Raw genomic sequence first — 245,382 nt, forward strand, 5'->3', positions numbered from 1 at the left:
GATTTTAATTACAGACATCGGAAAATAAAACTGTTGCAAACTGAAAAATCACATCAACATCGGTATTATTAAATAACTCACTATTATGACTTTTGAAGTGATATCTTTTGATATGTCTTTTCTTTCGTTTCTTCCAGCATAACTATATTCTATGACCAAAAAAGCTGTCAGAATTTTTTACAGATTCAGTACACAAATTAAATAAATCTGTTCATCATTGTACTTATATAAATGGAGACACATTTTACCCATGGAGAAAACATCTAATCATTTAAAATCCTGTTTTAGTCTGTGATGTCTTGTTACAGTGAGTTCCAGACACTAATTGTGGCACTTTAAAAGTATTTTCTTCCAACAGATGTAAATGCTCTACTGTACAATTTAACTTAATACCCTTTTATTTTCTCATATAGGAAAAATTGTTCTCTGTGTAACCCTCAATTCTGTTTATTTCTGCTATGTAAACCTTTTCCTTCTTCTGTAAAGATTATGATGTTTTCAATTTATCTTTAAATCTCAAGTTTCTCTGCATCTTTATATGGTGTCATTTTCAGCTTTTAATTCCTCAGTCCTATCCCTATTGACAGGGTGAAGGTTATGGGCAGAGCTGAGGGGGCTCTGTCACCGAGTTAGAGAAGCTCTGCTGTTCTGTGGTTGTGTGGAAGACACCTAAACAGAAATCAAAGTCCAAGGTGGGAACAAAGACAAAACCAACAGATGAAGGTCAGAAACTGCTACATCTGACTCCTTGTACAGCCTGTGCTGCCAGAGCACAGCAAATAGGAATGCATCCCATCACTGTGCCTCACAGACAGTGGTGTGCAGCACTGGGGCCCTGAAGGGAATGCTATAATATCATTTTTTCTCATTATTTCTTTCTCCAATTCCTTCAGATCCACAGAAGGATGAAACCTGAGGGAGGAGAGGGAAAGCAGTCGGAGAAGGGAGGATGCAGAGAGAAGGAGCCCATTGAGTGCTGGGGCAAAGGAAGACAGAGGATGGGGGAGAGCAGGAGCAGTGAGGACACATATCTTCTATGAAGCTCACAGTTTCTGTTTGAGGTAGGAAATATGTTTCAGAAAAAGTTTTCAGTCCAAGTGTAGCGTTGTCAACTTGTCTATGACCATGCAGCTACATATTTCCAGTCTGGTTTGTTTTGTTGTTTGAGGGGCCTTTTTTTTTTGAGGATGAAAGTAAACAAAAGTATTAACCTTCATCTACGGTACCTTTTTTTTCCTTTTCAATGCTTATGTGAAGGGTTTGATCTAATATGTATATATGAGTTTATTCTTTAGGTCTTTGTAGATTCAAAGGAAGAGCTGAGTTTTCTTTAGGGAGGAACTGAAACTTACTTGAAAGGAAGTGATAGATGTAGTTGGCTCATTGTTATCTTAAGCATTTCCCTTCTTTGTTGCACTGGAGATGGATGAATAGCTGCTATGCATGGACATACATGATTCTCAAGCTCTGGTTAATGAATTTTGGTAATTAAATCATTCAAGGTGTGATTGAGTCAAACTCCAGCAAAAGGCATTTTATTCTTGAAAGAATCTGGCAGGCATCATTTTGCAACACTTTCTTGGCTTATCTGCTCTTGGCATCTTGGTCTTTTCCTCCCTACTGCTCCTCAATGACAATGGGTGCAGTGGGCATCAAAACCACCATCCTTTGTGCACAGAATATTTGAAGCTGACTTTCAAAGGAGAAAGGCTCACACACCTGTGCTGCAGATTTTTGTTTCTTAAATAACTCAGGAATATGTTGCTCAAATTCAACCACACTTGACTGAGGCAACTGGTGACTGCTGTAGGGGAGGGCCAAGACCAGCTGCCACTGCTGGGGGCACAGAGAGGGAAGGCAGCCACTGCAGTAGCTTTCAGTAGCAGGTGGCTGTCAGTCAGCCACACACAGGCCTAAAATTCTTCATAGGGTTATTTCTCCCCTATCAGAACTGCCACAGACAATAGAGTGCTCATACCTCAGGGAAAAGGTGTGATGGGGGGCAGGTAAAGAATGGTTAAAAACATGGGCTGCTTCTTTACATGGGCTCCTGCTTTCATCAGTTCTTTGAGCAGTGAAATGGTTCACACACACACACAAAGCTTTAAGCACACCCTGAAGTATTTAAGGCATTTACAAAAATCCAAAGCATCTTGTTCATTTCAATTACTTCTCCACCCACATTCCTCATTGAATTAAAGGATATCCTACACACTCTTTTGTTTCACTTATTCCCCAAAGATTGTTTCATCGTACACCAAGCAAGGATCTTCAGCATATTCATAGTAACGTCTCAGTCACGGCTTTCAGCATTATGATGTTCCTGGCACAAGGGATGTTATTAAAGGATTGAATAGATGAATAGATGGCAGATTTCCCCAGGGCAGCACATCAGAAAATGGGCATCAAAAGGACCTGGCTCAAAATGCAGTGGGTATTACAGGCTCCTGACGAATCCCACTCATTTCTGAACAGTAACACTGTCAGGCTGTGTTAGGGACATGTCCATCCTGGAAATACCTACATAAAACTGTTTACTTAATCAGTAAAAGCACTCCCATTTCAACACCCACCCCTCTAGTTGAAGACAGCATAATCTTCATTAGTCAAAAGTACTGTGGGCCCAAATCCAAATACAATCTTACTCAAATAATTACCAGCATCCCAAGGCTCAGGCTCCGAAGCCATCAAAATTACCTTTTTCTCCCACCATTTTTCATGAACCCATCTGGACTGCCCTAGAAACCCTGAATGCGTGAATCTCTTTTACAGGACATGTAGGTTGTCACATACTACAAGTCATCTTCACAGACCCTGGCAGGATAACAGGCCACAGTCTGTGACAGGAAATTTTAAAAATTTCTATTTCCTTTTTCACCAAGAACTGGTTGGAATTTATTTTCTTAAAGCTATTTCAGACCATGAGTAACAATTCCTGAGCTGGCACTGAGGAAGGAGAAGCACATATACTGACATGATGTCACCACCTGAATTATTCTGCTGAGATATAAAAATAGTTTAGAAGGCAGCATGGCCAAAATTACTATATCATTTAATTACAACCTGCTTTCATGACAGGCCATCAGTTAATTAAGAGTGTCAAAATGCTGAATTGCCTCCAGCTTCTACATGCTTTGCAAATGACATGGAAGTCATCTTTTTAAATAGCAACAGCTTAACTGAAAATGTAGAACCCATAGTGAAATGCTTTGAAAAATGAGGCAGTCAACTGAGCTGACCTGAAATTCCCCATGCCATAAATTCACAAGGGAAGACAGTTATAACCCATTTAATTTACTCTCTGAAGATCACATTCACATGACATCAAAACTATTTTTCTGAAACTGATATAATTTTGAAGTGTTATAAAACAGGAGCCTGAAGTGACTGTGCTCTGTGCAGTACACACAGGGCCTGGCTCCAGCACTAGCCTTCCCTCCAGGCTGCTACAATACAGGCAACTGTAAAGCAGGAAAAGGCTTAGAAAAAGGGTTTTTTCCTTTAGAAATAAGTCACCTTCACTGATTCTCAAGTACCATGAATGACATGAAAGAAAATTATCTGTAAAGGGAATAATGTTGCTATAAACTTAGAAAATGGAGGAATTGATTTACCCATTTGTTATATCTGATACCAGATCCCTTATTTTCTTTATAGAGTTATTTTTATTAAACAAGTGATTTTGTATGAATTATATCAATTATAATATTATAATAAATTGTAGCAAAACAAAAAAAGGAATACAGTGAAAAGCAGTCTGGATAGAAAGGTCATGTTTCCAAGCACCAAAAGGTAAGAGTAGTACCCATGTGCAGAAAGAAGCCAAACATCTTGAAACTGAAACAAAAACAGAGCAGTCCCTCTCCCTCATTCTCCCTTTGGCAACGAGGGGGTTCTTTCATTGGACAGACAGAAATATATGGTTTGCTGGCTGGATTTTTCTTTTCTTCCAAGGAAAATGAGTGCTTCAGACTGGGAAAAAAACCTGATGAGCAAATATCTCCCCCTATAGTTTGCAAGAAGCTGAGCATCTGAAAAATAATATCCTGTCTCTTGGCTGAATAAGGCAGCCAAGCCAAAACTGAGCCAGGACTTTATGTAGCATGGCAACATGGAAGTGGATGCTATGGGAGAGTGTTTGAATAAAAAGTATGAGGCTACCAGAAAGAAATCTGATAATTCAGAAGAATTGTGGTAGGCTCATGGTTTCATGACTGTGGCAGTGTCCAAGTGATTAACAAATTCAGGCTTGGGGAAGACAGACTGAATTTCAATATAATTTACGTGAATTATATTCATGTGTGGGAGTAAGGGGAGTGCATTAGGCCTGCAATTTATGCAATAGGCAAAGAACTTCAAATACTAGAAAGAACTGAATGTGCTTTCTAAGTTGACTTCAAAGTGCTCCCTACTACTAAAGACTTTGATTGAGAAAAGATTTGAGCTTGGTAAAAATGCCATTTAATCTAACAGGCCATAAAAATGAAAGCTGACCAGTAAACAAGAGTGCTTTGCCTGATGACAAACACCCCAATGCACCTTTCACAGAATGGTGATTATTCCATGATTTTATGTCTGTTTCCAAGGCAGTATGTGTGGGATGGATCCCATCATCTATGCCATCATGCTGGGACATTGTTGCTGTTTCTGTAAGGAAGAAGCCCTGAGCCCTGTAACTGGACTTTACTGCCATTCACAACTACTGAAAACCAGCTGCCATTAATTTTACAATCTCCATGGAGGTTTAAGGTAAAGGGACATCTTTTATTCACTGTTTTTACAGAGCACAGTCCAACAAAGGAGTTAGGCCCGTTACACAATACAGTGATGCAACATTAATGGAACATTGTGTTCTCCCCTGAGCACCTACATTCTGTGTTTGACAGGCAATCCTTGGGGTCCAAGCATTATCCCAGCAGTGGCTGGGATGGCACTGGCTCCAGCCCCTTCCCCTAATGGTGGGCAATATCCCATTGCAGTTGCAGTTGTACAAGCTTAGCAAATGCTTCACATACCAGCCTGTGCTGGCCTCCTTATTCATGGAAACATACTTAAAATTCCCATTTGCCAGGTGTGGTGTTAGACATGGACTGGACAAGTCTAGAATCCTGCAGACACTGGAATGTGGCAAGGGGGGTGAAACTGATGATGATCTTTAATGTCCCCTCAAAACCATCATGATTTCTTACAGATAATAAGTCACAATTGAGTGAAAGGAACAACAGTGTCACTGGTTTTATGTAAAGATCTCCTGACAAAATACAACCAGTAATCATTCTAGGCAGGCATGCCCACTTCCCACTGCTTCATTTCTCTTTCACTAGTCCATATGAGGGGGAAAAAGACCCAAACAAACAAACAACAAAAAATCTGAAACACACATGCTCATCTTGATCATGTCATTTATTGAGTCAGCAGTGATGGCAAACGGGGAATCAGTCTGTCTTACCATCACAGGCAAACCCCACCACCAAATGCCATGGAAGTGCACACACACTCCTCCTGCTTGTCCCATGAACTCCATGGCTCTGCTGGAACCTTCCTGTTCTCCTGGCACTGGTTTGCCTTCGCAGCAGTGTAGCAACTCCCTGCTCAAGCAAAAAGACATTGCTTCACTGGGTGTAATTAAGCCTATAAAAAAACCACCTTGGGCTTATTTATGCCTTGCTAAATCACATGATTGAGATTTTGTGGAGTGCTGTGAGTAGACACTTGGGAAGGCCTGACCAGCTATTTCCTCAACATCTCAGTGAGAGATGTCTCTGTGTTGTTCATGTTTGTACCTCAGCAGTCAGTCAGATGCATGCTTTGAGTTTGCTAAAAAAGGCTGGTACCCCATTTCAAAGTGCCAGAACCCTTGCAAAAAATTTTGACTATGATACAGAACTAAATAGGGCACAGTAAATAACAGCACGTACATCAAGAAGCTGCACTTCTGGGGGAGAGAGTGAGGGGTGAAAAAGAAAAATGCTCTTTCGCATCTTTGACATCTGTCTTATTTTGCTTTTATCAAACCAGAGAGACGTTCCAAGTATAAAACTTGCAAATGTTTCTGCTTTAACAGGATTACTTAAATATGGTAGGAACAACTGTTAAAGCTTGTTTTTATTGTGCAAGTAGGCCAATGCATGTAATTCCTCCTGCAGTAATTTTTCATGGGGCTACTTATGAGGGCCGGAGTAATTGAGGACAAGTATTTAATCACCTCTCTCTTATCTTGGCTCATCTAAGTGTTAAGATATAAGGGAAAAATCAAACCAAGGCAGATCTCATACAAATTTTAACACAGATTAATGTCTCAAGAGAGAAACTAGTAAGAACTGCTCACCATATTTATTCAATGCAAGTGAATTCTTGTTCTGAGTAGTTACTACTTTCCTTTTTTCTTTTCCAACAAATACTGGCCATCCTGAACCATAATGAAAATGAGGACCTGAGCACTTTGAAAGTATCAGCACACTGTGATGGCAGTCAAATTCAGCAGTTCTGTTTCTCAGACAATACCACAACAGCTATAGTGAAAGGAAGATGACAGAACTGCAGTCACACAAAGACAAACACCATGGGTGTACATTCCTGATGATGTTGCTCTGAGCCATTGAGGAAATGGAGGTATAAGACATCTAAACCTTTTATTAAAGTTTACTGCAAACCCATGAAGTGCTTGTGCAGATTAAAACCAGTAAGACTGTGCATTTTTCATGGAAGAGTTTCCATCAGTTAAGATGCTAATGATGTTTGTCTGATTGTAGCCAAAGAACAAGCCTTGTTCAAAGAACTCACCAGGTTCTCAGCGACCCAGACTGCACTACAAAAATCCCCTATAATTTACAAAATCATCAGGATAGAACATGTATTCCACTAGAAACAATAGCTAGATTATCCCTTTAAATCTGACTATAGCCTTTAAAAGAAAAAAGAGTGTCTTGAATATTTTTATGGAAAACCTATTTCAAGGTTCTCAGGAGAACTGAGCTGGAAAAATCACCGTGTAATGGGATAAACTATTACAATTTCAGGGCTGCAAGTGGCCAACATGATTTCTCAGTGCACGCTGCCAATGAAAGCAACCCTGTAACTCAAAGGGCAGGAGAGGAGTTAGAGGCAATAATATCCCTGTGTTCAAAAGTTAATAATTTACAACAACACTGAAATCATGCTACTGAAAGGTGATATAGTAAAGACTAGAAAATAACACATCCCGTTTTTCAGAAGACTGACATCACTTTGTATCAAAATAGAAGGAAGCCTCAGCAAATTGCCCAAATATCCATCAGGAGATCGTGAGAAAACCTGATGCCTTTCAGTCAAAATGTGGAAGCAGGCTGTGGGAAACTTCGGACAAATAGGGGAAGAAATCCTTATTCAAAGTAAAAATTGTTTTAGGCTGTATTTGCATTCTTTCAGAAATATGCAAAATGTCACTAATTACAAGTGTCAATCACAGAACAGGCCAAGTCTCTAGCAATAGAGCAAAGGTTTCAAAATGAACAGAGCAGGAATTCAGTTGCATTGTTACTCCCTGGAGATTATAGCAATACTGTAAGCAAACTAGTTATTTTCAATTCAACAGCATGTATCAGAAACCATTTGAAACTATATCTTGTCACAAAAGTGGAAATTCCACATTAATTATCTCAATCAGTAAATTTAAAAGTGATTTTCAGTGAACAAGAACCTGCAGCATGAAACATCAAAACTTCAGCAGCTTGCCCCAGTAAATCTGTGTTCTCCTAGAAGGAGACATGCAGGACAGGCTCACTGGGAAGGCTGTGCAGCTGTGGAGCAGTGGGGTGGCTGGGGCAGAGGGCAGTGAGGGCATGCTGGGCTGCCCAGGGTGGTGCAGGAAAAGTGAACTGGACAGAATCCCTATTTCACAAGAAAAAATTTAGAAACAAACTGCAAGTTAGAGGGTCTGACAACATCACCACCCAAGGCTTCAATATGGCCAATCCTCCCCTCTTCCCAAACTCAGTATGAGCCTGGCAGCAGCAGGGTTCAAAGGCTCAGTCCAGCCTGTGAGGCTGCTTTGCTGCTGGCCATCCCCACCCAGCCTGCCTGCAAACACTTCCCTCTTAGGGGGTTAACCTTTATCTCCCAGAAATTTCAAGCTCATTGGCAGGCGGTGAGGCAAAGGGAAAAGATGGACTCCTGTAGCTTCAGAGCAAACTGGTCCAGCTGACCTCAGGCATTGGTTTGGGAAAGCAAAGGAAGGGGAAGCCTTGCTCTGTTGGCAGCAGAAAAGCCAGAGAACAGTGAAAGCTTTACAGGGAACTTCACTCTTGGTGTGCAAAGGTCTGGCATCCTGCTGACATCTGCTGAGATTTTACATCTTCACTTACCTATGTCAGGCAATAATTTGCATTGCTTGGAAATTTCCAGCTTCGCACACGGCCTCAAAATGAGATCTGCTGTGCTCAAAATGTTGTTTGCGCCACACTTCCCAATGTCTGTAGAGAGCTGGTCTCACAGCACTGGCTCTTCTTTATCAGCTAAGTTGCATTAGACAGAATCTAAAAATACATTAAATACTTTCTAATATTACTTTTTGACATAAGCAGTTACTATAGCTGCAACAAGGCTGTTGCAAGAAAGTGCATGAGGTTGCATAACTCCTTTTATTCAGCAGGGATATGTGCACTGAAAGGTCAAAAGGCCTTGGAATAAGGTTTTTTGTTTCTATGTTTGCCTTAGCATTCATACTTTAACAAAAATATCACAAACAACTTCAAGAACTCAAATGAGCAGTTGATCTCCTTTTACTTCAGAGGAAACTAATTTAGCTTAGCTACAAAAATCTACCTGCAATGCAAAATTCAAGGAGATGCTGTCTAATATGTGAGAATCTGACAGATTAACAGTTGACAAAAAAGCAGCATCATCTGTTGCTTAGTGAGAGGGAGTTTAACAGCACACAGAACCCACCAAATACTATGTGTTTATCACACAGAAGTAGCTTTTTATATCAATTGCACAGAGATGTAGCTCTCTCCTCTTAAGAAACATCCAGTTTGGTATTCATTAACTTACAAATCACATAGAGGAGGCAGAGCAGTACTTCTGAAATAAAGGCAAACCAAGGCCCTGGAAGATGTACAAGTCTGTTTTTTCTTGTCCAGTAACAGTGGCGGATGTGACATGAAAGCCCCAAAAACCCTGCTGCAGGTACCAACCCAAGCTTCCACCCAAACATACCAAGACTACCAATTTTAGAAATAGTGTCTCCTCTTGCTCCCCAAATCCTTGATTGATACTGCAGCCCTCATGTTTCTGGATAAATCCATTAAGTTCTTCAGTGTCTGGAAACTGGTCTTTAAAAGGGAGGGATTAAAAAAAAAATTAAATGGGAAAGCAGTTAAAGGCAAATAACCATTCCCTGCACTTGTGCTGTCACTTCTGTGAAGCTGCTATGGCTGCTGTTCTGATATGCTTCTCTTCTGCACCACTTCATTTGCTCAAGTACAAAACAGGGATCATTTAATTAGCGAAATCTGGATCCCCAGAATAAAGACTACTCACTTTGTTGAACAAACTAGTACTGCCTTGGAATAATATGAGCAGACTGATCTTCAGTCCTAATGGAAGAATTCACTCACTCAACTTCATCTAAGGGGCACTTTGCTCAGCCCTCTGTAAATTCCTACTGCCCAGAGCAGAGCTGCATGGGTTCTGACTCCAAGGAACCTGAGGAGGATTCCTCCTAGACCTTCCTCAGTAAAGGCATGAATCCATCTCATATATAGTCCAGCCTTACTGTGCTCTTATGGTTTCCTCAGTTCCTTCCTGCTAACAAGTATACTGGTCAATCAACCTACTGCTCACTAATTAAATCAGCTGTAGGACCTCCAGGGCTCACTTTGTACACACCAAATCCAAAACATTATTTGTGAAGATCTTGGCAGAAGGGAGCTCATAGCAACTCCTAGTTCCCATGGAAAGTTGACAAATATGAGCAAGTTATCAACATATTTCCACAGCAGTTCTAAATTCATCCTTATCATTCCTATGCACTCTTCAAGTATTGCTATATAACAAAAGCTAAAAATAAAAAATCCAAGGTCTGTATTGTGCAGTAAACATCCCTTTTATATTAACTCTTTCCACGCTACAAACATTCCCAGCTGTAAATTCACTTTGTTCTCCAGCTCTGCATGGGAAATCCATGCACCCAGCTCCACTGCCTGCACTGTAACCCCCCGGCATCCATCACACACAAGCATTTCTTTCATAGAGAAAATCATGAAACAATTGCAGGTTTTTACAGACTTCTCTCCTGTCTCAGAGAAGCCAGCCAGACCCAGGTTTCCCAGCCATAAAGTAGGGAACTACACAAATGCACCAGCAGCCAGGGCAGGAAGGTCAGTGTTTGCTGTCTCACATCTGCCGATTCTTTGATTTTCACTGGTTGAGCTTTGACTCCCTCACATACAATCCAGGAGACATTTCGATTTCCTTTCTGCTCCATCTCCCTACTTTCCAATCACTGCTAAGTTATTTAGCATGTCAGTAGCATTACCAGTATTTTTAATACATCAGCAGAGTTAAGTACAGAGCAAGTAAGCACAAGGGCTTCAGAAGTATGGTGGTTACCATGCTTCGAGCCAAGCAAAGAAGAACTTCGTGTTCACCTTTATGAGGGGAGTTTTTATTTACCAACGCTCCCCAAAGCTATTTTTAGTAACCTTGCATTTCCATCAGCATGTACAAGCACTGTTTGTCTTATACCATGAATAAATACAAAAGAAAAAGAGCTTTTCCCACAACAGCCTTTATAGGCTACTTTTAATTAAAATCAGTTTAATGATTGATAAGCTCTAGTATTTCCAGCAGCAAATCATAAGTGGTTGACTGTTTCCAGAGACAGTGAAAAAAACTGAAGATAATATAACTACATAAGCTAGCATAGTTAGTTGGTTTACTGGGTGTCAACACAGGAAAAATGTGAGGGTTTAACATGTAAATTCAAGAGCAAAAACTAAATCAGTATTTTTAGGAATCAGAAAGTTCAGCTATATAAACTGAGGGAATCATTGTTTCCAAGGCTTACTTTTAGTCTCTCACAAAATTACTTTTGACATACCTCCTTCATCAGAATGAACAAGCAGGAATTTTCAGTGTCTGATTAATATTTAGGAAGGGGATGTCTCATATACCAATTCTGTACAGTTGCTACTTAAAAGGGTTCTTCACTTGTGCCTCTTAAGCAAACGGAGGAACACTGCGAATACCAGTGTCCTTCCTGTACTCCCTGGGCTCACAGAAACAGAAGGTAATTCCATGTGCCTGAGCACACATTTGTGGAGACATCTCCTCCTTATAAACACAACAAATCACCTGCAGCTGATCAGCCATACAACAAACAAAAGTTTCTTTCAACAGCACAGAGAAAATAGGAGTATAGGGAGTGTGAAATCCTAGAGCTTTAACAGGACCCTCCCTAGCCCCATGTCTTGGTCACTGTCACCAAGAATGCAGTGCTGTCTCAAACAGCTGCTGCATCCACCTGCTTTCCTCAGCCAGTGCTGGTGGGAGGAGCAGACAACACACAGGAGGGAGCATTTCCTCTTTTGTACTGTTATTTTATTTTGTAGTAAGATCCACGTAGTATATAAAATATAACAGGAAAAACTGAACGAAGCCTAGAAAATGAACCGAGGAGTTCAGCTGCCAAACCACTACAGCTCTACTTCCCTGGGTTCATGAAGTCTCCAGAACTCATGGACTGTTTGCTTGTACTATTACAGTTCTCTAGCATATGAGCCTACACCAAAAGCTGATATGTTCCAATTAAGCCATAGTTAAGTGACAGATGTAGAGGAAAAAAAAACAAAGTGGCTTTTGTAAGCCACAGCTGCCCTTGACAGAGGTTACAATGATGTCTAACTATACTGTAATGCACATTACATCAAGAACCTTGAAAGAGCCTCTGAGAAAACGGCTTCACATTAAGCATTTTAAAGAAAGGTCATAAATACTGCACTGTACCAACAGTACCTCCCAATGTCCTCCTTATGCCTGAGGAGCATTTGTGTTTTGTAAGAAGCTACTACATAGATGACACCAAACCTAGAGGTAGGTTATAGGCCAAGGTAAGTTACAGGCAAAAAAAAAAAAAGAAAAAGAAAAAAGAAAAAATCCCTTTAGAGCTAGTCACTGCACAGACTGCCCAGCAGGAAGCAAGGCAAAGTGTCAACAACTCTTTCCTCCCACCCTAATCATTGTTCACACAGTGCATTTAGTTCCTAGTGCCCTAAGAATGAGTGGATCATCAGCTGCTAGTAAATGCAGTCATGCCAAGAGAACAGCTTGAAGTTATTCAAGCAAAAACCTGTTACTGTGCAAAACTGGTGCACTGGACTGTTACCAACCAGACCTCCAAGCTTCGGAAGTGACCTGACAGTAGAGAACCAAGGTATTTTTCTTTTGACTGGGAAATACTTGAGTTACCAACAGGAGAACATACTGCTAAGTCTACATGGAAGGAGTCAAATATCAGCTTGTATCAAAACTTTAGAGATGACAAAAAAAAAAATTGAAAAAGGTTTAAAAAAGCACACTTTGATGAGACCAAGTTTTTAAAAAGTTACTGTACCAAACAAGCCGCTAAAACAGCTCATCTCTCCTACATCCTGGGATCAACACAAGGTTGATAACAAATATGTGTACATTGAGAAACACACCTGCAAGTACAATAGTTACAGCAAATTAACCCCAAGTTTTAATGGTGTAATGCCTTCAGGTCACAAAATGTGGACAAAATGTTAATCTTAACTCCCTCTGTGCACTATTTGGTGATAATCAAAGTAATGATGCTGAAGATTCATTTTATTTCTACTTCCAAAGGAAAAGGGTAAATGGTTAAATATGTGTCCTCCAATTTGTTCTCCACTATACGTACACCCACACACATACACACACCCCTCAAACTGCACAGACATTTCTTTTTGACCAAAAGAGTAGATCCTGGGAGTAAGTGCAAAATGCAAAATCAACTGACAGAAAATGCTGAACAAACAGCATCATAAAAATACAAAATATTTATATTACTGAACTATTAACAGATGATGTTCTCTGTTTCTTTAAAACTTTGGAACCACATAGCTGATTTCTTAAATCTAGTCCATGCCAGCTTCCAGAACTATTAATGTTTTAGTTAGCTTCATTCTTTGATGCTTCATCAAAATTTTCTACGAGATCTGAAAAAGATGAAGATATTTAATACAGTAATGCCCAATAAGATTACCTTTCTAAGTTTAATGAAAATGCATATAATTACAGGAAAGGTTAAGTAATACTTAATCACACTTAGGGAAACCATTTCTTTATGGGCAGACTTCAAAGGGCTTTAGAAAATATTGTTTGTTTAAACACAGACAAAGAACTAGAAATGCAGAAACACTCCAACAGTGAAAATTCTAACATTAAGTGATTAAGAGCTGATTTTCAAAGGTGCTCTACTAGCTGCAGTTGAGTTTTGAGCATCAGCATTCTTTATAGAATGCCTGCCATTCTTGAGAATTGAATTTTATGCAAGGTCACAAAGAAATAAACCAGTGCCAAGGCAGGAGGAATTGAATCTCTGGTCCCCACATATGCTGTTTTAGCTAACACACCATCTCAAAGGATACAGTGGAATGTGGTTATTGATAAAATTCACTGACAAATAAAGAACTTATCATATTAACTTCCAGACACATTAGCATATTTTTTTTTCTTCTGCTACAGAAATAAAAATTCCCACTCCAGACCCTGATACAAAAACAACCTGGTAACTATACCAATTATGTCATTTTGCAGTCCTAAACCCCTGTCTGGATATTTAGATACCTGTTCAACCTCACTGAAACTATTTTAACCTAGTTTCACTCAGTAATTAAGGTAGTTGCACAAGGTAATCTCTTTTCCAAAAGCTGGATTTCCAAGTAATATTTTAATGCTGTCCTATATAAGAAACCTCCTTCAACAAGTGAGGAAGGAGTATGATCACATCAAAAGCTACACATTTAAATGAATGAATTAAAATATTTATATCTTAAGTGGACATAAAAGTGTGTATGTGCCTACCTGGGACATCATCATCTTCTTCATCAATATCTTCAGATTTTGGTGCTTTACTATCCAACACTATAAAAAGAAATTCGGTGCTGAGCTCTCATAATACAGCATCAGGGACACACAACAAAACCATACATGTGAAAAAAGCAAGCACTTCCCCAATCCCTAGTAGAGACAACCACACAAATGATCAGGTACTGAGAGTTACCAGCATGACCAAAAAGTTTCCTTGGGGACATTCTGATAGCAAAGCATTAGCAGAGCCATCTTCAGATGCTATGGGGTATTCATAAAGAGTTTGAAAAGATCAAATGATACAGAAAACCCACAGCATGACTCAATTTTCTAAGTGAAGTCTTGTTGTTCAATGCAACAATAATATGGCACCAACCAGTGACCAACACATCATATTATTCAAATATGCCTATGATGATCCATCTCTCTAAATTTTAGAAGATATTTTACACACTACTAAAGAAAAACCCTCTTCTTTTACTTAAACTCTGAACATGAATGTTGGAGAAATTAAAACTGATTTAAAAGGAATAACTGTGTGTTGAAAGCATTAGAACAGATGATGTATATTCCATTCCAAACACAGACAACTGCAACACATCCAACTACTGTCATCTTAATGGCCATAACAGTCTAACTGGAACTGGACCTAATCTTCATTTTTTAACTTGAAAATTGCAGTAACAGTTGTACCACATACACCCTTCCACCTATGCTCCCAAGATTTTAAAACTATCAGAAAATACAGAATCATATGCATAACGGTGATTTGGGTTTTTTTTTTTAGTTTTCCATTAAAACTTTGATTTTTAACTTTTTTTTAAGTCTTGGTTGGATTCCAAAGTGTATTGTAGAGCAGAAGAACATATTGCTTCTTCTACAACTGCAATAGAAATATGCTTTGTATGAACAAAGAAAACAGAATAGATTCCCTGACAAAAAGAACTGGTTGAGTTTTCCCAAGTAAAAACTTGCTTTCCCCTAAGCATTCTGCCATACACAGCTGTACACCTGCTATCATAGCATGCCAGGCTTATCTATTTCTTTTAAATCACGGCCTGCCTATGTAATCTTGAAACAACAAAGATAAAAAGAAAGTTGTTCCCCCACCCTCTACTTCCACAACAGTGGCAAATAAATAAAAGCACACACACACTTCTGACTTTTTAAGTCACATGCTGTTGTTAAATTTGGGTTAAAACTTTTGGTAGCTCATATGTCCTTTAAGTCAGCTATGAAAGATTCCAAAAAGACCTACCTTGTCTTGGGAATTGTTCAGCTAACTTCCTGAGACTTGTTAAGCTGTCAGCACCAAGCTGGCTTAAGATGCCTGGAAGCATTTCTGTGATCGGTTTAGCCTCTGCATGACCAGTAATTGCAAAAGTGTTGGCAGAGAGGGAAGCTTGAACCTTGGGGTTGTTGAAGTGAATAACTGTTCCATCATCTTTTATCATGTTCACCTGTTTAAATATATTAATAACATTTACCTAAGTGTTGCAGCATCTTGTTACACAAGCATAATAACTAAAATCTAGATTTGAAATATCAAAATTACAGATCTAGCACTCCTTCAAAAGGATAATACAACCATGATAAAAGCACCTGGAATTAACACCATCTAAACTCAAAGCTCCAACCTTGCCACATCAGGCTAAGCCATTGCCTTTCACAGGTGCCTGTGTCACCTACCAGGAAAATGTTCCTGCTTCTTCCCAGCTGGCAAAGGCACAGGACTCACACAGGCTCAGGGCAGGGATGCACAAGCAGCACTGGGGGATTAGGTACCAACTGCACTGGAACAGACTGCCAGTACCTTCCCAATCATTCCACAAGGGCTCTGAACACTAAGGACACCACAAAGTGATCCTGCTCTCCTTCCCTGGCCTTCTGAATCACCAAGAATTCTGTCTTACAGCCAGTGTAGTGGCCTGCTTTAGAAAGGCCACTTTTCTTCTAGGCATGGATAAACTATTATGGAAGAGAGTTCTACCCATCCAACACAACAGTGGTATTAAACCTACATGAAAAAATTATTAAGCAATGTTTTTAAGTTACAGGGAATAAAGAGGGATTCAGAACTAAAGATGAGACCTAAAATACAGAAACATCTAAGTTCTCAATCCTCACACAGCAGCAGAGTCCCAAATGTGTTTTGAACAGGAAATCCAGGTGGGTTGCTTTCCTGCAAAACTAAGCAATATCCTGTCCTTTGCCCATGGGGAAATGGTAAAGGCTTCAAGCACAATTATCCTGTTACTCAAGAGCCTCTCTCAAAATGACACAAATGTGTTACTCATGCTTGATTCAACATTACTCTTCTAGCTGCACGAAGCTTACAAAGGTCAACCTGCGTTCACTTGAATAAAACATTCCAAAATTATGTCTCTTGCTATCAAGGTGGAAACATTTTGCATCATCTTCCTACACTGAGATATTTAAATTCCTTAATAATTGTGTCTGAATAAAGATCCTGTGCTTTGTGCACAAAAAAACCCCTGAACATACACTAAGAAGAACTGTGTCTTTCTTTAGTTCATACAGCTCTGCATATTTGTATTAAGCTTAAGAAAACAGACAAACTGAACTGTTTCTGTAACAGAGGTCTGAAAACTTACAGGCAAACCACATCAAATCTGCATTTGCCCTTGGAAGGGAGGAATGCACTTACTGACTTCTGCATGCACCTTGCAATCCTGCTTCAATTAATTCATCACAGAATAAATACTGCACTTCTTTAACCAAGTAGTACAAGTACTACAGCCACACTGAGCTCACCATGGAGAAACCTCCTCCTCTTCTCATGCATAAGGGTCACTCCCTACACTGTTATGGAAAACATGTTTTATTAATACATGTAAATTAGAGGTATTCAAGGAACATCTGAAACCTTCACATTCCCACTTACATTAACACAGAAGCTGCTTCTGTAGAGTCTCTGCAGTGCTTTAAAAAACATTTCCTGTAACTACTGCAAACAATTCCAGCATTTTTTGTGCAGTAAAAGGTCCTAATTTTGATAATACAAACTTAGGGTGTTTCTAAACCTTCCTTCATACTCTGAACCACACTTGCTCTAGATGTGCCTGCACAGTCCATGTACATTTACTGCTCTTCTCTTTAGAGCAAGTTCATTAAAGTCAAGAATGAAGAGAAGTTTTGTTCTGCAATGAATGCAAGACACACACACACAGCACAGAGCTTACTACCTCCGCCACACACTGCCTGGGCAGCAGAACCTTCACCTTTCCTTCTCCAGGCACATACACATTTATGCCAATGAGGCAATAATACATCAAGCAATGTTACCTCTCAATAACCAGATCTCTAAGGTTTTGCTTGGAAGATAAAACTGTTGTCAAAACCAAAAGCAAACTCCACCACACCACCACCAAAACAATAGAGTGAATTTAATTTCAAATAGGAAACACTTATTTTTTCACTATACCTCTTCAATGCCAGCAATGTTATTTACAGCAAGTTTTTTGAGGGAACTCTGAAGTTTTTTGTCATCAGCTGTAGCTGTTCTGTGCACCACCTTCTTCTTTCTGCGAGCTGTTCCCTGGGAAGAATCAGGAGACAACAGTCAGCTTTGCTCAAAATCTCACAACAGTAATTGCAAGTCAGGGCACAGTCTGAGCAACATCTTTCAAGCTTATGAGACATTTCTGTAGACAAAAACACTTCTTAACTTATCTCTCTTTACCTACAGCTTTGGCCATCATTCCCAAATTTAAGTTTTTTAAGAAACACCATACAGCAGCATATTTTCCCTTTCACTAAACCAGACTACAAAAATACTACTTAATATTAAGCAATACATAACAAAGTTTCCCCAAGATACTTTTTCCAAAACAAAGCACAAATAGCCCCACTTTGGCAACCAAGTCATTAACGCTTTCAGAGTGTTCCACAGACAGCAGTTTTGGAATTCCTGGTCTGCAAACTTTTGTACAATCATCCCTATGACAGGAGATGAGCACCTACACTGAACAAACTACATGCCTTTTAACTGGTCATAGTAACTACCCACTAGCTCAGAGAAAAGAAACAGCTCAGTGCACAGCCAGTGCCTGAAGCAGGCACAAAGAAGAAAATCCCCAACAGGAAGACCATAAAGGCAGAACTGTAACACCCAACAGGTGAGATTAGCTGGAGCTTTCACAGGTCACAACAAGTCATTGAATTAAAACAATGCTTGCACACTGGAAACTGCTCATCCAGCCACTGTGAACTGAAAGAAACTTGCATTTCAGGTAGCTGCACTATAGGCCAGATCACACAAAACCTGTATTAGTCAAGCCTAAGCATATTTTTTTTCTTCTCTTTCTATGAACTTCAGCCTGTGCTTTCAAAAGCATCTCTGGTGGTTTTCTTACCTTTCCTCCTATTCGGACCTGCGCTTGAAGCTTGGCCAGTTTTTCTTGGTTCATAGTGCTATGTCTAAAGAGCAAAAACAAGTTCAACTTAACATCAAAACAGTAACAAAAAAAGTCAGTCCATTTTAAGAGTACTTTTACAGCTGCAGCAGGTTTTTCAAATTTCTAGAACATCACCCAAAACACTGTGTCAAACAAACACACAAAACCAGAGCTTTAAAGCCACAACACCCAAGCAATCCACAGTGGTCCTGCAGTAGGAAAGACCCACACTTAGCTAAAGTGTGCGTGCCACGATGAGGCACAGACTCCACAGGACATTTCATTCTGTATCAGGCCGAGGTACTAATTTCCAGGATGCCAGTTTACTGCTAGAAGTATTTAAGTGAATTACTGGCTCCAACCAGACCCAAACCAGCACATACACGACAAGTGGGTCTGGGAAAACACCTTAACTTTACGAGGTTCCAGGGACACAGTCATCACTGAACTACCTGGGATACTTTTCATATAATGAATCTATAATACTAATGAGCGAGATCCAAACTCTGTGAAGTTCGTGTATGGACATATTTACAACATGAATTTCTGGTAGCTTTTCATCCAATACAGTCACGGGGAAGTTTGTCCAGTGCTTCTCCCATGGGTCAGGGAACTTTATAGGCTAAAAGCCCTGAAAATCCATAATGGGTGAAAAAAAGCCTCAAGCCTCCCAGCAAAATGCGTTTCGCTGCTCTGCCCCAGCGAGCCACCAGCGATGCCCGGAAATCTCCGCATGTGCTTTGTGCCGGGAACGACGGGGGGAAGAGCGGGAGCTGGGCACGGATCGGCGCACGGAGGGACACCGCGGGCGGCGGGAGAAGCGGCTCAGGGTGGCTCGCTGGGCAGCCCCAGAGCACGGGGAGCGGGAGGGGAACCCGGCTCATCCCTCAGGAGCCCGTGCAACCGCGGTCCCACGGGAGAGCCGCGGCCCCGCGAGCCAGGGCAGCCCCCGCACAAGGAGGTCGCTCGCTCGGCCTCTCCTCGGGGAACGGCCCAGCACTGCCCAAGGGGATAGGACCGAGCTGCCGCGGCGCCCCGTCCGCCTCAGGCCGGCGGGGACGCGGCAATACCGGGACGCGGCGGTAGTAGGACACGGAGACAGCGGGACACGGCAAGAGCGGGCCCCCTCACCTGAGCGCGGCGGAGCCCCCGCTGCCAACACGCGGCGAGAACAAGATGGCGGCCGAGGAAGGAAAGAGAGGCGCACAGAGAAAGGAAGCGCCGCGCCACGTGACGGCGCCAGCCCGCCCGCAGATGGGCGGGACCGCCCACCTCATTTACATAGAGGCGGGGGGGTCTATGGCGCGCAAGGGCTCCAGGGAGTTGTAGTCTCCAGGGAGCAGCAGTCGCCCGTGCTTCGGGGCAGGGAGCAGTGCCCTGTGACCCAAACTGGGACGCGGCGCTTCCAAACGTGTCACCAGTCACTCTGTCCCCCTTAGCGAACCCTTCCTCACACGCTGCGCTTGCGGTCGGTTTTGCCTTCCCGCCAGCTGCAAACTCCGGAGAGAGCAGCGCGACAAAAAGGTTTATTTCGGAAGGAGAGAATAAACCCCGAACCACCCCCGTCCCACCGCTGCCTGCTCCGGTCGGGATAACGCTGGGCTTTGCCCAGGGGGAGTAACCAGGGCTCTGGGGCCCCGGTGCGATGCCTCATACCCCGGGGGTCCCGGCTCCCTGTAAGGAGCTGAGCTCATCCCGAGCCCCCCACACCGTTCCCGTCGGCTGCCTCCCCCGACACCCCCGGGCCGGGCCATCAGGGCGGCGCACCGCCCACATCCGCCACACATCACTTCCTGGGCTTTAAAAAACGGGAAGAAGAAAAAAAAAAAAAAAAAAAAGACCAAAAAAAAAAAAAAAAGTGTAGCTAAGCGGGTCCTGTCCTGTCCGGAGGTTCGGGGCCATACCCGGGTGCCGCCGCTGCCCGCGCCGACACCATGAAGGCTCAGCCCGCGGCAGCCTCCGTCCTCTGCCTGTGCCTGGTGCTGGCGGCCTGCGCCGCCTCCGCCGCGGGAGGGCTCGGAAAGGGTCAGACAAACGCTTTCTTCGGTCTTTCCCCAACTTCTGTCCCCACTCGGGGCGGGTCCGGTCCCCTCAGCCCGCGGAAGCCGCCGGGCGGGGGCAGAGGGCGCAGCTTGGGGCTCTGGAGGTGCGGGGGGGCTTTGCGGGGTCTCCGCCGCTGCGGTTGGGTTCTGGCTGGAGCGCTCCTGAGGGCTCCGCGGAGCCCCCCGAGCCCAGTGCCCCGTGCCTGCCTGCCTCCGCCGGGCTCCTGGCAGGCGATGAATGGCCCTTCCCTCCGCCCTCGGCTTCCCCTGCCCTTCGTGACCGCTCCTCACCTCGCTCCTGGCTTGCCCAGGCTCCTTGTCTAATTACCGTGTCTAATAGCCCAGTTCACCCGGGGCTGGGCTTCACCCCAGGCGGTGGCTTTGCCGTAGAGGTAAATCTCCTCCTCAAGGCTGGTTGTAACCAATTTGATCAATGACAGCAAAGCTGTGGTGTGGACCCCAGCCAGCCATTCACCCTTTAATTCCCCAGATGACTTTCATTCAAAAGATATACTCTGTAATGTGCTGGGCAATGCTTTTAAAAACACACTGAAGCTCACCACAAAGTGTGGTTTGTCTTAAATATAGAAAAGCTTTTGAAAAGTGTTTCCCAGCTAGAACAATAGAAGGTTTCCCCTGTTTTAACATTTTGGCCTTAGACTGAAATAGCTGAGGTGTCAATATTCTGGGTAAACGTGACTTGTGCTAATCCAGCTGGGTTTTGCTCTGGGGTGTTGAGCTCATACAAACCTAGTCCTGTGTCGCGGGCTGCCTCAGCACTTGCTGGGTGGCTGTGAGGGGACAGGCACGAGGCATCCCCACCCTGCTGTGAGCTCATCTGTTTGATGTGTTGCATCACTTATGTTCATATTTGCTCATATCAGCAGAGATCAGGTAACACAAACACCCTGCCACTGTCCTCGCCTCCCGGATGCTGAATGGAGGTGTCCCAAAGACTTGCCTTGTTTTAGGCTTTCTCCAGCTTCTTTGCCATAGTTGTCTACTGGAGACAATGTCCACTTTCCCCTGTGTCTTCACTGGGCAGTCTGTGGCTCCTGATCTCTGTGTAGCTCCCAAAATCTCCTCCCCTCAGCACCTCAGGCACAGTGGATTCCTGACTAATCCAAACCCTTAGGGATGGGATGGGGCAAACCAAGGCTCATGTTTGGCCATCCAGCACAGTAATTGTTAATTACTGGAACCAAGACCTTTGAGGAGGTGTTCCAAGAAGAGTTCCTCTTTTTACAGCTCCTGGATCTCCTTCATCTAAGCTCTCCAGGTGGCTTTTGGCCATGTGCTGTGTTGGCTACTAAAAAAACCCAACCCTGGCTTTGCAACTGTTAAATGTACACTGACTCACTCTTAAGTCAATTGACATAACAAGACTTGTTATCTGGATGCCAGATAAATTATTTCCTGCATTGTTCTGTCACTGTAACACTCAGAAATCTGTATAATGGTGTTCTTTCTTGCTCTTCCATGATATTTTCATCAGCAGGAATACTTAGCATAATAGCTTTAGAGCAATTAATGATCATATGTTGGCCTCAAAATTTTTAAGTTTCAGTTTAGTTCACCTTCAGTGGGATTTAGGAAGCCAAATGCTGACATGTTTAATTTGTCATTCATCAGATAATAAATGTTCACAAACTGAAAAAGAACAGAGAATAATCAGAAGGCACTTCAATTTTAATATCTGGGGGATTTTAGTGTCACTTACATACATATACAGAAATATTCATGAGCATGGCATGTTTTTGTTAATTAATTTCAGTGGGATTCCTCGTACGACGGTGTGGGCTCTAAGTATTTCCAGAAGTCTTTCCAGAAGTGGGGCTATAGTTGTCTTTTAAAAAAGAATATAAAATAAGTTGAAAATACTCTCGAGGGTTGGGCTGTTTTCCTCTGTTAGCTGACATGTTAAATTATGCAGCATTTATAAACCCTTCTCTCTGGCAGGTTTTGGAGATCATATTCATTGGAGAACGCTGGAAGATGGGAAGAAAGAGGCAGCAGCAAGGTATGTTTGCTAGTTTTAAATACAGACATTTGTCTTCACAAGCATTCACAACGATTCTACTTCAGCCCTAAATTTAACCACAGAAAAGAGTTTCTATTAACAAAAATGAGGATGGTTTAGGAGACTCTTCAGGTTATTGAAGAGAAAATACAGAGTTTTTTCCTACAGTTTATTGAAGAGAAAATACAGAGTTTTGTTAACTTTGCTAAGGCACCACCTAGGTTTAATCACTGCAGTCTAATTCAATGATTGAAGCCCTAGCATGTCCTTGAAATAAGAAAATATTTATTTATCACAGTAAAGAAATATATGGTTCTCAAACACACAAATACAAGTGTAAGTGGTGCTCAATGCCCTTAAACTCAGCAGTGCTAAGAGCTCCCCTAAAAGTCCTTGTGCCTGTATAGATGAGGCCTCAGCATGAGGTATTTTGTTTCCATCTGCAGCAAAAATCTGGAAGTTTCAAATTATAGTGAACTGACAGAACCTGGTTTGGGCTAAGCTTAAATTCTACAAAGAACAATGTCTCTATGCAAAATGACATCTTGACTTTCTCTTCTCAGAGTTTCTTCTGCTTTTTGTTAAAATCCAAGAAGGAGAATGGCATGCTTATAAATTCTACTTGCATTTTAACTTTATAACCTAGATCTGACAATGCTGACATGAGCAGAAATTACTCATGCCTTCCAGTTTGCTGTTTAATTTAGCTCTGCTCTCAAACGGATCCATCTGGCAAGTTCTACACTCCAGTGCAGACATTGAATTAACCCAGATGGTACACTTCAGAAGTCTTACAAGTTTTTGTAACTTGATACTTTAGCATTTTTGAAAAAAAAAAAAAGTAGATTATTTCAGTTTTTACGGTTATAATTGTAGCAGCAGCAGAGGAAGCTTTAAAATGAGACAGAAGAGGGTGGGAGGGATGGCAAGGTCTGAGCTCTCAGGTTTAGGCAGGATTAGTGCTCCTGCTCAAAAAGATCCTGCAGCAAGGGATGGAATGGGTGTGAACCACACTCTCCTTTCATTGCCGATGCACATATCTGCTTGCTGATTTGAGTGCGGCAGCATTTGAGTGTTATTGAATTGAAGGACTGGGAGAAACTACTAGTAGCAAAGAAAATATAAACCTAAAAGTACTTATTTTTTTCTAAGTCTGACCATAAATTAGGAGATGTAAAATTACATAAAATTATCTGGAATGCATCACGTGAGATGCACCAGAGCCGGTGGTCTAGGAAGTTTCAAACCTTTGATTTCAATTCTGTAAACTCCACAATGTCATGGGATGCTGGGACTTCTCGGTTTTATGTTCCCTGAGGGCGAGGGCGCGGTCCCTTCGTTTCAACAACTGCTGCGATGGGGTTTTAAGCGGGACGCCTCGCAGAGCGCTGTCGCGGTGCCAGAGGCGTGCCGGAGCGCGGCGATTCTCTCCGACCTGTCCCGGGCGCTCCGCGGGGCCGGGCGAGCTGTGGGTGTGCGTGCCCGACGGAAGCAGTCGCTCCACGTCCGGGTCGGGTGGCGCTGGCCCGGCGATGCCGCTGGTGGTGCTGTGCGGGCGGCCCGGCAGCGGCAAGAGCCGGCGGGCGGCCGAGCTGCGGGAGGCGCTGGGCGGCCCGGAGCGGGCGGCGCACGTCGTGACCCAGGCGGAGGGCGGCCGGGCGGCGCTGCGGGCCGAGGTGGAGCGGCGGCTGAGCCGGCGGGACGTGGTGATCGTGGACGCGGGCAACGAGCTGCGGAGCATCCGCTACGAGCTGTACTGCGCGGCGCGGCAGGCGGGCACGCCGCGCTGCCTCCTGCACTGCGCCGGCGGCGCGGGCGGCCCCGACGAGCCGCCCTTCGAGGAGCCCGACCCGAGCTGCCGCTGGGACCGGCCGCTGTTCACGGTGCGCGGGGAGGAGCCGCTGCCGCTGGGCGCCATCCGCGCCGCGCTGTTCGAGAGCGCCGCGCCGCCGCCGCACCGCGCCACCCGCACGCAGCCGCTGCAGTCCTGCGGCTTCCTGCACCAGCTGGACCGCGTCACCCAGGACGTGCTGGCCGCCGTGCTGGCCGCGCAGAGGAGCGGGGCACAGCCCGGGGAGACCATCCGCGTCCCCGGCGTGGCCGAGGGGCTGGTGCTGAGCCGGCCCGTCAGCGTGGCCGAGCTGAGCCGGCTGCGGAGGCAGTTCATCAGCTACACCAAGATGCAGCCCAGCGATGAAAACTTGCCCCAGCTGGCCAGCATGTTCCTGCAATACCTGAGCCGCAGCATCCAGTGAAGTGTCACCTGTGCCTCCCAGCAGGGGCGGTGGTCCGGCCCCGAAGTACTCGCAGCAATGTGTCTTGAGGCACAGACCCTGCAGAGCCCGGCTCCCACCTGTCGGGGATCGGATCACTGGGCAGCAGCAGCTCTGAGAAGGTGGACGCCGTGTCCCTGCAGCAGCCGAGCCAGCTGCATTGCTGGGGGATCTCCAGGGAAGCAGTTCCTCAGCCCTGCCTTCTCCCCACTGGCATCTTGCAAAAAGGAGAGCTGCTGGCGCGTCCCCAAGCAAGTGAAGTCTTCTGTGGAGATGCAAACCCCAGTAATCAAATAGTGTGATGTGAAAGTGTAAAAGGTGATGACTGTAGGGAAGACTTTTTCCCTCCACATTGGCATATGTGTGCCTGGAATAAGATTGTTGTTCTAGAGCTGCCACCAGATGATGTCAAACTGCAGAAGAGACTTCAGGTCCAGAACTGGAACAGGCTGTATTTTTAGGATGTGACTGTTTCAAAAAAATCTGACTGACCCAAGAGAGATTTTCAACTCTGCACTGCAAAAGGGTGCTGGCTTAACAGACTCAAACTTCTCTGTTTCGGGTCTAATAATAAAATGTGTGCCTTAAATGGAGTAAAGTCTTAATTTACCTGCAGGACTATTTAACTGAAAAAACTTGGTCATGTCTTTTTTCTTCAAGGTCATTATACAGCCTTAAAACCATCATTTTACACCCTTAAAAACACAAATTGCTTAAGAATGAGTGCTGTCATAGGAAAAATGAGCTAAAATGACAGAAATATTTATTTCTGTTCTGTGTGAAACTCAAAAGTCTGTACTGGCTGTGATGGGTAGCTAAGTTTCCAACAATTTTGGGTACAGCTTATATAAACTTCTCACTTTTTGATGGATGCTTCATTCTTCATTCTAATAAATGGTGGCTTTTGGTTTTAATTTTACGTGTAGTGCTCACTGGGATGAAATGGTGAAGTGGAGCAGGAAGGGTTACTTCAGTTACAATGTCTGTCTGTCTGGCACACCAGTTGCTAAGGGGCTTTATGCACTGCAGAACTGAGAAATGGCTACAAAAATGTTTTTATATAAAAAGGTTTATTTTACCAGTCAAAGTAAAGAGAACTAAGCTGAGAAAACACATCAATTATCTCAAACCTCTGTGAGTTCTCACTGACTAAGAGTTGGTATTTCAAGGAAGTGAGCACTTGCATTTAAAATGTGCTTTTAAAATTTCTCTTTTAAAAGTGTGTTGCAGTACTGGCCACCAGACCATTGAACTCCTTCAACATGAATCACTGACCCTTGATGATTAGAACAATCTTAAATCTAGTCTTAAATCAACCTCCCCTCAAGAAATAAGCAAAATAATTTTGGACTCTCTATAGAAACAATTAAAAGAAGTCAGGGAGAGGGCACTGAGGCAATACAAGCTTTACTAGGGAAATGTGTATTCTTGCTCCTTACTGCAAGCAGATATAAAGTTGATGACATATCAGTTAATTATAGATGGCAAATTTGTGTTTGAACAATTCTAAATGTTAATGGCTTCATTTCTACCCTTTCCTCATTCTAAAGTTCATTGCTGAACACTGCTAAGTAGAGATTTCCTTTCATGCCTATTTACACCTAAAGAAAAACTCATACATCAGTTCTGCTAGTAATTAATGTTGTTGAGTGCAAAGGTGTTAATAATTCATGTGTATGAAAATTTGACTTTATTTTAATCCCCTAATATGGTGCAGAGTTTAGAGTCAGAGAAACCTTACAGTTTGCTTTGCTTGGCATATCCTGAAAGTATCCATAGAGGATATTCTCTCCAGATTCCTTCCTCTCCTTCACCTAATTTTAGGCTGTTCTTACTGTTCTGGAAGCCATATCATTATTGTATGGAAACAATCTCTGGGTAGTGTAGCTAGTAAATGTAAAATGAATTATTTGGGAAGTGTGAAAGCAAAAATAATTTCGGTCCTTTTGCGTTGCACTTAATTTAGGCTGCAGTTCCTCACAAACCCCCTCTCCTTAGACCTGGTACTGGACACATCTATCACAATTAGTTTCAGCATACGAATGTGTAGGAAGCCATGCAGGCAGCCAGAGGGTTTGCTGGATTATTGCGTTTGCTGGTTGCTCAGTGGAGGGCCTTACTCACAGGAGGTGACTGAGATGTGGGCTGTAATGGGGAGAGATTGTCATCCACTGGATTGCCTTAAGCAGCCACGAAAATCTATCCTGAGATCTCTCAAGAAGCTGCTGTCATTAACCATTTCCAGTAATCCAGGTTAAAAAAGCATGACCAGTTGTGTATCTGAGAAATCTAAACTAAAAAGAGAAAGTCTCCTCCTCTACACAAGCTGTTATAGGCTGGCAGCTATAATAAATTCTTTTATCACATGTTTTAAGATTGGGAAAACTTTTTGCAAGACAATCTTAGAGCACCCCATAATCTCTTTATATCTGACTTATTTCCCATTGCATTTAGCCTTTGAGGAAGCCTTGACTATTAAACTGTACAAGTAATAGAATTTCTTTGACAATTTTCTTTCTTCTTTTTGTTAGTGGTTTGCCTCTTATGGTTATCATCCACAAGTCGTGGTGTGGAGCTTGCAAAGGTAAGTGCATTGAATACTAGAGCTTGCTGAAATTTCTAATGAACCTTTGTACAGACATCATGTAGCCATAAGAAATGTGAATTTTGGATCCAAAATGTAACTAATGATACTTGTATTTCATTGAGAGTGGCATAATATGGCACTGTCATAGCAAACAAACAAGCTGGGTGTATGGCTAAGCCTTAAAGGATGGGGTAGGTGAGTGGGAGTGGTGGTTTACAGCAGGATTTCTGTTTCTGTTGCACTGGATCAAATAGAACCACCTATGTGTGTTGGGCAGGCTTCAGCCCACGGCTGCCAGGCAAGATTTACTTCAGTTGCCTCCTGTTTTGAGCCTGGCTGGAAGGGTTGGATACATACATTCCATTTACTCACTGCTTATTGAAAAATGCCACCTCTCCAGAGGGAGGGATGAAGTGGAGATTGTGATATTGACCTGAAAATCTGAAATATTTTCCACTGCTTTTACATACCTCTTATTTCCATTTTTTTTTCTTTAGCTTTGAAGCCAAAGTTTGCTGAATCCAAGGAGATCTCTGAACTTGCTCATAATTTTGTTATGGTCAACCTTGAGGTAGGCTGTCTTCTGCTCTCTGCCCAGACTCTGCCTAGTAATGAAGCATTTGGAATCTGACTCAACTGGTTGCATCCTGTTTTGTGTACATCCTAAATCCTGCACTCCTAAATAGGCATTCAGGATTGATTGATAGAGCTCATTGTTTTAAAAATACTTTTTTCCGGTCTGGTTATTTTAATTGTGTTTATAAACTTGGCTCTCTGCCCTTGTCTCTTTAACAGTTTGTACTTTGTGTGATTCAGTTTCCACAAGAAAGGAATTTATGTTCATTCTCTCAGTACATATCAAATATTCCTGTACCCAGAGTGGGGTGGGTAATGCAGATTGACAGACCAGAAAAAATATTGTTTTCACAAATGATATTTATGTAGGTAAAAATAACTTTCTTCCCTTGGAGAGTAGAGGATACTGCAGTTATTTAGCATCTCTTCAAGATGTAAATTGCTCAGGGTAGAAGGAATCTGAAGGCAGTAACTTGTTTCTGCAGAAGGCACCATGTTTTGTTAGCTGTCTTGCTAATATCTTTCCTCTCTCCTGCCTTGCTGTGGAAGGATGATGAAGAGCCAAAGGATGAAGCCTTTAGTCCTGATGGAGGTTATATTCCCAGAATCCTTTTCATGGGTAAGGCATCCACAGCTGTTGTATCCATTCACAGCACTGAGTTCTTACTGTTTCCATCTAAATTTCCTGTTGGATTTCTAACTTCATAGACCCCAGTGGAAAAGTCCATCCAGAAATCATAAATGAGAGAGGAAACCCCAGCTACAAGTATTTCTATACCAACGCTGATCAAGGTATGTGCTGAGTTGAGGTGCATTTTTAGTGAGATGAAGCTTTGGCAGTGATGAGAAATTATGTTACATTAAAGTGTAACTGGGAGTGGTTAAATACAGTGTGAGTGATTCTGTGATGCCTCAGTAACCATATTCATAATCATGATTCACCTTAATACCTACTAAAAGTCTCTAGGACCTAATTTTGTCTCCAGTTCTGGCATGGGAAATCATGGAATTTGCATAATCCAGCCACACATAGTCGGGATAAGGGTGCAGGACTGGTTTTTTTCTTACAGATTAATCAGTAGATCTACATTCTGTAACTGTGTTGTTTTAAATCACCGCTTTCATTACCAGTTCACCTTGATGTTTTCACCCTGAGATTAATGGTTGGTATCTGTGTAATCTTTCAGTTGTCCAAGGGATGAAGGAGGCCCAGGAGAAGCTGACAGGCGATGCTTTCAAACAAAAGCACCTGGGAGATGAACTATAATGAATACACTGAATGATTCCTTTTCATCGCTTCAAAACTGAGAGGAAATGATTAAACAGACCAAGAATGTAGATGCACTGAAGGGACATAATTCCCCTGTCAGCAATGTTAGGTTAAAAACCCTGTTTGGAGTACACACACACACACACACACACACACACACACACACACACACAACAGTTACAGTGTTTTATCTGCCTGGCAGTTTGCACTGTGGTGGTTCTTTGCAACTGGGTAATGTGCAAACACATCTCTGTGTGTGTTTGAGAAACCTCTAATATTTGGTGTTAAAAGGGAGGTGTGTAGGGAACACAGTATTTGAGGACAATGTGATGGGAAAAACTAGAAGTAGCCATCATTTTGACACTAATCAGGGTTGAATCTCTCTTTTCTCACTGGTATTATGTGATCCCATAGTTTTTACTGGGCATTCCCATCACTGGGGCATGTTCTTGGGCCAGTTGTTTTCTAGATATCCAAAACCATGAATTCTGCCACTACACCAAGTAGAATACATTTCATGAATGTCCAAATAGCATGTGAATTATCAGCTCTGCAAATGTATTATTGTGTAAAACTGTGTGATTCATCTTTATTTGCCTTTGGGCAGAAATTTAACTTTTTCCTTATGCACTCACCTTTTGATTGTTCCATCAAGTGAGGGTGGGTTATGTTGAAGCTTTACGGGGTTTCCCCTTTTATTCTTTGAATGTTTTTGGCGAATGCCTTGCCATCACATTGTACTGTAATTTTGTACCAGGGTGAAAAAATTAAACCTTTTTAAACATAAGCATGCAGAGAGTGTTTTGTGGTTGAGGGTGTAGCTTTACGTTCTTAAGCATGGGGGGGGGGATATGTTTTTGTTTGTGTTGCTGTGATTATTAATGTTGACTGTCAGAGCTGAAGGTTTCTCCACCTGGATTCCCATATTCTCCTGTGCAACAAAACAGATTTCCAGACAGTACTGATGCACAGGTTGTTCCTCCCCATTTGAGGGACTTTGAATTTCCCTTTCTTGAACCTCCTGGCAACCCTCTCTGCCCATTTCTCCAGCCTCTTGAGGTCCTCAGTGGCAGCACAACCACTGTTACATGGATATCAGCCCCTCTCCCCAGCTTTATATCTGCCAGTTTGCTCAGAGTTAGGTATTAAAAAGTACCAACCAAGGGAACTCCACGAATGATGAGCCCCCTCCAGGCCAGCTGTTCTGCCAGTTTTCCATCCATTTCACTGTCCATTTATTTAGGTTGTACTTCATCAGTTTGTCTATGGGGCTGCATTGGGAGACAGTGTTGAAAGCCATAGTAAAGTCAAAATAAACACCTACTGCTCTCCCCTCAGCCACCAAATTAGTCATCTCAAGCAAAAATTCCTGTCTAAAAGACACTTGCCAAAACTTCCCATAACAAACTAGATAATTTTCTACAGACACTTATTGAGGAGCCATCTGAGGACATAAGGTGGGGAAAATTGTTTATACAATAAACAACTTGTCTACTGAATCAATTTTTACTGTTCAGCAGCATTAGGAATTCTACTTTCCAGACCAGTCTGTCTAAGAAATTTTAGGCACCAAAACTCAACTGGATACTAAAAGACAAGGACTCAGTGGAATTAATGGAATTATTGCACATTGCAATTACCCTGCTCAGCTGCTAATAGTTACTCTACAGGCTTTGTCCTCTGCTTCTCTTGCAAATTGTCTAGTAAATTAACTATGGAATTGAACTCAGCAGCCACTCTCAAGTCATATCAACCTCAAAGTAAATCTATATAAGCCTTAAAAAAGGATTTGTATTGTGCAAAATATTCCCTTTTTCCCCCAGCTCTATCCATTGTGCAAATAAAAAATAGATCCTATCTGATGCTCATTTTATTTAGAGCTTTAGATTGACATAACTAAAAAATCATTGCTATGGCTTTTTTACTTGCCAGCAGGGGGAGGACTCTGCGTGTTCATCTGGGAAAGGATTCAACAAATCATAATTAAAAAGCAATCTCTGATGCAAATGAGCAAGGTGCACCTCTGTGAGTTCCCATGCATGATTTTGCAGCAGCTCTGCCCTGCTCTTATCTCTGCAGTGAAGCTGCAGCCTATGGGATTCACATGAAGTGTCCCTTTCTTTGCAAAATGCTCTGATGCCTGAAGCAATGAGGCCTCAAGAAATTTTTAGAAAGTTCTTCATCCACAGACATCTCCCTTCAGTGACAGGTACAATATGCTTCATTCTTTACATTTAAGACCACCCTGATTCAAAATTATGCTCCTTCACATCTTCCCTGACACATCTCCTCTCCCTAGCACTTCATGCCTTCCAGACTTGGTACTTTGGAAGGAAGAACTTATTTCATGACCCTTTTCCTTTGTTCTTCAGCTGCCTCCTTTGTCTCTAATCCTTTCTACCCTCTGTATGTTCAGACATGGTGAGCTGGTACTGCTTCCCCACCCTCTCTTCCATTTGCTCTTTTCTAGACCACGCGTTTGTCCACTGTAGCAGGATGAAGCTTGGCACCTCCTGGCCTGCTTGGTGTCTAGCTGGGGTCTCAGCAGAATATGATTTATGTGCTTTCACAGTTTGATTTCTAGGGACAGCTGGTTAACTTGTGTAAAAGCTGTTTTCACATCTCTGGATTGCAGGGCAAACCTACTTTTGATGTTAAGTTGCTAAAGTATTTTTCTCTTTTCTACCTGTTAGTTTTATACCTGGATATTTTTGTTACTATCTCCTTTACATCCTTCTTCATGATCTTGATAGGATGGTACAGATGGTTGGCACTTTCTTCTGGGCAGAGTGATCCACCCAGCAGTTGCTTTTTGTTATGTTTTGTTACTTTATACAAAAACAAGTCCCCAGGGCTTAGAGGCTTGCAGGTCAGTGTTTGCGGAAGCTCTGTTTAAAGTTAATGATACACTGCAGCACTGCTCAGTAACCAAGACCTCAGCTTAGTTTGCCCCCATCAGCTTTGTTTCTTGTGCTGCCCATCTGTGTGTGACTTGCAGTAACTTACATGATCAGGTCTTCAGATGCATTTAGAAATCCCCTTGGATTCTCAGCTTTTCCTCCTTCTATGGTGATAAAAAACCCCAAGACACTTCAAAATTCTTAGTACAGACCCAGCAAACTGCCAGGCTGAATTAGTCTCTTGTAAATAAACACGCTGTCAGTTCCCTTTCTTCCAGAAACAACGTACAGAGGAAAAAAATCCCAAAGTTAATTAGGGAGTGCCTAGATTGCAGCTCCCATCTGGCTGCCTGGGAGCAGAGGTTGCTTTGTGCACCCGAGGCTGGACAGGCTTTAAGAAGTTTCAGCTGGAGACTTGGGAAACCTCTCCTCTGCCATGTTAAGCAGCAGGGAACAAAACTGCAACAACCAAGAATGCCTGCATGGCCAGAGTGTCCCATCTGTCATCCTGGCATGCTGAGTTTAGGAGTCATCTACTTCAAACACACTTTTGTCCCCGTGGCAGTCTGCCTGCCACAGTGTCTAGCCTGCATCAAACTGCTAATGAGCTTCAATCACTCAGAGCTCCTTTAGAGCTCCTGTAATAAATAGCTCTGCAGTGAAATATTATTAAACCCCTATGAATATGAGGTCATATACCATTGGCGGTGATGAAACTTCTCTTAACTTTTGGCAAGAGGAGAGGTATTTGCATTTCTGTTATGCTGTGATATTTATTTGCAGCTGGCCTGGTATTATGCCTGCTTGGGTTTGCCTAGCCAGGAGAACCACTCCAGGGCTATTCCTTGACAACAGTGGCTACAGGTGGCTCTAAACTTGAGGCTTGAGGATAGAGATTCAGAAAGCAATAAAGATGGAATTACTCTGAATAGAGCTCTCTCCAGAGAGTGGGATGAAAAAGGAAAGTCACTGCAAATCCATGCTCATTTCACAGACAGCAAAGCCAAAGATGAAGTTTCTCTAAGAGGTTGCATCCCCTTTCCAGACAGCTGTGTAAGTTGTCTTTGGCACTGACTGGAGAGGGAAGGTTGCTGCCTGGAGGAAACCAGGAAACAATAATGAAGGTCTGTCTAAATGTTAGAAGTCACTTTGTCTCAAAACTATTTGGCATATTAACCCATTCCCCCTTTCCTCCTCGAAGAAACAGGTGCTGATTTGTTAAGCAGTTAGTCAAATAATCTCAGTTTGCTTTTCCCCTCAAAGTTTGTCTAGAGTAAGGTGTGGCTGTGCACAGTTCCCAGGCCTGCCATTGTCCAGGGAGCACCACTCCTGCCACTACAGCACCAATCTGGTGCCACCACGTCAGTACCATTCAAGGAGGAGGAATCTTCACTGACAAGTGCCAGCCAGCCCCTGTGACCTGTCACAGGCAGTGGCAACAGAGACCAAAGCTTGAGTGATCGCCAAGCTGTGAAAAATGTCATGGCACCATTTTGTGATGGTGAAATCTGCAGTAAGTTCCTTTGATTATGGACAAAAAAAAAAAAAAAAAAAGACACCCAAAACTGCTCTGCTCACAACTGTGCAGGAAGCAGGGACTGGCTGACCTGTGCTTACAGCATTCCAGCTTCTGACTCAGACCAGTAAGAGAGGCTGTCACACACCAGCCCTGGCTGGCTCTCATCCCAGCACGGGGCACAGCATCAGGAAAAGTGCAGGGAGCAGCCAGGATGTGGGAGCAGGCAGGGTGGGGGGAGCAGGCAGGGTACAACCTGGGCATGGAATCTCAAGTGGGTGGGTGCTGCTCCCGTGTTCTGTTTTCCTCCAGCCAACACAGGAATCTCCTCCTCCATTCCCATGCCTCTGCTGTGATGTGGGGAGTGAAGGGGAGCCAACTTCTAGAGTTTCCACCCTCTCCAAAGGTCATGATCCCATTGTTACCACTCCAAGTCAGGGCAAGGGAGGAGCTGGAGCAAAGCTGAAGGGGCAGGAGTGTGTGGACTGCGTTTGGCTAAGGCTGCAGGTAACTGGCTGATTAGAGTTTATTTGCTAGTATACACTCATTTTTGGACCATTTTGCACATGCACAGCATGAAATGGGTAGATGTGCTACAGAAATATTAATTGATAAGAACTGCAGATGTGCTCCCTGCTTTTTGAGAGTGCTTCAGGTCACAACATAACATGCTGTGCATAAAATAAGCTGCACTGACAGCACAGTCAAATTTGGATGTCACTTTATTGTGCTGTTTCTGATATTATGAACAGTGTTCAAAGAGCCATTTGTGAGGATTTGGATGCATTAGCCCTGTTAAAGGGAATGAAACTCGCACACATCCTGGGGACACAGCATGGGCCTTACATGCTCTTTATTCCACACTGAAGTGGAGAAGAACCTGGGTGAGTGCTGCCTATTCAGACAAGGAGGATTTTGTTTGTGGGTGTCCTGTTTTTACCTGGCTCTCCTGGACAACAGCTGATTAAACTGTTTTGGTGCTGCTCTTGCTTTAAGAATAAATAAATCAATACATAAATTGATAAATTAATTTTTTAAAATTCCCTTTTTAGACAAGATTAAATTTGTTTCCTCAGATCAATTGCACTGTGAGAGGATGGAGTGTTTTGAATTTAAAATGTTGAGAGAGCAGTAGAGTATGTATGCTGTGCTTGGTAAATGTGCTCTCCTGACTGCTGGGAGAGAATGAGATAGATCCACATGTCAGAAAACAAGATAAAGCACAGCATCTGCTCTTCCACCTCCGTGTGTTTGTGGGAGTTCTTTCCTGTTTCCTTATTTCCCCATCTATAAATCTAAAATAACAAAGACCTCCCCCACTGGAAGTGGTATCAGCAATTCATGACCATATAACATTAAAACCTGGCAGGAAAGTGCACTAGGAGAGCAGAAATTATTCACTCCATAAATTATAGAAACATGTCTAAACAAGGTGATAGACAGCAAATCACTGCATATTCTCCTGTCTCCTAATTACCTGGGTGCATGCCTTCTTTTGGTTATCCCTGACTAAGAAACGGCTTGTAGGTAAGCACTGGCATTTCAAGGGTGGCATGAAATCTAAAAAAACCTTTGGAAATTAGGATTGAACAGTGGCTCTGCACTTGTGCCTGTGGATTTGGGGTGTGAAATCAGGTGATCACTGCCAGATGCCCAAGTGAGCCTCAGCCATGGTGTGTCCTTTGCATCAAAGGCGCAGGTATGTGCCCATGACCATTTGCACTCTGTGTTGGTGCTTTATAGGGCTGTGGGATCACAATGATTTTCTAGACTGAGCATCAATCAATCAAGCAGACTGAGAAAAGGGCTCTACCCATGCTGGGTTGATGGGAAGTCGGGTTTTAACAGAGATCAGCTATCCCAGAGCAACAAGAGGATTGCAAGGAGCTGGAAAGACTTTTTTAGGTGTCAAGCCTGCTAGGCTGTCTTTAAAATACTTGTTGTAATGGGTTTGGGATTTTGTTACACTGTTGATTATTTCTAGGTGCCTACACAAAGCTGTTATTTTGCTTAAGGCTTAAATCAGGGCCTGGTTTATATAACAGTAATTTTAGCTGGGGTTTTGGTGGCAAATACACATTTTCATTCTAGACAAGGGTAGAAAATGACTCTGATGTTGGGTAGAATTGTCCCCTGGGCCACCTGGCAGATAGCTCTGACTTGGGTAAATGGAGAAGCTATAAGGCATCTCTGATCTGCAGAGAGAAGAGGTGCTCATTAAAGCTGCTCAGCATCTCTCCTCTGATTGTTCCTAAAATGTTCACCTTAGCTATATGCTAGTCATACAGTACTACTGTGCTTCCTGGCTTTCTACATTCCCATGACACTGGTAACTAGTCAACTGCCCTGGACAAAATGTAGCAATAAATCAATTGTCAGACTCCTCTAAAGTGAGTGAAGTGTTATAAGGCTTAAGCTGCTCCAAGGGCTGGTTGACCTACGAGCCAGTCCAAAGATCAGAGCTGAGGATCAGATGCTGAAGATCACCAGATGTGCAAAAAGCTTTTAAAAGTGGACAAAATTATTCCTGTGCTGCGTGGGCAGTGTCAAGCCGAGTCAAAATGCTGCACATCAAACAAAAGGCACAATGAGACTGGGAAGAAAGCAGCAGCGCTCTGGAGGCCATAGCAGGGTGAAAAGATGTCTGCACCCCCAAGTTTTAGGGGTATGAGTTCAGAGGTACTGCCTGAAGAAGAAACCCTGCAAATCCAGTACCTTTAAGCACCTCCTGCTCTGGCCTCCCCTCACAAGGAGCCTCTCTCCACAAGACCTTGTGTTTGTGCTGAGGCACTAGGTTAAATCCTGCCATCTTTGCCGGTTGTTAGGGAAGCATCTTAGTTATGTCACACATAATGTTTAACATGTTTTTAAAAACCCAGTATTTTGTTAATTCTGTCTAGGGCATCATGTCTAAAGGCAATTTTGGTTTCCTGGAGAGGAACAGACCACAGTCAAGTCTCTCTGGGGTCTAAGGGGTTTCAAAGCTAAGAGGGTCCACCACAACCTCTTCATCAGACCTTCTTCATGTGAACGACTTAGATCGCAGCCCCTGCCTCAATTTCTGTCTCCTCACCAGTAGAAATGTAGCGCCTGATGCCACATCGGCCATCACTAGGCTTCAGAGTTAACAGTGCTACTGATAAGAATGCCAGCCCGTGCGGAAAGCGCGGTAAGAATGGCAAGTTTGGGTCGTACCCAAACTTAGGACGTTCTCGCAGCCCGCGGAGGCTCCAGGAGCGCCTGAGGCGATTCCCATTCCCGCGCTCCCCGAGGGCCCCCGCCCCGCCCCGCCGCGCTCCGCCTCCGGGGCCGCCCCAGGTACCGGCGGGGGGGCGGCTCCCGCCACGCGAGCAGCGGGCGCGGGACCGCTCGGCTCGGCTCGCTTCAGTTCAGTTCGGCTCTGCTGGGCTCGGTTTGCTTCGGCTCGTCCCGGCTCGGTTCGGCTCGGCGCCGCCGCTCCTCCGCCGAAGGTAAGAGCCGCGGCTCCTCTGAGGGGGCTCCTCCCGCGCCGTCGGGGCTGCTTCCCCTCGAAGGTGGCGGGGAGGGGGCTGGCGGTGTTCCGCGCCTCACGTCCCCACCGGGACCCACAAACTCCTCCTGCCCTCCTCGCCCCGAGCGGCGGGGCTGCCCCCGGGCTCCGCGGGACGGGAAGCCGGAGGTGGCCGGCGGGTGAGCTCCGTGCCCCGAGGTGTGGTGTAACGGGCAGCCCTCGGGAGCGGCGGGGCGGAGAGGGCAACAGCAGTTCCATCTCTAAAATAAACATTTCCCAGCAATGAGAGGGGATATAATATTGCCTTATCTCTAAAATACCCTCAGCCTCGCGGGAGGGGGGAGGCAGGAGAGCGGGGCCTTCCCGGCTGTTCTCCAGCTGGTGCGTAACCCGCCCGTTCCCGTCACCCGGGCCGTGCCCGGCTCGGGGAGGGGGACCAGGTGACAGCCACCCAACTGCTGGGCGATGGAGCACTGCCGGGGAACGCGGCACCCGCTGTCGTCGTGGCTGCTCGGGCAGGGCTGGGACCCGCTGCTGCCCGCCCGAGCCGGAGGAGCGGACTTGCCCGTACCCACCGTGCCCGTATAGCCCCGGGCAGCGAGCCCACCGCACCAAACCAAACGGATCCATCTTCTTATTTAGTTCATAAAAAGTATAAACTCTCCAGTTTGTACAGTTTATGCTGTGCAAAACGCATGTGGTATATATATATATATATATATTTGCCACGCATTCTGGGACGACGCGTTGGTTTTGCCCGCTGTTTTCTCGGCGCTCGCCCGCAGCCCGGCAGTGCCGTTGGTGTGCGCGGTAACATCAGCCGGTGGGACCGCAGCGGCATCGCCAGCCCCGGCACCAGTGGCTCCACCTTTTCTGCCTCCCAAGGTTTTGTCTCCACGCCGTCCTTTTCTTCTTACAAGCTTGTGGGCTTGTGCAGTGCATCACGTTGATCTAAGTGTAACTTGTCAAAAAAGAAAAAAAAAACCCATACCAGGGGGAAGTAGTTTTAACCTGGATTTTCCCATTATCCTGTCCAGAGACAATATAAAACCGTGGTCTCCGAACATGTTTCTGTGACATTCTTTGGTGGCAGATCTGGATTTGACTTCTCCTGCTTTGTCTCTCATCACTTATTCCTCACCCAGTGCTGCACTCTCAGTTGTGCAAATAATAGTTTGCAGGGCTTCAGAGTTGCCTGGATTAGCTCTGGGTTCAAATAACATTCTCTTGTGAATGTTTTTTCTTTTCCTCCTCCAAAGGTAAAAAATGTCACTGGAACTATAATTTTGATCTCTGTGTTTGTAACTGTACTCAGATCATGGGAGCACTGGTATTGCATTCTAGAGGGTACAAAATTGAATCCATACACTGCTGTATGGAAGTATGTAACTAAAAGGCTTTTCTTTCCTGTTATTTGTGCTTGCTATCCTGGAGGTGGTTGTATATGCATTTACTGGGACTTTACTGTCTTCAGGACAGTTTTATCAGAACAATTGATAGTGTAAGTCAGAAGAGAGACAAACCAAATTAAAATCAAGCTTCCTTTGCAATTTTGACAAAATCATGATGCCCTCTTTGCAGACCAAATATATTTTCAGGTGACAAAGTGAGAAGACTTATCAGCTTTAGGTTTTAATAGCAGTAGTTCTTGTGTGCAGCAAAGCAATGCATTTATATTTGTTAACATGATGGTTGTTGTGTGGTAGTCATGTTAGCTGCGTAGTTCAGAGGTGGTTTTTCCTGCCTTCATTTTCATATGTTTTCATGCAGCTCCAGATTAAAATGTGCAGGTCACAGCATCACTGTTCAGGTTCTTGCATCATGCTGGTTGATTGTAGTGCCAGGGAAGGGCTCTCATGTCCACTTTGCCCCCCAGTATTTAGTGTTACTGGTTGGGCTGAAGAAGTAAGGTTTTTTGAGGCAGTTCTCAATGGCTAATGCTGAGAAATGTTCTGAACTGGTCATTTCAGGTATGCTTTTTGCTGTAAAAATGTATCTTGTGCTTCAGGTTCTGCATATTTAGTGAGCTCCTGGAAATGTGTGCTTAGCTTAGCACAGTAGTGTTTGATATTTGAAATAAGCAATAGGATTTATGTTTGGAAGTATTAGCTTATTAAAAAATGGGATGTGTGAGGGTGCTTGTTCTAATCCCAGTTAGCAGGTGGCTTACTTTGCAGCATGGGAGAACATCATAGCATAGAGAAATGAATTAACTTATTCATCACAGATTTTCTGCTTGGAAGAGGAGCATTAAAAGGCATCAAATTAGACTTCTGCACTGCAGAGGCATCCTGAGCTGGTCCTGTCTCTATGTGATTCTGGTTTGCAGGTGGTTTCTACAAGACAATTCCAGTTTCTGGTCACTTGATTTGGTGAGGACAGCAGCTTGTTTTTACCTATAAGTGAAAGGTTTTAGACCCAGTGGTGCAGAAAAATCTGTAACTGTCTCCTGCTCATTGGTGGAGGGGTGTCTACCTGAACCTGCATATGGCCTCACTCTAGCTTCAGATAGGGTGGGTGCCATCATGTGCCTGAACTTCCCTTATCTTCCACCCCCATGGCTTTCTCCATGGAGGGCTGAATCCCAGGGCAGAACATAGCTGTGCCCTGCCTTCCGGCTGGGGAAGGATCAGCAGGGACTCACACGTGTCTTGTAGCAGAGCTGGTACAGATTCATCTCGTGTGTTGCTCTGGGTGCTTTCATGTCACTGCTCTTTCAGTGTATTCAGTGAGGTGTGAGGAAGTTCTTCACCATTGCCAGTTCCTTCCTGAGAAAGAGAGGCAGAGCTGCAGGGCTGGAGATCCGATGAGGACGGGGCTGAATTCCGGATTTCTGTTGTTCTGGCCATCGCTGCAGTGTTTGTGACAGGAAGGAAGGGCTTTGAAGTTGGTGAGTTTTGTAACAGCCCTCAACCTCATCTGTGTGCACTGTTCTCTGGGACAGGGCTGGATTTGGGTCAGCCTCAGCTTGCAGTTCTGTAGACCTAGAAATTGTCTGACTCCAGGATTCCTAAATTCAACAGAATATTCAGGGAGTTGTGGAAATCTCTGCATCCTCTCTTTAGGGCATAGGGAAGATAAAAATCCCCTCTTCCTTGCATCCTTTGGGAGAGAGCTGAGCTGGGTTCAGTTAGTGGGTCCCCTTTTCCAGGGGAGAATTTTTTATTATTACCTATTTTTCTGTGTATTTTCTGGAGTGGTGTGCTTGCCAACAGACGTGGAACCATGTGATAGTAAGAGAGTGGCAAACACTTAACACCCATAGAAGAGAAAAAGTGGAAACATATTTCTTTAAGGGTTTTTTTGTTTGTTTTTGTTGTAATACTAGAGGGACTAATTCCTCCTTCCTGAGAATTTTATTCTAGCTCTAAAATGGACTTTGAGGGTATTGAATGTTGTGCAGGAAATGGGAGAGGCATGGTTTGATGTTTGACTCGAGGAAATCTTTTTAACAGTCGCACCAAATGTTGTAAAGTAAGATGGCAAAAAAGTGGTACCTGCTGTTTCTTGACTCATGTTCCACATCCAGCAAGTTCTTAAAAATCCTTTAAAAGCTGTTTTTAAAGCCTATGTTCCCAAATCTAAATGGGAATGAAAATAAATAACCACTGACATTGCTTAAGGTTTTCATCCTTTAGTTGTTATGCATATATTGAACTTTTTTGTAGCATGTAAGTTCCAGAACAAATCCACTACAAGCATCTTCTCACAAAGACTTCTGGACTCACTAATAAATTAATTTTATTAAAGATGAAGCCCTCAAGATGAAGAGCTCACATTTTAAAAGTCATAAACATAGACTTTCTGGGTAGAGAGTTGAATTGTTTTTGTTCTAGATCTGTCAGTTGAGTGGCATTTAGATGACACCCCAAAGTCAAGTTCTGGACAGTACTGAAGAGTGAGCCAGAGGCTGTCACAGGGAGCAGCTGTTGCAGAGGGCAGGGCTGTGAGAGCAGGAGGAAATATAACCGAAAAATGTGCAATACTTTGAGCAAGACCAAGCTGCTGTCGCGTTGCCAAGCGAGGTGATTGTCAATTGTGTGGATCCTGGGAAAGGATTTGTGTTTGATCCAAATTCCGGCCTGGAGTAGGTGGCTGCAGCATGTTATTTCCGTAAGGTCCGAGTGTGCCCAGGTGTTTTGGCTGTCTCCACAAGGCAAGATAACGTAGGTCAGGATGACAAATGTACCCTGGCTTACTGGAGAGAAAATGCACCAGACACAAACTTGGCCTTTACACTGTATTAGCCATGAGAAAGACAACTATCTTCTGTTATGTTTTTCTGCTCTAAATCTGGAATAATTTTTACTTTATGTCAGATATTTTTGTGTAGATGTGCTATAAGTTGCAGATGTCCTATTGCAGTTATCTTTGCAGCATGGTAGACTTTGATCCAGGCTTTGTGCAAAACACCCTTGTGTACAGAGGGATTTCAGCTGCTTCTTGGTTCCGTTTGCTCTGCTGCCTTTCTTCAGGAAATGTGTAATGGTTCCTATCCAAGGTTTTCTGTCCACTTGTGAGATTTATCCGGAACTTTAATTTTAGATTAGTCATGATAATCTTCCTTTAATAAACTTTAAACTGATGGCTTCAAATGTTTGGTGTTATCTTAATATCTAACTCAAGCACTGTTTCTGTTCTCTTTGTACACTACAGGACTTTCCTCTTTACCTTCAGTGGAGGAAGCTCAGACCTTACACAGCACTGTGTTCCCAGCCTAACCTGCCTACCCATTATTCCCTTACCCAATATTCTTATTATTCATCTTTATCATAATCATTGTAATCCTTTTGCTTCTACATCGCAGGTTCAACAGTGTGACCACTCTCTTGATTCATATACTCACAGCAAAGCCTTCATCTCTCTCATGGATTATAGATCTAAATTGGTAACTATCGCTTGCTTGCAATGTTTATTAGCACTTATGTTAATTGCTCATACTCTGTTTTCTGCTTCTGATAAATCTCTCTTTTAGAACAGCATTTATATAAGAGTCTCTAAGGTCACGGCCTTGTTTCCTTTATGAGCTTTATCCTTAGGACAGTACACATTGGCTCTAAAAAATTCCATTGCTTGGTAGAAATCTGGCTCAGAATGGAAATTAATTTCTGAAAAAGAAAACAGTATTTATTTTCCAATGACAGAGCACATAAAGGAGTGAGTTTTTATAATAGAAAATTGACCTAGATGTGTAATTTGAGAACTAGAATATTTTTAACTTAAATGCTCTTTCTAAGACTTTTTGGGAAAAAAATACACAAGGTATTAATGCTTTTGAGAAGAAGTTATGTTGCACATTAGTAGCACCTCTCAGGGGTAAGTGTAGAAATACAGAGGAGTGGTTTCACCCCTTCTGCCTAATTAAAGAATGTTTGTTACTGGATGATGATGAAACAGTTAAACTGTCACATTTAAATTGTTACTGGTTCTAAATAGCATAAGACAAATATAGGAAATTACACTTTTGGCTTTAAAAATGAAGCATATTAAAAGATGTTTTTATTGCTAGAACTGCCCAGAAGTTGTAATATAGAGAATACACAGGTTCATAACAAGTTGAATTTGCAAATGTGTCTTAAGGTATAGTTTGAAATATAAGTTGCATCAGTGTGACCAGGTTTCATGGTTAACTGGGGTGACTGACAGCAGAAAAGGAAATTCTTTCCCAAATTCAGACTTCTTTCTCACACTGTTGTGAGAGAGAATGGGATGTGGAAACAGCATGCCAGTGAACACAGCCACTTGGTTGCTAATAAAGAGACATGTAACCTTCCAAGGTAATGATTGGATTTCTTGTTTTTTTGTCTGTGAGAGGATAAAGAAGAGCAGCTCTCCATTAGTTTGTAGCCAAAATCATAAGGGCTGGCAACACTAAAAGTCAACCTTAGCCTTTTTTTCTGGGAATAAATAAATGGCAACGTACATCAGTTAATTTCTAGCCAACACTTTAAACCTGTCCTGAAGTTGGCTGTAGGCAAAAAATGTTGCAGAGCAGGGCTTACAGTGACCACTTCCAGTGATTCCTAAGAGCAGGAACACTTTGATGTTTTGTGTTGCACTAGAAACCAGTTTGAGGCTTCACCATGATGCTGGTCACAAATTGAGCACAGCTGTGTGGATCCATCTATGTGACAGATTTCAGTGAGCACTAAAAACAACAAAGGCTGGTTTCCCATGGAGGTGTCTTAGGGCAATTGGCTTTTTTCTTTTAAAATTCATTAGACCAAAATAGAAACTAAAGGCAGGAGAGCCACTTTGACCTAGGAATATATTCATTGGTGGCTAATAAGCTTTGATTAAGATTTTATTGCTTTAGAGCATTTGCAGCATCCTGCTCTTATGTGGTTTCTTTGTCTAATAAAAGATGAGCTCACACTGCAGGCTTTTTCCTCAATAGGGAAATAATAAGGTATCTCAGAGCTACAAAACTGCCTATTCCCACAAAACTAGTTGGAAGTGGCTGTGTTTGAGACCTTGCTCCCATTGCTAATGCATGTGGGGAAAAAAGATTGTCAGTATAAGTATGCTCTTACAAAAATGGGGGCTACCCAGGCAAAAAACTAAATGATGCAAGGTCTCATGCTGAAGTGTTCTCAAGGACAATCTGATTGGCAGCTTTTCCCTCTCCTGTGTAACAGGTTTTAGGTCCTGTAGCAAAATCTTTCCTGTGTAAGTATTTTATTGAGGATTAGTCCAAGACAGTCAAAATGGAACAGTCGAGAGCCTCTCCTTTGCCCTCTGTGTGCCAGCTGTATTTCACCTGGTCTCCTGTAACAAAACACTCCTTGGGCTGTGTGTTTGTGTGAAACAGCAGAGATGCTGCTCTGTTTGGAGCCATCCTAAAAGAGCATCTGTGGCTGTGTGCCCAGGGAGCAGGGGTTACACTGCCAGCTAAATGGCTTTGGGCCAAGGAGGGAGGACAATCCCCTGGGAGCAATGGCTATGTGAGCCTTCAGGTGATTTGGACAGGAGCTGCCTGACCTCTGCATGTTGTCTCCATTTCCCTGTGCTGCAGAATCTCCTCCAGGTGCAGAGGGCCTGCAGGAGATGTGATTTTGTGGACCTTTCTCTCAGTAGCATAGCAACTGCCACCACTTCCCACTGCTCTGTCCCCTCTGCTTGTCTCCCTCAGCCGTGAGGGATCAGGAATTGAACCAACTTTCCAAACAGCCCTGCAAAACAGGAGAAGCTGTAGAAGGATTTATTTTTCTGTTCTCTGAACTACCTCTCTGCAGGGTTCTCAGGGTTGACATGACTAGGGAGTGCTTGGAGCAGGAGTGAGACAACAGGTGAGGTAGAGAAAGGGAGGAGAGGAGGACCAGGAGAAAGGTCTGCTGTTCCCTGGCTTTGGGATTCAAGCACAAAATCCGGGGCAGCCCTGCAAACACTTCCAGCCCAAGCGCTGGTGGAGCACAGCTTCAGTAATGATCTGCCATCAGAGGGATAATCAGAAATTAGTATGAAAGTCCTTTCAGTTTCACTCTATTCACTAGAGGGGAAAGGGAAAAGTGAAATTTAAGCAAGGGGATGGAGTTTTCTTTAAAATTTTTGTGCTCTGTCTGCCTCTGGTGATTCAAGACGCTGACCTGCAGCATCTTCAGCCAGCGCAGAGGCCAGTGAGGGTTGTGCTTCTATGACAACAGCCCCACGTTCTGGACAAGTATCATTTGATCTTATTCTCTGTGTTGTGCTTCTAACAAAGCTGCTCAAGCTGGCCACATTCTGTAATTGCTTTTTCAGCTGAGATCTGAAAGTCACATTTGTAGCCAGGTACAATTCTGATTAGAGCAATCTAGGAGGGTTAATAGAGGCTGCAGTGCTTCAGTTATAGGATCAGCTTGGAGTGTTTGGATGGGTTCTGGGCAGGCAGGGGTAGAAAGAAGATACTGATTCCTGTATGATTAGTACAATACCATTGTTAAAGGTCTGCTTCTGAATCTGTAAAAAACAAGGCTTCAAGTGATGAGGGTTTCTCACTATTTTGAGCCTGTGTGAGTGGAATGGAGAAGTAGAGACTTTAATTTTTTTTTCTTCTTTAGCAAGTGCACAAGTATTGTCAGTGGCGTTTGAAGAGATTATAATGTGTATGGGGAAGATAAATTACTCAAATAGAAAATTTTCTGTTGTCCAGTGTGGTGATGGTACAAATCAACTAATCACCTGATTCCTAATTTTTGCAGCTGAGATTTCTCAGGATAAGGAGGCAGTAAGTGCATCGGCCTGAGTGTCTGAATGGAAGTTAGTCAGATGTTGAATTCTTCATTTTAGAAATTCCTGCTATGAACCACAACACATGGGTAGAAGAGCTGTTTTCTAATACACTAATGAGAAGAAAATTTGTGCTTGTGTTTTCTGGAGTGCTTGCAAAGGACTGTAGACTGACTGAAGAGCAGCTGAAGTTCAGAAGAGAGTGTATCAGAATTATGCTGTATCCTACTGAGAAATACTTTTGGGAAGATTTTGATGCATTCTGTGCAGCTGTTCACTATTGAGCTACTGATAAATTTCTTCAGAAACTGCCCTTGTGAATGCAGTCTGTGAACGAAATGTCTGCTGCACCAGCCCTTTTCTGTGTGAGAAAGTTGCATATGTTTAATCTGAGATAAACCCTTGTGTAAATTGTACTGAAGTTTAAACCGGGTTGCTTTTGGTTTGTTTCCCCTCTGCTGGAAATTTAAGTGAAATTATCATCCCTATTTAAACTGCCTTGGGATAGCATTTTGGTTTAGAGTTGTGAATTTTGAACTTTTTGTTTTGGTTTTGTTTGGGTTTGTGGGTTGTTGTTGTTGTTGCTGGTTTTTTCAGTGAATGGGTGAAGTCTTCTGTGAAGGTGAGACTTGCTAAGAAGGAAGGCATTTGAGCACATGCTGAGAGTAGATATTGGAGTGAGTTTTGATCCCAAAGGTGCCTGTGAATTTGAGTTGAGGAGAAAATTAACTTCTGTGGATGCTGGGTGAAGGAGAGACTTCTGTCACTGCTTAGTGCTTTCTGACTGCACACGAGTAGCCCAGGCCCTGGTTTGCATAATAGCTGCAAATTAAACTTGTGCTGTCATTGCTCCAATTTGCCAATCCTGTAACTTGTTATAAGGAGCCAAGACCTTTGCTTATTTGGTGTGTGGTAGTTTCAAACGGCATGAGAGATTAAAAGTGTGGTAAATCTGTTAAAAGGTAAAGTTTTTTTCCTTCTCTGTAGTAATTTGCTTTTTCTGGTTGTGTTCTGCACAGCCAGAGGTGAAAAGTCTTACCTCTTCCCACCAACTGTCTGAGCTGCACCCATTAGAGAAGCCAGGGCTGCTCATGGCCCTTAATGATTTGTATTCTGCTGTTGTATTTTTTTCTTCTGAATCTAAAAGGGATAATTTATCCATTCCAAATGCTGTCTGTATCCCCATTGGAGCCCTCACATTTTATACAGTCTTTATTCCAATTGCAGTCTTAGGAGTAGATAGGTGTTGAATGGATTCAAAGTTTCTAGCTGAAATTCCTTTTTTTTCATCTTTTCCCATTTCTGTTTTTTTCTTCTATAAATGTTGAGGAGGGAACTTTTCTAGGAATAAAATGGTGGTGGTGCATGCACTAGAAGTGTGGATTTTCCATAGAAGTAGTAAAAACAATTATTTAGGTTTATTTACCTTAAAGGCTGCTTGATGAATTGCATGGTTGGATGCACTGTCAAAGGTTTTAGTTCTTGGTTGCAGTTTATTGGAGCAACAGAAGTGGCACCCTGCCACTGGAGTAAAGAATGCTGTTTCCCCATGAGTATTTGAACAATCTGCAGTAGCCATCTGTTATTCTATTAAATACAAAGCAGTGCAACAGGTGTATTTCTTGGGTTTGGAAGTCTTACCAGCACAAGTGAACACTAAACAGGATTAAAGCCAGAATTTAAAAGAAGATTTCAAAGTGTGCTCCTCTTTAGTCAGCAGATAGAGTGGTTGTGACATTAGAAAGTGGAGAGATAACCTAAACATATGGTACACAGTTAAGGAAAACAAATGCTGAACTGCTCTTAAATCTGTTCTTTTTCCATGTTTGTCATTTTCTTAGATGGCTTCAGTAACAGATGCCAGATTCAGGCAGAAGGATACTTCAGACCAAAATTTTGATTACATGTTCAAGCTCCTGATCATTGGCAACAGCAGTGTGGGTAAAACATCCTTCCTCTTCAGATACGCCGACGACACCTTCACTCCAGCCTTTGTGAGCACAGTGGGAATCGACTTCAAGGTGAAAACAGTTTACAGGAATGACAAGAGGGTGAAGCTACAGATTTGGGTAAGTGCCAGCACTTTCAAAGATGCTTTATATTAATCCTAGCAAAGCTGTGATGGTAAAATGTGGCTTGTTTGGAAGTGGATTTTTGGCTTGGTGTAGATTTTGTTGTGTGTGGCTGGACCTTTGTGTCCCTGCAGTAAACTGAGGGAGTTCTGTTTGTGTCTGTCTCACTCAGCTGGTGAGGGTCCTGATGTGGTCTAAGCAACTGCTCTACATTTGAGTGCACTCTACACACAACTCATACTATCAATTTATGGCCTCTACATAAGATATTTGTATCTTGCTGTAACTCATGTACCTGCTCAGCACTCCATTTCTACCTAATTTCTGCCCCATCTAAGAGCTTAATCTTCTAATTGCTCTACATACACCTCATTTGTAATTCTTTAATAATTGCATTTAAATGTCAAATTACAGTAATCACATATGGGTTTTTTATTTATTGTGGTGATCTTGAATAGTGAGAAGCTAAAATGAAGTGCTTTTTTTTGTACTACAACTGCATGTTTTATTTTATTTCTGTGTTGCTGGGTACAATGTAAAACAAATTATTTAATAAAGGATCCTTTTCATGTTGTAAAATCCTGACATTGAAACTAAGGTAGGTCACCTGATGTGAAATTGATTTAATTAATTTAGGGTTTTGGCAATAAAAATGTTTTTACTTCAGCTATTAAAGCAACTAAAGATGATTTCCATTTAGTTGATCTTTCTGAATTTTGGAAAGTGAAATTTTCTAAGAATTTGTGTAAAAGCGAGACAGAAAACAGCATAAAATATTAGAGTTTTTTTCAAAGACACTATGATTAAAGTGAATTAAGCAATAATCTTAATTAAATCTGTTAGAGGGCTTCTGGGCAAAAATGGCTTTAATAACCTTAAACTTCTTTTGAAAAGAGATGTCAGGTGAATTCCTCAGAGGGTGCAGTCCATAGGACCTGTAATATTGGAGTTACCAACAACACTGTTGATTTAACATTTATTTTTTAATAAAAGGTACGCCTGAGTGTTGGACAGTTTCCAGAGTAACTTGTGTTCTGTTCTTTCTTTTTGCATGGATCCCTGACATGAGTCATGATTCAAGGACCTTAACAAAACCACTATGTGCCACTACCAAACCCACAGTATTTAAACCTGTTTGTGTCCTGCCTGTCCTGAGATTGTTTGTCATTCAATGTGTTCTCCAGGGTACATGAAGTAATAATGGGTCCATTAGCATGCCAAAACTATGGGTTCCTATGTGTGAGAAGAAAGAGTTTTCATACCAACCTGTCTTACAATTACTTTTTAAAACTATTTACAGCTGCTGTTGAGTTTCTGGAAGTGTGGGGCTCTGTGGCTCCATTGAGCCCTTTGCTCTGACTTACAATTTTCCAGTTATGTTGACATTTTTTTCAATTATGCTCTCCCTAAGCTTGGCATTAAGCCTTATCTGAATCAGATTTAATGTGAAAATAAGTGAAGGAGAAGGTACAAGTGTTTGACTTAACCACTTCAAATATTTTTCTAAAATCCAGAGAAAAGCACTTCTAGGAACCTGCGATGTTCTCGTCTCCACAGACCCAAGTTTTTTTCAGTTCAGGGGTGCTTGTGGAGCTCTGAAGTGAGCACAGCTGTGACACACTGGAGGTGCTCAAGGGCTCTGCCAAATAAATAACCTTGTTCTGTGTGCTGCAAGTCTCAAGGTGAGAGCACTGCTGTGCTGTGATCCAGAGAGATCCATGATCAGTGGGACTTTCTTTACACTGCCTGTTGCCTGTGTCGAACAGAAGAACAGAATTTGGGTGCAGGACCCAAATTCTTGTGTTACCTTCAAGCTCAGAAGAATTCATGCTGCTTCAAGGGCCGAGCAGGTGCACGGAAAGGCTGACAGCTGTGGCAGTAAATGTCTCTCTGGCCTGACTCCTGGTTTTCTTTCTCCAGCAGAAGTTGATGAGCATTTTAAAGCCAAAGATCTTGCATTTGTGTTTGTGCTGAGTTTGAGGAAGTCTGTATTTTGTGAATCAGGATTTGACAAGCTGTCACATGGAATGATCAGAAGAGTGCTCCTCTGTTTGATTTTGGTGTCATTAGTGGGCCTCTTGCTTTGTTGACATTAACGCCTCAATCACCCAAATTGATATTTTAATAATCAGTTGTGCTTGTGACTAAGCAGTCTGGGAAATGATCTGCTTTGAAAAGACTTGAAAGGAATATCTCTTTAGCTTGAGAGGAACAGGACAGAGCAGAGATATTCATGATGTTTTTAAGGTAGAATGACAGCACTGCTGCTGCATATGGAAGCAGTAAAATGGTTCAGAGAGGGGTTTATGAAATAATTTTTTGTTGGCTTTTTTCCCGCTTTCTTTAAAGAACTCCGAGATCAGTTGACTGTTTCAAATATTTTCTGTCTTGTTTAGGAATGGTGGTGTTGTGCTAATAGAATAAATTAACTTTATTGAGAACATTTGTTTTGTAGTTGGATGAGACTTAGTAATTTAATATCTAATTAAAACATTTATTACATAAATATATTCATATATTATATAGATATTTACATATCTACATAAATGTAATTCTTGGATTAGATTTTTTTTGTGCCACTGCCATCTGTAATAATACTTTTATATAAAGCATCTTCCTTATGATTGGGTTGTAAGGAGCCAATTTATAATATCTCTCTGCATTTCTTGATCAATTTTGTATTCCCAGAGTTGCTAATTACTGTTTACTGAAGGAAAACTATTATATTTTCAGCTAGGTATGTTTTTTTTGTTATAAATAAATCTCAAAGGTAACATTATTATATTCTTAGCAAATGCAAACAGTTAATACTTAACGCAGAGTTCAGGTTGCCTAGCAGCTAGAGAGGGCCACTTTGTCCAGATCCACATGGAAGCAGGGTGAATGAATAAAAGTGATTTCAGTTTTAGGTAAGAGCAAGGTGAGATTTCTTTTTCTGCCTTCTGTGCATTTGTGTGTCTATTGCTGGTGAAGAATAATGGTGGTGAAAATGACAGCAGAACTCCTGCTGCAATGTGGCATCGAGAGGAGCTGCTGAGGGGCACCCTCTGGCCCTTGTAGTGGCCTGGTCTGGGTTCATTACATGAACTCTTTGCACAGTCACATAAATTAACTGATAGAAAGTCCTTGGCAGGGTTCAGCCCCAAACACCCAATACATACTTTGTGTGAGGAATTTGATTACATTTCCATGATATTTTTGTTCAACACCTTAACACAAAGGACTCTCAATATTGATGTGATTAGTAATAAACATAACTAAAATACAGGGCTTGGCAGCTGATGTTACAGTTGAAACTACTTTCCACCCCTTTGTAAAAAGCAACAGAGATTAAATTTAACTTCAGGTTAAAAGGAAGAAAGGCTGTGATGCTCAGACAGAGGCAGCATATTTAGACTGCAGTAAGATTTTTCTGTTAAGGAGCTGTTTATCAGAATTAAACTGCTAGGATGAAGGTTTTTCCTTCTTATTAACAAAAATGTCTCTGTGGCTTAGCTGCTGAAACCTGTTGGGGTGTGAGATTAGCTTTAGTGGATGTCTGAAGCACATGTTACAGCTCTTAGGCACAGCTGGGGAGAGGACACAAAGCAACATTGCTCTGGGTTTTTTGGATCTTTAAAAACAGAAATATGACAACTGCTAATTATACTGAGTGGCAGTTACCACTACAAACCAGAAAAGTATAAACCAAAATAACCCCCCTGCTGTGTAGCTGTCCAGAAGGCAAATACACAGTATTTTTAACAGCTTTTTGTATCAGACATTGCCTGGATGACAGGATCATCTTGTGCAGCTTGCCTCTTAGGGAAGGGATTCAAAGCAGTAACACTGGCAACTGAGTTCTTTTTTTTTTTTTTTTTTTTTTTTTTTTTTTTTTTTTCCAGTTACAGGAGGTAAAATTAGAACACCATGGTATTTGATTGTAAATTTTAATGTTAATTGCACACTTAACCAAAAGCTAATTATGCATTTCAGATGAGAGAGTCGTCTATTCCCAAGGCATCCTATTCCTGTCATGGTTTTGCTAAGTTCCTTGCAAGCACTGACTTCAGGCTTGAATGCTTGCACAAAACTTGTTTCTAAAAAAAGAGATAATAAGGTTCAGTAATTAAATGTATAGATGTGATAGTGATGGGTGTCTCTAAAGCACTAATGGGCCTGATTCTGCTTTTATAGACTCAGTTGTTGTGAAATTCTCTGATATGCTGTTTGGATGAAGAACTAAAATGGAGAAATTCATGATAGTGAAAAGATCAGGTTGATCCTTGTAAGGGAGTGAAGGATTGCATTTTATTTGCAGCATTAAGGACTTACTGGGTCCCAGGAATGAAAATCATTGTGTGTGAGTGGATGTAAAGCACTGCTTCTCATGGTAAATTACAATACAGAATATTTGACTGGAGAAGAGATGCAATAACAGTGTCTGTAATTCAATTCCAAGGTCTTGGTTATATCTCAAGTGGTAATACTTCTGCTTTGAGAAGAACTTGGTGCTCATACCACTCTGAATGGCTTTAAAATTAGAGTTGCAAGGGTGATACAAAGGAGAGAAATAAAAACTTGGCAAATAAGACCCTTGACAAATAAGACAAACTGACTGATGGGTCAGTTACCCAACTCACTATTGAATTTATTGAATAGCCTAAGCTTGCTGAGCAGGGCATTGCTGTGTTTGCAGTCAGTTGACATGGAGGGTTTATTTCTGTTTATAGTTAATCACCTCAATCTCATTGTTATCTCATTATAACACTGCATTACAGTGAAGGCCAAATTCAACTTCAGTCTAGGCTCTGATACCTCTGCAGCTATCCCTGCTGACAATACTGGATTTGCTCTCACTGCAGGTGTAGTATCTCTCTTTGTGCTCCATCTTTGCAGAGTTACTGTGCCCTTGGAGGCCTTGTTTTGTACATTTCAGTAAAATGAAACATGTTCAGAGGTACCAGGCTGTATCCAGGGGCAGTGTCGAGTGTGTGTTTGTTGATAAAGAGCTGTTGGTAGTTCAAAGGTTTGGACCTTTCCTAGAGAAAATGGACCAATGCTGACTGTTTGCTCAGTAGAGGAAGAGCTGTACTTGGGAAATTTCAAGGGAATTTACTTGATGAGGTGAGGCAGTTAAGGTTTGAGAGGACAAATGAATTGCCAGCCTCCTGACGTTTTGCATTTAATGCTTTTTTACCAGAAATTCAGAATAGATATTTTGAAGTAATTTTATATAAGGTCTGAGACTCGTGTGCCTTGAAACGCTTTCCTGTTGTCCTTGTCTCATCAGAATCACCCTTATTATGATTTTCTTTCACAATTTTATCTTCTGCATAATGACTGGGTATATTCTATATTTAAATATGCTGGGTGCACTGTGATCAGTTATGAGATAACACAGGGGGTGGAATTTATGAGTTCTCATAGTGTTTGTCTCAAGCGAGCATGTATTTAGAGTGCGTCACATTTGGTCAGATGAGAAAATACAACTGCTGTGCTTCCTCCCATTTCTAACTTTCATCCATTGTGTTGTCTACTGCAGTTCCATGTTTATGCAACACTTGAGTACCTGAATGGCTGATTTTAGAATTCAAGAAAGGGAATCCAAACCCCCAAAAATGTTTTTCAGGTGTGAGAAATTGTACCCTTATAGCTCAGCTGGAGTACCTAGGAATTTAGCAGCATGTACTTAGTGATTTATTTTCTGTTGTCCAGCTGTTCAACATCATCTTGATTCATTAAACAGCATGAACTGAGCTCCCAGAGATAAGCACTAATTTTCTGTATTCTGTTGCACTGGAGGCATTGGACTCTGCAGACAGAAGGAAACATTTGTGAGAAGCACCAGAAACTGGACAAAAAAGCAGCACATTCCTGCAGTGTGGAGAACTGGGAGGCTTATGGTTTGCTGGTTAGGTTCTCCATCTGCAGAGCAATGTAATATTTGCCAGGTGACCCTGATCTCACCCCAGATTTCTGGTGAGCTGTTCTGGCTGCCCAGCAAATACTAATGAGAGTGACAAAGTAGGAAACATAAATTCTGTTTGGGGTAAGATGTATCTTCCAGTAGCAGCTTAGCACCTTGCATTTTATGGCTGGGGTCACTCTGCAGCCCAAAAGTGTACCCTAAGCAACCCAGTGGATCCTCCTTTGCTTCTGCCACAGTCTGGGTTTGCAGCATTGCTGAGATGTTCCTCCATCAAAATGGAGCTGCCAGTCTCAAGTGTCCTGCTTGGCTCACACATGGCATCCTGTGCTTCTGTTGTGCACTTGCATCTTGTTTGGAAATTCCTCTAGTATTGCCAGTTCTGCTTTGCATCCATTTCTGTGCTAATCAGATACTCACTGCTTCACTACTAATTTGTGTTAGAAACTGAAACAGGAGGTGGCAGGAGTGTTTGAAACTTGAGGGGAGCAGGTGTAAGTGCAGCAGATAAACACTGTGTTATGAGCTGCTGTGCTTCATTAACTGAAGTACCTTCATGTGATCTATGACTGAAGTGATTGAACTTTGTGTATTACTCAAAGAAGGCTCGATGGTGGCATTTTCTCAGCCAGATTCTGGCTGGTTTGTCTCTCTGACAAACTCATGCAGACATCTGCAGCAGTGCTGGAGGGTAAAGCCATGGCGAGAGAGCGGCGGCTGTGGATCCGTGTGTGCACAGATGCTCCTGGTGCTACCAGGTTTTACTGTCCCTCTGCTTTCCTTGCAGCCAGAGCAATAAAACAAAACATGCAGGGGACTTGTGCTTGGGATGTTTATGAGGCAGAACACTCACCCTACTGCTGTTTTTGCTTTTCCATGTGCTTATTCAAAGGTTCACCTGCTGCTTCCCCTCCGTGCGTCCCTGGGTCGGCGCTGCCGCCGTGGCAGTTGTGAAGTTGCTGCGTGTTCAGTGCCATGGTAACTGTATCCTGCTCTGCTGGCTGCCAGCAGGCACCAAGCCTGCCCAGTTGTGAGAGGAAGCGAGTGCTCTAAGTGCCAGATTGTGGTAGACTGGCGTGAGTCAGCTTTGATAAGTCCAGGTGAAGTCCTTTACCAAGGACTGCAAGTCTTTTCTTTTGAGGGAAGAAAGAGAAATAACTCCCACTAATGTGTTTTGGATTTTTTTTTTTTAACTCTAAAAGGCTAAAAAATGTGTTTTCATTGGAATTACCACCAAGTGCTAAATTGCTTTCTTGCTCTGCAGTTAACTTCATGCTGTACACACTTCTGTAAGGCTGGGCTACTTTTCCCATTGTTTCCTCTTTGTGTTGTGCACCCTGGCTTGCTCTTGGAGAGGTTAGAGACCACCTTTGTAAGTACTTTTGCACTAACTGCAAGGTGAATTCTTGCAGAGTACTGTAATAACAACATTTAAAATCGTGGAGCTGTGCCTAAGAGTGAGCAAGTAGAGCTGGGGAAAAGTGAGGAATTCTTGTTTGCTTTTTACAGAAGAAATACTCTGACTGATAAGCACACAGGTGCATCACTTAATTGCACAGAATAATAATACTGGAAATTTACAGCAAGCAAGGATAATTAAGGAATGTATTTTTCAAGTCTTTCATATACAAGAGTGGAATGATGGACCATAATAACTTCTATGCCGGTGTTACCCTCTCCTGGCCCTCACTGGGTTGGAGAACCACCAGCACTGTGAGGGCTGGTACTGTGAGAGCAGCATAGTGAGACACTGAGGTGAAGTTGTCTGAAAGAAGGAAGGAAGAAAGGTTGTGCTCAGTGCAGCATGATGGGGCTTGTAGCAAGCCTGGCTTAGCTAAAACACAGGTTCAGCTGACTGTGTTGTGCCTCCTCCAGCTCTGGAGTCCTGCCTCTGGCATGTGGGGCTATGTACAGACAACTCCACTGTGCAATGCTGATGTGTCCTAAAGGGAGCAAGAGAGTGCAGTGAAAACTGGGGCAAAACTTGTGTAGAACGGAGCAGGACCAGGACAAGAAAAACCCCAGTGCTTTAATGAATTCATTAATTACAGTGCAAAACAGCACCACAGAGCAGTGCTATAAATGCTGGCTTGCAAGCAGCAAGGAGTGGCCCTGAGCAGCAATCCCAGGAGGGCTGGAGGGGTGGAATTGCTGTTGCAGAAGTGTCGGTCTGAACTCCAGGTGGATTCCAGCCCTTCTGGGAGTGGCTGGTGTCTGGGCTTCCTGAGATGTGGAAGGGGGTTTGCATTTGGCAAAGCTCTTCAGCTGGTTTTTATACACCTTTCCTCACCAAACCACCTCCCTAGGTTGTTTTCCTGAGTGTGAGAGCAAAGCACAAAAAGGACTTGAATGGTTTGGCTGATTATGGGAACTCAGAGCTTCAGCTGAGCAGTATTTCTGTACTGATGCCCATTCTGACTGCTGTGGTATTATTATGCAACTGCTGCAAACCCATACCTGTTTAAGGTGCCTTACCCAGCTAAAATGATCTCTTTTAGAAGAATGCCCTTCATCTTGAAAACAGCATGCAGGAAGAGTCACTACTGCAAAGATATTAAGTGAGGTAAATCTGTGAGAACTGCTTAGTCCCTCTTGAATTTTGGGGGAATTGAAAGTTTAAAATTAGTAATTTCAATCCACTTGCACTAGTTAGTGATTTTAGGGAAAAGCAAACTGTTGCAAGGGAAGAATCTGCATAAAGTCATTTTCTGTGATGTTCTTTCTACTGTTCTGAGTTGCACATGCCACAGTAGCATGTTCAAAGCTGTGGCCATCGTTCTGAGGTCTTGGAAATGCTTGAAATTACTTCAGTTTTTCTGGTAAAATTCTGATATAAATGCTACTTAGTGTTCAAGAGACTGCAAGAAATGGAAAGGGAACAAATTCAGTAAAAATACACCATTGTCACGGCAAAACTATGATTTCAGTAATCTTTCACCTAAATCTGGAAGTGGTCTTGGTCTACAAGATATTTATGCTTTAACAGGAAATTTCACCTGAGTGAGTAGAACTTGCTGAATCTGGCTGAAAATTGGACACAGCAGCACCTTTGCATCAGTGCAACATCAGCTCTAAGTGATTTGTCAGTTCTCCCATCTGCAGCAGGGGCTTTGGGAATCCTCCCTTGCCCACCTGGCTGGGAGACCAGGAAGCAGTTGTGTGTCAAAACCTGATGTTGCTAAGTGATGGCAAAGTAGCCACCTGCCTTAGCATTTACAAACCCCGGTGCTCAAACAGAAGGAAATGAATAACTTTATTTTCCATTAACTGCATGCAAGGTGTTTATTCACTCTGGTCCTGAAAGTATCAAACATGTGCATCCCTTTTACTCCAGCTGGAATCTTCAGAGTTTTCAAGTCCCTGGAATGGCAGCTGTTTATTCTGCCTGAGAATGCATCCTCCAGGTAATGTTGTATTACCCTATAGCTGTGAGAGACACTGCAATCAGTTTGATGATTTAAAAAATACAGACTTTAAAAGGACCAAACCAACAACCCAACCAAAAACCCAATACAAAACCTAACTGCTTTTTATCACCTAATACAAAGGCAGAGAAAAGGTGGTATTTGTTTACTTGGTTATAATGTCAGAATCCATGCAATAGCCCTCTTTATCTTTTCACTCCTTTTTGTTTTTTTTTTTTTTTTAAGTTATAGCCTATGTGGCCAAGAAATATTATAGCATTGATTTATTTTCTTACTATATTTTTTGTGAAAGAAGCTGAGAAGAAATACAGATTATCAGATTTGCTAACTGCTCTGGGACTGTTATCAGGAAATGGCAGAAGTAGGAGATCTTTCACTTCTTGTCTACTTATTTTACAGATATTAAAAAAAAAATTTATAAAGGCTTAATTGCCCTCATGCCACAAGTGAATCTGCTGTGTTCTGCTAAAATCTGTCTGCTCAATAAAGTACTTGTTCAAAATAATCTCTCAAAGGGAGATGCTGAGTGACTTTTGCAGCTGTGACTCATTGGATCTTCATTTTTTAAATGAAAAGATTCCCAAGACATATTAATTTTAAGATCTCATCTATTAAATTCTTGATTAATAACAATAAGAGTATTAGTTTGACAGTGTGTCAAGCCTTGAGGGATTCATATAACCAGTGTTCTTTCTTCAGAGCAGGAGGGATAGTTCATTTTTTCACTGAGAAGGACCTGACAAAAACCCCGAGTTTGGAACTAGAAGCCCTCACCTGAGAGAAAGGAAGCTTTGTAGTTGTCTCCTTGTGAGGTTCAATCAGGAATCCAGCTCCCCAGATGAATTGGTCTTCCCTTCATCCAGAGGATGTGGAGCACCCATGTGTGTACCGAAGAAGGATCAGGGGTTTTCAGGAATGAAATCTGCACTGGCTTTGGGGATTACTTCCTACTCCTAAAAAATGAACTCTTCCTGAGTTTTACAGTTCTGCCCAACACAGGTGGCCCTTTGGAATTGAATTTGAATTGGAGCAGTTTCTAGCAGGGCCTTCTGACCCCAGAGAAGCTCTCTTCCAGAGTCAGGAGTGTGTCCTGTGTAAAGAAGTGTTCTCTCTTGGGAGTCTTGATGCCTTGGTTCTCGGCTTTGGCATTCCCAAAGTGTCACTCAGCTCCCACAGATAGCTGTAAAATCCTGTAAGTTTAGCTTTGCTCTTATGATTGATCTGTCCATTCACTCTGAGTAATGAATGGAACAGAAAATTGTGTTTCTTTGTTTTATTGAGTAATGAAAGGGAAAATTGTGCTTCCTTTACTAAACAGCTATTGCCAAAAATAGCAGTTGCAAAAATACCTGACTATATTTTATCTGTGTCCTCTTCCTTACTATTATTTTACTACACTAAATGCAATCTTTTTTTTTTCCCCTTTGGATTTCTTTCCATCTTTGTGCCCTGAAGCTGCAAACAGCAAATTTTGTGAGTCATATAAATGTTCTGAGACATCAAATTAAGTAGAAACTGGAGAATGAGTTCTCAAAAGGTTGTGAATGCTGCTGACGTCAATCTCAAATAGAAATAAGAAAGAAGATATGGCTGGCAGATCCTGTGAGCAGGACTGTAAGCACACTTATGCTAATTCTGTTGTTGGAGGAGAAATTGTGTTTTTATAAATGAAGGCGGTAGTCCCAACTGAAGACTTAGCAGGCATTCATCTTAGTAACTAGATGATCTTGAGCTTTCATACTTTATGCTGAAATTTGCCTTCGGCAGATTCAAATGAAATTGCTTGGAAGTGACTAAAAAGAATGGCAGCATGCTTTCTGCTTTTTCAGCTCGTAGTATAATTCAGTTTTCCAGCTCTGCTTCTGCAGAATTCCTCCTTCAAAGTGACATTGCAGAGTATGGGGTTTTCTAATGAACAGAAGGCTATGATGAACCTATTTAGAGATTTTTCTTGATTGTCTCTGGCAGAGAACAGAATTTTGAAAGTAGCAAGGAGTCATGAAAGTCAATATGTCTTATGAATTATTTTGATAACATGAAACATTTATCTTGCAGAAAGCTGTTAGTAATACTGTTTTTGAAGTTAAATGCATGCAGATTGCATATCCATATTGATTTGATGGTGCTATTGAAAGTTTCTATAGGTGCAGTGAGAAGAGTGCAAGAAATTACTAAAGGAAAGGGATTCTTGTTTTGTGGAAACTACAGGGAAGTTATTTGTTGTTAGCTTATCAGTGCAGAATGTTTTTATGTGGGGGCATGTTTTGCCTTTAATGAGTACAGCAGTTCAAAACTGACAGATAACTGATGTACCTGTTGACTACTTTATCTTACCTCCATCCAGATGGTTCACTGGAAGCCTGCATCCATTAGTGCTGCAGTGGTCACTCTGAGTCTAGATGTGTTTTGACCAAAGGTAGGTTTCCAGTGGTGAAATAGGAGTTAAAGATGTTTAGCCCTTTTTCAAATCAAGCTGTCTTTGGGAGAGGATCTTACTGCAGCAGATACAGTAGTGCCAGGTTCAGAGAGACCAAAGTGAATTGAAGTGAGCCCAGAGGTATTGAAGGAGCAAGGTAATGTGATTGCTGGTTAACTGGATCAGGGCAGCAGAGGAAATGCCTCCACCAAGTATCTGTATTGCTGTGCTCAGGTGCCCTCCTGATGCTGTGAAGAACTTTTGACAGATTTCTGTGGGAAGTCAGTTTTCAGACTGGTGGCACAGCAGGTATCTGGGTATGAAATATTGCAGTCAAGGACAGTATGAAAATAAACAAGAGATATCCCTTCAAGTTTAGAGATTAAATACAGGCTGGATTTACCTGCAGGTAGCCAGCAGGAGCTCAGCAGGAAAGTAATGAAGTGGGACTGTCTAGCTAGGTACTTGGTGCAAAATGTGCTTTTGCTTTGATGCTGAGGAGAGTGCAGGGAAAGAAGTTCTGGCTCCTGAAGAGTGTGCACACTGTTCTGGGAATAGAAATAACAAAGAAGAGCAGCCCCAGGGGTTGGTGCTGCTGCCAGCTCAGGGGACACCAGAGTGAGACTGTCTCAGGGCTCAGGCTTCAGTCAGAGGCTTCTTCTGAAAGGGAGACCAAATCCCATCAATTTGCAGTCATTTTTCTGTCATAACTCCTTGGTCACCACTGAAAGGAAGAAGTAGGCAGTGATGGCAAATAATGTGGTTGAAAAGGTATCAGCCACCAAGACAGGAAATAACATGTCTGAGGTATGTGCTGACAGTAGAATTCTAAGGCTTCTGACTGAAAATGATCAGAGATCATCTGGACCTCACAGTGTACAATTTCATCAGTGAGGAAGGGACCTGTGAGGGATGAGGTCCTTTAAATTACGCTTATAGGGTTAAGAAAAAGTTTTAAATTGAGAGTCTGTGGGGGATAAGAAAGGGTGTTGGGAATTTGCCTAATTCTGTGTGGAGGAGGAAGAGAAGTTTTAGTGTTTCAGTTACAGGAATATTTTGATAATGCAAAGGTTGTCCACCACAAGCTGATTTATTGGAGATTGGCTTCTAAGTCAGGAAAGTGTTTCCCCTGTTATGTTACTTATGTAAAGTTTTACATAATTATACTTCTCTGCAATTTTATATCTATTGCAGAAACATCCAATTGAGATTGCTGTTTAGATCAGAAGTTTGTCCTGTTCAGGACAGGATGCTGAAACACTTCAGCTGCTAATCTGAGCTGGCATGGTAATTTCTTTACCCCATGGTGTTTCCTCTACCCCATGGTGAATGAGCATAGAGACAGAGAAGCATTTCTATTTCCTGAAGCTTCCTGTTTCTGATTAACCAGCATAAAAATTAGTATCTGCTGAATTGATGCTTATCAGAATTCCTAAACAACTCTTCTGCCTCCAGCAGTGACACTCGATTATGTTTCTCACTCCTAAGCCTCTTAGAGGTTTAGCATTTATGAATCCCCTCTAATACTTTGCTTGACACATTTGGTTAGGCATATGACAGTGATCAGCTGAGAGAAAAACGAGTCATCTCATCAAGTACAAATTGAGGCTTCTAGTAAGGAGAGTGGAGAGGCAAGCTAAGGTTTCCTGCTGTTAGAAGTCAGATTAGAACAGGGCTGTTAAAATAACTGTAATGCATTTAGTATAAAAACAGGCCATGTGTCCACTTCCCAGCCAGCTTCAGAGAGTCCACCACAGCTGGAGCAGCTGGAGGAGGGAGGCTGAGGACTGGGTGACTGAAGAGAGGTTCTTGGTTCAGCTCTCACTTGGTACCTCAGGATGCTGAGCACACTGAAGTTGTGTGTCTCACACTTGATGTTGGTTCTTCAACTAAACTGTGGGATAAAACCCAAACACAGGGCTCTGAAGGGCTGCCCACCCAGTGCCTCTGGAGTGCAGAGTAGGTGATCTAATGGGGAGGAGGCAGCCCTGGTGCTGACTGGGGTGGTGGCTCCTGCTGCTCCTTGGTGCTTGCTCGCTCCTGACCCTCCTGCCCAGAGAAACTCAGCAGTGGCTGCAGAGGTGCTGCTTGGCCAGCCTGGGTAACCTCTCAGCGGTGGCTTCAGATGAAGGCTCCTAAGCATTCCTGCAATACCAATGATGTTAAGAAATAGTTGGTATTGTAAGCAGGTGCTTTCCAGCTCGGCATACCTTGACAATTTGACAGCAGCCAGATGTTTAACTGGGTGGAGTAAGCGACGACTCAAAATGCCATCATATAAATCTTGCAAATGGTACTACAGCTGAGCCTCTGGGTATGCCTGGTGAATTGTGATTTCTCAGAGGTCCTGTTTGATCAGAGACTGAGCTCTTCTTTTAACCTGTGATTGGATCCCACAGAGACAGCAGGTATTGTGATGCATCACTAGTGACAAATTTCAACAAGTCAGTTAATTGCTCCTTTGGAGCTACACGAGGCTGGTTGAAAATAGTTAAATGTTGGTGTTTTAATGGAAATTGTCCTAATATTGCTGTGAAATGGAGCTGAAGAAAGAAGCTTCCTACAGCTGCAGTCTTGCTTTGGTATACATTTCAGCCAGCATATGGTATGCATTTTAACTGAACACATGGAGAACTAATTTGATTTGAGTTGATTGATTTTGATTACTGGCATGAGGATATGCTAATGAGAAACAATCCAGCATGTCTAAGCATGAAAAGTAGGGGAGAAAATGTTGTCTATTATGATTTTTTTCTCAGTGGTTACTCTGTGGTGAACAGGAGGAGACACATTATTCTGATTGCAGCTTGACAACACATTCTTCTGTCAGTACAAATTAGGACTGATTGAATATATCTAGCTAGGACAGGTGTAGTTTTTGCATCAGGAAATGGGTAATACTGCTAGCTGTAAAAAACCTCCAGCCATTTTTCAAGAAAACTTCTGCTGTGGATCAGGAGGTGAATCTAAAAAGTTTCAGAAGGAGATTGTTGACTAGAGATGTGTGAAGTCTAGGAGAGCAGCTCAGACCAATGTCTTTGAAATTGGTTTGTTAGTTTTCAATTTACTGGAGCCTGTTCAGTTTAGATGTTGGCGTACATGTTGCTTAGGGAGAAAAATCGTAATATCATAGTGGAGGATTTTCAGAGAAGGTGGATTATTGGATGCAACATCTCAAACCTGAGGCTAAATACCTTTACTTGTGAGCATTCAGTTATAGGTAGGAAGCCTTGCTGTTGTTTTGTGTGGGTATGAACCAGCCAAGGTATGAAGTGCTGCTCTTTGAAAAGAAGCAGAACACCTTCCTTGATGTATTTATTCCTCCTGCACTCTCAGAAAGTCACATCAACTTATGTAGATTGGGGTCCTGCAAATGCTGAACAAACATGCATCACTCTAAATATACAACTTAAGACAGTGGAGCTGGTTGTTCTACCCTTATGAATATGAATTGAAATAAAAATCTTTCCAAGTGGTCAGTAAATTAAGCTGAGTCATAGTGAGTCAGTTGCTCTCGTTATGGGAGACTTAGAATCACAGAGTTGGTTAGGTTGGAAAACACCTCTAAGATGGAGTCCAGCTGTTTACCCAGCACTGCCAAGCCCACCACTAACCCATTTCCCCAGGTGCCACATCCACTTGTCTTTTAAATACCCCCAGGGATGGTGACTCTGCCACTTCTGTGGACTGCCCGTTCCAGTGCCTTACCACCCTTCAGTGAAGAAGTTTTTCCTAATATCCAGTTAAAACCTCTGCTTGTGCAACTTGAAGCCATTTTCCCTTATTCTGTCACTTTTTACCATTAAGCAGAGCCTGATCTCCACCTGGCTACACCCTCCTTTTAGGGAGTTGTGGAGACAAGGTCCTCCTGGGTCTCTTTTTCTCCAGGCTGAGCACTCCCAGCTCCCTCAACTGCTCCGCACTTGTGCTCCTTCCCCAGCTCCATTGCCCTTCTCCAGACATGATTGATATCTAAGCCCCAGAGTGATTTCCACCCAGCCAAAAATACCCACTTCATCAAGGAGGTATAAAATCTTATTTATATAAGAACATTAAATGATAATCCACCACATAATAATTGATAGCAACTGATCTGAGTGACTTATGCAAATAATCACTATAGACACAGCTGCTGCCGGAGAGGAAAAAGAGTGGGATGCTTTACAGCCATCTCTGCATGACGTTTCTCACACAGGACTTGAGTAATCACACTGCCTCTGTGCAGCTACCAAGGTGAGCCATATAAATAACATTTATTTAAGTAAACAGGAGCCTCCTGTATTAAACCTGAGTTGGAGGAGGGGAGCTCTGCTTCTTTTCTCCCTGCTCTGAGGTTCTGCAGTGGGGTCAAACCTTCTGCGTAGGCAGAAAACTACTGCTCAGGGAGAAGAAATTCACAGGTAAGATAAGCCCACAAATGTCAGAGCTGCAGTTGCTTTGTCCCACAGCAGCTCCAAGGTGATCACAGTGCTTTCTGCACTGTTGGCAGCACAGCTGGCAGTAGTGAGGCTGCTTTGGGACTGTGGAGTTCTCTCCCCTTTAGGCACTGTGATGTGTGAGAGGAGGAGATGGCACCCCTGAGAAGCAGAAAGTCCCACTGACATATGACATGTTGCTAAGTGGGGTGTTCTCCTTGGGTACACAACGACACAGCCTGGCTTTTCTGCTTTTGCTGTATGTTTTGCAGGAGTGGTTCATGGGATGTGAGCACAGTTGCTAAGATCAGGAAGAGGTTTGCTGTTATTTAATCTGCTCCTGTCAAGCAACAGGGTGGTATCTCCTCCTGGATGTAGCAGATGACAGCCTTGATGTGTCCATGAGGCAGTTTCTATAGGATATTTGGAAGGTATAGCTTGTCAGTTAACACCTGTCTTCATTCAAGTGGGTAAGCAGATGGGCAGTAAAAGCAAATGAACTATACTCTATATATGAACCTGTGAAACCTAATTCTTTGTGGCCAAAACAATCTGTATTTCAATGTAATACCTCCAGTCTGTATTTCAGTATAATTGAATAGCTACCTCTAGGCTTGTGTTTCTTTTCTTTTTTTTTTTTTTTTTTCCTCTTAAATATCAACTCTCCATTCCTTAAGAAGAACACTAACTAGTCCTGGAATGGCTTTGTCATACTGTGTCTATAAATTCCTGTCTGTCACATACCTCCAAAATTCAGCTCTTCTCTGCAAGGACAGTTGGGATAGAAGAAGATCCATGGCACTGCAAGTGGCCAGAGGTAATCCATGGAGGTGGGAAGGCGTTCATGTAATTGGGAGGAAAATCCTTGTTGGTCAAAGGTCAGTGAGGAGAGAAGTGTTCTCACAAAGACTCAGCAGGACTGTAAAAGGCCTTGGCATGTGCTCTTGTCTCCCCTGCTTCAGCACCCTGTGATGAGCTTTCTCTCCTCCTTTTCTGAGCTGTCCCTCCAGCACTGTCCATCTGGAGTGACAGGAGCCTGCTCTGTCATTGGCAGGGTTTGTCACTGTTGAGCAAGTGAAGAAATGGAAGATCAGCTGCTAATCTCAGCTGAGCTCAGACAAACCCAAAAAACCTCAACTCCTACAGCAGCATACCTGGGAGCAAAATCTGGATCAGATGCTTTCTCTGAAGTTACATTGGAAAACTGTACCCAGAAATTATTTCATTTTCAGATTGTGGGAACTGTAATGAATTAGGAATAACAAGCTGGTGACTCCTGTGAACAAAGAAATTCTGAAAAGTCCTGTGCTTGTTTATTGCAGCTTCCCGCACAACAGGATGAATGAGTTAGCAGCAGGGAAAGTACAGGTCTGTGTTAAAGTATTCAATTTTGTGTTGAGAACACAAAGGTGGAAGGAACAATAGTATCCTGGTAACTCCTGATCCTAATCTTCCTTACAAGATTGCAAAATGTTTACCCTGGCAGTATCAAGTTAATATAGCACATTCTTTCTGAATTTCTGTTTTCCCTTTTATTACAACAATGTGTTTGCAAACTCTCTGATGTTATATACTGCTATTTGAAACCTTGTGATCCCTTCAGCAAAACAAAGATTCTAATTAAAAATATTTTTACTATTGTGCCTAGTTGATTTTTTCCTTCAGTTTCCTTCACTTTCTTTGTTTTAACAATCCTATTAGCACCTGAGAATTCTGACTTAAGCACAGTCTAATTGGGACACAATGTGAAGCCTGTGATTGTGTTTCTCTTTTCATTAGAATATTTCATTAATTGTATTTTCATCAGTTCTTCCTGGAATCTGAGTGTATCTGCAAAATGGCTTTTCAGTACTCATGTGGATATGGAGATGGTGACAACTCTGCTTTTCCAGAGTGTGGATATAGTTCTCAGTGCAGTCTATGCACTAAAATCTGCATTACCATGCTATGAAATTGTCCAACATTCAGATTATGGCACAAGCTGACAAATAGAAAAGCTCCAGGAGGAGGATGCTGCTGCATGCTAGAAACCTCTATCACACAGCATCCTGACCTGTGTGTCTTGCATGTGTGAACCAAATGTGTCTTTGTCTTTGAATGTCTTAAACTTTACCAGATTTTGTCATTTTGTGGCTGCTGAGTTTGGCCAAACCTCTGGAAGTGACAGAAGAAACTCTGCACAACGATGTAAAAACCCCACCAACCAAAAAATCCCAACCCACCAGCAGATGCAGAGGTCTATGATTACCAAAGTATCTAATGGAGGTGTTTTCCCTCCCTTGTAAAAATTTGAATAATGAAATGGGTACAAGTCCTAGACCTAGTGAGATCAGCCAGAGTTCTTTGGTCTTTCTTACTGTGTGACAAGGATAATATCACTTCATCATCTGCAAAGTCTGAGTACCTTGGGAATTGCAGATTTAGAGAGTCATTCAAGCTTGAAGGAGAGACTGCCTGAAGACCTGCTGATCTCTGTCACAGATGAACAGACCTGTCCCCTGCCCAAGGAAGTTGCTTGTTTTGCCTTTTTTGAAACAAGCCTTGTAACATCCTGGGATGATTGTTGTACTTAACCGAGTACAGCTCATCTTTCCAATGGTTTATGATGAGCCAGCCTTCCCATCATCTTATTTTTGCTGTTCTTTTGGCTTATTTCAGCTTATCCCTTGTTCTTCAACCATGACATGTTACAAGGTGTCTCCTTCCCTGAAGTGACAGATCCTATTCCCTCCAGAAAAGTCCCAGTCTATTTCTAGTTTCATCCCTCCCATTTTCTTTCATGGGCACAGAGATTAACCTCTCTGTTTGCCAGGTGCACCTTGAATACCTGCTGTTTTTCTGCTTTCCACACTAAAATGCCACCTCTTCCCTTTCTGAAGAGCAGAGCTTGGATGTGGCACTGAAGCAAGTGTGGATGTGAGGTGGTTCCTGAAGCTGCTGTCAATAAGCTGTTTTGAAAGAGGGGGCCTGTGTGGAGGTTGGTTATGTTTACATCTCATTTCAGGACATAGACTACAGCTCCCCTGCTCACTAATTAAAAGGAGGTAAACATGTTGCCTGTTCTTATCTAAGAATTTTTATATAACATTTGCTGCCTGTTGATATAACTGCCCTAATGAATGCAGGGTGATTTGATGTATCATTAGTGATGATAAGGACACTATGAGATTAGAACAGAGTGTTTATTCTTTATCATCTAATACTTATTGTCTGACTATTTGACTCCAGGAAGAGTACAGAACATGGATGAAACTTTGCTGCATATTTACTTTTGCACTACTTAATGAGGATAACTAGAATCCAGGAAATTTTTTGTCACTAAGCATGAGGAAGACTGGCAGAAAGAACTGATTAAAAGTTGCAAAGACTCCTTGTTGAGAGTTAGATTTTAGGATTCCCTTCTCTCAGCTGGAGGTGTTGGCAAGAGATGAGCTCTGATGTTATCACATAGTTTGCTAAAAAGGCCTGGCTGAGGTTGAGAGTTATGGGAGCTGTCAGTTTGTCCTGGTAGGACAGGGATGAAATCTTCCACTTCCCCTCCAGGTTCCATATGAAGAACTAGCAAAAGAACACATTTAAACAGTTTTGGATATTATTGTGGCTTTCATAATTTTTCAACTGACTTGGAAGATGTAAAGAAAAGCTGTGGTCAAGAGAAATTACTTCCATTGGGAAAAATAGATGGAGAAAGTAGATCTGGGTGCCATGTGAAGAGAGCCTTGTTTTTTCCTTTCAGTTCTTTATATTAATTTTATTAGTGCTTTAAATGGGGATACATTTTGTTCTCTGAACTCTGTTCTTCTGACAGTGGTGTTTGTGATATGAGCATAGCAATGAAACAGCAACTGCTCCCTGAAGGACCAGGAATCACTCCTGCAGAACGGGCAGACTCTCACTGCCTGAATCTTGGGATAAAGCATCAGGGTAAGCTCCAGACAGTCAACACCAAAGCTTCTCCTGCTGCTCTGAAGCCCCCAAAATTGTGTTGAGTTATAATTCTTTGATGTCCAGAGTAAGGCAAAATAGCAGCAGGCAGAAAGTGCAATTAATTCAATTGTAGTTTCATAATGTTTTGAAGCAGTTATGCTGTTGCTGAAGTCATGTATCCTTGAGTGAAAATGTCTTTTGCTCACTGGTAGATCTAATTCTGCTCACTTATGCCTTGCTCCAAAGTTTGCTTTTGCACTTTCATTCCAGAGAAGCGATTTGGGTAGGGGTGGGACAAAAAACAAGTCCTAAGAGCCCTTTCTTTATCTCTGTCACAGTAAATAATGTGTGTTGCTTCAAACATCAACTTGTTGCACCTTCTCCAGACACATCACTCAGCTGCACATGAAAGCAGAGCACAGTCTGCCCAGAGGTTACTGCTTGCTAGGGAGGCTGCTTTCGTTTGATAAATATTTCAGTGTGTGTTTTTCCCAGTGTAACACTACTAATTCACTCCTAAGCTGGGAAGTGTTTCCAGAAGTGCGAGGTAATGGAGTGTAGATCAGCTCCCTTTGCTGAGCTGAGCCAGGGGTCCAGAGATTCTGATTTCAATTTTCTGCTGGCAGAGGGCCTGGGTGATTTAGGAAGCAGCATAATGCATGAACTTGTGCTTGTATTGTGCCTAATACTATGATTGTTTCAATTACAGATTGGTTGATAGACCTTTGCTTGCTTGGGGTAATGCTGTGCAGTTTCCCTGTTTTATGAAGCTATATTAATATAAAATTGCTAGGATGTAATGAAGACTGATGCCCCTATGTTTTTGTTGATCTGTAAGGCATTGTACACATTTAGTGTTCTGTACAAATATGATCTCATGCTGTCTCTGTTGCTTATAGGCTTTTTACTAGCTTTAAATAAGACAGTTTGGAGTTGTCATTAACAGCTTTTTTACAGACTCCTTTTCTTGGGCTGAGGTTTGTGTTTTGAGAAACAGATCACATAGAAAAAGCTGTGTCTTGTGTTCCTCTTATCTAGACATTTAATCTCATTTGAGAGAAATCAGGACCCCTGCATATGCAGGATTCTTTGCTGAGGTCACTGGATGCAGACAGGACTTTGCAATTCTTCAGGACTTTTATATCAATCCCCAAATTTGGGCTGAACTGAGTGGTCCTAGTAAGTAAAAGCAGCAGGCTGTGCTTGGGAGCCTGACCAAAGCCCCACTGGTGTGCATGGCTGGGGACAGGTGAACCTGGAGGCATGGAGCAGCATATTGCTTTTTTATAATGCCAGCACCACGTTTTCTTCAGCTGGGAAATCTGCTGTCATTTTCTGAAAAGGTGAACATGAAAATGTGCTTTCCATCAGGAAGGTTTGAGCCACTCAGACCCTTGATGTGTCCACTGGCCAAAAGCAATTTGGTGGTGATGAACTGGTCAGTAAAAATAAAACCCTAAAACCAGCAAAACATCACATGTGTGTTGAGGAGTATTTGCTCATGGCTCTCTTTCCAAATGGAAAAGAGAAAGGAGCATCACCACAAGGGTGGGTGAACTTCAAACAGTGCTCAAAAGAACCTCACACCTAGAAAGGCATCAGCTGTAACCACTTCTGCCCCGAGATGCTTCCTGCCTGCCTTGGGAGCCACCTGCAGCTGCTGCACAACAAAATTTCTCTTTTAACATCTTATCTGTGTGGTTATAATAGAAAGCATCTCGGTAAATGGTAGAAGATGATTATTTTCTTTGTCTTGTGCTATTACTGAGCATCATCACATGTGTACTGTTGTGGCTGACAAAGCACTTCAATTCTAAGCTTCTATTTTAAGATGCTTAGGACTACTCCAAAATAGCTGCTCTTTAGCTGAAAGTCTTCCTTTATATTCTTAGCAGAGATGTGGGTTTACTTGGAGAGTTTCAAATTCCATTTGATTTTTTTCTTTTACATTTTTGTGCATTTAAACGTGTAACCAATATATCAAATCTATTTATTACATTGCTTTTCAAAGTATGTGCACATTTCTGTCAAACAAAAACACACGAGAGAGAGAAATTATGTTTTTGTTAATTCTAGCATTTAGAAAAATGTATTTCAAACTCCACTGAAGTAAGATATGCACTTTTTTATTTTCCTTTTTATTTACCTTCTGGTTTATGTGGTTCAGGTTGCTCTACGGTTTTATTGTCTTTAAGCTTTCAGTCTACCTTCTTGAGTGCTAGAACCTTCTTTATATTTTTGTGTAATGCTCACCTGAATATAGCAGTGGGGCTTTTTTCCTAATCTGGGAGATAATAATTGAAAAATTGCCTCATCTACTCTAAATTTCCATCATGAAAAATTACACAGTAGGATTTTAAAGACCTTAAAAGAATATTATATTTTCTTTTTATTGGCATGTTGTTGTTAATATAAATTAAGCTTGATTATTTTATTTTTGTCTTGCTGCTGCCCTTCAAATTAAAGCACACATTCTTGACTCATGGTTGTAATTCAATTTTGGTATTTGAATCTCAAAAATATCATGGACAGCTTCCCAGAATTTATCTTAGAGTTGACCCTCTTGACATAATATCTCAGGGGGCTTCTTGTGAAGTATGAGGCTCGGATTTAGCCTTAATCCACTCCTAAATAAGATGAAATCTTCCCTGGATAAGAAGAACCAGCCCTCGGAGTGATGCTCCTAGCAGAGTACCAAGTATTTTTTACAGTTCGGGCTTGCAACAGATCTTTCAGCACAAAGCCATCGATTTCCCTAAACACGGAAATAATTGCTTTGTAAATGAGTTAAGGAAGGGCTTGCCCGGGGCCGGGCCCATCCGCGGGTACCGCCGCGCTGTCCATGCCTGCGGCCGGCCGGCTCCGCCGAGGCCGGCGCTGCCCCCGCCGCGCTGGTTTCCATGGCATTGCATCCGGCAGCAACGGGCTCCGGCCGCGCTGCCTGGGGCTCCTTCGGCCGCGCTGCTGCGGGCATCTGCTCCGTTCTGCGTGCGCTGGAGGGGAGGCAGCCCCACGGCACCGCGGGGCCTATTGCCTTCACCGCTCCTTGTTCCTTCCGAGATCAGAGAGCCAGGCGCCGGAATCCAGGCAGATTTGTGCGGCACATCGCTTCCTCCTCACAGGCTGTGCGCTTGTTCTTTTGGCAGCCGATTCACAGCGCGCTGAGATCTCCCCTTGTGCCGCTGCCTTAGCGCGGAGCTGTGCCCGCCCGCCGGGCCGGGGCTGCAGCACATCAATCCCTTTCCCTGCAGGACCACTTAGGATGTCCAGCCTGGCTCCTTCTCGGGAGCGAGTGCTGCTTCTGAAGTGCTCCAGCTGTGATTAATTTAGCAGCTTCTCAACAGCAGCTAATTAATAATGCTTGTGGTGGCTAACCCTGCTCAGACATCTGTGCGCTGTACAGCTGTTCTTACAGGGGCTGATAAACATAATTAAGGGCTATATGTGGGAAAACTGAAAAGATCTAGCAAAACTGGCAGCATATTCCATAATAATAATGCATCCACTTATTCTGGGATCTCAGCCTCTTAGATGTTTTTGGTTTGGTTTTTTTTTAATATCAGTATGGTTTTATCACTTGTCCACAGTGGATGGGCTTTCAAATGTATCATGTGCCTCTTGAGCTTTGTTTGCTGTTTATTTGGAGCTAAAGAAATGGAATTTGAAGTAGGCATGTGGTGTGGATGCTACAGATTTTTATCACTGCCATTTATTTATTTTTCTATCAAGGTAGCTGGATCAGAAAGCATCAACAATATGAGACTGATCTTCATGTTAGTTCTAAGTAATGAAAAATAAGACTTTTAAATTCTGTGAGATTTAAGAAATGTGCCAAATGAACTTAATCTTTGTGTATATCTCTTTATGTGATTTCACTTTTGCAGCCACTGTCTTTTAAATACTATAACAGAAAAACAGCCTACAAAATGATGAGAAAAGCAGATAAGGTTCATAGGCAAGCCAGTCCTGTTCCAGGCCTCCTTACCCTCTGACAGACCAGGAAGGGCAGCTGATGCTAATCTTCACTACCATCTCAAGGCACCTGGGAAAATGGAAATAACATTTTTAACATTTTAGCAGGTCATAAGCAGTAGTGTCACTCACAGTAGCTTAGCCTGATTCCAGAGTGGGAATTACATTCTGCTGAGCAAATGCACCCTGTTGCATTTTCAGTGATTCACTTTTTGTCTTATTCTCTGTGTGGAGTTGCTGAGAAAAGATAAAAGAGCGGGGCTTCCCTATTGCCAGAAATACTTAAATGGTGGATTAGGTCAATCTACAGTAGCTTGTCCTGCTTGTCCCTAAGCTTATTTTACAAAAGTACTTTGAAAAGTAAGTGCAGTGCCTCACCTGAAGAGATACTTAGCCACAGAGTTACAGGGAACAATTTCAAAAGCCTGTGTGCTGGGCATGACTGAGGCCTCTGATGACTGGTGAGCTCTTGAAGACTCTGCATGCACTAAAAGTCTCTTTCAAAAGAATTTCCTCCTCTCCACTGTGAGCAGTTAGTGTGGGAATGTTAGAGAGAATAGGGTGGTAGAACTTTCTGTACAGGATAAGTAAAATAGGATAGGAAAAGGGAAATTCCTACAACTGGTAAGTACTGAAATGATACAAGACTGCTGGTTTTACTGCTTCTAAAGAGTAGAAGTGAAGATAGCCATAATGGGGAAATGTTTAAAAAGCACTTAGCAAAGGTAGAGCATTTTATCAGAGAAGGCAGGGGTTTTGTGTTGGGTCTTTTTCACATGAGAAATGTTTTCCTGCATATTGCTGAAATGAAATGTCTCTCAAGGCAGCTGAATGGGTCTGAGTAGGTTCCAGTGGCTCTTGGGCAATGGGAGCACTCAATAACAAGAGAGGAAAAAAAAAAAAAGCCTAATATGATCTGTTGAACTGGAGCATTTTGATGAGAGCTGAGTTCTGAAGGAACCAGGTGTTATTTTGCTCCTGGCAGCAATTGAATCTTCACAGGTTTTTCATGACATCACATCTTTTCCATGTCTTAACCAGTGACTCATCCTGCTTGTCTGTTTGTTCCTATTTCTAGCTGCCAGCAGGAAATGCTAAGCTTAATGTTAACATTCTCTTATTAATGACACATGAAGTCTAGTCTGCCTAAGGTCCCTCTCTCTTGTGGTATGTGGTGGGTGGGTTGTTTTTTTTCCCCTTTCCCAAGGTGACTTTTGTTCATCTGATTCTTGGTGGCTTCCACCCCAAAGTCTACTTTTGCAAAGGAGATGTGTGGCTGTGTTTGAGTGTAACATCCCCTATAACCACGGGGCTGGGAAGTGAATTATCCTGTCTCAAGGCTGACCAAACCCCAAACAAAGTGCAAAATGCCATCGTGTGTAACAATGTGACATTTAACAGCAGGGAAGAAGTCTTTCCTTCACCAGGTTTGAAGAAACCCCAGATTGGGGGGGGTGCTGGTTACTGGGGAGGACATAGCCTCTGTTCTGACTCTGAGCAGCCTAAGGAAGGATCATGCCAAGTACATGCAGCTTGTAGATGTTGCCAATAGCTGGACAATAAGCAGCTCTCATTCTTGCATGAATTCTTGCATGAATGAACTCTCATTCTTCTTTAAAAAAACCAAAAAACCATGGAAATCACACGATAATACTTTAAAAAAATTGAAATGTTTATTTCCTTAGAGGCTATTTGTCACATACACTGCTAGAAAAGTCATGGTGCTAAGGGGATTAAATTCAGTACAGATTAGATGTTTCAGTGACATTTTATTTGGAACAAAGAATTTGTGGCTGGAAATCTTGACTAGAAGAAGGATGGTTTGGAATCAGGGATTGTGGGTTTTCAGACCTGCAGCAAAGAGCATCTGTCATTTTTTAAAAACTCAAATATGTTTTCTGTGTTAGTACCTTGTAGTTTCTGCTGAGACAGCCAAGTAAATTTAAGAAAAGCTGATTGTACTCCTATTGTGAATGTTTGTGTGATGGATCTTGAGACTAGGGGGCATCTGCACACAATGCAAATGCATTTAGGTCTTTTTCTTCTCTGATAAATACTGAATTTTGATTGCTCATTAATGCAAAACCTTCACATTTTTGTTTCAAGCTACCCACTAATGGTCCTGTGGGTGTTTTTAATTGTTTGCATAAAGCACAGGCACACATGTAAGCTGCAGAAGAAGAGAGCTGGTAGCACCCTGGTGTAAATACACCTCCCAGAGACCCTCCTGTGCCTGCTCACAGCCAAGCTCTCTGGTTCCTCCTCAGGGACAGCCTAGCAGCTTTCTGGATGCTGGGGGCTCAGGCTATTCCACCCAGGCATTTGGCTAGACTGTTAATTAGTGCTGCATCACATTTCTGCTGATCCCTGCCTGTGCCTCATGTACTTGTCTCCTAATGAGTTTGTGGTCTACCTGGAAATCTTGGAAACAACTTGGTGGGGTGGGGAGCAATTTCTGTCAGTTGTTTTTTAACTTCATTAGATAAACAACTTGAACTTAAAAACCCAAAATGACTAATTACCTGAGGCTCGTGGTGTTTTAAACTGAGAGAAGGACAACTGTTGTAATTGCTGAGGAAAGTGAGATCAGATTTTGCAGTTTGTTTTATTTTATTTATGCTGAGGCATCTGGTGGTGGGGGGGGGGGGGGGTGTGCACTTGAGCTCTCATGGTGTGAATCAAGAAAATTAAGCCAGTTTATTGCTGTCTGAGAAGCTAATGTAACCTGAGGAAAAAAGTAATTTCAGGGTGATAGTACAACTATTCAGATGCAGTTGGAGAAATGCCACTATAAAGCTGTGAGGGGAGATGACATGCTCTCTACCTATACAGTAAAACAGAGTGAGGAAGCCATCAGTGACTCAGGAGGAGATGAATCACATCTCTGTGTTGTAGCACATGGCTCCCAGGGCAAGGGTATGACCAATCTTTATATACCATGAGATACAGAATGCATTTCCCTCACACACACTCCCTCTGATAATCTGAGAAGGCAGGCACACAAGTATATCCTAGTGAATATGCAACTTGTCTTTCTAATGATTTAAGTGCACTGCTCACATAGGACAGGTTATGACTGAGCAAACTCATGTTATCCCTTGGGGTTCTGTACCTCCTGCAGCCTCATCTCTCACTGATGTATAAATTGGGGCCTATCCCAACTCACAGGAGGGTCACAGACAGAGTTCTGAAATCAGCAAATCAGATTTGCCAAAGTCCAGAGCTTTCAGGCAATAGCACAATTTGGCTTTTTCAGTCCAATTCCTCACTGAGCTGAGGCACTGAGGTGGTATCAGGACAGATTTTGGTAGTCACCCTGTGTGTCCCTTGAGGCTGCTTCCCAGGACAGCCTGGATGTATGTCCCCAGAGCTGAGTCCTTGCTCTGAGCCATTGTCAAATTTAATTTCTTTCCAAATTATTCTGCATGTAACTTGACAATGTGTCTTGCAGTCACTTTCTGCCTAGTCACAGCCTCATGCCCTAAGCCAGAGTGGACACTGCTTAAACACAGGGGAGAAAAGAGGAGATGAGATTTGGAAGGCAGATGAACCTGTGAATGCAGGTATCAAACAATAATGCTGTGAGCATGAGATGTGGAGAAACCTGACTTCCTATGGATTTGTTTGGTTTGTTGGTTGCAGGATCTCTGAAGTTACTGATACTGATTTAGGCCCTTCTCCTAATGAGGCACAAAGAAAGCCTCTCTCTTGTGAATCCTTTGCTATTTGGAAAAGATAATCATTGCACTTCAGCTTTTTTTCACAGCTAAGGTATGCTTAAGGTTTCTCTTCACCTTACCAACTACTTTCTGTGACATATATGAAAACATTTGAGCACATTTTCCTTCAGGCAAATTTGATCAAGAGTGCCTATGTGGAGACTGATGTTTTAATAAGCCTCATGTCTTTAGGAAATCAGGCTAAAATAAACTATCATCATCTCTCTGAACAAAAGAACAATGCTATTACTGCTGAGACCTTCCTTGCTTGAAGAAATATAGTTAGGATCTAGTTGTCATGGCTGGTTTAGCTGTTCTGCAGCTAAGGGAGGATGTGGTGTGAGTGAATATGAGAGTGCTCTGTGATGGATTTATCACTGGCAGGAAAAGAAATGGTCACTCAGGCTGCAGGGTGGAGCCCACCTCATTCTGATATTCCCACCTCTGACCTGTTGCCAGAAGGGAACAGAACAGTTCCTCAGCCAGTGTGCAGTGGTTCGTCCTGATCAGCCAATGGACTACCCTGTCCTGAAATAAATGCACGAGTTTAAGGGAAAAATCACATATTTTCCCAGACATCTGGTGGAGAAAGAGAAAGATTCCTGCTGCAGAGCCTCTCCACTGGGAAATTCACAGTATGTTACAGCTGTGGATGGTCTCACAGTAGTGCAATAGCAGAGCCTTTTAAGCAAGCTGTAGGGAGCTTATTTACAAGTGCTGTCCTGCAGAGAGGCTCTGTGATGTTCTGGTGCACAACAACAGGTGGCCCCAGACTGGCTGCTGTGAGTTCTGCAAGGGCCAGCACTGTCTCTTGCATGCAGCAAAAACAAAGCTGCCTGGATGGGTATGATGGGCAGGATGATTTTAAAGCTGAGTTTCCCCCCCACTGTCTCCTGGGGCTGTGGTGATGTGCTGTGTCTGATCTCTACTCCTGCAAGAGTGCTCTATGTGGATTTATTTTGCTCTTGCAACTAGTTAAATGGTTGTTAAGTCCTTTTGGATCTTTTTCTTTAGAACTTTAATCCCATTTTAAACCAGTGGCAGCAATGCTTTCTTCAGTGTGGGTTTTGGGGAATGAAGGATGGTTCATTTTAGAAGTAACCCATCACAGTAACCAGAAGTTGACACCTCATACTGAGCACACAATTTGAAGGCAAAGCCTTTGGGCTCCCTGCAGCTGTTTCACAGAGCTGCCATTTGCCTAAAGAAGGATGAAATGTGTTCCAAAGATGGACACCTTCATAGCGAGAGGAACAATCAGCACATGACTTCTCTCCTTGGTTCAGAAGGCAGGTCTGGAGAGAATGGATTGGGCTGTAGGACTGCTGTTCTGGTTTAGAAATATTCCTCAGTTTAAAAATAAGCTTGCAAAATGTAAAGGAAAAGTGCTACTGGCATCCAACAGATGGTAGTTGACATGTTTTCTAGCTGTCACAAGTCTTTCAAAATTCTTCTGTTGCAAATGCCAGAGTTCACCTGTGTGCTGCCCAGCTGAACACAGAAATGACAACTGCAGGTGGAGGAGCTCTGCAGGAACTCTATGGGTAAACAGAATTAAGATGAACCAACAGAACAGGATTAATAGATCTCATATTAGTATGTGCACCTCAGACTCTGTGTTTGGGATATTCCACATTAAATTCACTTTCTATGATAATGTTGATTGCATCAAATCTTTAATTTTTGTCTCTAACCTGAGGCAGGAAAGGGAGACACCCACAGCATCTACCTCAAGAACGTTTCCCTGACTGTGACACTGAATTGCAACATGTGAATGTTTTCTGCCTGGAACAGTCCTGGACTCGTTATTTTGCCTCTGCTTTGAAGTGTCAGTTTTCAGTGAACTCTGCTAACATTTTATTATTGCATTGCAGCTGAGGCAGAGAAGAGCAATTAAAGGGTTGACATCTTTGGTATTTTTTTAATAGTACATGTGTCAAAATGCATTTAACAAATCATGGTTGATGCAAAAGACTAATTAATGCTAAAATGTAAGTAGAGTTCATTTCAGTGGGGAGCAACTGAGAATTTTAAAATGTATCATAACAAAGAGTGGTTGCCTTATTTTAGATACAGGACCTAATTACAGCTTTTGCTTCTGAGAACTGAAGTCTTAAAGCCTAAATGTTCCTTTCTGTTGCAGGATACAGCTGGACAAGAAAGATACAGGACTATCACTACAGCCTACTACCGAGGGGCCATGGGCTTTGTCCTCATGTATGATATCACCAGTGAAGACTCCTTCAATGCTGTGCAGGACTGGTAGGAAATACTGAAATACTGTTGGTAATGTTGGGTTTGTTTGGGTTTTGGCCAATTCTCTCCCCACAATTGTTTGCTGAGGACATGAGACATCCCACCCTCCATCACCATCACTTCCATGTTCTTTCCTCTTCATCTAAATAATTTGATTTATGAAGGTTCTTTAGAAAAAGTTCTACAGCTTCATTTTAATGATAAAGTTGTAATTCAAATATTGTAGCATACTATAGTATTTGTTACTTTTTAAAGTTTCAATTTATTGTGAAGAAATGAATCCTTTAATGCTTTTTTTGGATTTATAAGATTTCTGGCTATGCTGCTAAAAATAAAGATTAAATTAACAGTGGTTGTTCAATTCACATCTCAGGAATGTGGGGAAAGGCTGTGTTTCTCCTCAGGAGTGCCCTGTGACTCCACTGAAATGTCCTGCAATCATTTCTGCTGCTTTCCTGGTGCTCATTACTGCAGATAAGAGTGGTCATGGTGCAGAGAAGGGCAGTGCAGTGGTTAATGTGATCTCCTAAGGCAGATTGATTTGCAGTGATCTCAGTGACCCTCTGGAGCATGTGACATCCTGGCTGTGGCACTGGCTCCTAGCATCTGGCTCAGCCTGACTTTCTGAACCCCTATTCTGTATCCCCTAAGCCAGGCTGTAACTCAAAAGCTGGTTTGTTGTATCAAGTGATTTGTGTTTCCTGCAAAGCTGCCCAGTTTTTGTTCTCTCTGTTCACTAAAGCAGTCTGTCATGAAGGTCACATGTAAGGTGCAGTCTCCACTTTCACCCCCCATCCCCAGTACCACAACACCAAATGATCTGCAGCCCCATCCTGAGCAGCCCTTCAGCAGCTTGTGGTTGGGGAATACATTCTTTTCTTGTTAGAAACACAAACCCAAAGTGGCAAAACCAGTTTCATCCATCAAGTTTTGCTCCGATGAAGCTTTTTCTGCAAGTGTCTGCACAGGGATGTTTTACATAGGAGTGCAGGCATGTGAGCTGGGACAATATCTTTCACTAAACTATAAATATTTCCAGCTTGTTTCCCTGGTGAAACAAGATCCATATGACCACACAGTTCATCTGCCTGTCTGTCTGTTGGTTCTGCTCTAGTGAGTTTTACTTAAGTTAGCCAAAATTTACCAAATCTCCATCTCTGAGCTGCTACTATTTTAAAATTTGCACAGGTGAAGTTTAACCTGAAGCTTTATATTGGAAGTAGTCTAGGGTCTGTTCCATCAAAGGCACTAGTGTGAGAATAAGAACTGGGAAAGGTCAGCTCTGTCTGTTTGACTTCATGTGTTCCTGTGCCACAGGAGCTGCAGGAAAATCTTTGCTAAGAGCACCTTGTCAGCCAAAGGACAGAGGTGAACCATCAGGGTGTTTTTCCTCTGTATGACAGGAATCTTTCCAACCAGCTTTAAGGTTCTGATCCCAAATGAGGTAGTGGGATGGATAAAAAGGACAATTTCCTTCCTTCCTGAAGCTTGTCCAGGGGAGAGATGAGGGCTTCAGCCAAGCCAGCATCTCTGGGCCAGCAGAGTCCTCTAGTGGCTATTGCAGCCAGGAGATGGTTTTTCCCCAGTCTGCAAAATTGCTTCCTAAACTTCCAAAGGCACAAGAAATGGAGGAAAAAAGCTTTTGGCTGGTGGTGCTCTATTGGCCATTTTCTAGCTTAGCAAGTAGGATTTTTTTCCCCTGCCATTCTGCATGATACAGTTATGATTATGAAAATTTATTCCACTGGATATGATCTTCAGTCAGGAACTGTACTCTGCATAGAAAATTAAGGTGTCTACTACTTGAGCTCCTATATCTCCATCTCTGGATCATTGGCATGTGACTGTCTTAGCAGCTTCCACAAGGGAAATGAGAATATTCCTCCCAGTCTGCCAAATGATTTCTTCCCTGGGAGACCTTTTACTATCCTCACTCTTCCTATGGGAGGATGTCCTGAAGAGGATCCTCGTTTGCTTTGTGTCCCTCAGACCTCTCCTAAACCAAGTAAAGGCACGTTCTCTCCTGAGTGAGAGGATCATGGCTGAATATCAGTGTTTAGACAAACTCTCCAAGTAGAATATGAATGCAAAGCAGAAGCTTCCTTCATTCACATGAATCACCCCAATTAATGATGATGATCTTAAAACCACTGAGAAAGAGACACTATTTAAATGCTTTTGGGAATACCTGGAACATGACTTGTTCTCTTGTTCACTGGAAAATGTACAACACATTGTATGAGAAACCTTAAAATATTAAGCCTTACTGCAGTGTGGCAAGAGTTCAGTCAGGTTATTTTACAAGAAAAAATATAAATAGGCAAACACAAAGATTGGTTTTAATTGATATTTGAAAATAAATTAATTATATCCTTTGAATATGTCTTTCCTGTTGGGTGAGTGAAAGGGTTAAATGAGCTTTCATAGCTTTCAGCTGAGTTTCTAGAATTTTTTTAGTAGTCTTCTTTGGTAGCTATTATTTGATGCTGGGTTGATAGTTTTGTGTGCGGATAAATCAGTTGTTTATACCTTATTTGAAACTGCAATGGAACTAAAATATACTCAGTACTTGAAACTGTAAAGTAAATACAAAATATTATGGAAGCTGTGCTTTGGACAATCTAGACAATTTCATAGAAGGGAAATAAAAATTGGTAAAATTTAACTTAGATACAAATGACATCTGGGTTTACAAATCATCAGCATTATTTATCTTTAACCCAAACTGAGTTGTTGATACCTCCATGTAACTGTGAACCTGAGATTATTTTTCTTCTAAGAATGAAACACCATGTTTGTGCTTTATTGTTAATTTGGGGAATTCAGCACAAACAAGGCACAGCATTTTATTGTGTCACAGAAATGTGTTTCTCCCAGTGAGTATATTAGGCTGCCCTGATGGCTGGTGAAACAGCTCCATCACACAAGCCTCGTTATTTACATAATAAGCCTTGTTATCTTTACATAAGCATCTGGAAATGTTCTGCCTTTCATTTTGTATGGACATCAGGGTTTCTTTTATTTGTTCTTCATAACTGTTTTGGTTTTTTTTTTTTTTTTTTAATTCCTTAGAAGAATAAAGATTGGTGTTCTGTAAGAGGTTTTCCACTAATTAGTTCAAAGCAAGGAGAAGGATGCAGTTCTCTGGGAGATCCTTCATGCTGTTTGCTTCTTTTTCAAAGTAATTCTGTGTAAATAGTTAAAATTTGGCAGGGTGTCCCCATAGGATGCCAGGGGCTGAAATGAATCCAGAGGCTGAACTGTGAGTCAGAAGAGAAGCCTGCTTTTAGTTGTTTGAAGTTGAACTTGGGGAGACTTTATCTCTCTATTGCTTATGGAGGGAGACTAGGGAGATTTCATCTTCCTGGGCTTTTGGCTGATTTCTGCAGTCACCCCCCTTTTCTGATGAGCCTTGAGAAACCCCAGAGTCCCACAAAAACTCATCACAGATCCATATTAGCTCTCACAGGACTTGTCTACATGGAGACACTCAAAAGGGTGAGACTGGAGGAGCTAAAATTGGGATTGGAGTGAGATCCTCTCCAGGAGGACACTAGGGAGAGTAAGAACTTTCATTGCACACAGTCTTTGTTTATTTTTGCATGTTGCACTGTGAGGCTGAGCTTGGGTGAGGCTCCTGTTCTCCAGGGCAGTCCAAGCAGGCAGCCTCTTCAAGGCAAGTTGCACAATGAAATGCCCCCTTTTTCCCAGGTACCTGTGGAGTAACATAGCTGGCTGCTTTCCTTGGAAAAAAGCAAGTAAGCAACTCAGACTAATTAAAAATTGCCATTAGGAGATCAGAGCTGGAAGCTGCTGCTAATTCAAAAGAGAAGGAATCCAGTGCTTTATTGTTAAGGGAGTTCAAGGAAACTTCCACAGAAGTAAAATTGGAGTGGACTCCTGGCTCTCCTGGGAAGTGGCAGATTTGCCTGAAACTGTAGTGTCCTGCCTGGAGTGGTGGTGGGGCAAAGAGTGGGAAGGTGAGTTAGGGAGTAGAGGAGGATGGAGGAGAGGAATGTATGGCTTCTAGCATACCCTTGGGGAGGAGGGAGCCTTCAAAGACAGAGCTGACTTGTGAAGATAAAATAGGTTGTGTGGGTCTGAAAAGATGGATGAAAGTGAATGCTACTGAGCTAATAATGTTCTGCTGCTGGCTCTGGGTCACCTCTGGGAAACCAAGGATGGTGGGAGAGGACTGGCCCCTCAGGATGCACAAAAAGAATATTCTCTTTTGTCATGGAATAACTCTAAAAAGGCTAAATGTAAGATCAGAGTCCTGGGATCCACAGTGAGCTCCACTCCAGTTTCAGCACATGAGCCACAGAAAGCTTGAGAGGTTCCAAGTTCACCTGAGTGTTCCTGCCCAAGCTTCCATGCACTGCACCCCTGTGCCACTGAAATGAGTGTTGGTCTGTCATTGCAGCTGCTCTTCCCAGCCTTAGGTGTCCTTTAGTCCTGCTGGGTTCAAGTATTAGCTCACAGAGCCTTGCTTTGATCTTGTGTCTTCCCAGTTTGGTAAATTTCTCTTTCTCCTTTGCAGTTGTTTGTGATTTTCAGTCTCCATGAAGTTTTCCTGTTCGAGCAAAGACACCTTGATACTTCCAGCTGTTCTTATGGTGCTCCTAAAACTCTACAGCAAAATGTGCTGCAGAAAAAGAGAATTACTGCTGTTCTTATATATGGAGTTATAAATCCAGCATGAAGTGTGCATCTACTGTATGGCTTTCTTTATGGGACAATATCCTTAAGAGCTCTAATTGATTGTTGTTCCTCTGACAGATGAGACCTGAAGGAGAATAAGCTTTACAAAAAGCCCTTTTTGTCCCTAATCTTCAAAAATCACTTGATTCAGTTTTTTATCTGGATCTTGTGATCTTTAAAACCCTTGCAAAGTCTTAACAAGAACCTTTATTGTCACACAAAGTTAAGGAGTGGTAAAACAGAGCAGTGCTGTAAATTGCACAGGCTGCATCCTTGCTTTGTGTGTAAGCCTGCTCATTTGTCCTTGAACTAACACAGCCTGGGGATGTTGATGGTGTCATTAATGGTACTTGTTTTCATATTTAATATAGGATTGTATTTTGGCACAGCTGATGGAATATAACAATCTCTTTTGACCTCCTGTAGGGCCACACAAATCAAGACTTACTCCTGGGACAATGCACAAGTGATCCTGGTTGGAAACAAATGTGACATGGAGGATGACAGGATTGTTCCCGTGGAGAAGGGGAAACATCTGGCAGATCAGCTGGGTACATGCAAAGCTTTTCTTTCCACCTTTCTTCCTCTGCTTCTTTATACTCTGTTCCTTTCAGTTTGTACAGCAGTAATACTTCAATAATGGTCTCACAACTAAGAAGTGTGTTATATTCTAGGTTCATATTTCAGTAGGCCAAGAATACCTGGTAGAATACTTGTAGTGTTGCTGTGTTTATAAAGGGGGTGTCTAGAGGTGGAAGGAAGATAAAATTTATCTGAATAAAAAAAGCTTTTATTAGCTCAGCATAATGAAAAGAGAAAAAGTTTTCATAAACATAATTCTGTCTCCAGGTCTCTAAGTACCATGTGCTCATTGCAAATCAATGCAAACTTTGATTTTTGTTGAAGTATTTTTTTTAAAGTAGACAATGAAAAAGAAGTTTATACATCAGAACGAAATTGATTAAAACATATTTTAAAAATGTACTAGGCTTCTCTATCCAGGTAAGCAAATGACATTATGTTATTGATGTGGGATAGAAAAAGCAAAACAGTTCCATTGAGAGGAAGCTGGGATTGCAATGAAAATTTTATAATGAAGAGCCAAGTAAACTCATACTACTTTATAAGTTATTTATCACTTTTCATTATCTATTATAGCCTATAAGAGATTTTTAATATGAAATTGGGGCTCTGTGTTAAAATTTAACTCTACTATTGTTTTCTGTTAAAGAATTCAAAGTAACAAGTAAATCCTGCTAAAATTTCATTCAGGTAACAGTGGAGACCCTTACAGTGGGCTTAAATGTTTAGCTTGTAAGAGTAGAGATTCTTACCAAAAGACCCAAAAGAATCACCATCATCCTCAGTTTATAAAATCCTGTGTTGTCTTCAACTTTTAAATGGTAATTGGAGGGTGCATAATAAACTGTTAAACTGGGGGTACTGGAGTTCCAGGATACACTGCATACATTGGTGTAGGTTAAAGTGTGGCCTTGAAAGTGTAAATTCTACATATGGCACACACAAAGGGGTCTCATTCATGGCTGGAGCCTTGAGGCACTGCCATCCTAAACAAATAACAAGCAAATAATCAAATTAGATCCATTGTTATTATTGTAAGAGTAAATCTTTACATGTTGCAAAGCAAACAAAGATATGGCTAGTTTGCAAAATCAGTTTTGGGCTCTTTTTTACCCATCAGAATTTAATTTGTTTTTGAAAATATGGATGTGAATAAACTTGGTTCCTGGCTTGCAGACTCTCAGAAAGGTTGTGGATGCATGTGTGTCCACCCATCTCACAGGAATAATTACACTGCTAGTAATTGAAATTTTGTCCAGACCAATGTAGCAGCAAATGGAGAGTTTTATTTGAACTCCCAACCCAATTTGGACTTCCAATGTTTTTTTCTTCTCCCAAAATTCATCTCCTTGTTTCAATACAAACTTGGCATCTAGAATCTGAATCCTTTACGTGTGGGACACTTCAAAACACACACACACAGGGTTACCATAGCAACTGATTCCATCAATAGGAAACTGTTTTGCAGAAGAATCCCCAGTGCTGCCCTGACCTGGTGCTTGTCCAGCTCACCCTGGAGAAACCACCCCAGTGCAGAGCACTTCCTTTAGGAAGTGCTGTCCCAGCTCTGCTCTTCTATAACCTCCCAACTTCCAAAAAAGTCTTTTTAAAAGAGCTGGAAAACAGATCTGATTTGATCAGATCAGTTTTTCCTTATAGTAACTATGCTAATGTGTACAGCATTATATGAAATTATTTTGTGAGTTACGTGGGAGGAATCTAATTGGCTATTGACTGCTTAAAGTGCTAATATTCATCATAATGATTCACATAAAGGTTATCCCTCAGCATATTTAGCTAAATTTGCATAGTGACAATAACATCATTGAAATAATTCTCTAATCAAATTAAGAAATTTTTGTTAGCTTGAATGTGAACTGAACCAACACAGATTGGTTTAGCAGAACCTAAGCCAATGTTGGACTAACAGTTATTTAAGTGCAGTTCTCTGATTTCCTATGCTTTTTATATACATTTTAATTTATCATCAAAACAGCAAGTGGAACAGACAGAACCCTCATCTGATGCAGGGCAGCTCTCCCTGTTTGCTAACAAAGCAAACATCACTATCATTTCACCCCTTGTCCCATGAATCTTAAAAAGGGTCCAAATGGAGTGGACACCTCCTTATCCCACACATCGAGGTGACTCAGCCTGCCAGCAGTGGCACACACAGTTAAGACAAATTTTCTCTTTGTTTGTGGCAGAATCAAAGGGAACTGATGCAATGCTGAGTATCCCCAGATTGAAGCCCGACAGAATGGAGTTTATTGCAAAATAAACTCTCTGTGGGGCCTCAGCTCTCACTGCTGGCAATTTAATAACCTGACAGAAGAGAAGCAACAGCCTGGTTGGCCCTCGAGGTGAGGGAGATAAGGAAATGCTTCACAGTTCAGGCCATTCCTGCTGCTGAGGCAGGGTCTGGGCTGTCTGTCAGAGGCTGCTTCTCCCCTAGCCCCTCGTGGCAGCAGGAAGCAGCAGGAGGAGCTGGTGCCATCCCCTCCTTGGTGTAACTCCAGCCTTGCTGGGCTGGTTTTTTTTAATCAGAAAGGGTCAGTGCTTAAAGGGTCAAGAAGCATTTTGACAGAAATTGGTCAGCAGAAGGAAAGCAACCCCCATCTTCTTTCTCTTTCTGACCTCTGCTCTTGCCAGAGGGCAGCAGGGCTTGGTGGAGCCTGGCCCTTGGCAGGGCTGTGAGGAGCCCAGGTAGGTTCCCCACACCTTGCTGGTCACCAGCTGCAGCCCAGGGGACCTGCACTGATGAAAGGGGCAGAATTGACTCCCTTACCTGCAGATGTGCTTACCAGGGTAATGGGAGAGATCCGTGTATCCTTTTCACTCTTAAAGAAGCTTGATAACTTTTAAAAGTATTTCTGCTCACTATTCTGAGATTGTGGGAATCAACTGACTTTAAGTATTACCTGATGTCTTGCTTTCTTCAGGTAAATCCTGAAAATGGTATTTTTAAACCCATCATGACCATCTGTCTCTATTGATAATTTTTGTTCCCTTTTTTCCCAGGTTTTGACTATTTTGAGGCCAGTGCCAAAGAAAACATCAATGTGAGGCAGGTGTTTGAGCGTCTGGTGGATATAATCTGTGAGAAGATGTCAGAGAGCATAGAATCAGACAGTTCCAGGGGCACTTCTGGAAGGAGCATGAGGCTCACAGACAACCCCCCCCCTTCACAGCAGAACTGCTCGTGCTAGTGACCTTTCACACTGAGAAATGTCCTTGTCCCCTGATTAAATTTTATCTTTTCATTTGTGCTGGTGCATTATCATGTAGTCCAGAGGCAGAAGTGTCTGTTGTAGGAAACTGGTATTTTTGTTTAATGTGCTGGAGTGTTAATATTATATATATTTCCTCATCCAATAATTTAATAATCTGAAAAAGATATTGTAAGTGCACCTTGTGTGAATGTGAGTTACACTGAAGAATAATAATTGTGTAGTGATGCAAATGTTATTTCTACAGAGAATGTTGCATTTTTAAATTCTAAATTCCTCTATTGCAGAAAGAGTGGTTTTGTCAAGAACAGCAGAAAGCACAAAAACAAATTAGAGGGGATTGGGCCTAAGAGAAGAAAGAGGAAAATCTCTTATAAAGCAAGAACATGCTTTTTTTAAAACATAAAACAAACAAACAAACAAAAAAAATCCCCAGATATTTTGAGAATTGTTGCTGTCCTCCAGACATGGACCTGTTTTTCTGTAGCATGGAGCAGAAGGCAGAGCATTTCTGTCTGATTGTGTGAGGTCTCCCAGAGCGAAGAGGAATGGGGCTGGATTTTGGATTTTCAAGCCTCTAAACAGATGAAGAACACAGGCAGGAATCAAAGCTGCCAGGCTGGAGAGGAGGAAGCCTTGCAGCCATCCCTGTACTTCCTTCCCTGTGCTTTGGCTGGTGCTGAGTGAAAGACTAAGAGCCCTTCCAGGAGCTGCTCTTGCCTCCAGACTTCTCCAGCACATCTTGCAGAGTGCTGGGAGTGTTGCTGTGTTCAGCACATTCCTGTCCCCAGTCCCCTCTCCCCAGAATCTCTGTCCTGCAGCCTTTCCCCTGCATCCCGTAGTTTTACCTCTCCAGTCTGGATCTTCTCTCATCAGCTGCTTGCAGGATGAAAGAAAAGGGGAGTTGGCTGCTGAATGCTTAGTTGGAGGCAAAAACATTTAAGTTATGGAATAGCACTGTCTCAGAGAGATAAAAATATCAGAAACCAAAATGTGAGTGTTGGCAGGTATTTGTGCCAATATTATTAGATTATCTTTCTGCATTTTGTTGTTGATTTATTTTTTTAATCTTGTTCTAGATGGGTGTGTGTGAGGGGCTAGATTTTCTGGGTTCAGATTCAAGTACAATTTAAGAAAAGTAAGAGTGACTAATAAAACACAACTGCAAATGAAACGTGGCAAAGACATCCTGTTATTCTCTCAACTTTTTCTGGCATCATGCTTTGAAGGGAGGCAAAATTTTTAAACTGAGTGGATGTGGAGAGAAGTTGGTTGTCTTAAGGGGAAAATTCTGGAAAGTTTTTACCTTTGGTCTGTGATCTCCTCTGACTGAGGGGACTTCCTGATGCCAGGAACAGGAGTCGAGTGCCTGCCCACTGCCCTGTAATGTGCTGGATCATGACACCACTGAGTGCTTTGTAAATTCCTTCTGCTGTGTCTCAAAGTGTAATAGCTCTAAGAGGAAAAGCACAAATTTCTGGACAAAAATGCAATTTTTTTGGAGTGGTTTGAGCTCATTGTGTTAAAGGCTTGACCCTCTGCCTGTTGCTTTTGGGAATCTCTACTGTGACGTGTTGGGGGTGTGTGTGATCTCGTCCTGAGAGTGTGATTTGTGCAGTGCTGGGACTGTGCTTGTTGTATCCAAATCCCTGAAACTGCAAAATAAAGAGAAATGTACTCACTGGGTGTGGCCAGAGAGCTTGTGTCAGCTGCATTTCTTGTGTTAGGAATTCTCCACGTGTGTGGAGAAATCTTTTTAATGCTTAAAAATCCATCAAACTACATTGATCTTACAGATGATGGTCTTTGAACCCAGCAATCTGGAATCACTATGCAGGTCTAGAACAGTGAGGAGAAGGCTTATTTGGCCAATAAATGCATAGTGTTCTAATTGGAGAAGAAAAGAATCAGGTTTTAAGGCAACTTGTATAACTAGCAAGATTTTTTTTTTTTAAATCCACATCAGAGTTTGAGCTGTGCAGATATAACTTAGTACCTCAGTGCAAATAATGATTTGTCAGCTCAGGAGCTCCCTGACAAAAGAAAATGGATTCAGCAGAAATGGAATTTCAATTATTTTCTTACACTTTTTTTTTTTTTTTCCCTTTTTCTCCCCTAGCAGAAAAGACCTTTCCTTTTCTTACCCAATATATAATTGTGTTTCGTTGTGTTCTGGTCAAGTCAGATTGGATTCTTTAAAGAACACAAGTGCATTCCAGGCCCTTCAAGCTAGGATGAGCAGACTTGTTTTTCAGAGGACAGACCAGCAAGTAGCTACATAGCAGTCTGAAGAAAAAAGTTGGGAATTCTACCCTGCCTGATATTGCATACATGGGGAAGCCTAATATTTTTTACAGAAATCCTGCAGAATTTAATTCAAATAACGAATCAAACCATCACAGGCAACTGATACACAATATATATATTAATGCAGAGATGTATCCCATAATCTTCTGTTTGCTGTGAAGAAATACAGGGAAAGCCTTTTGCCTAAATGTCCTGCAGCTGGTTTCAGTACCAGCAGTGAGTCAGGAGTAATTGTTATTTGTATTAACTTGTAAGGGGAAAGGCAGAATGTGAGACACTGATTTGTCATTGCACGGGAAATAAACCTGCTTGCACTGAAGGCAAACTCGAAATTTGTGATGTGGGCTTGCAGAGAGCCTTGTGTTTGACTGGCAGGACAGTTGTGTTAATAAAGCAGCCTGGTTGTAAGGTAAGAAAGGGGCACTGGGGTGTGAAAATAAAGAGGCGACAGCTCCTCACGAGCGGCTCTCTGTGGCTTGTACAAACCGGCACCGAGCGTGCTGCGCTCAGCAATAGCCATAGGGAAACCCTGGGATGGGAGACGGTCTTGGCTTCCATCTGGTGGAGAACTAAAGCGCTGGAGCGTCAGGTGGGCACCCAGGCTGAGTTACCCAGGCTGAGTTACCCGGCTGAACCATCGCCCCTATACCTCAGGCTCGGCCTCTTGGCTTTCAGCACCTCCTCTGCGGCCAAGGCCGCCGGGAGCCGGGCACTGCGGGGAGCGGAGCGGGACGGACGCGAGCGGTGCAGAAAGGCCGCGATAAGCGCAGGATCTGGGAAGCGCCAGAGCCGAGAGGCAGAGCCGCGCTCCCGCTGCCACTCCATGGGCACTGCAGTGTGACAGGGGAAAAGGATACCCACGAACCGGAGAGCGCGGGGAGCAGCGGAAGAGGCAGGCAAAGAACAAAGAGTGGTTTCTGTCCGGCAGCCGTGGGTGCTGCCTTCGCGCTGTTCAAGACACGCCGCGTTCCACCTTCCCGAGTACCGCGAGCCACGGAGCCCGCCATGCTGCCGACAGCCGGCCCGAGAGCTGATTGGTCCTTGCAGGCTTGAGCGACAGCCAGCCCAACCAATCGGTGAAGGAGCTGAGGACAGGAGGCTGGCTTCCGTTGGACTATTCCAAGGCGAGAGCAAGGCAGCACAGCTCAGGCGGCGGGCGGTCATACTCATTGAAACGTGGCGGCGCACAGAGCAGTCCCCGAAACCTGTATCCGCTCTTCCGCATTTTTCTCGCCCCTCTGATTTCTCTGCGCCCTCCGCTCGATTCTTGAAAAGGGCCACATCCCCCCTTCACTCCCCCATCTATGGTTTCCCCCACCCGGTCACGCCGGCAGCCTTGTCTCCACCAATGGGAGCGCCGCGCAGCTATGCACATGCGCAGTCTCGCGGCCGCCCTCGCTCGGAGCGGGCGGGCGGCGGCGGCCGGGGGTCCCCGCGGGCGGGCCGTGGCCGGGGGCTGGCGGCGGGGACGGGCCGTTGTCCGGCCGCTGTGGAGTGGCGTCACCGCTGCCATGCCCGGCAGGAACAAGGCGACGTGCGGCTACGGCAGCCCGGAGCTTGCGGTGGGGCAGCAGGCCGCGGAGGGGGGCCGCGACGCCGGGGGCCGCTCGCCTCACGGGGACGAGGAGGAAGAGCGCGGGGGGGCCGGTCCCGAACACAACCTCGGTGACCCCGACATCGTCAAGTCCCCCAGCGACCCCAAGCAGTACCGGTGAGGGCGGGTGCGGGAGGACGAGCTGCCGCCGGGGCAGCCCAGCCGGGCTGTGGGGTGGGCCGGGGTCTGCCCGGGGACCCCGGGGAATGGAAGTCGGGCTGGTCCCGGCGGCCGGGGTAGCTGGGTCGTGTCTGTGCTGAAAGCAGGCTGGCGGTCCCGCGGGTGTGTTCGTCCTGAGGGTCTGGCAGTTCCTCTCCGAAAGCATTCAGTGAGAAGTGCGGTTTAAGTATTTCAGAGCAGATCCCAACTTAAAAACTGCTACTCTTCGTGTTTTAGATGAGCTTCTAAGTTTTAACACAAATATATCTGTGGGTTGAGGTTAGATGCCTTTGAGCTACCATTTTGCTTGTGTTTTTATTTCGATATTTCTGAGTAATACCCCGAAAAGTGATGAAAAAGATCAACTTCCCTGAGCGCAGCCCACGGCGTCTGTGGCCCAGACCCAGCGAGAGACTCGGATGAGAACTACAGCAGAGTTTGAGCTTGTTGGATGCTGTGAGACAGACTGTTCTTTGAAAGGACACTTAGATAACTTCTTCCTGTAAGACAGAAGATTATCTAGCCCTTGTTTGAGCTGCTTTTAAAAATTTATCTTTAATTTTCATGATGTCTAATCTGTGCAGCCAGTGGAGACTTGGCTGCCTGAGCCTGAAACTGAAGTTTGGATTTGCAGTGACATTGGCTGGCAGTGAGATTCCCTGCTGGCTGCCTGAAGAGGGCTGTGCCCATTGGCTCAGGAAGAAAATTGCTCCCTCCCTTCTTGCCCTACTTCCTTGCTGCTTCCTCTGGATCTCTGCCTGCCTCTCCTGGTGGCATTCTTAGTCATGCTACTTTGTGGCAGGCTTGTCTTCATGCAGAGCTCACAGTGCTGATGCTGTCAGGTTAAGAAACTCCTGCCTTTGCTGCCTGAAGCAGCACACCGGTGGATGAAGCTTGGGAAATCTATTGAAGGCTGTCACTACCTATTTTGAGGCTCAGGAACCTCCCCTGCATGTGAGAGTTGTAGAGAATGTTTGCTTATAACATAAAGTAATGCCAAAATCTTGCAGAAATCCTGCTGTCCATTCTTAACGGAATTTTTCAGTTGGAAGCACAGAGTTGCATCCTTTCAGTCTGATTTCCATTTCTGAAGTGAGCCTGACAGAGCACAGACATTGTCCTTATGGAAGAAAAGTTCACTTTGTTTGGAAGCAAAGCCACCCTGAACCTGTGTCCAGGTGTGATGTCCCAAACCTCCTGGGAGACTGTCCTGGCAGGTGATGTGATGATGCTGATACATTTTCCGCTCTTCATGCTTCAGTGATGTGTGCTGCAGCCCAGTCACAGTGGGCTTAGTGTCTGTGTCTGGTGACATCAGTCTGAACTTCACGGAAAATGTCTTATTTTGCCTTCTCAAATAACATTCACAAAACCAAAGGAGCTCTGATGTAGATATCAGGATGTATTTTCAGAAGTGGGTTTGTTGGGACAAAATATTGTCATTATAAAAGTTTGCTCATTAGAGCTGTAACTGTGTAGTTATATTTACCAAAAATGTATGTTGTGTTTGCATTCATCCATATATGGAATTTCATGGTCCTGTGAGATTTCATTTGTGAGATTACAGCATTTCTCTCAGTGTTTACCATGCACTGATAGGAATTTCAATACTAACTTCTAAACAATTGTCAAAGAAAGACTTTGTGAGAACAATCCTGTTTAAACCTATTCAGGAGATTTAAGCAGTATTTTTAAGAATTTGAATTTTATTTTATAATTTGGCCTCACTTGCATCAATGCTGTATAGTCCTTCAAAAAAAAACAATTGGACTGTGCTTGCTTCTGTTTCTACCTTATGCCATTGCATTTTTTGTACTGTATTTTGCATACTAGTGGATATTGGTTACATTTGTCCTTTTCCATTGGACTGAAACATGGAAAAAGTAAAGAACACCTGTGTCAGTGGTGCCTGTGCTCTGTATAACCTAAGCTGTTTAAATCCTGCTGGAGTGAAACCCGAGAGCCTCAGCAGCACCGGCCGTGGCTCAGCCATGTCCTTGCTGCTTTCTGTCCTGGGTGCAACACCCATGAGCCTCCAGATGAGCAATGTAAAATTAGTATAATCTGCTCCATTAGCTTAATGGGGCTCTGTGCAAAGGATCAGCAAGAGCTGCTGGATACACCTGGCTGAGCAGCTTTGTGGCACATTGTTCCTCGGGAAGAGCAGCCCTGTTCTGTTCTCTGCTCTCCATCAGTGCTGGGGGGCCAGGGTTCTCCAGGAGCTGTGCAAACCTGCAGGGCAGAGCTGTGTGTGGAGAAGGAAGTGCTGGAAGGTGCTGTCTGTGGCTTTGGCTCTCAGCTGCCCAGAGGCTGCAGCACCCCTGTGTTCAGTGTGTGTTTTAGGACATTCAGGAGTGCTGCAGGTGTGCAGTGGAACACGTATCTGGTGGGAATGGTTCACAAATGTGCTTTCAGAATGCAGGAGGATTAACTGTGTACACAGACATTCCAGCACTCTCTGTGCCTCCTGCAGTTCATCAGAGCATTTCTGCAAGTTACGCAGTGTGTGCTGTAGTTTGAATGAGTCAAAATGCACTTTGCTTTTGGATAGTGCAGATTTGTCCTGCTCAGCAGTCTTGCAGCAAGGAAACTGGGTGTGCGCATGATCACAGAACCCTGGCCCAGAGTAAGCTCTGTCACCTCCTCTTGGGTGACTGGTCTTGAGTCATAACCTTAACACAACTATCAGACTTCTGTTCATTAGCTTTTTTCATTGTCTTGATAGTCCAGGAGCTGTGTCCACATGGCAAAGTTCTGACCTGGTACAAACTCGAGGGTTGGAGCAGATGACCTCTAAAGGCCCCTTTCAACAAAGACTGTTCTGTGATTCTGTGCTCTGTAACTCAGATTTTTCTGGGAGCGTGGGATGTGACCATGGGTTTATTTTATTCTAGCTTGCTCTTTTTTTGTTTGTTTCTGCTGGATCAGATACCCCAGGTCTCTATCACACTAGTTCATAGGGTGGATGAAGTATTTTCTGGACCAGCATTTCTTCCTTTCTGCTGCTGGTGTATTAGCCAGTGCAAGCTCCTGGCAGGTATGCTCTGGCTAATTTGATAAATTGTGACTCTATTCCAGATTTGATGGTAAATGAATACTGATGAGGGCTCTTGTAGTGCAGAGCATTGGTGCTTGGCAGTCCTCAGAGTGAAAGTTGTAGAAGGGTGCTGCACAGAGGGCTTGTGGGGTTTTATTTATATTTATACACACATGTTTAAAAACTTCTGTGCATGTATAAACACATACAGAGAACTGTTCATTGCTTCTTGATAGGAGCCCAGCCAATTCCCTGTGACTGGTTCTGTGGAGCCTGCAGAGGAGCTCTCTCCTTTCTAACACTTGCCTGCTACATCTGCAGACCCCATTTATTAAAAATCACTGATGAAAACAAATCAAATCAAATGCTCTAGGCCCTACTTAGAAGCAAAGACTAAGATCTTCATTCTGTCACATCATATCTGTTTCTGAGAGCCTGACAAGCCTAAAAGATGACTGAAGTTTGGGTTTGCCTGTCCTGAGTGCACAAAGTGAGTGCTAATAGCTTAAATGTTTCACAAAGAGAAGAATTAAAGCCAAATCAGTGAGCTTGACCTTATGAGGAGAAGGGCTTCTGCTTCTGCCCTGAACTGCTTCTTATTCCTAGAGGCAGAAGAATGTTTTACTTTCCTGCCATAAATCTGCTCAGTCTTGGCTACCATTAGATTTTCATTAGGAAATCACTCTCTTAAGTATTACATGAAATAATGAAATTTTTGCAATTCTGAAAATTCAGACTTAGGAAATGAACGTATTCATTGCACAAAATTATTCTTTCAGGTATATCAAACTGCAGAATGGCTTATGTGCACTTTTGATTTCGGATTTGAATTACTTGGATGGTGCCCCAACATCTTCAGAAGAGGAGGAGGATAATGATGATGATTCTGAAGAGGGCAGTGATGAATATGATGACTCTGGAGCTGAGATTGAAGATGGCAAAGAAGATGATGATGAGTGTGATGAGGGGGATGAGAGTGAGGACAGTGATGGAGATAATGAGGATTTCAGTGATTCTGACGACAGTGAATTAGAAGAGCTGGCTGAAAAGGAAGAGACAAGAAAGAGAGGTTGTTCAGAAAAGCAGGTATGTACTTTAAGCTGTAGGGTGCAAAAATATGTAGTGAACTTTCTTGAGGTCTGAAACTGTGTGATTAGGTGTTCAGACGAGACCTTTTTATTGTGCCTGTCCTAATTGAGTCATCTTGTACTTCTGTCATTTTCCTGAAGTGTTTCTTGAAGCAGCTTTTACTGAGAATGTTGTATTTTCTCTAGTCTGCAGCAGCTCTCTGTGTTGCTGTTGGCAGCTTCTCTGATCCTGAAGATCTGCCTGGATTAGCACACTTCCTGGAACATAGTATGTATCTGCTCCTGTTTCATTCTTCTCCAGCTTCAGTGCAAAATGGGTGCTATGTAGCTCTGCATTTCTGAAGTATTTAGTATCAATTCCTAATTTGGCTATTTGAGAATTTATTTTCATGAGCTTGTGATTTTATACAAATACTGATTTAGTAAGGAGTTCTTAATATGGGAGGTGTCTCATACACTTTGCCAAGCTGTGCATTAGCTTATATCAACTTTAGTTGTTACCCATTAAATTGAGGGGAATTATGTTACCTGTGGCTCTATAGACCAGGTTGGAGCTACAGACCTTTATCTCCTGGTAAAGGGTGATGAATTAGTAATGTGGACACAGAAACCACGTGAAGTTTCTGACCAGGTGTGTTTCAAAATACTGTTCTTGCCTGGGTGAGGCCAGGCCTGCCTGGGAGGGCACTGTCAGAGGCAAGCTACAGCAGGTCCTGGGCAGATCACCCAGGCTTCCTCTGCCTGTGAGCTGTGGGTCAGTCATAGAGGGCTTGCTCTAGCTGCAGTGAGGATTAACAGATGAATGTCATTTTGGCACTGTTGGTGATTTTTTGTTGCAGTGGTTTTTATGGGCAGTCTGAAGTACCCAGATGAGAACGGGTTTGATGCGTTCCTGAAGAAACACGGGGGCGGTGACAACGCCTCGACGGACTGTGAGAGGACAGTGTTTCAGTTTGATGTGCAGAGGAAGTACTTCAAAGAAGCCCTGGATAGGTAACTTTGTATGAGTGGTGATTAGGTGTTAATTAATATCTGTGTGTGCCTCAGGAGCTTGGGTGTACTTGTACAGTTCTTCATTTTGGGATGATCAAAGTTGTTGCTGAACTTCCATAGCTACCTGCACTACAGCAGTGATACTGAATTAGGAAAGTGCTGTTTCTCTTTGGATATGTTGCTGGGTTTTATTTTGCTGTGGGATTATGTAGGACCCATGTTTAAGTCTTAACACATGCAGCTCTTTGATTGTTTTGGCACTCTTAAACTGGTAGCATTGATGATGGGAGAATGTTATGCAACGTGACAGCTGATCTGAGGGGAAGTGCTCCCAGAATCCCAGTAACTCATCCTTTGAAATGTCTGTCCTGGTAGAGTTATTGTTTTTTCTAAATTGTTAGTTTGTTTCAGGCAGCCTTCAAAGTTGTGGTACAATGTGTGTCTCAGAAGGAGACATTTAACCCAGTGCAGGTTATTCACTGCTGAGTGTCTCTTATGCCAGAAAGTGCTTAACTTGCTCTTTTGTGCAGTTGGAACAGAGCTCCACTGGTTGGCATGGTTTCCTTTAGTGAGAGGAATTTGTCATTCATAGGGGTGTAGCTGAATATTCTTGATGCCATCAAGTATCTCAGGAGGAGAGTAGGTTCCACTGCAAATTTACTTTGACACAAGAGCCAGTGTTTGCACATTTTTCCAGGTATAACCTAAATTTTACTTTACTAGGCCAATTTCAGCTTCCATTTGTAGATTAATTCAGCTTTTTAAGATGTTTGGAAGTGCAAAAGAATAAAAAAATTTAATTGCAATCTGTCACAACAGCTTGCTTGGTGGAGAGGGAAACAGAAATTAGGTGTTCTGTAGGACAGCTTGTCATACAAAGGAGATAAATGAGTGCTGATGATGAATTCTGTTCATTCAAGCACTTGTGGATCTGAAGAAATGGAAAGACATCACCTTTCAGTTGTCTTCATTGTAATGGGTCTTCTGGCCATAGAACTTCATCACAGATACATTACTTTTAACCTTTTATTGCTCCTAACCTTTTGCTTCAGCCAGTTCAGTTTTTCATTAAAAAAAACTCAGCAAATAAAACAGAACTCTTAGATTCTCTGGCAGCCTTCTGCAGAGTCTCCATGCACTGCAGATCTCTCCCTTTCCAGTGCTCTGCTCTCTGAGGATACAGAAGAAATTTATTTGGATGACAATGCTGATTTTATGGTAGATAAGAAAATTGGAATGGGTATAGAAACTTGTGTTTCACGACAGTTTGTTTCCTAGAGTTAGGAAGAAACTTCCCCTGTGGTCATGTTGTTCCTGAGGAACAACTGGGATTTCCTCTGAAGCACCTGATACTGATCCCTATCAGCTCCAGATTCCAGACTAGGTGGATCACTTGTGTGCTCATGTGGTGTGGTCATTCTCAGGATGTAATGCAGATAGTCCTGCACCCATATCCTACTGCATCCAACCAATTCAGTCCCACTCTGGAGCTGGGAAGCCTTGCCCTTTGCTTTCTGATGGCTTTTGTCTTTCTTTGAGGCATCCTAGTCAAGAATGACATAGCTCCTAGTAAGTCAAGCAACTTTGTAAACCAAAATATTAGATGTTGGATTTAATTACTGGCATTTTGGCCTAATTTAATAGACACTGAAGAAAAGTATATGAATTTTTCTCTTCCATAGGTGGGCACAATTCTTTATTCACCCATTAATGATCAGGGATGCAATAGATCGAGAAGTGGAGGCTGTAGACAGTGGTAAGTAAGAGAATCTTTTCCTGTGTGTTTAGCCCATCTTCTTAAAACAAAACCTACTTTGTAATATTGTTTATTGGTTTCTGTGTTGGACTCCCCATCTAAGCACTTCAGTCAACTTCACATAATTTACCAGAGAGATTAAACTCTTGAATTGAGGCTTTGTGGCTGTTAGACATCAGGGGCTTTTAGAGGAAGAAAGACTGGATGTGGTGCCAGCACTGTGAGAGTTTACCCTTGCATTTTCATTAATTGGAAATTAATAATCTGAAGTGGTTTGGCAGAAACTGGCAGGGCAGTTACATGAGCTTGTGGATGCTCTGCAGTGAGCAAAATGCCTTTATCTCCAGCACAGCCCCAGAGCTCTCTCCAGTCCTGTGCAGAGTTATTACAATAAGTTGAGGTGATTTTATTTGTCTCCTTATTCTAACACCTGAATAACTAAAAAGTCACTTCCCAGAAGGAAATTAAACCAGGCACAGAAGCAAGTGGAGTGTTGATTTTCTTAATATGTGATGGATGCTTCTAGACTGCCTCTAAAATGTCACTGTTTTAGGGAAAAAATAGCAGATATCCCAACTAGGTCAAATATTTATTCCAAGTAATTTTCTTCATTTGTCTTCTGGCAAGGAAAAGTGGGTGATTTGTTCTTTGAATTTAGATAAAAGTCAGTGTAAACAAGGACCTGCCTTTGAGTTAAGGCGTGGTTCTTCAGCAGCTTCAGCCATTTTACACCTTGGTGGTGCAGAACCAGTCCTTGCCTTGCAGTGACACCATGGTGATGTGCTGCCCAGGAAATGGTGTCAGCTTGCTGAACTGGCTGCAGGAGAGCCCAGCCACAGGAATTAGTTTACAGCTCTGCTGTACATGGTTGTTATTACCTGCAAAACAGGAATGGGAAAATGCAGTTCAGGAGAGTGAATTGATTTTGGCAGAGCCCCATATTTAGATTAGTGTAAAGTGGTTGTAAAACTGCATTTTTAGAAACTTATCTTACTCACCTTTCAATTTCTTATTTCATTATTAGGCTAGGGGTTGTTCTGTGTGACATATGGTAGAAACAGGTTTGTAATTGTTCTCTGGCTCTTACTGCAGGGCCTGGTCCTATATGATATTGATAGCCTTTTGTTCCCATGGAACTTAACATAGTCAGAGCATTCAGACAGGACAACTTGGTGCTTTTACATGCTTTTCCTTCTTGACACTTTCTTTACTTCTAGCACCTTCTTTACTTCTCAGCTACATTTTTCCTCTTGTATTCATTATTACTTTCTTATTTCACTACTGCATTCATATATTCAAAGAAATTTCAGACTGCATCTGTGTGGTGTGTCTCTTTTTCAGTTTGGCTGGGATTTGTGCTTTGTTTTGTGGGAACATGATGTCAAACTTTGATGCATGCCACTGCAAATTCTTATAATTAACAGAGTATCAGCTTGCAAGGCCCTCTGATGCAAACAGAAAGGAGATGTTATTTGGGAGTCTTGCCAGGCCTGGACATCCTATGAAGAAATTCTTTTGGGGTAAGTCCTGTATTTCTGTTATAGAATGGTAATGATACTTAAACTTTTAACCACTTAGAAGTTTGAGTGGTTAGATGCACTAACATGAACTGTCATATCACAGCAACCATTAAACTTGTTCAGAAGAGTTCAAGCAATTATCCATTTTACAGGAAAATGGTTGGGAATAAAAGCAGCTGTCTCCTTTTTAAGATTCTTCTCTTTCTGGTACTGATTTTTGCTATGTTATAACATAGCCCAAGGTGTATAATTATGGAACTTTCTCTTAACACAAAGGTGGTGCTCTCTGAGTCATCTCCATCTTGCTTAAGCTTTTTTGCTATTAGAATTTCCTGGAAAAATAAATTATTTCTAGTTGTCTGTGAAGGGAGGCTTTTCAAAGTAAATAATTCACTGTTGAATTTCTGGGAGCTAGTTCACAGCCATGTGAAGGGAGCAGAATGGAAATTTGTCCTTCTCTTAGACAGTCCAGTCCTCTCTCCCTCACCCAGTGGTGCTGGTGAGTGTGTAAATAGCAGTGTGATTGATGGGTATTAGAGTTAGCAGCTTTGAAGTGCAGCTTGTTTTTATAAATTTCTGTGGTGACATAGACTGAGCTTCAGATTTCCTCCTCTTTTTCCCTCTGCTGTTCTGGAAGTTCCATTGATGAGGGAATGGCTGGCAGTACACAGTGAGAGATGTGATAATGCAGGAGGACTCTGGCCTTCCTTGTAATAAAAATATCAGCTGTCCTTTGGATAAGACCCAGAAACCAGAAAATACCCAGTTTCACTTAACACTCCTTTCACTCCAGTTTTCCATTAGGTATTTTTAATGTGCTTTACCATGATTAGACCTGGGGAGGAAAGTGAATTCTCACTAGGTGTGTTCTTGCTGTCAGCACAGTGTGGATAACTAGCCCTGCCTCCCCTGTGATGTTTGCAGGTAATGCAGATACCCTCAAGCACGAGCCCAAACTGAACAACATCGACACCTACACCAGGCTGAGGGAATTCTGGCAGCGCCATTACTCTGCTCACTACATGACCTTGGTTGTCCAGTCTAAAGGTAACATCAGCTCTCCTTAAAAGCAGCCTCATTGCTGCTGTTGGTGCTTTTGGAGCCAGTCCAGCTGTAGCCCAAGCCAGTCTAGTGGTTTGTCCAGTCCTGCAGAGGGTATTTATATGTAGATTTTAGCCTGGTTTCCAAATAAAACAAGACCTGAGCAATTGTGCTATGATACTGTCATCCTGCTGCTTCTTGAGAAACCTTTTGTATGGGTTCCATATTAACACAGAAGGGGAAATCTCAAAGATAACATTTCAGAAATAATCTTGTAGCAATGAAGAGTTAAACCAGTTAAATGAATTAATGCTCCTGATTTCTCTGCCATCAACAGTGGAACTCCTCAGCAAGTGATGGGGAGACTGAGACTGAATCTCCCAGTTGCCTTGTTTGTCTAGGAGGAGTAGAGGTTCTATTTTTTCCCCCATAGCTTGAAAAATTCTGTACAAATGGATTAGAATTTTATTTCAGTGGAGAACTGCAGACCTATGGGGGGTTTCTGCTGAGAATAAAAGAAACACATTTCTCCGAAGTTATTCAAGTTAGATTTGTGTATAGAGAGGAGTTTTATTGAATGCTAAAACTGATTACAATTCATCTCTAAAATGGAGATGGTAATAATAGAGGCATTCTTTCTTTTCTTCTCCTTTGCTTTTAATTTTGGTCTAGACAGTAAACTACTTAGGGTGCTGAATGCCTCTTGAATAGTCATTTAACCAGTGATGGATTGTAGTATTTTCTGTGGTGTTTGGGAAGAAAATGGTGGTAACTGATAACCAGCCAGGTCAATTTTGTATTTCCTTCTCTGTTAAAACAAACCCAACAGTTAATCCTCCCTCTACCCCATCCAGACTTTTTTTACTGCTGTTGTTTACATATACAACATCACTTCTGGAGTTCAGAATGCTTGCTTAAACAAGCAAAGGTTTTATTTTAAAAAACCTTTCTGGTTTGTCACTTATTTCCCTCAGAAAAGAGGATGGGGAGAAGGAATCCTTAGAACTGCAGGACTGAGTTTGAGGAGGAAAACTCCTGTGTATAATCTGGGGAATTGTGGAACAAGTTGCAAGTCCTGCTGATTTTGTAGATCCCTAACACAATAATTCCTTCTGCAGTCACTCCAGACACTACTGAACTTTAAATCCCAGTTGTGTCAGCCAGGGATTTGAGCCCCCTACACAAACCCAGAGCTGTGGCCACAGATACAGCTCAACAAATGTTAAGAATTGGTTCAAACCAACAGCTTTGAAGTTTATAAATTAGAACTTTGCAGTTTTCAAATACACTGACTTGCAGCCTCTTTGAAATAACTGAACTGGTGAGATAAGGTAACTTGTCTTAGATCTTGAGGAAATTGCATTTCTGCCTTTCTTCTCTCTTTTTTAGAAACACTGGATACATTGGAAAAGTGGGTGACAGAAATCTTCTCTGAGATCCCAAATAAGTAAGATTCATTTGATGCATATAGTCATTGCAGATGATAAAATCATCTCTTCTTAAAATGACATTTTAAAAAATCCCTTACTGGAGAAACAGAGGAAATTACCATTTGTTAATTACCATTCTTATCTGGGAAAAAAAAAAAGGCAACTTTTTAAAATTAAAGACCACTGTTAATTGTTCCAGGAACACTGTTTCTGCTTGACAGTTATTTAGGTTGTGAGTTGTGTGGTGCTAACTTGAAGCAGTGTTTGCTTATATGTGCTGATGCCTTGGCTTTATGATAAGTCATTCAAACTTAGATTATTAATTCACATTGCTTATCTTTGCCTTTTGTCAAAAATAATTAGAAGCAAAATTAATTAACATTGTATCTGGAATTTAAGTGTCATCCTTGTGTGGCAGTGGGTTAGAAATAAATCTTTTTCTTTAATGGTTCACTCCAATACGCCCTTTAAAAAGGCGGTTCTGCAAAACTTTGCTAAGTTGAAAAGCATTTTTTTCCCTTTTGCAAGAGATTTGTTTCTGTGGTGCTTGGAAATGCTCTTGTGAGAGCCTAATGCCATTCAGAGACACATTTGTCTGTCCTGGCCTCACCCCTCCTGCCCCACAAGACAATCCATCAGGATTCCTTGGGTCCAGGGTGAACTCAGGATGTTGTTTGCTGTTCTTGGCTGTACAGAAGCAGGTTTTGTGCTTCTTGTACAGAAGGAAGGGGAGGTGTTGGGGTGGTATCACATCTGGGTTAAATGCTCGGTTGTGTGAGCAGGCTGCCTCCCAGGAAACCTCCCTGGGGTTGGGGGGATGCTGGGCTGCACCCTTAAAAAAGGGGCCCTTTCCAGGCTCTCTGGTGTCCTGCAGAGCTGTGGTCCTGATGCCTTTGAATATCTCAGTGTAGCCCTGCAGCCCTGCCAGTAACATCACACTTTCATTTTGCTTTATAGTGGTTTACCCAAGCCCAGCTTTGGCCATCTGACTCAGCCTTTTGACACACCAGAGTTTCACAAGCTTTACAGAGGTAAGTGAAATGGATTTAAGTGTTTTGAATACCTGAATGCTGAAAGAAATTTTCTCTGGGTGATCCAGATACTTTGTAGAGTAATTCTGTGTGATTTTAAATAGCTTTAAACTATTCTTTCAGCATTATGTAAAATTTCTTACCTCTGTCTTGTCACATATATTTATAATTAATCAATTTATTTGTGTCCAGTTGTTCCAATCAGGAAAGTTCATTCGTTGACCATCACTTGGGCACTTCCCCCACAAGAACAGTATTACAGGTACACCCTGCTGCATTTTACTTCTACCTTGTTTATGCTGTGAATAATTTATTGACTTTCACAACAAACCAAAGAATCTCATTTACTTGTCTAACTGATTACTTTGGTTCAGCTAGGGGGGCATTTTAAAAATGAATTCAACTGCTGCAAATACAGTTCCCTTTCCTCACTGACTCAGATCAGTCATTATGTTCTGAACTCCCACACTTTCAGCTTATTATCTCAATTCTGCCTGAAAATGCAAAACTTGCCCTGAAAAAAGGGACAGTGCATATTTTAGTCATTAGCCCAGTGATTTGAATTCTTTCTGTGAAATGTGTTACCTCCTGGCATCTAATCTCCTTTAAACTTTCTCTTAGGGTGAAGCCTCTTCATTATATTTCCTGGCTGGTGGGACATGAAGGCAAAGGCAGTGTTCTTTCTTTCCTTAGGAAAAAGTATGTGGGTTTTAAGCACAGTTATTAAATGTTTTGATCTCATTCAAATACAAATAAACTCTATTTTGTGTATTTATATTTTCTATAGATGTAAAAGCTGGCCAAGCCTGCCTTTCTTTATCAATGTTTTGTAGTGATATTCTGTAAGGTGATTATAAACCCAAGTAAGAAATAAATGGGCTTTTTGTCTGTGAGTCATGGATCAGCAGTATCTCTGACTGATCTTTGAGATCTCCAAGAGGTTACTTACCTTTTTCACTGCTTTTCTTTAATTCTGTATCCTGAGGTCACATCCTTAAACTGGAAAAGCTTTGTGTAAACTGTAAATGGATTGAAAGCCTCTGAAATAAAGATACCCTGTGATATACTGCTTCTAGCTAAGCTCAAACAAAGCTGAAAGGATGAATTAATAAGTACCTTTCACTCTTCCAAAGGTTTTGGGCCCTTGCATTGTATGGAGGAAATGGAGAGACAGGATTTGAACAGAACTCCACTTACTCCATCTTCAGCATTTCTGTGACTTTGACTGATGAAGGTTACAAGCACTTCTATGAGGTATGGTGTCCTGCAGCTTGTTTTTCCTGCTGTTTCCCTAATGTCTGGAAAAATGAATCTGTTCCTTTCTGCCTGCAGGTGGCCCACGTTGTGTTTCAGTATGTGAAGATGCTGCAGAGAAAGGGGCCAGATCAAAGGCAAGTGTTTGCCACTCCAGCAGATATTTGTGGTGGTGTCCTTCTCCATTATCCTGTTATTTGTAGTGTTTGCCCTTTTGGTGGAGTTCCTGGAGCAAAAACAGGGAGTCACTAGTAAAACTTGTCTATGTGGAAAACCTGTCAGTTTAAAAAAGTTTAAAAAGAAATTTTCTAAATGTTTATGCTTATTTCTTGGTGTTTTTGAGTTTCACTTATTGTGATGTGATTCCTTCAGTTTAGTAAGCTGAGCTAGTGTAGAGGTCAGGTGCAGTTTTGTGTTCATTTTAAAGGAATTTGTTGAGCCAGGTCTGTAGAAGTCAGGACTGGGTGTTCTTGTGTTAACCTTTATGTTAATTTGGTATCAGATTTTGACTCTTGTTAGTTAACTCTCTTTCTCTTTGGAAAATGGAAGAACTTTCTGCCAGTTCTGAGAAATGCCATTTTGGGAAGTGCATTTAATATTGGCTTCTGTGTCTTGTACCTGAATGAATCATCGATCTCACCATTGATGCCTTTCCTAGAAGGCTTCTTTTTTAAGATTCTTGGTAAATGTTGTGGAATAATGGAGAAAATCCAATTTTATTATCTTCTTCCTCCTTTGCAGAATATGGGAAGAAATACAAAAGATAGAAGCTAATGAATTTCACTACCAGGAACAGGTATTTATCCACTGTTCTGAAATAGGTAAACCATGTAAAGTAATTACTTTTTCAGTTTGAAACACGTTTTCAAAGTTCTATTTGAGAAGAAGTACATTGTGCACTTACTGAGGCTGTATTTGGCTGAAAAGAGATGTATTCTGGGCAGAGAAATATTGAGATTTTCCCCTAACAGAATTTAATGTTGATTTTTCATTCCATACCTGCTAGGTCGGCTCTTTCAGTCAGACTTTTCTTGTTCCTACTACATTTAGCCATGTTCTGTTTCTTACTAGGTAACTTGGTTTTTTTTTCTTGGAATGGCACTGAAATTTCCTTTTGGGAAAACAAATCCATCCATACAAATACTACATACAGCAGGAGCATAGATTTGTGTGTGCTTTTGTGACAGGGTTGTGAATCCCAGGGGCAGAAGAATGACTCAGTCATGGAACCTCAGTTTTCTGCTTGCTGGATGGAGCTGTGCTAAGGAATGATGTTCTCACAGGCAGGGCTTGGCATGACTGGTTAGGGGGTGCCTAGGGAAAGTTTAATGTTTCCTCAGGTGTTTGCTTTCTTAAGACATCCTTGGGCATGTTTCCCACTACATTTGCAAGACACAGATGTGCCAAACTCAGCTCTTTCCAGGTGTCCTGTGCTCTCTGTCTGACCAGGGACCTGCACAGTCCTGTGCTGGCTGGTGCAAACACCCCAAATGCACTTAGCAAGAAGCTGAGCAGCCTGGTCCTCCAGGCAGCCTTACCCTGCTAAAGGGCAATGTGTATTTCATGTTCAAACAAGAGAACCTCCCCCTCCTCACCCTGCACATCATGGCAGGGAGCTGGGGAAAGGAGCAGAGCCAGAGCTACTCGTGCAGCAGCTGCAGTTCCTTGCCTTGTGCTTTCCAGGTCACTTTAAATCTTGAATTGTTGCAGGGCTCTGCTTGTGTCCCCTGGAGGCAAGGAGTGCATTCTGCTAGGTCTTTAACTTGGTAGATTCCATGACTGTAAACTGCATAATCAGGGTTTCTTCTACAAAGATGATGTGTCTGAAATGTCAGGATTCTCAGAGGAGACTGAACATTAGATATGGTTATGAAATATATTTAATAACTGAAACAAAATGCTGTAACAAGCACAGCTTCCAACACATGCTCAACATATCTGACCAGTCAAGCTCTTCTCAGAAAATTGGTATCTTGGGTTTCTAATTATGTGTCAAATAGCTTTATTTCTTTGCTTGCAGACAGATCCAGTTGACTATGTGGAAAACCTTTGTGAGAACATGCAGTTGTTTCAGAAGGAAGATTTTCTGACAGGAGACCAGCTCCTGTTTGAATACAAGCCAGAGGTAAATGTTCTTTGAACTCTGATTATATGTTTTGATGTAAGGAAAACATGTGCATACTGTGTAATACAAGCATGTGTACAGGCACTTGTAATTAAACATAATGCAGGCACAGGTTTTGTATTAATTGAAACACTTGTTGTATTCAGAAAGCAAATCTGTTTTGTAAGCTTGTTATGTCTTGTTCTTCCTACTTTCCAACTGAGAAGTCTGCTGGCTCAGGCAGTCAGAGCTGCATTTGAACTGAAATATTGTTTGGAACTTGTAGATCATTGCTGATGCCCTGGACCAGCTCAGCCCTCAGAGAGCCAATCTGGTTTTGCTGTCTGCTGCCAACGAAGGCCAGTGTCACCTCAAAGAGAAGTGGTTTGGGACTCAGTACAGCATGGAAGGTAAAACAGCAGCAGGAGCTGAGAGTGTCTGATCCCTGCATTGGAGGAAGTGAAAGGATGACAACCCAAAATACAAGTGCATGGAAGTGGGGAAATGACTCCTCAGTGCTTTATTGAGCTCACCATTAGTGTCTGTGCCACCCACACCTGCTCTTTGTTTGCTGCCAGTGGATTGCCACTCCTGCAGTTCCTTTGGGAGGCAGAGGTCCCAGTCAGCTCCACTTGGCTGCCATTCAGGGGAACTAGCAACAGTGGAGCACAGGGTGTGGGGGGAGCTGGGTTACTGAGGCAGACTTGATTTGCTTTTTAATAGGGTTGCTTTTAATAGGGTTGCTGTTCAGTCCTGCTCCAGAAGATTTTGTAGGAAGGGATTTGGAAAGAATCCTGAGGAATGGAGTGGTGTTAAGAAACTGCTGTGATACTGCAGATCTTTCTGGAGATTGGGAAAAGATGTCTGGAAATAGGACAGCCTTCCCTTCCTGTTGAACTAATGCATTTTATGGTTTTTAACAGATATTGACAGGTACTGGAGTGATTTATGGGACAGTGACTTTGAGTTAAATCCGGATTTACACCTTCCAGAGGAGAACAAATACATAGGTAAGGCACCAGGGCAAGAGTGAAATCTTCCCCAGTGATTTATTTGAGAACTTGCTGTGGTTTAGAAACAACCTCAACTGGTATCAACCAGTTTTTGCAAATTAAAAAAACATGAGCACTCTGTTCAGCTGGATTTTATTTACTCTTCTTTTATTTATAAGCTTAAGAACTGAGTTATTTTAAGGTATATAAAATTACAGATGATATATCCATAACAGAGCAGGCCTCACAGTCAGTGAGAGTTAATGCAGAGCTCCAGGCACCTTAGAAGAGAATTTTATTTGCTTAATCCTCCTGTTTCTGAAAGCATCTAAATACCATCTGGTTTTGTTGCCAAAAGCAAAAGAAATGAAAACCAGGACTTGTGTCCTGCATGGAAATGTGATGCCACCACTTCTGCTCTGCTTCAGCCACTGTTCTGGTGTGGAAGTGAAAAAGAGATGTTCTTTAGGTCCAGGAAAGTACTGTCACAAATAATTTAGAAAACTGGAGGGGAAAAATGTATTTTTTGATACTTTTGAAGACTTGGATGAATTTAGGCTGATTGTGTCTGTGAAACACACTAACATGTGGTTTTGGTGTGCTTTTTCTCTTTGTTAGCCACTGACTTTGCTCTGAAAGTTGCTGACTGCCCTGAGACAGAATATCCAGTCAAAACACTCAGCACACAACAAGGCTGTCTCTGGTACAGGAAGGATGATAAATTCAAAATCCCAAAAGGTAAATGCCTGAGGGCTTTCTGAAAGCAAGACCCTGTTTTTGCCAGCTGGAATTGATTTGAAGACAAATAATCCGTGGTAGTGTTCACCATTTAAACTGAAGTGCTTGCTGCCAGCTCTTCCATGGTCCTTTTGATATGTTTGTTAGCTACTATAAAAGAGAAGCAGGTGAGCTAAGGCAACAAAGACACCCTGCTGATTCCTCAGGTTGAAAAGTGGAATCACTGAAATTTACTGACTTCTGAACAGTCTGTGTGGGGACAGGATTGGGCAGACAGAATATGCTGCTGAGACAAGGGTTTGAGAAGGAAGGAGCACATTAATTAGAAGGGACATAGTCTCTTCTACAGGAAGAGAAAAATACAGCCTGGATCAGAGACAAGGTGTAAAATATATTGCTGCTTTTTTAGTGTCTCATTTATTAAACAGATGTTCTGTGACGTTTTCTTTTTCTATTTATAGTGGTCATGTCATGGGAGTAGTCTGCAAAGCACAGCTTTATTTTCCAATATTTGGTACTTCAAAGGGAAGATTTTTGGAATAAGGAAAAGATATTTAATGATGACTTAAAATAAGAAAAAAAGTGTTATAGATGAATGATCATTTTCGTTAAACTCAAATTGTCACCAAAGAGCAACTTGATGGAAATATATCTGAGTTCAGAAAGTTGTCTCTTTCTACACAATTGCTCATTGAAATTTCCTTTTCCTCCCCAGGTTATGTTCGATTCCATCTGATCTCTCCATTGATACAGCAGTCTGCAGAGAAGTGAGGATTGTATTATTTATGCTTACCTTGCAGAGTAGCTAAACTACCATACCTAGTGAAAAACTGGGAAGAGACTTTCATTTTAAGCAAGAATAGAATAAGGTGTCCTTTTCCCACATCCTTCCACCTTCCTGGTGGGTCTATCTGCACTTTGGTGATGGTGGTTCTGCTGCAGGTCCTGCCTGTAGCCAACAGATGTGTAAGGAGTTCATGGTGTGGTACTCCCCAGGGCAAGTCTGGGGAAAAGCAATGTAACAGCAGCAGTGCTCAGAGAAGGAGCTGCTCCTGAAAAGAGCAGTCCACAGTCACGTCCTGAGCATGTCCCAGCATCCTGGGAGCCTGCAGGAGCAGGACAAGAGGCTGCAGCATCCTTGAGAAACCACCTGGGGTCAGGCAGAGCTCTGGGTGCAGTTCTGGGTCTGCTGCACTTGGCTTGCCTCAGGCTGCCATTGCCACCTGTGTCACAGTGCTGTTGTCATAAGCCTGCCAAGACCTGCACAAATCATGTTTTGGGAAAGCCTTTTAAAATCTGTTTTCAGGAGGTGTTAGTTTAATCATTGAATTGGAATCCAGGCAATAACAAAAACCTGGAAGCAGGGACTGCAATTTCCAGATTGTGTAGCCTGCTTTGCTCTAGCTTATTGTGATTTTTTGCCTTGGTAGATAAATAATAATCTCTTTACTGAAGTATTGAGCATAACTGAGTCTGTTTCCCACGCCTTTACACAAAGTGAAATAATTTAATTTGCTGTGATTTTTCCATGTTTTGAACATTGTCTTGTTAAAATGTGCATTCTTACCTTGAAGAAACCTTAAATCTTGTGAAGCTGGAATTTTTCACATTTCAAGGACATCCTGACACATTGCTGGATGTCCAGATCATTTTTAAGTAGCATCATGTGCTTTTTGCACAAAGGGAAACCTGCATTCTCTATTTCTGATATTTTGGGGAAATTTCCTTTTGAATCTCATTTTACACAAATTCCATTTCTGTTGGAATTCACTGCATGTACCATCAAGCTCATCGGGCTTAACTTTCATATTTAGTCCATCCTTTTTTTCTTTCTTTTTAAACCCCTGCCCTTCTCTTCCTCCAGCATAGTCTTGTTTGATACATTTGTAAACATCCTTTCCCACAACCTGGGGGAACCAGCTTATGAAGCAGACGTGGCTCAGCTGGAGTACAAGCTGGTGGCTGGAGAGTATGGCCTGATCATCAGAGTGAAAGGATTCAATCACAAACTACCTGTAAGCTCTGCTCCTCTCCTCACTGCTGTTCTGCCTGCAGCCTTGCAGTGTGTGTGCTTTTCTGGAGCTGTGAATGGTTGGATAAGGTGTTTTAAATAGAAGAATTGGTCTCTGGCAGGGTAATTTAGTAAATGTGCTGCTTTTTCTTGTGCTTACATGTATAAAGATGGAATTGTCTGAACTTACACAAGCTCAAATTACTGACTTCAGGCTGACTTAAATCTTCCTTTTAAGTAATAACTGTATCTCCATTAAAATTTTAACAGCTTTTCCTATAAAAAGAGCTTTGAGTCTCCCATGGCCATAAAGAGGATTGGAGCTTTTCCATCTCTAAGTTGTGCCTATTTGCATGATGTCTGGAGAAGGGTGTCTGAAAAGAGATTTTGGTTTCAATTTGACTTTGGAGATCCAGCTTCTGAACATGCTCATTTTGGGTGCAGATTTTCTGTGTTGGCTTGCTGAGAGGATTGGGGGATCCCTGTTCCCATTCCCTAAATTCATGTAAGGCATGGCAAGCACAGAGGTCACAGTGAAGAGGAGACAGCCATTAACTTCCATTGCAGGAGCTTTGCTGGAGCTTTAAGACCATTAATCACTTGTCAGACTTCTGTTAATAGGAGTTTTAACAGAAAAAGCCAAATACACAAGCAACAGGGTCTGAATATTCTCTTTTATAATCCTGAATGATGTCTCTGTTGTGATGTCATTGTGCTGGTCAGCTGTAAAAGAAAAAAAAAATGGAATATTGAATACAGAAATGTTGGGGGCTCCAGGCTAGATTTGTTTCAATAGAATGTGGAAACTCCTGTTGATTTGGGATATTGAGCTTATTCACTGTGTAAAAACACTGCCCTTCTGAAACAGTCAGTTAGGATAGAATTGTTTAGTGAAGAACATCTGTCAGAATGGAGGAATGTGCTTTAGTAATGCTCCATGTCTCAATAATGATAATTTTATTAATGTTAATTTTATATTATTATATAGCATTAAATTAAACCAACAAAACCCCCAATTGAAACTGTTCTCTTTACAGCTTCTGTTTCAGCTCATCATCGATTACTTGTCTGACTTCAGCTTTACTCCAGCAGTTTTTGAAATGATAACAGAGCAGCTGAAGAAAACATACTACAACATCCTCATTAAACCTGAGACTCTGGCCAAGTGAGTTCTGGGGGAGGGCAGCAGTGGCTGAGGCTGAGCTGAGGAGCTCAGGGCTCCCTGCTCTGTGCTCACAGGGCTGGCTGCAGGCTTTGCTCATAGCTGAGGAGCCCCCAGCAGCTCTGCAGTGGCAGGGCAGATGCATGGCCAGACCCGACAGCCGGGGAGCCGCTGTCCCACAGTGACCTGCAGCCAGCAGTGGGGAGGGCACAGCCAGCCACGGGCTCCTGGAGCCCTCTCCCTCTCTGGCATCCAGCAGCTCCTGATGAGCCCTGCTTGTGCTCCCTGGCCCCGCAGGGACGTGCGGCTGCTGATCCTGGAGCATGGCCGCTGGTCCATGATCGACAAGTACCAGACGCTGATGAAGGGGCTCTCCATCGACGCCCTGTCCGCCTTCGTCACCGCCTTCAAGTCCCAGCTCTTCGTGGAGGGGCTCGTGCAAGGGAACTTCACCAGCAGGGTGAGTGCAGCCCTGGCAGCTGCAGTGCTCGCTCTGGGCTTCAGCACACTGAACTCTGGTGCTGCTCCTGCTCTGGCACTCTGGAGTCCCGTGGGTACTGGGCAGCTTCACCTCCAACACCTCAGGAGCGCTCGTGGGGATAAGCCAATGGCAGTCCACAGTTGCCAGTTTGAGCAGAAGTTTCCAGGAATTTGTATTTTAACTGCTGGTAGGAAAAAAATGTAGTAGATGTCTCCTATTGCCACTGTTTTTTATATTGTTTGGTATATTGATATATTTGATACGGAGAAATTCCCGCAGTGGTGCTACAGGGGGAGGCTTCCCTCAGAGCACATTTATCCTGGCAATTTGTCTGCCTGCATGGTTTGGTTAAACCTCACTGAGTGCCAAACACATGGAGTAAGGATAACTGGTGCTATTTCTTTGGCTCGTGCCTTCTCCTTCTGGAGACATTGCAGTGCAAAAAGCAGCGTGGAGACTCTGCAGTGTGGTGCAGAGGAGGCTGGAGGGACTGGGGACAGTGTGAGGAAGAAGGGATGTAGGAATGCAGGGATGTAGGGAGCAGGACAGCTCAGCTGTTCTTTGCTTGGGGCTCACTCTCAAGTGCTACCCTGGGGTATGTGGTTGTGAATTGAGGTAATAATTCTCTTCTAAATAAAACTGATGTTTGCTTTCTTCCCTAGGAAGCAAAGGATTTCCTGAATTATGTTGTTCAGTGAGTATCTCTTGACTCTTTAATTGCTTATTATATGGAAACTATAGTCAAGATAAGATTCTTTTCTGGAGGAGGGAGTTCGAGTGGGAGTGCTGAGAAATTCCCTTCTTCCCTCTGGTGTTGGCAAGAGGTGGCTGTTGATGGTGGCAGTTTAAGCAGACGTAGTTCTGGTTTGGGGAAGGGGAAAATGATGTCAGACCAAGTGTGTAAATGTCTGGGCGTTGCTGTGGTTTTGGCCAAGGTGTGGGCAGGTGTTTGAAGTTGTGCTGTTTGTGCTCCCTCCAGAAAGCTCCACTTTGCTCCCCTGGCCCATCCCTGCCCTGTGCAGTTCCGGGTGGTGGATTTGCCAAACACCCACCTGCTGTGTAAGGTGAAAACTCTCAACAAGGGCGACGCCAACTCCGAGGTGACAGTCTATTACCAGGTACCGTGGGCTGGGCCGGCCTGCTCCTCTGGCAGCACCCCTCCTTGAGAGCAGGCTCTGCACAGGGATGTCACAGAGGGGACACACACACCTCGTGTGAGCACAGGCCCTGTGCCCCAAGGCTGAACACAGGTGGGATTCCCTGTGGGGGGTTCCCTGAAACCAGCACCTTTCCTTCCTGGAGTGATGCTGGGAGCTGGGCTGGGCCTGTCCCCTCAGGGAAAACCAGAGCTTCCCACCTGTCCCTGGTGTGACTTGTCCCTCAGTGCTGCAGTCCAGGCTGAGGTGTGTGCCACAAGTCACCTTGGCCTGAGCAATCACATTAAAGCCACCCTAAATTCTTCATTCTTTCCAGTCAGGTGCCAGGAACCTGAGGGAATACACCCTGATGGAGCTGCTTGTGGTAAGTTTGTGTTTGTGCCTCCTGCCTCAGCACAGTGTCTCCCCTGAACACTGCCTGGAGCTGAGGCCATGAGGCTGACTGGCCCCCAGTGTGTTCCTATTGCTGCCCCTGGCTGAAATGTTTGGGTGGACACTACAGGAGACTGTTCTGTAGCTCCCAACCCACTGAGGACTGAGCTCTCTTAATGCTGGGGTTGTGGCTGGCCAGGGACACTTCAGTGTCCCTGTGCTCTGTGTGGAGCCCACGAGGGGCTGCAGGGCAGTGTCACCTCTGCTGTGCCTTTGTGCTGTTTCAGATGCACATGGAGGAGCCTTGCTTTGACTTCCTGAGGACCAAGCAGACCCTTGGGTGAGTTCACTGGGAGGAATTCTCCTGCACCTGCTCCTACACTCCTGCTTTGGCTGGTTTCTGGTGGTTTTACTCTGGGAATCCTTCCTGCACCGGGGCTAATCCTCAGTTACTGTAATGGAAACAGCAACATCAACACTTCAAAAACAAAAGCACCCATCAATACAAAGTGCAAGCCAAGGTGCTTTTGACTTCTGTAAGAATTGCATCTCTCACCAGTGTGTTAACTCGGAATTATTCAGCATAAAGTTGTTCCTTGCACTTCCACACTCAGCTCCCCTTTCCCCAGGGCTGTTTTCACAGCAGCTCTGTGGTGCTGAGCAGCCTCCCTCAGAGGCACCCTGCTACCTCAGGAAACTGGAGCAGGCTTTTCACAGCTCTGGGTCTCTCACTCTGCTTGGAGGAGTTTGCAGGAACCCAAATACCAACACTCCCAAGTTTAAAAGGATTTCCTAAAGCTGAGAAAACACTGAAAATCAGCAATGCAGAAAATAAAGAAAATAAGGCTATTGCAAATTTAGATCTCAGATTTTTCTGTCTAAAGTACCTACACTGTTTTAACTTGCAGCATGTCCTGTAAATGAGAAGTTAATTGTGCTTGTGTCCTTTTTTCTTTTAAGCTACCACGTGTACCCCACCTGCAGGAACACTTCTGGGATTCTTGGCTTCTCAGTCACAGTGGCAACCCAGGCAACTAAATACAAGTAAGTGCTCTGTGGGGAAAGTTCTTCACTGCTCCCAGCCCTGGCTGTGGGAGTCACCTGCTCCCAGCTGAGAGTTCCCTCCTGTTTCAGGCCACAGAGGGATTTTTTAATTCAAGGGGATGTCAGAAGGGACACAATATTCTGACTCAAAACCAGCACGTGAATAAAACAGTAGCCTTAGGCTTCTTAAAACTGCAGTGGGCCTGGCTTGAATAGTGAAAAGTAATCTCAAGACTAAGTAAAATATCCCCTGCCCTTTTGAAGCTGTTTTGCCAGGAGAGTTCAAATCCTGTCTAGCTGTTCTTGTGGCTCATGTTCAGCAGGCACAGCACTGTTGTGGTTTTGTTCAAACCTGGGCCTTTGAACTACAAGCCTTTGACCTGCCTGAGTCGAAGGATTACTTGAAAAATGTGTCACTTGTGAAAAATGACAGTGTCAGTGAAAGCTTAATTAGCCCAGTGCTGCTGTCTCTAATTTTTGCATTTGGACACTTCCACTACAGAGGTGTGTGTCATCAGGGAGGGTTTTAATGGGTCAGAAACCTCAGGATCCATCACATCACATTTTCTTTTAGTCCCAGCCCTACAGCCCCTAACGCTGCAGGGCTCAGCGCTGCAGCTGGGGACACCAGAGCAGGTCCCCAGCAGAGCAGGTCCCCAGCAGAGCAGGTCCCCAGCAGCATCACAGCAGTGGCTCCTGGGCACAGCTGAAAATGAGAGCACTGCACAAACTGACCACCAGGTGATCCCAGATGAGTTTTCAGGGGTTAACAGCAGTGAGCCTGTCCCTTCCTCTTCATATGGGGGCTGCTACTTTACCCCTTAATATTTTATGGAATTTTTTTTGTTTGGTTTTTCCTGCCTAATTAAATTATTTGTTTCTCTTTTAGTTCTGAATTGGTTGACAGGAAAATAGAGGAGTTTCTTTCTTGCTTTGAAGAGAAAATCAAGGATTTAACTGAAGAGGCATTTAACACCCAGGTAAAGTATCTTGAAAGGCTCTTCTTTGAACTGCATGATTCAGTTACAGCTATCTGGTGATTTTCTGAGGTCTCCTGGACAAAGGCCTCACCTTTTAAAACCTGTCCTTGCTCTGTTTTGCTGTTGTTCCCTAAACATCCATTCTCTGGCCATTTGCAGTCAAGCTCAAAAAGGAAGGAGCTACCCCGTTAATATAATTCAGCTTTTCTCTCAATTGCAGTGACTGTGATGTTAGATTAAGGTAGTTTTAAACCCATTAAAGCTAATTCTCTTTTTTCCATGTAGGTAACAGCTTTGATAAAACTGAAGGAATGTGAAGACTCCCACCTTGGGGAAGAAGTGGACAGGAACTGGAATGAAGTGGTGACCCAGCAGTACCTGTTTGACAGGCTGGCACGGGAGGTGGGTGTCCTGCAGCTGTGGGACACAAAAACCACACTGCTTTTGCAGCAGTTCTTTGGGATTTATGCTACAAGTGACACACTGCCTCTAAAATTACATGTTCTTTTAAAAAGGTTCTGTTATCCAATGGAGTAGACATTGCAGAGGAAATATTTTTATGTTTAAAATTATTTGAATTGCCACTGTGCTGCTAAAACCTCCTTCCTGTGGGTTTCAGATTGAAGCTCTCAAGTCTATTACACAAGCAGACCTGGTCAACTGGTTCCAAGACCACAGAAGCAACCAGAGGAAAGTGCTCAGTGTACATGTGAGTGTCTGTCAGCTCCTGTTGCCACCTTCAAGAAGCAGAGTGCAGTAAGAGTGTGGGAGAGGAGATCTGTGATGTAACTTTTACTCTGCTTATCCACATTTTCTTCATTTATAAGTAGTGTTCTTGTTAGAATTGCATTTCAGTATCTCAGGTTAATTGATGGGGCAGAGAAACACTGAATGAGATCCCAGTTTCTCTTCTGGTACCTTTTCCAGGTGATTGGATATGGAAAGCACGAAGGGGACTCAGAGGTGACAGCTGTCTCAGGACAGAACTCTTCATCTGGTGAAATACCTCATCTTGTTTTACTGCCCCCCTCCTCTTTGATGCGTGACTTTACTTCCATCAAGGACATCAAAGCCTACACATCAACTCTGAATGTTCTCCCTTACCATAAAATATTGAAATAAAACTGATACCTTGCCCTGCCCTGCTGTGTAATACAGGTGCTTTCTGCAACATCAACATTACAAACCTATTTTTATTAAACCAGAGCTGTAGTGGTAGCTGGGACTGAGGGAGCTTTCCTCAAGTTTCCAGCCAGCCTCTCATCACCTTCCCAAGTTCATTCGGAAGAGGCACAGCCCTGACTTCCCCACGGGTCTCCGGGTGTCTGGAGCTGTGGGCTCTGCCCTCGTGTCCAGCCTGGCTTGCACCATCCCTGCAGTGCTGCAGCAGCTCCTCAGCAGTGACAGCTCCTCAGGAAAGGATCTGCAGCGCTCCCGGAGCAGTGACAGTGGGTGGGAGGGGGAGACAAGCCCAAGGCTTCCATCTCACACTGCTTTTTTAGTTTTTCTGTATGTGCAACATAGACAAGATGAAATCAAATAAAAGCTAGACTTAACTGTGGAGAGAAAAGTAGTTTGATTGCTGCATCTAGCTACTTAATGATTATTAACTGTAGCAAAAGCACACAATGCAGAGGTTCCTGATGTGCTGGCAAGGCTGGATGTGGAGTCCAGAAAACTTCTCCTGTGGATGCTGCAGACGCTCATTTTGCTAGTTCATTGCCTACTTTAAGAAGTAGGTTTAGCTAGGTGCAAGGATTATTCCAGTGGAAAAACAAATACCTCTAATACATTTCACATAATTAATTTATCATGACTCAACTGAAAAACAGTCTTCCTGCAAAGGTTTATTATGAAATAAATAAAAAGTCCATAAGAGAAGTTTGAAAAATCTATTTTATGAAGCTTTAAGATGCATTGGGTAGAATTATATATGGTTACATTTCAATCTCAAAATAACAGTTATTTTGGGCAAGACACTGAAATGCCAAAAGATTTGATTATCATACAGGTGGAAGATAACATTTATGTAGCATTTTCTAACAAATTGTCCCATCAGAGGAATCCTCATATTTACACGTTGCAAACATCAGCGAGATTTAAATGACACCTTGCATTTTGTTCCTTGCGTTTTAAATATGTAGGACCCAGGATTATTATGCAACTGCTCCCAGCACCGCCGTGGCCTTCACAGTGGTTACACAGTGTCTGGGCACTGCCACCAGAGCCAGTCCCTGCCCGGAGCTGCTCAGCCTCTCGTGAATTGCTTTGTCTGTCTCAGTAAGTCCAGTATCCCTGAGATAGGAACCGCTGCAGCTGCAGGAGGGGCGGGGCTGTGCCGGGTACTACGTGATCATCATCTTCATCATCGCTGCAGGTGTGGGCTCAGCTGCCAGCCCTGCCCAGCCCAGCCCAGGCTCCCAGGTCCGGGTGTGGGCTCAGCTGCCAGCCCTGCCCAGCCCAGCCCAGGCTCCCAGGTCCGGGTGTGGGCTCAGCTGCCAGCCCTGCCCAGCCCAGCCCAGCCCAGGCTGCGGGGCCTCACCCCCTCAGTGCTTGCCGGCAGCGAGGCGCTTCAGCAGCGGCTCGTCGTACACCCAGCACTCCCCATCCTCGTGGAATAACTGCAAAGGAATAGCCACGTGTGAGCCTTTTGTGACTCCAGAAAGGAACAAAGGCCTCAGGCTGAGCTTCACCCTGCTAGAATAAAGCTCACCCTCGTTTCCCACGAGGTCTCGTTCTCCTTCCTGGCCCTGGCCTCGGCTCTCTGCCGCTCCTCAAGCGCGTGCTTGGCAGCCGTGGCTGCGTCGATGTCTCTGATCTTCAGGTTGTAGGTGACATCCTTCCATAAGCTTCAAAGAGAAAGGGCAAGGGAGACTTTTATGGGAGCAGAGTGCTACAAGTTGGAGACAGAGCAGTGAATAAAGGTAGATCTCAGGTTAGGGAAAGGGCAGAAAAGCCCTCAGGTTATTTGATACTTGTGCTGTTATGGCAGGAGGGAGGAGGCTGTGGTGGAGCTCTCCAGACCTCCCTGAACATTTGATCCCAATTAGGATGTGACTGAGAACTCCAGGTCTCCTCTTCCCCCTTAACTCCCCAGCCTGCCTGTACCTGGGCTCAGGGAGAGCAGGGCATGCAGTGCTTGTGTCAGTGCAGCTTTAGTCCCTGTACTGCAAACTGGTGTCTAACTAAAATAAAATCTTAATGTTCCCAGTTAACTGAAGTTCTTACCAGCGAGACTCAAAGTCGTCTTGGTCCTCCAATTTCCTTACCTTCTTCTTTATTGTAGGCATTTTCTTGGTATCTATAAAGACAGCATTCTCCTGGAATGGAAGATTAAAAAGAAATAAACCTATTCAGTTCTTTAGCTAGACTTCACATTTTCTACACTCTAGTGCACTGGTGAGCAGGAAAAACATGAAACATGGTAATTCTTCAGATTCTCTTCTTGTATAGAAATCAAGCTTCCTTAAGAATAAATAACAAAGTTTTATCCCCAGTTCAGCATTCATTTGGACACCTTCATAGGAGGTCCCAACTATTAGTGTTTGTTTAAAATAAAATACCAAGCCTACAAAACCAGCCCAAACCTCCCTTTCTAAGTACAATCTTGTATTTCTGATGAAAAGAGAAAAAAGAAAGTAAGCTGTGTTACCCCTGTGGAGTACTTTGCATACATGACCCCATTCCATTCTCCTTCAATGGAGCAGAAGGGTTTCTTGTCATTTGGAGAACTAGAGAGAAACAAACAGTCATTTCTCAGCTGTATTACAGCAACTGAAAAATCCTAAAGGATCAAAACTTGGTCTTCTGTAAAGCCTGGTTTATATCAGCCAAACAATCCCTGCCCAGCAGAGAGGAGAGGAGAGTTCTGCTCACAAGGGGGCAGTTTGGCATGAGTGAGTTACATAAACCTTAACAGGAAGCACTGATCAGGGTAAACCAGGCCTTGCCCGAGGGCTGGAGCTGCATTTAGAGTTTAGGAAAGCAGTTACAGGCCTTCCACACAGATTTAGGGGGGTGAGTTTAAGCTTAAAAAGGTTTCCAGGCTACTGGGAAACACAAGACACCAGTTTTTAAATGGCATCTATCAATGTGTCAATGATTTAAAACCAAGCTAAACCTCATTTTGTCAGCATCCACTTGCTGGCCTCACAGCACATCTCCAAACACGATGGGAATCCCCAGTGAAATCTCTGTGCTGGGTATGAGCACAGGCTTTAACCAAAATCCACCAAACCACAGGCAAAAATATGGGAAGTTTGCAACAGACCCACTACGAGGAGTATCCCAAGGCTTGCTGCAGTTTCTGTATTTGTAGGAAAGGTAATGATGGAGACATTTGGGAAATTCAGGACAGCAAAGTTCCCTTTGGGAATTGGCTGAGGATGTTTTCAATCAGCATAAAGTAGGACACAGGCCTGTGCAACTTCCTCTCACAACCTTGGCTATAAAATGTCCAATTCCATGACAGGTAATGATGAGCTAAGTTCTTTTGGGTGCTGCTGCTTCAGCATTTTACACTCCTGACTGTCTTGTTAAAGCTGTTGGCATTTAAGAAAGGAAAAAGTGAGATGAAGGAAGCTGCTTACAAAATTTCAGCTGTAATTCTGTGCTTCTTCCCTCCATAAAATGGTTTTGTGTGGAAGACAATGGAAGCACTGTAACCTGTCTTTGAGCAATTGATGCTGCACTCCCCCCCAAGCTCTATCCATGGCACAGTGAGAATAGACCTGCAATTAGAAACACAGAAATGCACATAATGATCAGCTCTTGACCAATAAATACTAAGCACAAAACATTACAAGGCATTAAAAATGAAAATAACCATTAGAACATTTACTTGCCTTCCATAGCCATTAGGAAAAGTCAAAATATAGTGTTCATCATGATCTAGGCATGTAACACACCCTGTTAAAGAAAAATACAAATAGATTTGAAAAACATTAAGCAAAACCTCTACAGAACTTTTCATAATGATCTCATGAAAGATGCCATTAAAAACAGGTGCCATGAAAAGGAAAGGTGGAGGAGCTTCATTTTTAATGAGAACTGAGAATCATTTTTAATGTGCTGAGAACACCCAGCTTCTGGAGGAGGCAGGGATGGCTGTATTTTGGGGAAAAACTGGGCCCTAGGTGTTGTCAGCACACAGAGAATGTGGAAGGAAATCTCTAATTCAGATACATAAGCTCCAGTTACATAAATTCAACCGTTGCTTACATTTATTACCATGACTTTAAATAATTTATGCAAATTATTCTATGAAAAATCCTAGTTGCAGAATTTAATTTCTCCTCTGCTGCTCAGTTTACACACACATACCTTGCCCTATGTTATGAACCCCAATAGACATTCCTAGGAATTTGGACTTGGTCCATATGTGAGCATTGAACTGTATCCTCTTGCTAAAACACTCTGCATAAAATGCTGAAACTGAAAAGAGAGGCAGGTATTAAAAACAGCAGCACAAACATTGATACCTCTGTTCCCAAATTCATTCACTGGGAAATATCCCCAGGTGCCTCACACTTCATGTGTAACAGAGTTTGCAATTACTTTCTCACAAAAGCAGTTTATAATTTTTCAGCCTTTATAAATATTCAGCTTTTAAATCTGGAGAAAAAGTATAAATCCAAGATTAAGCCAAGAGCTGATTTTACTGTCCCCCCTCTCCAGCTGCCACCTCTCCTGGCAAAGGTGTTGTCACAACTTACTTGGGGGATGGTGAGAGACCTGCTCTGCCACAAAGGTGACGTTGCTTTTGCTGACCCAGGGGACTGGTCCTTCTGAGACTGGCTCCTGTGGGACAGGGCAGAGCATTCCATCACTCAGTGCCTGCAAACACTGCAAGCTTCCCATGGAAGCTGCTTCCACCTTTAAAGGCTTCTGAAAATGTACTGCAGGACTCCTCAGTCCTGGAACCAGGATCCTTTTTAAAGGATCTACTCTCTTATTTTTAAGTATGAATGTCTTTGTTTTAATTGTCCCCAGAAAAAACAGTCACACTGAAAGACTCATGTAGAGACCCAATTACCAAATAAATAATATTTGGGTGGCAGAAACAGTTTTTGCTTTTGCTTCTGAAAAAGTCTGATCTGCATATTAATAATGATCAGATTTCATGTACCACAAAGCCATAAACTAATATTTATTTCTTGTGGCAAAGACTGCAAAGTGTTGTTAATTCCTGCTTAGAAGCAGTGGAAGCCCAAATACAACACTGCCTTTATGCCAGCAAACTGGAGTGCAAATATTCACCTCAGTGACAAGATTTCAGCAAACAGAGCAGTGGGAAGCAAAAGAAATGGGAAAAATGCATGGCTTATAGCCAAATAATCACATTGACTTGCATGTATGACACTGGGGCTACATGAAGCACCTCACAGCAGCACTTCCCACACCACCACTGGCAACTTCCTAAGGCAAGAGCCCCAAATGAGGGGCCAAAAAAAAGAAAAACAACAACAACAAAAATCCCTTCTGGGCTGCACTGGTTTAAAAATAAAAGAAAAAAGTAAGAACTCTGGGAATAAACAAATTCATAATCAGTGCTATGAAACAGCTCAGGGAAAAGACACTTTCAACACATCAACTTGTTCTTTAAAAAACAATAAATTTTGTTATGGAAGATTTTATACTTCTGTCAAAAGAAAACAAGGAAGGATGGGGAGAATTGGTTAAGAAATTGCTCAAGCTTGTTGATTTGCTACTTAAGCACAGCATAATCCATTTCAGGCAGTGACTTGACAAAGCTTTGGGTTGCATCCCTGCATTGTGGGCTCCAAAAAAACACCACAAGAAACTCACCATGTCATCCTCAGTGCCAGGCAACACCCAGTGGCACCGGAAGATCTCTCCCAGAATGGGATTGTAAGGCTTCTTAGCAACTGACCCTTTCCTTCCTGCATGGAAAGCTGAGAGGTACCATTTCACCACCTGAACCATCCTCTCCTTGGGATCCTTCTGGTCACTAATGCTACAGAGAGAGAGAAGAAATGACAGGCAAAGTGAAATATAAGCAGGGACCTTGGAAACAGGAAAGTTTTATGGGTGCTTGGTTGTTTTACAAGTTTGGCTGATTTGACTTTTTTTGAAGTTTCAACCAAAATCCAAGCAATATTCTTCAAAACTACCAACTTGTGGCAGCCCAAAAGGGCCAGAACCAGCAGGAGAAGCAGTGAATGCTCCTGTCCCAAAGTCAAATACCTGACAAACAAGTCCGGGTGTGCAAAGAAGTCAGCATACATTTCCAACAGCGACCTCCTTTCCAGGATAAACGTTGGGAGAACCACCTGAGTGAAGGAAAACAACTCATCCAGCTGAAGGTTTTGAATATCCTGTACAAAAGCCAAGTGTAAATAGCAAACAGAGCAGCCACAGCATCGGGTGCTCTCAGCTGAGCTCCAGCTCACCAAAGAGCTCTGACATGTGCAGGTCAGCTGGCACCTTCTCCAAACCCTCAGGTTTAACAGCCACACTCTCATCCTGCATGGATTCTAGTCCCACTCAGAGCACACCAAAAGCTGTTCTGAATTACACTTTCTCTGCAATTTCATTCCATCTCTGTGAGCAGTGCCCATTTTCAGTTACAAACACTCACTTGCAGTCCCATCCTGCTGCATGTCTCTGCCAAGATGAAGGTTCAGCTCTTCCCTACTACCCCCCAAAGGTCCATCCTTGTGGATCTGCTCAGTGTGATCCACCATCACTTACTGATGCTGACAAGCTACATGCTCATAACGATTCCTGAGCCTAATTTTCAGCTATCCCAGGAATTCCCAGAACAGACACAGTTTGGATCAATTCCTATTCAGAACTGCCAGAAAGCTTGAGCAGTTTGCTTGCGAGCTGCTGGCTGTTTCCCCAGAAAAGTGTTATCTTTTTATTATCTCCTGTTCATTCCAGGCTGGACAGTTCAATTCATCCACTTCAGGAAACTTAAGGATAAGAATTGATCCCTCCCGTCCTTTCTCACTCTGGAATTACTTTATCCAAGCTGCCTGGAAAGACCAACACCTTCAGAATGCTGCTCATTGTGCCTTCAGACAGACACCAGCATGAATCTCATCCATGAAGAACCCAACCCTTTCCTTGCCAGACCTAAGTGTAGCATTTCAAATTACACATGCAACTTATTTCCTCATTAAGATCCCAACTAAGCCAAGCTTTTCCCTATATGGTTACTTCTCCCTTTCACTTTATGTTTTATTGCTTGCCACCATACCTTGGGATCTTGGAGCTCTTTGTTCTAGGAAGCTAAAGACAGGAGTAACATTTCAGCATTCTCCCTATGCTCCCTATGCCAGCTTCACAAGCACTCCAAGAATTAGGTTCAAGGAGAACAAACAGCTACTTTCCATAGCAAACTATTTTCCCAAACAGATTTTAGCATCTGGATATACTTATTCTGCAGCTACTTTCCCCCTTCCAGTGAGAACTCCAATTCAAAAACACCATGCTAAAGAGATTACAGCTTAACTAGCTCTTAGAACAAATATGTAGTTAAATTATGCAACCTTTTTTTTACACAGAACTCTGGGTTTACTGCCCCTCCCATCCCCAGGAACCCCAGCAGGTTTACCTTGGTGAGGTCCATGCCTAATCTCACTTGTGACAAGAGATGCATGATGACACTTTTGTGCTCCTCCACCGACTCTCCTTCCCCATCATCTTCTCGGTCGTCGGGAGGATCAAAGAGATCTGAAAGACCAAATAAATGGCTTTGGTTTTCCTCTAAACCTTCAAAACCAGACTGTATTTCATTAGCATATATGTCCAAAAATACAGGTTTTAAACCCTACAATTCAGCAATCTTCCATAGGTAAGGAAACAGTAGATAAACCACTTCCCAGAAGTACCTTGCCATACACACACACACACACACACACATCTATATATATAAAAAATCCTGCATATATTGACCCAGTTTACACACAGATTAACAATCAATAGCTCCTTACTGAAAGTTCACACAGGCCACTTACCAGCATCATTTGTGCCATTAGACATGGAGGAATTGAGGGACTCTGTGGTATCTGGACGTTTCAGGCTGCTCCCCGTGCTGCTCCGAGTCAGGACTGCAGCAGACCCTGAAGAACTACAGAAGACTAATAAATTCTCACAGTTCAAATGAAGTAATTCAGACCAAATTATTGCCATCTGATATTCAGACAAGGAATTTAGTGATAGACATCAATAACTGTGCAGTGGCAGACATTAATACACATGGTGCATGCTAATTCACAGAAAGCTCAGAATGGATTCCAGCTGGAGGAATGGGACACCCTGCAGCCTCAGATAACACATGAAGGCAGAAAACAGCTGACTAATCCCTCTCTGGAATGTGTAGCATCTCTTAAAATTAATTTTTCAATTAATAAAAAATGAAGAGTAAATAGAGATTTTGAGAAAAGGGTGCCAACTTCAAAGAATACCTTTTAGCAAATGTGTGAGGGAATTGGCCCCTTTCCAAAGGCTGCAGCAAATGCAAGTGGAATGCACCATGGCCTCAGATTACAGCTCTGAGCTGGGGCCTTCCAGAGCTGGGTTTGGTAGAGTTTGTGAACATTTATCTGAGTGAAAGGGAAGGAGCAGAGGGAGAAACTGCCTCCCTCTACCTGTCTGTGGCTGAGGGCAGGGGTAATCTCAGTCTGTTACACAAAGTGGCTTTTTGACCTCCCCCACCTTTTTAAAGCAATTTCTAAGCCATGCCCTTGGAGACACAGACTGCACACACTGCACACTGCCAGCTACTTACTCCATGCATCGCTTTGGGGAAGAACTGCTCTGGTAGAACTCATCAGCATCATAGAACTCATCCTCACTGCTTGAGTAAGAAAAATCTGGGACTGTATTTGGAGACAGGTTGACATGGCTTGGAGAGGTGAGACTGCTGCTAGGTGCTGACTGCCCACTCCCTGTGGAGTATTAAAAATTACAGAAACAATAAAAAATAATTATTTCAAAATCTACTTAAATAAGAATTGTTCAAATCAATAAAGACTGACATGAACTCAAAAAAGGAATTTACAAAATTAAAAGCAATAATTAGGCAGGTTCATAAAGAGTTTAACAATTGACAAAAGGAAACTCACAAGGAAAATGAAGAGCACAGAACACTAGTAAAGTTTAAAGGACATGTTTTCTCCAATTACTGCAGGATTGCAATGCTGAGGAGACAAAGGGAAGCCAGTAAAACTCGCACATATTGTGTATACATGGTGAGGAGAAAGAGCAGCATTACTGGTTTTAACAAAACATTGAAATTGCTATTGATGAAAAGCAAGATGCAGGCCAATAATATTGTTTTAATGACTAATTACAGGGTTTCTTGGACTTCAATAAAAGTTCCCCAGAACTGTACCTGTACTATTTGGTGTTGGAGTCTGGTTCCCGAGTGATGCTACCACAGGTCCCACTGGCAAAGAGGAGGGCCTCTGCTCTGACTTGCACAGCTGAGCAGGTTCTAGGGGATATTTTGACATGTTAACCCCAAAATTCAGAAGGAGATTCCACATTATTTCACCTCACCTCCAAAAATTAAATAATTTTCTATACAAGCCATTTGGACAGAAAAATGTGCAGCCATCACTTTTACCTAGGTTCTTTTTTTATTAACCAAAGATGGCATTTAAAAAAAAATAATGCAGCTGTTTAGCTAGAAAGCATTTGCAAGCCAGTAACTGAGAGTAAATAAAACACATCAGCTTATCCCCAGAACCAGGTTGGTGAGAATGCTCTGTGCCTCCTGCCCCTGCTCAGCCCCTCTGAGCTGAGTGTGCAGCCACTGCTCTGGGTGGCTGCTCCCAGCTTAGCTGGCAGTGTGACAGCCTGGGAAGGGGCTGTTCCCAGCCTACCTGGCAGTGTGACAGCCTGGGACATCAGGGGGCTGTTCCCAGCCTACCTGGCAGTGTGACAGCCTGGGAGGGCATGGTGCTGATCCCTGATGGCTCCAAGGGGCTGGGCTGATACACGGCGTCCACGGGGTTGATGGTGCTCTAGGCAAGAAAAAGAAAAGCACATTTTTTTCCCCTTCAATTAAAAGAAAATAAAGCATAGACAGCAAGAACATTGTGAGCATGAGAAATGCCCAAATGCAAGAGAGTGAATCCCTGAGAGAGGAAGAAAAACACAAATTGACAGTTGAGGACATGAGAAATACTTTTGAGGTGGGAATATTTTGATTCCTTACACAGACTGCACAATAAATTGGATTTGATGCAGATTTGAAGTGTCCTATAAAGAATTCTTATTTCAGGTTCTTGCTTCTGGTATGCCACCCAATGTCCATTAATTAATAATGCATGCAAAGAGTGGAAAGTTAGATGCAAATTATCTGGCCAAAATTAGGATAGGTAATCAGTATTTAAAAAAAAAAAATTTTTCTCAAAAATTCATTTTGCAGATCAACCCATAAATCAAAACAAGAATCATCAGCATGCTTAGAGCCATGAAGCAGCTTTGTTGGCAAAATTCTTCCCAAAGCAAGCTGAGAGGGTTCAGTACAGCTCAGCAGAGGACACCTCAACCTACTTCTGAATGTTGGCACTTGGAAAATGAAGCACCAGGTCAATTCAATGCTCCCAGAAGTCACTGACTTCAGTCAATGTCCTTGGTTTTTATGTATCTTGGAAATCTGAACTGCCATGTCTTTTAACCCAGCACATAATCTAAACACTGTTTGTTATTTATGTTTACACACAACCACCAGAACGTCTTGGTTGTTACTTGAGTTAAAGAGACATAAAACCCTTTTCAAACATCTTGCAATTTAAATGCCTGATCTATCAGAACTATGAAAATTTTTGCTCAGTTTGCTCAGAAATGCAGTCAGTATGTTCATCTCTATCCTCTTTTTTTACATCAGTATTTAAAAGAAGTGTCTACAATTGTTCTCCTCTCCCTCTAGTCCATTTATTTCTATTTACATTCAGACGGAGGGAAACAGGCTCATTTTAACCTTCTTCCCATTTTCCTACTAAAGGCAGATTCCTTTCCTGCCTTCTTTCCCAGTTACCTGAAATTCTGAACTTTATCCTACATTTGGATGTCTGGACAATGCTCTCAGACACATGGTGTGGTTCTTGGGGCTGTCCTGTGCAGAGCCAGGAGCTGGAGCACTATGATCCCTGTGGATCCCTTTCAACTCAGGACACTGTATGACTCTAAAAATCAGTGAAAAGTTCTATTATTTTTTTTAATAGCACAGATTTCTTTAACTAAAAACAGAACAATAATTCTCTGCTTATCACTAAAAAAAAAAAACCTCCATTAAAAACATCCATAAAAGTAGCTTTCTACAGTTTCATTGGTTTTACTACTCAGTATACAAATAATCCAGTACAGGTAATTTATTCCACTGCATTTCAGCATAAAGGCAATGCCCCCAGTACTTCACCTCCTTGTGGAATTATGTATTCAGCATAGGAAGGTCCCTGTCCCACAGAATTCACAGTTTAAAATGATGATCCCATCTTAAGAGTTAAGATTTAAAACCCAAGATGGTTCTATGATACACAGGATGCTATTGCTACCTACATCTCCTTTATTTTTCAGGGAAACTAATAATCCACATGATACAGAACACTGGTATGATAAAGAAAGAACAAAGTCACTCTGGTTTTGTATTCAGGGTTGTAACCTCATCCTTAGACAATTCTCCTTACTGCAACAAGAACTGGAGTTTCTTGTTGGATATTTTGAGGGATGCCTTCATGAGCTAGAAACAGCTGAAGGCAGACCTGAAAGTCTCCTGCTCTGAGTTTAATAACAACTGAATAACAATTACACAGAAACAAGACTCACCCCACCATGGCAGCAAACAATGATTGTTTTTGATTTCTGCCTAAGTTTAAAGTGAAATCCTGACCTTTTTAGCCCAAGGTGATGGTGACCTCCACAGCATCACAATTTCAGACTTCACAATCACTGATCCACAGTTAATATATTCTTACAGAAATATTTTTTCCTCCCCAGAACAGGCCAGCCCACAGATAATGAGATCAGTGGCTAATCAAATTCAGACTATATCAAGCTGCAATATCTCTAGGAAATGTCTTGGTTGCAGCCCAGATGTGCAGGTCACCTGTGCCTGTGGAAGTGTCTTCCTGCACAGCTTCTCTTTTCCAGGGGACATCACAGAAGCTGTTCCCTCACACTAAGACCTGAATTATGTTCCATCTGCAGGGCACACAATAATTCACCTTATTTATGATAAGCACAAAACTGAAATATGCATGTGCATCTTCAGCCCAAGGTTCACACCAGAAAGTCCCACTGCTAAAGCTGTTTGTAGTGGACAAACAACCAAGGCCTGGGAATTACTGACAGCTCTAAGGAAAACACATCAGGATTTTCAGAGTTTTTACTGAAAACAATCTCCTATTAAAAGTATCTGAAATGTACTCAAGTGACAAAAAAAGAACAAAGAAAGAGAAACCACGTGTGACCAAAACCAAAAATGACAGAAGTTACATTAAAAATGCAGCAGTTCTATTAAAGAAGAAACATTGCTCAGACAGACATTACACAACTCTGCATCAAAGGAGCAGCACTGTAGAAAAGACAAACTACTTGAAGCACAGGGAGAGCAGATCTATTTCCTACACAGAGACACTTCAGACAGAACACAGGACTATTTCTACCCCAGTAATTTCCCTTTCATCTGTTCACATGGCAGATTTTTATCTAAGTGCTCAGTCACAGCACTGCTGCTCAAGACACTCCATCCAAAACTGACCACTCTATCTTCTAAAGACAAGGGTGTTAGGCAACCTCAGGAGCTAAGGACTCAACAGGAATTTTAACAAGACACTGGAAGCAGTAAATTAGAGAAAGGAAGAAGCATGTTGCAAAGTGAGTGGAAATTCAGGTCTCTGTTCACATGTTCTGCAGAATTAAAAGGAGGTAAAGATTAGATTTAAACTTACTATAAGTCCATTTGCGTGCTTCTCCTCATTATTTTGGTCCTTAAGGAAAAAATGTTCAAAATATCAACATAACAATCTTGCATGACTTATCAGTTCTGTGCTAAGTGAGAACAGCGAGTTTCCCTCAGGAATGTTCACATTTTCAGCCATAAAATGCTCCTCACCATGTGATACAGTAACTAAACTTGGAGGACACAATTCCACACACAGTCTCTGCACCTCTGAAGATCAGCATTTCCTGAGGGCCTGTCCACATGAGTGCAGACAATTTTAAAAATATCCTTTCTGTACTGCAGAGTACCATTCTGATTTACAATGTGGGTGCTCCCCAAATACCTAGGAGCTCCCCAAAATATGCTCTGCAGCTCCTCTAAGTCCCTGAAAAATGAAGTTCTCAGTTTCTGTGATTAACACACAAGAAAGAAGTTTAAGTTGAAAGGTTTTAACTTTTGCCTTTCGGCATCCACTACATTTTAAAATGCTTTAAGATCATTCACTATCTCAGATTTTTGTTTTTTTTTGCCCAGAAGCATAAGTGAAAGAGCAGGCAATGTAAAAACCATCTGTCCCCAGGGGAAATGACACGAGCAGCAGAGCAGTTAATGCCAATCTGCAGCCAGCACAGTTTTAGCACTGAACAGCAACAGTATAAATTCTACTGAACAGTATAAATTCTACTGAACACTGAGCCAAATCTCTTCCCTCCTGCTGCAAAGTTCATATTAGTCTGTACATCAATGCCTAACTTTATCCAGTGTGAACCTCAAAAATGTCTGCAGAGTATTCCCCTGGATTTCCAGTTACATTTTAAAGGAACAAAGGAAAAAAAAAAAAGGCTGTAAGAAGTATAAAGAAAACTGGCACATATTTATGTTTTGATACTTAATACATCCTTCCTCAGCTTATACAGTTGGCAATAGGCTGTCCAAATTTCATCTCTGCTCGTTGACATTTTTGAAGTGTGGCTTTCCATGACAAAAAGAACACTAAGGACAAAAAGTTCCACTGGGTTGCAAATTTACAAAACACATAATTTTTTTCCCAACACAAAAACCCTCCATGTTGTGTCCATCATCTCTAAGACCTAGGAAATAAACCACAAAGATGCTGCAGGAGCACTGGTGCTTGCTCTCCCACCTCAGTAATGCACCAGCAGCAGCATCAGTAAGGTAGGGATGGCAGAAATTCCACAAAACTGGGCAGGCAAGACTGGCCAGAAATAGAGTGAAAAAGAGAAGGGAAGGATGCAAAACTAAATATCTAAATTATAAAAGGTACTTCATAACACCTATATAACATACATTTCTAAGACTGAGGTTTACCATCACTGGTAGAACATTTAATGCATTTTACATTAATTTATTTTACACCACATACATCAGCAGAGCTGGACATCTTCAGCTGCCACACACAGCCACAGGCCAAATGCTCCACCTTTTTTCATTTTGTAAATTATTTTGTTCCCACTTTTTTTATTTTGACTGCTTTTTGATAAGCAATGAATGTATTATGACAGATTCCTCTTTAGCTGGTATTTAGTTCATTATTTTGGAAATGTCATGAGTCACATCAGTAGGAGTGGTGTAATTACACACTCGATTTACCAGCAAGTTTAATGAAAATTTAACTGTCCAAATGCTAACACAGGTAAAAATCCATGAAACAGAACAACTGAACACAATTAAAAAAAGAAACAAAAGAAAACTCCACTTAACAAAAGTCCAGATTTGCCTCAATGTTCCAAAATAATCCACATCATAAATGGCTGTGTGTTGGAAACAGAGAGTTCTAAGTATGTAGAGAAGTGGTAACACAGATTGGCAAATCTGTGTGCTAATGAGAAAGGCACTGTGGAAGTAAAAATGGGGTGCATTTAAAAGATTATTTCTTTTCAGCAGTGTCAGTCAGCAGCCATACTTGCCCTACAGATTTGGGAAAAAAACCCTGCAGAACCTTAAAAGGTCTCTAATGGAGAGCACAAAGCTACAGTCAGGCACAGCACATTTTTACACAGGGATTGCATCATACACAGACAACTTGCAGAACTGTGGAAAAAAAAAACCCCAAACCCCTCTGTATTATAAATTTTCTACAGCAGTAGGAAATCAGGATACTAACACAGTTAATGGAAAAGGTGTGGGGGGAAGGAAGACAGAATTCCCTTGTAGTTAAAAAGCACAGTTGTCTGAGAGACAAAGAAGGTAAAGTGATGAAGCAGAAAAGAGATTATTAAAGTACTGGGAATTTTTTTTTTTCACTATATGTGGATCAACATCTTGGAATTAGCTGTGCATAAGGCACTCCTTTAACCCACCTTGTCTTCAAAGCTCCAAAAGAGCTTCAGATATGCTTTAGCAAATAACCAAAACAACAAACGCCCACTCCTTAGTGGATAAACTGACCTATTTACACTGGTTAATATTTAGTGGTACTGAAAGAAGGACTTCAAGGTCTGATTTAGTGCAACAAAAAGCAAGTGTTAGCACCTTTGGGGGACTCAAATTCCACCTGCCTTTACACTCACATGGCCCCTGGAGCAGTAAAGTACTGAACCTGGTCTAAATGACTGCATCTGCCACTACCAGCTTTGTCCATTATCAGCAAAGCACCTAAAGAACTTCAAAATATGGTTTAGCATCAGCATAGGGGGTCACATTTGTCTAACTCCCAATGAACTCACACAGAGCAGAAACAGGATTTGATATTCAAGAAACAAGATAACTCAGTTACCAGCTCTGATCAACAGCCTGAAAAGCAGATTGTAACTCTGCAATTTCACATTTGCTAATTACATAGCAGAGGTTTTGAAAAAGAGTAACATTTCAAAGGAATTAAACCCCTGTGAAAATATGAACTACTAAATACATTTATAGAGTAATTAGGAAAAAATGACCTAGTAATTCCTTGCAGTTTCTCCAACAGCTTCCTCAATACAGCAAATCACACATAGATAAGAAAATCAGCATACTACCATCTAACCTATCTACAATTGACCACCAAATCCCTAAAAAATGACATATTGTCTACTGACTTCACAGTACTAAAACACCTCTAAATATACCCAGGACTAAATAAAAGCAAATTAAATACTGAAAGGCCTTTCTTGCTGGCACTACAGTGAAGGATTGAAGTAGCCTCACTGCATGTTAAATAAAGACTGTACTAGTTCCAAATTCATGTGGCACAAAACTATTTCAGTGTTTCAACCCTAGTGCTTGTAAAAAAGTTTTGGTTTTGTACAAACCTGTTAATTAACAAGCATTTTCTTCACAAGTTCTTAAGTAATAGATATGAAAACTGAATTTCACAAAACATGTACTGATCCTTTCAGTGAATGACTTTTGATCCTGTAAGATTCTAAATACTTCAATTTTCTCTGCACTCAGAATTTTGTACAACATATCTGGCATCTAAAATGAAGACTAACAGCAATCTTGCATTCCAAAGCCACAAAAAATAGCTGCTCCAGAATTACAAACAGGAAAAAAAATAGAAATCTAGGAGCCCATACCTATTTCTGGATAAATCAGAGTGTGTTCTGAGTAGGTCAGCCTGAAATTCTGAAAACACCTTTATTTCTTTGCAAAATATCACCTCTCTCCACTTTGGTCACAAGATTCAAATCAGCAGTTCGTAATTCACATATCCTAAATAAACAATGTTAAACCTGTAAGGCAGAATCTGACAAATAGTAAATCCAAAACTCCCCAAATTTTAAAATCCAATGAAACATGTAGGTGAAAAGCATAAGTGCACTACCCACACTGCATTCTCAAATGAAACAATTCTAACTTCAAGAAGTTCCACCATCATGATGAACTTCAGACCTGTGACAGACCTTGCCAAACCAGTTTCATTATTTCCATCATCTTTCTCCCCTTTTTATTTGTTAGCCACACTCTTCAATAAAGCAGAAAGAAGAGTTTTGTTAAGTTCCTGTTCTGTCAACCTGACATTTGTCTGAGTTCTTCTTTAGTCTAGCAGCAAACTCTGCAAAAGAAAGTTTATCTGCAAGAAAACTCAAACCAACGTGACAGTTACCATGAGCATTAGCAGGACAGTCTGCTGTGGAACTCAGTAGTTCAGAAACTTCATTAAAATAAAAGCAGAAATCAACTTATAATTGTTTTCTTGTTCCTGGATCATATAAAAGGCACTTTTAGGTTTCAATTAGATTAATGCTAAAATTCACAATAGTTTACAGTGTACTTACTTTAGCAATCTGTAGCAACACAATGCAGTGTTTTATTGATTCTACCATGCTCTAGGAAAAGAAAAATACCATAAAAGATTGTTACTATCCCTTAATATTCTGTATTTATTAGTTAAATAGAATATTGGGTGTGAACTAAATGGACACTCAGTTCTGTGGAACCCCTACTTTCACTTCTCCATTTTTTCCAGAGAAAAAAGCCCAGCAGCAGAAAACTGAAGTTTCAAAGCCACACACAGCATAAAGCCAGGATGTCAGGGTGAAATGGAGGTCAGCTCCAAACCCCAGAGTGCTGCAGGCAGGTAAATCATCATGGAAAGAGAGGCTCAGAGAGCTGGGTTTGTTTAATCTGCAGAGGAAAAGGCTCAGGGAGACCTTTTCAAGGGGGATCATATCTGACTGGGAGGGCAGGGGAAGCCAGAGCAAGACTCTTCTCATTGGAGCCCAGTGACAGGACAAGCAATGGCCACTAACAGGAATACAGGAAAATCACCTTAAGCAGAAGAAAACACCCTTTATTCTTTTATGGATGATAAAACACTGGAACAGATTGTCCAGAGAAGCTGTAAAGCCTCCAGCCTTGGAGTCACTCAAAACCCAAACTAGATTTGGTCCTGGGCAACCTGTTCCAGTTGATGGTGCTCTGAGCATAGGGTTGGACTACAGACCTGCAGAGGCCCCTTCCAACCTCAACTATTCCATGATTCCAAGGTGCTGGACAGAAACCTGAACACAGCACCAGAACCAGGTTGCCTCTGCCATCACAATGTTGGACCTAATCTGGATTCTCATTTTGCTGTAAAAAGCTTTTAAAAACTTCCTGAAGAAAATAAGGGGAATTTCAAAATCAATATATAATAGTAACAAAAATTAAAGAAACTTACACTGGTTGTTTCTTTGAGACCTTCAATTTTCTGTAATAGAAAAATCAAAACAGTGTGATTAAAGACAGAATTTTCAGCATCTGGTCTGACCTAAATACTGTATAAACACAATATTTTAATTTTAAATTGGGGGAGGGAAAAAACCCTTAACCAACATGTTAAAGACTATTTCCATACATAGACAATTTGCAAGACAAGCTTGAAACTGATAATTCAAGCTTATAGATGACAAGGTTAAGAATTTCTTAACAGTGACATTTACCCATTAATACTATACTTCCTTTCTGCATAACATCAACAAAAATGAAATGCAGCATGAAGATTCTAAGTTCATTTTGTATCCTTATAAAGTGCACTGAATGGTGGCACATTTCAACCCTATTACAAGAAGTGACCATCATTCAAGTACAATAAACATTTGCAGTTAAGCACAGCTTGAAATAAACCACAGAAAATAACAGTGCACACATGTTCCTGGCTCTTCCTACGCCTCCAGTAAAAGTGCATCTGGAAATGTGCCTACTGAATTTTATCTAGAAACACTGGTCCATAAAGATTTCCTGTGTGGAACCGCACCTCAGGCATGCAAAAGGCATCTGCATGCCATGTTCCACATCTGCGTGACCTGGTGCAGGAGCAGATGCTTCCTGTTGATGTCCTTGGCTCTGTCTGCAGGAGGCAAAATCACTAAACTGGACTCAGCACTGAACCTCTACTAATGCAATTACAGGAGCTCTTTGTTTTGATTAATTTGAGTGTCTCATGTGACTTGAGTCACAATCTTCTTGACTGTTGAATAATCCAAGTGTGTAAAGGATCCTTTCCCTGCACCAGGCATTGCAAGGAAAAGCCTGCAGCATCAGAGAAGAACATGCAGCTCTAAATCTACAGAAATGAACAGTCCTAATTTGTGGATTAAAAAGAAAACAAATGCAGTGACAGCCTCTCAGGCAATTCCTGAGAGGAAATTCTCAGTTATGCTCTAGATACATTCCTTATGCTCTAGATATTACTCAAGGGATGCTGTACATTTTCTTCAGGATTAATTGGCAAGAGGTGGTCAAACAGAACCCAGACTCAGCCCTTCCTACTAAAAACTGGAAAACCTGGACCATGTTTATCTAGGATATATCATATGAGGGATGTTATACCATGAAGTTATGTTATATTTACTCCTGCTGCTAGCAGAGAAACATGCCAACAGCTAAAAATTCCTTGGCTTTGTTTTTGTTTGTTTTTCACGTCTCTACGAGACTTCCAGTCTAAACTTTATCAGCACATATCCAAAAAAGCAGTTTAAATACGACAGCATAGAAGTTTTGAGCCTTTTAGGACCAAAATAGAATAGGCAATGCACCCAAGCACACAAATCTTGTTGGATGAGAGACGATGCAGCTGAAGGAGATCATGCAGTCTCAAGGTTGTACAGCCAACTGGAGGCAGCCATCAGCATTGATTTGATCATTCTTTACTCATTTTTTTCCCAACTTGTTATAGAGTATTTACACACCAAATAAACTGAGATATCAGTCCCTTCAGTGACATCACCTTTGCTGAAAATAAGAAAGTGACCTCAGGCCATGTGATGCAATTCAGTGATGTTGGTTTCTCCCCACCCATCTGTAATTTTCCAAACAGTTCACTGAGACACTGTTATTCTTACACAGAGGTACAGACAAAAGGGTAATTTTATCAAAGATCACATGGAAGATTGGAAGAGAAAAATCCTCAAGACAAGCAGATTTCTAAGGCCTTTCAGCAAATTATGGAACCATAGTTTTTTCCTCTTTGGAAATGAATTCTTTGTGAGCTGGCCAAATTAAGCAGTGACAGTTTGCATTGACCCAGTGTGTTTCACATTTGTGCTTTATGACCACCTTGGAAGAACACAGCAGATGGAACTTTGATAATTTAGACACTACAAAACTGAAAACCATAAGCAAGTATGTTGAAGATAAAACATGTTATCAATAAAAATAAAAAAATCCCAACAAACATTTACTAACAACATCTATCACAGTCTTCTCTTTTCATCATCCCTAGTCTTCCAAAACTGATGAAGATAAAATTTTAGTAAGACAGTTCCCCTGGTTTCAGTAATGAATACACATATTTTCATCTGACACACCAATTTCCTGCAGATCCTCATTTGCAGAATGCAGATTTACAGTTGCAGAACACAATTTGCTATATTTAATCTAATCAAACTGCAGGCTGCTGCTGAAACTACTCCCTCTACTTGCTGCTCATTGCATCTCCTTGGCATCTGATTTTTAGGAAATCACTGAGAAAGCTAATTTTTCCTCATCCAACATGATTTTTGCCTCATTCAACAATCATGTGACTACAGAGGGATCAGCTCACCCAGCAAAGAGAGGCAGCAGAGGCACGGAGGGGGAGCTGACTCACTGTTGAAATCTGTAAGGTGCAACCCAAATCTGTGTGCTCAGCCTTGGATTTACTTCACAAAAAGCACTTGTTTTGAACCAAACAGCTGAAACAGGCTGCACTTGCCTCCCAAATCCTGTTAAGTAATGTCAGCTTTGTTCCAGCCTGCAAACATGCACCTCTTTGCTATTCTGGTGCCTTTGAGTGCTCCAGTTTTCTTCTCCCTGATGTGTGGCCAAGATAACTACATCAAACTGAACAGAAAAGCTGTGCTGGAGTTCTCACCAGTAATACTGTAAGAAAGCAAGGTCCTGTCTTGTCTTCACCTTGAAACACCAGCACCCTCTGATCAGATCACACCCCCTCCTCCTTCCCTTCCTCTGCAATCAGACACAAACATTGTACCCCACCTGGAGATTCAGCAGAACTGGAGCACTGCTGGTTGTGCATGATCCCCCCACGCCCTGCTGCTGCACTTCTGCCAGAACAACAATGCAGCACAGGGAATTCATGAAAATCCCTGCATTTTCATCAGGCCTACATCTGTACTGTCCTCATCCAAATTCAGGAGATTACCACATCTCAGAAGGAAGATATCCAGGAGATCTTGAGGCATGTCAGAACACCTATAACCTGTGTCACTATCTTCAAAAGACCAAATATTCTGTAACTAAAAGCCAGCTCATACAATGCACTTTGAACTTGCAAAACCAACAGCTCAGGTTTGAAATCCCTGGCCATAAACAGTTGCAGAACAGCACTCAGATGGTTGGGAAGCACTTAAATACCCAAAACTTGTTTCCTTGGAGGAAAGAACTATGGGTTTGATTTAAGAACCCTGCAGAATATACTCCACTCATCATCTGATAGCTGAACCCTACTTCCATAAACAAACTTGGAAAATGCCAAATACTGTATCAAAAAACTTCTCAGTACAGGCAGAGACAAAAGAAAGCTTTGTCAAGTGTTTTTCATTTCTAATAGAGAATAAATGGAATCTGTAGTAATAGCAATCCTCATCAAGATTTAAAACCAGAGGAGCCAGCCTCTTTGAAATGAGCCTCCCCCTTTCTCTATAAAGTGAATCCATCTGTCCCACAGATACCTTGCACAGACAAATAAAGAAGTCAGCACAACATGTGGAAAGTCTCTAGGGATTAGGAGCACTGCCACAAGAAAAAAGAAAGTACTGCCTGATCTGCAAAGCAGCATCTGGAGGGAGGTCAAAATTGAAGGACAACTCTTCCCAGTAAAACCCACTGAAGGAGAAATACAAAATCCTTAGACCTGACTCTTGTGGTCACTTGTCTACAGATTAAACACACTGACAGAGAGGAACTTCAAAGCTCTTTTAAAAGCCTGTACATGAGAAAGAGCTCCCCAAGACACCACCTAACACATCAGGTGAGATGAATAACACTTGAAAGGTCACAACCATTATAAAGAAGTAAAACTAAACACAGAAAACATCAAAGAGTTTTCAGAAGAGGAACCAAACACCAAGAGAACACAGCTTGTTTTCCACAAGAGACATTGAGGGAGGGAACAAGGATGAAATACACCACTACTTCATGATATCAAAATTACTGCATTTGCTGAAGAGAAGCAACTGCTCTGTAACAAACCTTTCATAAGGAATCGTTAAATCCCTCCTCCACACACACAAATTAATGTATGAAACCAGCATGAACTTAATGCCAAACCCACACCACCAGAGGTATGTGCCAGCCTTTCTTAAACAGTGCTTGAGCTGACAGAGCTGACTTTGGGATGAACAGGAGGGGATGCAAAGAACACAAACCATTTAACTGAATTACACCCTTGCCTAAAGAGCTGTGCTTCCCACTGCTACATTTCTGGCACCCTCACTTCAGTGAATGAGCTGTGGTATTCTCAGACTTCCAATGTGACACAGACCTACAATGACTATGTGAAATACATGATTAGGAGCATTTATTGTTTTGCCTTTGGAATAGCTTTGTAATTCCTACCAACATTAAACACTCATCCTTGTTAATGACTAAAAACCAGCAAATTTAACCTAAAATGCTTTCAATACTGTTGGAAGCATTTCAATATATGGGCAGAAGAGCAATTATTTCTGACAGACTGAAACCTTTTATAATGTTATGACTCCCATTATTACTAAAATTTTTTTTCCAAACTTAGTCACAACACAACTGTTGTAAGTTATTCAAATTGTTTGAAGTTATTTTGACAACCCAACTAAAGTCTACTTAGCATTTCTACTACAGGAAACTGATGCACAACACCACCTGATAAATCTATAGATAAAATGTACTTGCTTTTCTCTGTTCATCATCTTTGCAGTTCTGGAGTTTTTCATCAAAGAGCTGAAAGAAAGAGATGCTTGTGAGAATACTGAAAGTGTTATTTTTCCATATAAATTCAGATAGAAACACTGACATTTCAAAACCAAAAACATTTAATAAGGATAAAGTCATACTACCCTGTTATTAGGATTCAAATCAGTTTTGGCCTAGTATTTCTTTACAGCATTTGTGATGTAACAGATTTGTAACTAATTTCTCACATCATCCCATCATGCAAGAGATCTCATAGCTAAGCCTGACAATTCTACCATGATTTGAACAAAAAGGTGAGGTTAAGGAACATAACTGAACTCATCAGAACACCTCCAGCTGCCTTTCTTCTATTTCAACAAAAACCTTTAACCAGAAGAGCCTTAACTCTTATCAACCCTTCCAGGTTCCTTGATTCAGGTACATGATCCAAAAATTGTAAGGTTTGTAAGCACATTTTTGGGGAAGATATGACTTCCTAGCATAATTTATGTTTATTTTCTTAAAAGTGGGATATGAGATGCAACAAACCCAAGTCAAACAAGCCCTCCCTGAAAAGCCTGCATGTGCATTAACACAGGCTGAGCTGAAAGAGTTAACAGCGGCCTCTGAGGGCACTCTAAGGTGCAGACACAATCATGAAGCTGCTCAAGGAAGAGAAAAGACTATGGGTAATGCTGAAAGTTCATCACATCCACCCTTGGAGCTTAGAGAAGAGGATGTAATTTTTAGGAAGTGAGCTGCAGCTCTCCACTCAGCTGCCTGCCTCAAACCTACTCATGTGTTCCCTTTCCCTTGAGGGCTGATTCTAGTTCTAAAAATAGACTGTGATCTTGGTCTCTGTCCATCCTCAAACTGACTCATCTTTCATTATTAATTAATTTCTATACCACTCCCCCCAGCTGGCCTGAAATAACAATTAGAAGGTGTAAAGATTTAAATACCTTCTGTCAGTGAAGTGATGGCTCCAGAGTGGCAGAAAAGCTCCTGATCAAGTCTTTGCAGGGCAGCTCTGAATTTTGTTTGCATCTCTTCTGCCTACCTTCATTTTTGTTGCTGTGCTCATCCCCCTCTCCACCCTACCCTCCAACTGAATTTTTGCTGAATATCCCACATGCAATACTTGCACATTATATCAGGGGGAAAAATCCAACCCAGCAGAACTGGAGCAATTTAACAGCAATTTTAATCAGCTGAGTCATGGGAAAAAAGGTGTCCTAAGCAGCAGCAAAAAGTGTTTTTCTCAATAAGGTGAGTACTGAGAGATTTGACCTCACTGGTCCTTGCAGTCCCACCTATTCTTAAAACACAAAGTTTAAAAGAGCTGTATTGTACAACACTCCTACAGAATGTTTTCACTCAAGGACAAAGCATGGATTATCCACTGCAACAAAGTCTGAAACTATCTGCAACTGTAGTTACACATCACTTGACAAAATCTTCTCAAGATAGAGTCTAAAATTCTATGAGCAACACAATGATTTAATTATGCTTCAAAATTAAACTTAACACACTTAACCTTGCAATTTCCATAAAGGTTTTACAGAAAACAGAATCTTTCAGCCTTTGTAAACCATTTTATTTAAATCTGCTTGAGATGTTCTAATTTTTAACAATCCTAAGAGAAAGGCATTTTCATCTTTAACTTTCTCTGTTGAGCTTCTTTTCAAGCTGGCCTTGAAATCCAGCCTGACAAACAGACCCCCACCACAATAAATGCAGCACTTAGTTACCATACCTTCAACTGGTCTATCAAGATCTGTAAGTAAGCATCAGCCTCAGTAAGTTTCTTGTCAAAATCATGAACGCTGGGAACAAATCCTGAATCCACACCCTAGAAATAAATAAAAAATAAAATATTTAATTAGTGTCTCAGAGGAGAAAAAAACACAACAACAATATGGTTTTGCCTGCCATCTGACTGAGAAAACGCTGCCCTGCCTCTCATCCTGCCACGTGCAAACACAGGCACACAGCTGAACACATTTGGCTTCTATCTGCAGCTAAATCAGTAGGAGTAAATTGCTGCACATTTTCAGAGGGGGTATAATCATCACACACCAGAGTATTTCATTACTTAGGATTGAACAAATCCTCTTAAATTACACTGATTAAAGTTTCTTTATAAAATATAAAGGAGAATTCACGGTTTTCTGAAGACTGTCTTGTGATTCCATATCCTTACACTTCAGCTAGGGAAGCCCAAATCACACCCAATGGGATAACTGCACTTTTCACACTTCACACAGTATTGCTCAACTCACAGCTCCCTAGCTGAGAACTGCTAAATCTTTTCTTAAATACCTTTGATCTGAAAAGTTCAAAATTATTAGTCCTGGCTGCCCTAGTTCCTGTACAGCTATTATGATTTGCATCCTTGTCACTGTATCTGAATTTTGACACTTAGTTGCACACACAGCACCAAGGACAATGTATCAGTGCAATCAGCATGATTACTTTTATATTTTCTTCCTTGGAAACTTGTTTCTCCTAATAATATAACACTCAGAACACACTTCTGTATCTAACATAATCCCTATCTCTAAACTGATACACCACTGATTTAGAGAAACAAATTCCCACTGGGATACCACATCTTTCATTAGAGGAAAGAAAATAGAGGATTCTTGATTACTTCTGCCTTCATACACATATGCTGTGTAAACACATTAAAGGTTTACTTTATATAATACCTTTAATGCAAATGGAACTGAGAAACAAATACTGAAGTTGAAAAAAATTGTACACTGTAGGATAAACATATATAGGAGGAAAAACCCATGAAGGATAAAGAAGCAAACATCAGTTGTAAAATAACATAATCCTGAGAACATCACAGCAGTGACAACTTTGCTACCAGCCTCAATATTTTCACCTGTGTTCACACTGATGTCAAACAGGACAACTTCAAACTCTGCTGAAACCATCAACTGCTGTTTGAACTGCTGAGCATCTCAAGAGTCTGAGCATGCAAAGATCAACCAGTGGGGATTCCACACGGAGGAAGATGGGCAATCTGTATTTGTAAAATTCCACATTAGTGTAACATTTTCTTTGGCATCGTTTGCTCTGTCAGAGCAGATAATTTCTCATATTTTTGTATGATTTTGGGCCATCATATTAAGAGTTTTATTGATAGCTCTTTAGAGGTGTGAGCATTTCTGTGCAGTAGTGGGATGACTGGTACAGTATCACACACAGCCTAAAACATAAACCCAGCAAGTGACTGTAGAAAATATTATTCTTTATTCATTTGCTACAGATGGGTATGCAGATCTTGACAACAGCTCTACAGGATTACATCTATCCATACAGCTGGGTTTGTAATCAAAAAAGATACTTCACCTGTATTAGACAGCACCAGTCAAATTTAGAAATAGTGCTGTAAAACAAGGAGGAGGGAGGAGAAGATGAGAAGAAACCATTTTGACCATGACAAAAAATAAATTCAAAAAGCACTGAGTTTAACAAGTTATTAAACAACTAATAGGCAAAGGGAGAGTGCTCTCAACCCAGCAACTTTTGACCCTCCCTCAAACTAGTTTAAATTACTGAAACGACATCTGAAATGATGTGAAATTAGTATTCAATTTCCTTGTTGAGAATGGAATTGTCTGTACAGCTACCAGCCAACCTCATCAGTTCAGCAAATGATCCTGCAAACTCAGTTAAAAATTCTGGAGGTCAGGTTTCATATACCAAACCACATACAGGAAATTTCTGCTGAAGATACTATACACAGAAATATGGTTTACTGTGCATGTTATCTGTATGCTGCATCAAAATGCTGATTTTTATTTCAGTCCTCACTCTATGACTACTAATATGTAACTATCTGGTATTTTTAGTGGTAGCTTAAAGATAAAATGTCATTCTTAAATTTCAGGCTCTTAGAACTGAGGGAAAAGCTGATCAAAACATTCAGTGTTACAACTGAGCAGACGCCCACACAAAACAGAGTGAAAATTGTAACTTAAGAAGTTCTACCAGAAAATTAAAACTTTAAACACTGTAAAAAGGAAGCCATAAAACCAGGTAAAGTGTCAAGCTGAATGTAACAGAGATGAAACGTGAGAATAATTTTGCAAAGCACAGGTACTTAAAGCTGCAGCACCTCACTAGTTTGCTCTTGGGTAGTTAAGATGAAATTTGATAATCTTCTCAGCAAATTCATTAGCCTGTCTTATATGAAATTAGGTTAATAATTTAAGTTCTTACATAGTTTTAGATTTGAAAACCAGAAGATACTTGGAAAAGTTGAAAAGAGCAATAGCATAGAAAAAACAGTCTGGATAAATAGCAAACAAAATCAATCAGTATTTCAAACCCAGCAGTAACTTAGAAAGAGGAGATACACAAAGTGCACATTTGCACAACAAATGCTTATTTCTTGATCTTCTGGTCTCTCAAAGCCACAGTAAAGGTAAGATGGGGACCCTTTCTCTCCTTCCCTGCCATGAAGGAAATGAGGCTTCAAAAGAAACAGGTGAGCAGAGTCACTAGAATGGCATTTAACAGCTTGGTAAACTTGGACATTAGGAATCTGCACATCTCAGCAAGCAATCAAATTTTTATGAGGAACTTGTAAAATACACTGCTCACCTATTCATAGGCTGACAAAACAGGCTGCCTGCAGATATAGTTGAACCTCCACCCTTGGAGGGCAGAGCTCCAAACTCAACTGGATTTGACCTTTGACAACCTGATCTCAAGTACAAGTTTGCCTTGCGGTGAGAAGGTGCTTGGACCAGGTGATTTCCAGGTGTCCTGCAGTTGAAGTCATCCTGTGACTCTAAAATAAGTATCTTTAAATTATGGAAAAGAACAGGAATCCAGACTATTTCTGATCTTCAGAAATACACTGACTCTGTCTTACTGTCAGTACCTATCTGAAGTAGTATAACTTGTTTTTCCATTGAGTAACTACATCTATTTGTAAATATACTTTATTAACCTCAAATAAAGACTCTAAATTCATGTAAATTTAAAAGAATTAACAGATTAAACAGCTGCAGAAGGGAGTAATTTAAAAAATTCTAGTCTGACCACCACGTTCCAAACCAAGAAGTTTGGTGTCAAAACAAGAAATTTGATGTCTGACTGCTCCCCACCAAAAAAACCATACTGATAAGAACTCTAGAGAAAAGAGAAAAAGGTACCATAGCATTCTCTCCCTCATCCTCCCTCCCTCCCACAACTTCTGGAATGTCCCTCCCCTCCAGGACACAGCAAAAGCTCAGGGCCCAGACTCTCCCAGGCACATCTCAGTGCCAGTGTGTGCAGGAGGAGGCAGGGCCAGCAGCACTGACCAGCCTGAGATCAGTGGCCCATGGGATCTCTGTGATCCCCAGTGATGTGGAGTGACCAGACAGGATGGTTTTCCTAGGAAAGGGTTTCCATGCTGCCCTCGAGTTGAGTAAATAATCTGCATGCTAACAGGCCTGCAAAATTATTCCCTTCATACACAATCCTTTTTTTTTTTTTTTTTTTTTTTTGGAGGAGGTAAACAGAAAGGCAACAACAAAACATAACTTAATTAAAAATACATATTATGAGCTTTATTTTCACTATAGAACTGCTAGCACCAAGGGAGTTTTGTGTTGTTTCCTTGTCCTCCAAATCAGAAGTCACACATCTCTAATCCATTTGTATTCAAAACTTGTCCATGCTGAGAAGTAATTCAGCCTAATTTAAACCAGTTCTTTCAAACTCAGATGGGAAGAAAAGATTGCATCCTCCTTAGGAGAAGCACACCAGAAAAATTCAACTGTATTTCTCAAATAAAAGCATTACAATAATAGCTTTCCTGGGGGAGGAAAGCAGAAAGCTGCACAGAGTAGAATTTCTTATCGTTTTGAAGACACTTCTTCTACATTCTTCATCTAGTTAGGATTCCAAATCCAACAAAAAATTCCTGTGTAAGTTAGTTTGAAGGAGTGAATAAAAATGTTTTCCTTTCATCCACAATATCTCATCAGAAACATTTACCCTGCCTACATGCTTGATTTTAATGAGCTGGACATTGCCTGTAAGGACCACTGATAAAAAAATTGAGGAAAAACAAGAAATGAACTTGCAAGCCACTACACAAGGGCACTTTTGTGGCAAAAATAACTCTATTTTTTCCTCTGCTAGATTTTTATGCAATATTTGAAGCTCAGAATGTAAGTGTTTGAAAACAAATATATAGGTTGTAGAAAGTATATGACCCTTCCAAACAGAATATTGCAATTCTTAGAGGGAAAAAAAAAAGGTTCTACTTTGCAAAACACAAAATGCTTAGCAAAGACTGTGTACCTGTAGATACTATCAGATCTTCAAGGAGAACAGAAAGTTCAGAAGACAGAAACACACTGATGCAAAATTCTGTCTTCAAAGCATAGGTTACAATTCTGAAACCTCACAAATATTATCTCAGAGTCCCATTCCTTTGCCTTTATAATCTATAATCAGTGCAGATAATGCATATGTTCTAGGGTATTCAGGCACTACCCTGATTATTTCATTAGCAAAATCTGAAAAGGGCAGCATGGCTGCCAACCCCATGCCCTTCCACTAGTACTTGAAAAACATCTACACTGGATATAGTCTTAATCTAAAAGAGCCTGGCTTTAGTTTTATGCAAGAATTCTTGACTCACAAAAGGAGCAGCACCGAAAAGCCAGTTAATAACAATCCAATATATTCAGAGTGGAATATACTTAAGACACAAGGAAGTTTTACCCTATCTTGTGCTCTTGCTTGCAGCTTTAGAAAGGTCAGAAAAAATCCTGGTTAATGTGATACTAAGTGAACTGCTACTATCAACATTTCATAAACACTCTGCACCAGCATAAATGAAGGGGAAACAACTCAGTTCCCCTGCTGTTTATTCTAGCCTTCACTCTGCTCTTTACTTTGAGTCAGCATAAACATTTACCTTGTCACATAAACAACTCAATGTGGAAACTAATCAGGGTTAAAAATAAATGCAGAGAGAGCAGCAAGAAAAGCAATTTTAAGTTCCAAATTCCACCCTTGTTGCCTCACTGCCTCTTCCCTTTTGCTAGGAGAAGTGAGACAGGACTGCTTCCAGAAGCAGCACCAACTCCTACATTTTGGTGAAGCCATGGTGTAACTCAGTGTTTAAGCCATTGTATCTACTCTTCTCAACAGCCAGCACAGATCCACTTATTAGAATCAAGTTTTCTTATCATTTGCTACTTAGGAAGTAAACATCTTGTTTAAATTATGGAATTATCAACCTACAAAGCAATTAATTTTCACTTAATTCCTTTCACTTTAATGGTGGTTAGAAATGGCCCACCTTCCTTTGTCTCTACAGAGGCCACTTAGAGGCTGAAGTGAATTAGTGTAGGTCAAATAAGGAAGTTACTGTGGTCCTAAAAGACATGAGCTATCCATTATAACCCACGAGACAATTCCAGAGCCAAATTCCACTGCCCAAAAGTACTTGTAGCACTAGGGTGCTGCCAGGGTGTACTTGACAGACAGCAAGGAAAGCAGGACAATGAGAAACACGTCCTGTCTGAATGGGACTGCTGCTTGACATAAGATGCTGCTGGGCAACTGAAGAAAATGTGAGATAACTCATCTCCCACACAAACATGAAACTTTAGCCACAACATGCCTTCACCCCAAGCACACCCTCCCCCTGAAGTCCTGTGGGTATGAGGCAACTGCTGTGTTGCCACTGCAAAGCCACAGGCCTGCTAATGCCACAAGAGTAACAATTTGGGGGAATAAGGGGAAAAACTCTGGGGTTCAGAATGGCATTTCCAGTAGTATCACACCATCTGTTCAATGACTTCTCCACAGACAAAGCCAATACTAGAACTACTACGTGTATTTTTAGCAATAGCTTTAATACAAATGCATACGAAAACAGCACACTTCAGTTTTAAAACTCAAACGAATCAGGTTTCAAGTGAATCTGAAATGTTTCCTCCCTATCGTTGTTCCCTGTGGATACAACATTACTAATTGTCAGCCCTCTGGACAGTCTGGGTCCCTTTACACATTCTGTGTATTTATGACTCAGTTCCTTGATTGTAGCTCATTTTAGGCTTGGGGGAGGGGGGCAGAAGAAGTGTGTTTCATTCTGTGTTTCAAAAACACTTCCATTATCAATAGTGAAGGACAGCACAGCAGAACATTTAGGCAAAAATAAAACCAGCAAGATTAATCAGACTAGAGAACACAGACACCACTTCACCTCTCCACCTCGCATTAACTCCTAATCCTTCCTGATTTGGTTCCCACAGCACACGAACCACCTGGGATGTGGTACAGTTTCTCACAGCTCAGATGAGTTTTTGGTACAATGAAGTCAACTTTAAGTCTGACTTTCAAACTTGAACACTCCTGTACCAGCACAGGCAGACTGAAAAGCAGCATGGGAATACCAAAAAACGACTCAGAAAAGATACAACATTTTGGGCAAAACCAGCTGCCTGAAGTTTTAAGTGAATATGAACCACATGTTTAGCTAGCGACAGAAACTAAGAGCCTAAGAAAATGCCTTTACATAAAATAATCTCTGCCGCGGCACTCAGACCCCGATATCCCGCTGAGCCAATAATCCCCCAAAGAACCCGTTCGACTGTTTTGTCCGAAGCAAAAGGAAAGCGAAACAACACCAAGCGCACGAAGCGCCCGTCGTTCAAACGCTCCTGAAGCCAAGGCGCGTCAGTGCACGCACACAGCAGCATCCCTGCGGGCACACGGCTCCTGGCGGCTCTCGCTGCTGCCCGGAGCCACCCGGGCGCTCCGTGCCCGCGGCCCCGCTCCCGTGCCCGTGCCCGGGCGGGGCCAGCGCCGCTCGGCACCAAGGGCAGGGGCTCGCTGCCCGCCCGGGGCTGCCCCGCGGGACACCCGCAGCTCCAACCCGCGGCCCCCCGTACTCACACCGGCCATCCCTCGGTGCTCCGAGCGCGGCGGAGGAGCGGGGCTGGCCGCCCGCCCGCCGGGCCCCGGCAGCGCCGCCTCCAGCGGGGCGGGAAGGGGCGGGAAGGGAAGGGCAGGAGCCCCCGGCCGCGGCCCCGCCGAGCGCGTCAGCAACACGGCGGACGGAGATTGGAGCCGGGGCGGCCCGGCCCCGAGAGCCGCGGCCGGGGGAGGGCGGGGGAAGCCCAGCAGGGCCCGACCGGCCATGGAGGCGCGGGGATGTTTCTGCCTGGGCTCACCCCGCGCTCGGCCCGGCGAGCATCCCCCCAAACTTCGGCCCCTGTTCGTTCCATCCCCCGCGTCCCACCGGTGAGGGGGAACAGAAGGAACACCACACTTCTAAGCCATGAAAGAGAGAGGTTTGGCAAGGAGGTGCAGTCGTTTTCATTCTTAAATCGGTTCAGCAGCCCCCGTGGCAAACCTTGGCAGCTCCAGAATGCGGGTGTAAGTGAACACTACTAGACCGACTGCACAAACAAGGGCCGGAGGCTAAAAGGTTACATGACCCGTACACTGAAGAAGGTTCTTGAAAATGGTGGTGAGCACACAGCAGTGGCCCACAAAGTATTACATTCCATGGTGAACATATTTACAAGGATGGACGATGTGTTTCTTAGTACTCGATTCAGGTTTTTTAATTATTCTCTCAAACATTACCAGACAAATTACTAACTTGGGCTTTTTTCTGTTTGTTTTTTTTTTTTCCTAAATATGTCTTACTCGTTTGAAATACTCCAGGAACGTGAACAGTTATGTAATGGGAAATAGTTCCATTATTAGCTGCTATAATGAAATCTATTTCCACCAATATAACTACACTCACAATTTCTAGAGAGCATGGGAGTGTACATTTTGATAAAACCAATGTATATTCTGGTGCTTCATTCCTTGACTCTGTATCTCCATGTCATAAAAAGTCTTCCAGGCAGAGAGAACAGCACAGATTCCTTTTACTTCATTTCAGACCCTAAACAGGACCACTCACATTAACCTATTCACTTTCTAAACTGAGGATGGGAAAAAAAGCATCCCTTGGGAGTGAGCTCAGCCCTTCTACATGCACATATTGTTCTCTAGGTAATCCCTGTCTCCTCACATCCACTGCAGAGTGGGGTTCCTCAGCCCTTGGTCAGCTACAGTGTCCACATGGAGACATTACTTTTAACATATCCATGGCACAGTAGGAGGGGTAAAAAGCTGACTGTCAAATGGGAATTTTTATCCAGGGATCTGCTATTCTCTAAAAAATTTGTAGTGGTCTTTAATAGATGAAAGAAGGTTGAAACTCACTGTCTAACAGGTAAATTGACAGAGATAGTACAAGGGTCTAAAGTTGAATGGGTCAAATTCAGGCTTGTTCCAACCCTTTAGATTGGGCAAATCATCTAAATCATTGGTCACCTAAATCAGTCTTCATAAGCTTCTCTTCATGTGATATTATAGATTTTACTCTTTCTTCACACTGAATCAAATGTCAGGAGACCTAATTCTCCTACCATACTACAAAAGCACAACCAAAGCTTTATTCAACACAAATTAATGTTGAACACTTGCTTTAAGATTTCTACCCTGTCACCAGACACCTATATGGTACAAACCAAATCCCTTTCATAAGTTTGGGTTTCTCTCCAGGGCAAAAAAAAAATAGACAGCAAGTCTTATAGACATTATAAATATGAGTTAATAAAGGAAAGTGTCATTCTGACTTTTCATTATGGTAGGAGAAGAAAAATGTGACAGACTTGAACCTAAACAGATGTTTTACCATATCCAACTGTATAGGCCATAGAACAGCCAGATTTTATACAGGATGTGTTGGATATTAGCAGTCATGCCACTGTATTTCATTGATTGAAAAAAAAAAAAGTAAAACAAGTGAAAATTGAAAGTGAAACTTGCCTGAAGTTGGAGGGTATGGCGGAGGATGGTGTCTTCTAAAGCGTGGATCCACTTCTCCCTCTCATCTGCATCTCGAGCTGAAAAATAATTCAGAAGATACTGTTCAACTACATGCAGTCTTATATACTGAAAGGCACAGGCAAACGGATCTGATGTCCACACTAAATATGGAAATTAATCACACTGAGTTAATCACCAAGCATATAATTCCACAGTTGTCTTAATATCCTGTTTCTTCTTCTGTGGTTACAGCTCTGTTCCTTGTCCAGCTTTAGGGGAACACATGCAAACAGAGTTTGCACAGATATTCCTCAGTTCATTAAGTAATTTTTACATTTTCTTATTTACAAGAAAATTACCTGTAATAAACAATCTAGTAATTGTACTTCAGTGTGGACATAGTAACTTTCAGGTATGGATTCATAATATAGGACAAACACTCCTAACAGGTCACTGGTGTGAATAATGAAGCACAAAGAATAACCTTAAACATACAACAAACATTAAATCGAAGAAAATCCTCCTCTAAAACTGCTTTCTTTCCCTCCTATCCCCAGTACAGACAAGCCACCTTTACTTCACTAGTCTGAAAGAGCTCCTTGCTGTGCTCTAAGAGTACTTAAAAAACAAAGGAGCAGAGTCAGTGGACTCCAGGTAAAAAAGAAGGGAAAATTCCAGAGGCATTAAATAGACTGTAAACAAACGGGCCTGTAAATGGATTGAGAACAGTTATTAACAATTGTTTCTAGGGCCTCACTCAAATGGAAGATATTAAAAGAAACAGGAAGCCTGCTAGAAGCAAGGAAAGCTTAAGCGAGCTAGCACCTATTATGAATCAGCGAACTGAGATTTCTATCTCACTTATTTTTAAGGAGTTCAGAGGAAATATCCTTAGGCTATAGTGAAATGTACTCTACAGCTCAAAACACTTTGTTTCAATGTTCCCTTCCTCACCCTTTTGTTTCCATTGCTTTTATTTTTTGGAATTCTGCAGCTTAAACCTATCAGTACTTAAAAATGTCCCAAGTCTTCTGAATATGTAGATTTTTCTAAACTCCCCCAAGATAACCCTACCACTTTAAAGATAAATATACTGCACTGTTTATATGTCAAGTTAACAAAACCATCAGGAGAGAACTGACAATGTAGGTGTTTGTGAGAAATAATTAAGAATGTATTTTTAATACATAAGCTTGCTCAGAGCCTAACTGATGAAGTCACAAAATAGTGGGACAAAATTTTCACTATACACAAGGTAAAAGATTGAAATCTATCTACTTTTTTTCCTAGAAATATACATTTTTCAAATCTACTACATGTCAATCCTTACTCACTGTTCTTTTAAAATACTAGATTATGATCAATTGCCATGGGTATTTCAGCCACAATACCATCAACCTGAACAAATTAAAACTAGACATAAGGTAAAGTGGCTACCAAAGTGCTTTCAGATGCACAGAGAAAGAGGAATAAGTTCAAGTAATTCAATGTTACTCAGATGACTTTCCTGCAGGAAATGCAGCAAGTGTTAACAAGCTGGATATGCCTCATTAGAAAGAACTTTTAACTTACAGGACTCTTCTTACTGATGATCCATATTTTAATTGAGAAGCTAAAGCAGGCACTGAGGACAAGTTTATAATTCAGTGAAAAGAGACAGGATGGAGGGACAGAGGCCCTGTGAACTCTGTCCAGTGACTGCATTACACTAAATACATTTTGCAACATGCAAATTACAGTTTTTCTTTTCACATTCTGTACACACATGCACACACAAACACTGTTCTTTTTGCACAGCATTACACCTTAACACTAATTTCAATTACTGAACTAGTCAACCAGAATCAATTTTAATGTTTCTTAGTTTCTTTGGTTCTGATTACGAAAACCAGCCTCCTTGGCCTAGTCCTGCCAGACATAGCAATCAAGTTTATTCTTCCTATACTATTATAGTTTATAGTTTATTTTTCCTATACTATTCTTCCAGTCACCACTAAACATATAGAGTTACCTGTGTCATTAATCTATCAGTATTTGAAATGTATCACTGCTTTAAACTTTTAAAGGTGTGTCCAAAACAACAGGGGTTAGCATTATTTCAATGTGTGTAAGGTTTCTGATTTTCTGTGGTGTTTTTTTTAATCACCATCTCCCAGTCCCAAAAAACATCTTACTGGGGAACTGGGGTACAAGTCACTGAGGACCTATTAAGTAATTCATGGGACACAAATATCCTACGTTGAAGGGTTTTTTCCCACGATTATTTAAACTGAAAAGGAAACAATTAAGCTGCAGACCAGTGAATTAATCCTTGTACTGCAGCAGGATTCCTGTGATCTTCCATACTGCCAGCAAAAAGAGGTCACAGTATTAGTTAAATACTGATCTTAATATACAGTAGCCCATTAACAAAGGTGATCACATTCTGACTTGTATCTGAACCTCCACCAGAACAGAGAGGCCTTCCAGCAGCAGGGAAGACCTAGAAACCAAACACTCCATACAGTTCCAAAATGAAACTGACTTTCCCGTGCTCATTAATAAACTAAATTTTTCAAATTTCTGCTTCTCCAATGACCCCTTTACAGCTCTCTCTACCAGGGCTCAGCAAAGGGGGAAAAAAAAAACCCTGTATTTTTTCCTCATATATTAGACATTGCACTCCTCTGGCATAGCATGATCAATCCTTAGGGAGCACACATGAATCCCATCAATCCTGCTACTTAGAGAAAGTCTTGGGCATGATAAATTCAGGAACACTGCCATGAGAAGACTGCTTACTGCATGGAAACACAGCATCAAAACCTTTTAAGCACTTTCTGTTCAGGATACTGGTTTAATTTCAGACCATCTATCATCAACAGCAGATTCTCCTGGCTCTCCTCCATAGACTCTTAAGAAAACCACGGAGAAAACCAGCAGGATGCAGTTTTTAGTAAAGCAAGATGCAAAAAAAGTTATATTAAATCTAATCAAAATGGCTGCTGTGAGATTAGGTGCAAGTAAAAGCTCTCTAATGGTAAAAGCAATTTAGAACTGAACAGCTGCCAAAAGATCACTGATGAAAAAAAAAATCAATGGGAACATTCAAAAAAAAGATTAGTCGACACACTCAGAAAGAATTTATGGGAACAATCTACACACAATGGTCAGAGATCATTATCTACCTATCTGTAGGGAAAGCTAAATATCCAGGCTATTTTTCATTTAAAGAAGGCAACTTTGGTCCAAAAAAAAGTTCTAATTACACCTAAGAAGTTTGTGATGCACACCACCTAATATCCACCCTGTATCTGCAGATGCTTTCTTCAGCAGGTAGGGACAAGAATGCCCTGCTCATCAGTCCTTGCCTCAAGTACCCTGAAATCACTCCAACTTTTCCATTATTTGATCAGGCTCCACTTTAATCTCCTCCTCAATTCCTATGTGAAAGCAACTCCAGAATTTGTTTCTGACAAAACATTTGGGATAAGGCAATTCTTATCTAGTCCAAGGAATTACACTGGTGTGAGGAGTATTATCTGGTCCCTCCTGGCACAAAACTTCTAAAAAGAGAAGAAGGCCAAGGCTGATTCTAGAATAACAGTATTACAAAAAACCAAACAAGAAACACTGAAGGACACCTGGACATGAGAAATACCTGACACTTAAAAACATAAAGGTGGTTTTAGTCTGAGGTGTTAATGCAAGTGTTACCTGGTCAGCTGAAATTCAGATTGTGCTAGAGCATTTAACTACCCACAAAAATTGCCATGCTGTGTCTGCAGTTGAGAGGGCACTAACAGTGCCTGTGTTTTTCTCTTATTTTAAGTCCTAGAATTTTAATTCCGTTTTTACTGCAATTTAACAGTGAGCATTTGCACGTGAAAGAAGCTAAATCCACACAGAGCTGCATAATCACTGCTGTGTGCAAGAGACTGGAATCATTAATGGCTGAAACATTGCAATTTACTGTGATTATGTCAGTTAAGCTATTTTTACTTTTTTTTTTTCCTACTAGAATTAGTATTTATGAGCTAGATTACAGGTTCTTTCCATATGCCTAAGCCCTCACTCCTCTGTGTCTGTGGTGCATCCTTAGAAAGACACCTGTATAATTTACTGTGACATCTCAGGCATATCTAAGACAACCACAGGGTACTTAACATGATCACACTCCTATTTATGACAAGTTCAGAGAAACACACTTGAAAAGTATGTCATTTATTAGAGTGAGTTTAATATGATTTTTTTTAATGCGTATTTTTTGTGATCTGTCTGGTTGAGCTTATTCCTAAGATATTTTCACATCAATCTTATACTAAAAAAAAAAATCTGAACTCTTTCCTAGAAGAGGTCCAAAGAAAGAAAAGCAATTATTTGATCAAAGAGAAAATTATAGAATGAAAAAAAAAGTACTAAATACAAGAATTACTGCTTCTGAAGAATTTCTGTAATTTTGAAAACCTGTGGTTTAAAACTCCCTTTTGTTTTATGGAATTGTCCTTTAGCTCTGAACTTCCCAAACTGCTAAATCAGATATGTCAGGGATTTTAAAAAGTTCTGTTCTATGATGATAAGAAGGCAAATGAAATGCAACTACATTAGATGCTCTCAGCCTCTATTAATTTTCCAAATAGAGAATAAATTTTATAATTTAGAGTTCCTATAATATTTACTTTGCTGTGGAGAGATTATATGTGTTTATATAACGTATACCAAATGTTAAAGTACAGCATAAAACAGATTACTTTTTCCAGCCTAAGCTTGATAGCATCTAAAGATTAGATATAAACAAGTTCAACAACTCTGCTCCACAATACAGCTTTTACCACCAGCATTTCTAGGTCATGCACAGCAGTACTTGGAAGACAGAAAACACACAAAATATATCACCTCAGAGTCTGCCTACTGGTGCTTATTTGTGTGTGTGTGTGTGTGTGCATCTACATGGCCATTAGGATGAAAGAAAAACCTGAAGAATTAGTTTAAAAAAACCTACTAGATTACTTATACCACACTGTCACAAGAAGAAATGCATATTTTATTTTCATTCACTGTGACCTACTTACAGGCAGAACTCAGTAAGAAGAGTCTATTACACCCACAGAGTCAATAGAGTCAATTATGCATCCTTTATTCTGACAGAACTTCCACTGATTTGTATGCAAAATTCCTGTATTTTCTCAGCCAAGTGCAGAACTAATGTAGTATCTTTACACACAAATCACCAGATAATAGAGATGAAATCCTGGCTACCCTGAGATCGATAGGATTTCTGCCACCAGTCTCAATGGAGAGAGATTTTTATCAGTAGTGCTCAATAAGGTGGAAAAGTCATGCATCACAGGACTGTTCCATGGCTAAATAAATTGCTATTTAAAGTCACTGAAGGCCTTTCAAACCATAGAAAAACATGCAAGATGAAGCAGGGTTTCATACAAGCCTGTGTGAACAACACTGTACTTCCACTGCTTACAAATACCCTTTAACTCACGCAGCTCCCACATCTGGCAGGAGCTTGAACATGATTTCCTCTATATCATCATTTTGGAGTTGTCCCAATCATTATTCTCCCTCCTCCTGATGCCATTCTCCACCCACACACATAAATCAACCCTCCTTTTGTTCTTCAGGTGTCTGACCAGCCTGAGCTCCCTGTCCCTACAGGAAACTCCTGTGCAGTCACAAGACACAAAGTCATGCCCAAAGAAAAGGCATCAAAAGGTCTCCTGAGCACAATGTGTTTGTAAGATTCATCTGTGATCTTGAGAAACCAACTAAACTGTTCTTTTATTGTTACCTAAGCTCAAAAGCCTCTTTAGCAAGCTTTATAATCAGCCCAGAAACACAGCTTTGGGCGGAAACTTGTGTGACAAAGGAAACACATGACCAAGCTGCTCTTAGTTCTCTCTGGAAATCCATATATAATGTACACAAAATCCATATATAATTTTGTAGTTAAACATTTCTGAGTGTGGGACAAATTGGCAAGCATATGGTTTTTCACTAGAAAATAATACTTAAATATTAATAATAGCAGCACTAAACAATACTTTATATGGTATATTCTGTGGAAATGGTTTTTAGGGTATGTTTTCATTTAAAATTCATCATAGAATCACAGAATGGCTTGGTTTGGAAGAGACCTTAAAGATGATCTTATTCCAACTCCCTGCCATGGGCAAGGACACCTTCCACTATCCCAGGTTGCTCAGAGCCCAGTCCAACCTGACCTTGAACACTTCCAGAGATGGGGCAGCCACAGCTTCTCTGGGCAGCCTGTGCCTCAGCACTCTCACAGTAAAGGACTTCTTTCCCTTGCAGATCCCACTCACAAAGCTCTGAAATTACTAGCTTAAGGTAGAAACCATATTTTGGCTTGAATTTAAAAAAAAATCTAATTAGAAGAACAAAAATATAACCATTTTCTTAGCCAATAAAATAGTTGTCCATTTAAGAGGTCAAAATCAAGGTTATTGCAATTTGGAATTTCTTCCTAAAACAGAAGGAAAAGAGTGTTGAACTACACAGTATCTTTCCCCTCCTTATAGTGAGACCCTTTCTGGCCATTTTTCCCCTTCCAAAATACTTGCCATGTATCACATATACAGTCAAGATAAGAGATTCATATTGATGCAAAAGTAACAATTTCTTCTAGAGGAGGAAAAAACCCCCCACCAAATCAACACACCACACAGACACTATTTCATGGTATTATTTCTTTGCTACTCTCAAGTTTAACACATGTTTTGAATCTGCAGCTTCAACCTTAAAAACAGAAAACCAGGAGGTGTTGATATATGAGCAAAACAATTGAGTATGGGAAGTGCCATTAAAAATGGCATAACCATGGGGTGATTGGAAAACAATTACAACACAGAATGCTGCTGGTGCAAGAAGGACCTGCATGAAACAGGAAAAGCACAACCCTGCACCATTCCCTGCACTCTGGTCACATGTCCCAGGCACTCAAAATACCAGTGCAATACATCAATAGCAAAAAGGAGCAGAGGGAAGAGAAGGAAGACAGAAAAATCACTGCAAAGCTAAACCTAGCCCTGGCTCACAGAGGAATTTCTGTAGTTATGCCAATCAGGGGAGGATGAGATGCAGCCCAGAACTTTGTGCAGCCTAGACCTGGTCAGGTAAAGGGAGGATGTCAGAAAGCTCAGCTTTTACTCTGATTACAGCTGCTCATCCTCCTCTGCAACATAAAAGCACAGTTGAGCATAGAGGAATTCACTGTTTCAGCACCACCAGAAGCCTAAAAGACCCAGAAAAACATTAACTTAGGACAAACAATGCTGTCAACAGCAGTTACAGACATCACTGAAGAAACCACCACAGACCAAGAATTCACACCAAAATCTCTCTCTAGGCATTTTTCAATATCAAATTTAAAAAGCTCTCTAACTTTTTGTTTTTAAAGGCTGCAATTTATGAATCCTTATTTAAATCAGGTAATGTGATAGACTTAAGTGCCTCTTCCTACCACAAGAGCAGTCAGCTTCCTGTCATCTGTTTGGTGGACAATGTCAAAGAATTCTAGAAGACTATAAATATTGACTATTTCTGCAAGTAATGTTGAAACACAGGTATAAAACCAATATAATTAATTTTGATATGTAATACAAATACTTAAAATCTCACATTCTGATACTGCTCAGCACCAAGGCTTTGTGGAGCCCAGTATATCCTCAACAATAATGCCTCCCACATTAACAAAAAATCCTTGCTTTTATAACATGGCAAACTCTTGCTGGGCATGTCTCCCTTTTTCCTCAGCTGGGATGGTGGGCAGACACAAATCCAGCTACAAAACTGGCAAAGGATGGGGAAAAAAAGGAGAAATCTACCTTTACCAGCTGACAGCTTTCATGTGATAGGAGAATGAGTTGCACAGCAACATTCACGCTTCATTTCTCAGATACTTTTGTGGCAGGAATAGGAAAGACAAAAGCTAAAGCAAAATCATCTCAGATCAATGCACTGGACTGCTTCCAATCTTTCCATTCTTTATTACACAAAACAGTGGAGACAAAAGTGATTTGCCTTCCAAGGAACTGTACTGCAGGCTGTAAGAATAAGAGCTGGATTTTCAGGTAGGAGTTTAATTTTTTAAAAAAAATATGAATTCTTTTTTATGCATACAATGTGCATTTAGTGAAGTATTTCAGTCCAGATAGAAGCTATTATTGCTTCAGGTTAGACAGAAAATCAAATATCAAGAAGAAATACAACAATACCCTTGCCAGAGTCTCTTGAACATCATGTTCCCACTCTTGAATTTAAGTCACAAGCATCCCAGTGAGGGGAAAGAACAGCTAAGTAATATGAAGGATTGAAGAAGTGAATTTCCAAATGGAAAGAGCTTAAAGCTTGGTGATGATACGAAGATGTTAAAAGAAAAACAAGCCCAACCCCCACAGTGTTTGAAAGTTATGGAACGTTTAGAACAGGGACATGTACTGCAGCAAGGAAAAATATATTACCAAGAAAAAGCTTCCTGACAGGAAGGTAAATAAAACTAAAAGTATAATCCCAAATGTCTCACAGCAACTTGAATGGATTTTTTGCATCTAATCTGAAAAAACCCACGAGGGAATACTTTAAGATCTATTAATTCAGAAGCCTTACAAGGAAGCCATGAAACTGGATATTCAGCATGACCAAACAAGGACCAATCAGGAGGTAAAATACATTACTTTTATATCTATTTTGAAATTTCTGATGTCATTCTACCTCCCTTCCCCCTCCAATATGAACAAGCATCAATATACCTGTTCATAGCAATAAAATACAGGGAAAGAATCTGCTGGGCACTCTGGCAGAGCTGAAGTCAAGCTGACAGTAAAACCCAAATATGCTGCTTGTTTTACTGCCAATATTTATTGAATTAACTTCTGTCCTTTATACCCAGGTACTAAGGATGTGGATCCCATTTGGGATGTACCCAGTCACCTTTCAAAACCTACAACATCTTTGTAATGAAAACTTTTTAACTTTTACTGATGTTCAATGCAGGGATGGCCACTAGGAAGCACAACTGAGAACAGAAAAAAGGGAGACTGACACAGGCAGAAACAAAATATGAACTTTTCTTCTGAGAAAGACTCAGAAGTTGCCAAAATCCAGTGACAGGCAAATCTTAGTGGGAGATGCTAGAGCTTTGGGAATTCAGAAATTCAGTTACACACATATGGAATCAACTTCCATGAGAGAAGTTGGTCAGACAGTTTTAAATTACTTACTTGCCCTTCATCTCATTACTTCCATCTCCAGAGTGTTAGTCAGATGTGCAATTTCGAGCAACTGACATGAAGAAATAATTAATTAACCCAGAATGAAGTTTTTCTTTCATTTTTCACTAACTCAAATTCTATCACTGGCTGTCAGCTGAGGCACCAGTCAGTATTTAAAGCCTGAGTGAATGGAGAGCCTGCAAGAGAAACTGTTCCACTGCAGGTGAGACCTCAGCTTAGGTCAGGAGAGCTCTGAAAGCTTGGATTTTTAAAGTTCTGTTTTTTCCCAGCAAGGAGGCTCCAGCTTGCTTGAATCCCTGTCTGTCCTTGAGAAAGCAGGAAGGCAGCAAGAAGGAAGAAAGAGACTGTAAGCTGCCATTCCTGCAGCCTTCTCTTGTCCAAGACTTCTTTTATAAAGGGTGAATGAATGCATAGCTATGGCTATCTTGCAGAACAAAAGCTCCATCTTAACCAGGTATTAAAAGTTAGGAAGAAATTGTTAGGAATTTTGTATGTTTTCTTGGATTATTCCCAAAATCTGCTCTACATACCCTGTGTAGTCTCAGCATATATTTTGTAATATTTACATTATTAACCACTTGCCATCTATGACTGAAAGTGACCTACATTTTGCATAAATTAAAACCTGTGTAATACTGAATTAATTTACTACAATGTACAAAAATTTGACATAAATATGACAGAGGTTGCATGAGGTGAGAATGCATTTATAATGGCTATAAGAACTATATCTATAGTTCCACAGAGCATTTTTTGACACTGAAATATCACAGGACTCATATCTTACCTGTCTTTATACATGTTTGCATTAAATCCATGTATATTAATACTGTGCTTGTATCATAAATCATTATAATTTCCTGGGTATCAGGGACGTTATCTTCATAATATGCTAACAGAAAAAGCATAATACAGAAAATAGTGTACAATATCTTAGCTGTACACTAAAGGAGGATACATAAATCCTGGCCTAATATGAAATGCAGAGAAAGAGAAATTATAAAGCACAAGATGTGACAACACTGCTGGTCAAAAATGACCAATATTACTTAGAGTAGAACATTACTTATGTCAAATGCTATCAGTTTTCTTAAGACATCTGACTAGCTAAAGCAGAATACAGCATATAACAAGATGTATTAAAAAAGGTCTATCTTAGTAACTAAAGATCAGAGATTTCTAGATTTACCTGTATCAAGTTCTCAAATATTCAGCAGTATTTAGCTTTGTAGTACTGAGAGACTGCCCTAATACAGCATTCCATTACTGCATGAGCAATTAGCTTGCATTTTAACAATTATCCTTGGGAACAAGAGATTTAAGTATTACTGTGAGCTCAGCACTGTGAAGGTATATTTACAAGGCTTAATGCAGTGAAAAGCCAGAAGACAGCAGCAGCATTTAGGAAAAACTACAGCACAAGGAATACAGAAGACAGTGACAATACGGTATACAATTAGTATTTATCATTAGAAATAGTCTCACAAAAAACTATTGATGATAATTCCCAGTTGCAAATCACTGTTTTAAAAATATGTACAGTACAATATAAGTTGTAGAATTATTTCAGTTTACATAAATTAAAATGACTGCTTAAATGCAAGTGTACCTCTTGGGTATTTACATTTTCCAGCTCTATACAAAGCAATTATTTACTCACTGCATTTCAGAGGGAAAGCAAAAGGACTAACAAATGTTAACTGCAAAATATTTTCACCATACTTCCCTGGGATTTTAACATTCGGAAAAAGGAAGTTCTCTATTCAATATTAGCACAGTATTTTGTCCTACTGCTGCAGACAAAACCATTTAAGGAGTACATAGCAATGATATAGAGCCTTACCCTTTCTACCGGTGAGCCATAGCATGCAATGACGAAACATAGCAGTGGCAGATGGCATTGGTGCTAGGAAATGTGAATAAAAGGATAATAGCAGAGAAATGGTGACTGGCAAACAAGACACAGAAATGTAGATGAAATGAATGCAAGCTGGTAAATCTTGAAGCAAAGCTCCACCGTTAAGCCCAACGTTGCCTCTAGTCTCCTCATAATTGAGCATTAAGTTCTATTTGGATAAAACTGCAACCTTCAGACCGGTCTTGATTCTCTTCATAAAGAAATGCATCACTGTATCTTGATAACGAAGAGCAGAAACGTTTTGCAAGCGAAACCCATAATCAGAAGCACGTTACTTTCTCCCCTTGAGTGATTTATTCTTTACATTATTCATCTCCAAATCCTGCCAGAGCTACAGTCTCTTTCTAGCACATATGTTTTCACTGCAGATGTAAATCCCTGCCTAACCTGCAGCACCCCTGGATCCAGAATGTTCTCAGTGTGCTCATTCATGCTGTTCTGTTGCCAAACATTTAAAATCATCCATCAAATACAAGTGGAATCTATTATAAGAAAAAACAATCTCTTCTTTCAGCTCACCCTGGAAATGGAAGGTTTTCTGATCAACAGTTATTGTGAAGGTGCTGTCGTCCTCATCGTCTATACCAATCACAGCTCCCTGTGAAACAAAGAACAAAATCCTGATAAGGCAAGCAGTGACATCAGCAGCAGACACTCTATCACTACACCACTGGAATTTAAAAAGCTTTCACAAATTAGAAGCAAACTGAATACAGTAAAGAGCAGAAAGATTCTCTGTTCAGTCATAGGATGCAGTCAGTTCTTTAAAACAAGAAAATTTTAGTTGCAGAAAAAAACAGTGAATGTTTGTAAAGCTGTTATCTGGATAATAAATATGCATCTTTTATTTCTGTAATGGAGGTGGCTTTATGCTGCAGCAGTTCCCTACTACGTTCCAACTTACATATTTTATATGTATTTTCCGTGTATAAAAATAATAATTCTTAAGTACTCTACAAAAAGAAGCTCTTGACCTGGATTTTATCTACGAGCCTGTAATAAAAAATAAATCATTCTAGCAGAATGAATTTGGCCCATCATGTCATGTCACTGGTACACTGCATGATCTAATTTTCAGTCCCTAAGTAAATATTAACAGTAAGTAATCAGGATATATCAGAAGCAACTAGCTTTGTCTTCTAATTCTTCATGAATTATTACAAGAAAATGCAAATAAATGAAAGACCATCTGTGCTTAGCAATTACAAATCTATCCACATTTTCATTCCTGCCCCCTCCAACACTTATAATAAATAACAGTTTCACCCAGAAGAAGACACAAAAAAAAAGACAATTCCAAGTCTCTGCCAGCTCCAATAAACTTTAATATTTAGCCCAAAAATCACCAATGGATTTACTCAGTTTCTCTTCTCCTTCTCCAAGGAGGCACGGCACCAGAATCTTATTGCATCCTTTCCCATCCCACTAAACAGACAGACATCCCTGGAAGGTGCACATATTTAGAGGGTAAATTCTGCCCTTACTCTCAGAGCACACAGAGTAACAGCTCTACCAGGAGCCCTGAGTCAATTCCAGCCAGGGCTTCCTTCATTCAGCCAAACACCCCAAAGCAGCTGCAGGGCTGGGGCCAGGGATACACCAGGCTGGCCAAAACCTAAGGATGGTTTGGGTCCAGACTTGGGGGCAGAGGGAGCTGAGTCAGTGTTACCCCCACAGGTTCCTCACAGCCCCTCCATGGGATTTGAGGCATGTGGGACCAGGTCATGCATGGCTGGGACCAGCACAGCCCCACAACAGCAGTCCTAAGTAAGAACAGCACCACCCCTCTGTAATCCAAGGCAGTGTGGCAGGAAAGGATAGCTCCAAGATGGTTTTTTATTTCCCTGCACTGATAAAATGTGCCATTTAACTTCTCCAAGAGAATCTTCCTTATAGGCTTTTCATGGACAGCTCTGTGATCACTATAAAAGAGGCACCTAAAAACTATATCCAAGCCAGTATAATTCTGAACATCTTTAGTGCCAGGACACAACAACCACCAGATTCCTTTAAATATACCAGCAGATAAATATTTGGCACTTTAAGTACCCATTTTGCCATGTAGTAAATCAGAAGGTCACAGCAAGTTGTACAATATTGCTCTCCTCAGCAGCTGTATCAGAGTCAGTGTGGCTGGAAAGGAGCTCCAAGATTATCCAGTCCAATTGTTAACCCAGTGCCACCATGTCCAACACTGAATTATCTCACCAAGTGCCCCATCCACACATCTTTTGAACACTTCCAGGGACAGTGACTCCACCACTTCCCTGGGCAGCTTGTTCCAATGGCTGACCATTCTTTCAGGGAAGAAATTTCCCCTAATATCCAACCCAAACCTCCCCCGGTGCAACTTGAGGCCATTTCCTCTCATCCTGTCACTTGTTACCTGGGAGAAGAGACTGACCCTCACCTCAGCATGACCAAGATATTCTCCCCAGAGGATATAGGTGAAACTCACATAAACACAGACTGAGACAGCTGAGTCCTGCTCCATCCCAAGTGTGGGAGCAGGGAGAGCTCTCCTGGGCCTGTGAGCTCAGCACAAACCTGTGCACAGTGCACATACTGTCACTGCAACTCTGGGGCAAAAGGTCTGAGCCAGAAGCACAGAAAATGCTTCCTCTATCATGCAGATAATACATATGAAGGAGTAAAATTAAGAGTGACAAAGTTTATGGATATTCCAGAAAACTTTAGCAGGACATAAGCATAGTGCAGATGACACAGAATGCTTTATGACTACACTTTCCTAAGTACACTAAGACAATCAACAAAAGAATTTGAAGATGAAATTTCAGGCCCATGAAATGTGCATTAGGAGCAAAAAGGTGAGGAACAAGCTTTTCACAATCCATTCAAGAGACAAGGAAATATTCTAGCCAAATTGCTTAAGTTACATGTTTGTTTATGTTCACACCTACAGTTACAAATCAACAATTACTCTAAACAGAAAACCTCTCTGATAGAATTTCAGACTGCAAAAGCCCATCTGTTCAGCTATCAGTATCACTGTCATCTGCCAGGGGAGCTGCTTTACAAAAGCAGAAAAAAGGAAGATTCCTCCCTTCCTCACAAACAAAAACCAAAAAAAAAACCAAAACACCAACCCCAAACAAGCAAATCACACATATTCAGAGAAATGCTGAGGGAGTCCATCAGTTTTTAGAAAAGTCCAAAGAACAATTTGTGATAGAAGAGTGACAGATGGGAGAAGAGAAAGTGGCTGTTTCATGTTAAATACATATAAAGATGGACCAGGCAATATTGAACAGATTGTTCACTTTTATTATTTCCTAAACTGGCAGGCTGTGGCCAAGCTCCACAGTGACAGGCTCACAGCACTATTAAAGCAGGCATGGCTTTTTGGACTGAATTTTTCTGCACAATGAAAAAACCTTCCTCATGAATCTTTGGGAATGTCTTGTTCTAGACAGAGGTTTGAGTGTACATTTCCCATAAAGAAATTCTGCATTAAGATATCAATACATTAAGCAAGACAAAGTGCCAAGAAGTAATCTGGAATCCAAGTTAATGGGAATTCTCTGTGGAGTCTCAGAAGGCTACAGGTACCCAGAGAAAGACTAGAAAGGCCTAACAACAGAAGGAAGGAGTAACTGGAAAATGCACAGTTTTCCTTCAACACTCATCACATTGTTTGTAAGACCACAGATCCTCTTCTCTAGACTTCTCTTACTTCAACTTTCAAAATGCTGCCATTCATACCCATCCTTCTCACTCCTCACTTGTTCCAGCTCTTCACAAGACTGCTGCATGCTAGAAACAGAAATTCTATGAGAAATAGGAAAAAATATAGGAAAAGGACTTGTGCAAGAAGAAATAGCTTTGGTACAAGCATGACAGCAAGGTAGGAACTGTGCAAAGATATCACAGCACTCTCACCTCCCTTTAGGAATTCCATTTCCAGCTACAGCAGCAGCAGTCAGGGCTAAATGTCCCACACCAGAGTGCCTCACACAGGCAATGCTCAGCTTTCCCACTCTGCTCCTTCTCTTTCCCCAATCTGCCCACCCCACTCCAACCATATTTCAAGAACTTTGCCAACAGTGTTCTCTCTTCCTTTTCCAGTCCTCCTGTGTTTCACTTAGCTCAAGCCTAGGCCTAAGGAATGTCCAAACTGGCAGGATGGAGGACATGGTAAGAGAAGAAAAACAAACCAGGACAGAAGGAAGCAGTTTCACAATGACTTCTGTAGCTACAGAACAACATATACACATATATCTCTATATCTGTGTATTTACACATGGACCTCACACACAGAGAAATGAGAACTGCAAACAGCAAATTTTTCACAGTGCCCTACTGCTAACCCATCTTACTCTGCCACAAAATGCCTTTTAATATATTAATATAAAATGTATAATATTTTTACACCATATATAAATTACAGGATGTCATTAGCCCAGCACGTCACTCGACCTCTAACGTTTTCTCTCTTTAAATACTTTCACCATTTCAGCATTTTGCAGAGTCAGGAATAGAGCCCAAGCCTCAAAAGTCTCCTTGCAGTTCTCTCCATTAGGACATATTATACACAGTAAGTCATTAAGTACTGAATAAAACAACACTTACCCTGAGTCTAACACATCCTCGGCGTGAGCCTCTCATCATTTTGTCTTTTGACTGAAACAGAAAAAAACCAAATCAGTGGGTTAACAGATACAGTAAGAAGAAAGTTATTCAAACCAACAGAGAAAGAATAAAGCATTTTTACACCATATTTTAGTGACTGATTAAAAAAGATGCAATTTCTGTTACAAAATAGGTTCGTCCCCACAGCCATAGTATGGAAAATGAATCTTTCAAAAGAATACAAGATCCCTCTACAAGAAGTTTCCTAAGTAACTTCAAGAAATACTTATGAAATGCAGTCCACACCTTTATAGAAAGTAAAAGGAAAGGAAGAAGAAAGGAGTTGGGAAATATTAAAAATCAGCAGTATGCTGATTCACATCTTCCTCCTTTCTCTCCTATTCTCAGGAAAGTGTCCATGAAAAAAAATCTAACTGTGCAGGCAGAATTGCACAAATGAAATTATACCTCTGTCAGAAACTTCCCCTGATTTATACCCCTTTTAGGCAAAGACAAAATTCATGTTTAGACTCGTTTGTAAATCTACTTCCTAGCTAGTACAGCCCACTGTCATTATTACAATTTAAAAAGTTAACTTTTGTAGCCATTTAAGCTGTTGGAGCCCAGATCAAAAAACAGGATTTTCATGTCCATAACCAGTGCTCAAACCTGCACATTAACATACCTTGCAAAATTACTCAATCTCTTCTTTAATACTTGTTTGAAGCATTGGAAAAAGCTTCAACCTCCCCCCCAAGTAGGGAACGCTAAACAGTCAACTCTGCTTGAGATAGTGATCCTTGAGCTTTCAGCTGTTCCCACCACTGTCACAGGCAAAGCTGACAGTAACCATTGCTATTGGACAACAGTGGCAAGCCCAAGTAGCACACACAAACTATTTAAGGTGAGAAAGAAAATAGTGAGATCATCCTGAATACTCAGTTTTCTGGTAAGGGCTGTTTTTTGACTACCCACCCACACGCTTCCTGCTTTTTGAATGATAAATTCCTTGCTATTGTAGCCTTATCTGAAAGGCAGTCCTGTATAATAAAACCCCTTCTCTCTTGCCATCCAAATACTCAAACTACATTCTTTCAGGTCAGGAAAACAAAAACTGTCACTGATGCCTCATGATCAGATTCTCTTGTTGTCATCTTCTGAAATACCCACTTCTTTCCAGCAGTGTATCAATAATTCCATCAAGACAATATATTGATGTTATTACCACCACACCTATTTTTCACTGAAGCAATTAGACAATAAAATCTTTCTGACATTAATGGGAAAAAAAAGACAGGACAAGAAGCATCAGTCTTAAGAGTAACAAATTATTCTTTATCTGAAATATGTTTTGGATGTAGCTAGGAGGAAAGAATGAAGCAGTCCTAGCAAGTCCTATTCACTAAAGATAATGTACAAGTACAGCACTTGGGGGTCAAATAATGTTTTAGCTGACCTCTCATTCAATTCAGGCTCCAATTTATCAGAGCTGTCTTCTGAGTGTTAGAAGCTGTCAGTATGAATATACTTGTTTTTACATCAGCACATGTTAGCTGGTCAAAGTGAAATGGAAGTAAAGACCAGCAGTGCCTCCATAATGTATTCTACAGATATATAATTTCTTTTTAGACAACAGGTACATAGGGAAGACTTTTTGGAACATTGTTTTGTTTTGATCTCTTTTTTTTTTTAACCTCAAACCCAAGAGAGGATCTAGTTACAAAGTTTCTCCAACAATTTCCTATGAGAAATTGTGTATATTTGAAACATAGCTCACTAGAGTACACTTTTACTTTTTATATTCGCTGCCTTGAGAGCTCTCCTAAAATGGGAGGACACTTCTGAGAGCTTATCACTCCCTCTGGTGGTTTCTGGAAGAATTATTGGCATAATCTAAGCAGGAAAGAAAATATCTGAACTGAGGCTGCAACAGTGCAGAGGCTGCAGGGACTCGACCAGTTCTGACCCGGATCCCATGAGCCAGGCAAAGCCCTCCCAGCTCCCTGTGCTGGGCACAGGCACAGAACCAGAGCAGACAAAAAGCAAAGGCAGCAGAAGAGATTGGGTTTGGAAGGGTTTAGACCCCTTAGTGACAAGCAGGAAATCGGAGGGCTCCTCCCAGTGCAAGGGAGAGCAGAACCCCAAGAACCCCCATTTCCACTGACCACCAACTCAGCTGCAAAAGATACAGTGAAAGCCTCCCTTTTTCTTGTCCACCACATTTTAATGGAATGGAAATTAAGTTTAAACTTTATAACGTTCTTAGTCTGCAAAAAGAATGACAAAATAAACAACAGGTCAGAGTGTGGGCCTGTATACCCATAATTTCACCATCTTCTGACAGAGCTTTACTTGGTTAATATCAATTATAAGGAAGCACTAAATGGAATTCATCCTACCTAAGTGCAGTAAAGCACCCATCATTCCAGTATCTGAATTCCCTGAGCTCCAGAGCAGGCAGCTGCCATCACACACAGTGCTGGATTCTCTCACTGGCAGACAGCAACCCTTCCACTGCTGCTGCAGGACAGCACTTTAAAAAAACACAATTCAGCTGGCATTTTAGATTTTGCCCCCTCCCCAACTAAGATTTTACAAAAATACAATTCAAATACCTTCAGCTTCCCCTTATTATTCTTTGATTGAAATTAGGTTATCCAATATATCCTATTAAATATAAAGCCATCCCATAACTGCTTTGAGGAATGGTTCCATTTCACTGAACAAAAACTCATACAGCAGAAAGACATCTCTAAATGGCTAATAAAAATCCCCCACATTTTACTTTCCTTTTATATTTAAAATTTTAATATGCAGCTATCTTCTTCAGTGCTCAGTTTTATAACCAGACAAAATTACATTTCCCATAAGCTTTCCATACACACTGTACTGATTGTGATGATAAAGGACTTGAACAGGTTATAAGCAGACAGCAGTATGAGAAAAATTTCAGCTGAAACTCAAATAAAAATTTGTAAAAATTAATAAAGCTATAGAGTATTACTGCAGGGGGAATTTAGGTATCTCTCAAAAAGATGTGGCCTTTATTGGTTCCTCTTTTACATCCACACAGCAAAGTTGATCACATACAGAAATGATCTAACATAAGGCATTTCAGGTAACCTACAACTTCTTAAGAGAAATTAAAATAATGATTGGGCCTATCTAAAGAAAACAAAACAAAATTAGAATCCTAACCCAAGCCCAAAAACCCCCAGCCCTCCTTCATCTTTAGAAGTGCTACTATTTCATTTGAGTTGTAGCTGTGGCAAAGTTTAAGGTTTCAAATAAAACCCAGCCGCTCTTCGCCTCCAAAAGTTCTCAGGCATGAGTTCTGTTTGCACAGAAGGGCAGAACTTGAAGAGGTGCATTTCTGACTCACTCAGTGCTGTCATGGAAATCCCTAACATAAGTACACAGATGAGCAAAACCACTTGGGACATTTATTTCCTGTTAAGGATGAAGAACCTGGAACAAGCTGTATCCATAAACAGTAATCTTTGCAATTTATCTACATCTACAAGAGAAGCTTACATTTGGATCACTTTCCATAATAGTCATTTTTTCCTCATCAAATCCTAAGGCATTTTTTAAGCAGAAACAGACCTCAACAATTTCATGATTTTACAGGCTGTTCCCAGCCCCACCATTCTTCCAGCCCCCTTCCAAGGCACACACCAGTCTCAGAGGAGAAGCTCCCTGAGCTCAGGGACAGCATCTCACAGCCCTGTTGTTTGTGCAGCTAAAGCTGGGACTTTGGTGGGTGCAGTCATAAAACAGGAGATAAAACACTGCAGCAATAGCTCAGGTGCCACCAGGGCTCATCTAACCCCAACAGATACCAGGATTATATGAAATAGTTAAGGCAACATTTTATAGGTCCTGGCATGGAAAAGCATTACTCTGCTTTGGAGAATCCTATGAGAAATTAAAACATGTGAGGCCTTAACTGGATCAAGGTGTAAAAGGTACAGCCCAGTCCTGGAACCCTCCATTCAGCCTCTTCCCCAAAACTGCACAGCTACAGACTGAACTGCCTGTAGCTGCAACCTAAAGAGGAGTCAACTACTTCACTTATAATCCTTTAACAGTTAATCCAGTGCATGGAAACCTCTGATACAAAGTTTAAACAATGTACAAATTTCAATTTAGTGTTGTACTTATTTTATACACAATATTTTATATCCCGTGACCATAAATTCAGAATTATTTTTATTATTACAAGTTCACTTCCAGTTTTGCCTGTTTTTAATAGACTCACTGAGTTGTTTTCAGGGCATGTGACATATCAAGTTATTATAAGAAAAAAGTGTCATTTCATCTGAGAATGGAAAACAGAGACCTCGGAGGGAACGTTTGTGCAAAAGCAGATGCATTTTTTCCTGTTTTCTTGGGATTTTTGCATGCAGCTGCTGATTGAGAAACTGTATTTGAAAGAAGTATTTAACTGAAAGTCACTACCATGGGGCCACTGAGCCATGAATGCAGCTTCAGAGGCATCGTTTGAAATCACATCAGCAAAGTTCGTTTTCAGTTCACCACCAAAGATTCATAAAACTGCCCCAAAATTTGAGTCCCCCTCCTCAACAGCTGGGTTGTACAACCCACAAGCAGTTTTTCAATACCAGTATTAAAGTTGCTAACTAGCTGTAATCTTGAAAAACCTGAGGGGAGAAACAATTTCATACTGCCACAATTACTTTCCCCAACAAGTGATTTCACACAGCTCTTGCTCCTGAGAGCAGCCAACCAGCAAATGTTTTAAAAGTAGTTTGATGGAATGATGAACAAAAGAACAGCACTTAAATCCATTCTTCAGGCATTCACTGGTGCAAAAACCATTAAGATGATGGGAGGCTCCCCAGTTTGGTTTCAGGAACACACAATACAGAGCTGTCATACACAACAATTTTTTCTGGCAGCCCTCATTTACTGTGCAAGGCAGTTCTTTAAGCCTGCAACATTTTGAATAGTTCTCCTTTCAATACCACCAAATGTCAAATATCCATGAAGTTTTAAAATACTTTAAGGAACTGACCTTCCTCTGGCACTGTTCTTAGCACTGTTTGCCCAGCTATGCCAGTTCTGCTTTCAATTTATTATACAATTTAAATATTTATTTAAAGAGTACACTTAAAGCTAGAATTTAAATCAGATTTTCAAACTTGAGTGGTTCACTGGATTATTTCTACAGAATTCCCAAGGGTTATCAAGGCTATAGCTGATGTGTATTTAAGACAGCACTTCTGCCAGAAAACACAAACAAAAAGCAAATTGCATTCAACTCCCCCTTCCTCCATTTCTTTGTCTTCATGTTCTCCTCCCAGCATAATGTCAACACACACGTTTCTACACTGACATGCACAAAACAAACAACAGAACAAATTCAGCTGAAAAAATAAACCAGCACAAAGCTATTTTTCATCTGGAATCCAGCTCGTGGAACAACTTTACAGCTCCTGCACCAGCAGAAGGCAGGAATGAGCCAGTTCAAGACTTGTTTGCTAAATATTTCAGTGAAGCCAACAAACCCACAGTGCTTCAGTAACTTATAAATGTAAGTTATTCCTTTAAGAGAAAACACTGAAACACAAGGAGAGTCACAAATCCAAGAATACTGAGGAGAAAAAAGAAATAATTTGTCAAGCCATTGGTCAAACTGATCCAAAATGGCAAAAATGGCACACTGTCATTTAATCCGTATTTTGCTTAAAAAAAAAAGAAAAAGAAAAAAAAAGGGGCCATTTACTGATATCAGACAATCATTTATTTAAGCAAAACCATGTGAAAAGAATATTTGGATAACAAGTCTAAATCATACTCTGTAAATTACAGAATTTGTAAGTAACTTTACACAAAAGTAGCTATAAGCAAATTTGAGGATAAACATTTCAATTCTGGACTACAGAAGTGGAAAAAAAAGCCAACAATTTGGCAATTTGGGTAAAAGGCTTTTGTAAAACACCTTGTAAAGGCACTTGAGAAGATCCACATTCACACATGCAAGTAGCACTACTACTGTTCACTGCAATACAAGTACAGAGCATGGAACACACAAATGAAAACAGAAATAAATGTCACCATTACATTTTTTTTATTATTTTTTTCCTGACTCTGACTTGATGTAAAATCTTTTGACTTGCTCCTTTAAAGTTCTAATAATTCCAGAAATGGAATTTCATTGAATTCATTTGCTCCTGGTGTATGTATCCAAAACATACTTAGGTTAACAGCTATTCATTCCACCAAAAGGCAAAGCATAACCTTTTCTTTCCCCCCAGAGTGCAGTGCTATTGCACACTAATTCTGTTTGAATGTTTATTTCACATTAAGGGTGCTTTTCTGCAGTCTATTTTTAGGTAACCAAGGAGGGTTGAGTACAGGAGTGCAAGGACACGCCCATGAAGAAGTTTGTGGCTCAGGCTCTAATGGAAACTTCAGCTGCATCAGAAGTTATTTGACTGCAATTTTCCACAGCTGCCCAGCCAAAGGTTAACAGGCTGTGGGATCTGCTGGAGAAAGTGTCTCCTGTCTGCAGAACTTACTGGATGGCAGTGGGCTGAGGAGTCTGGAGAGACGATGAGCAGGCACAGGCTGACCGGGTACCTGTAATCACCTGTACCCACAAAACTGCTTCCAGGTCGTGTGTCCAGACAGCCGGGCAGGAACCAGCCCAGCCCATCCCAGCCCTGCATTACACTCCTGGGAGGGGCCAGATCCAGGCTCAGACAGCAGCCCAGCCACACTCACCAGGCAGAGTGAGGCAACACCATTGCTCTAGACTGAAAGAGGTGAGGAGGGAGTCCTGTGCACCTGATCACAGGCTCCTTCTCAACACGAGAAGCACAACAGGCCATTGTCCCATTCAAATAAAATCCCAAACCTGCCAAGATTTCAAATTAATGCTGTTTATGAGCTTCATCAACTACCAGTCGGGAGTTACTACTCCAACACTAAAGCTGAAGCAAACAGTGTCCTAACATCTTGTCAGGGGTAGGACTGGCTCTTGAGAGGTGTGAGATCAGCTGGGACTAGGTCTGAGTTATCCTTCAAACGCTGCTCCTGCTGACCCTGTTGCCCTGGGAGCAGCCCTGCCAGCACACAGGGAGAGGAGGGCGTGCCCAAGAACCAGATCTTTAGGCAGGCAGGTTTCAGCAGGACACAGCCTTAGGTAAGAGAATGAATTCAGATGTCTGGAGAACGGCCTAGCGAGCACTTCAGAGACATGCATGCAGTTAAAGCTCATGGATGGGAAAAGCATTCTGAAGGAAATGTTCACTGCAGCCACTTCTTAGTGGTAAAGGTACATAAAGCAGAGAACATGATTTTATTCCTTGAACCCAACTTGAACTTTTTAGGATAGGTAGTTAAAGAAGGGTTTTTAAAATTTTGAACTAATAGTTGTTATACTGACAGAGAACATAATAAACTATACAAAATAAAAGTGTAATGTACATGTAGAGGTACCCAGTCATACGAAAAAATTAAGTAATATAATTTTATTAAACAGCTGAAGACCATAGGATGAAATTCAGTGCAATATCCAGAATTATAATTATACACACCAGTCATCAGCAAATGTTTCTATTTCTGTAGCTGAGCATTAAATGACTTTGCACCTTGGACTGCTACTTAGACCACACTGACTAATTCATCTCTGACAAGCAGCTGACATTTGAAGAGCCACTAAATAGCAACTATAAAAGCACTTTCATTTCTCCATCCACATCCCCAGTGAGAGATTTTGAACCCACATGAACAAAATTGAGAGCCTGTGACAGTTCTGTGGCAAGAGCCTTACCCCTGCCTCTCCCAGTATAATGGAAATCCAGATTTAGGGAAAAAAGTTTTATATGCAATGCTTCTGTACAAAGATTGATAGACAATGTGGTATGTCATTTGCTGTAAATCTATTACAACTTACTACAGGTTTAATTTGTATGTGTTTTATTCAGCCTGATACACTAATTGCTCCATGAGAAGAAAACTTTGGGGCATGGATGCAGTTCACCCAATGAGCTTTCAGATTTCGGGGTGCATCCTTGAAAAAGATTAATTCCTACATTAAAAGAGCTGTAAGTTATGTAAAAATATGAATAAGGAAGGTGAACCAGCCAGTAAGGCAGGATCTGTCAGGGGTTATAAACTAAAAAAAAATAGTTAAGAAAAGCATCACTGTTTCTTAACACACCGCAGAAAAAAGTTCGTGCTGGGAAGTGGGAAGTCCTGAACGTAAACGGGAAAGTCGATCCGGCTCTGGGAAGCACCTGCAGGGCGGCAGCGAGCCCGCCAAACGCAGCCGTAACGCACCGAGAGCCGCGGGAACGAAGCGCGGGGCGCGGCGGGGCGCGCACGGCCCCGGGACAGCGGCACTGCCCGCGCCCGCCGGCTGGGCTGAGCCTCCAGATCGAGGCCAGCGCGAGTTCCCGCCGGACAGGGCGGGGAGCAGTGGGACGCGGCAGCACTCGGCCAGCACCGAGTAAGGCTCCAGGACAGGGGGGACACGGGCCGCTCGAGGAGGGTGCGCGGCCCCGGAGCTGCCGGAGAGCCCGGGCGGGTCCCGCGGCCGCTCCCGCCGGCGGCGCCGCCCGCCGCCAACAACAACAGCGCCCCTCGCCCCCGCCACTCCATCTCACCGCAGCGCCGCCCCATTGGCTGATCCCGCCGCCTCCTCCTCCCCCATTGGTCGCTGCCGCCGCCTCCTCTTTCCCCATTGGCCGCCCGGGCGCCCGCACGCCCCGAGTCCCCTCCCCGCCCCCACCCTGCGCCTGAGCCGGTCCCCGGCGCCTCCTCGCCCGCCCGGCTCGCCCGCCGCCCCTCACCGTGTAGTAGGAGAGCAGCCCCGCGTTGTAGTCCAGCACGAACCAGCGGTACTGCCAGCCCTTCATCACATTGGTCCATTTGCTCAGCGGGCCCTCCATGATAGACGCCATCTTAGCACCGGACCGGCACCGCCGCGCACACCGCGCGTTCGGTGAGGGGAGCGGGGGAGAGACTCGGCGGCCGCCGGGCGGGGAGGGGCGGGGCACGCAGCGACGGGGAGGGGCCACGGGGCCACTCTGCTCCGGGGGGCGGCGTTTGCGCGCGCAGCGGGGTGGGGCCGTGAGGGGAGCGCAGCCCGGCGGGGCGGCCCGGTGTCCGGAGAGATGGAGTTTGGGGTACGGGCATTGAGGGCGCTGCCTGAGGGATTCCATCCCCGCGGCTTCTCCTCACGGCCCCGGGGGAGGCAGAGGGCGAGCCGCCAGGCAGGGCTGTGAGGCGGTGTCGTGAGGGCACGGCGCGCTGGCCCTGCGGAGTGTGAGGGAGGGAGGGCGTCATCCTGTCCCCTAAAGCACTTTGGAACCTTTTAGTTTCTCTCTAAAACGCTTGGCACCGCTTGGAAGCTTTAAGCATCGCTCGCTGGTGTACTTGTCCCTCTGCCTCTCGGCTTTTTTCGTGTCCGAAGTGCCTTAAGTCTAAACCAAAGTGGGCTTAACAATGGAGTCCGAGGGGGCTTCTCTTCAAAGTGCTGCACGTCCACAGTGTCTAAAACCCATTCATGACTCGAAATGACCTTTAAAAGTTAAAGCTTCAATGTGACACAGCTTTCCTGTGGACTGATCCAAGAATGTGGAATGAATTCCCCAGGAGCTACGGACAATTGCAAATCTGTTGTTCAGCGCAAGGCATGGTTTTGGCACTGATCTCCTCTGACATAAGTACAGAACTTGAGCTGTGCTTTAACATGAAAACTTCAAAGGACCCATAGGGATACTCATGTTCCTCCTAGGGATCAACAATAAAACAGCAGAAGTAGTGTTTTTTACCATGAGGTTTGTGTTTATCATGCAGTCTACCATGTTCATTAGTAACATTTTTTCCTTTTCCCCTTATAGCCCTTTTTTATTCTTTTTCTATTAAAATGCCTTTATAGTTGGGCTGAAGTATGTTTAGTGTCTTACAACACTGCAACTTTATACTAAATTAAAGAAAAATTAATAGAAAATCACCCCTTTAGTGAAAAAGAATCACACAAAGGCACTGTGTTTCATCTTAGGAAATAAGAAATATTCCAGATTTCTAATTGTCTCCCCTTATCACATGTCACATTGTACACTAGTTTGTCACCAATGGGAATTTGGAGCATTGATACTCCTCAGAGTCACCTGGTGGTATGTTTATGCATGGGGTTACCAGTTTAAGGTACCTAATGCACAATCTGATTTTGAAATCCAGCTTGTTAATTTAGATAACATTTTTTTTCAAGCTGCATATGACCTTAGTAGTCTGTTTTTGTTCTTTATTTTCACTGACTAAACAAAGCGGGGCTGCCTAGAGATTATACCCAGGCAAGCAAAACAAAAAACATCAGATGGTGCCAGAACATTACTAGTGCTGCCAGTTAAAGCCGTAGCTGGACTGGAGCTTTATTATCTCAGATCACTCCTTCGGCTCTATTACGAAACAGAAGTTGAAACAATGCAAAGAACTCATGGAACAAAACCCCTCTTGGCTTAACCCTGAAAAACCTGTGTGTGGGCAGAGCATCCACAATGGGAAATTCTCCACAGAAGAGCTTTTTATTTACTTTGGTTTGCCAGAGGCTGAATTTCCTGAACTTCAGTTTACACTGCATATCTTAGTAGCTCTTTGTTCTCTTTGACTCTTTTTTGGGGGGAAATGTGACAAAGGCTTGTATCCACCAGAAAAAGCATGTATTTTAGATATCTCGTTTTAGCTAACAGTTTAGAGTAGGAAAAATGGTGTTAATGGGTATAAAAGGGGGAATTCAGCTCAAGGTTTCTTTTAGAAATGTAGTGTGGATAGTCTCTTAAAGTAATTTGGCAGAGATCAGAGAATCATTGTTTTTCAGAAAGCCCCACATAAACTGAAATAAATACATTTGAAATTACAGTTTCTGAGCATTCAGGGTATATCATACAGGTTTATGCACTTTCATGCCAGGATGTTCTGTGCCTGTCAGATAACTCCCCTATATTGAACATGGATCATGAGGGCACTACTGAAGGATTTAGGATTAACTACTTAGAACCTTCTGATAAAGATTCTTGGGGCCTATTCAAATTCTTTTGAAAGATCAATGCAAACATTTTAGTTCATTTAAACAAATCAATAAACTGAAATCAGCAATGTGCCATAATCTCTTTTTTTTTACACTTTTTATTTTAAATCATTAGCATCAATGATTTTGAATTAAAAATGGCTTAAAATAGAAGTTAGTGAGTAACTTCTTAATAGAAGAATTTGGTTTGCTTTAACATGTTCTGTCTGAATTCCATCTGGATCAGTTACAAAGAGCTGTTATTTTCTGTAATTATAGACAGTTTTATTGTGATGTTCTCCATATTTTACACAACTCAGACTGGAGTGTCACCCTCTGTACCATTTAGTACTTACTGTCACCTGAGAGAACAATGAACTACACAGGTAACAGAACTGGGCTGAAGGCAGCAGCAGTTACCTTGTGCTGCCTTTGTTTCATGCACTGCTCCATCAGCTGAAAATCTTGTCCAGCACCATTCTCTTGCCTCACAGAGGTCTCAGTTCAATTATCCTGCCACTGTGTCCCAGCCACACACACATTTCCTGACCATGAAGTGGCCTCCAGGGTATTCAGACTGTCCCAGCAGGAATGCAGGGGGAAACCTCAGATGTGCCCAGTCCTTCCTGTGTTTTCCAGGACATCCCAATTTGCACCCTACTTTTAAAAATTTCTTCTATGTTATTTTTCTTTGTCCAAGCATGTCCAGTAAATTATATTTTTGCCCATTACAGTTTAAATCTTCATGGTTTCTAGCCAAAAGGAAGACACTGCTGGGCAGAGTGAATACCAGGGAAGGACCAGGGTAGACAATGGAGGCAAGAGAACGCTGAAGTCTGATTCTTTATGAAGAAAATGCTTTTCTGTTGTAATTTTGCTGAAGTTATGGCTGAACTCAGAAGAACCTCAGTGATGAAGTTGTGGCTTGTGGGTTTCCTTCAGGGTGTCTGGCAGCATGACTGGCAGCAGTGAAAGTGGCTTTTGGTTCTCCCAACAGCTGCAATTGCTTGGGGTTCTGAGGAACATAAGGAAGGCATTTGAGAAGAGAACAAATAACATTCTGTTTCAGTTGCTTTTCCAACTTCAGAAATGTGCTGGTACTTTAATTTTGTATTGCTTGTCCTGTAAGTTCACTGTGTCAACTACTTATAATGTAATCATCCTAATTAACAATTTATGTTTTAGCCTGATAGTGGATGATTTTTTTTTCACTTGTTTATAGCAAATAATGTCTTTTATTTGTACCTTCAGAGAAACGTTGCCTCCATTTTATTTTTTACGGGTAACAAATGCAGTAATAAACTACAATCAAGTAGAAGATGGAGCATTCTGTGTCATCCTCAGTCTCCAGCTACTGGCCTTTACAGGTATTTTCTAGTCCCTCTATGTACATCCCAACTACACTAAGAATAGGAGCACTGTCAGAGCATAAACATTTTTTTATTTTATTTCTTCAGAATTACGTTTGGTTTAGGGGATTACAGAGAGAAAGATAGATGGGAGAGAATCACCTTCACCCTACAAGCAGTCGTTCTTCAAAGAGGACAATTAAATCAAGTATGACAGTAAGTGCCATTGTAAGTAGATTTTCTGAATAGATTTATTATACTGTCACTGGTTTTAATACAAATCTTTATTAAAAAAATCAACAAAACAGTGGAAGGGGGACAGTAGCTGGTTTCTGAGGCAAGGAAATAATTCTCTCAGGCCTTTCTTGCCAATTCCTGTATGATTCTATGAAATAAAAGCCATTAGCAATACATTTTCCCAATTCTGCCCATTTTAATCTAGTTTTTCTCTGATTTTAATGAATTGTCATAGATTCATTAAATTGTTCAGGGATCAGGAACTTCGTTGAGGGTTATGCAGACCTTTCTGAGTCTTCTAAATGACTCCATATTAGCATATTCTTGAAAAAAATCAAATTATAGCAGGTTGTATGGGAATTGTGTCTCAGAATCCCTGCTCTGTTTTTGCATATTGCTTATGTCTGTGTTTGGTGGAAGCTCACAAGAGAAGGGGCTTTTCTTTTTGAACATTAGATCTGCCTTCCTGCAGTTCAGAATCTCGTCCTTCCATGGTGTGTTTAGGGCACTGGAGAGCACTGGAATATTGGAGCCAGTTCCCCAAAACCCATGGAATATGTCCAGCCAAACTGCAATACCATTTAAGACAGGGCTGAAGACTCTCTCTTGCATTTAAGATAGAGATGATGCAGAAACTCAGATTTATTCTGTGTGCAGTTATTTAATCCTCCCTGGTAGTGCTGTCTGTCAGGGGGATGATGCAGCAAAGACGCAGCTGACTCACCTCGCTGGCACGGACCCTTGGCAGGACAGGGAGGAGTTTGTCAGATGTTGTTGCTGTGTGTTAAAAACAGGGAGTGGAGGTGCTTAATTAAGCAACTCCTGTGACTCACCTAATGGCCAAATCCTGTTAAAAGGTCTACAGAGAAACACACTTTAAGGACATTATAAATTGGAGTATCTTTGAAACAGTAACAAAAGTTAAATTTTTGGTGTGGTTTCTTAACAGTAAATTCAGGTTTTGCATGACAGTTTGATATAAGGTTATCTGGGAGTTGCAGGAGTGTAGATTGACACTTCAGGACTCAACATCTCTTCAAGAAGTACATTTCTGGGCTTGTTGAGGGGCTTGGCTGTTAAGAAATATGATTATCTTCTGCACTTTACTCAGAGGACAAATTCCTCCCACATATCCTGATCACACTTGAGATCTTCAGTGTTCTGAGAGGAAGGAATTAATAGCAGTAAAAATTAAATGGGGAAAACACCTTCTAACAGGTTCTGTAACTTAAACATAGTATAAATCTAATACAAAATAATTTTTTAAATTACCTAGCCTTTATACTGAAGAAATAGTTATGCAGGCTATTTTCCATCTCTACATTGGCTGAGCTCTGGTAATCTGGAAATCAGTGTAGCAAGTAGAAAAATGCTGGAATGAATTTTGGTGAACAATTCATTGTCATCTTTGTATTATTTTATTATAAAATTTAAAATATCATAATTTACTCTTGTGATCAACAGGCCATGGACACTTCTAAATTCAAGGTGCTGGGCCATGTTGTCTGGTCTGTTCTTTCACCAAGAAAAACTGGACCATATTATCCTTGAGGATAATATGATAATTCCAACCTGGTATTGTGTGAGTCTATGATTCTTTGCTGAGTACAGGAGTTTGAATTCACAGCATGCTGAATCCCATTTCATACTCCTAATGCATTGCTTAGATGGGTAATGTCTCATCATTTGATTTAAACATCTTATCATCCTTTGAGCAGAATGTATTTAAAATTTAATGCAGAAGTCCCTGCTATTTTCTCAACCACAAATAAGTGATTCCTACTTTAGCCTCCACAGAGGCTTTGAAAAGATACAGAGGAATGCTGCTCAACTGGAATGTTTCCTTCATTGCAGCTGTGGTATGCAGCCCACTGCTACAAAAAGGCAAATAAGTATAATCTCTTTTCCCAAAGCTTTCTCACCATCACCTTTTTTTCTTGGTATTTGCCCTATTAATATGTTCAGGTAGGGTTACTTGCTCTTGTCATCAATTTAGCAAGAATGCAATCCATCCATCATCATCTTCTCACAAGATTTAGACTTAGAGTTTGATGTGTAGCAAATTTAGCAAGGGAAAAGCTAAGAACTCAATTAGTATTTTAGAGTATTGTCAGTATTCATAAGGATTATATGCTGTGTTTATTTTCAGTTAAGGACTGTTTGTTTTTCTTTATACACTGTATTTATTTGTTATTAATAGATACAGCGATATCAAAGGTAGTATTTAAAACTGGTGTTTATACATACAGATAGGTTCCAAAATATATGTGTATTTTTAGGCTGTTATGAGCAGTATCCACACTCAGTGGTACAAAGTCCTGGTAAAATCTGGAGGGAAAATATCTTTTTCCCTATCTTTTTTTCCCCTGGTTTTGTTTGTTTTTTGTCTGTTTGTCTGGTTTTTGGTGTCGTGGGTTTTTTTTTGTTGTTGGGGTTGTTTGTTTTGTTTTTTTTTTTTTGCTTGATTTGGTTTGGCTTTTTTGTTTTTTTGGGTTTTTGGTTTGGTTTGGCTTTTTTGTTCAGGTTAATAACAGACATCTGACTGTGGTAATTTTTAGGGTATTAAATAAGTGATGAAAGGAAGGATAAAAGTAAAATCAGGGAGACCTGAGCTGAGCAATCCATCATAATACACAATGTACAATGTGGGCCTTTATTGCTCATTTAATTTCCATAACTAGAGGTATTAAAGGGGTATCTGTTAAAACTAAGTTTCCATTGTGTCAATGTAGAATGAGTTTCTGTCTCTACATTTTATTCTGGAATTTAAGGTAAAATTTTTTTTTTTGAGGTCTAGCATCACTCCCAGGGATTTGTGTGTAGGAGGAGTCCATGAACAGTATAAGTCCTCATTTAATACTGCCCTGATTTTTGGATGCCAAAAAGATTTTTCTTTAGCATTACTGTTTCTTGTGTAAGAATGAAAGACAAAACTAGCAAAGTTTATCCTACCAAAAACTGGAGAAGATTTTTTCTTCTTATCTGAGAATGAAAAAATCCTTTTTCATGCCTACTTAAAGGATTTGCTTTCTCCTTGTTCTGATGAAAGCAAAAATGCAGAATTTTTTTTTCATCCTACTCAATTCTCTCTCTCTCTTTTCTATAAGAAATGAAAAAAGAAAGGGAAAACTAATTTCGTAGAAGAAAAATAAGTAGTTGGCAGAATTAGATTGCTCCCCTAAAATCACAATGTGCACTTGGACCAGAATTTAGAAAGCAGATGGGTGCTTTGCCACTGTGTCAGCTCTTAGGATCTGTCAGGAGAATATTTCATTTATGTGTGAACTCTCAGACTTGTGCAGAATGCAGCTACATCAGATCTCCAGATGAAGTGAGACTTCAGTTCAGAGCAGCAGCTCCTGCAGCTCCATCAGCTTGGTATGAGCAGGAAGAAAACCCAGATTCAAGGATCAGGGAAAGCCCTTGCACACCCTGGTGAGGTTTCAGTCTTGGCAGGGGGAAGACAAAAGCCTTGGATATATTATTGGATACATTAAGCTGCTGTCCAAAGTAAAACAACCACTCACAAGAATTAACTCCAGCTCAGGTGACTTCTGAACTGTAAATCATTGGAAGTTTGGGAAGTCCAGCAGAGCAGTGTCACTACATTTTCCACTCCTGCCATTTTCCATAGCTATTGGCTATTGACACTGCTGGAGACAGGACACTGAGCTGTTTAGACCTTTCTTCTGAGCCATTACTGCTAATTTTTATTATTAATATTATTCTTTTTTTTATTTTCATTTAGGGCCTTATTTTCACTAAGGGACTCTTTAAACTATTATTTCAAGGAGAGTTTTGTGTTGTCAGGGTTGTTGGTTTTTTTTTTTCAGTAAAAGAGTGGTATTTCTGTGGGATCTTTAATAATATTGTAGCCTAATTTTTACATTTTAGTAGTCAGACCTTACTTTGCCACTTCTCCAACATGAACAATTTTGCTGATTTTTGCTGAAGCTGAAGTTGCTCAGAACTGTTGAAATACACCCAGATGTCATGGACTGAAACAAAGGAAATCCTACTCAGCTTGTAGGCAGCAGCACACACAGGGCAGCTCTGTTACTCACTTTGTGAGCCAAAAAAATCCAGGCCTTGTTGCATCTGTTTGCTTCCAAGTTTCAAAAGTTCAGTCTGTGAACTTCCCAATGCCCCAAAAAACTATTGCAGCAGTAACTGCAATGTAACTTCTAAGAAAATCCTACAATAATGTTAATATTAAAATTTCTAAGTGCTACTGGAGTTAACCAAATTCTCTGGACAATTGACAAAAGGGAGAGTTACATAATTTGCTTTCCATTGCCCAAGAGAATTAGTTTTTGAAAATAAGCTTGTAAGGAATGTACTTACAAGGAAGTCTAACAATAAAAAAAGTCTGCAGTGCACAGTGAAACTTTAATTTGCATAGCATAAACTGAAGTTGGTAACGTTTAGGACATGGTAGTTTCTTCCAGTGGTATGTTTACTTGGGGTATACACAATAAATAGTTTGTTCTAATTTACTGGTCAAATGTGCAATGTAGTTTGGAGATTAGCAGCCTTGAGCCTTTGGAAATAAGTTACCAGCAAAGAAAAGCATGAGTTCAGTTGGGTGTTTCCACTCCAGGCCAAACAGCCCAAACATTGTTCAGACTTTTCTGTTCCTTTGGTGTTGAGGTAGTTACATGTACATAATCAAGAGCAAAATTTATGACACTGACTTAAGAGATTAAAGCATGTAACTACCCTGTTAAGCTCTGCTATTCATAATGCATAAGCAGGAGAGGAGGATCTGAGTGTATCATTAGCATTACACTCTCTGGTTTATGTTTCTAGTCTGACAAATAGAAGACAGATACAGCTTTTCTGAATACAGCAAAACCAGTAGCAAATGAGCTGTTGTCTTATCTGTCTTTCAGATTTTGGCTTGCACATCTGTCAATTTTAGACAAAACAAAATCCTACACAGATCCAGCTGTCACTTATATACTGATAACATTAACCCATTTGTCTGCAAAATACTGCATCTGTTTGGGTTCATGCTTTTGAATGAGAATTTATTCTAAAATAAATGTAAGATATCACTGCTAAATATCAGCAGTGATATCTTACATTTAATTGCTGCAGTCCCTGCATTACATTTACTCGTTGCACAGAATTTCTAAAACACAGATACAGGAATTTTCTTTTTCTTGTAGGTAGTGGACCAATCTTACACCATTTGTCTTGACTGGGGAGTTAACTTACAATTTCTTTTTGTGTTTTAGCTTGAATCTTCTACACCCACAAATCCTTACCTGTAATACTGTAGTGCTTTAAACATTTCAGGGGATAATCAGTGCTGTGTTGGCTGGTGCAGTGTGAAGCATAGGTAATGTTCTGCAGTGTGACTGATCTCAGTGGTGCTTGGCTGACTGAAGTGATGGCTGTCATTTCTGTTCCCAGCAGCCACATAGGCATTCTGTACTGTGAGTGCCCAGACTGTGTAATTACTTTTTGGAAATGTTCATTTTTTTTCATGAACACCAGAACTCTGCAGTATGCAATCTGCCATTGTCTGGGTTTTTTGAATGTATTTAATAGGACTGCATTTAATGTATCCTGTGTCAGGATTCCTGATGTTAAGAAATTCAGACACCTAGATACAGAATCTGGGGAGATGGACAGATTAATAGACATATATGTACATAGGGGTGGGTGTGTGTGTGTGTGTGTATGTGTGTGTGTGTGTGTGTGTGTGTGTGTGTGCGCAACCTCAGGAAAATTTCCAGGTGTCAAAAAACGGCATCTATGGGAAAATCAAGACATATGGTAGCTTCAAATCAGGTTTACTTTACAATGAAGACATTGCCTAAGGCATAATAATGCCTGCAGGAACAATACCTTCACTTAGGCAAGCTATGGGCAGGGAGTCCTGTGGAAAAGCTAGGAAGTATCACCAGCTGGGGAGAGCTTTCTAGTACCATGTATCAGAGTGTTTAAATGGGAAATCAATACACTTCATAGTCCATGCAATTTAAATTATTTATTTGTGCTTAAGCGCTGCTAACCAAAGCATGAGTTAAAAAGGAATCTGAATACTTCATATTTTCAACCTTTTCTTTGCAGCCTTGAAGGTCAGAAAGTTCCTGTATTTTGCTCTTTCCTTGTTGGTTTTGTTTTTTTAACTTATGCTCAAATAACCCTGCAATCTCTTCACTCCAGAGTATGGACCTTTATTAAAAAAAGACCAAACAAGAGATTGGAAACTGATGGCAGCTGGTAAAAACTGACTTTGTTTTCTAGAGCATGCCATATTTGAAAAGAATAAGTAGACAAGCAGAAAATGAGAAGGAATCATCTTCCAAGCAGATAGGCCCTGTTTATCTAAAGTGGGACAAGAAAAACTTTTATCCCACATAACTTTTACTTTTGGATGGCATTTGAATTGGCCTTGAGTGTTTGGCAGCTCATCTGTTGAGCCATCTGTTTCAGATTATGCATGCTCGGAGGGCACATTGCACCCAGGCTTACAGTTCCCCTGAACACCAGAAATTTGAATTGGCTTTGCAGTTTAGTGATCAGTGAGCATGGATGTGCATGTACATGTGCATGACACATCTAAATAAACTCTGTTTATTTGGGACAAATTGAAGCATTCACACAGCTGGGGAAAGCCTTAGGCCTTGCTCACTGTCCTGGGCCCCCTGTCAGTGCTCAGGCAAGGCAAAACAAGAGAAAAGCACCCAAGGTCCAGGAAATTTCTCTTCTAGACTGAAAAGTTCTGAATGAACTAGGAGGTAATATATTAGCCAGTTTTACAGCCCCTTTAAACAGTGTCTTAAAGGGATTGTAGGGTAGAGAAATTTCAATTTGGCTCCCTCCATTAATGAATCATCTCCAGTCCCATCTCAGTGCCACAGATGAACTGGGCTGGGTAGTGAATCAGAAAGCTGTAACCAACCCTGTGAGAGTCTTTGTAATGCCTAAGTACATCATGGCCAGGAAAGAGGATTTGATCCATAAACTTTAATGGCGCATTATGTGAGTCTTATATTATTTATGGCACACTAGTAGCACTTATCTTTTTCATGGTATCTGCTTTGAACATACTCTTTTTTTTTTTTCTTTGAAAATATGCTGCTTGTTCCACCCCTCCCTTTTCCTTCCTTTCCCCAGAATGCTGACTCAATTCCTTTTACTCTTTCAGTCAGCTTGCAATTTTAGGCATTTCCTTGTCCAGTTTTCAGGGGAACACTTTACTTCCCTCTCATGATCACTGCAGAACTTCTCTGGCTGTTGAATCTCATGCTGGCTGGAGATGGAGGAGATTTCTTTGCAAGCACTAGAGACTGACATAAGAACATCTGCTCTTCATGAAGTTCTCTGAACCTGTGGACTTGGATAGCAGTTGTGCAGTTGTGTATGAGAAGAAAATTTGGCTCACATAGTCTAATGATGGAAAGAATGGTAAATCCAGAACTAACCCGGGGATTTCAGGGCTAATGCAGTTTTGTCACAGGTTCTCTTTCTAGATAAATAGATTTCTTTTTTACAGGTTCTCACATTGAGCAAACTCCCAGATTGCATTATTAGCAAAGTTTGAGTCCTCTGGCAATGAGGATCAGACTTTAGTATAGTTTATAATAAATTGTGAACAGAACATTGACCAAATGTAGATATATTGTATTGTTTGGGCAGATCTTATTCGATGTACATGAAGAGTCTTAATTATGAGATTAGATTGAGCTTGGAAATATTTCTTCTTGGTTCAAGTAGCTCACATAGTTCATTTAATCAAATAACTACATGTGTGCAATTAAATGTGCAACATCTAAAATTTGAGGCGTTTTACTTTTTGTGATATATTTAATCTGCTCATCTGCTAAAAAATAGATCTTCATATTGCATTGCCTATTCAAGTATTAAATTCTATTACTTTTTAAATTAGTAATCCCCAAAGAGCTACAGGAATTTATGAACATTATTCCATCAAGGTTAAAAAATTGAGTTACCTGAAAGAAGAAGAAGTCTAATTAAATTTTTTTCCTTGTTGAATCCTGTTAAGTGCTTTCCTCATATGAGAAATTTGTGAAGTTATTGCAAAACTGTAAGGGCAGGGTTCAGAACTGCAGATATATATAAAAGTCAGCTGTGTGATAATGGTAAAGAGAGACAGAGACAGATTCTGTGCTGGTTTTAGAATCTGCCAAGGACGTGGGTGCTATATTTTGGGCAAGAGAATTCTTTAAGCCTAATGCCATCTGGCTGGCTTTCATCTGTGCCAGTTGTTCCACATGCCAAGCTGCCTGTCCTGCCCCTACCATGCTTCTTGAAGTAGAAATTAAATTAAAAATACAGTAATTTCTAGTAGCCTGATTGGAAAAATATCCATGAAGGGATTTAGAAACCCAAGGAAGCAATCCAAGCTTCTGTGCTTCTGTCAGAGACTTTGATCAGAAGTTTCTTCTTCCATGTTTTGAAGCAATCTTTGGATGCTTTTCCCCTTTCAAGCCTCGCTGGCAGCAAAAGTCCTGGCTGTAGGATCTGCTTCAATTTGTTGTCCAAGGTGCATGATAAATACAGTTAAAACACACATAAAACCTCCACACACTCCCACCTAAGATCTTCTGTTCCATTCTTTTAATTAGTAACTATATACCTGTATTTAGAAATACAACAATACAGGTTTTCCTCACCTTGATCTCTACGAGGTACCTGCATGGTTTGTATTTCTGGGCTGGCAGTTGTGGATCTAGCACAACATGGATCTGTTCTGCAGTCCTCTGTAGGAGACCCACAGTTAATTTTTAGCCTGGGATTTATTCCCTACTAAGAAAAATTGGAGTTGAGCTAAATTAAGCAACTCATCTATAAATTCACTTTGCAGTTAACTAAATAGCTCTACTGATGATTTTGGAGTGTTTTTTCTCATGCTCATCTGTATATATGTAATTTACCACCATTAATCTATCACAAGGAAAGGAGAGAGAAATTCATTAAATCATTTTGTACAGATATTTCTATAAGGAAAAACATTACAGTAAACTTGATTTCAACAGGAACAAACTCTTCACTAAACATAAAGAGACAGACAATCAAGAATGTGTCAGTTTTTGGATGGAATTTGAATGTCTTTTGAATCGTGGAGATTCTTTCAGGAAGAATACATCTTCTGTTTCTGCAAAACTCATCCAGCTATCTGACCTTACCTGCTTTATATGGCTTCTGCCTCTGTTTTATTCCTAAAACCTTGATACTTTTCTCCTTTGGACCTCAGTATTCTTTGTGTCAGTTTTATACCTGATATATATTTGTCTTTTGAGCACTTTGGGGAGGGGAAGGTTGTCCTTCTAGAGAAGGTCAAATTTGTTTGTCATTGAACTGATTCAACAAATTAAATTGATATGGGGATCTGAAAAATCTTGGTGGTTTGATGCTTATGCACCATCATCAATAATTTTGGTAATCTGATGTAGGTATTTATAAATAACATTCTTCAATTGCTTCTCATATTTTGTGAATCACATTTAAATTAGTATTACCAATAACAGTGGGAGTGGACAGAGTCTTTCAGATTCTGCAGTGCATTTTTAAAATCAGAATATATTTTAAAGGAATTTTATTTGTAAAGAGAGGAAGTTTGATTGAAAAACTATTGTGAAGCTACTAAATCCATAATGTATTTTTCAAAGTCACAGTGATGATTACACTGGAATTTACCACAGCTGCTTTAAATGCTACCAAAAGTAATTTAAAGAAACATTTTATTATCAATGGTCACCAGACTTTCACTTTGTAGTTGTTGCATAGCTATATCTGTTTATAGCTGTATTAGCTTCACCTGTTCAACAGGTGAGATATCTTTTATTAGAGATAACAGGACAGGAACATAAAGTGGCACAGAGGAAAGCAAGTCTTTGTCAGCTGATGGAGTTCAAAGTCCATTAATGCTCTTTTGCATCTGATCAGTCACATGCACACCTTAACAATTCCATTGAGGCTCAATCACTGCTGCATTATTTCTGCAACTTAATCTTAAAAAAAACCCAAACAAAATCAACCAACCAAACAAACTAGTAAACAAATCAGTCACTAAGCAAGTAACTTGGTCATATTTAAGGATATTCCATATTTTAATTGCATTGTGTGTACAATCAAATGAGAACATATTTTGAATTGTGAACTATTTACTGATCTTGTACTTTACAGCAATAGAGAATATTCAGTCTTTAATACTTAGCAATGATATTTATTGTATGCATTTGAAACATTTTTCATAAAGACAAATATTTTTGGTACTACCTCATCAGTCAAGTTACACTCTATTATTGATAATACCAACCTGATGTAGAAGAATGAAAAAATATAATTACATATCAGTTATTCAGGAGTCCAAAAAACAAAAAGAGGTTTTAAGGGAACATTCCTAAGTCTTACATGTTGACACCAGTGGGATTATATGTGTTGCACTTAAAGGAATATTTTGCCTGCTGATGTTGTTCAACAGTTGGCCAAGTAACAGAACAGATTCCACTCCCTGCTACAGGGCTGGAAATAAAAAAATCCCACATGGTGGTTTCTCTTTTATGGTCATACAGCAGGATTGTGTTTTTGAGAAGGGGAAATGCAGCTGAAAGAGCATCTGTGGAAATTCCTTCTGCCTGCAGAAAGAGCACTGCAATTTGGTATTTGATAGCTTTCACAGAGTGCAACCTGCAGGCTCCTTTACAGCTCCCAGCACTGATACAGATGTAGGACAGTAATGCTTTGCTCTTGCTTCTCACTGTATTTGTCAATAATTTGTGAGCTTTTCTATAGCAGCAAAGCCACCATTTTAAATGTCACTTGATCAAGGTTAACTAAAATGGTCGAATCATCTCTGTCCTTGTCTACTCTGAGGGCTAAATCATTAACACCTTTTCAAATATGATTGATTTTCCACTATTGTTGAGCCTTTTGACTCATCTCACTGAACTTTTGGCACTCACTACCTTAACCCAGCTGAGATCTCTGTTCTGTCACTGCACCTCCCATACATGAGAGACTTCATTGCTGAGAGCAAGTGGAACATGATTTACATTTAGGAGAAGTTTAAACTACCAGTGTAAAATTAAATATGAATATTGTGTTGTCCTGAATCAGGATGAATTAAAAAATATTATTTAAATGTTGGTACCTGAATTTCTCAGCTTGAAGACTGGGTTGCTGTAGTAGGTTACTGTGATTTGTGAAAGTTATTTTTTGTCTTATGACCAATGTTACTGCATGGGTGTTTTTTTTTTTTTTTAATAATTTCTGAACCATTTTGACATTGTTATGGTTGTAATTAAGACCAGATGAAAATGAAAGAAAGTGGAGAAGGTAAAAATAGATAAGAAGGTGAAAATTATTGGGAGGACAAGTAAGGAAATCTCAAGAAGAAACACTTGCTAGTATCAAGAGTTACAGTAATACCTAAAAATGATATTTTACCATTAACAGCCATGAGTTTGTCTTAAAGACAAACCATATAATGAGAAGAAAAAATACCAAATGCTCTTTTATCTAATTACTTCATGTATCTTATAATTCTGAAATTAATAATCTTTGTGAAGGGCAGAGTAAACTAATTCTAGGTTAGGGGAAGGTTGGGGATTCAGTGTGTAGATTATATTTTTTAATGTTTTCTGTTTTCTTAAAACATAATAATCTTTTATTTGTTTCAGAAAAGTGAGCAATATGTTCCCTGGATTTATGGTATGGACAACATGCCTAAGGAAACAGGGAACAAAAGAAATCATTGGTAAAAGCTTTTCTGCCTGCTACTTTGTAAACATATTAGTTTTCAGTCCTCATTTTGGTTTAATATACACTACACACTATGGTATCGATGTGTTTAATTTATAATGAAGACTGATGCTGTTTCAGCAGTACTATTGCTTGTTCTATTTCAGAACATGTATTAAGCTGTTCAAGGAACAGCAAAATCTCCAACTGCTACATTAGCTGGACATGTCAAATTAATGCCTATTGAAGATTATCTTGGGTTTCAGGTATGGTCTTGAATGAAAAATGTCATTGTGCTGTCAGTCATCCAGCTAATTATCTAGAGGTCAAGCTGACCTCTTGTATGTATCTACATTTTCTCTTATTCTTTTACAACATGAGGTGTAGCCCCATGAAACTGGCTAATATAAATTAGCTTGAGAAAATATGCTTACAGTCTAAAAGAAAATATAAATTGTGTATGCTTTAAAATAGCATGGATCTGTACTGTTGCATTTCAGATTTGCCAACTCTTCCATCAAATATGATTAAAGAGATTCACTCAAGCCGTATTCAGGTTATTTTCAATTTTACCATTCTCTTAATAAAAATTCAATATTATTCTTTCTAATTGCTACAGTTCAAAAACAATTTTAGCCTTTGGATTTCTGAATACTGGCAATATAGATGACATCATTTTACAAAACAAAGAGGTACAATGATTCCATACTGTACTCTGTTTCTGCCAGATGAAGGAGTTAAATTCAGATATATTCAAATACTTCTGAACATCTGAACAGAAAACACTTTAGAGATGAAGAAATATGCAGTTACCTTTATATCCTAGTTTGTGTTTCTTTAATACTGCTACAGTTTTGTAACATTTGATCATCCCACAACCCACTTTGAAATACTTTCAAAGCTGCTATAACTTTGAAAGTGTGCAAACCGCCTTAAGAAGACAAGAGCGCAGCACAAGATGAATTAGCAGATAATTCCTATGCAGTTTTCATCATGATCAATGTACATACTCTAGTAACTAGACATCCTCCTAGAAGATACACTGTAGGACTCACAGATTACATGTTTTATGCAAAAGAAACCCAGAAATTAACAGATCTCCACAGCAGGTCTGTTGGAGTCTGGCTAGATGATTGTAGTGTTCTCTTGTGGCCTTAAAACATAGCAGCCTATCTGTAACCCTTTGTCTAGAAAACTTGCAGCTGCATAAAATGTAAAGAGCACACAGAGCATATCCTGGGGTGGATTTCAGATAAAGGCACATCTGCAGTGGTGACTTCCTAAACCAGCTTGTGTCACTAGTCCTGGAAATAGTCTGAGATTTCTGATAAAAGGTCCCCTCAGTCCAAAGGTTGTCAAAGTTTGTGTGATGATCTTCCTTGTTTCTCAGGAGGGATCTTTCAGTAACCTAGATGTGGGAAATGCTGTTCTGTGTCAGGAGCATGGGTGTTGCTAGGCTGTCTGAAACCTGTGCAATGTCTGTTTGCCTGTGGGCAGGTTCCCTTTATTATAGTCTTTGATCACAGAGCAGGGATTCCTTTTTCTGGCCAGGATTTTGTGTGGTGATGCATATGTTTCCTTTTGTTCTGTAAAACTCAAAGTGGTTTAATCCTTCTTACTTTTAAATCCTTGGTTCTGTATACGCAATGCTGCAGCTCCTGCTCTGCTTTGCACTGGAATTCCAGAGAGCTGGGTACCTCATTTGGTGCTCAGGAATGCAGGAGGCAGGGCTGAGTCATTCCTCTCTCAGCCTCCGGAGTGCCAAAGGGCTGTAGTAACACCTTTCCTAGAACGAGCAGAGCAAGTCTCACTAAGTGCTGTTCGGGGCTGCCTGTGTGCTGATCCACAGGGTGACCAAAGCTCTGAGAGAGGAAGAGATGGACACTTACGATGTTATTTCTGGGGAGACGAGTGGATATGATTAAAATGTTACAAGCTTTACTAACAATCATATTTGGAGATCCATAAAACAGAGGTTGTTATGTTTGACTCCGACTGGTGGAGAGCCTTTCTGTGCTATCTTGCACATTTTCAAATTCAGCTGTGCCTGAACAAGCCACTTTATACTCTAACACAGTGTTTCACATGGGGATTTGCACCAAAATGGTTGTGCTGCTGCTGTGCTCACTGCACTGCTGCAAGGCCCAGTCTTCACCAGCCATTTGGCTAGTTTTGTCTTGTTAGCACTCCCTTGTTTGTCCAGTGCAGACATAACCTTGTGCATTGTACTTTTAAAGAAACAATAAAGAACACTGAGATCTGGTACCTATTTGTCAAAATGCCAGTACTTAGAATCGTAGAAAATCCTATTACACTTACAAATAAAAGCATGCTAATACTATTTTCCATGTCCTTTGGGCATAAAGTGCACTGTAGTAGAGGATCTTGCAACAAAAAAATCAACATATAGCAATTCTTACAGACCTGATTACAGATAAACATTTCCTGCAGGAGAATTCATGTTGAATGCAAAAAGATATAAAATGAAGCTGTTAAAATTCTTGCAGTTCATTGATCTTTTGACTTTCTTATGTTCTTAACAAGCTTTCCTGAAAACCCAGCACAGAATCCCACCACTCCTTACACAATTCACAGAAGATACTGCAAAAGGTCAGCAAAGGGAGAAACAGAAGAATGGGGTTTCCACTGAGGAGGAAATAAGAGGAGAGGTACATTTAGAAAACCCCTCATTTCCAGATTTCAGGAGCTCTTCCACCCTAGCCAAGCCCTGGTGAGCTGCTCATGGCTAAGCCAAGAAGGTCATTGGAGGGCATTGTTTTGCAAACCTGCCAACAGCTTTGAGTAAATTTTAGTAGCTGTGATTTTCTCTTGGCTGAAAGTAAGTATGAAGTCCAGTTTTGTGATCCAATGTCAGGTGATGACATCTCGATTCCAGCTGAAAAGCAGAGAACTGTTTTTCTTCTGGGAGCTGTCATTCTAGATTTGTGAAAATCTGCAGTACAATCATTCACCATCAGCAGGCTGACAAGTGCTGTTGTGATTGTTATAGAGATGTCTGAGGCTCTGAGCTGGTTGTTTTAACTCAGGTGGTTGGAGGCATCCAGGACAATTTGTCTGTGAGATGCACAGAATGATCAACAACAGATCTACATGACCACATTAATTCAGTGTTGGTTATATGAAACTCATTATTATTTTAATTTGTAGAGGCCACAGTGGTTACCTTCAGTGATTCTTGTCCTCTGACTGTGGACACAGTGGTCATGCCTGATGACTGAGTGTGCACAGCCAGGGTGAAGGTACATAACCATGTACCTGGCACTGCCTGCTTGTTCCTGAGCTGCAGGTGCAACTTGGAGTCTGCCACAGGAGCTTTGGAGAACAGCAGCTTTGGAGAACACTGTGGAAAGGCTCTCTGGATGCAGACTGCCGTGTACTTCACAGTTTGAGGGAGTAAAATGGGGGGTCTGTTGTGTTTATTTCGTAACACAAAGGTTCAGGAAGGTCAGGCCCTCAGGAGCAGACCAGTTGGAGCAGACCTCCCTACTGGACAAGCATTCTGCTCTGAGGGGACTTGGGGCTTTTAATTGTGCTCTGGGGTGACACAGCTCTGCTGGCTGACCTGCACAAGTCCCTTGCCTCAACACCCTTATTCTAGAGCCTTGCTGTGGCTCTGGATATCTTCCTGGACCTGGTGGGAAATACTGGATGCAATACCCAGGCGAGAAAGGGAACAGCAGCAAGAACACTGCTGAGCCAGATAGCCTGCCCACAAAATCCTGCTCAGAGCAGCTCTCGGCATCAAGCCTCCAGCTCCAGAGCCAGATCCCAGGTCCCTGTTTTGCATTTTCCTTCTCTTTGCAGTGAGAACACATCAGCCTGGGTGTAACCTCTCTCCTGAGAGGCCACCAGTCCCTGCCAAGCTACAAGACTGAGAGATGAAGGAAACAACTGACAGAGCAAAGGGCACCCACATGAGCTCATGGCAGCTCAGAAACCCAGACTCTCCAAATGCCTACCAAGGGGCCCCCTCCCAAAAATACTGCTCTCCCTAGGAGACACAGCTGTACCATTACAATCTTCTGGTATTAATTATTCTTGGATAGAATTCCAATTTTAATCAAAGAAGAAAAAAAATCAACCTAGAAATATAAAGTCTGTGCTGTTTTCTAGGGATTTTTCTTATGGGAAAAGTGTGAGGTGGAGTAGAGAAGTGACAGTGAGTATGTGAATGGTGTGAATATTTTTATATCTATTCTGTTTGCTTTTTATATTCTTCCCCTCCCTATCTTCTTTTCTTGCTGAAAAAATGGCTGAGAAACAGGTTGGTAAAGCAGAGCTTCTATAAAACCTTTATTAAGGAATAGGTGGGAAGGAGGGATCCCACATTTCACGACAGATGATGAGCACTAGCAGCTCAGGATGACTGCCAGCTTAGGAATGACAGGATGCAGAGGTGGGGCACGAGCACACGACTGAGCTGAGGAGGACAAAAACAATGCATAGGGGTAGAGAATTATGAACAGATAAAGAAAACAAAGCATGTAGGGAAAGCTTTCCAGTAATCAAGTATGACTTCAGTTAATTTCCTCTTACTGGTCCAAATGCATATTTCAAATTAATATGTGTGCCTAAACCACCTTGGGTTAAAGTAGAAAAATAGGAACGTTTTTCTCTCAGCCCTCAGTGACTGATGTATGCTGAGGTAGTGCAGAGCTCAGAGTAGGAGTGGAAATAAGCCAGTGGGAGGAGGTGAGCAGGTACACGAGGAGCAGGAGAATGAGTGGGTGACACAAGTATTTTTCCAGCCAGTCTGTACACAACTGTTTCCCATGGGTTTGCAGAATGTGGTGCAGATTGCTCCCGACTCCAGCTTGCTCCTTTGTGCCTTGTTGCCTGTGATGTCTCATAGTTTCTCCTGCCATAAGGGCTGCTCCTTTTTTCTGGTTACCCACCCCAGAAGAGCCACTGTTGCCCTGAGTACCAGCAGAGAGACAAAAAGATGTGCACAACCATGAGTTGCCTGGATAGGCATCCAATTTCCTGTGAGTGGAGGGAAGCAGGAGGCCGAGCCCAGGGCTGCTCCTCACTGCTGTGAGGATGTGTCGGGTCAGGACATCCTGCTGGGCTCACGCGCCGCTTCCTCCTGGGCTTTGTGCCCAATTCTGTTGCAACTGATCCCAGACCTGGTTTGCCTCCTGTTTTGGGACTTCCCCCACCGGTGTCATGACTGGACTGGAGAACTGCAACCATTCACCATGCTGGAAGCGTCTCAGGCAGAAGCAGGGCCTACAGGGAAGGTGAGGGAGAGGCCAGGACCTGGCAGGGGGGGAATGTCAGGCCAAGGACTCCGGCTCCGGGTTTTCGCTGCAGCTGCCTCAAGCGGGCTCCGGCTCCAGCAATCCGCGCCCGGTTTTGCGCGCGGCTGCGCTGCCGTGTGGCGGCGGGGGAGGCTCCGGCTCCGTCCGGCGGGCGGGCGCGGATCCGGTGCCGGGATTTGCCCGGGGCCGGCTGGGGAAGTTGCCGAAGTTGTGCGGCGAGTGGCGGGGCCCGGCGCGTCCTTCCTGCGGCCCGGCCGGGGGCATGGAACAGCATGGCCGCGCGCCTCTCCCTGGCACAGGTAAGGGGCTGCGCGCCCGGCCCGGCCGCGGGGCCGCCGCCGCCCGCTCCCGCCGCAGGCACGGCCGGGCGCCGCGGGGCTGCCCGGGGGCCCGCGCTTTGTGCGGACGCCGCCGCCCCGCAGCGCTGCCCCTCCGCTGTCAGGTGGCGGCGGGGCGGGGGTGTGTCCGTGTCTGCGGGTGGGAGGAAGGGAGGGAGAACGGCAGCGAGGGGAGGTGGACGGGCAGCCCCGCGCCGCGACCCGGGGGTGCCACGGGCGGGGAACGGGTCCCGCCCGGCCGCAGGTGCCTCTGCCCGGGGCTGGGGAGACCCGGCCCGGGAGCGGCCCTGGACGGGCGGGGCTGCGCCGGCGGCGGTCGCGGTCCGTCTTTTGTCTGCGTAGGACTCGGGGCGCCGGGCTGGAGCCCAGCGAACCCCGTCCCGGGAACGCCGAGGGCGGGCGGACTCGGGGAGTGTTCGCGGAGGGGCTGAAAGGCGATAGCGCCGGGTTAAGGTGTCCGTGCCCGGTGCCAGCCCCGCGGGCACACCCGGCACCGAGGGGTTCTCCGGGGCAGCGAGACTATGGGCAGGTGACCCTGGGAGGGACAGACGAATTCCTTGTTTGAACAGAAACCCGTCTCCGCAGATACTGCTTGCAGCATTGTTTTACCTCGGTTTGGTGGGCCCCGTGCTGTGGGGACCCTGTTGTCACATAGTGCCCATAGAGGTGCCTCAGAGTGAAGAGCTGTGCAGGTGATGGCCCTAAAACTTGGAGACTCTGGCACTGTTTCGTACTCCTGTCATCTCACTTCACCTCAATCCTTGTTGTTCGCATTTTTTTCTGGCCGTAATGGAATCACTTCACACGGGTTATTCTATACCGTTAGGATCGTGTCTTATTGCCTAGAGCTGCGATAGCTAAGGAACGGCACTTTTTGGTACTTTTTAATTTCATTTAGCAGTGAGATGAGAAATTCCCATTCCTTCCTGACATAAAGCTGAGGTGGGCCTCTTGGTTCACCGTCCTGGCTTGGGATGCTTCAGTCTGATAGCCAGCTGTGACATTTACAGAAAGCAAAGCGGGTAAATGAGCTTAATGAATTGCTTAAGAACACGGAAACTTAAAAAGCTGGCAGCAAGGCTGTACAAGTTTGCAGTTACTTGCACAGCTCACTTTTGAGAATATCAAGCATTTCAAGGAAAGATGGGGTAGTTCAATGAAAAGGTAAGCAAATACGTGGAGAAAACAAATGTGTCTTTAGGAATCTAAAGGTATAGAGTTATGAAGTATACTACTTTTTGTGAAAGCTTGCTTTATATTAAAATGGCTAAGTTAGCATTGTCTGAATCTCTTAATAGTCTTCAAGTAAATGAAAAAGCTTTAAACATTTGCTTACTGAGGGAAAGAAGTTTGCACAGAGCTGCTCTGTCTCTTGATTTGGGGAGAGGAGTGGGGTGTCAGCTCTGGTGTGTTCTGCAGCAAGACATTATTGCTTACAGGCTGTGTAATCCTTTCATTGTAGAATTTCTTTACTTTTTTGGTCACATGGATGGGGGACTAAATACAAATGTGATAATGTTGACAGAAGCAGAAAAATTGCCAGTATCCTTAAAACCATTGTGGCTGCAGCTTACAACAGTGGTTAAACTGAGGGAGATATTTCTGTGTGGTGACCATTTATGTGGGGATTTCTTTTTTTGGCTTGTTTGTTTTTTCTTCTTGTGTTGCATAAGAATCATCTTAGGAAGTCAAGCAAACCTGAAGATAATTCTTTTCAACATGGATTCTAACATGTGGAATTTTTGGGTTATAAAAAGTCCTCACAAGTGTTCAAGTGCTCAGAATGTATTGAAGAGCATGAGGAAGTGAAAATGAGGGCATGGGGGTGGGGAGTGCAGTGGTGGCTGTACCGAGATCAGTTAGGGACAGCAGCAGTGAAGTTGTGCAGATCACTACGATCTGCTCTAGGTCACATGGAGAGAGCAGGGGGCACATGAACCTGCACTCAAACTCTGCTGGGTCCGATTTTCTGTTCCCCTTCCTGTGCTTTTTTTGACACTACTTTAGCATGGCTGGGACATTGGGTATTTCCATCTGAGATGAGGGTATTTTCAGATGGCTTTGCAGCTGCAGTGTCTGAGAGGGCTGCACGTCCTTTATTTGAATACCAAAGCTGTAATTTCAGTAATTTGAAACTTTTCTGTGCTAATTGTATTCTTTTCACTGATTAGTAAAAACACTTCAGGACTGTGTAGCTGTAGTGAAATTTATCACAGCAAGTATGCTTGAATAAGGGTTGCAAACTGAAGGTGTTGATGTCCCCCTCTTCCCTCCCTTTAATAGTAAATATCTGAAGTATTTTTTATCTCCCCATTTTGAGCCCATTCTGGAACATCTTGTTGCCACTTGTATTTGCTCAACGCATGACTGTGAATTTAATGTGGAACTTCTAAGGGAACTTTTACCATGGGAGTGTTTTGTTGTGGTTGCCTTTAGTTTGGAAACAAGCAAACAGCAGCAATGAGAAGGAACTGACCGATCTCACAGATTGTCATCTGTTGTTGGAAAAGTCAAATGAAGCTATAACCAGTATAAGGGGTTGTATGTTTTGACCTTTGAAGGATAGTTGCTTTTCAGACCAATTGCATATGGGGAATTTAGGAGAGGAAGAACAGAGAACTGAAGATGTGGAAGATGGATGTTGAGAATGGGGCAGAGGTGTTTCTTGAAAGGTGGATTATAATGGACATTTGGTACTTTCTAGTTGCTCTTGAAATTAGAACTTGTGGTTTATTCTGAAAAACTGGCTGTGATTGAAGGGGAAGCTCACAGCTCAGGGAAGCACTGTAAAGTACTCAGGAGGAAAAGGAAGATAACTTTGTGTTTCTCTTCCTGATGAAATGCTTTTTGTGAGAAATGTGGTCATTGTCTTGAAGTAGTTACGAGCTGCTTTGGTAAACGAGACAAAAGTCATGCAATATCAATTTGTATCCTAATTAGCTACAAGTCTCGTTTTAGACTTGAGCATTGTGTTGGAGAGTTGAGAATGCTGTACTGTTTTGTTGAAGGGAAACATGGAGTATTACACTGAGGCTGAGCTGGATGGATTCCTGTCTCGAGCACACATTGCCAGGATTAAGGTCTTGTTACTGGAATACACAGGATCCAAATACTTGCAGTAGGAATGATACCCTCATAATAATGAAGATATTATGTATAATCTAGAGCCAGAGATTTTGAGGTCTCTGGCAAACTTCTATTGTTTATTTTTGTTGTTTTGGTTTTTTTTTTAATAAATCAGCAAAATTGTTAAATAAAGATCCGTTTGTAATTTTTAGTGGAATGAGGAACCTGTTGTTCCTCTTTCTGTCCTGCAAATGAAGAAACCAGAGTATGCATGTGTATATTTTAACCTGCACATAGAGGGGACTGACTGCTCCTAAAGCAGATAAAACCTAATTTTTTTGGTTGGTATTGCATCCACCATGTTAGAGAGAAGCTGCCTCTTAAAAGGCAGTGCAGCTACTCTTTCATTTTGCACAGGCTTTGTTCAGTACTGATTAGAAGATGGTGGAGATTTTCTGTAGCAATTTGAAAATTAAATGGAACCATTTCTAATTATGCAGTGACAGACATCTCTGCAGAGAGAAGACAGCAGTTCTGTGCCTGCTTCAGCTGTTCAATGGGAAAGAAAGTGCTCCATTTTTAAGTACTTGGTAATAATTGTGTAGAAATTTATAGTAAATATTTTCTTTACATTTGTTATTGCTGTAGGAGATATTCTTTATTATATAATTAAAAGTGGTAGAAAGCTTTACCCTGAAACACTTCAGCTAAGACAATAAAGCAGTAGAGGAAAAAGAGAGAAGTTGATTATTGTTTTGAAATGTCATAGTAAGGAAACCAGCTTGCCTTGAGCTTACCTGCTTTTTGGCTGGCTAACTACAGGAAGAATATTTAAGGCCAGATTGTGTCTGTTGGAAACTCTTAAAATGAGTGCTGGAGCTATGTGTTGTGATAGAATATGGTATTAAGGATTTTCATCAGGATAGAATAGCTTGTTTCTCCCCTGATACCTCATTGGGGTTGGAAGGGGAAATTACTTTTGTTTTTCTCAATGGACAGCTTTTGTTTGTTTGTTTTTAAGCCCTTTTGGGAGGAAGGTTGTGGCTGGATGGGGTGGACAGACTGGTAATAGTATCTTATTACACCTAAATGCAAATGTGCCAGAGACATGAAAACATGGGGATTGATTGACAACAGAAGATGAAAAAGACAGGTGTCCCTGAAAGTGTTTTTTATTTCCTGGGTTATCATTCTAAAGTTCATAGATTTGTATCAAAGGTTGTGATTACTACAACACACATTACCCTTATGAAGTGATCAACTTTGAAATGGAACCATAAAAATGTCTTTCTATTTTTATACGCTGTGGAATCTGACCTTTTCTCCCTCCCTCATTTTGCATATAAAACGAGCTGAATTTACTCTGCAAATGGTTGTTAAAAATCCCATAAAAAGAATTTTGCCAGGTAAATTCTAAGGCAGCACTTGGAAAGGTGTTGAACTGTATTTTTTTTTCTTATCCCAGAAGAATATCCTAGATTATATTTGCATTTGTTTGTTTATTGTGGGGTAAACTTTGAAGGAAGAACTAATAAAATAGTCTGAGAAATTTTTTTACTACTGCTTTTCCATTCACAGGAAATTCCAGTTACTGCAGTCATACTGATATTAAAATGAATATTGGAAGCACTAATGAAGTAAAGAATTATTGGCTCATACCCTTAAGTACTGCATGAAAAGATTATTTGCACTTAGTGTTGCCATTGCAGGACTTCAACATGATGTTTCCTGTCCAGGAGTGAGAGTGATCAGTTTGGCTGTAATAAGGAGACATTTGGCTGAACAAAGGGTGACATTGGGCAAGAGGGATGGATGATGCACAGGAATCAAGGGTTCCAACAGATGCACTGGCCAGCTCTGTTCTGCTTCTCTTCACAGCTCTAGTTTTGCCCTGTGCCTAGACTTTTACTTTCTCATGAAGTAACAGTAAGTCAAATACTTGAGTATTTGGGGGAACTACCCCTGTAGGTTGCTGTGCAAAGTGTATCTGAGTGGGTAAATAAAGCATGTGAGGTTTAAGTAGGAAAATACAGCACGCTGTGAAGTCCTGGAAAATGATTGGAAGTTGTTTGTTGTATTGGTGTTGTGGCAGTCTGAGGGCTGGCAAAACTTGAAAATATTGTGTCAGGCTATTTTGAGGGATGTGTAACTGCATGTTTAGTTGATAGCTGAAGTAATAGAAATCTTTGGGTACCAGAGCAAAGTCAGAGCAAGGTTAAGCTATAAAAATGGAGGCGTTGCAGTGAATACCAATGATGGTTTCCCAGCATATGTAATTTTTCATATCTGGCTCTGGGAGAAGTATTTCCCACCCACCTCCTAGTAATCAAATAAAACCTTACCAGCTGTGTGTCTCTGCTGTTGCCCCCTTTCCCCAAACACCAAAAAACCCAAAACAAACAGTACCAACAAAACCCACCAAAAAACCACCAAACACAAACCCCAAAAACCAGCTAGAAAATCAGAAGCTGAGTCTCTGGGGCAGTATATTTGCTGAACGAGCTCTGAATGGAAGCTCTCCTGTTATTTCTAGCTGTACTCTGTAATTTGTCTTTTAGGATGTGCTGGTGATGCTGCACACTTAACATAATTGCAGAAGATCAAACTAAATGAATTTCTACCAAACATCCTCTCTTAGTAATATTTTCTGATAATCAGCACCTGTGAACATGGAGTACTCCACCAAAAGAGCAGCTCTTGCTGTAGGAAAATGGATGTGGTGTTATTTGACTGTCAACTATTTATACAATCTGTAGTAAAGGTTTTTACAAAGATGTGATTGACAACATCCATGCTGCTGTTGGTTTCCATATTTCCATTTGGACATCTAAATGTTACATCCAGAGAAGCTACTTTGTTGGATTCTGTTTGTACAAAGGTCTGCAAATCCTGGGGTTTGACATTATATTCCTCTTAAGGGGGAGAACTCTGGTTTTGGATGATATTTGAAGTTATGTGCCTGGGCTTTTTTAGTAAGTATTGTGTAATTAGCTGGTATTATGCTCAGTTGTTCCCACAGGGTTTGTGAGGGCAACACACTCTGAATTCTAGGGTTATCCTCTGCATAAATGCCTTTGGTTTAGGCAACATGCACTTCATGAAAGCAGGATCTGATTTTGTGCCTGTTTTTATATTGGGGAAGAGAGGTAACCCTAACACTTCATTTCTTGGCAGTCTGCTGGGCAAGGGTATTTATTGTAGGCCAAGAGATGAGGTTTTCCATTGTTTCAGGTCTTAGATTTTTTTTTTTTTTTTTTTTGCATTTCTAAGAATAATTTAAAAATAAAGAAAGAGCCTTTTCCAAAGAAGCTGGTTTATCTTTGTCCACTTAACTTTAGGTGAGCCCTGATTGTCTGGTAGAGGGCAGTGAAACGAAGGCAGAAGTTATCCCCAACAAGGGTTCAAGTTACAAAACCCAAAGTTAGAATATTATTCTATTTTAATGTGCTACTGTTGCTGTGGATTTAGTTTTGAATCCAGGGATTAATTTGAGTAACTGAAAATTTTACAGACTGGTTGCATATGACACTAAATTCTAAAGAATTATTCAGAGGACAGTGAAATAAAATTATATTGCCTTGTACTCTAATATTAGAGAGCACTTCCTAGCCTGAGTCGTTTCAGGTTTCTGCTTTTGCCCTAAGGCGATGTTGCCTAAGAGTTCCTGTTTCACACAGCCTCACCTGGTGACCTGGCTGAGGGAAATCTGATCTGGGGTGGTGTCAATGACTGCAAAACAAGAAGTCAGTCTTGTAAAAGTTACAGCACGAAGAGCTGTCCTAGTTCCTCATCATTGTACAGAATAAATCCTTAATGCTTCTTTGAAGGCCAGTGGTGTGTGTTTTATATCTTTATGTGTCCAGAGAGAGGGAAATTGAAATATGGATCTCCAGGGCTCATTTTCTCTCTGTGTCTCTTTTACAGCTATCGAGTGCAAATCCTGTGTATGAGAAATTCTATCGACAGGTATGTATATTCTGAAAGAACACACCTCATCTGGATTTTAAAGAATTGATATTCTTTTGCTATGCACTTAGCCTGGTCAGCAGTGTGTAAACAATAAAAGTTCAAGAAAAATTATAGTGCTTTAAAATGTATTTTTATAGTAGCTAGCATGTAGGTCTGAGCTCTATCAGTATAAATTTAATATTGGTTGTAAGATGACCCTTATCTTCTAGGAAACTGCCAGGTGTGTATGACATACATCACTTGACTGTTCTAACAGACTGTGAGGTCTTGGGAGGGAGTAGATTCTTTAAAAATGCTGTATTGATATGTTCTTGTTTAATTTTTACAAGTGAAGATTAATTTCTTGCATTTGTAGCTCAGTTAGCATCATGTAAAACTTGATTTTCACTCAGAATAATCTCAGAGTTAATCACATGATATTGTAAGGTGTGAAATTTGGGTAGAAGGCCACTGAATGCAAAAAGAATGCCTGTAGTTCCTGCAGCTTCACTCAACAGATGCAAACCTTTTGACTACTTCATGCAAAAATAAAAAATACATATAAATAAAATATAAGAATATAAATTTTATTTATCACTTGTCTTCTGTATTTTGACACCAAGAGATCTTGATTCCTATAAATACAAGTTTTTTTTAAAAATAGCTGTTTCACCTATTCTGTAATAACAGTATTTTCTGTCATGTACATAATGTACTTTATTGCACAAATGTATTGTAAAAACTTTCAAGGAAGTTAAACTACTTGGCTGTATAAAACAACTAGAAAGATTTTTGTTTTGTAATACACCTGATGAGTAATTGATGAACCCTGTAAAAAGCCAACCTTATAGGAAGTTCTTTTTTCCTGGTGCAACTGGTAATGTTCCTGCCTGTTTGTCCTAAGATAGGTTATGGTGTATATGGCCTCCTTATTTAAGAGTTTCTTTTATGTGTCAACATCAGAATGTAAACTTACCTGCTGGGGAAGGGACAAGGCCATGATTTCTATCCATGCCCTATTTTCAGATTGTGCTTAGAAGATTAGTCCCATTATCAAGTGCAAAAACCAGCAGCTCAGATGGATCAGCCTGTGATGCCTGAAGTCTGAGCTTGCCATTGTACTTCAGTAAGGGATTTTCTCCACTGCAGGAGAGTGCAAACAGATTTGAAATTGCTAAACAAGAAGAGAGAGTTTACCTTGATCAAAGTTCAGATGGCTCCTGGTGACTGAAGGAGATAGTATCACCCTCAGGAAGTTTTCCTTCAGATGGACAAATCCACTGTGTGTTTATCTCTAGGCATTGGATTAAAAACCTTAGGAGAGTCCCTTAAGATATCATTATAAGGGCACAAGAAAAGGCTTGGAACTGATTGTTCTGCACATTGTGGTTGGCAGCTCAGTCCTGACTCTTGCTGTCAGGTACCTCCTTTGCCATCTGCCTGGCTGCTCCTCCTGACTGCAGTTGCTCAACCACTGAAGTGTGGAGCAAAAACTCAGATAAAGGAACAAATGTGCTACTGGTTGCTAAGTCAGTGTCTTCCTTTTGTTGGAATACGTAGCCTAGTGAAACTAGAGCACTATTTGTATTCCAGTGGTTTCAGCAGTGTACAGGAACAGAGATTCCTTAAACATGATGTTACTGTTAGGGAACTGGTGCCAGTGGATTTGTTTCCCAGATGATTATTTTTCTGAGTTGCTCAGATGAACTCTTTGCTGCTAGGATTTTTCCTAAAGAGGAGCTTTCAAATGTGTCAGAGGACTTTCAGTTCCACTAGGGAACTTTTCCCTTCCATTCCTCAGATAAGGAGATGTCAGATTTCAGAACAGAAATTCAGAGAGACGTTTCCCACTTTCTCTTATGGTGCCCATTCCTCAGATAAGGAGATGTCAGATTTCAGAACAGAAATTCAGAGAGACGTTTCCCACTTTCTCTTATGGTGCTGGTGGAGTGTGCTTTTAGATGAATAAATTCATCACCTGGAACAGCTCTGATGCTGAGTACACTTCCAGTTCTATCACAAGCTTAAAGGAATTCATCTGGCAAAAGGTGTGTTGTGAAATGGGTGTAAATCCTGCCCTTTGTTCTTAGAATGAGATTGGAACCTCAACCTTTCAGTAGGCACTCTTTTCTTTCAAATACATGTTTTTTCTGTTTAACCTTTTATAGACGACTCAAAGCAGGGTGAGGTTAAAGGATAAACTTAAATACCTGTCATAAAGCACTAGGAAATTACTTAATCACATGATGCAGTGCAGCAGGGAAGCAGTGCTGAATTCTTGATGAGTCCTGAACTGAAGCACTTCTCACTGTAATCTTCTGCCCTAATCACATCAGATATATGTTTTTAACTTTTGGTAATTCCTGGTGCTCCAAAAGACAGGCTGTAACAAGGGGATTGTTGGCTGATGCAGCTGTGGAAACTGCTTCTTACACATCAGGGGAAAAGCTCTGCCAAGCTGGTGTATAACTGACAAACACCAGCAGTCATCCCAGGGCAATAATCAAACGTAAGTAACCCCACCCCAGCATGCAAGACTCAGTAATTTGTAAAGAAATTGAAATCAGCCCTTTAAAAAAAATAGTTACTAAGGTTTTGAAAATTAATTGTACAAAAAGAAACTAGATCAGTATTGGGTTAAATAAGAATCCTGCTGAAATCCCTTAAAGTCACCTTCCTCTGGCTTGGACTTGGGGAACTAAAAAGTAAACACAGCTGATACTGTGGTGTTCTCTGACTTGCTTGAAGGAGGAATGCTAGGCTGGAGGTTTTCTGAGTGGATGCCAAGATTGTTGTGTTACATGCAAGGTCGACTGCACTATTTAAAAGGAGGTTTGATACTCTGTCTTGGCAGCTTTGTGCTTATAGATGAACAGCTCTCCCATAACTCAATAACTGCTGGACTGTAGTGTTTGCAACCTTATTGCTCTGACCAGGGCATCCTCAGTTACAGGAAAAGCTCTCTCCTAATTAAAATCATACTGCTTATGTTAAAAACAATAGTTGTTTTCACTTTCATATTAAATTATGATTTGGGGATTTCAGAGTGTTTTGTTCCCTTTCAGAAGTATCTACAGACAACTGCTGCAGCATTCCTTCCAAATGATAAATTCCCCACAGTCTTTCAGGAGCCAGCTCTAATCCCATCTTGGGAAGCTGTTAGCTTTGAGCACCTTGTGTGTGCTGCAGCTGTGAACTTGGGCAGCTGGTCTTGTGTTCCAAACACAATATTGAATATGGCCTTTGTTTAAACACAAAGCTGTGAGACTGGAAATGGTGCAGTTGTCATCATCATCACCCTACCTGTGGGCTGTAGTAAGGCTGACAGTTTGAACTGATTGAAGATACTCTTAGTTCTGTTTTCCATACTGTGCCCTTTTTAAGAATCCTTTTCTTTAGGCTCTCAAGGACTCTCAGCTTTTTCTCTATTTCCCTTGCCCTTACCATCACCATGTAGGTGATGTAAGTTTTCCTTTTTCTTTTCCCACTTAAAAAGGTTTAGTTTAGATACTATCTCCATTTAAGAACTTGAATAACTCTCTATTTTAATGATCTCTCTATTGATCCAGGGAGAAATGCATGCTGATTGGTATGCTGCCAATATCACCAACTTCTTCACTGTGTAAATAAATTTCACTTTAGGGAGTATTTCCCTCTGCTGTGGTGGTAAAGGTATCTTCAAAGCAGAGCTTTCTTTTTCAGACTGTAACAGTAACGAATGCAGAGCTGGACAATGAAATGTAATCAAACCCTGGAATTCTCTGTTCTTAAAAATCACATGTTTTATGGCATGAAGAAGAAAAGCCTGTGATTAGGAGGGGCTAGTGAGATAGGTTCAGAAGATTGTCCTAAAAGTGACTGTTAAATTGAGCATTCTTCTTTAGTTGCTTTTTGAGAGCCTTTGTGGAGAGAGGGCATCAATTCAAAAGACAGTTTGTCATGTGAGGATTTTTTTTCTCCCCCAGGTTGATTCTGCTAATGCTGGAAGAGTATTAGCTTCTGATGCAGCTGTTTTCTTGAAAAAGTCTGGATTGACAGATTTGGTACTTGGAAAGGTATTTAATGGCAACTCTTTAATTTATTTAATTATCTTGTCTTCTTGCTTCAGTCAGTATCTTGTTCAAATTAAAATACTTAGTAGTACTACAGGATCCATGATCTTCCCTAATGTGTTTTCAGATGTTCTATCTAATAGTTCCAATAGTTTCTATCCAGTCATGGAAATTATTGCAGTATTTAAATTTGTCATCACAATTAAGTGCCATCATGAAAGTTAAGACTTGAACTTTCCTCCAAGAGTCCATTATAAATGGAGGGAGGACTTGCCAGCTTCCTCTGAAGTGCTGTGAACCCTTTATTCTTTTTATGTTTCAGATTTGGGACCTAGCTGATACTGATGGCAAAGGTATCCTGAACAAACAGGTATGATTATTTATTTGGTATATGACTCTAACCATTACCTAGCCTTGAAACAAGATGAAAGTTGAAATTTTTGATTCAGGAAAGGAGTTTTTCTAAAAGATTTTTCTAACAGATTTTTTTCTAGTTTTTACTGGCTATGTAATTCCCATTTGAGTGGAAGCTACAATAAATTTAACAGCCTTCAGCTGCCTCATCAGCTTTTCTCTAGGTTGCAAAATGGGCTGATGTGTAGCTGTGCAAAAATTTGCTGAGAAGTAATTTAAGGTTTAATATACTGCATTTATGAAGAAGGTGACTTTTTCCTCATAATCTTGTAGGAAACAATGCAGAAATTAAAATTCTTGTAAAATATTCAGAATTCTTATTACTTTAATTTTGGTGGACTTGACATTGGTATATTCTGTTTGGAGCTGTCCTTCCCAGGCTGTGGCAATGAGCAGTGTGGGGACAAAATTCACATCTCAGTGGTACTGCCACAAGTTCTAATGTGTGTTGCTGTTTGATCTGAAATATAAATAACAGTCTGTGGAGAGGGAACTGCTTTTTCCGTGGTAGGAAGAGGAGGCGGTTGTAATGTCTACCAAACAATTTTGGGGTTTTTTGGGCTTGTTTTGGTTCATTTTTCTGTTTTTCTCTGCTCCATTAACCATCTGTGGGATCAGTTCAGTTCCTCCAAGATAAACAGCTGCAATTACGCTTCAAATTTTCACTGTTCTGTAGAAGAACTGAGGGTTGAGAACTGACTACACTGGCCAGGAAGTTACTCAATTCTTGGAAAATTAATTGCAAACTTTGTCCTGCTGGAGGAATCCAGCATTTGCTGGCTGCTGCCTTCTGTCATTTTCTGACCCCCTTTGAAGCCATGTGCAACTTTTCATATATATTGTAATACTAGAAAAACTCTTAATTATCTGAATTTTTACAACATTTTAAAATTATATTTTAATATATAATATATATTTTAATATATAATATATTTTTTCATATAATTTTCATATTATAAACCCTTCAAAATTTCTTTTTTTTTTCCCCTGTAGGAATTTTTTGTGGCTCTGCGGCTTGTAGCCTGTGCACAGAATGGGTTGGATGTTTCCCTGAGTAGTCTTAACTTGCCTGTTCCTCCACCAAGATTTGTAAGATTTCATTTTTAACTGAACATATTATTAAGAACTGCTTTTAAGTGAAAAATTAGGAAGGTTTGGTGTAAATACCAAACACTTCAGAGGGTGATGTTGTAGGGCAATGGGGCCGTACAGAGAAAAAATCAAGCAGCATGGAATAAGCTGCTACATGTTCTAGTGGGGATTTGAATATAAAATCTTGCATAATTTGAAGATATGTGGTATTTGTTCTATTAGTGTTGTCCCTAATGGAATAAACATTTGAATTTTTTTCTTTAAATTTTGGTATGAATGGCTAAAATGCAGTTCTGGCTTTGAGAAGCAGCTTCTCAAATAAGGGGGTGGTTTTGCAAAGGGAGAATCACATCTCTTTTAATGTGTCTGCTGGTTTTTTGCCTTATTTTTCCTTAGACTGATACTAGTAGTCCTTTGCTACTCAGTGGAACAGCATCAAGTGATCTACCATGGGCTGTAAAGGTAAACTAAAATTAGCTGTTACCTAGAACTGTCATCTGGTTTGCAGGAAAACCTGTCTTAGAAAAATCTAATGCTGCATTTCTAAAGTGTGATAGTTACCATTCCTGTCAAATTCGTAATTGGGCTAATAGACCTAATTTAATAAGAACACTTGACTCTTGGGAAATCTCTTCATGTTTAGAAATTTAAAATAAAGAAAAAAAAGGTTGTTACATGAAGTCATGAAAATAATTGTGAAGAAATCTCACAGGGTTTTGATGAGTCTTTGACTTAAAAATAGTATCTTTTTGATGTTTTCTTATAAGCATCAGGACGTGCAATGTGTCTTTATTTTAAAAAGTTAACACTTTTGAAAGAACTTCTGCTTCTTATGCTATGAATATGACTGTTTGTATAAGTAATATTTTTCTTCTGCCCCTGCAGCTGGAAGACAAGGTCAAGTATGATTCTATTTTTGACAGCCTAAATCCAGTGAATGGACTGTTGTCAGGGGATAAAGTGAAACCTGTGCTTCTCAACTCAAAACTGCCAGTGGATATCTTAGGACGAGTAAGAATATCTTTCTTCTTAATTGTCAGTTCACAGCTAATACCTGTGCTGCACTCAGCAATACCTGTTTTTCAAATTGAAGTAATGAGCCTAACTCTTATATTAGATTTTATGGAGTGTGACTTCTGAATGGAAAAATAAAATTTCTTTTGCTATTTGGATGGATCACCTCCAGCTGCAGTTTATCAGTTATGTGTAATCTTTAACACTTAGGTCAGGCTGGGTGCCTCTGTCTCCAGCTTAAGAATCTGTTTTTGTGTGGTTTATATGAATTTACATTGCTCACTGCAGAGCAATGCTGTTAATAGAGCTTGAACTGTGGTGGAGGGAGGCCATTCTCATGTTTGTTTTTAATGAGGTTTTAAGTAGGAAACTGCTGCAGTTTAGTCAAAGATCCCTATATTCTGCTTTTTATTGGTAGGTGTGGGAATTGAGTGATATTGACCGTGATGGAATGTTGGATCGAGATGAGTTTGCAGTTGTAAGTATCTTCTTCCTCTTGGGATTTTGAAAGCCTGAGGGCAGGGTTTAAAATAGATGCACTGTGTCTTAATTTCTGACTGTGTGGTTCATTTATTATCTTTATTCAGAGTCCTTAATCAAGTTTTAGTGCTGTTGAATGTTTCTGTCAGTTTGTTGAATGTGTCTCAGTACACAGCAGTAACTTTCTTTGTGGGTTTGGTGAGCCATTAAACACTTTCACCTGAGATCTGCTGTCCCATGAGACAGAGTGTTTGCACTGAGTTTTACCTTAACCTTCAGTATTTATAGAACTTGAATGCCTCAAGGTATCCTTGAGGAAAGTTTGTAGTAAGTTAGAATTTTAACACTATTAAAGCCAGGACTGATGAAATAATGTAAGAAGTGTTGAATTAGAGGTGGCCACAGCAAAAGAACTAAATGCTAAGTAGAGCAATTTCTGGGAAAATGGTGATAAAATGAAGTGTTTGAAGTTTGCTCTCAAATAAAATTCCACAAGTACTGGCACAAGCTTGGAAGATTATTTTAATGTTCTAAAAGATACTGAACTTCACTTGCTAAGCACTGATCCTCAAAAGAAAGTGGGAATGAAAAACACAATTTAGAAGGCAATGAGCTGCATCAATTGAGGGGCTTGTGAAGGGGAAACAGAATGAAAAAATGCTACAAAGTTATTTGTTAATGAATTCCTTAGTCTCTCTATATATGTATATATATTTCTAATATATTTACATCCACACCTTTTTTACCTTGTTCAGGCCATGTTTTTGGTATACTGTGCTTTGGAGAAAGAACCAGTGCCAATGTCCTTGCCTGCAGCTTTGGTGCCACCATCCAAGAGAAAACCTCTCAGTGTTCCAGGAGCAATGCCATTAATACCATCTTCAACCAAAGAATCTCATCAGTCCTTGCCACCTGTGGGCATTTTAGCTGCCAAAACACCCTTAACACAGGTACAGTCCTGAAGTTACTGGGAGTTAGAAGGTTTCTGCCCTTAGCTCTGTGCTTCACAGACTGCCTGTGTGGAGAGACTTGATACAAGTTTTTAGTTTGCTTCTTGCCCTGCTGGTTGGTTTACTAGGCTGATGGGAAGACCAGATGGAGAGGTGTAAAATTTACCGTTTTACTTTTTCTAGATGTCTTCAGATATAAACAATTGGATAAAAAAATATTGTTTAGTACAGATTTTGAAGATATTTTTAGAACAAATTATTTCAAGCTCAAGAAAAAAAAATAGTGGTCCAGGTACCCATCTGCAGAGCACAAGTGTTCTGGATGAAGACTGATTGGAATATAGACACATTCTTAAAACAGATTGTGGCAGTCACGTGTATGTGTGCATGTTTACAATTTGGAGAAGATGAATAAAAATGGAATAGATAAATGCAAGAAATGGGAAAAGAAAACAAAAGGTGGAGCACATCTACCTAGACACAGGAGATTTGATTTTTTTTCTGAATGTGATAAATTAGGCAACTTGATGCCTCTTACCCTCCCCAGATATCTTATTTATTCCTCATCATTTTAGAGTCCAGAAGTTGGGAAATGTCTTTCCAAGTAGCTTATCTATAACTTGTTATATTCAAAATAAGAAAAAATATTGATAAGGGTATTTAAGGTAAGAACTGTGGTACTTCATGCATCAGATGCAGCTTGGACATTTGGGTACCCTTATTTGAGTAATCAGTAAGAAACTGGCATCTAAATTTTGGAGGTGCCAAGGTTTTAACCTGGAAATTTCCTTGCCTTGAGGGTAAGTCTTGCTGTGTGTGTTGCAAAGCAGTGCCATTCTGGGTGAGTTTGTGTACAGCACCATTTGGGAGTCATCTGTTAATTGTCTGTGTGCACTGAAATTAATTAGCATCCATACATGCACTTGAAGCTGTTCTCACTCAAAAAACCCCAGACATCTTTATATTAGCTGAATGTTGTGAAAAATTGCTCAAGTAACAGAAGTGGCTCTAATTCCCAGCTTTACCTTGTTCAGATTTTTCAGTTTAGAGTGTGCCCAACTATTAACAACCTGGGCTTGAGCAGCTCTCCAGTCCCTTCAGCTAAAGCTTCTCAGCTGTGTAAAGGGGAACAAAATTGATAGAGCCAGACAGTCAGCAGGACTGTGACTGAGCTCAGTGATGAGGGAGGAGATCCAGCCTCCAAGGAATGCTTTGGTTGCATAGGCAAGGGGGCAGAGCAGCACCAAGCAGCCTGGCTGCTTTCCTGAGGGAAATGCTTCTACTTTTGCAGTTGGTTGAGGATCTATCTCTGCATGTCTGTTTGGGAGGATAAAACTGATTCATGAACTAAGCACCTGTATCACTTTTTAAAAATCTGTGCTGTAGTCCTTGAATTATGTAAGTCTGAACTTGAAACAGAACCTGGCTGTATCTTAGTGTTGTGGTTTTGGTTTTTTTCCCTCCCATCCTCACCCCCCTTCAGTGGGTTGTGTCGCCTGCAGACAAAATTAAGTACGATGAGATCTTTGTGAAAACTGACAAGGACATGGATGGATTTGTGTCAGGTGTGGAAGCCAGAGAACTGTTCCTGAAAACAGGACTGCCTTCTGCTCTCCTTGCACATATCTGGTAGGTTTTTTCCCCTGTGACAGCTGTGTAGATGATGGCATAGTTCTCACTTCTTGCTATGCTGGCATTTCTGAAAGTGACATTTCTGTATATAATAGCATGGCCTTTGTATAAGTGATAACTTACTTGCTTCTGCTCTGGGACAGAAATGGGTGGAAATCAGGTTTGTGCCTGAAGACAGATTGTTACAAATGCTGCACTTCAGCTATCCATGTGTATTTAAGACATCACATCATCACAGGTATCTGATCACTGATCCCACTCATGTACTGGGAAAGGGAAATGTTTCTATAAAATTGTTAGCATGCAAGATTTATGTCCCATCTCATTCTACAGCATGTCTTTCCTTACAGCTATGCATTCATTTGGCATTATTCTTTACAGAAATGCCTTCATTGCACTCAATGCTCTTTAATTCTTTCTGTGCTATGAGCTGTTGTCGGGCACACTGATGGGAACAACTTTTTTTTTTTCCCAAGTTGTGGTTAACACAACTGCTAATTTAGGAAAACCAGGAAAATGTAAATAAACTTGTGTTGGTTCTAAAGGTGTTGCTAGTGACCTACAGCCCTGATTGTGCTTTTCACCAGAGCACAGCTGTGGGCCTCAACATGCAAAGTGAAAGTGGCTGTGTGTGTTTGAGTGATGTTTCCTATGCCTCTGGTATTGCTTTAGAAGAGGAGATACACCCTGGCAATTTTCACATTTTTAAATGACAGCAACTACACTAAATAGGGCTGTACTTGGAGAAATGAGGATTTTTTTAAATTTCATGTGCATCTCTGTGCAGGGCTCTCTGTGACACCAAGGACTGCGGGAAGCTTTCAAAGGAACAGTTTGCTTTGGCTTTCCATTTAATTAATCAGAAGTTAACAAAGGGCATTGATCCTCCTCAGGCTCTGACTCCAGAGATGATTCCACCTTCAGACAGGGGTGTCAGTTTACAGAAGGTAAGGATGGGTTTTGCATTTTTGGTGTACATCTCAAACAAATAATGTCAATTTCAAAGGCTACGCAAGAGGCAACCCGAGTGCTGGCATACCTTATATTTATCATAATATCAGGAAGTAAACAAATCTTAGGTGCAAAGAATTGACAAAAACCTTCCATCCATATTTCAAAGTGAAGCTGTCATTTATTACACCTGCCAACCAAGCAGAGAGATCTTATGTTGGGAAAGCATTTTTTTCTCTTTTGAAAGAATAATCCTTCTGCTGCCATTTTAAAGAAATTTAAGTTTCCATTGAAGTGACATGCACAAGTTCACTGCTTTTCTCCTAATGTGTTCCGTTACCTTTTTTACATCAGTCTTTTTTAATAAGTTTGGAAACAATGTGAGCTAGAAGTTTAGAGTTACTTAAAACTTTAAAAGTAAATGGTCCCCCATTTTATACCTCACAGATAGTTTAGATATCTCCATAGGCTGTTGGTTACCATCTGTATTAATCCAGCAGTTAGCTGTACCTCAGCAGTTCAATTTGTAGCTATCAGAATGGTAGAGGTCATCACAAATTCTTACATGTTTTACACATCATGAAGTCTGATGTGAATTACCTTTTCTTGGTTGTGCAACACATTGACCTAATTCTGCAGCTTTCTTAAACAGAATGAAAAATTCATACCTGGAAAAATGAAACTCAAAATTTGGCACTACTTTTTTGAGTTTCTGTAACTGGTATCTAATTTGTTTTTACATTCTGTTTTTAAAAAGTAATTGCTTTATTTGCAACTCTACTAATCTTTTTTGTATGTTTGCTTTCCTTTCTATGTCTCTTTTCTAGTTTGGACTGTTTTTTCCATTCTGCACCACTCTGCTTTTCATCCTTATTATTCTGTCAGTTTGTTAACTCTGCTTTCTCAAGGTTAGAGAAACTTTGCTTTTCTAATATTTACTGTCTGTTGGTTTAATAATGAGCATCCTTCTAAGACTTTCACATAGTCATGAATGAGCTCAGCACTTCTCTCAGGTGTCAAGTTCTGCTGATTTCCAGTGTTGTTCATCCAGAGTAACCGTGGGGTTTTCCCTTGAGCCCAGGCCTCTGGAGCTGCTCCTGTGGGCTGCTTAAACTGAAAAAAGAAAACTCTGTGTCATCCTGGTGAAATTGCAGGGGAAGTGGGGACAGAGTAGTAGCCCAGTGTGGCATTTGGCAGTTGTCAGTAGGATTAATACCCATGGCTTTACTGAAGATAGCACAGAAAATTGAGTGATTAGAAAGCATTAGATGTTGGTTACTGCTGTTGTGTGGATGTAAAATGATTTTGTAAAACTCTCAAAGACACAAGTGTGATTTTTATTTCATTACTAACTTAAGTGACGAGTGACAATATTGTGTAAGAAGGTAAGTTAGCTTTCAATTAGCTCTGTAAATCCTGAACAACAGGGTTTTTTACTAAATTGAGCTGAACCTTCAGCTCATTTTGAGCTTTTTGAAATGAGTTGTTGTGTTGTCTTGTTGATATGGAAGAATTTTTTTGTCCAAGATTATTGTTCAAGATTTGAACTCAAAGGCTTGAGTCAGCAGTAAGAGTTTGGCTTTTTGCTGGTTTTCTTGATGGGGTGGTGTACATGGTAAAAAAAAACCCAAAACACCATGTTAGGCTTCATCTTCTGAGCTGACCCATACAAAGGTGATAGCAGAAATATCAGTAAGTAAAATGGTATTTCACTGTGTTTAAAACTTGTTGCTGTGTTTCCTGACCCAGAACTGTTTGTAGTCACCACTTGCATGTCAACCCATTACAATGAAAATTATTTGTAAGGTCCTCTCAAAGAATTTTGATGGGAATTTCCTTTTACTATGACTTTGAGTTAAAAACTGGAGGTGTTGTTTTGCATGCATGTTGTAGTGTAGTAATGGCAGCCTATCGTTCTAACTTGTCCTTGTTAACATGTGTATTGAAGCTAAAAAATGTTGGCTTTTATGTTCCTGCCCCCTACCAGTTCTCCTGAACAATTGAAAATAAGATTGAACTACATTTTCCTCAAGTTCGATGCTGGTGTTAGTGTGCAGATTTTTTTTTAACTGGTGAAAGAAGGAGGCCTGGAAAAAATTTTTCTTGCTGCTAGTAGTTCCATGTGTTCCTTCTATCCTTGTCATAGGAGAAGTAAAAACCCCCACTGGAATGTCATGATCAACTCTGCAAAACTCCTGTGTAATTCCTGTAGAGCAGGATTGAACATCATAGCTAGTTTGCCCATTTGAGAAGCTGTTCCCTAACCAGTTTAAGAATAGCTGTATAGTTGGGTTTTTTTTTTGGTTTTTTGTTTTTTTGTTTTTTTTAAATTCCCAGTTCATACCATTAGTGCTAGTAAAATATGCATGAATAGTCTGTAGCTCTGCTAATAATACTCTCAGCCAGTGTGCTCACAGTTTAGGTGTTCATAGCTCTTGGTTTTTTTCTTCTCCAGAGTATCAGTTAGAGTAAGCATGTAGTTAATAATATCTTGCTTTATATGTAGAGAAACTTAAGCATTTAAAAACTTGTGTTATTTTGGGGGGGTATCACTTGCCTTTTAAAATGATATGTATGCACTTGTCCTTGGAGTGTTGTGTTTGTCCTGGATGACTTTATTCAAGACTTGAAGGAATAGATGTATTTACAGGAGGTAGCTACAATGGCTGTTGCTTTGTAAGCATGTTCATGTTGTGACAAGACACAGAAGAATAATTACAGCATTTGTAATTTCTGTCTTCAGCATTTGTTCTCTCTCCATTTATGTGTACTTTTTTTGAAACAAATAATTTGTATTACAGTCATTGTCTCAATTTACCCAATGTCTTACAAAGACATTAGGTAAATGGGAACTCCTGGGTGTCAGTTACCCTGTGACTTTGTATTATCAAAGTTTCATTGAGTATTCTGGAGGTTCCTGTCAAACAAGCTCAGTATCCCTTAAAGCCTTGCAAGTCAGTGTCTGTACTCTGCAACATGAGGATCTCCAGGGTGAAGAAATATAAAAGTAGTAAGCAAACCTCTCTCAAATGAATGCTAGGAAACCACCTAAATATTAGCTGTAAGATGAGACTTATTTTAGAACAAGTTTCTGTGTTTTTTTGTGTGATTAGGTAGTCCTGTGCTTTTGTGGAGGGTGTCTTCAAGGAGACAAACTCTCTCTGAATTGAGCTGTCTCCATGCTTTGGCTGTATGTTGTGTTCTGCTCATACAGCATCTGTACTCTTTTGGGGTTTCTAAGATTGAAGGTTGAAATACAATGCTACCAGCAGTTGTTACAAGAGGACAGCTCATGTTGCCACAAAAAGTAAAATGAATGTAGTAGTTGAATAGCATAAGCTCCAGACTAACAGTGTTTATTTTTTATCTTTCAGAGTACACAAGGACCGAATTCTGTAGCAGATTTTTCTGCAATTAAGGAACTCGATACATTAAACAATGAAATTGTGGACCTGCAGAGGTATGTAAGGGAGGAATAGCCAGAGTTGCCTTGGATTCAGTTGTGCTATTTACTGTTCAGTGCAGAAGAGAAAAGCAGGTGGTAGTACTCTGCTGAGTAAAGGGTCAGCATGTGTGTAGTACTGTGTGACACTGCTGCTCTCTGTTCACTCACGTGAGTGCACTTAGTGACAGCAGGACTGTGAAGGGTCTGTCCCTTGTGCCCTCAGGTTGTGTTCCAGAGAGCTGTGTGTCTCAGCAGCCTGACATGGGAATATTCTCCATTGTTCATCTTTATTGCTCCATGTGAATTGAGCAAATCTTTAGGATGCTGGAACCATCTATAAATGGTGTTAGTTACCTTTTATTTGTAGAGGGCATTCCAAGGACTTGTTTTTGGTGGCAGTAAGGAAGTGGGATGGAAAAGATCAGTAAGTATGCAGGGTAGGGAGTGGGAAGATGACTGTGCATGGACCTCTGCTAGGGTTTTGATGGGGGTAAAGATGGGGATGCTGCTCTTGTGTAATAAAATAAACTGCTTTACTGAGAAAAATTGTTTTGATGTCTGCAGACTCTTGGATTCCATTAATTGTTTCTAAGGTAATTAAGATGACTTCAAGTGACTTAAGAAAATCAAATGCATATATTTTCTATAGTCTTGGTAATGCTCTTGAGACAGCAAGTATTTTTCTTCAGTGTTTTTCTTGCTACTGTCATAAATCCACTGAAAATTCTATTAAGAACAGTAAATTTTCCTATTTTTTAAGTGCGGGTGCTTTGTCATGATGAAATCTGCCTCTCTAATTCATGTCACTTGTGGGAATGATTTAACTTGGCAGTGTGTCAGAGCACAGTCTGTTTCCTAAATGCATAAATATTTTTTCATTTCACTTGCTTATTCTCTCTTATTACTCCCACTGCCTCCTTGCTTCTCTCTGCTCTGCCTCCACTGTTCTTCAGGTTATATTAATTCCAGTTTTGGACACTCACATTTATTAACCTGAAATAGGATTTGCAACTGTGTATATTTACTGTTGGTATTTTAGAAGGAAATAAATTGTTGGCTGGCATGAATTTCTAGATGAAGCTGATTTTCAGTAGGTGGGCTTGCAGCCTAACATGCAAGCCAGGCTGTTTGTGTCTGGTTTTCTTTTCTTACTGTGAGGTGTGAAGGAACCTGAAAAAGTCACTACTTCCATTTCTTGAGGGGCAAATATACACTGTCAGTTATTTTAAATTGAATGATACTAGATTGTTGAAGATAGGGTAGAGGCAACTCTTAGTTTGTATTTGTTTTTAGAAAGGGGAAATTTACTTTGATATTATTTAGAGGTTCAGAATAGAATGGGATTAACAGTGTGCTTCAATCTTTGGTGAATCCACATTTTTATTACAGCTGGTGAAGTACACTTTCAGACTTGATAGTTGTCATATAAAAATGTAATTTAAGCTGAAGTTATTTTTTTCATTATTAAGCAAGATAGATTGTTCAGCTGTTGGACTCAATATATAAGAAATCTAGTCTCTGATTCCATTGAGAAGTGTCCAAGAGCTGCATTTTTGAGACCCGGTAATAGAATTTGAATCTATTTTTGAAATGCACTTCAAAAAACAACAACAAAAAAAAAGGCAGGAGAGGGAATGGCCAAAAGAATGACAATGTGTGGAGAACAGCTTTTGGTGAGACTGAGCAAAGAATGCAGAGGTGATGTCTTTGTGGCTCAGCAGTTTGTGTGGGAAAGAGGTCTGGTGGCCAATAGCTTTGTTCATCTTCATTTGATAAATACAGTGTCAGGAAGGTGGAGGTTGAGGATCAGATGAAGAATAAAATGCAGAACACTTATTAGGGAGGACAATGCCCCTCTGGTGGAGGGAATGATCTGCCTCTGGACATTGTGGAACCTGCATCATTTTGAGCCTGTTAGCACTGCTGTCTCTAAATTCTGTTTCAGTTGCACTATATTTTTAGAAAGCTATTTGAAGCTGTTCTTGATCAACATGGTGGGAGGCTGGACCATTCTTTTTCAAGCCATAAAACCTTTTTCTTCCCCAGCAGACCCAGCTTTGCTTTCTTGCTTTCAAAGTTAGTGATGGCCCACAAATTCACGGAATTTCTTCCAGCTTTACTGACACTCCATTCCTCTCTAAGCGGAGGAGTAGTTGAGCTTAACTTGGGATATCTCACCAGAGCTACCATCCTTCACATATGCTGGATAGCAACATTTTAAAATTATCTTGAAGTATAAATCAGATTAAAAGGACCATAAAGCTGGTGAGTTGGTTTCTCAATAGCAATGAAAGAGCAAAACATCCTTCCAGAAAAACAGGACAGTCTCTCCCTGCCATATACTTGCATCAAACTTTTGTTTCAAATTTCAGAGATCTGCATCACCTTAGCTAAGAACTTTAATGCAGGATAGATAATTTCTTCTCAGCCTCTGGTTAGGAAGAAACTGAGCTGTTGCAGCAGAAGAGGTTGTGAGTAACAAATATTAGAAGAAACAAGGCAAACCCTTGGCATTTTCTCCACTATTGCCAAACTGAAGTATTAGGAATTCCCAAAACTACTGATGTATGTGAAAATAAGAAATATTGGGCAACTATGAGTGTAGATAATGCTACCAGCTCTGTGAGTATTCATCATCTTATTATGGGAAAGAAGTATGATTTTTTTTGCTTTTGTATCTAAGGTGATTCAGCCTGGCCAGGGTTGAATGTTTGGCTTGAACGCCTCTGCTGACACGGGGACTTGGCAGTGCTCAGCTATGACAGATATTTGCAATGTGCTGGCTCCCATTTATAAATGAATCCATTCACAAATTAGTATTAAATTTAGGGGTTTGGTAAATCATGCAGCATCTGTATGGGAGAAGCCATCTATTAGTCATTGCTTTTAGTTTATTTGATATGAGGTTCTCCCAACCTGACTGCTATTAAAATGCATAGGGAAATTGTATTGCTTTCAAAAATTGGCTTGAATTGGTTACAAGTGTCCTTTGTTGGCAAGACCACAGTTCTTTTGGAGTTGCTTTTTGGATGTAGTAAGGGTCTTTATGATCAAGGAACTCTGTCATATCCAACAAATCAATTTTGTTACTTGTTTTTGGTTCTTTCAGTTGCTGAACATTCCTAAAGGGGCATAGCAGATAGTTTGTAAAAGACATGAAGGTATTCAGAAGAATTAATGAATTAAGTAGTTCTCTGTTGTCTTTTCTTTGAAACAAAGGGTCATTTCTGGGGGGAGGATGGGATGTTTTATGTGCAGACTATATGCACTCAGATTGTTTTCCTTTGCCTGAGACTGCTGCCTAAGCTTTTCTTGTTCTGCCTGACAATACTTCTTTCACTTGATTCTTTCCAATTCATTGTTTGTGGCTCTGGTGTGGCTCATGGAAGTGCCAGTGGGTGGGTGTTGTATCCTGTTGCTTAGTCCAGATTGCAAGGATTTAGGTACCTGGCTTGTGTTGAAATAAAAGGGAAGTGATCTGCATCCATCTCTGACAGTCTCAGGCACATCAGTGACAGTAATGTATAAATGCTGTATATTAACCAAACATGCCTGCTTGCAGTTCTATTTCTTGCTCATTTTTCCCACCCCAGCAGGAAAAATAACAAGTATTCATTTTTCTACTCTTTTTTTATTGTCAATCAGGAAGAATATATATGAATGTTGGCTGTGCTTGATGAGTGTTTGAGGGGCTTGAAGGTATTTTTCAGCCTGATTTGTACACAGATCTGTAGAAGTGCTTTATTGAGACCTTTGTTCATGGGAAGTTATGGAAGCCAAAGCAACAGAGCTTGTTTCAAGCCTGTGTTGCAGTGCTTTAAAAATCTAAGTACAACTATGCTACAGATGCTTGTTGAGCTAGAGGAGTGTGCTATAGCTTTGATTGAAAAGGTAAAGATTTTTTTAGAATTTCTAGTTTCTGATGAATGGAAAGTGATGAATTTATGAAATTTATTTTATTAATTTTATGGAATTGTGATCCTTTATTTTGAAGGATCACACTTAACAGAATAAATAGCCTTGATCTTCAAAGTTCCTCTTTCTACATCTTTCCTTTTCCTTCCATTTTAATTTCCCCTTTGGGCATAATCAGGAAGTTCCTCTTTACTCAGATAATGAGAAAAATAATAGCAGAGTATAATCTATAGTAATTATTTGTCAGAGCAAATGTTCATTTAAGATCTGATATCTGGGTTCTTTTTATTTTCCATTGTGTATGGTTTAGCAGTAAACTAAAAATTTCTCAGCTTGAGTAAAGAGCTTAGAGTAGACCTGCTTTACTTCAACACAGAAATGCTTTCTTCTGTATTAAATAAGAGTAAAGAAATCAATAGTTTCAGATTGATTAACAGTCTGCTGCTATTAAAATACAAAGTTTCATAATTTCAGTTTATACTAGTAATACAATCTAATAGCTTTTCACTATGGTATTTCATTTAGAAATGTTAGGTTTATTGTTCAGATTCTAACTTCAATATGTATGTTGGTTTATTAACAGAGTCCTTATGAAAATAAGTATCTACAGAAGATTGTGTAAAAACTGTAATGCTTTATGTTTTTCTGCATCTGTGGAAGGAAAAAAGATTCCATATGCTGTCTAGAGAGAAACACTCATGATTTTTTAATAACAGTCACACTTCTCAGTTGTCTGGGTTTGTTCCCTTTCTTAAAGCTATTGTTATGTCTGACTGATGAGAATTTATTGATGATAATTCCCCTGTCATCAGCAGTCACTTAAACTTGAATAATGTCTGTAGAGGCAGGCTTGATATGACACAGCAGATCACTCCGTGTGGAGTGTCTGAGCAGATCATGATTCCAGCAAGCCAAGCCAACCTTCCTGCTCCTGCCTGAGCTTCCCAACAGACAGATCCAAAATCTGTCAGGCAAAGGGCATTCATGGGCTCTGCTGGCCTGTGGGAGTGTTCCCTGGCTGCTGTGAGCACAGGCATGGCTGTGTTTGCAGGGGTTAATAGATGGAATCTGATGCAATCCCTCCCACTTTTCCTAGCAGTTTTCATTAGACAAGTGCTCCATAGCAACAGTGAGATCACTGGAGACAGTATTTCATTGATTTCTGCCTCCCGCCCCCTTCCATTTTTGAGCCATTCTTATCACTGGAGTGCAGTTGGTGGAAAGACTGGGGGGTTTATGCAGAACTCTTCTGTGGGCTTCTGTCTTGTAAATTATTTGGAAAGCAGAAATCCCTCTCATCTTTTTTTGTTTAATGTTTCACTATGTATTTAAAGAGAGATACAGGCTTAGGGGGCTGGATAACTGTACCTGCTGTAGCTGATGTTCTTAAGTATTCTTGCATTGTTTGCTGGTCTTCCAGGGAAAAGAATAATGTAGAGCAAGATCTGAAGGAGAAAGAAGATGCCATCAAGCAGAGGACAAGTGAGGTCCAGGTAAATAAACCACCAAATTATTGTTCAGACACCTGATACTGCACCATGTGCTGTTTTAATGAGAGTGGTATTACTGAGTCTTTAGATCGTGTCTCTTATCCAGTAAAAAGAAAAAAATTGGTAGCTAAGAAAAAGAATGTACTTTGAAGTGTATTTTGTATATAATTTTGGGTTTGTATAGATGTGTATACTTATATAAATGTGCAAGCTCCTATAGGATATATAGCATGCATGCAGTTTTAAATGAAAAATATTACAAAAGACTAGATTTTTCGTTCTTTTTTTTTAGGCAAGATTATCTACTGTGTAATTAAAACTAAAGAGGACACTGTAGCAGTGTAAATTATTTAATAAACTTAAGTGGCTGAATTAAAAGGGCTTGTGTATCGGGCTGCTTCTTAAGAGGCACAGTAATTACCAGCTGGGGAGAAATGTTGCCTCAAATTAATTTTGCCTAATATAAGTTAATTTTATAAAGAATCTGTTGATTTTTATTTGAAAGGATGATATTGAATTTCTTGAATATCTGAAAATCTAAATTTACAAGTGTTTTGCAGATGTTAAAATTATGCAGTCAGCATCAGTGTTTAGAGCGCCGACAGACTAGCCAAGCTCTGAATTAAATATTGCAAAGCAATATTTCAGTTAAATTCCCAGTTGCTGTTTAAAAAAAATATCTTCAATGTGATATCTGACCATTTATATTTATTTCTAAATTTATTTTAAGATGCTGTCATTTTCCATAATCTTTACTTAAGAGCAAATAATGCAAGATTTCAGCATTTCAATTTCGGTCAGGCTGAAAAGGAGCTAATGTGTTACAAGAGTTGGGAATTTTGTGCAGGGTTATTTAATATCCTTGGAGTCTGGATGATAATTAATAGTGTGACCTTTGAGGAGATAATCAGATGCTGGCCTGTTGGTCATGCTGGCAGCAGCTCCAGCAGCTGCAGGAATGCGTGTGCAAGTTGCCCATGCCTGAGCTCCACGGTCGTTCCCCTCCCCATCCTGCAGATTTCCCTTTCCCACTGTTCACAGAATTCTCAGGGGTATTCCTGGCTTTGCACACAGGATTATTTTGTTGGTGTCTTCTGGAATCTGTGTTGGCTCATGTGAGGGTTGAGTTTTCTGGTGCCTTTGCACAAAAGGTTTGTAAGCTTGATAAAAACCTTACCTTGAATGTTCCAGTGTCATCCATGTGTGTTTGATAGGCAGTAGCATCACAGAATCCCCTGAGTCTCTGCATCCTCAGCAGTGCTGCTGGAAGCAGCTGTCTCAGGTCTTTAACCTGTTAGTGGTCACACAAGCTATTTGTTAAATATAGTTAGAGTTCTATCAGTCTGCAGAGAAGGAGCAATCTATTATGGGCTTGTCAGGAAAAGGAGAAACCTCCAGGATCAAACAGGAAATGGCTGCAGCATTTATTTAATGTGCTGACCCTTTATCTTTTCTTATTACCAGCTGGTGGAGGACCTGCATGTTTTAACAAACTTTCTAGAACTTCAGAGAATAATGGGACAGATTAAGGATATCTTTCCCTCGTGCATTTTTCTTCTGGTTTTAGTCTAATGAGGACATTTCTAAAGATGGTCTACCAAAAAACCATTTTGCTCTAACCTGCCTCCTTGTTTCAAGCTGGTTTTGTGGCATGACACTTCGGGGTTTCTGATAGTAGAATTCCTTCCACAGATCTCTTTGTAATCTCAAATATAGCCATGGTCAGTGATCAGTCAAACTGATTTGTATAGCTGAAGGGAAAGTGACAGTTTTTTCTTCTATAAAATAATTTCAAAACTGTGTAAATAGGTACTAAAAAGCAAAGGCAGAAAAAGAGTTGTAAGGAAGATGTAGCATATAGATGGGGTTTAATATCAGCTCTTTAGTAGCAGAGGCTAAGGGGTGTTTCCTCAAAGTTACATGCACTGAGTATCCCTCAGAATTAGATTTTCTTTTCCTCTATTGCAGTGCACCAATGCCATTAGAAAGTCAGTGAAGTTTTACTTTTCTGTCCCCTTGCAGGCTTGGCATTTTCTAGCACATGAATTGTCTTGGGAAGGACAGACTGGCAAACTATAAAATCCCTTGTCCATGAAAATATGGATTCCTAAACTTTCCTTATCCTACTTTATTGGCATAAAGAGTTACAATGATCAGAAATCTAATACAAGGATTACTATTACCATCAGAATGGCAGATACACCTAGAGTATCTTAGGGGTTTTTATATAAAATCTCATTCAGTGCTTGAACATTAAGATGCTGCTTCCATACTGAAGGGTGTTCTTTGAAATTGAAGCTTAATTAGAGCCTGGTTTACTTCATGAGGAGGCATCTTTGAGTATGATAGCCACTTTTGTGTGTTGTATCTACTGCAGCCTTTAATTCTGGAGAGGTTAGTTGGATATGTGAAGAAAAACCACCACAGATTTTGGGTTTGGTTGGGCTTTTTTCCTTCTTTTCTCTTCTGGCAGCCATCAGGCTTAGTTAGGTCTCTTCAGTGCTTCTCTACTGCTGTGCCTAGGACAGACAAAAGTGGAGATGATCTATATTTAGCTTATGTGGATGTGAATTCCTGCTTCCTCTAGGAAAAAGGAGGCTGAAGTCTCTTTAGGCTGTTACTTTTTTCCTCCACTGCTTGTGTTAACTGTCAGCTGATCCTTGCTTTTCAAAGCCATGTGAAAATGAATGGATCAAGAGTGTCCCAGTTATCCAAGTCAGTAGCTGCTCTGAGAGCTTTTTGTGTGCACGCTGTTTTTTCTCTCCTGGGTTAGAAATAACCAGTATTTTTCCTAGTCTGACTGCTGTATACTGACATACTCTTCACTGAAATTCAGATTTGATATGGGAGAGTTTTGTGGGGGGCTTTTTGTGGTTTGGTTTGGGAGATTTTTTTTTTTTTTTTTGCATGGTTTTGTGGTTGATTTTTAACGTAAAACCATCTGTGATGGATCTTTGGGTAGCCCTCCAGTCATCTTGAGGTTACCTAATTCCCCAGCATCTGACTGCTGCATCATATGCCTCTCTATTCCTATCTGGCTTTTTGTCCTCCTTATGTGGAGGTGTTAGCACACAACACATGGAGAAACTGTCTCCCTCACCAAAAAGAACCCAAACAAAACACCCCTAGAAAAGAAGAGCAGAATTGTAGCTTAGAGCAGCACACAAATGTATGATCTAATCAGAATTTCATGTCTGCTTGCGTTCTTATCCTCTCTAATATTTTTTTCTCTCTGTTCATTTTTGTTGTTGATGATTCTTCCTGAAATTGCTGTATTTTCTCAGAAAGGCTGCAATCTTCTCTTTTCATCTAATACTTTTCATTTTGTATTAATCCTTTTTGATCTCCCTGTATTATCTCTTCCTCCTGACTTTGACAATTCTTTCTTCTTCCTAAATTCTTTCCTTGACATGTTTTTCAGTGTTGTCTCTGCAGCTTGTTGAAGGATAACCATTCCTGTTGCTCAGAAATGAAGTAATTATTTTATGATGCTACTTAATGTACTTCAAACACAAGACACATATTTGCTGCTCTTTCATAAATCAGAAGATTCCATATTGTTGTGTATCAAGTGTGCATTTTTTGCCTGTACTAGTACATAGAAAATAAATTTTTGGCTGATCCTTGCAAAATCAGGGGCAGGAATGCCCTAGGAGGCAGTGCGTTTGGGTTAATGGTCTTTCACCATGCTCCAAAAAACAGTTCCTATTTTTGGCCATGTGTTTTTGAAGGGGGAAGGAGCAGAATAAGGATTTCTATCATGACAAAATCCCAGAATGTTTTGAGTTGGAAGGAACCTCAAAGCCCATGTCATTCCAGCCCCCTGTCATGGGCAGGGTCACCTTCCACTATCCCAGGTTGTTCCAAGCCCCATCCAACCTGGCCTTGGACACTTCCAGAGATGGGGCAGCCATATCTTCTCTGGGCAACCTGTGCCAGGGCCTGCCCACCCTCACTGCAAAGGATTGCTTACTAATGTCCCATCTAAACCTGCCCTCTGTCAGTGGGAAGCCATTCCTCTGTGCCCTGTGACTCCATGTTCTGATAAAAAGTCCATTTCCAACTTTCTTGCAAGCCCCTTTTCGTTCCTGGAAGGGGCTTTAAGGTCTTCCTGGAGCCTTCACTTCTCCAGGGTGAACGACCCCAGCTGTCTCAGCCTGTCTTGATAGCAGAGGTGCTCCTGCCCTCTGACCATCTTCATGGAGTGACTCCTCTGGGCTCACTCCAACAGGTCCATGTTCTTAATGAGAAACTCAGTAAAGCATAGTGCTAAAGCACAGGACAGAGACACTGTAGCAGCCTGAGTAAAGACAACTTTGAAATTCAGAATGAAAACCTGACCTCTGTGAGAGGGATACAGTTAATCTGTGTGTTGGTGTATGATCTCAACACTTCAGTGGGATTTGTTTTACTGAAGAAAAGCAAAAGCAAACAAGCTGATTATTTTTATGTCATTGAATTAGAATCTGAGAGTACTTGCTTGTCTGGTATCCATGAAGACTTCTGGAAAATAATTTGTTGATAATTTGAAATCTGGGTTAGCTGCAGTTTGGACTGTGGAATTCAGTGGTTAAGGGGAGAGAGGGAACAATTGTCAAGCTGCTGTGTTTTATTTCAGGATCTCCAGGATGAAGTAAAGAGGGAGAGCAGTAATCTGCAGAAGCTGCAAGCTCAGAAACAGGAAGCACAGGAAACCCTTAATGATCTTGATGAGCAGAAGGCCAAGTTGGAAGAACAACTTAATGACATCAGGCAGAAGTGTGCAGAGGAGGCCCATTTGGTAAGGTCTGGTGGCCAGTGCCCTTGGGAAGCATAAATGCCTTGTCTTGAAGAACTCAGTCTTGCAGAGTTCCAGTTGTTGGGGCAGGAAAAAAGCTTTAATGAATAAGTAGCCTGAGTGTCAAGGTTTTGTGACCAGCAGAGCATAGGAAATACATCACTTGCTTCAGTGTTCCTAATTTAGTATCAGTGTGTCAACAAACATACTGAGATATACTTGCACACAAATAAGGTTTAAAGCAGAAATATCTGTGTTGGTCAGAATAACAGCTAAAATGCTCTGTTCTTATTGAGACCAATAGAGAATTAACTGTTCATTCAGGTATGATCTATAATCTCTGCAATAGCTATGAGATTTTTTTTTACTTTTTCTGGTCATATATAATAGTATTTGGATGTGTTTGGAAGTGTTGTTTGGGTTTTTGGTTGTGAGTTTTGGGGTTGTTTTTTTTTTTTGACTTGAAATACTGTTCATGCTTTAGATTGCCATGCTGAAGGCTGAAATAACAAGCCAGGAATCAAAGATTTCAGCCTATGAAGATGAACTGACCAAAGCCCAAGAGGAACTGAGTCGCCTGCAGCAAGAAACTGCAGAGCTTGAACATTGCATAGAGTCTGGGAAAGCACAGCTGGGACCTCTTCAGCAACATCTGCAGGATTCACAACAGGAAATCAATTCAGTAAGGCAGTGTGAAAGACCCACCCCCCAAAAATATTTTGAGCTGGAAACCTTTAGTGTGGTTTGCCTTAAGGGGAAGGCGTTGTTTCCTTTTTTCTTCACTGTTTGCTCATGTCTTTAGTTACTTACACATGTGTTCTGTGCTAGTAGTTGTTAGGATTTTTAGAAGCTGACTTAAGTCACTCAAAATACTTCATGGTCTTTCTTTTATTAATTAAAGGGATTTATTTATTATAGTCCATAAATAATTTGTCATAATGTAATGAATGAAAAATGGCTGATGCAGACTTAAATTCTCTGTGTCCAGTAGTTATTGAAGCTTTCATCCTCCATGGCCTGGGGCATGCTCTCACTATTCTTTAATTGATGTGAAGTCAGTATAAAATTACTGATAGCATTTACTTAGTGCATTGTTGAGGGGGGGCAAAGTGAGGTGGATGGAAGAAGAAATTAGGTTGAGATTAGACCCTGAGAGGGAGAGAGCCCTGTGCTTTGAAGTGGCTGCTGTTGCACCAACACTTTGTTTCTCTCTGTAATCAGGGATTTGTTATAACTTTATTGATGCAGGAGCTTGCACACCCTTTCCTCATGGTTCTCCTTCCCTGTTGCCAGCTGTGTTATGTATTAGCCACTCACACTGATAGCAAGTTGAAAACAAAGGCAAAACTTACCTTTGAACCCTAGGAATGGCTGACCTCAGGGTTGGTCATTTCACACAATTCACATCTGTAACTTGCTAATGAGTCTTACAACATCTGTAATTTTAAAATACGGCTTTTAGGTTAGAAACTGAGAAGAAAACAAGTGGATTTTTTCATTATTTCATCACAGGTGGAGAGGAGGTTGTACCACTGCAGTGGTTTTATATGGCAAGAGGTGCTTGCCATGAACAGATTTGAGACTGATAGTATAAGTGGTTATGTTTGACTGTACTACAGACATTTTTTTTTACTAGGTTTTATTACAGTGCTTCTGACTTTATTGCTCTTGACTCCTAAGTAAGGAACAGTAGGTGCTTCAGTGCTTTAGGCAAGATTATCTAATGGCTGGTCTGAGGTCAGTTAACTTGAAAGACACCTGGTGGTGTCTTTGCTGACATCCCAATAACTCTATTAGGTCACTGACCTAGTAGAGTTCAATGGGATTAGGCACACAAATATCTGGACTAGGTTTATTCTTTTGGATAACCTGTCAGATCCAGTAATTCCTTCATAACTGGCATGTTGGTTGTAAATGTTTGCTGTAAGGCACTGCATTAAGCATATTGCTGAAATAATAAAAGATGAATATAAGTGTCTGCTTAGGAAGATATACTTGGCTTTTGTAGACTTCAGAAGTCATGTGGGAGATGATAAATCATAATGTTCCTTCTTGGAAGATGAGAGTTCTGATAAAGCAGCCTTTTTAATTCTGAGTTTAAGGAAATTGCAACTACATAATCTAGGAAAAAAAACCCAAACCACACACACACACAAACCCCAGTCCAAAACAAAAATAAGGAAAAAAAAAGCCTAACAAAAATTCCCCAGCAAAACTAAGCAAACAAAAAAAGCCCTGAAATCTTTGCAAATTTTCTGATGAGTTTGAATAGCAACAAGTCTTGGTGTTGCCAGTGACAGTCTTCTTCCTTGGCAAAAAGTGTGTCCTTCAACTAGTCTGCGCCTCTGCTAAATGAGTTTTCTTCTTATCTCTCAAATTTCACCCTTTGGTTGACAGAACAGGTTTTTATTATATTTGCTTTTGAAAATAAAATTTTCAGACATATATCACCCACCTTATATTTAGGAGGGGATGGCCATTTACTGGCTTCCATGTGCTGCCATACTGATTCTAATACATTTATTTCTGTCTACAGGTGCAGACAAAGCTTCTTGAGCTGAAAGAACTGGAAAATAACCAATTTAGCTGGCACTCTCAGCCCCATAGTACACTTGTTAATGGAACTGTGGATCATTCTAGTCTTAGCAACAGCAGCAGTGAAACTGCAAACCTTAATGAGAATGCTGAGAGGGAAAGTATAGCAGAAGAGGAACAAACAAACTGTGTGTCTCCAGTGAGTAGTGTTTTGCCTGCTTGATCACGATGCATTGCAGTTGTGAAGTTGGAATAAGTTAAGAATGTACCAAGATTGATTATGTTTTTAAACATTTGCACAATGAAATTTCAGGGTGTTTTTTTGAGGGAACTGTGTTTCCACATATCTGAAAGTTCATAAGCAGAAAAGGGGGTAATTTTAGTTTGCCTGGAAAGTGGCAGTAACTTTTTTTTCCCCCTGTATTTATTTCCAAAACAAAATATTATAAATTGAATAGCAGAATTAACATTAGAGGAGAGCAGCTGTCTCCATTTGGTGCAATGAGAGCAGAATAAGGAAAAGTACAGAAAATCTAAAACTGTCTTGCTTTAAATGTTCCTCCTTATGTCTCCATAGATTCATGATTGATTTATTGTTTCAAAAACTTTTACAGGGTTTATGGAACACTAAAGTACGTGCTATAATAAGTATAAACCTCTTGAAGTATGCTTTTTTATATTCTGTGATTCTGTTTAAAACTTCAAATTTTATTGTGTGGTCTTATATTTTCCTATTTATGGTGAATTGCTTTTACCCTTGTACAGATAAGGAATAGTCCTGAAACAGCAGTCTCTGTAGGAGAAGAGAAAGAGACCCCAGCTGCAACTGTTACCAAAAAAGTGAGTTGATTCAGGGTTGGGGGAGGAAAAAGTAGGTTAAAAAAATCCTGGTTACACTGCTTCAGGCTTGCATGATGATCATGCAACAATAGAGGAATAATTGTCACTTCCTACTGGTTTTATTTAGTGTGATGTCTTGAAAACATTTCATCTCGTGTAGCAGGCAGGTTGTTGAACAATATTTTGGATCTCCATTGATGAATTGTATAGAATTCTGGCTGTCTCCAGAATTCTTGCCTTAAGCTTGAAGAAACCACTGAATGGTAACAGGAGATGACATAAGTGTTTTCTATCCTTGCAAGTCTTAAAAATTTAATATGTTTCTGTCTGCATTGCCCAGGAAGATCCGTTTGATGCTGAATCTCATCCGTTGCCTGATCTAGTTTCTGAAGCCAGCTTAGAGTTCTTCCAGTCTGACCCTTTTGTTGGCAGTAAGTAAACATTTCTCTCTAAGTGCAGATTTGCAGAAACAGGTCTTGTGTGAATGCATCAGACTCGTCTTCACCTTAAGACTGCTCTTCATAGAATAAATCTGAAGATGTGTGGGTGACAGGAGCCTGAAGCCAATAGCGTTACAGAAATAGAAGTGATAGAAATGAGAGTTCTGGGGTGTTTCTCCTTCCTTCATCTGGACTTCTAATGAGCTCTGAAAATTGCTCCTTTCCCTCATTGCTCCTCCTGAGGACTTATCTTCCCCATCCCCTCCCTGCCTCTGCCCTGGTGGCATTTTGGCTGTAAAGGTGTGGGCAGGCTTGTGATGTGCGTGGTGTCAGTGATCTGACTGACAGCCCCAATCCACAAAGAGGTCAGCAGAGGGTTCTCTGGGCTCTGCTGTGGGGAGGGTGTGGGTGGTTCAGGATGAATGGCTGTGGCCTACTTCTGGGGAGTTTGGCTCTCAGAACAAGGTAATGTGGAGCTGCACCATCTGTTCATCTTGTGGAAGTGCTGGGCTTTATTTTAAGAACTTGCCATTGACGAATGATATTGCTCTGCTCTTATTTTTTATGGAAGGAATGATCTGCCTGTATGGAACCAATTGGGAAAGGGGAGTTATTTTGAATTAACTGCTGAAGCAGATGTTTTCAGCCACATTAATATGATTTTACACCCTTTCAGATCGACATGGTCTGATCAATTTAGCTTGTATTGCTTTGAAAAGAAAATAAGCTAAATTTGTTTCAGATCACTTGGCTTCTGAAAGAATGTCAGTGCAGATTGAATATTTTATGAATAAATTAGACTAATTTAAAACAGCTTGAATGTTTCTGTGTAGATACTGCTTGATTTTTGTTTATATTGAAGTGGTCTTACAGCACATGACAGGGCCTTTCTTTCAGAATAGAAAAGGTCTGTCTGTTAAGAACCAAACTTTTAGGCTTTGAGCACTCAGTATATTCAGGGGTAGATACCCACAGCTGAGAGACAGGGTATCTGTATCTCAGATATTCATGAGAAAGTAGAAATGAGTTGGGATCATGCATCCAGTACTGAAGTGAACACTTAAGAGCTACCATCCACAGTGTCTGTGACAATTAAACAAACGTGGGACTCATCTCAGTAGCTGGTCTGGATTACTGCAGTGGTAATACTGCAGAATGTGGGTGTTTGTGGACAACAGCCAACGGAAATGCAGCTTGGAGATGGCTGATTCTGTGTGTGTTTCATGATGGTAATAAGCTCTTTAATGAATATTTGCTTTTTTTCTGCACAGGTGATCCCTTCAAAGATGACCCTTTTGGAAAAATTGGTAAGTAACTTTATAACTCATAATGTGTTTGTTTTTCTAAATGGTTCTTGCTAGTGGGGAAAATTGTCACCACTTGCAGAGAAAAAATGTAGGTGGAAGTGCCACAGAAGGTCATGATAGAATATATGTGACACTAGCACCTGGCCACTTGTGTAAAAGCTTTTCAGAGAAGTCCATTGCCAGGGAATATTGCTCTTGTTGGAAGTTCCTTAGCTGGGAGTTAAGTATGTGAAGGTGATGAACAGAAGGCCCCAAACACTTGCTGCCTGTTTTATTTGCATAGTAGGACTGTGCTCTTTTAAAGGCTCTTAACAAATCAGCTTCCTTTAGAATCAAGTATTGAACAGGTGGGAAGTCTCTCTTTAGATCAACTGTATGGGCAATGTCATTGAATTGTTTGCTTGCTCCTGAGTGAAGTTACTGGTGGCAAAAAAGCCAAATAACCAGTGGGAAAACAATAGTATAATAGGGTTGAGCACCAAGTGCCAACTAAGAACCATCAATTGGACTTGGGAAGTGTGGGAGAGGAGGGCAAGAGAGTTCTTAGGAGCATTAGGTTTTGTAAAATGATTCATTTTCTGGGACTTGGTTAAAGAACCTATATGCTGAGATGATTCTGGAGCTGCTGTTTTCATTGCCTTGTCTGATGTTTTGAATCACAGAATACAAATTATTCACAGGTGAATTTCATACTTCAAAGGTCCTTGGTCTTAAATGTGTCACTTTGCAGCAGTATGAAAAAAAGGTGATACATTGTTTAGTTTTTAAGATATCAGCTAAGTAAAGCAAGCAGAAATATTAGGGAGATGTTTACTTTTTAGATCCCTTTGGTGGTGATCCCTTCAAAGGCTCAGACCCTTTTGCAGCTGACTCTTTCTTCAAACAATCCTCCACCGACCCTTTTGTGACTGCTGGTACTGATCCATTTAGTTCTGCAGACAACAGTAATAATACCACAGTAAGTCTGGTGTCACACCTTTTACTGCTTTCTATGTGCTCTGGACAAAATAACCTGGTTTGTACACTTTGACCTGCTTTAAAAAATTAATATCCAGAAATCATATGAAGGTTACCTCTGATCCCCTGGCTCTGTCTTGTCTTTTTGTGTCCTATTTTCTAGAAATAGTCACAGAGGAAATAGAAGTAAAAATAAAAACATTTTAAAGTATTTAATTGTGGATCTTCATTGCTCCACAGTTAAGAGCATTTGACAGTAATGACTTTAAGCTCTGTCATTATTTAACAATGACTTAAGCTCTGTTAAGCTTTAGAGCTCTCCACCAACTCTGTTAGTTGGTGGAACACAATAAATGGAAAGAAAGCCAGGATCAACCTTACCAGGTTATGCTCAGACACTTGATTTTTGCCTCCACACACTATAGGATCAAGAACTATGTGCTGTATTTTATCTGAAATCTGATGTGGTGTATGGGGTTTCCCCTCAGAAAAATCAGATTGTTCTATAGGTGTATGTTTAGGTTTTGGTGTGATTTGGTTTTTTTTAATAAGAATCACCAAAAGTCTCTTGTGATGTGGAGATGCCTACTGAATTTACCTCTTTCAAGGGTACTTCAGTCTTTTAGCTCACATTTTAAATGAGCAGTGACCGAATACTCTTGAGCCTTTAATAAGGTAGAGTTGGGCATAAAACTCTCTCTGTTATAGACTAGAATTTGTTGAATATGTAATATTTAAAGCTGATAGACAAGCAATTTAAACAGCTGAAATTCTTCATGCCATGAACTTTGTCTCCATTCTTTTGCCATCTCCTTTCCTTTTCAGTGCTCTTTCTGTTCATGCCTCACTTTCAGCTTTGTGTGTGCGTAAAACATGCATAGACATACATAAAACTCAGATACATGTGGATTAAGAAGCAAGTTAAGTGGCTGTAGAGTGTGCCTGAGGTGGACCCACAGCAGCCAAGAGTGAGAAATCACTGCACCTGGCAGTGGTGGTCCTGCCCTTCGCCATGGTGTACACATTGTGCAAATCTCAAGGTCCTATTACACACCATAGCCTACACCTCCAGCCTTAAAAATTAGATTTCTACAATTTGTAGTACTCAGCACACTATCCTTTTCAAAGTCTTGATGTTCAAATGTAATCAATTCTGGGTCTTATTACAGTCCAAAGGAAGAAAAAAACAGGGAGGTCAGAGCTGTGGTGTGGGATTAGCAGTGGATTCTTGAGATCTGTACTTCAGAACTGAAGTTATGCATTCATCTTAAGTGCTTTACCACACCTCTCTGGAGTGTTGAGATCTAAGATTTGAAGATGGCTCTGGTTGTAGAAATCTGAGACCAAAATGAGCAGTTGATATTGTTGACTGTTGCATTAGCTGTTACCAAGTATGTTGCACATATTGTACCTTTTTTCCATCCTTTCAAAGTATTAATCAAAACAGAGAGGAAGAGTTTCTATTAATAGGCTTGTTTACTGATGCTGATAAAAGCTATTTCCAGAATGTTTTATCTTACAACTTCTGAACTAAAATAAATGGTGACTGTATTCTTAGATTGAAGAATCTTTTAAGCTGAAAACAAATTTCCCTCCAAAGGAATTTTTTATTTTAGACAGAGATATCAAAGAAGAATGACCCTTTTGCTCCTGGTGGAACCACTGTCACTACATCAAATGATCTAGGTAAAAGTAGATTGTACCTATCAAGCTTCTTGGGTTTTATATTTGCTTTTGCTTGCTTTTGTTTCTAGGCTTTTAACTGAATTTGCAACAGAGCATTATGGGGATTTCCCACGTGTTCTGAATTTTCCCAAAAAGTATGACACAAGGTGCCTGTTTTCAGGGGGGAAGTTTATAACCCAAAATTGACTCTGTCTGTAGTGTGTATCACTGAAGACTGATTCCACAAACACTGTTCCTCTGCTTTCCTAAAGCAGGGACAGTATCCTGAGTGTTTGGGCTGTTTGGATGGTTTGTACTGCTTCCCACTAGGGTTGTTTTCAGAGATTTCATGTTACTCTGTGAGTAACATCAGGATAGCTCTGCACCACAAGAGTAGATGTGGAATACAGTAACTCCTTCACTGAGATTTTTTACTGCTCAAGTTTGCTCCTTCTGTGACCCTCTCTCACCTGAGGGCTAAAGAGGTTTTAGGGAAGGCTCTTAACTCTTTTCCTAAAGTGCACTGACATGTGATAATCCAAAACAGGAGTCTATGTGTGATTTTGTATTGTAAACCTGCTCATTTTAGTTCTAGGGAAAAATGGTGTTGTTTAGAGATGCAGAAGTGAGTATGGCACTTCCTGCTCTGCTGTACAGTAGCAGTTATCACGTATTTTATGCACATGAGAATGAAAAGGTACTGTTGAATTAGACTGCAATGATATGAGGTTCAGGTACTTGATTCCACAAGTGAGTCTGCAGTCAGAAAAGAGCTCTGGTTCATTTTCACATCTCTATATCTATCTATCTATCTATCTATCTATATATATATATATATATACATAAATTTATATATATATATATATATGTCTGTATACATATGGGTGTATGCACACAAAACCCACCTCTGTGTGTATATATACATGTATCTCAGTAGAACATTTCCAGTAGTATGGTTATTTGATACTTTCAGTGGAATCTAATATTTTTTGATGTAGGAAAACATTCCAGTATTTCTTTTGAATTATTTCCTGTTCAGGAGATTTATTGTTCTTAATTGAAAGTTGACACTTAGAGTTTTTTAAAAAGTTACTTAATAATTTGAAGTGCTCACCACATAAAATACTTCACTTGAATTACTTTAAGTTGCAAAATGTATAATAGTTGCTATTTATTAATAATAGTAGTGGGAATTTTTCTTTTCAGTCTTTTATATTTAACTTTTAATCTCATTCTTGGCTTGATTTGTGTATTTAGCTACAGACCCCTTTGCCTCCCTGTTTGGAAGTGAATCCTTTGAAGGTGGCTTTGCTGACTTCAGCACGCTGTCCAAGGTAATGTGGAGCTGCTGCTACTCACAGAAAATGCATGAAGCTGCAGTGACAAGGCAAAGCTTAAACAGTTTCATTATAGTTTTGCCACTACTAAACATTTATGATGGCTGGTTTGGTTGAAAAAGAGGTCTTGATAGCAAATTGTCCTGAAATTCTGTAAAGAATGCAATGTAATCTTTTTGGCTTGATAAGTATTTTCTCTCTATTTCCAGTGATGCTGTAATTTATTTCTTCTTAAATTTGTTGATTTTAGCAGCAAAAGTATTACTTTTGCATGTTTAACTGCTTTCAGCTTTATAGAGTTGTACACAGTAACCATTCCTGATTTTTCTTTCTGTTCAATCTTCTGGAGTATGTGGATATGTGTAAAAACAAACAAAAGTCTTTTCTTTAGTCCTAGTCCAAACTTTCAGATCTGATTTAATACTGTATTATTGAAGAGAATATCTGCTAGCACTGCACTGAAAATGTGTGTGTTGGTGTTTTGTTTTTTGAAGGCCAACAATGAGGATCCCTTTAGCTCTTCCACATCAGGCTCTGTCAGCAGTGTCACCATAACTAAAAACTTATTTGAGGAAGCGCCAGCTAAAAATGAGGATGTTCCTCCTGCACTGCCCCCTAAGACAGGAACTCCCACCAGGCCCTGTCCCCCACCACCTGGTAAGAGCTGACAATGAGATGTGGTAACAATCAGCTGCTCCATGTTGGCAGAGGGACAGGAATCATGAGGGGAGGGTAAAGGGTCTCAATTTAAAATGAATGAGCAAGATGTGAAACAAATCCATTCCTGATCATTTCCACAAAGTTTTGCATAGTGTTTGGGATCAGAGTTTGAAGACACAAAGGATTTAGAAAACAGGAAAAAAGACTTGTTACAAATGTGTGCAAGAACACAGCATAGTTGCAAGTTAAATAGTTGCTAATGTGCTACACTGTGAATCTTGAATTCAATTATGCTTAAAGTGAGAATTTAGTGTGCTTTATACATTGCAAACACAGATGGGTTTAATGCAAAATGAATTAAATAGGGTTAAAGAACTGGCTTAGGTTTCCAGGTTAACTTTTTCTAGGTGGCCTTGCCAGAGGTCTGTAGCAGTACCATTAATAAACCCAAGTTCCCTGGGCTGTTTTCTCCTCAGTGGTAGAGGAGTTTCTGGGATGTTCCATGGCACAAACCACTCTGCTTTCTAGAAAAGGCCATGATTATCATGCATAACAGCACCTTGTGCTTGCAACAAGACCACATTACAACAGGCTTCTAACTCTCAATTTGTTTTTGCAAACATAGGAAAATCTAGTATTCCTTTAAAAATTTCTGTCCTCTGTTTCATTGTCTTTAAAAACTCTACTGCATCATTTGTTTCACTGTTACACTAAGTGGATGAGTCTTAAGGTGTTTTGAGAAACTGGCATGAAACTTAAACGTGTATTCATGTTTCCTCAAAAGAAAGGGAGCACAGTAGATACAGGAGTGCTCATACTGAAGTTTAAACTCAGCTGTTTGATTTCTAATGTTGGTGTGAGATCTGGTTCATGCTAATGCCTTGCAAGTCATCATTTCCATTGTAAATAACATTAAAACAGCTGACATGGCAAGTGATGATAATTGGAATGTTTGATGTTGGGCCTTATTTAAACATAAAAAGTATTTCTGACTTGATTCTATGGGAGTGGCTGTGATGTGGTGCACTTTTGGAAGGCAAGCTTCTAGGGGTGGAGCAGCAGCTTTCTCAGCAACAGATAATGGGGAAAAAATAGGTGGTTTTGATATGCACACTAAAAATGTGATTATCTTGATAACCATTCCAAATTAATTATTTTCCTAATGGAAATAAAATATGTTTACTTAAATGTAATTATTTCTAATTACTTCCTTGGTTTGATTTGAAACAATGGAATGCTTTTTCAAAGAAATACCCAAAAATCTTTCTTGTAGTTCTTCTCTCTACTGGAAAGTATGTAGAAGGGCCGTTGCCTCTGAATTCTGTTGCTTCTCTAAATACTAATAAACACTCCCATTTCTTGATTTTGGGGAAGATTTGATGATTGTGTATTTTGTATTCTTACAATTATTAACTCTTCCCATGCAGAAATAAAATTCCCTGGTTGTCATTTGGAGATGCTTCTCCCACATTTTTCAAGAAACAGGCAGGCATTATTTGTGAATAACAGAACTGTAAAATCACAGAATGGTTTGGGTTATAACAGACCTTAAAGATCATTCAGTTCCAAGCCCTGCCATAAGCAGGGACACTTTTCTCCAGAGCAGGTTGCTCAAAGTCCCATCCAGCCTGGCCTTGAACACTTCCGGGGATGGGGCAGCACAATATCATCAGTGATACATGGACAGAACATCATCAGTGAGAGAGATGGCAGGGTTATCTGGGAAGTGTCTAAGGAAATAATATCTTTTCCAGTGGATATTCTCCAAATCTCTAAATCATTGCCAGATGAGAATCCCTTTTCCTCTTATGAAGTAATTTTAGGTTAATTTTCAAAAATTATATGTGAAATAATAAGCACCTTTGTTCAATTCTGTAGTTTTAACCTGAAATGGAAACAGAAGCAAGTTCTAAAATACAGCCACTGCAAGTGTGGAACCACTTGCAGAACCTGGTAGCAGAATTCATGAGACTGCACTGAAACCTCTTGTGTAAACAGTAACCTACAGAGGGAGTGGTGGGGTGGAATTCAGCTCAGCTCTTCCTGGAAGTTATTGGGTTAATGTCCTCAACCGTGTTGAAAGTTGACTGGGGTTAGGCTGAAAAAAACCCAACAAATTAAGTGGGGGTTTGTCCCTGATTCTGTTAATTTGCAGCTTCTTAGGCAATAATTTACAAAGCAGCTCAGCCTGTGATTGCTTGTTATCATACTCCTTGTTTTAAACTGCAGAAATTCCTGGTCTTAGCTTAGGGAGAGGACATGGTGTTTTGAAAACTTATAAATGTAATATATTTCTGCTCTCTGAATAAAATTGTGCTAACTTGACCCAAAGAAATAATAACAGAGCCTTGCTGGAATGATCAAAGACAGCTGATAACCAGAAAACAAAACTGTGGTGACAGAATAGGTGCTCAAAACTGTTAGAAATTCTTTTTCCAAAACAGTTAATTTATATATAACTGTGTTCCTGACTCATTAACATACATGTGTTCCTTTTTACCTGATTACCCTTTCAGAAAGTGTGGGCTGTATCCTCATTTTTTAAATTGGCAACCCTTCCCCTAAAACTACAGCTCCACTAGTTTGTGGGAAGAGGTTGCATTCTAAGTAGCTTCTGAATGGTTTTTTTTTTTTTTACTAGTTTTGGCATGTTATTACCTGCTATCTTAAATTCATTTTAAATTCATTTTGATCTAAGGGAAAAGACCTATCAATCAAATAGACTCTTCAGATTCCTTTAAGTCGAGCGACCCATTTCAGCCTTTCCCCACCCCAGACATTCCCAAAGAACAAGAAGCAGATCTATTCTGTGATCCATTTGCTCCCACCAGCATCAGTAAAGAGGCTGACCCCAACAATTTTGCAAACTTCAGTACTGTGAGTAAACACTTTTTACATTTGTTTCAGTATAATGGCAGCTTTGAAATGTTCACACTGAAGTCTTCAGTCTAATTTAAATTATTAAAACATATCCCATGTACACAAGGGATATTGCTTCCTGTTAAAACAGTGTTTACATTTACAGCTGAGGCTGTCCTAAAACAAAATGCTGCAAAATGTTGTAGTTAATGTTTAAATTGCATTGGTTTTATGCCTTTTTTCATAGAGACCTTCTAGCTTTTAGAGGAGAGGATTTCAGAAATATCTATGTTCTAGGGCTTATCCATTTTATCAATGTGTGCAGCAGATTTAAATTACAAATCTATAACAAGCACACTGTTAACTACCCAATTAAAAATAAACCAAAATGTGATTCTAATTTAACTGCCACTGAACTATTTGGTCATAATTTTAATGTACTGAAATACTGATAAACAGCTTCATAACAGTGTATTGTAATGAAATATAATTTGATGAGTTTTGAATGGTTAGTAAATTCCAGACTTATACACAATGAAGTAAAATAGTAAGTGTCTCTTTATAACCAGAAGTCATTTCATAGAAGTCGTGGTGTCCAAGCAGTAGAAGCAAATCTAAAGGTTTGTGCATGCCTATATATTATTTTTTTCTTTCGAGCTTTTGCAAGTAGAAGTTTTGAAAGGCATCATCTCACTTTCAAGCCTGTTAAATGCGATTTGCATTTACAGTATCTTGACCATACTGCTCTCTCTGTTCAGGCCTAATAAGCTACATGCTTGATTGAAGTAAACTAAGGATTGTCAGGCTCTCAAAGTAGACTTGCACTGGTTGGTGTGTCTTGGAGCATGGTAACTTCTGAAATGTGGTTATCCATCCGTGGCAGTAGTTAGGGAGACTGAGAAGCCACTTTGGAGGAGTGGCAAAAATGCTTATTATCTTTGTGAAGGAAATAGTGTTATTTTTCAGCTGCAATTACTGAAAATACTGAGTGCACTATGGAGAAAACTCAGGTTTTTCTGCTTTTATTTCCCCAAGAAGCAGCTCAAAGCAGAAACCTGGAGTCTGTAACCTCTAGCCCTTTCAGTTAATGCTGGGACATCCATGAGGACAGGGGCTTCACCTACCTCTTAATTTTTCTGCATGTTTGCTAGGAAGAAACTTTAGCATAATCTTTTGTGTTTTATTTAGGATAATACCCTTAGCTCTCTCTGATTTATAATCATTGTACCAGAGGTATTTAGTTCACAGTCAGTTCTCATCAATATACATGGAAATAATCTGTTCTTTTTTTCCCTTCTAATATCATGCTGACCTTTCTCTGTATTACTACCAGCCTTCTAACTCTACAGTTATCCTTAGCATTTTGCTGCTTCTTGGCAGCAGTATTTGTCATCTACACATTCAGAAACAGTCAGTCTACAGCTAAATTTTTGCTCATTTTCACCTGGAAATGTCATCCCTAATGAAAGCAGGATAAATCAGGACAGCCTACAGTGTGAATAGGAGTGTGCTTTGCAAAATGTTCTCCTGATTTATTCAAAGGTTTTCTTGTATGGATTGGTATTTAACCAAATAGAACTGTATTTAAATTATAGCACTTTCTGCTCAGTAACGTTTTAGAAACTTAATACTGAAATTTGAAACATGGCATATTTCATTAAAATACATCCTTTTGATGGCTTCAGTGCACTTCTTAGTAGTTAAACCTTAGACTAATCCAATTTAGTCTATTACAACTACAAAACAAGTAATATTTGAAGACTAGAATCTGTACAATTATTGAAAAACTAATTGTCCCTTACACTGACTGATTGGACAGTAATAATTATCACTGTATTATTAATCTGTCTTATTTTGTCTTTTAAACTTGCAGTATTCTACTGAGGAAGACATGATTGAATGGGCTAAGAGAGAAAGTGAGAGAGAAGAAAAAGAAAGATTGGCAAGACTAAAACAGCAAGAGCAAGAAGACTTGGAACTGGCTATTGCACTCAGTAAATCTGAAATATCAGAAGCATGAAGTTTAGAATAAGTTTTATCTGACGTAAACTGTTTTGTCCCTTTTCCTGAGTACCTAACCTATTTAAATGTTAATCAGAAAATGCATATATACAAGAAACTATGAAAGGTTTTAAATTTCTGAAAGTGATGTGAATGTTTCTGCTAAATTTAATCCTTTTGGTTATTGTTTGAATAATTGTTAAGTTTAGCATTCGATTTCTCTCAAGTTTTCAGGAGAGCAAAGTACTTTTCCCAGCTGAAAGCAAATCAGTTTAAAATGCAGTTAGAGAGACTGGGGTTTGACTGTAATCTATCAGCAGTTGGTAATTGGGCATAAAGTGAACACAGCAATTATTCTGTCATGGCTGACTGTCTCCCATCAAGCAGTTAGTCACTGGAAACCTTTTATTCTTCTGAAGGGGTTTTAGTAATGCCAGAGTTGGAGAGTGCTTTATTTTATATGTATGCATATAGATTCTTTTTCTCCTTGTTGAAGATTTTATGTTGGGTTTAACATAATCTTCATGAAGTCTCCATCAGAAAGAGTATGTCTTTCTGAGACCTTTATTGCTTTTCCTGCATGATCATAGGTTTTAAGACAGACCTGTTATTTTGTTTTATAAAGCAATTAAACTGAAAATTCATGTGCATTTGCTGTTGGCTAAGGTGACTGTCAAATTGTGAGACCCCACTGCTATTTGAGCCACATTTGCCTGTGAAATATGCAGCTGAACTGGCAAGTTAATGAGTTCCATTTGAAATAGGATTGAAAATAGAAAGATAAAACAGGTAGTCTGATTTCTATTTTTTTTAACCACAGTTGTTTTCTGTATATGTAATTTATTGAATGCCAACTGATAGTTGCACCTTAAACTGAATGATTTCTGAATGGTCACTGAGTCAGAGTAGGATTGATAGAATGTTAATGAAAATAACTTAATGAAAATAACTTATTGTTCATTTTGAATGAATTCTATTTCGAAAATCAGTTTCATTAAAATAATTCCAAAACCAATAATCTTGTGCCCTATCTAAGAAAAATGGATGCAGCAGCATAAGCATCTAGAAGGGTTTTTTTCCTTGCACTTTTAACCTGTGGTATTTCTTTTGAGGAAATTGAAGTGTTTCAACACAAAGCACTGGGGCAAAGGGGGAGAACTCAGCCACACTTCAGTATATTTAAGCTCTTCCCGTTACCTGTCAATGCTGCTGTTGCATGAGTTTGAGGGTTTTCAATTTTTCAAGAAAAAATGAGTAACCTGACTGGGATGGTTTTTCTTTTGCACTGGGAGATGAGCATTTAAACACCTGCTCAAAAAAAGTAACTTAAAATTTTGCAAGTATTAAATAGTTATAACTTATCTTACACATCTTTGTAATGAGTGTACACTAATCTTGCAAATCATAATGCTTAACTGGATTACATAGTTTCTTATCTTTTGTTAAAAATGTATACTCAGTGGACCAACACAATATTATATGTATATATTATATATATATTCCTGCTTTCCTTTATGGGATTTAAAGTTTTGAGTCATTTGATGTTACATTTCATGTTACTGACTCTGACTATAGGACTTTTACTCAGACTACCAACAAACCACTGCTGTGAGCTAAATGGCATTACTTTATGAAGTTTTAACTGTTTGTTTTGTTGTTTTTTTTTTTTTTTAAACAACTTGTTCAGGTGGGATTAGCCTCTATTTATAGACTTCCCTTTTGTTTAAAAATTCTAACAATAGCCTGTAATTATGAAGAAATAAAGTTTAAGTACATAAATGTGAACTGTTTGCCTGTTCTTTCAAGAGGGTGCTGTGAGATGTAAAGCATTGTGTGAATGTAATGCAGTGTGAGGTGTCCTGACTGCAGCCTGGTGTCTGTGGCCTTTGCCACCTGACACACCTGCCATGGGTCACCTTCACAGGAATAGAATCCAGTGGCAGAATTGTGTTGTCTTGTGTTATTTCCCCAGTAACTTCTCAACAGTTTCATTTACCTACCTAAGTTTAAATTGGCTGTTTCAGAATTTGAATATTTACTAAATTATGACTTCAGTATTGGAATGTTTTAGTTGTCCTTTAGCCTGAATCTTCTAAGTCATTGTGTGCAGGGATGTGCAACCTCATGGCTTTGTGTTTGCAATACTGACAGAATGGTAATTTAGATGATAGCAGATTTAGATAACAAAGGGTAAGGTTGGGAAAGTAACATATTTGTTCAAAATATTGGCAACTCAAGTCCTGTTTTGTTATTATGGAATTCTGTATAATGTCAGTGAATACTCTTTAATTTAATTCCATTGTTAACTAGAGTGAACATGAAGATTGGCTTTCAGATGCATCCATTTTTTCTTATTAGAAGGAAGAGAACAGTGATTTTCCCTAATGAAAGATCTTTTTTGATCTTTTGTGGTAGGTAGAGTGGAGTTTAGTTGCCCATGTTAGTGTTACTGAACTCCTGACTTCTCTGCAGAATTGTGTTTGCAGGGACCTCTGAAGCTTAAATTAGGAAAGGTGCCGAAGTAAAGTGGAAGGGAGGGAAGACAGCATAATGTTATCCCAGAAAAGGTGGGAAGGAACTTGTAATTCATCAGCTGGCAAGCCATCAGTCAGTAATATCCTGAAACAGAAGTCATTCTTATCCACAAGCTCTTTAGAAAAACAAAGAATAGCAAAACATACATAAATAACAGCAGCTGCATTCCCATTCCTTGCTCAGAATATGTCAGAATTCCCGTGGTGCCAAAATGGAGACATCTGGAGCTGCCTGGACTTTAGATTTTAAGTGAAAACAAAGAGCAGTAGTTTTTAGAGCCGGTGATAGAGGGGGAAAATGCTGCATTGTTTGGATGTGTGTTCAGGAGGTCAGGATGTTGTTTCAAGGTATCTCTTGCTGATTTAACAAGTGAGTATGGACAAACCACTTAATGTGAAGCCATTTCCTGTTCTGTAAGTGGTAACAGGTCTCACAGTTATTACATAACTGCTCTACTCTGGAAAGACAACCTTGTGCAGAGTAAAAGGAATTTTATCCCATTTTACTTTTGTATCCTGTAGATAGGATCAAAGTTATGAGGTGTTTTCTCTGTTGGTATAAGCAGCCAGTTGCAGTCCTATACAGGACTATACAAATAACTGGAAATAAATAGAGAATTTAACAGAAGTGCTATTTTGTACAAGATATTTGAGGGTTTAGTTTGCTGGTAATAGAGGGAGAAATTCTTGCCTCTGATTTCAGAGCTTTGTGCTGGTGAGAGATCCTGTAACACTGCAAATTGTCAGCTCTGTCAGGTTTGCATGTGCCACACTCAGTCTGATCCACACAAACTGATTTTCCTGTGTGGCCAGAATTACTCTTTATTCTCTTGAGACTATGTAGCATTGAAATGTTTGTATTCAAAGCCAGAAGGTCTTTAGGATTGTTTTCCATAGAATGCAGTCTCTCCTGAGATGCCACATGAATAGGTGTGGTCACTTACAAAGAAAAAAGTAATTTTAAAAGATTCAGTGGGTTTTTAGGTAAAATCCTTGTAGAATTTTTAAAATACTTACTGAAGCTCTCCTAATACCTCCTTATTTTGAAATTAGGGTCCTCGAGTTACAAACAGTTCTGAGGATTTTGGAGTGTGAATCTCATTTTGGGCCCACATTCAGTAATAATTTTTACTGAATAAATAATTCAGTTGAGGTTCAGATCACTGACCCTGAATCCTGAAAAAGGTGAAGCACTTGTTGAATGTTAAACTCATATGTTTAAATTATCTAATTTTCTTTAACATGCTATCCATTTAACTTAAAATATTTATTTTATTTTGCTGTCAGATATGAAAAGCAGAGCTGTTCTCAAACATACAGTACTATGCTCAAAGGAGCAAATTTGTCCATTTTAGCTTTTCCAACTTTGTTCCTACAACATAAAATTCTAAAAGTTGTAAAAAGCAATTTTGAGTATATTTTGGTGTTTTTATTAATAAAAATGTTCTTTAAGTAAGCTGTGACTGGCTATTGACAATGGGCTGAAGTGCAGAACTACACAGGAAGTCTGGCTTTATTGTGAACGCTGTGAGCTGGAGTGTGTGAGCCTCACAATTCAGAAAATAGAATCTATGTAAACAGGTATTTTATGCTGGAAAATGTGGGCTTGCATTTGTACCAAAACAGCTCTTTTAGCAAAGCACAGGAAGGTGCTTGTCACATCTCTTTTTGCTATCCCTCACTGAGCTAAAATGCTTGATTTAGTGGAGACAATCATGACTTCTGGGCTGGTGTCAGAAGAGGGAATCATCCTTCAGTCACTGGATGTCTGCCTCTCCTCTTGGAGCAGCTGCACCCCGAGCACTGGAGCGTGAGCCCGTCCTGCCACCCACCCCTTGTTCCTCACGTCACGAGCCACATTGTCGGTGTGCAGCTAATAAATTCTTTCTTTTTTTAACCTTATACACCCACTGTTCCCGTTAATGTGCCTATTGTTTCTTTGTGTCAACCCAGTCCTTCTGTTTGTCCTGCCACTCCCTCGGCCGCGTATACCTTTGCCTTCCTTTGCCTCGTTCATTTCCTTCCACGGGCTCCTTTCTTTTGTTAATCTCTTCTGAACTGTTATCCCCTTAACCCTGAAGCTGCGTGATTGATACGACTATAACATAAATAATGGCCAAAGTAATGCGATTTTTTTTCCAGTATTGCATATTCTATTCGCAATTTCAATGGGTTTGGTTTTCTTTTATGGAAGAGGCAAGTTAAAATTGTAAATATTTTGTTTATGAATTTTATGTTAATGAACAAATTAAAGAATTTAATTAGTTGGATCTAATTATTTATTTATGTGATTTGGCCATAACTCGGTCTCTCTGATGTGTGAGCCCTGTGGGGTGTTACTCCTGTGCTACAACTCGCTGACCCCTGTGCTGGGGGTAGACGGCAGCAGGTGCAGAGCGCAGCTAATTGAAAACCTGGCGAAATATGAATTATGTTTTCCTCATGCTTTTTCTCGAGAGGAATTAATGACTCTT

At 41.1% G+C, this 245,382-nt stretch overlaps 7 protein-coding genes and 1 long non-coding RNA gene across 19 annotated transcripts; 6 read left to right on the forward strand and 2 right to left on the reverse strand.

Annotated features, from left to right (window-relative positions):
- Positions 1–10,752: 10,752 nt before the first annotated feature.
- On the reverse strand, positions 10,753–20,534 carry BTF3L4 (basic transcription factor 3 like 4). 2 transcript variants are annotated; one of them, XM_059853827.1, is made up of 6 exons: positions 20,393–20,534; positions 18,447–18,510; positions 17,516–17,629; positions 15,329–15,530; positions 14,065–14,124; positions 10,753–13,196 (listed from the first exon to the last, which is right to left on the reverse strand). In XM_059853827.1, exons 1-6 carry the CDS (start codon positions 20,422–20,424, stop codon positions 13,150–13,152), a joined length of 519 nt encoding a protein of 172 aa, XP_059709810.1. In that variant the 5' UTR covers positions 20,425–20,534; the 3' UTR covers positions 10,753–13,149. The 2 variants fall into 2 exon arrangements, with proteins under 2 accessions (XP_059709810.1, XP_059709809.1); XM_059853826.1 differs by lacking the exon at positions 20,393–20,534 and adding an exon at positions 19,620–19,777.
- Positions 20,381–30,043, forward strand: TXNDC12 (thioredoxin domain containing 12). The gene is made up of 7 exons (XM_059853828.1): positions 20,381–20,513; positions 22,490–22,550; positions 27,355–27,407; positions 27,908–27,981; positions 28,536–28,605; positions 28,695–28,778; positions 29,174–30,043. Exons 1-7 carry the CDS (start codon positions 20,423–20,425, stop codon positions 29,251–29,253), a joined length of 513 nt encoding a protein of 170 aa, XP_059709811.1. The 5' UTR covers positions 20,381–20,422; the 3' UTR covers positions 29,254–30,043.
- On the forward strand, positions 22,559–25,737 carry KTI12 (KTI12 chromatin associated homolog). The gene has a single exon (XM_059853825.1). The coding sequence runs from the start codon at positions 23,831–23,833 to the stop codon at positions 24,803–24,805; it is 975 nt and encodes a 324-aa protein (XP_059709808.1). The 5' UTR covers positions 22,559–23,830; the 3' UTR covers positions 24,806–25,737.
- Positions 30,044–36,981: 6,938 nt separating the features above from the next.
- Positions 36,982–87,689, forward strand: RAB3B (RAB3B, member RAS oncogene family). 2 transcript variants are annotated; one of them, XM_059853831.1, is made up of 6 exons: positions 36,996–37,142; positions 41,970–42,050; positions 47,212–47,439; positions 77,368–77,486; positions 82,608–82,732; positions 85,785–87,689. In XM_059853831.1, the coding sequence occupies exons 2-6, from the start codon at positions 42,030–42,032 to the stop codon at positions 85,970–85,972; spliced, it is 681 nt and encodes a 226-aa protein (XP_059709814.1). In that variant the 5' UTR covers positions 36,996–37,142; positions 41,970–42,029; the 3' UTR covers positions 85,973–87,689. The 2 variants fall into 2 exon arrangements, with proteins under 2 accessions (XP_059709815.1, XP_059709814.1); XM_059853832.1 differs by lacking the exon at positions 41,970–42,050 and having other exon boundaries at positions 36,982–37,142.
- A 2,044-nt stretch (positions 87,690–89,733) lies between these two features.
- Positions 89,734–115,385, forward strand: NRDC (nardilysin convertase). Its single transcript, XM_059853833.1, has 31 exons — positions 89,734–90,011; positions 93,870–94,176; positions 94,365–94,446; positions 95,018–95,171; positions 96,854–96,927; positions 98,352–98,447; positions 99,372–99,494; positions 100,878–100,935; positions 101,876–101,949; positions 102,142–102,211; positions 102,571–102,648; positions 103,083–103,203; positions 103,282–103,340; positions 103,945–103,999; positions 105,224–105,328; positions 105,594–105,717; positions 106,231–106,317; positions 106,918–107,037; positions 107,753–107,804; positions 108,902–109,052; positions 110,086–110,213; positions 110,508–110,670; positions 111,354–111,385; positions 111,671–111,809; positions 112,165–112,212; positions 112,508–112,560; positions 113,181–113,264; positions 114,154–114,244; positions 114,530–114,646; positions 114,864–114,953; positions 115,172–115,385. Exons 1-31 carry the CDS (start codon positions 89,812–89,814, stop codon positions 115,364–115,366), a joined length of 3,330 nt encoding a protein of 1,109 aa, XP_059709816.1. The 5' UTR covers positions 89,734–89,811; the 3' UTR covers positions 115,367–115,385.
- A 693-nt stretch (positions 115,386–116,078) lies between these two features.
- On the reverse strand, positions 116,079–173,535 carry OSBPL9 (oxysterol binding protein like 9). 7 transcript variants are annotated; one of them, XR_009487469.1, is made up of 25 exons: positions 173,402–173,535; positions 164,580–164,630; positions 160,509–160,587; positions 148,827–148,903; positions 139,720–139,815; positions 137,964–138,011; positions 133,270–133,299; positions 132,386–132,436; positions 128,173–128,211; positions 125,148–125,241; positions 124,608–124,709; positions 124,002–124,161; positions 123,229–123,341; positions 122,826–122,944; positions 121,451–121,536; positions 121,052–121,220; positions 119,959–120,043; positions 119,567–119,677; positions 119,089–119,152; positions 118,834–118,974; positions 117,897–117,975; positions 117,473–117,564; positions 116,958–117,093; positions 116,722–116,865; positions 116,079–116,668 (listed from the first exon to the last, which is right to left on the reverse strand). XR_009487469.1 is itself a non-coding variant. In XM_059853837.1 (25 exons), the coding sequence occupies exons 1-24, from the start codon at positions 173,510–173,512 to the stop codon at positions 116,791–116,793; spliced, it is 2,208 nt and encodes a 735-aa protein (XP_059709820.1). In that variant the 5' UTR covers positions 173,513–173,535; the 3' UTR covers positions 116,079–116,713; positions 116,772–116,790. The 7 variants fall into 7 exon arrangements, 5 of the variants coding, with proteins under 5 accessions (XP_059709820.1, XP_059709819.1, XP_059709821.1 ...); XM_059853837.1 differs by having other exon boundaries at positions 116,079–116,713; positions 116,772–116,865; XM_059853836.1 differs by having other exon boundaries at positions 116,079–116,865.
- LOC132330955 (uncharacterized) lies at positions 173,412–193,043 on the forward strand. Of its 4 annotated transcripts, none has more exons than XR_009487472.1 (4): positions 173,412–173,553; positions 176,872–176,987; positions 177,078–177,197; positions 192,753–193,043. It is a non-coding gene; the product is annotated as an uncharacterized LOC132330955 (long non-coding RNA). The 4 variants fall into 4 exon arrangements; XR_009487471.1 differs by having other exon boundaries at positions 177,078–177,185; XR_009487473.1 differs by lacking the exon at positions 192,753–193,043 and adding an exon at positions 184,402–189,478.
- Positions 193,044–194,220: 1,177 nt separating this feature from the next.
- EPS15 (epidermal growth factor receptor pathway substrate 15) lies at positions 194,221–242,159 on the forward strand. Its single transcript, XM_059853835.1, is given in 27 exon segments — positions 194,221–194,332; positions 194,334–194,426; positions 194,428–194,508; positions 201,538–201,579; positions 205,527–205,616; positions 205,936–205,983; positions 207,021–207,116; positions 207,516–207,581; positions 208,005–208,130; positions 208,552–208,611; positions 209,369–209,563; positions 211,047–211,192; positions 211,983–212,142; positions 215,521–215,606; positions 220,927–220,999; positions 225,615–225,776; positions 226,258–226,455; positions 228,310–228,507; positions 229,074–229,148; positions 229,489–229,579; positions 230,860–230,895; positions 231,717–231,853; positions 233,469–233,538; positions 234,775–234,851; positions 235,349–235,511; positions 238,213–238,391; positions 240,247–242,159. Coding segments are annotated over 27 exon segments (3,006 nt in total). The 5' UTR covers position 194,221; the 3' UTR covers positions 240,394–242,159.
- The last annotated feature ends 3,223 nt before the right edge of the window (positions 242,160–245,382 follow it).

Source organism: Haemorhous mexicanus, chromosome 9, assembly GCF_027477595.1.
Source record: "Haemorhous mexicanus isolate bHaeMex1 chromosome 9, bHaeMex1.pri, whole genome shotgun sequence".
NCBI lineage: Eukaryota > Metazoa > Chordata > Aves > Passeriformes > Fringillidae > Haemorhous > Haemorhous mexicanus.

Coding starts and splice junctions, on each gene's coding strand:
- NRDC (XM_059853833.1), top strand. CDS start 89,812: ATGCCCGGCAGGAACAAGGCGACGTGCGGCTACGGCAGCCCGGAGCTT. Junction 105,718..106,230: donor GACTCAGTACAGCATGGAAG/GTAAAACAGCAG, acceptor GGTTTTTAACAG/ATATTGACAGGTACTGGAGT. Junction 107,805..108,901: donor ATACAGCAGTCTGCAGAGAA/GTGAGGATTGTA, acceptor CTCTTCCTCCAG/CATAGTCTTGTTTGATACAT.
- BTF3L4 (XM_059853826.1), bottom strand. CDS start 19,765: ATGAGGTGGGCGGTCCCGCCCATCTGCGGGCGGGCTGGCGCCGTCACG. Junction 18,511..19,619: donor GGGGGCTCCGCCGCGCTCAG/GTGAGGGGGCCC, acceptor TTTGCTCTTTAG/ACATAGCACTATGAACCAAG. Junction 13,197..14,064: donor AGAAGATGATGATGTCCCAG/GTAGGCACATAC, acceptor CATCTTTTTCAG/ATCTCGTAGAAAATTTTGAT.
- RAB3B (XM_059853831.1), top strand. CDS start 42,030: ATGGATTATAGATCTAAATTG. Junction 47,440..77,367: donor GGGTGAAGCTACAGATTTGG/GTAAGTGCCAGC, acceptor TTTCTGTTGCAG/GATACAGCTGGACAAGAAAG. Junction 77,487..82,607: donor TTCAATGCTGTGCAGGACTG/GTAGGAAATACT, acceptor GACCTCCTGTAG/GGCCACACAAATCAAGACTT.
- TXNDC12 (XM_059853828.1), top strand. CDS start 20,423: ATGAAGGCTCAGCCCGCGGCAGCCTCCGTCCTCTGCCTGTGCCTGGTG. Junction 28,606..28,694: donor TCCCAGAATCCTTTTCATGG/GTAAGGCATCCA, acceptor CTAACTTCATAG/ACCCCAGTGGAAAAGTCCAT. Junction 28,779..29,173: donor CTATACCAACGCTGATCAAG/GTATGTGCTGAG, acceptor GTAATCTTTCAG/TTGTCCAAGGGATGAAGGAG.
- OSBPL9 (XM_059853837.1), bottom strand. CDS start 173,512: ATGGCGTCTATCATGGAGGGCCCGCTGAGCAAATGGACCAATGTGATG. Junction 138,012..139,719: donor TCTTGATAGACCAGTTGAAG/GTATGGTAACTA, acceptor TCTTTCTTTCAG/CTCTTTGATGAAAAACTCCA. Junction 122,945..123,228: donor TAATGGCACAAATGATGCTG/GTAAGTGGCCTG, acceptor TTGGTCTTTCAG/ATCTCTTTGATCCTCCCGAC.
- KTI12 (XM_059853825.1), top strand. CDS start 23,831: ATGGGATGCTGGGACTTCTCGGTTTTATGTTCCCTGAGGGCGAGGGCG.